Genomic DNA, 275,180 nt, shown 5'->3' with positions numbered 1-275,180 from the left:
CATGCAGGAGACAGGTGTAAAAGGGGGGTCCCAGTCTTTTCTTGGAGATTAAAAATGAACAGCCAGAGCTTGTCTGGGGAAGGGAGCTTGGAGCAGCACCCCTAAGTCACCCCCTCCAGTCATGTGCACATGAGTCAGGTGTAAACTGAGCTTAAGTATTTACTCAGTACTTTTAACTGAGGCTGGTCTCGAGCAGTGCTCCAAAGAAGCAGGAGTGACTGGTACATACCACAGGACCACCAGGTTCACAGTCAAGGAGCTGGGGCGGCCGAGAAAAAGGCAGTACTTTTTAAGAACCAGAACATTTTGCCCACCACCAAACAGCACTATTCAATGACTACATACTATTAAGTGGAATCTGCAAGGATGCAGATGGATTTAAAATCATTTCCAGATTAGCATATAGTCAGCGTTCCCAGTGACAATCGGTCTTGTTTCCCACAAGTATCTGCTTTGTGAAAGGAAGAGGACACTTCAACTCCAGGCCTACTACAGTCTCAAGAGTGACGCTGTCTGGCCGCCATCCATCTCTAAATGTCTTATGATGGAATGGACGAAGGTGCACGTGCAGATACGGGGCGAGGGCTCCCAAACGGGTTGTCTCAGCACTCAAACTGTCCAGAGGAGACTCCACTGCCTTTGTATCGGGTATTTTCTAGGACAAAAATATAGCCACCCCGTCACCCTGCCCCAAGACTTGTGGTGTCTGTGCCTCTTGTCAAGGAAAGGCAGCAAACACAACATTTTCATCAAGGACGTGTGGTGCAGCAGGTGTACTGCCTCCTGCCCAGCCACCTGAGGGAGGACGAGGTCACATTAGCTCTTGGGGTTGTGCTAAAAGATCATGTACACTCTGCTAACCTGACGGAAACACCAGGACTGTTACTCCCAGGGACTGAGGGTGTACCGATGAGCCACTTCTTGACAGAACCTACAAGGCAGACACAGTGAAGTTGGAGCTTCACTGGAACCAGGGTTTACAAAGTGAGCAACAGGAAGAGGTCCCTCCTTTAGACAAGCGTGTCAGCAGACAGTGATGTATAACTGGTAACCGTACTATCAATCTGAAGGAAGGAGCCCAATGCACTCAGTTTATGTTAGTTTATTATTGTAACATTTTTTGTGAACATCAAACACTGCACCAAAGTATGAGCCATTCATCTGAAGACAACATCGTCACCATATTGAAGGTACTGCACTGATGTTTACAATTAATTACTGACAACTTAAAGCTGCTCAGTGGTACTGCTCTCTAATAATCAAGTACTTCATCAGCTGAATGAATTATTAAAAGGGAACTCTTTCCTCTGCCTTCAGGTCAAAAAAAAAAAAAAAAAAAAAAAAAAGGCATTTCCACCTGGAAAGAGCATTTACTGGGGTTTTAAATAAACCCCAGCATGCTCTCACACAGGCTTCCCAGGGCTATGTGATAAACTTGCTCATGTCAACCGTTTCTTCTCTCAGACAATGGCTTGGAAGAGCACTACAGAAGGCGGGACCCTCCCATGGGCAAGGGCTCTGCTCTGGTCCTGATTCACTCTCGGTTGTTCTGCAGCTTGTTTAATGTTATTACAACAGCACAACTCTTCTTCCAACTGACTGTGCAGATGGCTAGACCACAGGAAATGCACTGACCACACCGTTCATGCTCCGGGTCCACATGTACACCCCACACAGCCTGACAGAGCAGCTATCAACTCCACAGCAGTGCAAGCTTCAACACGACACCAAACACTAAAACTGGACTGAACTGGAAAGACACGGGGCCATGTTCACTGATGGAGGGACTGGGTGGCCAGTCTGCCATAGTGTCTCTTCAGTGTCACCTGTCACTGAAGACAAGATGACACTGCAACAAGCCTCTAAGGGGTTGTGTGCAAACACACAAGGGCATCTCTCTTTCACAGAAAGAACAAATGTCATTTGTAACAAATGGCAATGGATATTTAGCACAAACCTAACACTTCATAACACTACAGTAATTGTAATCATCTACTTCCAGCAAGGAGACTCCTTTAAATAAGGAAAGAGTTACATTCATTTTCCTAAATACCCACTGAGCATTGTGCAGTGACGAGTGTCGGGCTAACGGACACACAGAGGGTCCGCCACCTCTGAAAAGGCCATGTGTCCAAAGAAAACGAGTTCGTCAGGAAAGGAAACAGACTAGCTAGGCAAAGACTCCCTAAAGGACAAACAGAAGTGGTCTGAGAGAAAACATAAGATTTTCTGTACCACAGAGATCCTACCAAGCTCGGGTGAAGTGCACAGTTCTCACTGTTTCCCTAAAGCTAAGATGTGCTAAAACACCAGGTGCTTAAGCATCAAATCCCACGTGGCTGCTTTAGTAGAATCTTATTTCACTAACTGGCAAGAATTTCACATAAATGTAACTGAGTTTCTCTGCTACCTAACGCAAGTTAACTCGTGAGGGAGAAGTGAACTGCTTACGGGAACACAGCACTGTGGAAGCCTGTGTTGCCCCTCTCCTGGAGCATGTGCCTCCAGGTTTCGCCATGGAGAATTGTTTCAAACAGTCTTTTTTCTCTTTAATTAAACATTGTTAACCACGGTCTCTGCATTCAACTGCAATACTGAAAGGAGGCAGGGACACTCAACTCTCCAATCTGAAAAATAACCACCCCTTCTCTAAGCCAGCTCTAGGTGAGCACTGCTTTGAGTCAAGCAATCTAAAGCATGGTCAGGCCAGCCACCCCAACTGCAGGGGCATGCAGAGTTGGAACCATCTTTAACGGCAGCTCTCTGCTCAGAAGCCTCCACTGCCATCTTCCCAGTGGAGGCTGTGACTGACCGCTGAGGTCTCTGGAATGCCCTCCTTCAATACTTCTCTTGTTAGCACTTCAGTGACTGTCCTCACCCAGCTGGTCACCAGCTCTGCAGATCTGAGGACATAACTCTCCCTGGTGACATCTGTTCCTACATTTGACAAGAGCACTTGACTAGGCCAGTGTCTGCATAGGGTCAGAGCCGGCAGATGAGTGGGTGATAGCCCGAGACTACTGAGGAGCTGGCCTTCAACGGGCACTTAGCAGTCCCTCCCCCATGCCTCCATGGAGGACTTCAGATGACCGGTCAATACCACTAGCCAAAGGATTTTATCCTTAGTCAATCTGAAGCCGACTTTCAAAAATCCTGTCCTGAAATGCCTGCCCCAAGGGCCACCTAAGGCACGTGACAAAGTTAGAGAACAGGACTCCCAGGACCCAAGGCAACTGCCCTTCTACACTTCTGAGGAGAAACCACTGCCTTTCCTGTGATTTAAACCGAGGTCTCACTGTCACTCCAGACATGAAAGGTGCCTCTGCTCTTCTGCTAGGTCATAACAACAACTTAAATGACGTCTTTCTCAATGCGGTAGGGACAGGTGAGGAGATGACGACGCTAGAATGCTTCCCCAGCTGGGGCACAGGTGCTGGGGCACAGGTGCTGGGGCTGCCCACCTGCACATAAAGCAGCTGTCCTAGTTCAGTGAACACGAGTGGAGGTGTCCAAGGACATGTATACATGGCTGGCAGCACTAACCGGACCAGTGGAGAAGCCCTGGTTAGAGAGAGACAATCCCAACTGATCAGTGGAGACTTAACTCTTTACTTTTGTAGTAATGTGCTGGTCTATTCTTTATCAGTTTCTGGTGTCTTCCTCTTTAAATTATGCACAGCACAAAACTCCACAGGAAGCACGGGGGAGCCCACAAGTAATGGAGCACAGGCTTCTACTGCAGGCTGAGTGCCCTTATTCCTGTCTAGGTGCTGAGTGGTGGCTTAGGAAGCTGAAAGGTGGCAGTGCCAGCTTCGGGGACTCTGTCCCGTCTGGAAAGCAGGTTCCTGACTGTCAGCTCCTGGGTCTTCATCTGTAAGAGGGCCAGTGACAGTGCCCCACTTGCCATATAGGCCTTGTTCAAGCTAGGTCACCCAGGTCCACGGCAGGGATTGGGTCTCGCCAGTAGCAGAAGGAACTGAACTCTGGGCATGGAAAGGCGGAATTCTGCTCCTTACTGAGAAGTGGGAACACGTGTTCCACAAGCTCACTCAGCCTGTGGTACCTGGAAGGAGTTGGGTAAGAGACACAGTCGTTACTTTACAATTGATATATAAAATAAGACCATGGGTGGTAAAGCTGGCTCTCCAGATTAAAAGAGGTCTGCTTAACACTTAAGAGCTAGCACTATCTCAGGGTCCAGTTACACACATAAACACTCTTTAAGCAGCTATCTGCAAGGAAAAAAAAAAAAAACACTCAAAAATGTGTAGCTTTGCTCCTCAGGCTGTGCCCTGTCTTGGTTCTTCTTCTTCTTCTTTTTTTTTTTAACTAAAGATTTATTTATTGATTATATATAAGTACACTGTAGCTGTCTTCAGACACACCAGAAGAGGGCGCTGGATCCCATTACAGATGGTTGTGAGCCACCATGTGGTTACTGGGATTTGAACTCGGGACCTTGGGAAGAGCAGTCAGTGCTCTAACCACTGAGCCGTCCCTCCAGCCCTGTCATGAGCTGTAACTAGGCTGCAGAGTGTTGGCTGCAGCCTGAATGTACTTACGATGACTTGTTTCCTTTGGTCCTTTCTTGTATTAATTCACCCTTTGGATTCACAGTGAATATTCTACAGTCTGGAACTCCGACTTGTGTGTAAGCATAGACATCCTGCAGAAGAAACAAAAACTTAGCTGGCTCCTCATCAGCCAAACCATGACACCAACTGGGAAGTAGAAGGTCTTAAGAGACCCAGAGTACAGGAAGTCAGACAATGGGAACCAACAGCTTTACTATACTATACGGAGACCTCCCCCATAGGATGTAGTACGGAAGGCAGAGAAGAGAACACACACCAGGTGTGGTGTGGATCCGAAGGCATGGCTCAGAACCAGTCGGAACAGTGGCTCTCGACCCCGCTGGGGAGTCAAATGACCCTTTCAGAGGAGTCGTATACAAGGTGTTCTGCATATCAGACATTACATTCTGTATATGTACAGTATAAAAATTAGTTATGAAGTAGCAGTGAAAATAATGTCATGGTTGAGGGTCACCACAACATGAGGAACTGTACTTAAGGGTCACAGTATTAGGGAGGTTGAAAACAACTGAGTTGGAACTTAAAGGCAGAGAACCAGTTAGAATGTAGGCAGAACTGCCTGAGAAAACATTCAACTGGAGTGGGGGTGGGGAGGGCCTCCTTTTGTATACAGTCCTGAGGTCAGTAGGAATTTAATAACCCTTGTAGTGTGCACTGTAAATCTTATTAGCTGTTCAGGTGGTTAAAGCAAGATGGCTGCCTATGGCTACAGAATGAGTTCAAGGCCAGCCTGGGTAAGTTTCTGAGATCTTGTCTCAACAAAAAATTTAAAAGGGCTGGAGAGATGGCTCATGGTTGAGAGCACTTGATGCTCTTGCAGAGTAACCTGGGCTTGATTTCCAGTATCCACATGGTGATTCAAAACCATCTGTAACTCCAGTTTCAGGAGCTCTTATGCCATGCTCACGACACACACACACACACACACACACACACACACACACACACACACAGCATTCATACACGTAAAATAATTTTTAAAAAATTTAAGAAAGGGTAAAAGGGTTTGGGATAACAAAGCCCCTGCCTACTAGAACGTGTGAAGCTCCAGGATCAAGGGGCAGTCCGGGTGGGGGTGGGGAGCACGCAGTGTCTCAAGTGAAGCCCTAGTGGAGGGCACAGCCATTCTACTCTACTTATGGGGCCATGACACAACTGGGCCCTAAAATGCACCATTTGAATTCCGCTCACACAGGATCCACACTCAGCGCCACAGACACTTACGTTGGGGCGGTTTCCAAAGGCAGCATAGAAGGGCTGCCTGGACGGGGCAAACAAGTTCTTAATATCATTCAGACACTCAATTTTGAACTTCTCTGGTTTCTTTTCTATCACTTCCCTAAAGACAAAAAGATACAATCACCAAATTCAAAAAGGTACTTTTACTAGAGTATGTCATGTTCACAGCCACCTATTTTCTTAATCCTTGGGTACCGTCACCTTCTTCCTCTCTCTAGTCAGTGGAGAGACTTTACTTCATCCTCTGAGCACAGAGAGCCGATGAAGAGGAACCACGCTCTAGCCTGGGGCCCGTCAGTTCTCACTTGCTCACTGCATCCTGAGCTCCAGCGCCCACCCTGCCCCCCAAAGAGGAGCCCAGCATACCCACTGGAAAGCTACCTGTGGAAGGCAGAGAACAAGCTGCTGGGAGACAGCATCAGAGGACCTCGAGGCAAGATTGTCCCCTTGTCATTGACCCAGTGTAGATAACCCCTGGTCATGTCTGCCATACCAATGGCTCGTGCAGAACAGTACAGAAACTTGTAACCATTCCTAAAGACAACACAGACACACAATCATCCTGGTTAGGCATATCTTTTAGGTTTAAAGAAAAAAAGAAAGACAATTTTTTTCTTTTATCAGATCCAAATCCAGTTCTCATTTACTTTGAAAATCAAAATCACTGAACTTAGAAGGAAGCCGATAGGGTTACTTACAAACAAAACGAATTATGTTCAACTGCAAAGCACCAACAGAGGGCACATGCTACACACAGCTCAAAACCAGATTCGGAACGGACAAAACTGGGCTATCTGCTACAAAGGAGCTGCCCAAGGGGTCTTATTTTAAGGACATTTTGTTGGACACACACAATTCTCTGGGACAAGGAGTAAAGTTACATCCAAATAAGTGACATATTCTGGTTTCCTATCATGGCATTCTTTTTTTTTAAGATTTTATTTATTTATTTAATGTATATGAGTACCCTGTAGCTGTCCTTAGACACCCCAGAAGAGGGCATCAGATCTCATTATAGATGGTAGTGAACCACCATGTGGTTGCCGGGATTTGAACTCAGGACCTGTGGAAGAGCAGTCAGTGCTCTTAACCTCTGAGCCATCTCTCCAAATCCATGGACTGTGGACACACTAGGATCCCAAAAAAGATGGCTAGTGTTTCCTTAGGGAACTGTTTTCTATGCATGCCTGTGCTATCTAAACCAGGATGAAAATCAACCTTCCTGATAAATTCTAGCTAAAAATAATTAACATTCTGACTACACAGGTATAAGTCAGTGAAACCTAAAACTGAGCTGAGCTAAGGCATGTAAAGCCCATTAATAGGTTACCAACCATACTCTTTGGAAAACAAAGCTAAAAATGTGCAGGTCATAAATGCACAATGTATACAGACTGACGGTTTATTTTTCTCCAGTCCTTAGTCGAGCTGAGCTGAGGCTGAAGGGCACTGGAGAACGGGTACTCACTCATTGATGGAATGGTAGAGCCTGGCTATGCCCTGATGAGTCCAGTCTTTACCCAGCTGTGGGAGAATCTGTCCCAAAGCATCAGACCTGGCAAGGGGGTAGAAATAAAAAGCAGATACCAGAAATCCAACACATAAAGCCATGTTTTCCATACCGGCTGCTATAAGCACCAAGTGGGGGTGCAAGCTGGGTACAGTGGATCAGGATGGTTTTATTCTGGCTCTGTGCAGCCACAGGCAGCCCTTTAATGGTATACCCTGAGGCACTCCTCAAAGTGGTGTCACAGGAGACCCCAGTACTTCTTTTCAGAGATAATTTACTAGTACATCTTTTCCCCCTCATCCCTAAAATGTTAACAGTTTGTCTTCTTTGAACATTAGAATTTAAAGACCAAACAGTCAAATTTTGCAAGTTAATTTTGAGAATTCATTTGTATGGTTCGATGCACCTCTTCAGCCACACAATGATTTTCCTTGGGCTGCTTTCAGGACATCTTAGGGCATATGGTTTAAAGGACACTCTTGCTACTGAGGACACCGAGTGCTTCCCCAACTCATATCTTTCCCGCTACCCACAGGAAGTGTGAGCTTACTTGGTTATTGTCCCATCGATGTCAGAAATGATGATTTTGTCATTCCAGTTCCACAGGTAAATGGTACCCGCACACCGACAGGTACCCTGATACTGGGTTGTAATACTGAATACGACGTCATTGGGGCCGTCATGGAGCTTCAGTTTTGCCTTTTATAAAAAGCAAAACATTAAAGAAAGCTGAGAATATGTACTGTGGAGCGGAGTTTGAAGCTTTAGAACAAAACTCAGCATGCGGTTTCTTTGGTGTCAGCATGCAGTCTAACCCAAACTCCAGCAGAATCACAATGACTGAGGAAGCCATACTGCTTAACTACTGTTTTCTAATCCCAAGGATTTCCTGATGCCCCACACAAAACAAAACCTCCCCATCCTCAACGCACCTAAACTCCCTGACCTGCCACAGCCTCACGCTCAACCCAGTAACGCTGTTTCATAGTGAGAATGTGTCAAAGTGAGATGTAGGCACTGCATGTAAATGTCACTGCTCTGCCGTTATGACTCCCAAGTGCGGCCTGTGGTCCTGTGCTGAGTTCAAAATAAGATTCACCAAAGAAGCTGGCTAAAAATAGCCATTCCTTGGTTCAATTCCAGACAGAGGCACAAGGTCTAGGTGGGAAGGAACCCATGTCATGAACTCACCAGGTGGGGGCGCTGCTCCATAGTGTGGAGCATTTAAATAAATACAGCTCTAAGCATAATACTTACTATCTGGTCCGAGGACAGTCGGAGAGACTTCTTATATGAGGCTGTCCCACAGTGACTCAATGTCTCCATCGAGCTGGGGTCAACTTTGATGGTTTCTTCCAGCTCCTGTGATCCCTCATCACTGGACGTGTCATTCTCTGCAGGTCTATGTAACATCAAACCAGTTACAAAGAGGCAGTGCACCAACTGCTGAGAGCTTTCAAGATTTAGTCAAGAAAATAGACAAGTTCTGCACATCCGTAGCCCTACCCCAGGAGGCTAAGGCAGAAGCAGAAGGAGCCGTTCAAGTCTGGGCTCTACAGGAAGACTTGGTCTCAAAAGAAAGCAGCTACGAGTACTGATGTGTGCATTTCGTTCTGTGAACTGGGAAAGGCAGCTCTTAACCACCAGGAGACATTGTCAGGTCACTTAATATCATGACTCTCTATAGGAAAAAGGCATTTCTGGCTACATGTTCACAGAACTGCTATAACAGGCAAGCAGGAAGTGACCAAGTGTGAGGCAGGAGAAAAGATAGGCTCACCTGGCACTGGTTGGCTCCTCAGCACTGGAAGGCAGGTCACTAGCTGTGGGGACCTCAGATTTTCCTTCCTTGGTCTCTGGCAACTGCAAAGAAAGATACTGTCAATGTACAATGTTTCTCCAGACTTCAGCTGCAGTCCTCGACAGGAAACAATCTCAATACATGACTGGAAACTTGAGACTGTTTTCTACTTGAAGCTTGAAGGGCAGAAACCATATTCTGCTTAACAAAAGCTGTCCTCAGGGAGCCAGCAGGGAACTGTAAGAGTACTATGCTAAACCACAACATGTAACTGGCCCAATGGTCAGACCACTAGTAGGACAACCTGGATTGCCCCGCAGAAGTGACAAGTCCTGTCTCCATCTGCTTGGCACCTTCAGAAGGGAGAAAGGCAGTCAGAGACCACACTGATATTATATACACATAAATTTGGTGAAGCAGGACCCACCTTCTGCTTTCTGAAAAGCAATAGGTAATACTCCCAGAATCCTCTCCCTTAGAAGGTTCTGGAAAACGAAGCCTCACTGAATGTAGGTCTCTGAACAAGCCTTCTCTTCTGTTACTCTGCTCACATGTGGATCTGTGTAGGACCCTAACTGCTTACTCACACTAGAGAGGTGACACAGGAAGTAGGAAGAGCAGAGCTCTGGAGTCAAAGTCAAAGTTAGCCCCAGGTCCACCCAGCTCTATCTTAAAAGTCCAACCTTCCCCAAACACAGCAGTTCAAACACTTCCATTGCTTTGCAGCACAAAGCACCGGCATAGTGCAGTGACCCTCAGAGCTGCTGATTGCTGTCACTACAAACAGTGCCTGTGGCCTGCCTTCTTATGAATGGCAGAAAGAGTTGCTTTACAATAATCAGATTCATTACCTGTTTGGTCATGCTTTCTTTCTTTCGCCAAAACCACCATCGACCAGACTTCTTTGGCATCTTGTCTTTAACCCAGGACTCGACCGTGGCCTGCGAACAGTGAAGGTCAAGGGTTGTAAGACACTGCATCCACACCACACTACCCTGTAGACAGGGCCTTACTACAGAATGTGGAAGGACCAGCCTCAGCTAGGCCCAGGTTCCTGAGAGGATGTTTGAGAGCAGCGAAAAGAAACAACTTGTGGGTCCACGCTGGTGGCCTAGGTTCTGCTGAGATGGATTTCTATTTCTAGACTGTTCTCTCTCTCCCCCTCTCCCTCCCCCTTCTTCTCTCCCTCTCTCTCCCCCTCCCTCCCTCTCCCTTCTTCTTTCCCTCCCTCCCTCTACCTCCCTCCCTCCTTCTCCCTCTCTCTCCCTGCTTGCTGACCAAGTCAGAAATCCTGTTAGAAAGAAATTCTAAAATTTCTTTTAAATTTAAAAATTTCGATTAAAATCAGAAAACAAAAAAATTCTAAGAGAGCTGTGTTTGCTTTCCATGGATTTTTCAACTAAAATCAGAAATTCTGTTAGAAAACAGTCTTCAAGAGCTGCTCACTCTCCAGATCTCCAGACAGCTCAGCTCTCGCCACAGAAAATTCTAAAAAATGTTACTGCTTTCTGCCAGCTCATCTCATGCATACCACAAGTCCCAGTTTTTAATTTACATATCAATTCAGTTTTTTATTCTAGGTTCCCTTTTGATTATTCTATAAACCACCATCCTGTGACCCCCCATAGTTTAGTTCTTAAGAGATAACAATAACACATTTAACAGTGCAAAAGAATTCACAGATCTGCCTGGCTCTGTTACCCACACATGCTAAGCTAGCTGGGTGGAACCCCATCTTGAAATTACCATTTCTACTATACCTGGGCTTGGGCTCCTTGGGACCCAAGCCAACCTTGAACACAAGAATCTGCTTGCCTTTGTATCTTTCTGACACATTGTCTCATTAATGCCTCTGTTCCTTCAGATTCATGAAGCCCCTCATATAATTCATATTGCACCCTTATATTTTTGCATAGTTGAGAAATTATTGATTTTTTGAACTCATGTTTTTAGAGTTCTTTTCAACAGCCTTATGGACTGTCCTGAGTGTTTACCATTTTGCTGAGACATTAAGATAACCCTTCACCTTTCAGACTCATGCTGTTTCAGATTAACATGGAGTCATTAATCTTAACAAAGAGGACATTCCTTAAAGGAATGTGGAAAGCTTTTGGGGTCCCTTGGCAGGAATCTGACATCGGGCCAGGACAGGGAAGTAAGCTCAGGCAGGAATCTAATTTTAGGCTAGAACAAGAAAGTAGCTTCAGGCAAGAATATGACTTTAGCCTAGGACAGGATTTTAATCCTTGTTCCAGCTCTGGAGAACTTGCTGACTGAGCTGGTTAGGTCAAAGGAAGGATGCAAAACATGTATACTGTTATACAAAGAGACCTGAAGCCCAGGGAAGCCATTGGCACTCTTGTAGGCCCAAGTCCACTGGCCCTGTCCTAGGGGTAGGAACCATTTGATTCTGTCCCACCAAGACCTCATACCACCAAACTGCCCTGGAGCTTTGTCCTTTCCTTCTGAGCTACTGGGTGTGTTAGGGAGGTTTGCAGAACATCCTCATTCTTGTTGAGTTTGGCATGGCCTTGGTGGGCAAATATAGCAATTTGGATCTCTGATATAAAATACTAAACTTAAAACCTTGAATAGAACCCCAAAAATACAGAATACAAACTTTCTGACTGTTGTGTATTACAGATACTTTGAAGAAGGTTTCAAATGCACATCACTTACCTTAGGCAAACTCTTCTGAAATACCTGTAAGCTAAGGATCATGGGAGCAGCCAATGCCCAGTTGTAGTAACTGTGAGAAACAAAATTGTGCAAAACCATTACACAGAGGGTGTCAGAAGCAAAGCAGGGTTGGGAAGGATGGTTAGAGGCAGAGGGAGGGTTAGGAGAATAGAGGAAAGAGAAAAAGTAACTTATCAAATTGTTTATTTTTTTCAATAATCAGATAAGCAACTAAATTTTGAAGACTTGCTTTAAACCCAACTTCTCTGAGCTGAGAAACCCATATAAAAGAACACCAGTGTCTCAAGGACTCAGGCACCAATAGCCTGAAGCTCCAGCCTTACAAACCATTGTGTGTTGGCTCATTTATGGGATCACGAGGTTTAAAGCAAGGAAAAGTGTGACAGTTAAATACCGTGGAGACTCGGCAGTGAGCAGAGCATCAGCATTTACCGGTTGTATATCCGGATCACGAGGTTTGGGTTGTCGATAAGGCCAGGGTTTTCTGCAAACTCGTGGTAAGTGATGATGTGCTCCATGAACTTTTCTGTAAAGCGAACAGTGGTCGGGTCAATTCCATCCAGGGCTCTGTACTACACGGCTGTGGCCTAAAATGCTACGTTTCCCACATTGATCACAGGCACCCCTGCTCCATCTGAGGCTGCTCTAGGCTGTGTTCACTAGTCTCTCTTCCCATCTGAAGTTCTCTGAAGGGGAGGAGACAGGATAACGCTAAAGTGATCGTGTTAGTCATGGGAAAAAAATCTGTCTCTTAGAAACAGTCATTACAGGCCACTGAGAAACTGAGAAAAAATTAATTTAAAATTAATATAAAGTTGCCAGAGGCAGGAAAACTGAGGGAACCAGATCTGTCTGGACTACGCAGGTCAACCTAAGCAAGTTGATTCAGGGTTAAACTAAAATCAAGGGGAATGCAGCTAAGGTGCACTGCTTAGTAGCAGATGCTCTCTAGTCAATGATCAGCACAGTAGGCGGGGACACCAAGAGTAGACGAACGGGGAACAGACATCTTCCAAGCAGGACAGAGGTAATCCCACCCTTACAGTCACTGTCCCACAGCTTCCGAGTCCTGGTGCTTGTCAGAAGGCAGCTGGGAAAGGCCCCGACAGTTCAGCAATGCTCACACATAAGCAGGGTCAATGCAGTGTGAGCCCACCGTGCTGCACTGCAGAGCTCAGCCTGTGACTTATCAAATTCTCAATTTGAAATCAGAATCCTCAAGGTTGAGGTCCTCGCAAAACTTCGTCACACAAAGTCGCTCTGAGGCTGTAAGGGTGTGACTTTATGGAAAATGCCCCATACTCACAAGGGCCAATCAAAAATGTAGACAGCATTCAATGTTTCAAAGTACACCTCTCATTCGATTTTTTTCTTATGTCAGTAATTTATTAAGTCTGTGCAGAAGGAAAGGTTTTAAATCGGGTCATGAGCGGTCATGGCTTCCCAGCATACCTTTAGAGATCTCTCCATTCTCACTGAGGCCTCCACAGAGGGAGAGAGTCACATCAGGCAAGTCCATGGCAGAGTCCGAGAGGCATTCGGTGCCACTGTCTGCAGCTGCACTTCCCACAGACTGTGGGGACTGAGAACCAGAGAATGTGTCGGACTCAGGCCACTGCCTGGAACCCGGATCCGTGTCACTGTGGTAGAGGAAAGGACAGAGAAAAAAGTGTTCATTCTGTCATGACTTCTGTTTTTTGGCTTAGTGTATGGTCCTCTAGGGTTTCAAATAAAACAGCTTATCTCCTAAGATGAAAAGACACAACATTAATTATAACTCTGAGGCTTATGAGGGCATGATGCATGCATGTGTGGCTTCACACACACACACACACACACACACACACACACACACACACACACACACACACACACACACACACACGGAGGTGCAGAGCCTGTCAGGCAGGTATCTTCCTCCATGACTTGCAGGCTTATTTGCCTTCAAACACAAGCCTTCGTGAGCTACAGGCTGGCCAACAAGAGAGCACCTGGACCTACCTGCCACCCTGTGAGGTACTGGCATGTGAAGCAGTCACACCTTTCTTTGTGTACTGGCGATTTGGACTCAGGGTCTATGTTATCACAGAAAAGTGCTCTTATCCACCAAGCCATCTTCCCAGTGACCCCACTCTATAGATTTTTAATGTAGTGTCTAAAAATCACATCATAAATGACATTAGTAAGAATCTGAATGTAGAAAACACTTCACAGTGAATGGTGCCAGACTTTCAGCTGGGGCCTTCCTGGCTGTAACTGTAGAAAAGGAGTCATAAGCACTAACTTAAATTGCCATATGAAATAACAGGACAGTTAAATATCTGACATTTGGAATTGCTTTGATCCTGCATTCCAGGAAAAGGGGCACTGTAATATGCACAGTTGGAGAAAATTACTGGGTCCAAGGCTGTATTCTTAAAACAAAGTGCTCCCCTCAACCCCGGGGAATTTTCTAAGTTCATCTTAATACTCTAGAACTAAACTAATTTAAAAAGCAGAAATTACTCAAGAAACAGTACACAGAGGCCATGTAGAAAACCAGACTGTGTTCCCAGCACTGAGGGCTGGACTTACTGTCCCTCCTTTTCTAGACAAGGCACAGAGCCTGGTTCGAGAAAGCGAGCACACTGGAAGCCTTTTCTAATGGAACACAGACGTGAAATAAGAAAACGACACATTGTATCTCTTATAGTCACTAACTATTTTAAACTTCAGTGAATATTTAGCATAATATTTGATATGGTCATATGTATCCTGAAGCCGGGACAAAAATTTAATACTTCACATTGAACTCAGGACCCTAAGCAGGCATCTGGCCACTAGATCACATCCCTAACACAAGAAGGCAGGATTTTTAAAGTTTTATTAAAGAAGACAAAGCATGAGTGAGATCATGGTGAGATCAACACGAACTTCTGAAGACACAAAAACCAAACTAAAGGTGGAGTTGTAGGTGACGACAGAGTGCAGACATGTTTAGAAGGAATTTTAGGTTTGGGGAAATTGTCTCTTAACTGTAATGCACACCTGCAAACAGACATGAAACTGGTGGAGAAACTGTGTGGGCATTAGAAAGGTTAGAGAGCCAAACCCGGTGAGATGGCAGAGGCAGACCGCTCGGATGAGAACGGACGAGGCTGTGCACTGCGCTCCTGAGATACAGGAACGCCTGTGGGGGTCCACCTGGAACCTTCTCCCCAGGCTTTATCAGTTACAGCAGCTGGTGTCCTCCAACCGGTAACAACATGTCAACATGAGGAATGGCCTCTGACTCAGCGAGCTGCCAGATCCACAGGATGATGGGACACGTGTGAAAGTTTAGCTGTGTGAACTATGACAATTTAGCAACACAGAGGGTGACAAGCATGACAAAGCACAATTATGACATGTCCCAGTAGTCAGTCCTCAGGCTAAGTGTGGCTAGTGAACAGACAGTAACCTTAACCAGTAAAATTATTACCAAGTACAATGATATTCCACTGCATATTCCCACTCCACCCCCTTTCTTTCCGAGACCAGGTTTCTCTATTACATAGCTTTGTATGGTTATCCTAAAACTGTATGTAGACCAGGCTAGCTTCTAACTCAGCCACAGAGAGCTAACAGTTTCTGCTTTCCAAGCACTGGATTCAAAGTGTGTGGCACCATGCATGTCTGGCCTGCTCTTCATTTCCTAGTGTGAAAGTAAAGTCACAAATGTTTCTTTATTATTTAACTAATTAATGCTTTTCAAGACAGGGCTTCTCTATGTAGCCCTGGCTGTCCTAGAGTCTGTGCTGTGGACCAGGCTGGTCTTGAACTCAGAGATTCACCTGCCTCTACCTTCCAAGTGCCAGAATTAAGGTGTGTACCACCATTGTCGAGCTTGACAAAGTCATAATTCTAAGAGATTACATTTGAAATTTTTCACCCTTAAAAAACTGGAGCAATTTCAATTCTTCCATCTTTAAAACTTATTATTTCAAATGAAGTGTAAGATAGGTTGGGGTGTAGAGTTAGGAAGGAACTTTAAGAGCCTCCCAAAAAATACGTATTAAAAAAATCTTAAATATATTTGTCAATCTCATTTTTTCATTTCTAGTAAAAATAAAGTATGTCTTCCCAATAGCTTGTTTAAAAAATACAGTTGTGTATAAGGCTCTGTAGATTCAAGCCATACTTCCTGAGAAGACAATAGTTTTTATAGCCAGTATATTAAGTAGTAAGTTCTCTATGAGTAAAAGAACCTAGGAAGACAGTCAATGTAAACTGTGTTTAATGAGGGTGGACACTGTGACTCAGTAGGAACTGTGAGCAACTCAAGGACACAGGGTGCCCTTGGAATGGGGCCTTATAAGACTAAGTTTACAAGTGGCTTCACACTGTAAAGAAGGGATGGAATTCTTTGTAAAATGCTTGAAAACTGAAATGTACTATTTTAAAATACATAATTACAAAAAATAAATGCCAAAATCATTTCCTCAAGCACATTCAGTTTGTTATTAACAACTGTAGAGAGCACACTTAACTAGGGCTCTAAGATGGGTTAGCAGGCAAACTGCTTGCTGAGAGAGTTTGATCCCTGGAACCTGCATGGTAGAGGGGACAAAACTCCTGTCCTTTGCACAAGGAAGGAACACACACACACACACACATACATGCACACGAGGTGGAGGAGTAAATTCTAAAGTCAAATACTTTTATGTGACTTCCACTTGTCTCTTTCCTTATTATACCAAAGGTTTTCATAAACAAGCAACACTTTGAAGTCACTGAACAGCACACACTATCTACGAGCTTCCCAAACCAGGTACAGTAAGCAGATCTGGCTACAAGACCATGTCTTTTGCTCTTGCTCAGAGTGTCTCCCGTGCTCACTCCTCAGTGCACAGGCACACTACCTTTTAGGGAAATAAAGAGCTGCCACTTCAGGCTCCAGAGCCTTTAAGTCATCAAGGTAGATGTCATCAGGTCCCTGGTGCTGGCTTCGTTTGTGAACACCTATTAGAAAAAACAAAACCATAAAGAGGTAAGAATTTACTGTCTACTTACAATTCTGTGGTAAACAACACTTTCTAAGCAAGATGGACCACTGTGTGCCTAAAGCGTAGTGTCAGCCCTGTCCTGTTTTCCACCTCGTCCTGGCCTGTGTTCTCTCCCCGTGACTAACAGTGCTGTAGCTATACGGAGAGCAGACCTAGGTGGCATGTCCTGGGTACCTGAGTGAAATGTCACAGTATTAGAACTTGTTTTCTCTTTCTAAGTTCAGAGATGGCGGAGATACAGCTGTACACTCCACATAATGACACTTTCGTGGATACAAGACAATGGTTCCAAACACTACAATGCACCTGAAAATGTGCCGTCTTAGGTGACTTGTTTATGATGCTGGTAGCTTAAACACACCTACGGCACTGTTACTCCCATGTTAGTGTGTGCATCCAATTATGTGCAGAAGAGCTTGGTAATGTGACTTATCGTTGTTACGTATAATGATTTCAGGGCTCGTTCCCATCGCTCTGCTGATGTCATTTTATACTGGCAGCTGCATCATTTCATGTTCCCTGCGTCTCCCAATTGCAACAAGAAGCCAGGTCAATTGATTTATACTGTACAAAACACTATGATGCTCAAAATACTAAAGTGCCTAAGGACATACTTGTTAGACAGTATTCCTGCCCTTAAGTGATACACCACAGTATGTATAGAACTTTCATAATCAAGTTTGGGGGGAGGTGGGGAGAATAAAGTCAGACATGATAGGAACCCTTCTGAGCTCCCATGTCTATGAATTCCTACACAATGTCCTATTACCAAAATCAAGCATCTTCCAAACCAGAACTGGTTATTAAGAGCAGAACAAACACAGATTTAGTGAAAGCCACCATCAGCTATGTGTCAGATTAGACCACAAACATCCTGGACAGTCACACTCTAAGTGTGAACAACTTATTTCTTGAGCCGAGCCTGCATTAGTTTGTGATAATAGAATGTTTTTTCCTCCTTTAAAGTGAAACAGTTATTCAGCTAAATATCACACACACACACACACACACACACACACACACACACACACACACACACACACACAGGCCTATCATTCCAAGTTAGCATTCAGAGTGTGTAGTTTCTGGCTCTCATTGGGTAACTATCTTTTAGCAACACGCCTGATATAAAACAATTGATATAGAGTAAGTATGTCACAAGGGCTGGACTGCTCAGTCTGCACACCAGTTTAGGAGGAAATTTACTGAAAGAAAGCACTAATAATAAGTGGACATCTAAGAAGTACTTTTATTTTTATTTATTTTAGATGTATGCATGGGTTTTGCCTGATATATGTGTGTGTGTCTGGTGCCCAGAGGCCAGAAGAGGGCGTTAGGTGCCCTGGAATCATAGTCATGACCTGCCATGTGGGTACTGGGAATAAATCCAGGTCCTCTGGAAAAGCAGCCCATGTTCTTAACCATTGATTCATCTCTCTAGCCCCTAGTAGATATCTGTTCTTAAACCATACAAGACCTGAAAAAAGATTTAATTTTGTTTCAGTTAAGCAGATGTCTGAGAAAACACTTTTTCTCTGTTTCATTTCTATTTCTATTTAATCATTTAAGATTTCATTCACTAACATTCATAGCTAATAATTCAAGGCAGCACATGAATCTTGGTAGGACCTTAGTATAAAGCACCATACTTAGTTTGCTTAGGGAAGACATGTATGGCTCTTCATGTAGACAAGGCACTGTCACTAGGCTGGGACATATTCATTTACTTCCTACTAAATACTTCTTAAAAGCCTCCTCCTTGTTGGCTCAGAAGACCAAAGCAAAAATAAGAAAGTTTAAAGGGTTGTTCTGGTGAAATTTAGAGAGCAAGAGAAGCCACGGTGGATAAGTCAACACAATGAAGTTTGAGACAGGTTCTGACTGGAGAGTACAAACGCAAAGGTGTATCACACGGTACTTAAAACATACCATCTATCTACACAGACGGGCTATCACACGGTACTTAAAACACTGATGGTATGTGATGTCAAATAATCACCTTTTTTCTTTGTTGGTGAGTCTACTTTAGCAGCTGGTCTGGGTTCTGAGGGAGCCTCTCCCGAAGGGCTGGGCACAGGGTCTGTATCTAATGTGGATGGAGTCTGAGGTGCTTCAAGAGGTAACCCGGGATGTTCAGCAGAAGCCGCATCACTCAGTTGCTTACACAGGGCTCTAGGTTTTGGCTTCACTATGGTGCACGCAGTATCTTCAACAGTGGCATCCTTCTCAACTTCTCTTATGAGGCTGTCTTCACTGGGAATTACCCTAAAATGAGTATTCTCTGATGGTGTAATTGTAGCTGTCCTTGGATGATAGTCGTATCTTTCTCTTTTGCTGACCTGCAAAAGTAATTAAAAAAAAAAAAAAAAAAAAAAAAACTTCAAATGTATTTGTTATGGTTAATTTAATTTATATGGCAACATTTATTAGCTGTGTGAAACAGGACACGATTGGCAAAATAACTACTTTGTTCAATGTCATGACATTTATAAGAGTTAAATCATTTGAGTCAAACACTGGAGAAAACGGTACAGACAATTTTCAGAGGGAAGCAGTTAATTGTATACAGGAGAACCTTGTCATACTTCAGGACCCCGCTACCCTACAGCAGCCAATCAAAGCCAAGTCCATTTCTGTTCTAACAAACTGAATTCAACAGAGGACCTAAATGACTCCATGAAATGGATCTTTCAGTTCATTACTCTTCAGTGTGAACAGCTGAAAAGCTGTATGAACTTCCTCCTACCTGATGCTGGAGACAGAACCTAATATTTTGAGCATGAACAGCAAACCCTTACCAACTGAGCTATGCCTCACCCTAACTTTAGTTATTAAGATTTCACTGTGGAAACTCTAATTTTCTTTAGGTATCTTTAAATTTTTCCTATATTTATTTGTAATCAATGTTATTTGTTAGGTAGAAACACAGAAGATATTGGATTCCTTTAGTTACAAGTAAATGTACAGTGGGAATGTTATGAAAATGTTAATTTTTATTTACTTTTTAAAAAACTTCTTTCAACCACAAGAGGGCAATGCCATCAAACTCTTCTGTGAGTTTGGCAAGAAATTGCTTCCTTCATTTAATGGAGGGAAATACACTTTACTAATATTCAGTCAGACATTCTCATCTTCCCAATGGCCCCATACCTTGGTGGACTCTGGGAACCCTCCCCAAGTCCACTCCATGTGAGACTCGGATCTGAGGAGGCTTTCGGATGGCTTCACCTCTAGCTCCGAGTCACTCTTGGGGCACACGTTCTGTGGGTAAGTGCTGCAAACACAAAAAGAACAGAGGGAAGCCAGGCTTCAGTCTAGGTGAGTCTCACAGAGCAGAAACAACAACTATGCATTCCACGTGAGATCTTTAACGAAATAAAATGCCAGTTAGGATTATTAAGGACTTCCTAGGCCCTCTGTAGACCCTTCATGGTATGTACTATTTGTTTGTTTCTCAGAGGAAACAAACAGGCAATTTTGTAAGATAAACAAACCAACAACCCCCCCCCCCCCACACACACACACACAGGAAGGACCAGACCAGATACATGGCTCAGTGGTGAAAAACTGGAGGACCTGGGTTCCCAGCAATCCCATGGCTGCTCACACTGCTAAGTCTATAATCACCTGTAATTCTAACATCCCAGGAGATATGACTTTTGTGAGCATCAAGCATGCACGCTGCACATAGACATATATGCAGACAAAACATCCTTATACATAAAATACATAAATTAAAAAATTACTTAAAATCTAAAGGTTTGATCACAGAATATAACAGTATGGCCACATGTGCGCTCTCTCTCTCTCTCAAATTTAGTGGTAGGTTGGGCAAATTAGGAACAAAATTATTGTTGAAAAACAGTTCATATTCATGTTTAATTTTACCTAATAGTTTCTCTACCATTACACAAATGAAAAATAGTATTACTATCAAATCACATAAAAGTTACTGATAAGCCTTCCCTTCCCTTAAGAAAACAGAAATTTCAGAGATACTCACGTTTCTAATGGGGACCAATCTCCATCAGATAAGGGGTAGTTATCCCCAGAATGAAAGAGTGGAGACTCCTTATAGTCCTCCTCCTTTAAGGAAGCATTTGAAGATCCTCTACAAAAGGGGAAAAGCAAAGCAAAAACCGGTTAGGCAGGAATGATCTGTGAGCTGTAAACCCTCTCCACTAAGGTGACATAAACAATAAGGTTGGCACAACCTTAGTACAGTGCTACCTAGCGGATGCTATTTATTCAGTTCTTCCAAATTTAAGGTGGTAAAATTCCATTGTAAGCAGCAGGTAATCAAAGATCCAGACATTTAGTATAATTATCCAAAGTAAAAAAGCTATGGCCTCAGAGTTAATTTATCACGTGTCCTGTCTACTTCTGTCAATAATGAGTTTATATGGAAGCATGTGGAAAACCACAAAGTATTATACTGCAGGTTTAAGGCTCTTCTAGAACACTCAGCTCAACAGTATATTGAATGTAAATCTTACAGAACATTAGCTCCGTATTAAGTATAAATCAGAATCACACCACTTATTCCATAGGGCTGAGAACAGAGAAAGAACACTGCCTTTTCTTCTTCAGTATTGTTGTAACACACTTATTACTTCTTTAACAAGCCTTCCCATACAAATATAAATCACTTAAGATGTATGAGTGTATGTATCTTTTAAAGTTCTCCCCTCAATGGAATCTCACATACAATCTCACTCAAGAGGGGGGAAAAAAGCATACCTAAGCAGATACTAGTAACCAATCACTACCTAATTAAAATAATCCAAAAAAGTTAAACTTTTCCTAAAGAAAGGGAAAATTGAGGGTGGGGAGACAGCTCAGTATGAAGGTTCAACTCCCACTGCTCATATAAAGGACAGCTTACAACCACATATAACTACGGTTTCAGATAATCTGGTGCCTTCTGACCTCCATAGGCACCAGACATGCATGTAGTGCAAAGACACACACACAGGCAAAACATACAGACACATATACTAAAGAAGTAAAATTTCAAAAACAAAAGGGAGGAAATGCACCTTTAATTCCAGCACTTGGGAGGCAGAAGGCAGATCTCTGGGAGTTCTAGGTCAGCAAGGCCTTCATAATGAGTTTCAGACCAGAGATGGTTACACAGTGAGGCCTCATCTCAAAATAAAATAAATCCGTAAACACAAATGCCTATAGAATGGACTTCAATTTAAAAAACAACTCAGCCCAAATTGTAGGCACTTAAAGTGACTCCAAGCAAAACAAGGCTTCTTTGCTGTATAAGAACAAAGGAGACCAGGTGTGTGTGTGTGGGGGGGGGGGGGGTGTGTGTGTGCTCTAAGCCTCTGTGAATACTAACACTCTCCACAGAAACCACAGGCAGTCTCCAGAAGGCACTTACTGACAGGGGTCTGATGAATGCAGCTTCCCAGTCATCGCTGTTTCTCAGGGACAAGTCCTAGGTTCCCTGAACTCAGCTCCCACATTCAACTTCCAAAGGAAGATTGTTTTAGTGCACATTCAGACTTTTCTGATGGCCTGGTCCTGGTTCTTTATCTTTGCTATTGTTGGTGAGATACTGGAATATTTCTAATAGAGGCATGGAAATGATGCTGTTTTTTTGGGGGGGTATGTGATGGTTTGAATAAAAATGGCCCCTAAGTCCATAGGGAGTAGCACCATTAGGAGGTGTGACCTTGCTGGAGGAAGTGTGTCACGGGGGGGGGGGGGGGGGGGGGGGAGGCTTGGGGTTTCAGAAGCTCAGGCTCTTTTCCTTCTGCCTACCAATCTGGATCTAGAATCCTCAGCCACCTCACCAGCACCATGTCTGGCTGCATGTCACCATGATTGCCACCATGACAAAAATGGACTATCCCTCTGTGAGACAGTCCCAATTAAATGTTCTCCTTTATAAGAGTTGCCATGGTTGTGGTGTCTGTTCCTGTGAACAGACACCCTAAGACAGGGTATGTCTTACAAATATTTTATATGTACATATTCAAAATTATACTAGAATATCCTCCAATTTGAAAAGTCTCTTCCCTTAAAGGTTTGTCCAAAATTCAATGTTGTAAGCTTTCAAAAAAGCACAATTCCATATGATGGTTAATATATTTACTATACTCTTACTTGTAAAAAGTATACTGCTTTATGCACAGTACGCCATCTACCTGCAGCTACTCCATGCATCTTACATACTTACATACATATCATATTTCTAATGTCTCTTGACTCATCAAGAGACCACAGTGAAGTATCATACTTTACACTCAGTCTGTTTGGCTGGGTTGCTCAAAGGGACTCTGGAGACAGTATTCTGGAAGATATCCATGTCTCTGATGTCTAGCCTACAGACAAGTATTTGGGGTATCTTTGGGAAGCCTCAGAAATACAGCTGCCCTGATTTCGAAATGGCCAGGCCATTATGTCCAGCCATATCAAGCTGCAGGAACACGTGGCTGAGGCTCTGTGCAGGGCCAAGAGTTCACATCCCCTGGCCACTGGAAGACTCCTATCTAAATGAAGTAAAGCTTCAGCAGGTTGAATGTGGATGATGCTGAGGGCATGGCCAGTGGCTATGGACTGAATACATCCCAACCATGTACCTTTAGCCTCCATTATGGTCATCCTCACTAACCACGCCCATGATGACTAGCAGTTCTATACCTTTTAGACTGTGTCATCCTCTCTATTAATCCATTTCTCAGAACATACCCCATGGCCGAACAGCATATGGCCATAGCTCAGTCCTTCTGGAGATTCAGAAGGAAGACTACCTACAACCACAACTCTCTCAGGCCAGGTGCCACTGAGTTCATAACACATCCAGAACTCACTCAAGGAACTATCTAGTTCTTACTGTCTAGTTTGTTAGATGCATAGTTAAACAGATTTGTTCTAAGAAAATTTTGGGGGGCAAAATCCCCCAAAGGGCGACCTTCACAGCTCACTAGCAACCCAAAGGAATAAAGAGCAGATCACTTAGTCATGAATGCTACCAGAGGCCCAAGCTCACATGTGCCATGATGCCTTCTTACCAAGCAAGTAGGTGCTGGCAGCCACAGCAACCATCACCCCAGTCAGGACCCCAACAGATCTGGTCGTATGAAGACACGTACTGACTGGCACCATCTGTTTATAGAATTCCTTCAGAGTTGCAGCTCTTGTGTTTAGTAGAGGCTTTGTGTATGTCTTAGAAATATTGTCATTTCCCGAGATAAAGCTGCTCATATTAAAAGAAATTCTAAACCTGGCTAGTTATGTCAACAGGGACACAATCAGCAAAGCTTTTAGGCTCTGGCAGCAAAAGCATCACTTCAGGCTGTATTAATGGATCAGAATTTTAGCTGCAAAAACATTCTCAGAACAAGGCATAGATCGGGCATTAAAGCACGCATGTGGGTAACTGCCAAGTGTAAGTATTTCACAGTTTTATAAAAACGCATTTCTTGTCCGCTGAAACCCTTGACTATATAAAGAACTGTAAAAGAGCTGTTCCTAGAAGTGAGAGATCTGGGAGCCTCACAGGTTTTATGCTGGAGGTAAACGGTCCTTGAGAGACTAGACGTAGGAAAGACAGACAAGTCTTGAATAAGCAATGCCACATTTCTAAGCAGGCTAAATTCTTTGGGAATCAAAGACATGAGGAAGTAGAATTTATAACTCAGCTTGGTCAGTATTTTAATACTAACTGAAAAAGACATTCTATTCAGGACTCAGAGTTGTTAACCGTATAATTTACCCTGCTCTGTGCTAAAGTACTTTCACCATTTCCATCTTTGTTCCTTCCAAGACAGAGTTTCTCTGTACAGTCCTGGCTATCCTAGGACTCACTCTTTAGACCAGGCTGGCCTTGACCTCAGAGATCTGCCTGCCTGTGCCTCTCAAGTGTTGGATTAAAGGTGTGGCACCACCCCACCTGGCCCATTATTTCCATCTTAAATTGCTTATGCTTTAAAATGTATGCATATATGCCACTGTACATCTGTGTGCCTGGTATCTATGGAAGTGTCTATATAAGAAGATACAGGATCTCCTGGAACTGGAGTTACGGAGGGTTGTGTACTGCTATGTGGGTGTGAACCAAACCTAGGTCTTCTGCAAGAGCAGCCAGCGAGTGTTCTTAACCCGAGTCGTCTTCTCTGGCATTTTAACTGCTTGTTTCTAACAGGCATTCTGAATTCTATCTCAGGTGAAATATAAACCTAATATATCCAACAGTATGAAAAGTGACTACTACTCATGACAGTGAATAATGTAATGGTAAAAAGAGAATTGTTTAAATGTTAAAAGAGTACTACCACATGTAAATTTTCAGGATTTATAATCATAAATTTATTAATCATCAGAAATAAGTTTACTAAAATAACTAAAAAAAGAATTACTATTCAGAAAATAGCATAATTATAATACATGAATTATTTGTTAATAATGGGTTTCTCAGACTTGACAATTAAAAAAACACCTTAATAAGCAAAACACATCAAGGCAAAAGTTATTCTGTGCAGTTTCTGTAGCAACTTTCTCTTCTTTGACTGACACAAAGTACTTTACTTTTCTGTGAAAGCCCAGTGTTGCCAGACACAAGTGTACCATTTCTTTTCAGCACCTCAGCTGAGATATCCAAAGGGGTCAGCATCTCAATCATGAGTCCTTCCACAGTTCCACAGAGGACACGGCCTGCAGGCCACCAATGGGCTGCAGCCTCTAAGAGTGGACACTGATAGAACCAACCTCTGGTAACACTTGTGGATGTCCTTCCAATCTTTGGGTAACCACTGAGTCAAACAGGTGGAAGAAAACGCCATCTTAAGTGAGTAAAACTCTGTCTTAAACTGTTACCTTGAAGTTTTGGACAGTGCTGGCTTGAAAAGTGGTATAGGTTTTGAGATTCCTATAACTGGTATGTAAGCAGTGATCAAAAACCACACTTAAAAAACCAAAAGTTTTCTTTAACTTAATGGGGTATTTTGTTCATAAATTCAAAACAGAACTCTGTTTCTCAGGAAAAGGTTTGAAACCAAATCCAAGACCTTGAGTAAGGTGCCAGGAACAGAAATCAGCACTCAGGAGTTGGAAGCATGAGGATTGAGTTTGAGGCAACTTGTACTCTACAAATGGAAGAAAAAGTAAGCAGAAAGGGAGAGGAGGAGAGAAAGGAAGAGAATGGGATTGGAAGGGAAGTGGGGAAGGAAAGAAGGAAGGAAGGGGAGAAAAAACAGGGGAGAGGGAAGGAAGGGGAGAAGGAAGAGGATGAGAGGGAGAAAGAGAGAGAGAGAAAGAAGTAGAAAAGAGAAGGGACAGGGAGGGGAGGAAGTAGAAGGGGAAGACCTGCAGCTGGAAAGCTACCCGCTCACCCCAAGCCAATCAGGGCTGACAGTGGGAACCACCAGACCATTCAAGGGACGCTCAGTAGCCCAGTCAAAGGTTGAACTGTGAGGGAAATGGGGTGCTGCTCCCACTTGGCCCCACAACAGAGCCGGGGGCCCTCTGCTGGGTGCATGGGGTATGGCAAGCCCCTGCAGAAGCCCGGCCAGACTGGGCACCTTACCTTGCTGCCTGGGCTCTCTTCTCATCATCAGAGCTCACACCCACATCACCTACTTCTGCAACAGGGGACGCCGCTGGCTCCTCCTTCCTACTGTCCTGTTTGCACTTCTTTCTCCTTCGTTTCTTCTTTTTCACAGAACTCTGAGTGAAAACTGCCTCTGATTCCAAGGTGTGAGAAATGTCTGAACTCTGAGATGGCCTTTCATTTCCACTTGATTTCACCAAAGGGGCGTCAATATGTTTAAAGAACTGGTCTTCAGTTGGGATTGGTGAGGTGGCAAGGTAAGCAGGTAGTTTTTCCTTAAAGAACACGGAAAAGGTCATCATGACATATGGGACACATTTTTATGGGGGTAGGGAGGCATACTTCCTAAGGGCAGAATGTCACCGGCTTGACTCAAGTACTAGCTCATTTCAGTATGTGGCTGAGTACGGCTACAGGAACTACTTTGCCAACTCAGCCCACAACATGCAAAAGCTGTGGTTACAGCAAAGCCAACTACATTCTGTGCAAAGAGCTGTTGGGTGGCAGCAGTGTTACAAGGACAGACACAGCGCGATGAAGCAGAGGCCAAGACCAAGGCCACACTGACAAGGACAGCAGGCAAGTGAGTGAAAACAGGCAGATTTAAGGCCACGTGGCCAAATAAATGGAGGGCGAAGAAAGTGACTGTGACTTAGACAACACCTACAATGAATGAGGTCAGTGCCCAATATTTAGAATAATTAAACTTTCAACTTAATACTGAATAAATTAATCTTAGTAAACTTCTTGGCCATGTGTTTCAATCTTTAATATATTTAAAAGAAAGTAGAGGCACATAAGACGGGCATAAATTAACTCCGTAACTTAAAATGCTCAAAATTTTACACAATAGCTCAGAAAACATGTGCATTGCCATAAATGGTACCCACTAAAATTTTGAACTTGGATGTGGTAAACACCCTGAAGCTGGAACTTTTGTTTACCAGGCTCACCAGAGCTGTCGTCATAGCCTGAGTGTCCCCCAAGGCAGATGAGGCTAATTTCTAGAGGTTTCATTTAATGAGTTTTGTTATTTATCAAGGTGCCTTGCACTTCTAAGCTATCACGGTTTTGGGGTGTCTTCTAGTTTTATCACAGAAGTGTTTGGGGTGAGGTAGAAAAAACCCAGATGTCTATATGGTTGGTTTCTGTCAACTCAGCACACACACTGCCTGCATCAGATGGGCAAGCCTGTGGGGCTTTTCCTTCATTAACAACTGAAGTGGGAGGGCCCAGCCCACTGGTTGGCTGTAGCTGTAGGAGTGCAAGCCATGAGGAACAAGCTAGGGAGCGGACATTCTCCATGGCCTCTGCTTTAGTTTCTGCCTCCAGGTTCCTGCCCCAACTTCCTTTCATCTAGTAAGCTGTAAGGTAAAATAAATTCATAACCTAGCTAAGACATCTACCAACCAATAAGACAATGGTTAGATAAGATGGTAAGACCTCACCATGGAAACTGTGCAGCTATTAAAGACATTGTTTCAGAACTGGTGACTGAAAAGGAATATTTATGTGGTCAGTCACATGAGAAAAAGTCATAGAAACAAAGACTAAATATAGTACCTGATGCGGGTTTTGTTACCTTCTAATTCATTTTAAAAGCAGGTCTTTATTTTATTATTATTTTATTCATAATACATATCATATTATAGTAATTTTAATGTTTGTTTAATAAATTTAGATATTTATTTTTATTGTACTGTTTGTTTTGTTTTGAAACAGAGTTTCACTCTGTAGTTCTAGCTGTCCTAGAACTTACTGTAGTGCAGTGAAAGCCGCTCAATTTAGTCATATGTAAAAGAAAGTGTCACAAAGTTGTGGCTGACCTTGCTAAAGCAGGTTTTACATAGAAATATTGGCAGTGCTTGCAACCAGGCAAAGGACCCTAAAGGACCCAGATCTACTGGGTTATGTGATGACAACCAGCTAATATTTACTATGCATCACTTTGGTCTTTGTCTCGGCTTCTGAGGAGGGTGAGTGTTGTTTAGGTCACGTTTAGGCAGATGAGGTAGTAACACACCAGCAAGAGGTTCAGGAAAACAGCAGCCAGAGGAGGCTCCTTTGTGAGCAGCAGGACATACTGAGCAGCACCTCATGCTTTTAAGCCAAACACCAACCAACATAAAATAATGCTATTTGGCTATTGGTTACTCTTGGTGTCATCAGGTTCATACCTCACTTGCAAAAGCCTCTGTGTCCTAATAACTTGAAGCTTCTTATTTTTGCCGTAAGACTTAATTTCATGTGGAAAAGATGTAATTATGATCCTACAGTTTTACAAAAGAGCCACAGTGACTGCATCAAAAGTCTGTTCTTGTTACAAGTGGGCTGTGTGTGCCTGGGAGTGCACAGGACAGGGACTTGTATAGATATTTCTGTCTTGTAGAAGAGGCCAAATGTATACTAATATATAAAAAGACATAGGCCAATCTCTCGATATCACAGTTCAGTGGTTCTTAAAAGTCATGGGTGCAATGTTCCTAACCAAACAAAGGAATCACTCTTGAAAGCTTTATTATGTGTGTGCGTGTGCGTGCATGAATGCATGTGTGCGTGCATGTGTGGTGGGGGGACTCTTGTGTGGCATAACATCAGTCTGGCATCAGAGAACAACTTTGTGGAATTCTCTCCTTCCATCATTATGTGGCTCTAAATGCCAAACTCAGGTTTATGAAGCTTATGTGGAATGTGCCTGTAACACTGAGCTATCTCTCTGGCCTCATAAACATGTCTTCTAAATTTAAAGGTCACGTGTACACACACACACACACACATACACACACACACACACACGCTTAGCCTAAAGAGATATGTCTCATGGCAGAGATGAATACTTTCAAGTCAAACCATAAGCTATCATAGATACAAAGCAGGAAAGTCCTTTGATACTACAACAAGCAGCTTTCTGCATGCTCTCTGGACCCTGAAAGCTGGTGTGAGCTCTTCTTGGGAAGCTGACTTCAATATATAATAAAGACTTGTTTAGCCAAAAATAATTATTCACACAATCATGGAAATAGTGGACCAATTGTTCTGTGACATGCTATAGAAGCCTGACTCAACAGGCAAAGGGGCTTTGAGTACTTACATATTCTTCTTCAGTCTCCTCTACAAAGAAGGCTTCTCCATTATCACCCAATTTCATGTGAAGATCCACGGCATTGCCATTGATTTCTATGTCAATCTGAGGAGGAAGCAAGTGTGGTTTAGCATAAGGAGTCTTTCCTTCGGGCTAAGCGAAACCCAAATTCTGGGTTTCTACAGCTACAGCCCCAGAGAAACAGTTACTAACTTCACAAAGCTCCCCAGTTCCAATAAACTTGGGAACACAAGTAGCCAGGGGTTGAAGGAAAATGTTTTCACGTTTATTTTCACAGCATTTAAAAAGTTAGTTTCTCAATCTATCAATTTTATTTTCTTTTTGGAAGAAAAGAAAGGCTATGTAGCCTACCCTGATTTTGAACTCAGGTTGTTCTGCCTCAGTTTTCAAGTGCGGTGGTTACAGGTTGAGCTGCCTACCACACCGCCTTAACCTTCACGACACTGTGAGAAGGGAGAAACACTCTGAAGTTTCCAAGTTACAGCATAGCAGGGTTTGAACTGCAGAATTCAGACACTCAGATATTTCTGTCACTCTGCTGTCGAGCTGTGAGCATATTTGTACTCCAGGTCACTAAGCAACGGCAGACACTGTGAGGACCAGTGAGCAGTCAGTGCCCAGCTTCTGTGGCCTGTGCTGGTGACTGGTCTCAGAGTTTTGTTACTCAGTTCAGCCACAAAATGAAGCCTGGTGGGTGTGCACTCACTCGAGTGTACACCTTTGTGTATGCAAATCTCAGGTTCTAAGTCCTTAGGCATTATTCACCTTTTCAAAGCCTCTCACTGGCACTGGGGCTTGCCTGATCAGAGTAGGCTGGCTGGTCAGAAAACTCTTAGGATCTGTTTTTCTGTATCCCCAAAGCTGATACAACAGCGCATGCTATGATGCCCAGTATTTACATGGGTTCAGAAAAAAATCAAACTTGGGTCCACATACTTGTATATCAAGGACTTTACTGACTAAACTATTTCTCCTGAGCTCATGTAACATTTTGTAAAATTAAACAACTCAAGGAGGTAATTATTGACCAAAATATGAAAATATAGAAAAAAAAGAAAAAACTGATAGTGTTTTAAGAAAATCCAGCTTTTCTGAGGTCTTGTCTGATAAGTCAGTGCACATCAAGGACGTTCTCAGGGTAACAGATGGAGACCACTATAGAGAACCACAAGCAGCCCAAATGCAGAGCTGTGAAGCCCAGGCCCAATGTATATGCAAACTCCTGCACATTGCTGGAACACTGCTGAAGTGGGGCAGAAATACTGTAAGGGCCAGGCAGGATCTGGGAGCTTGCAGTTAGATTGTGCTTTTTAGGAATGTGAGTAATGGTATCAGTAAAGATGAGGAAAACCTGTGGCCAGATTTTTGCTTCTAAATACAAGTCTTAAAAACAAAAGCTCTGGGGCTGGAGAGATGGCTCAGTGATTAAGAGCACTGACTGCTCTTCCAGAGGTCCCAAGTTCAAATCCCAGCCAACCACATAGTGACTCATAGACATCTGTAACAAGATCCGATGCCCTCTTCTGATGTGTCTGAAGTCTACTTATAATAAATAAATAAATAATAATAATAATAATAATAAGATAGAAAAAAAAAACAACAAAAGCTCTACACATCAAAACGATTATTTACCATGATCAAGTAAGGTTCATCCCTAGGATGCAGGGATGGTTCAATATACAGAAATCCATCAACAAAATCTACCATATAAACAAACTCAAAGGAAAAAAAAAAACACATGATCATCTCACTAGATGCTGAGAAAGCATTTGACAAAATTCAACACCCCTTCATGTTAAAAGTCTTGGAAAGAGCAGGAATTCAAGGCCCCTACCTAAACATAATAAAAACAATATACAGCAAACCAGTAGCCAACATCAAACTTAACGGTGGGAAACTTGAAGCAATTCCACTAAAATCAGGGGCTAGACAAGGCTGTCCCCTCTCCCCCTAACTATTCAACATAGTACTGGAAGTACTGGCCAGAGCAATTAGACAGCAAAAGGAAATCAAAGGGATACAAATCAGGAAGAAAGAAGCCAAAATATCACTAAGCCAATTCTTGGTATTTAAAAATCATTGTTTAATCTTTACACACCAAGAGAACTTTGACTATTTTCATGTTACATTTTGTTTTACATGTACTTTATGCTCACTGTAACTAGTAAGATTTCAATGCATACTATCAAACCTTTAAAAAAAAATCAAGTACTGACAAAAATATATTCAAATAGTTTTATGCAAAAATGCTTTAAAAATCTGCACATTTATCTGTTGTTTAAATTTTTAAAAAAGCAAAAAAAAAAAAAAAAAAAAACCCAAACAAACAAACAAAAAACCCAAAAGCTCTTTGGACAAGTAAGATGAGTGATTCTAAACTAATGTAAAATTAATGACTGCCCTAAGGCAAGGGTGACCACTCTGCATTCTTACTCAAAGGACCAAGGGCAAATCCAAACTGTGAGTGACAATCTACACTGTAACTTCTGTACTCCTTACCAGCCATGCATAGGGAAAAGTGCAAAGTCAACATTAGAAAGGACCCTGGAACAGAAAGCAGACCGTACTAGAAACACTGGTGCCACCTGGATAATGGCTCTAGTTGGCAGTTGACAGCCACTAGAAACTTCTGGGTTTTTGTTGTTGCTTTGGCAACTCTCCAATGGCTATATAAAACACTAATATTAAGTAGAAGAAACTGGGTAGGAGAAACTCTTAATTTTTATCTCTGAAAACTGCTTTATTTATGAATACTGGGAAGAGGGTAGAGAGCAGAGGCCGTTGTGGCCATATGGAGATTTAAGAACAACTTTGTGCAGTTGATTTTTTTTTCTGCCACCAAGTTCCAGAGACTGTACTTAGTCGTCACATTTGAATGACAAGCCACTGCCAACTGACTATTCTCACCTAAAAGAAGCTTTTCTGAATTACATCTGGGATTTGCATGGAAGTATAAAATGAACACATTCCCTTACTTTTTAGAGGAGATGGCAGCATAAGCCATTTTCTGTGCATATCTTGTGTGTGTGACTGGGTCCGTCCCTCCTGTATGCTGGGTTACAAATGGATCATCTATCACTCTGTGAATCACCCATCCAATGCCAGTTTCCAAAGAGCATTTACCCTGCTTCATTTCCTTTCTTAACACTTTATTTTACTAAATATTTACTGCCAAGAAACCAAGGAGTAGAAATATGACTTCTGAGGTGCTTGTAGCCTAGAAATTTCTACAATCACAGGAAGAATGTTGACAAACTTAAAACATTTTGAGAGGGGTTGAAGAGATAAATAGCTCAGCAGTTAAGGTAGCAACTGCTTTTGCAGAGGACCTGAGCTTAAGCTACCTGGGAAACTACCTCTTCAGCTCACAACTACCTGTAACTTCAGCTCCAGGCTGACATTCTTTTCTGATCTCATCAGGCAACCAAACACAAATGTGCAAATGTATAGACACACATTATAAATTAAAATTTAAAGTATTTCAATGAAATTATGTATCTCATCTTTAATAAAAAATATTCTGTGTATTTGAATTTTTCATATTTAGATGTTATCCATTTAACCCAATAGAGATAAAATGCTTCTTTTAAAATGCAAATTCAAAGTCTAAATTGTTTAGACATCAACTTAGAAAAACTAATACTACATAGCTATTATCTTGGGCTTCAAACACTTATTTTATTCTCTTGACTTGTCTATGAGTAAAGTTTTGTCTTTCCAAAAATTTAAGCATATGTCAAATTGTACCTGTGCTGAGTGTACTTAAAAGAATGTGCAAGAACTCCTTAGGCAAACAAAAACAACCCCCCAAAAACCCCAACCTGTGTATGTGATCATGAGCATGGTACCCTTGGTAGAACTATTTAGGAAGGATTACGAGGTGTGGCCTTTTGAAAAAAGTATGTCACTGGAGTGGGTTTTGGGTTTCAAAAGCCCATACCAAGTTCAGTTTCTCCTTCTCTGTCTCCAATTTGCAGACAAGAAATGTAAGCTCTCAGCTCCTCCTGCAGCACCAGGCCAGTCTGTATCCATAATTCTTGCGTTGATAGTCACGGATTCACTCTCACAAGCCCCTAGTTAAATACTCTCTTCTCTAAGTAGCTTTGGTAATGGTGTCTCTTCACAGCAATAGAAAAGTAAGACAAGCACCAGGGTAGAGTGTGTACTTCTCAAAGTTACTATTTTAAGGAGGACTCTGAATTTGATGGATCAAGCTCTAGTGATACTGTCTAATACGGTGACTTATTATTCCCTACAGTCATGTTTCCTAGATTGTGCTTTAGTCTTGCTCGATGTATGCAGCTGATGTTAAAACAAGAAGATGCAGAGATGCTGGGTGTAATGGATGTCTGCTTTGATACGCATCCTTTAGTTGAGAATATCTGCTATCTTCTGGAGATCTGTACATCCTTATTTCAGGCTGTACATTTCAGGTGGATTCTGGCGAAGGCGAGGCTTCTGTTTAATTCAGCCCAATGGACGTGTTCCATTCTAGCTGCAGTGACTAGGTGATCCAGGCATGAACCCAACACTTCTAAAGGCAGTGTCTCTCTCGCCTGTGCTTGCCAAGCTGCTGGTCTGAGCTTGGCAGCACCTGCTGTGTGGCATGAGGAAGAACTCAATCAGAGGCGGAACTGAGGTGGGGAACCAGAATCCTGGCACTGCCTTTAAAATCTTCCTAAACCAGCAATGACTAGAAGCCCCTGGGGTTTGGCTTCACAAGCTTTTCTGCTTATAGCAGTGGGAGGGTTGGACTTTTGTCACCCATATTGGGGACAGTTCCAAACAACACTTGAGTATTTACTTCAATAAATAATCATGATACTGATTTTGTGAAACCCTGCGTTACTGGATGTTACAGGAGTACTGGTCTTCCATCAAGCATGAGCACATCCTGGGAAATAGCCGCCTCTCTAAATAGTAGTCTAAGGTGGCTATGGTTTCAGGTTCACTTCTCAGGTGCTCAGGTGAGATCTTAATTTAAAAATCAATGAATACTTTACCCTAATCCAAAAGGCTTGAGACAAGAGGTTAGTGTAAATTACCAGTGTATCCTAAAATAGATATAGCTTAAGTTTTACTCTCATAAGAAGGCTGTGTTTTGGTAAATCAAATGGACAAATTTCTTCTCAAATATATCTCCTGAGATTCTGGGATATAAAGGAGGGAACAGAAACAAAGAAAAAATGTCTCTAATTACAAAGTGCACAGAGAATACACAAATCCGCTGCAGCTCCTCCTCACGCAGAGCACAAGTGCCTGTCTGCACACATCTGCTGCAGCTCCCTCTGAAAGGCTAAACGCCTGACTCAAGCTATCAGTTAGAAACCTGCTTCCAGGGAATGAAGGAGGAGGGTATGGTGTGGTGGGGGAGAACTTCTGGGAAGACCCCCAAAAGAAATTTTACAAACAGATCCTTGAACATCTATCAAGAAACATCTCTAATATGAAAGTGCTAACAGTGTCACTACAAAAAAAAAAAAAAAAAAAAAAAAAAACACACACACACACAAAGAAAACAAATATGCCTGTGGCTGGACAACACTGCCCTAGAGTAGAAGCTGCCGGGTAAAGGTCAAACTGTAGCTGCTTTTGCTTTCTAATGGGATCAAGCAAAGGCTAGTCTGAAAAATTCAGTGGGAAATATTTTATAACACCCAAAAAAGATGATTTTTCAGAAAGAAAAAAAAAAGTCTGGTTTTGGGAAACCCATTTTCTTTCCATTTCAAAAACCTAAAGCCTAAGCAGAGGGAGATACATATCCAAAACACACCAGCAAAAAGTGCTCAACTTTGCATGCTGGTCCTTTAGAACACACACTTCCACCCATGCTGCCAAGTGGACAGTCACTCCTTCCAATAGGGCTCCAAAATCTTAAGAGTTGCTGACATTAGATAATGTAGAAGTAAAAAGTTGCCAAATACATGTTCTACCAAGTTTTATCATTAACTCAGTTTTAAAACTTACCACATATACAATTCAATTGCCCAACACTTGAGGAAAAGGATAATTTTAAAAACACCCAAATACCCCCCACCATCATTATGAGCAAAAGAGGAAAAATACAAACATTCAATTGGGGCACTTATTTATTTTAAATAAATATAATCTACACTTGATTACATCAGCTTAGTCTACCTACTCATAATCAGTACAATAATATTATACACATGTGTATGTATCTACCTACCAATCAATCAACCAATAAATGATAGATTTCCTCACATTTTCTATGTAGCTGAGCTGAGAATTATCCTGTCCTTCTGGTCTTTGTCTCTACACCCTCAGCACCTAGATAGGCTTTGTGCATGCTATGCAAATATTTTATTGACCAAGCTATTATCTCCAGCCTGCATTTCTTTATTTTTAGAGCTCCTCTTTATTATTACTATTACTATTACTATTATTATTATTGAGGGCTTAAAGAGTGCTCATGAGCCACAGGGTACATGTAGCAGGATTCACTGGATGACTTTTGAGTACTTTCTCTTGTTCCACCATGTGGGACTCAGGGGTTGTTGGGTCATCAGGATTGACGGCAAGAGCCTTTACTCACTGGCCCTACACTATTTTAAAGTGCTGAATTAAGTAAAGTAAAATCTTTTTCAAAAGAAGCCCAACTTCCTTGTTTGTAACTAGCTTCAGTTTTATTCTGAGGTTTTTTTTTTCATAATTTCAGTTTCTTTTTCATTTGGAGAAACTTTCTGTAAGAGTCTTTTGAATTTAGAAGCCACTTCAAAAGCAGTACTTAAAAAGTTGGTTTCTTACCTTCAATAGCATGCAAGTTTAAAAACGAAAAGAAAAATTAAGGAGCCAGGTCACCATGGCGACGGTGCACTCACCACTTTCTCCTTGGACCTCAGGACGCCCAGCTTCCCAAAGCGCACGTGAAAAGGTGAGCACTGGTAGGAGCCGTCCTGCTGCCGCACCACAACCACATCGATGCACCCAGACAGCGTGGCTTGGTTAATGCCCTTGTAGAGCTCCTTCACGGTGACGAGCACCTGCCCAGCCAGCTGGCCCACATAATTCATGGTTTGAGACTGTAAGAAAATAAACGATGTCAGCACTAAAAGTGACAACCAACAGCAATGACAAAGAGTTTGACTGAACAAGCCACTCTCATCTGCTATTTGGAGCCCATTACTCCCCTGCCATCCGGGCTACAAGAGGACAGATGTCTCAGACTGGAAAGTGCCTCTAAGTGGGGCCTGAGGCTACGGAAGTTCCATTTCCTTTCACACCCCAGGGTGGGGTCAACTGTCTTCTCAACTCCACCTAAAGAACCGATTGCCACAGCACACTCCTGCCAAGGCGGTCTGCACCATTCTGACCACAGCAGCCAAGCACACAGGGCCCGGGGATCATCACCAGAAGAAACTTGAGATTCATTATAGAGAAACAAGGGATAGCACTGACATTTGAGATGTTATGGTTCAGATACATGCTGTGTCAAGCCAACTGTAGTGAGCTGCCCCAGGACTAACACATGTTAACACTGCTTCAGAACCTCAACATAACATAATGCTTGTGTCCCACAATGTTCAGAGCACAAAAGAGGTTTTTGTTTCTCAACTTCAACTCACTACTCAAACCAAGATCACCAGAGCTCTACATTTCAAAGGAGAGGAGGAACATCTAAACCAGGCTTAACCCCTTACTCCAACTCTTCCACTGAAAAACCCAACCCACACCAAACAAAGCCTTTAGTCCTCAGGCTGTCACATCTCATTCCAGCAGTTGAACACACTGTCACTCAGCAGACACCGTGATGTCATGTTAAAGCCAAATCTATGGTGCAGAATCAGGAGGAACCCTCCAGTTCTAGGCTAATCCAGAAGTCAGTTTTTATTGGACTCTAGGAGTAATGAGTCCAAACTATTAATACGCAGAGTGGCCTCTCTAAACCAGCTCCGGTTGCCCTCAGCTCAAAGTTCTAGAGAGACATTTCTGTGTTGTCAGGTGAGTTCTAGGTGGAACAGGGACAAAATGCCGATCCCCTAAAAAATGAAGGAGCCCTACCAGGTCCCATCAGCACATAAGAGCCTACCCTCCAGAGAGGGGCCGTGCCTAAGGCAGGAAAGATTCCACCACTCAACAGTCTACACAGAGATGACTGTAACTAGGGTCTAGCTGCTTGGCAGCCTGAAGCACACAACCCTGAGTATCCCCTGGGCATTTGTACACACCAAAGAGTTTGCTTCGAGCAATGTACACAAGCAGCCAAACTTACTACAATCCCCTAAGGTGGAGAGATGTCATAATTATAAAGAAAAGACATTATAATTATGAAACAATTATAAATAGGTTGCTTTGGTTTTTAGAATGAGGATGGTTCCTTTGGCTTTGAATGCAAGGCCAGACTAAGCAAGCACACATCAAATACTTATTTTTTGAAATTTTTATATTTTGAGACAGAGTCTCACACTGCAGTTTTGACTGGTCAGAAAATCAAGATGTAGACTAAGATGCTTCTGAGCTCAGAGGGATCTGCCCACCCCTGCCTTCTGGATGCTGGATTAAAGGTGCCACCACACCTGGCCAATCTTTCTCTCCAAGGTTTCTTTGTGGCCAAGATGACCTAGAACTCAAGACAATTTTAGTCTCTCAAATACTGGAATTACAGGTGTGTGCTACTATACCTGAAAATAACAATTTCTTGAATAAAGAAAGGAACTATCAAATGAACTACAAATAAGCAAGCTAAAACCAATAAACAGCTAAGAGTTATTATTATACTGGGTACAGCAGAAACTCTATTCCATCAGAACACTCATGGATCTCTTCTTACTACGTAGCCCTGGCTGGCCTGGAATTCACTGTGAGGACCCTACTGGCCTTGACTCAGAGATCCACTTGCCTCTGCCTCCTGAATGCCACCATACCTGGCTCATTATGTGTTTTAAAAATGAACATTTCTGGATCATGAGTTCAGGGACAGCCTAGACTGCATGAGGTCCTACCTCTAAAACACCAAATAAACTAAAGTAAACTCATCTTTCTACTGTGATTAGTGTAGACCTTCAGAGCTCCAAGCAAAAATAAGGCTGACCCCAAAATCCTCTGACTGTCCACTCAACTGAGTGTCCTGTACTTGGGATGCACCAGCAAAGTATCACAAGCAGGATGTCGGCATTGTCTCAGGTAAGGACCAGAACATAATTTCTGACTTTGAAGCTAGCATGGTCTACGAAGTGAGTTCCAGGACAGCGGGCTATAAAAAAGAAACTCTGTCTGGGGGGACAGGGTTGGTGAGAACGAGGTTCTCACCGGATGGGGTTGGTGAACACCACCGTCAGCACAAGGATCCTGCTGCCCCATACAGTCACACACATTCCTCTATTGCCTTCTCCTCCCCAGTCCCTGGCAACATTAATATGCTCTCTATTTCTGAAATGTCTGCTATTTTAGAAAGGAAGTCATATAAACGGCACCATGAAGTATGTAGCCTTTTAGGACTGCCTTCTTTCCTTCATATTTTTCTGGAGACTTATCCAGATGGCTGTATCAATGAAGTCATTCTACTTTATTGCTACACACAGTATTTCATGGTATAGCGTTACCATTAAAAACAAAACAAAATGCCCCAAACCTCTTTACTTGATGAAGGACAAGTATCTGCAGTTTCTGGCTATTACAAATAAAGCCACAGTTCTAAGTATCCACAAGCACAGTGTGTACACAACTGAGTGCAACTCTTCAGCTGCAAACTACTACAGGCTTGGCTGTTTTAGAACCCACTGCTTTCCAGAACTGCTCTACCATTTTATCTTCCCACCATCAGCATCTACAAGGTGGAATTCCGGTATCTGCACACAATGAGGCATTACTGTTTACTTAGTCAAGATACTTTACAAAAATTTGGACTTCTTTAATAGCTAACAATGCTGAACATCTTTTCATGTACTGCTTTGCCCCTCGAGTGCCCGTCTATGGCCTCAAAGAGTCCTCATCTCACTAAGAAGGGAAGGAAATGCAGATCTTTGTTCCCTCTGTGGTCATTATCTACAAAACCAGAACTAAATTGAAATTCATTTGGAGGTAGTTCAACTCATCACTTCTTTTACCAATGTTTCTTTGCCACCCAACTATTCTGTCCTCCTAAGTTACACACACTTACAACACGCTGTTCTATCTGCTGCACCACATTAAACAGCACAGAGTCAGTATTATATGACTGACCAATGGTGGTAATGATAAAATGAATGCTGTTACAATTTTTCTACAAATTATACAGTATAGACCTTTAAAAAGAAACTGAAAAATGACCCCTTTTAAACATCTATATTCAGCCATAAACAACCATGTTCTAAATGTGTAACAAACTTACATCAACTAGAGCACACAATCCATAATTAAGTATAACAACATCTATTCAGGATGATTTTAATTACTGTGGTTCAGAGATGCCGTTATACATGAAAATCCATTGTGTAAATTTAGTTGCTAAATGTAGAAAAATACAGGCTGTTAAGAAACCTGTCTTCTCTTGGGTATAAAAAGTATAAAGTCCTTTGGGTTTAAATTTTGTAGGATACAAAAACAAAAGTATATGGAGACCAGGATCGTACCAGGTCCTAACCCCAGAAATGACCTCAAGAACCTGCTGACTACACAGGAAACCTAATAGCAGTAAGTCTCAGAGAGCCCACTTACCCCAATATAGACCTTATTCTGAGACGGGATTTTATGGTATAATCTTGGCTGTCCTGGATGAAACTTACTTTGTATACTCCACTAGATTCAAACTCACAAATACCCATCAAAGATGTGCACCACCATGCCTGGCCTCTAAATATTTTAAGAAATAAAACCCCCCTGAAGCTTCAGATACTTGGTGATGTTATAGGGTGGATATTTCTGTGCCTCCTACCCCCACCACTCCATACACTGAAGCCCTAATGCTAACGTGAAGGTATTTGGAGAGAGCCTTTAGACACAGTCGGTGTAGACAAGATCATGAGAGTGAACAGAAGTGCCCCACCCTCACTGGTGTCCTATATAAAGATAAAATTAAGAGCCAGGATCCCTTTACCTTCCCATGTGAGGATACAAGACACCTGCAAACCTGTGAAAGTGCCCCCCTAACTTGTGTACACACACACACACACACACACACACACACACACACACACAGACACGCATTTTAGATACCAGTACCAGTCAACTCAAAATCCTAAAAGTGATGCTCATACAACAGAAACTAAACACTTTTCCCCAGACACTGGCAACAGCCTCCCTGGGATAAACCTGCATGGATTTATTAGACAATGACAAACACTCACCTCCGAAAGTTAAGTCTCAAAACACACCCATGTGAACAAACGACATCCATGGCCCAGCAAAAAACTGCAGACAAGAGTCTGCTGATTTCAAACGGAAGTTCCTGTGGGAGCCAGTATGGGTAGTTAGGTGACAAGTGATCATCCCAGACTACAGACAGTTACTCAGTGAGACAGCAGGAGACACACACACACACACACACACACACACACACACACAAAACAGTCAATACAGCAAGGTTCAAGGATGTTTGAGCTACAGTCTTAACATTCAACAACGTACCAGGGTATTTTCTTCAGTAGCCATATTCAGAATATTTAATTTCAAAATAACGAGCAGATTCTACCATGGCAAGCAGAAATAGGACAGGGAGTATCAACTTCTTCCCCTAATGCCCACCACAAGACTGACGCGCCTGTACCTGTTTGATGCTACCATAGCACCATATAATGAAGTAATATTTTCACCCCATTTCTCTCATTCCTAACTGCAGGACAATGTCTTATAATCAAGTTTCCCAATGATTTAGTTCTTATCTCTCAAATAAAATATGCCCAGGCTTCATGTCCAATATATGAAGTGAGTTGTGTACAGAGAACATTTATTGGCTGACAAATAAGAAGAAATATAAAAAAAAATTACTAGGAAATGTAATGAGTTTTAAGATTTCGAAAGCTATCAAACTATTATGATATCAACCTATGGAATGATCACCTACATAGGAAAAGTTTTAGCTAAATGTTTATATTGGCTCTTTTCTGAAATAAAATTTTAAGATTTCAAATAGCTATACAAAATAGACTTTACAAACAATAAAATTCTCTTTTTCATAGCATATACTTATATATGCTTTTTAAAAAGGTGTGTTTATTTAAATGTGTACATATGCCTGCATGAAGGTGCACAGAGGCCGGGAGAGTGTGTCAGGTGTTAGGATCCTGTGTATTTTAAGTAAGCATGTATATAATCATAGTCATCAAGATACAGAACAATCAGATTGCCCCTCCTCCAGCCACCCCCATGCCCCTCTGTGGAATCTCTCCTCCTCTAACTACTTACTTTCTGTCCCTAGTCTCCTGAGTTTATACAAACAGGATCATGCAATATGCAAAGATTTCTTGTATTTAGCACAATGCGTCTAGGATTTTTTTTAAAGTGTTATATGTATTAGTGCATTTTTGTTTGTTGTTGTTGTTGTTGTGTTTTGGTTAATTTTTAGAGACAAGATCACTCACTATGTCGCCTTGGTTGGCCTCAAACTTACTATGTAGAAAAGAGGCATCTGTCTGCCTCTTGCATGCTGGGATTAAAGGCAACATCACATGTCCAGCTGGTAGTTTGGGTTGTGATATAAAAGTGCTCTATATTATTATTATTCTGTGATATAAATGTATTCTAGTTTACCCTTTAACCCTGAGTGTTCCTAGTTCTCAACAATTAAAAGATAAAGCTTTAGAATTTTATTTGGTTAAATACTTAGGAGTAGGAACTGCAACCACTGTTTAGATATAGTTCCAAACTTTGTTTTTTGCAACTACTCTTTTCAAGACATCTTCAGTGTGCTCAGGGGAGTTTCCTGTTAAAAAGAAAGCACTTCTCAGATTACTTTCAAAATGGCAGTTCTCTGTTTTACTACTTAATGTACTGTGAGATGTGCACTGCTGGCCAAAGCACATAGTTTTATCTCCTCAGACATCCTTAACGAGTCACTCGTGAACCGTGGCTCTCTAATTTCACCTTTCCAGATGAGCATTTGGCCCTCAGTATTAGACAAGGCATATGCTATGGACTGTTTTAAGTATTAAAACCAGGGCCTCTTACTTCAAGTCAAGCAGTTCCACAAAGACAGGCCCAGTCACATCTCCTGGTATGCCACTGTCTTTTAAGAACTTTCAGAGATAGATGTACAAAGAAATCTCAAGGTCTGGGGGAGAGATGGCTCAGCAGTCAGGAGCACTGCTCTTCCAGAGGTTCCAAGTTCAATTCCCAGCCACCACATGGTGGCTCACAACCATCTGTAACGGGATCTAATGTCCCCTTCTGGTGTATCTGAAGAAAGCCAACAGGGTACTCACATAAATAAAATAAATCAAGAAAAAGGAAGAGAAGGAGGAAGGAAGAGGAAAAAAGAGGAAGAAGGAAGAGGAAGAGAAAGAGGAGGAAGAGGAAAAAGATACTGATGAGGCATGGGGGCACACACCTTTAGCCCCAGCATTTGGAAGGCAGAAGCAAGGGGATCTCTTTGCATTTGAGGCTGGCCTAGTCTACAAAGTGAGTTCCAGGACAGCCAGGGCTACACAGGGAAACCCTGTCTTCAACCCCACCCCTAAATATGACAGAACCCACAAAAGGCCATGAGTCCTCACATACTAGCAATACATTAAACACAGGCCTTTTATTACCAAGTAGACTTAGATATAAAGTTAGATCAAGTTTTCAACTTTCCTCCCACACTCCCAGCCTTAAACCTTCTCCTTACAATGTGATAACTATACAATTAGTCTATTTTGATAGTTAGTGATCATTAATAACTTCAAGGTCTCTAAAATAAACACAGAAGTCTGACCCTTTGGCTTCCAATAAAGCCACTCAGGTTTAGAACTAGGTTGCTATGGAAACCCCACTGTCTACCCCAAGGATGACTATTAAATACACTGGTAGTACAATATACAATTTCCTTTGAAGCAACCTTTGCTGCAGGTTCTTTCTACTTATGCACTGACCTCTAAGAGTTACTATGACTTTCAGAATCAGCACTTTCTCTGTACTTACAACATAAAGATTACACTGTACCCAGGCTGGAGCTGTCCTTTGACTGTTAAAGAGTCTAATATTCATGTAGGTTGTAGGCCCAGGGAAAGATATGTTAACCCTCATCTATCTTCCCCTCTTCCCTTTTCTTGCCCTCTCTCACCCCCTTTAAAAGAGCCTTAGTTCAATCCTGCAGCCCAGTGACGCTGAGGCTGAGCACTGTTCAACCGTATGAACTCTCTGGGCTGAAGGTCTTTCCCAGCATCTGATGGTAACATGGTAAAGCTCAGGTAGCAATGGGTCACATGAATACAACTGTGGTTTACAGAGTATCATAGCACATCTACTAATGAAGCAGCTATTAACACTTGCAGGGCCAAGTTCAGAGACATTCTCAAGGTTAAGAACTTTGTTATCAATAAGTCTGATAGAACAATATCTTCTTTAGAAAGAAAGCTGCACTTAAGAGTTAAAACAATTGATTTTAGTACAATTCTGAGTTTGTTGTTTGTTTAGCTGGCCCAGTTGTATTTTAAAACCACGGTTAAGGGGAAGCAGAACCACCTAAACCGTCTCTGGTGACTATAGGTAGCCAAGCCACACTTCTACACAAAAGGGAAATCGGTAGTTTTACAGTGCGGGACCTACAGACACTACCATAATCAAATAATCAAGAGGTGATTCATTCAAACGGATTCATTGCTTCTGTAGTATTTTGTCAAAAACACAAAACCCCAATCTAATTGTGAGATGATACCAAGCAAACCAAAATTAAGGACACAGCATGTCTGATCAGTACTTACTGAAACGTGAAGGCCATGAAACAGGAAGAGTAAGGTTGGAAGAGACTGACTAAGGACATGGAAAACAGAGAGGGGGAATTCTAAAATAGAAAGTGTGTATGCACACACACATGCGTGCATGTTAAAACAAACCAATTCCTGGGCTCCCTACTGCTTCAGTCTATTGTATGTAAGGAAAGGTACAGCAGGGCTTAGCAGGGATTCCATGTCCCGTGTTCTCTCTCTGGCTCACATCAGAAGCCCTCGAGGCATCCCTAGGACCAGCATACAACCTAATTACAAGTACAGTATTTCCGAAGTCCTCAAATGATTGACTTTAAAATGTCATTTTATTTCAAATTGATGACTAGAGGCAAGCTTTCAGTTCCCAACATTGAAGGGGACACTTCCTGCCCCCCCACTCCCCTGCTTCACTTCCTGCCCCCCCACTCCCCTGCTTCACTTCCTGCCCCCCCACTCCCCTGCTTCACTTCCTGCCCCCCCACTCCCCTGCTTCACTTCCTGCCTCCCCACTCCCCTGCTTTACTTCCTGCTTCCCCACTCCCTGGCTTCACTTCCTGCCCCCCCACTCCCCTGCTTTACTTCCTGCTTCCCCACTCCCTGGCTTCACTTCCTGCCCCCCCACTCCCCTGCTTCACTTCCTGCTCCCCCACTCCCCTGCTTCACTTCCTGCTCCCCCACTCCCCTGCTTCACTTCCTGCTTCCCCACTCCCCTGCTTCACTTCCTGCTTCCCCACTCCCTGGCTTCACTTCCTGCCTCCCCCACTCCCCTGCTTCACTTCCTGCTCCCCCACTCCCCTGCTTCACTTCCTGCTCCCCCACTCCCCTGCTTCACTTCCTGCTTCCCTACTCCCCTGCTTCACTTCCTGCTTCCCCACTCCCTGGCTTCACTTCCTGCTTCCCTACTCCCTGGCTTCACTTCCTGCTCCCCCACTCCCCTGCTTCACTTCCTGCTCCCCCACTCCCCTGCTTCACTTCCTGCTTCCCCACTCCCCTGCTTCACTTCCTGCTCCCCCACTCCCCTGCTTCACTGTCCTGGAAGGAATTGTTTTGTTTTTTTCCCAATATAGTTTTAATTTCATGAGTGGACGTCAGTCAGCCTTTATGAGCTGTGGTACTGTGATTTGTTAGCAGGTAAGAGAATATAAAGTGACAGATGACCTCTACAATTCCAGTTCTTGTACCCCTTGACCTAGATGGAGTTCCACTGTTTGCTGGTCAATTTGTGCATGTAATAACACTTCTGAGATTACACAACTCTCCCTTCCTGGGGTTCACTTTAGGTGGACCTTTTTTTTTTTTTAAACCTCTATTTTGTTTTTCATTTTGAGACAGTTTTAACATAAAACCCAGGCAGTCTTCTGCTTAGGCCTCTTGAGCCTAGGAGCCACCACTCTTACAGATACTTACATACACACTGCTAGGTAAGCTCCCTTCCAGATGAATAGCAGCTAATGCTAAGGCAGTCTACCAAAGGCACCAGTAACAAACAGGATTTCATCACAGAGCTAAGATGCTAGCCTTATAAAATATCACCAACAGAACTGATGCCTTACATAGGACATTTAGGTAAGTCCTCTGGAGCATAAATAAGATTTGAGGAAGAGGAGAAAAGTTCTACAATAAGACATGAAACAATGAAGACTAACAAAAGTTGCCCTGCTCTCAATTAGGTAAAAAATGACATCACACACAAAAGCTATTTACTCTAGAATGTGAGCCTATAGTTTTCTTTTCCTCCTGTGTGAATTTTGTAACCCAGACAGAATTGGGTTAAAATACATAAATGTTATAAAATAAACACTTTCCTAAGAAGGGTGAGATTTTGACCCTTTTAGAGTCGTGTCTAATTCCTTTAAGAAAGACCAAGTCGGCAGCCTGGGAGGTTCTATCAGGGCACACTTCATCCAAGTATTTTAGAACACTTCCTCAGATGCGTGCATCTTTGCAGGGCTAGCAAACACCTAGTGCTGCCCCTCAGTAAGGGGAGTGAGGTGGAAGAAAGCCACGGAGCTCAGCTCATCATGGGCACTACTGGGGAGTGAAGACATTAAACAGGACTCCAAATCCACTTTCCTCAACAAACTCGGTAGTCTGGAAAACTGAGGACTTCTGGTCTTAGTCTTATTCTTATTTTCTGCCTGATGCTCTAGGTAGTTGAAAAGCCAGGACTCTCTACTGTACACACCCATGCTCGTTCGAAAGTCAAGCTCCTAGATAATCATTATAGCTTATTAAGTAGATATCAAATCTAGTAACCATTCAGAAAATTTTCTTGGGGTGGGGTGGTGATTCACAGCACATCAATGACATCAGAGAGAACTGTTAACAAAATGCAGTCTAAGCAAGGCTCTCTGACTTCCCTTGGAAAACATCAGTAGCAAGATACCAAAGAAATTCTCTTACCATGAGCAGCCTACTCTGTATGTGATGCTAAGTGGACTTTAGAAAAATTCCAGAGAAATAAATATGTCCCTATCCTCTCCTTTGACCTTTAAGACAAATGTGCAGGAATGCATATGAACATACCCTTTATATTATACAATAAACTTCAAGATAAAATTGCCTCCCACAGAAGCTTATGACATTCATATTCGGTTAATGCTGCTACTAGTAAGTGAAAAGTCTGTGTATGGACACCTGTGAGCTCAGACCTAGAAGCAAATATACAGAATATAGTAAATCTTCTGAGGCAGCATAAGCACTCTTATACCTTTAAAACTAAAATCAACTAGATTAACAGATTTCAGAAATTATTTTTTATTTCGTTGACTTCACACTGGCTTCATAAAAATATTCAACCTTATTTGCTTAAAAAAAAAAAAAAAAACCAACCAAGGTAATTTAATGAGAAGATACAGCATCAGTACTTTCATTTGGAGTCCAGATTATCTGAATGTAGTTATGTGGCCTCTGCCTTCCTTTAAAATGAGCATTTAAGCCAGCCCTCGTAAGCCAGCCCTCGTGGCACAGGACTGTTATCCCAACACTCGGGAGTGCTGAAGCAGGGCATAAGTTCAAGGCCAACCTATAGAAACAGTCAGCATTAGCAACACACCAAGACCCTTGTGCAAAACAAAAACTGAAGTTCCATCAGCAGAGTTAAATGGTACTATCTTCATATCACCTGACTTTAACAGGTGTCTAGAACTCACTTTGTACCTTATAGCAAGAGAAAACTATCTTTAAAAATTCAAACTCCCCCACCACACATATTTTAGGCATTTTTTTGCTTGTTTATAGTCATAAAAAGGACAGCCTACAGTCACTCTTTTGTATTACATATCCAAACAAAATGTCAGTTTCAAAATATCTGCTTAGCCTTACAGGAGATTTGGCTAGGACAATAAAAAACCATAAAACTTAAGTGACTTCTACCCCCTCAGCTACCACACTGAGCTGCAAGAACAGAACTCAGCACATTAACTTGGAAATCTAGTTGTAGACAAGTTCTTAGTTCGGAGCAAAACATTTTTTCTAGGCATAAAATTATTAAATAATACCGAAAAGACTAAGGATAGCATAAAGGCAAGCAGGGAGAGTGGGCAATATTATTGTTCTACCTGGAGACTAACCACAATGCATGTTCCAAACAAGGGGTACTCACTCGCCACTTTCATTTAGCAGGTGCTGTCCCTTCCCAGTGCTGCCCACACTGAGCCTCAAGCAAAGAGAGAGACATGGGTGAATGGAACTCACCAGAATACCAGGAGGGGCCTTGCCATGAAAAACACCTGCACTTTTACTCAATGAGTTTTCCTGAACCTTCCTCTCATCTTCACTGTTATCTTCAAGGTAAAACATCTTAAAATGGAAAAAACTTATCAAGCATGTTGAAGAAACTTCAACAGAGGTGAAGGCACCAACAAACAGTTATTCTGCGGACAACCAAGTGCTAACTGCCGCAGAAAGGGACATAGTTAAAACTGAAAGCAAACAGGTCTTTAAAAAAAAAAAAAAAAAAAAAAAAAAGCAATGCACACACCACTTTACCAATGAGATTTGCTCAAAATGCCTGGGCCCCATCTCTCCCCAGATGATAAGCAGGGGCATGGGGCAGGCTACACCATGTGTTTACACTGATAGGTACCAAGTCCTGCCCAATCACAAGAGGGTCAACTACAGTTTCCATCTCACAGAACAGGGATTGAGTTAATGATTCCTTAAGCCAATTGCATCTTCATATGTAGAAATAAAAACAGCTATACACAGGGGGCAGAGGGGAGAACTCCTGTAGTCATGTGAGGGTAATGATGTTTAGATGGGATCACTGTGTTCCTATAGTCCAGCTACTATTAGTTTTGCTTCATTATACTGGCATAACCTAGCACTTCTCACAAATCTGGGAGATACCCTGGCTCAGCACTCTATAAATGACAAAACTAGACTTTATGAGTATGACAAAGCAACACTTAACTCCCATGGTTTACTTGCCAGCTCTCAGAATGCCACCACACAGTAACCACCACACAGTAACCTCAAGCTTTCTAGAACCCTAAAATACACAATACACATGGGTAAAACACACATATATACTTGATTTTTAAGTTAAAATTTTTATTGAAGTCATTTTCTCAGACTCTACAGTTTATTACAGATAGCCTCCAACCACATATGCGGACTGAATTTTCAAGCAGGTTAGTACTGAATGCTATAACAAGATGAGAGAAGACAGCCACTTGATTTGAAAGACTTGGTATGAAAAATAAGAAAATTATGATGTATATGTGTGTTGAAATGATAGTCTATATTCTAAATTAACTATATTAGTTGATTTTTTTCCTGCACCTTGTGGGTTAAAGTATGGTACAGGTGCACACACTTAGATGATGTGCACATGTTCAGAGGACAGACTAAGTCAGGCCTGCTGCATTACCCTGTTCTTTATTTCTTTCAGAGTCTCTCACTGAACCTAGAGCTTGTCTGACAGCACAGCAGGCTCTTCTCACTCTCACCCGCAGAGCTACAGCGAGCCTCTATGCCGCTTCTTTTACTAATATGACAGATAGGAAACTCAAAATTACACATACAGCGGACACTCAATGTCCGCTGTATGCCACTGTTGTAACACCATGATATAATCTCGAAAGGTGAAATGTTTTCCTAGTGAGGAACTGAAGGTAACAGGAGTTTAATAGTTCTATACAGGCAGCAGCCCTCTGAGGGGTTTCCTTTATCGTCAAACTTCACAAGGGCAAACATTTTAGCCAAGAGGGGATGGTAGTGCTAACCACAACAACACTCCATGAGAACTCACGTAATAAAACTGTTGCATAGTGGAGGTGTCTCCGTGGGTAAAGCATTTTCCAAGCCTGACGACTTGAGTTTTGTCCCCAAAACTCTTATGGTGGAAGAAATGACTCCCATAAATTGTCCTCTGACCTTCACATGCATGCTGTGGCACTCTACCCACAAAAGAACATGTAAAAAATAAGGGGAACAATTACAAAATCAATCTCCCCAACATTAAAAATAGAAAAACCCATTATATTCAAGTCATTTTTCCCAGCTGCTGTCAGAGGAGATTAACAAAGCATCCACATTCCCATGCCACTTAATTACATGTCACATAAACAACCCTCTTCACAGGGGAACTGAAGGGTACACAGGAGAAATAAAACTTCACTCTGAGCTGAAAGAGACATGAGAGGTCAGCAGAGAAGAATGGGAGAAAAACAAACACGGGATGAAGGAGAAATGACCTAAGATGCAAAGTCAGAGGCAGAGGAAACAAAATGTGGTTAAGAAAACAGAGAGAGATCAGAAAAGGCAGAACTAAGCAGGAAGTTAGATGGAGACAAAAGAGAAAATCGTCTATCTTAAATGTGAGGAAGCTAAGGTCCAGAAAGAGGTCAGGCTACTAACTAGAGGTCACTCGCTGAAGAAGGCACGGGTACAGAACAGGACTCCTCCAGCTTCTCCAGTTCTTTCTGTGGTTAGTGTGTGTGTTTCATTTGCCAAGCTGAGACCCAAAGAGAACGTGCTAGGGGTGTGGAAGCAGCTGACAAACTCAGATGTGAAGGCCGGACAGGTGAAATGTGGAAACTAAGCAGGGCCGTGACAGTGGTGTAACAAAGTCTGGGCAAGATTCACTCCAAAGGCCTCTTACATAACACACTAGCCACTGGGTTTCCTGCTCACCTCAGCATTATGTCACTGTTTTGATGAATAACTCACAAAATGTCCTGCCTGCAAAGGAACATGTACCATGGACCCATCAGAGATGAGTTCATCTGAACACCTAGGTTGCCACCTACAGATTCCTCCCAAGTCCAGATCTGTGGCACTTTCCCTCCTGCCCAACACACGGTAAAATCACAGGCAATGATTTTCAATCTGCCCCATAATTAAAAAAAAAAAGTATCAACCTCTTCTGTCAGTGTTAAAAATAAAAGTAAATTCTGAGGGCTCTGTTAAGAGCATTAGTTTAGAAGGAACATGTATGTACCCAGCCTTTCGGAATTCCTGGGTTCCGTCCCTAGCAAGCAGTCAAATAAAGCAGGTTCGATGGTACACACCTGGAGTCTTAATACTCAAAGGAGAGGGAAAGGGGGTCAGGAAGTCCAACATCCTCCTCAAGTATGTGGGGAGTTAGCAAAGCCAGTCTGGGCTAAATGGGGTTTTTTTTTTTTGTTTGTTTGTTTTGTTTTTTTTTATACAAATGGTTGAGTCCTGAAGAAACTCTTTTTTTACTTTTGCATAGCATTTTTAATAAAAAAAAATTATCTGCCCCCCTCGGACCCCTGAGAACATATCTCCCTATTTTGCCCAAGCTGGCCTCAAGCAATACTACCATCTCAGCCTCCTAAGTCTTTAGACTATAGGGAAATGGCACTATGCTGGCTCTTCTGTGACTTTGAAAAGTGGGGGTCAGAATGTGGTGGAGTCCGATCCAGGAGTGAGGAGACCCTGAGCTACACAGCAAGTTCAAGAACAGTCTGTGTCTACAGGGTAAGACTGGTGATAGAAGGAAGGGAGGAGGGGCAGAAAGTTCCTAACATTTAACTTTGCATCTAGCTTCAAGAAACAAAGTTAAAATGATGTCCAGAGAATCATACCCCACCAGTGCTATTTTTTCATCATCAGGTATTTGGGACAACTAGGTGTGGTGGGCTTCTCCCCACTTTCCTTTTCCCTTTTGTCTTTAAAACTTTCTTTGAATGTTTTGTTTATTTCACACCATGCACCCCAATTCCACTCATCTCCCTGTCTCTTTGTATCTGCCCTCTGCCCTTGTAACCTGCCCACAAAACAAACAAACAAACAAAAAAAAGCAAGCAAACAAACAAAATAATCCATCTTACCCTAAAGCTGCAGTGTGTCACAGTGTTTTGCTCAAACATCTTTACTTGCAAATGTTCACTGTAATGAATCATGGTCAGGCTTGGGACCTCTGGCTTCTGCTACACTATCAATACTGAATCCTCACCCAGACTCCTCTTGGATATATGTTGTGCTGTTTCATGGAGATCCTGCAGCAGCTTTGGATCTATAAGACTGGCCCCTTGAGCTGCTCCAGCAGGTCATAGATGGGCTAGATGTTGAGGTGGGCCAACTCAAAGCCCTGGATCTGGGCCTGGGTAGTATCTGAGCTGGTCAGCACACCAGCTCTTAGTGCTAGCGCTCCAGCACTGCCCCTGCACGCTCCACTTGCTGTAGCTGGGGCCGCTCACCCATTCTCATGTCCTTGGACCCTGCTCACCGGCAATGTCACCACCAGGGTCAGCTTTACTGTGCTGCACAGGGGTGATGCAGGGCCTGCTCTCCTGCCGCCATAGGGGGTGAGGGATGAGAGGAAGAAAGCATCTCTCCTGCACCCATACCACCTCATAGCAGGCGAGAGTTGGGGCCAGCTCTCCAGAGTGCTGCAGCTGGTAAGGGGCATGGCCAGCTCTCCCAAGTGCTATACTGAAGTAGACAGTTTCTCCCTATATCTGTAGTTAACTATAATTCACTATTTAAAGTTAAACAAGCGAAAGGGACCGGAATGTTTAAGAACAAGGGGAAATTGCTCTTACTACCACTCTCAGGTTAGCCAACCCTTGTCACCTAAGTGTTTAGCAGGTAATAGCTGCACAGCTTGCTCAAGTTCCTGTAGGCATAATTTTTTGCAACCTACTTTTAGTAAGGGTTCAACCTCTCCTCTAGCTCATCACACAGCAAAGGTAGTGGAAGAGAAAAGTTACTAGGATCTGGGGGAAGTGGACCTGCTGCAATGGTTCTCTGGGGCGTGCTCGATCTTCTCCGGCATCAGTTCAGTTCCCTAGCAAACACCAAATATGACTCAGCAGCTGCAGACCAGTCCTCTAGGAAAGCAGATTATCAGGCATGAACCAGCAGCTGCTGTCCAGTCCTTTCTGCAGGCAGACACCAGGCACGAACCTAGTTCAACCCTGAAGAAACTGCAAGGCTCGCCAACCTGCCCTAGGTGAGCAGTTTTTGGGCAAGTTTCTCTCAATGGCTGTGTTACCACAAATTGAGCTCAATAATGCTATGTAAGGCAAACCAATACATGCATATTGTTAGCAAAGAATAAAAAGCTGCAGGAAACCAAACCAATGTTCAGTGCTCATCTCCCACTGTCTGTGAGGTCAAATTTATATCCCTTCATCACAGGTCCTTTCATGTGTTTGCTATAACAAAACATCCTTTCTCCTGGGTTACATCATTTGACATAACTAACTTTCCAAAAAAACTAGACGATTCCACTTCAAGTTCAAGTGTTTCATAATACTCTCACAGACTCCTTGAACTAACACAACAGTATCAACTATGACTGAATAATGAGACGCAAACAGGCCCTTCTAAGAACACAAAGCAAAAGCCAGCAAAAGGTCTTGCCTTTCTGCCCTTCTACAGTTCTCTCTCTAGTTTCTAGTGTAAACTTTATATGAGAAAGAATTAGATTCCTGCCCAAGAAACTATATGCCTGGAGGATTACTAAGGTATAAACTTCTTTCAAGGCTCCTCATTTATATGTATTAAGTGACACATTTCAGGCTGAGAAGATAGCTTGTCTGTGGGCATGATGAGGTACTGGTTTAATCCCTGTTCTGGCAAAAACAAAACAAAGAACATTCTGCATCTTGCTTTGACATCTGTTGGTTAATTAAAAAGGTGATTTCTCAATATTTTCATCTATTAAATTCAAGGATTAATGAATTATGTCTCTCCTGTGGCTTGGAATATTCTTATAAAACTAGATATCCACACCTCAGGTTACAAACTTTGGACCAAGCATACCTCTAAAGTCTAACCCTTCTTAACCAATGTCATGTTTGGCCTGTATTTTGAGGAGTTTCCTGGCTACAGCAGTCAAGCATACCTGCTTAGTAAGAGGAGAGAACCGGACAGTCCAATCAAGGACCAGAATTATGTATGGTCTCTGGCTGTAATTTCTGGCCAATACTATCACAAAGTAAAGCCAAGAGTGAAGGCTTCCGCCCAGCATAAGCAGAAGGTGTGTGGAGTATCCTCAGCTCTTTCTGAGATGCACAACTTACCTAAGTCAACACCCTTTTAACCCACCTCAGCTCAGTCTGTGCACTGATGCACAGGAATGACATGCTAAGTAGGCCATGTCAGCCTAGTTCACAAGTAACAAGAACTGCAGAAGCAGGGGGATGGTACATCCTTGGATCCCAGCACTTGGGAGGCTGAATCTTGAGTTATAGGCCAGGCTGGATCACAAGGTAAGATCGGGCTAAAGAAAAAGACGTTGAGGTATTAGTCTCATCAAATTTTAGAATGGGAATTTTAACTGTGGTGGTTCTACTCTTTCCTGAAGTAAATCATTTCTAGAGACAATGGTGCTGAAACCACAGCAAGAGAACAGTGTTAGGTTTACTCCCAAAGATCAAAACTGAAATGGCTGAAAACTTGCCCCCCCACCCCCCCCAGAAAAGTGGAAGAGTCAGTCCACCTCACACCTCTGGACTCCTCATAGTACTAACCCTTCTCGGACTGGTCCTCAACCCTCAATGACAACTCCACCTCGAGATCCCCTGGATCCTGAAAAACTGGTAACCGATTATTTTGTTTCTATGACTTCTTTCATTATTTCCAAACATCTTTTTTAATTTAAGGAAAATTAGTAGGCAGCAGGAACCCTCCTCCCTGCTGTCTTTTCTCCATTTATGGAAATGGACTGCTGCTATAGTGCTGACAGCTTAGACAGTGTAATGGTTCTTTCAGATACAGCGTTTATTTAAACACCAAACAAGGTAATAACTCAAAAGTAACTGTGAAGGACATACAAGTACTAAGACCACATAGTGTCATCAGTGAGGACACGGAGCTACAGTTGGTGACACAGAGGCCCAAGGAAAGAGCCAGACGGATTCTGAGCTGCTGCTTTTAACCACAGTGCCCACATTTAATCAAGTTTTCTCTTCAGTGTATTAGGAGACTGAAAACCAAGAGTCAGCAGTGCTGCCAGGAAACAAACAGTTACTGATCTGCTATCTGAAACCCTAGTTTGTCTCTGCACTCAGCTCTCTGCTAATTTCCTGTTGTCTCCCGTTTCATATTCCTGCACGAAGCCTCAGGGAGTAACTAGCAGAAAAGATACGTACTTGAATAATTGTACTGCTTCTGTTTAGTTTGCTGAGAAAGGGTTTCAAGCAGCCTAGCTGGCCTCCACCTCCCGAGTGCTGGCAGCACTGTTGTGCACTACCAAGTCCAGCCTGTCTGAAAATTCCAACACCCTCCTTACGTCTGCCTCCATGTAACGACTGTATGTAACCAGTGCAATTTAAATTAGAAGAAAATATCCGAACTCTAAAACTGCCCCCCCCAGGAGTTGAATCTGTTTCAACTGAGTTTGTCTGAGAGCACTGAGGATGTTTAGGAGCACAGTACTTGCCTGGGATGCAGGAGACTGTATTTATTCCCAACGTTGTAAAACCCAAAATCCAAACAAAAAAAAAAAAAAAAAAAAAAAAAAAAATCCCTGTCTGAGATATGTAAGAGAGAAACTGTAGCATTAATACTCATTTTTTTTTCTTGATACAAGGTCTCACAGCACAGTTCAGGCTAGCTGTCAGCTCTCCTGTCTGAGGTGCTACTGTTTGGCTTTAATACTTAATTTTATATATGACAGACAATAACTATACATATGGAGACAAATTAAATCCAGATGGTAGGAATAGCTGCACACTTTACTGACGTAATAATAATGCACTCAGCTTTGCAAGTCTTAAAGGTGAAAGGCAGGTAGTATCTATATATGACCACATCACTGTCAGCAAACACAATTCACAAAAGCAAAAAGGCATCTACAAGTACCGACTAAAAAGAAGTATGTCTTCTAAGTGTTGTACTGAAACAGAACAAGTGTGACACTATATTCTTTTTGTTCAAAATAGACTTAATAAAGAGTCTCTAGAAATGGAATATAAATTTATATAAAAATTATCAGACTTTAACAACCCAAGTCTGTTTTTCAGAAAAATGTTAATACTTCTTAATGTGAAAAACTATACAGAGTTAAGTGTTTATGATAATAGAGCAGATAATACTGTGTGTACATATGTAATACATATGTGTGTATGTATCACTACACAATCCTGGCATTTAAATGCATTAACAATAACTCAAGTCCCCAGGTACACCAGACAACCCTCCATCCTGCTCTCCTGTGCCTTCTGTCCTCCCTAACAAAGGGCTTCTGCTTTGCATTTACTGATCAGCACAGAAAGCATAACTTGGGAAAAGAATGAGGAACACTTTAGAGAAATACTAAGTATTACAAGGGATTAAGTTGCTGACTCCCACAGACCCAACTGACTCAGACAGCAAGTGAACCACTACTATCAAATAATATTGTATGTTGCATACAATATTTATGCCTCTTCATTTTATAAGATCATTTGCAACCTTGTTTGCTGGTTTCAGCAAGTGATTATTAAAACACACTCCTGGTCAGCGGCATGGAAGGATAGGATCACAGTTGTGAGTTAGCTTAGGTTGTTTACATGGAAAATCTAAGGCAAGGATGGTTTCCACAGTGTCTTCTTAAAGGCAGGCTAAACAAACCGGCAGAGTACACAGCCGGATAGCAGTCTTGAGTCTTAAATGACCTCAAGTTGTAGTGCTAACTTTGGCAGTGTCTTCGAATGTAAGAAATTTTAGCTGCATGGCATCGGTTTTAAGAATTTTCAAGAATTGGTTGTGGAGGTTTGAATATGCATGGTCCAGAGAGTGACACTATTAAAGGAGTGGCCTTGTTAGAGGAAGTGTGTCACTGTGGAAGCAGGCTTTGAGACTTTCTTCCTAGCTGCCTGGAAGTCAGTCAGTCTCCTGTTTGCCTTTGGAACAAAGAGGTAGAACGCTCAGCTCCTTCTTTAGCACCATGTCTGCCTGGACTTTGTTATTCTTCCCACCATGATGATAATGGACTGACTGAACCTCTGAACCTGTAAGTCAGCCCCAATTAAATGTTGTCTTTTATAAGGGTTACCTTGGTCATGGTGTTTCGTCACAGCAATGAAAACTCTTAAGATATTACTTTTATTTCTGTATATAAGTGTTTTGCTTGTGTGTATGTATGTGTGGTATGTGTGCTTGGTGCCGATGGAAGGCAGATGAGGACTTAAGAGTTAGAGACAGTTGTAAGTAGCTATGTGTGTGCTGGGAATTGAACCTGTCCTTCTGGAGCAGCACATGCCCTTAATCACTGTGCCATCTCTCCAGCTCCCTCCTAACACTGTTTATCTAGTACTTAATGAATCACTTCCTGGAGTGAGTCTTTGTATGCCTTCATCTCTGATCCTTAGGATTTATGAACAATACATTTGCTTACTCCTTTCTCTCACAGACTTCAACAAGATGTCAGAGGAGCCGGAATAATGGTTCAGTGGTTAAGAGGATTGGCTACTCTTCCAGAGAGCCAGATTTGGTTTCTAACACCCCCATGGCAGCTCACAAATGCAATAGCTTCAGTTCTGGGAAGATCTGATGCCCTCTTCTGGCCTTTCCTACCAATAATCTTTCCAATGACACAAATAAACATGAATAAAATATGCTGATATTTTTAAAATTTAAAGCTTATTTTATATCAAGGGGCATTACAAAAAGACAACCTAAGAATATAAGAAAATATTTATAAATCATCTTTAATGAGTTTAATATCCAGAATATATAAAGAACTGCAAGCCATCAGAAGGACGATTTATTTATGGTGGGGAGAGAGCTCAGCAAGTTAGGGAGCTTTGGTACAAACCTGACAACTAGAGTTTGATTCCCGGAACCCATGTAAAACTAAAACGAACTCCACAAAGTGGTCCTCTGATCTGCATGCATGAACAAAGATTGAAGGAAAATTAAAAAAAAAAAAAAAAACAAAGAAAAAATTTTTTAAAAATTAAAGGAAATTTAAGGTGTAGGTAAAGAATTTGAATAATTCTTTAAAGAAGGTATAGCAACAGCCAATAAAAAGATGAAAAATCTCATCAGCGACATACAAGTCAAATCACAGTGACCCATCATGTCACTGCCCACTATAACTACGTGACTTTAAATGACAAGTGCCAGAGCAGGGGAGGAAATCTTTGTACACTATTAATGAGAGTGCAAAATGGTGAAGCCATTGTAAAAAATAGTCTGGAAGATCTTCAGAAAGCTCAACAGTGAATAACTATAAAATCCTGTCATTCCATATTCAGAAATATTCATAAAAAATCGCAAACCGACTCAAACAGATCCTGTATACGTAAAATTGTTCACTGCTCATAATACTGAATGACTTGGTTGGAAAACCCACAATGTTCCATTAGCAGATGGAGGGAAAATGTAAAATATATAAAAGCAAATGAGGTTCTGATATATGCAGCAAACACAGCCAGTGCCTAAAGCATGACTGCAGTCCCAGCCCTCGAGGTGATAACGTAGGAGGAGAGAGAGCCAAGCGAAAGGAAAGTGAAAGATCAGTTCAGACTGACTGCATTAGGACCAGGGACTAGGGAGCTTGTGCTTCTGCTGGGGGTTGGAAATGTTTCCCAAACAGAAGCAAAGGCTGCAAAGCATTTTCAACATAGTTACCACCACTAAACTACACACTTGAAGAAGGTAAGAAGGCGGCAAGTACAATGGAAAGTTAAATCAAACTTCAAGTAACACCACAGAGCTTGACGGCTCATCCTGAGCTAAAAGTGAGACCCTGAAGGGAGAGGCTCCAGTAATTAGCTAATATGACCCAGAATTAAGTCAATCCAGGGCAAGGCACAGTGGAGTATACCTATAATCCCAGCACTGGGCTGAGATGGGATACAAAAATTAAGGCCACAATGAGACTTTGTTTCAAAACAAAAAGAATATCTTAGTTTTTTACTATATTCTCTCTTAATTACTTCTATTGCCGTGAAAAGAAGCTTGCTTGCTGTTTCAGAAGGTGAGTTCTTACCATCACCTTGGGGAGGGTGGTGGCAGGCAGCAGGCAGGCAGGCAGGCAGGCAGGCAGGCAGGCAGGGTGCTGGAGCAGAATCTGAGAGCTTACATCTGATTCACAAGGACAAAGTAAATAAAGAGATACTGGGAATGGCATGAGCTTTTGAAATCCCAAAGCCCACCCCAAGTGACACATCTCCAAAAAGGTTGCCACCTTTCCTAATCCTACCCAAACAGTTCCAGGAACTATGAACCAAGCATTCAAATAAATGAGCCTATGGGAGGCCATTGTCATTCAAACCACCACACGAAAAGAGACCCTGACTCCAAACAACAAAAACACTATATTTGTTCTTTACTGGAAGTACCATCCTCAGGGTTTGGCATAGTGGCGTACCCCAGTAATCCCAGCACTCAGGAGGCTGTTCAAGACCAACCTGAGTCTCAAACAAAGTTATCACATATTCCTACAAAACTTTCATCTTATTAGGTCATTTGAGCCAGTCATTGAATACATTAGCCTTTAGGTTCCTTGCTTACAAAATCAACTTCTGGGTAACTGCTATGCACCCTTTCAAGCTTAAAAATACAAAAATTTTGACACTATAAAAAACATGCTTCCTAAGCATTAAACCTCGCTGAGCAGAGGTTTAATATTTGAGTACTCCCTACAACTTAACATTAACTAGCATTATGGTGAGTCTACAGTACAATTTAAACACAAGTTCTTCCTCCATTCAAAATGCCAGCAACAGGGAGGCAGCAGCAGCAGCAGGTAGATCTCTTCAAATTCCAGGTCAGCCTGGTCTACAGAGTGAGTTCCAGGGCAGGCAGAGCTACATAGCAAAACCCTGTCTCAACCCCCCCCACACACACACAAAAAGATACACTATATTTGTAAGGATACAAATCCACTTTTGATATCAAATTTGTAAACTAGGCCTTTTTTTTAAAAAAAAGTGTGTGTGTTTGTGTGTGTGTGTGTGAGTGTCAGTCTGCCTGCCTGTCACAGATATGGGTGCCAGTGAAGGCAAGAAGAAGTCATTAGATCCCTCACCCCCACCTCACTATGGATATCAAACTCCTGAAAGAGCAAAAGTGTTCTTAACCTACTGAACCATCTCTCCCACCCTTAGATCAGGCTTCTAAGCATCTACTGTGTAGCCTGAGAGATTAGTCAAACAGTGGTTTATATCAAGAATTTCTCAAAGCCTAACCAAGCACTGGAATGTGCCTTCTTTCTAGTGTGCCCACTGACAAACAGCATTCTGTATATGCTCACACAACTACAGCCCCTCTTTAACTTAAACGCAGACTCTAAGGATGAATGGGGCCTGTGTGCTACATGTGCACTTGCAAAGGTGTGTGTGCATTTGGAGGTCAGAGAACAATCTTTGGTCTTTGCCTTCCACCTTGTTTGTCACAGCATGTCACTTGCTGCATGGACCAGCTAATGGGGACAGGAGCAATTCTCCTGCTTCAGCCTTCCAGGTTGCCACAGAAGCACTTGATTCAGACAATTGCTAATGTGTCTAGCTGTATGTGGGTTCTAGAAATTTCAAACTCAGGTGCTGTGCTTTCAGAATAAGCATTTCTCTCACTGAGTCACTGCCCCCACCCCAACCCCTGATTCTAACTATTTGTGAAACAACAAGAAGATGCAGAAAAAATTTCAGTTATTCCTCAAAGTAGTTAAAATATGCTTTATCAGTTAAGAGTTTTCTAATGGAACAAAATTTATAGAATAAATCCATGTATGTATAGAAAGGGGGTTTATTGCAATGGCTTAAAAGCTGTGCTCCAGCTACTATAACAAAGGTAGCTGTTCAGTCCACAAGGCTGGATGTCTTGGCTGGCCTTCAGTGTATACCAGAATTGCAGAGAAGTAGGCTCTAATGCCAGAGAAGGAGGGGAGGAAGAGGGAAGAGGCAGGTAGAAAGAACAAGCTTCTTCCAAGTCCTTTACATAGGCTGCCAGCAGAAGGTGTGGCCCAGATTAAAGGTGGGTGTTCTCACCTCCAAAGATCGGGATTAAAGATAGGTCTTCTCACCTAAAAAGATCTGGATTAAAAGTGGGTCTGACCACTTCAGATGACTTCATTAAGAAAAAGCATCCCTCACTGCTACACCCACCTGCTTGGGTTTTAGTTAATTCCAGATATAGTCAAGGTTGACAACCAAGAATAGCCATCACATGTGCTCAGTCTGGCTCTACATACATAACAAAGGTAGCACAGGATGTTCACAGATGCAAACCCATCCCTCAAAGATGTGGCTATGGAAACACAATATTCACTAATCAAACATTTCCTAGCACAGGCCAGGAACCATGCTACCACCTCTAACTCTGCCCCCGAACCCCCACTGTAGAAAGGGCTGTAACATGAGAATGTCCAAAACATAAAGCTTGCTTTTTTCTCTTTGCAGACTTCTAGGTAAGTTTTTAAACACAGAATCAATTTGCCCAAGAGAATTGGTGGTTAGCACCAGTCAGATTGCCTCACCCTGTCCTGCATGTCCTGAGCTGCACAAAGAAATAGCTGGAGAACAGGAGAGTGAGGTGAGGGTGGGGTTAGTGGGGTCAGCAGCCAGGCCACAGAAATGCTGATTGGCTTTCTAGCTTTTAATATACTGTATTAAGTCTGGATTTTCCAATCTTAGCATACTTCATTTGGGGTCAGATAAGTCTTTGGGAATGAAAAGGCATTCAGCATCCCTGGCCTCCAACCACTAGATGTCAGCAGCACCCTCTTCTAAACTGTAACAAAAACAAAAATATTCTGGTTACTTTTGAAAGTCTTCTAGCAGGAAACCTGACCCTCAGTGGTAATCACCATCATTTGTGTATTGAGCTAGTCCTGTTTGATGGTTAGATCTGAGACAGGCTTTCCTTGTTTCAGCCTTGCAGAAGACTAGGTAGCCTAGGCTGGCCTCAAACTCATGATGTTCCTTCCAGTCTACCCAGTACTGGGTTTAGTTGTATGCCATTACTCGAAACACAAGAACCACCAACTTACATGAATGGTATTTACCTTGTTTATGACTGTTCTGACTTAGAAATGTTGGCGGTGGGCCAGCAGGTACATCACGGCTCTCACTTGCTATGGACCTGCAGCACGTAACCACTCTGAGTTTCAGCTTGACCTGAGCTTCATTAGGGCTCCTCTGTAGAACCATGGGGCAGCAACACCTATCAGGTAGGACTGTGGTCAGGACTCAAGAGGTGGTACCCAAAAACTACTAGAGGACAAAACCTGACCAAGGCACAGTCAGTGCTTAACCAATAGGCTCTCTGCCATGAAGGAGCTCACTAAAGAGAGGGACACAGGAAAACACACAAATGACTACATCTAGATTCTCGCTGCCACCAACAGTTCTTTGAGTCTGTTTTAGCTTCAAATCATTTTCCCATTCCAAAGAGCTCAGCCAAATGAATCACATTCTTTCGGTCATTGTTCAACAGGACAGGTCTAATTCACAGTCCAGCTACAAAGAGGCAAGGTGAGCCTGAAATGGGTCAGAAGAACCCTCAGCTATACAAAATGGCTGTAAAGGTGAAGCTAAGAGCCTGAGCTCTCCGAAGCCTGTGCTCAGGCAGGTGGGCTCCTCCTCACAATGTTCCCTTCTTCCAACTTTCATGCAACACTTTCTAATTACACTCACATCTCTGCAAAACCTATTAAACATGAAGGCAAACATTAAGGCCCTGATAAATCAACGCATCACCTAGCATTATCACTTCCTCTTTCCTATTTTTTTTAAACAGGTACTTGTGGAGGCCAGAGGCATTGGATTCCTCTACTGCTGGAGTTACTGTACTGTACGCCATCTGTCATGGATACTGAGACCCCATGTGGCTCTGAAAAAGGCAGTGAGTACTCTAAACCATGAGCCATCTAACTTCTAAGAGTGCTCTTTCAATAGTCACAATACTCAGAAGCCCAAATTAGTTCATTTCTCTTATATGCACGATCCATCATCAGATATTGTAGTGAATAACTTTTTAAGCTATTTGGAAAACTTTAATCTACCTTGAAGGGTGAAAAATACTCTACCTCTAACGTTAAAAGAATAATTACTGAAAGAGGTGTTTTCCAGTATGACAGAATAGTTGAAATGTATATATTCTGATAACATGGGCAACGGAGAAGCAGCTAAAGTGTGTCACTCTGTAGACTGTTTGCCTGGCATTCCCAGGGCTCTAGATTACACACACACACACACACACACACACACACACACACACGAACGAAAATCACAACAGTCTTTGTACCTTTGGTTGTATTCTTAATCATCCTCCTTCATTGCTACATTTTCACTAGTACACATATAATAAAGGGTATAATAAAACTGCTAAAACTGTAAATCTGGTATGTAGGTGACACTTACATCAACAGTGTTACATGTCCTCTGTAATGGGCTATCTATACGCCATTTTCAACAGGCAGAGAAGGTGCAGAAAGAACTGATATTCTTCACAGCCTAGGAAGGCATTCCCCCAGTACTTATTTACATATATGTATGTGTAAACAGTGAGTAATGCCCTTGCCATCAAGTACTACCGGGTTCTCCCAAAGTCCTTCTCTCCGCCACCAAAATCTCTGTACCTGCTATGAACTCCAAAGCTAATTGCAAACGTGTGTATAGCAGGTGTCAGTGACAATACTTCAAACCTATATACATTTTACTTTTGGAGGCCTGTACTTCTGTAACCAAACTTAAGTGCAAAGGGACAACTAGTGGGGTCAAAACTTTTAAGACAGCACCATAAATGGCTACCAACTGAGGCGTCATCCCAGGAAAAAATCCAGATGTTTGGAGTTCTGGTTAAACAGTGGCCGGACATGGCTCAGTCATCATCTATCTAATGGCCACTTCAGGTAGGGGAGGATCTTCCATCAGAGTTGGAAGTGCCATAATTTTTTAAGCACAGATAAGCACCGTGTCACCCCTTTGCTTTGTTGATAGCAACCCCTGATACACATTCATTTCTTTTTCCAAATATCTCCAACTTTTTCCGCCTTTGGATCTCAGAACATATCCCCAGCTTCCATCCTACCCGGACGGAGCTGCAAGAGCAAGCTGTCAAAGGTGTACTCACAGGGGAGCAGCAGGGCCAAAGCAACCATGCCACTGAAGCACCAGGGACAGAGGGTGGAAAGCTTCATCCCTGACTGACACGCTGCCCGAATTCACTGTGCTTCTATGCTAACTGAAGGGAAGCCAACCAGATCTCATACTAGGATAGCTGAAAAAGGGAAATGAGGGAAGGAGAGAGAAAAGTATGAGAGGGCTGGGGAGGGGCAGAGGCTTCTTTGCGTGAGGAACAAGCAAAGACCAGAATAAGAAAACTAAAAAGAACTCCAGGAAGGCTGCCATGAAAGACCCTAGGAAGCACCAGGATGGGCTGACTATAGTCACATGACTATCCTGTAAGACCAGACTAACTATTGCACCAAGCCCCACTCTTGCCAGCCTCTGAGTTGCTTTAGAAAGCAAGAATGAAGCATGCTAAACTACTAAGCATCTGAGAATCAGCAGAAAATTTAGCAGTTATACAAGACCGAACAAAAACCTCCAGTTATAATCTGAGAATTATGTCCTAGGGACTTTCTGATCTTCTGTGAAAATTGCAGACAGTGCCTAAAGGCACCTTTTAAAATATTACTGTAACTAGACAGTCTGCTAAACCCACACAATGACATATCTGCCCTTCACTGATGCTACTGGAGATGGAGTGTGTCTTCCAAAACAGGAATCTAAGCTCTGGTTCTAGTTCTTCGGAATGTGACCTTAACTCAGTTTAATTAAAAAAAAAAAAAAAAAAAAAAAAAAAAAAAAAAAACTTTTACAAATAATCAAAATAAAATGATGCTGTTGGATAGAGTAGCACATGGAGCACGGGGAGCAGCAACCTCTAACCCCAGTACTCAGTAAACAGAGGCAGGCAGATCTCTGGGTTTTAGGATAGCAAAGACCTGTCTTCAAAAGCAAGTAGGCCCTAATCCAATATAAAAGGGGTTCTCATAAACAAGAGATATGTAATGGATACATACACAAAAGAAGGTGGAGACAAAGAAAACAAAACAACCCTAGCAGAGAGCCTTGCTCTTGGCTTCAGTCAATCCTGAGACAACGAATTTCTATTGTTCAAGCTACCCAAGCCCACACTTTAATATAAGGCCCTCACACACACACACACAGTATTACATCAGAATATTAGAGACTACCTATGAGTCTACTCCAATGCAAGCAAATAATCTGAACTAATCAATGAGAATAAGATGCATATTTCTCACATAAAACTCCAAATTCACAGGTATTACACTCTCAGAAATGACATGGGTAATTCCCCCCCCCTTTAGATGTCAGCTGGGACAATAATTTCTAGAACACAGAAACTCCTCGCAGGCTAGCAGGATGGCTGGAGTAACACTGGTACAGAGAGATGGAAGTTGGGGATCAGAGAACGGGGATGGGGTGAGGCTTTTATACCCAGCACAACAGCAAATCAGTGGAGACAGACCCTGCCTTAACAATGTGTACATAAAGAACCAAGTCCTGGAGAGTTGTTTTCTGACCTCCACACACTCAGTGAGATACATCCTCCCCAAAAGATAAATGAATGAATGAATGAATGAATGAATGAATGAATGAATGATAAATAGGAGCTGATAGGAGCCCAAGAGCTGGCTCAGCAGTTAAGAGAACTTGTTGCTCTTGCAAAAGGGTCTAGGTTCAATTCCTAGCACCACATGGTCTCTCACAATCATTCATGATTCCAATTCCAGGGAATCCAACACTGTCTTCTGGCTTCCATAGGTACCAGGCACATATATGATACACATATATACATGCAGACACATAAACATTTTTTATTAAATTTATTTTTCACTTTACAACCCAATATCAGCCCATCCTTTCCTCCCAGTACCCTTCTCATGTAAGTCCTTCCCCCATTCTCCTTAGAAAGTGAAGACCCCCCTCTGGGTACAAGCCCCCCCACCATCCATCCCCGCCCCCCCCCAAACTTTTTATATATGAAAAAAATACAGATAAGGTTTTTAGTAGAGAAAACTGAAATACACAACCTCACCCTGGTGATGAAGACCAGGACCACCATTAAGTCAGTACCTACAGCTGCAGATAAGGCCCCGTCCTGTGATGGAACTTTACTCTATATATTAGAATAAATGAGTGGCTAAGAATATTTCATTAAAAAAAAATAACTTTAGAACCAAAATGTATCAGCATATATTAATCGTGCAAAATAACTGATTCATCTTGGCATTTTCTCATGATGCTTTTGGTACATGGTTCTCTGTTGTCTCTTGTTGGAGACCTGCCTGCCTGCCTTCACCCTTGGCTATGGCTGATATTAGATGAGGGTGTGAGTTAAAAGCACACCTACCTGGAAGTCAGGTGTGGGCTGGGGAGAAAAATGCAAAAGCTCAGAGAACAAAGATGAAAACTAAGAATGGATCACTGCATAGTTTAGAGCAGGAGAGACAAAAATGGAAGACAACTTAGGATGTATAAGCCACCACTTAACATCTCACAGGTCTGGCTGATAAAAACAGAGTTGAGACAATGCACACTACTCAGCAATACATGGAGGGACACAAGAAGCAAATGAAGATATGAAATGGGACAGTCGAGTGACAGTGTTCAGTTACAGCTAATAAAATTAACTGTTACACCTAATAAAGTTAATAAGAAGCGAGATCCCTGAGAAACTGGCTGAGGAAAGCCAGCCACTGCTCCACAACCCCACAAGGTCTGCTCTTCTGAAAGCCACTGTCTACACACCAAAGGTATAAAACTTACACTGGACGGCAGGTTCTATTCAAAGTCTGTGTCACTCTACGGAAGGAAAAGCACATTACAAATTCTAACCTTGAAGAATAAGAAAAAGTGCTGTCCTATAAACAGCTTTTGAAAAGCTCATGTTCCCAGAGCGGTCTTCCCCACCACACCACCTTACTCAATTGTGACCCTAATAATCCGAAAGAATTCCAAAACTACCAGCAGTCAGACACTGCCTTGACTTTGCAGAGGTGGGACAAGTAGGCAATGTGACCATTTTTGATATGATATACAAGTTAGCGATCTACTTTCTTTCCTTATTTCTTAGTAACGTCACTAACAGCCATTGAGGCAAAGGACTCTAAAGGCCCTGAGATGGCTCAGCAGGCACTTGTCAGCAAGCCTGACGACCTCAGATTCCTGGAACCCACGTGGTAGAAGAACTCTGGCTCCAGAAGTGCACACCTACAGTTTCCCAAATCAGTAAATGTAGAAAACTGTTTTCAAAAGACTCAAGTACAGTCAATGAATCCAATTAGAAAAGAAATGCTGTTCTAAGTCACATCACATGGCATAGATCTTACAATGTAATAAAGTCTTCCAACACATTCTTGGGGTTGTTTTGGTTTTTGCTTGGTTTTGAGAGAAGGTCTCACTCTGTACCCCAGGCTAGCTAATCGTGAAAGTAGTGAGCTCCTTCTGCCTCTGGATCCCAAAGTGTTGGGCTTACAGCTGGATAAGCCTCTTCCATCTCCTTCCAGACTGTAACAACAGGGGTAGAGGTGAGGAAGACTGACTAGAAAGGACAGGGTAGTAGTATTCTGGTCATTCCACCAGCACGTATGGGTTGCTACTGATAGTTAGGGATCTCTACTGACTTCATGTGGTCCCTGAGAGTGACTGAGTGGTTTTCCCTCATATGGAGGACAGAAATGTGACGTGCTTAGATATTAAATACCTGCTGTGGCTAATCAAGTTTGCTGTGCAACCATGAAAACCTGGGCTCAGATTCCACCACCACTAATCTCTCACACCTGTTACCCAGCTCTGGGCAACTGCAGTCAGACTTGCTGCTTAGCAGAGTAACTAAATATATGACTTCTAGGTTCAGGGAGAGACCCTGTCCCAAAAGAATATGGAATAAGGGAAGAGAGGAGGACCTGACTCCTTTATCTGTTTATATGAACACAAGTGCACACATTCACCTATGACATGGTAGGGGAGGTAGCTCCCCAAACTGGGTAACTGTTAGCAAAGTGAGTAAGAAAATTTACTCAAGCACTTTATTACAGGGGGCTGAAGATATGGCTTAGTTGGTAGAGTACTTGCCTGGAATACACAACGCACTGAGTTCAAGTCCCAGAACCATCTAAACCAATTATGGTGGCACATAATACACAGTGAGTTCAAGATCTGAACTATCTGTATGAGACTTTCTCAAAAACATATAAACTATTATCAAGACATCACCAGAGTGTTATCACTCTAGGGTGTACCTTCCAGGTCTTCTCCATGTTCAAGGAGACATCATTTACACAGAATTCAGCCAACTGAAGCCCTGACTACAAAGCTATGAGCTATTCGGCCACAAAGGTGATAGGTCCTAGGACTCCACGCCTAAGACAAAAGTATCAACTTACACAGCAATGAAGGGAATCAGAGCTAAAAGCAAAGTTCCAAAGAAACTCCAGCAACACTGCCTACCAACTGATAGAGGAGATAAGCATCCTACAGCCCCACCCCTAAACAAAGTGACGGGCCCTGGGGTCAGAGAGAGAGTACCTAAGGGAAGCAGCCCAGTATACCTCTCAGCAAGAATGATTCCAGGTCCATGTTCCATTTATGAACTATATTGTGCATACAATCAGAAAGAACAGCTGCAGTGACCCATGCTATATTTAAGTAGAACATTAATATTTAAACACAACAAAAATGTCCACCGTAATGTTCCCTGGCCTAACCTTTGACCACCTGTGACCTGTGGTAGCACCAAGATTATCCATCCACGACATACCATACAAGAAAATGTGATGACTTCATTTCAGGAAGACCCATTGGCTGCCGGTGACCTACAAGGACAAAGTGCTTTCTGCTTCTTCCATTCATTCGGGCAGCCCCAAGCAAAGCTCTCCTAAAAGCCAGCCTCTGTGCTGGGTAATGAACAGCTACTGGAGGCTTGCCTGCAGGGTTTCTGTGCCCAGTGCAGGGGACAGTCCAGTCAGTAAACCAAAACGCACAATGCTAAGTGAAGAGAACAGGCACACAGCAGTTCAAGAAACAAAGCTCCAGCCTTTATCCCTTCATCTGCTTAACTGCACTTGGCGTTCAAGGGTTTTCAAAGGCTCCCATTTGCAGAGCCTCTTCAAGTCTAGAGCCTCCCTGTTGAGTTTCGATGTTGCCAGATGAGAAAAGTAGAAGCAACCGTTTCATTTCTAGCATTTCTACAGCTATTCTGCTACTGCCTCGAACATGAAGATCCTTGGGTCAGATAAAACACAATCGAGAACACATTTAACTGGGAGGAGGAAGCCCGTAGGTGGTTACCCACGGGCAATGAGAGGGCGCACAGGGCAGGGCAGCCCAACAAGGGCTAAAACACCTGTTTCCTCCCACACCTGGTATGTGGCCGTGCTAACCCAGTCCAGCATCACCTGCCACCAACGTCAGATCAGCACATAAACTGGTAAACTATCCAAAATAGATTTTTAAAGCCTGTGTTATCATAACGTTTTAAATTAGTGAGGAGAGGTTCGGGAACAACTTAACCAGCATCCGGACTGCTGGGCAAAAGAGCTTCAGCGGCAAGCAAGAGACTCAGTTTCAATTTTTAATTTTAAGTCTCAGAGATGCATTAAAAATAAGTGTGGCCGCCTGTTCAGTAATCCCTCAGAGCCTCTCCAAGTATGCAGCGTTCTAGTACTTTCTGGTAGCGAGGGCGATCTTCCTAAGTCTTGTTCTGCATAATCATGTCTCCAAATGGCCATCCTAAATTTGAATGAAAATATTTTTCTTATGCCAGGGTGGATCCGCGGCGCTCAAAACTGGGCCGTAGAGCAAGCGACCAGGACCTTCCAGTGCCCCAGGGGGTCGCCGGCAGCAGGCTACTCACATCTGAACTCGGTCCACGGCCTGCAGGAGGCGGCGGCGGGCAAGCCAACGGCCTGAGGGAATAACTGCACCTCGCCAGCGCCGGCCGGGGGATGACCGCGACCGCGCGCCGGCGCCCCCCTCCCCCAGGCTCGGGGCTGCGGTCCCCGGCCGCGCCGCGCAGGGCCCCGAGGAGCGCTGCCGACGTGGGGAGGTCTCCGCAGACGCCCGCGCGTCCTCAGGCGGCGCGGCCGCGGCTACGTGGCCCACGCGAGGCGAGGCGAGGCCGCGAGCGGGGACGCGGCCCCCGGGAACCCCCGGCGCTGTCTCCGGCCCGCTTACCTGCGGCACCGCGCGCGGCTCTCACTCGGTGGACTGTCGTGCGGCCCGGGCGGGCTGCGGCGAGAAGCGGGCGAGCAGGGGGCGGAGCCGCCGCCTCCGGAGCCGCGGGCCACAGCCGAGCCCGCCGGGCCTCATGAATGGGACGCTGCGGCGGCGGCGGCGGCGGCCGAGCTGGCAGGAGACTGCGCGCACGCCCCGCCCCGCCCCGGCCACGTGACGCGAGCTCCGCCCCCGCCGGCCGCGCGCCGCGAGCCCTGGGCCCCGCGGGGAGAGGGCGGCTCGACGCCGGCGCGGGCCTCGGGAGAGCGCTTTAAAAAGTTTCCTCCGGTTCTCATGGCAACCTTGCGGTGCTGCGCAGGGCTTCAGAGCCCAGCTGCCAAAAAGAGTGCAAACGGTCTGCTGCATAATGGTGTAAAAGCGTTATCCCCGCGTACGCAAGTGCACCATCACGGGATCACTGCAGAACCCGTATCTTTTCCTTATTTACCCCTGGAGCTCAGTGATAACACCTCCTACTTAAAAGTGCATTTTAACGACGGCAGCTGTGCGTGTTAGTGACGTGTGCTGCTTTTTGTCTGGTTTTTCTGCAGCCGGTCCTTTCAATAGAATTAGACTTCCTGAAGCTTGTTAATGTCTCTGTGTGCACCGAGAGCGTCAACATACACAGCTTCGGGGCCGCTGAGCCATGCATTTATACAAACTTCGGAATGGGCTTGGGCGCTGCAGTTTCTTTGCAACAATGAAGCCTGGTGGACTAAGGCTATGCTGGGACTCTGGAAACCTCTAATTTTCCCGCCCAAGTACCACCGCGTGACGCTCAACCGTGTTGCCTCAGTAGAAACTAAACCCGACAGAGACACCGAGGCATACTGGGATTTCTTACTTCAGCGTGGCTTTTCATCTGATTCACCAGTGAAAGTTTTTTTTTTTTTTCTTCAAGGTTGAAATGTTCAAGGGATCTTACTCCACTGTGGGGACGTGCAATTAAACCCCAAGAACCCAGTCGTCAATCTCCAAACCGATGCCCTGGAAACAGTAACATCCTCCTGATGGGGTGCTCTGAGTGCTACAGATTCCCACAGAGAGCCCAATGGGGCTTGCCTTCGGGACTGTAGAAAATGCTGTTACTGTTTGCTTTTTAGCTTTCATTCTCCATCTTGACTTTTCCTGTTTCTCTCGGGATAGTTTCATTACCTCCTACCTTGGGAGGGTGGGAAATATTCTCAAGCTTCCTTCCTTTCAGCAGGAAGCGCCAGATAACCCACCCTTCCTCTGTCACCACCCCCTCTGGGGTTTGACACCTTACTCAGAAGGCTTGGTTCATGGTTCTAGTATTTTCCTCATTCTCTGGTGGCTGCCTGATTTATACTACTACTGAGACAGAGTGGGAACTAATTAAATATTCGTTGACTGTCCCTCGACTTCCTGCACCTGATACCTGTAAAGTTGGGGCACACCCAACTCCCGTCTGCTTCCTGCCCAAATCTCTCCTCGCCTTCTGACCCCTTCCAGGTCATGGCCAGGAATCTCCCCCACCAATGATGTCTTCTAGTCTAGATGTATCCTCCTTTTCCTTGCCACCCCTAATGTAGTTTGGCTCAAGATGTTTTTAACTCTGGAGTTTCGTGCTGTCTTGATGTTCTGTTACAGAACGGACATCTCTCCGTGTACCGCAGCCTCCCGTTACAAGCCACGGAACAGCATATTCTTACTGATTGGCAAAGTTATCTCTGTTCATCTGGTGTCCGTTTCCTTTTTGCCCAGGTAACACTCTTCACAATTAAGAAGTGGAATTAATAGGCATGCTTTGCTAAACCATTATAAAATGTTTCTAGGTAGCACTGAAACTCATCATTGTTGGGTAATGTAAAAAGAATAAAAAGTCAGTGTATCAAGAAAACCAAAATTACAGTTGCTAAGGTTTTGCATATCTTATTACAGTGGCTCCTTGATTTTAATATTGGAAATGGATGTTTTAAATATTAATAGCCCACAGTTTTCAATATAAGTGTAAGTTATTTTAGCTAGTGTTTACATAAGGTGTTTTCTGTGTCAAACAAACCCTGGCTCCTGACAAATTTTTAAAAATGTAGTGCACATCTTCTCTAATCTGATCTCCATCAAACTCTCCCGTACCCGTAAGTGTGCCCCTAAACTTCTCTGTGTCACATATGTAAGCTTGTCATCTCAGATAGTGGACTTCAGAATACATGTAAACCATTCACAAATAGCAACTCAGACTTTAGTTAGGTTTAATTACCACAAAGGTGTGTTTCGTCCTAATCAAACATCTGGAGCTCACTAATGTGCGTCTGCTACCTCCCTGTGTAAACTCAGTAAATCTGAGGATTTAACGAGCTGTGAGATCTGTAAATAATCCACCATTTTCCTTCTTTCTATCTTAGGCAACACTCCCATTGTTCGAGCTACCCCCTTTTCCCACTGCACCACCAGACCCAGCTACCTGGAGCACCATGAAGCTTCTCCCTTGAAAGCCTGTCCTCCTCCACCCATGATACTCCCTAGGTTAAGTCACCAAGGCCCTTCTCAGCGTCAAACATGGTGGACCTTTTGGGACCACCATTTCCTTGAAGCTCCTTCCTCCTTTCGCCAGCTGAACACCTCTGAAATCTATGTGCTTGTGCTGGGTGGCTTTCACAGTGATGTCAGATGCTAGTCCACCCTTTACACTCCTCTTTGGTTCAGAATCTTATATCCCAGCTAATGGCAGTAGCAAACATTTAGTCACCTTTGTCAGATCTGGGGAAGAGTCTCGATTCCAGTACTGTCACCACACCTGCCTCCTACCTCAGCGCCTCTGTCTAAAGTTCTCTGCAGAATGGCCACAATAGCTCCATGTCACATCCTCTTCCGCTGACCAATATTCAGCCTCTCCCTGGCTGCAGTAAATCTGTCTCCCTGAAAGTCCAGAAGGGCAAGAGAGCTGTCTTCCCATCTCTGCAGCCAGTAGCGCTAACCACCTGCCCTGGCTGTCTTCCCTTCTCTGCAGCCAGTAGCGCTAACCACCTACCCTGGCTGTCTTCCCATCTCTGCAGCCAGTAGCGCTAACCACCTACCCTGGCTGTCTTCCCATCTCTGCAGCCAGTAGCGCTAACCACCTGCCCTGGTGTGGGCAGATCTGTCCTTGCCAGTCTTTTGCCTCCCTTAGGATCACATCTGCAGTGCTCCCCTTTGCTTCAGTTTTCTCTCCTGGTCTACGTGCCTCTGCCAGTCCTTCTGCAGTGTGGTAGCTTTTTAAATATTAACTTCCATATTCTTCCCCTCACTCTCAGCTTTACAGGAATCCAGCAGGCACGCTGCTCTGCCGGGGAGATGAAAAGCAGAAGTCATCTGTAAGAAGTTTCCTTCCTGTCTCTTATTTCCCAGACTCTAAAAACACGGAAGAACTCAGGTCAAGAGGGAGAAAATGCGTCTTTCAATCCTGAAAGAGAGCTTTCTCTGGCGTTAGGAGGAAAGCTCCTATGCCCTCCTGCCTGGCAGCTCTGAGGACAGGGTGAGGTAGGGAACGCATCTCTAGAAAAGCAGCTTTTCTGTCCCTGGCTTTGACTTTCCCTGGGTCACATGGCAGCCTGGGATTTCCTACACCACAGGCCTAGCACTTTTTGTAACTATATTCAACTTAAAGACAGGAGTGACTCAAGTCAGTTCCCACAGCTTGTAACTAGTGGTGCTGAAAGTGTCCTCAAGACTCCATGACTCTAAAAGCTGGTTTTGGAAAGATATACTTAATTTCCAATTGATTCACAATAGTGGGAGATTTTAGATTTTAGCTTTTCAATACATTTGTAAGGAGTGTAGTGATAAGTCAGAAAACGGGCCTGTTTCATTCCTTTGTCTTAGGAACAATCATCGATGTCAACCATAGTCAGAACTCTAGAAGCTCTTTCTCCTACCCGGCTACACTCCCGTCCTAGTCAGCCCCCCTTTCTCCATCCCCATCTCCCACATTCCCTCCTGGCTTCTGTAAACACTGTGTCCACTTACTCTCCAGTCCTGAAGAGCTCAGCATTAGCTTTCAAGTGTAAGGAAGAATGTTCCCCAACCTGTATTTTTAGCCACTAGTTTCACCTCTCCCGTGGCTTCTCCTGCCCTTCCCCAATCAATGACTCTTTTTCTTAGGCTTGTAGCTGACCACACAGAGGTAACAATCTTAGCTCTACTTCTGGGCATACTGGACAACCAATAAACACTGATGAACAGTAAAGATGGGCTTATCATTCTAGAAATATGCTTGTCCAGGGGTCCTTTGTCTCTAAAAGCAAAAAATTCAAGATCTCTGCATGGCTCCAGGGACATACCTTCCTATTGTGGCAAGGGAATGGAAACAGACAGACAGACAGAAATCTGGGACTGGGTGATCTGGACTCTCAGTTGGAGAAACTGTAGCACCCAGAAAGCACAGCATGTTTATTATAGAGCTGAACATGGATGTGGGGTTGTTGCTTACAGCTGATCAAAGAGGTGGGGCTGTTACATACAGATCAACAAGGAGGCTGTGGATATAGCTGGATAAAGGAGATACATTACATTGTGGCCTGGGTTGAGGCAGCCTCTGTGGGGAGCAGTCTTCAGGCCCTGACTGTCTCAGAAGAGAAAGCCACAGGGGACATCTTCTGTGCTCACTGTCAACATCCATACAGACACCAAAAGGGAGCCCTTTGCCATTTCCCTTGGGTCTACAGATAGGATCTTTTGTATGGCTGATCCCCTAACAACAACCTACACATTTACTCAGCGTCCCACACGCTCAAGGCTTCCTCCATGCCCCACACAAGGTGAGATGTTTAAAATATATTCCAGAAAAGTCTACGCATTGCCAAGAAACTAAGCAAGACAGGATGGAGGCCAGAAGGCAGAAGGCAGAAAGTCAGCTTTGGCCTGAAGGGCATTTACTAACCCTGAATTTGAACACCGCTTCCTGCAGCCCCAGGTATCTTACAGGGCAAAAGGAAAAGATACCCTACAGTTAACAAATGACCAATAAAATAGATCCAGAAGCAAAATAAAAGAATGAGGAAAAAATCATTTTTTCACAAGCCTACTCCAAAACCTCACTAAAGTTGATATATGTAAGCCATAAAACAAGCCCATAAGCATTTTGAAAAATATAGGTCACACCAACTAGAGTCTCTGACCATAAAGCAACTGAGACAAGCAACTAGCCTGGTGGTTCATGGTTATAATCTCTTGGGTTCTCTTAGGAGGAAAGGCAGGAGGCCAGCTTCATTCTTGAAGCCTTATCTCAAATGATAATAAAATAATTGAGTTAGAATTAGAGAGATAAAAATAACTAGACAAACTGATTGGTCAGTAAACTGGTGGTCAAGGAACAGAGCGGTTGGGAAACACTGCAAAGGTTACAGATCTGATACAATGTATCGAAGTTTCGGAGCAAAAAAAAAAAAAAAAAAAACTGAACAAGTAATTAGTAAGAATCGTAAGAGAAACCTTCTTAACTGTTAAGAGTTTAAAGGTTAGAAAAAGAACAACAAAGTCCAGTAGAATAAAGCAATAAAGATGAAAGAATAGAAGTGGAAACAACACAGAGAGCAGAAGGAACACCTGCCCCAGTGTATCTAAGACTCATAAGTTTACAAACCTGTGGAAAACAAGGATGAAAAAAAAAGGAACTTACCGATGTGACTAATGTAAAACTATAATCACACACAATCTAGAAATTGCAAAGAGAATGTGGTGGATTTTTTTCATGTTAATTAATTTGAAAACTAGATGAGGAAGTCGCGACAGAGTCATAATCATGTAAGAATTTATATCAGTAGATACTTTCTGGAAGGAAAAATCCAGGCTGAAACTGTTTTGCAAAGGCTTCGTGGTCAAACACTCAAGGGTGAGAAATTCCAATCTCCTGAAAGCTACCCCGAAGTGCAGGATGGGGGGGGGGTGCTTCTTTTTCAGTCCTACTCCTTGGAGCTAGTGTATCGGCACACCAAAATCTGACCAGAGGAGTATGAGAAAGAAGAAAAAGAAAAAGGTCCAATTTCACTCAAATATAGATGCAAAACCCCAAATGAAATCTTAGCAGTTTCAACCTGGCCAAACTAACTTCTTGGAGCAGACAAGATGGGCTACAGTGACAAAGCCAATTAATGTCCTCCACCACGTCAAAGAGTTGGTGATCATCCAAACAGAACCAGCCTTCATTATCTACCCAGGGAATTCACCTGCTTCTACCTCCCCAAGTACCAGGATTAAAGTCCTTAGCCGCCACAGCTCTCAGAAATGCTTTTCTTGATAAATGGCATTTATCAAATCCTTCAGTAAATATCATAAGTTACCCTTCCTTTGAAAAACAGGCACAAGTGTTGTGTTATCTACATTTTTTTTTCTCAGTGTGGTATGAGAGGACCAAAGTGGAGGAGTAAGGTAAGAGGTAAAATAGATCCAGATCTGCAGTGGGGAAGCCACAAGGAGTGTGGAGTATGCAACTATGCAAAAGAATGCATACTTAAAATAGTGCACACATTGCAAGCCGTTACAATGTTGCTGGATGCCAGTGTCAGCATATAAAATCACTAGCATTTAAAAACAGTGGTATTGCATAGGGAGGTTTTGTTTGGTTGTTTTAAAGATCCTGTTGTGTGTCATGTTCTCCGAGACAAACGGCCATCTTCATCAGACCAGCTGTGCCTACTTGCAAAAAGTCCAGCACCGTTGCGTTTGTTGACATTCCCCCAGGGTATCAGGAGGAAGGGCAGAGAAGGCCGTAGAACCCTGACCATGCCTCTCAACTAGCTATTAGCCATTTTGTTCTAACAGCATGTGGCCTTAGTAAGGGGCTGGAATATACAGGAGGGAATAGAGGAGGGGCTCCATCTTAGAAGCCACTGGGAAATCGTTTTCAATGGTATGAAGACCTTCAGGTATAGATGCTTAGAAACCACATTCCTACCCAGCATCCCTTACTCGTATGTAGTTCTTTCTATAAATCGACCTAAGAAACTCATTGGTGCCCCTGAGTACAAGTGTAACTGTACTTTGGCTTGGCATTGGGAGTTTAGGATGAGGGGCAGACATTGCTTACATCTTCCATAGGGAAGACACTTTAGCAACAGATCTATTAGAAAGATATAAAAAACAAAAACCAGATATGTAGGGACAAATCTGACAGAACGCATGTCTGACCTTTGTAAAGATCATTCTGAAACCTCACTGAAAATTTATGAGGAAGACCAAAGGACATGATAGTGTGTGTGTGTGTGTGTGTGTGTGTGTAGTTGTGAGTCTGTATTACAGAGGCTATAGGTATGAGGGGTGGATGTAAAAACCTTGGGCAAACTCCGCCCTGAGCTACACTCTGCTGCTGAGCTAACACTCTCTGCCCTTGGTTTTATGAAACAGGGTTTTTCTTTGTATCTCAGGCTGACCTTGAAGTTATGATTTTCCTGCCTCTGCCCCTTGAGTGCTTGGGATTATAGGGATGTAACATTAGACCCTAGATCTTTATAATTCCCCTACGAAGTCAATGGTATTACACAGAGGTCCATTCTTCCAAGAACATCTTAAAGAAAATAAAAGTAAGAATTACCTTGTAGCTATCATAATTTTAATAAGAAGTCAGGATTGTGTTGGTCTGGGACAGACAAAAAGATTAAGTCAGGGAAGGGGAGTGAGAAAGGATAATGGAGACTGAATTTGACCAAAGTACATGACTTTGTCCTAATGAAATCCATAGTTTTGTACAATGATTATGCGCTATAAACACAATAGAAAAGCCCATGGCAAACACATGAGCAGGCACTGGGAATTCAGCTTAGCTGGTAGACTGTTTGACTCATACGGATGAAACTTTGGGTTTAGTTCCAGAACTTCAATACTAGACAAGGAAGGGGAGTATGCCTGTCATCCCATCACTTGGACAGTAGAGGTGAGAGGATCAGAAATCCAAGGTCATCCTCAGCCACTTAGTGAGTTTGAGGCGGTAAGCTACTTGAGACTATGAGACTCTGTGTGTGTGTGTGTGTGTGTGTGTGTGTTTAGTAGGCCTGGGAGACAAACAGAGAGACAGGGAGAGATTGCATTTTTAAGAAGACCTGTGCATAGCTATGTTAGTTGGCTTGATTTAGGTGGGCAGGGCAGAGAAAACCCGGAGTCAATGTGTATTGTTTAACATCACACAACTATGGCAAGAACCTCAGCCTTAGACCTATGGGGAAAAGGCAAAGCCTTCCCTTTAGGTGAAGCTCAGATGGGCAGCAAAGCCTTTTTGTATGGATGTTGATAGTGTATGCAGGAAATCTCCACCATAGCTTTCTCCCTATCCCCTGCCATATTTATGGCCTGAAGACTGTTTCTACCAAGATTAGCTAAATTTGCCTCCTTGGTTCGGTTGTATATGGCTGTATTCCACAAACCCTGCCTCCTTTCTTAGCTATACACAATATCCTGTTCAACGGTATATAAAATATACAGTTTATTTTTTCTCTGAGCTTCCCAGTGTCCAACTGCAACTTTGTGTGTGTTGACATGTTTGTCTGTTTTTCGCTCCCTCACTGCCACGGGTGGTTTGAATGAGAATGGCCTCCACAGACTTGTTTGAATGCTTGGTTCCCAGTTGGTGGAACAATTTTGGAAGGATTAGCAGGTGTGGATTAGCCTTGTTCAAGAAGGTGTGCCACTAGAGGCAGGGTTTGAGATCTCAGAAGACTGGCCTCATTCCCAGTTGGCTCTCTGCCCTGTGCTTACAGATCCAGAGATATGAACTCTTAGCTCTTCCTACCACCATGCCTTTGCTTAGCTATCATGGAAGAAACATAAAATGTAATAAAACACTATTAGATGGCCATTAGCAAGGTAAAATGTCAACTATCCAATGCCAAGACAATGATGTGGCCAACATAATCTCAGACAACACTGCTGGCGCCCACTCACATTGTAATGATTTCAGAAAACAGGTTGGTATTTCCTAGACACAAAGCTGTTCCAGAGCTGGATTCCTGCCCTGGGGAGTTAGTGCTTAGGACACAGAGAAGAACATAGAAGAAGCAGATCAGTCTGGAAGATACACGGTGAAGCAGAAGATTCTTTCTGTTCCATGATACATTGCTTACGGATGCAAGAAAAGGCAACAAACACTAGTAAGAGCAAGAAAATCAACAACAGCTTTCAGGAAAGAAGTAATCCCAGCACAGCACTTGGGAGGTAGAGACCAGAAAAGATCAAGAGTTCAAAAGAATAGCTTCAGCTACACCATGATTCTGAGGCCAGCCTGAGCTACATGAGCCGCTGTCTCAAAAAACAAAGAAACAATAAACAAACAAACACATAAATTAATACATAAACAAATAAATTAGTAAATTTCAGGAAAAGAAACAGGGAGGTTGCTGCAATCCGAAAAAGGTGCACCAAGTATCTCGGTACTGGTCCTGTGCTATTGCTTAGACTGTAGTGTTACATCTTTATTTCACAGTACAATTTAAGATCATTGGAAGACAGGAAAACTAATTAAATCAACACATCTCTACGGTTTTCTTCAAGTTATTGTATACCTTAAAGCTTTGTTAAGTATATTTAAGAATTTTCCTAACACCTTGCAAGCAATGGCTTTTTTTTTCAAACAGGGTGTTATACAATCTGTTTTGTAAGGAACCCTTCTAGATGATGAGGAAAGAGTTATGAAAATGGGTCAAACGGACAGGCACAAACAAAATAGCTGAAGCATGGAAGCTCTTTTACCAGGTCGTCTGCAGTTTACATCGCACATCTCCAGTGCGTTACGTGAGGGTCTCTGCTTCGGTTTTGTTCTCTGAATCTAGAACTGCACAGCATCAGGTACACTGGGCAAGTGCATTTCCTCTGCACTGCATTTTCAGTTCCTTTAGTTTTCTTTCATTGTATTTATTTATTTAAAATTATTTTACTTTATATGTGTGACTGCTTTGCCTGTCTATGCATCACGTGTATGCTGATGCTCGGGGGGTGGGGGTGGGGACAAAAGAGGGCATGAGATCCCCTGGAACTGAAGTTACAGAGGATTGTAAGCTACTATGTATGTGCTGGGAACTGAACCCAGGTCCTCTGGAAGAGGAGCAAATGCCCCTAACAACTGCATTGAGCCATCTCTCTCATCCTACTAATTTATAGGTAGGGTTTCCTATGGATTCCAGGCTGGCCTTGAAGTCTTTATACTCAAGGCCTAGAACACATGAGCCTCCTGCCTCAGCCACCAAATGCTGGAATTAGCCCTTGGCTTATCTGCTTTATTTCAGAATGGTGGTTATAATTCTTTGTCCCAAGAACATCTACCCTTCTCGTTATTCCGTGAGCTTACTTATTTTCACTGTCATCTTCCTCTAGTTCATAAAACTGGAGTCTTCAGAGACCAGCGTGTTGGAATCATTGCTGAGGTTGAAATCCCTGTAGATTGTCCGGTGGAATTCCTTGGGGGCATGTCTGGGGAAACTTATGCCATAGCCAGCACTTAGGACTATTGCCCTGCCCAGCAGACAGATCTGTCTATGAAAGGCTGAGCAGAATCTCTCAAAAAGCATTAGCTATTTGGAGCACCCGCTCCCTCCCATAGTTTTCAAGTAACCAGTATAAAGAAAAATGTCTGCTGCCAATTCTGTATAAGAAGGGGTATCAGAGCTGTGGTGACCTGTTTGGCTCCCGTTCTGAGTCACTTCATACTACATGGAACCATGTCTTTGAGGGTGTCCCTTGCCCTGGGTGACTCCATTTTGGGTGTAAATGCTGAGGCAGAATGACTCTGCAATTAACCAGCCACTATCTGTCCTGAACAGACCATTAGGTTCAGACTGATAACTTATTCATGTAAATAAAAGATAATTGACAATGAACTTATGAAATTAAGTCAGGAAGACATGGACACATGGGCTTATCAAAATCATATCATAAAAGCCAGGCCTGTGAGCTTATCAAGAATCCTAGATGCAACTCCTTTATCAAGGACTATAAAAGAAGGAGTACCCCAAAGCTGAGTCCTGGCAGCATTCTGACCCATCACCCAGTCACTCATTGCCGCAACTAAGGACCTCTGCCTCAGTTCCTGGGCTCCAGCTCAAGTTCAGTTTCTCCTGCCCAGGATATTTAGACCGATTCCCACTGCTTGCTACCTGAACTTCCCAACCTTGTACCCTGAACAAGTCTGTCTGTGGTTCTTCAAGCTTCCTAGCCAGTCCTATTCTGAGGCTTTTCCTAGTTGGTATTAGTTCATCCTCTCTCCTCCCTCCCTCTCTCCTTCTCTCTCTCTCTCTCTCTCTCTCTCTCTCTCTCTCTCTTCTCTCTCTCTGTAGGTATATGTATGTGAATATGTGTGTATGTGTGTAAATGTGTATGTGTAATTATGTGCATGTGTATGTGTGTCTGTATGTATGTATGTGTGTGTATGTGTGTGTTAAATATGTGTGTGTATGTGTGTTCTCTCCTCCAAGATATAACCCATGTGATACCCAGACTTTATCTTAGCTGAGAATGGAAAAGATAAAAGAAAAAGTACAAACAGGAAGGAACAAAGAAGAACAAAGCCACTAAAAAAAGCCACTCAGACCTACCGCCATATAAATTAGAAAAAAAAAATTTTAGCCATTCTGTAACAAATATGTATTCATGTGTGTGCCCCTGATACATTAGCCATTAACACTGAGTAAAAGAAACTGTGTTTGCCAATAGCCATGAATACCTTGGTGAATGTGCTGGTTGGTTTTTGTCAGAATGACACAAACTTAGACATACACAGAAGAAGAAATCTTAATTTTTAAAAAATGCCTCCATATGGTGGCCATTTTCTTAATTAGTGATTAATGTGGGAGGACCCAGCCTGGGGTGGTGCTCTACCTTGGGCAGGTGGTCTTGGCATCTATAGGAAAGCAGGATAAGCAAGCCATGGAAAGCAAGTCAGCAAGCAGCATCCCTCCATGGCCTCTGCTACTCCTTGCCTGCAGGTTCCTGTCTTGAGGTCCTGTCTGGATTCCCTTCGGTGACAACTGTGGCCCGAGGGTCCAGGCTGTAATAAAACATTTCCTTCTCAAGTTACTTTTGGTCATAGTGTTTCAGCACATCAATAGAAACCTAGATTAAGATAGTGAATTAGGCAAAATGTAAAATGAAAATGACCCAGCTTGTGAAGTTATTGTTACTCAATAAACTATGACACTGTGGAAAGACAGAAATGTGTTTCCTTCATAGCTTACTTCAACCAACAGCCTCAACAGGGTTCCACCCATTCAAAAAGGTATCCAGGGCAGAGATATAGCTCAAAGGGCAGTGCTTACGTCTTGTCCAAAGCCCAGGGGGAAGGGGAGAAAACTAATATACTGATATGAATATACTGACCACTGGGAAAATGATTAGAAGTCTGTCCTTTTTTCAAATAGATTACCACATAGCAATATAAATGATGTTTAGTCCTTGTTCACAGAAACTAAAGGTTGCTCCTGAAAAGCCCTGTGAGATTTTTCTGCTTGGCAGTAAACGCTTGTGTTTATATAATCCAACAACTAATGAAAAAATCATTTTATCAGCTAAGAGGGACAGGAATTTTAAGTGTCACTCACCTCAGAGAGAATGTGCCCACAGCAAGCATGGAGGGAATCAGCCATAATGCAGCCATGGTTCTTAGCCTGGCCAGAAACTCTGACACGTGAGTCTTAACTGCTGGCATCACTGGCTAATACCTAACTTCCTTTTCAAAACACTTCTTAATTTGAACGGAATGCTTGGACTGTTGCAACTTGTTTTTGAGAATGTGCTGTGGGAAGATGGGCATCTGGTCTCTGAACTTCTTCCTAAGAAACTTCCAGAATCTCCCTTTCTTCCTCGGGAGAGCTAGGGTGTGCTCTCACCAGGACAAGGCCTCATTGTGTTAGGCAAGCCATTTAACTTTGACAGCTTTGTGGTTTCCTCTTCTTCCTCCTGTCTTACCCTCCCCACCTCTCTCATGAAAGGTCTTCTCATCCATGTTTCTCCTGTCTCCCTTATAAGTCTCTAAATGGCTTATTCATGTTAGGGAGATGACCCAGAGAGAGTAGGGACAGATGGCTTTGCAGGCTGTCCTCTATTCTGCCCACTTTATCCTTTCTTGCTAAGAGATTCTTCCATTAATATCCCCCAGAGTTTGGGAGATAAATGTGGAGCTGCTTTACAGTGTGCATGCCTCCTAACTGATTGGTGAATACATGGTCACACCCTGAGCTACTTAGTTAACTGTTCACCATCCACAAAGGTTGATGAGGAAAGAGCGTACTCCTCAGCCCAGGGATGGACCACTTTGTTAGTTAGCACCAATGTCTAGACAGAGAATCAGTCAAAGCTTGTCTCAAACAGCATATAAAGAAGGTTGGATGGGGACAAAGCCAGTGTGTCCTTGTTAAACAGCCGCTGTCCCCAGCTCTTCGCCAGCAAACAACACATCCTGCTCCCGTGGCATCCTCCCTTCCAAGACACAGCTCACAAGATACTCAGGCTTTGTTCTCATCCAGAAAGGAAATGTACAAACGGGGGAGGGCCACTGAGGACCAGGATAAGAAAGCCCAGGCTGGATGCCTCCAAACAAGAAAAACAGTTTTATGTTGGGGAGAGGAGAAGGAGGAGGAGGAAGAGGAAGATGATCTCCAAGGCTGAAAGTACCCATACCCAGTAACCACCTTCTTTCCCAAACTTTATGTGTCTTCAATTGTTGAAGAAGTCTCTGGAACTTTTCTGTAATCTAGTGCCAGAGAGCACAGCTCTGTATAATCAACAGTCCAGAAACAGATGAAGCCCAGGAAGAAATACTCAGGAATGATTTATACACAAGACTCAGAGGGGAGGTGGAATCTGTAGGAAAAGGGTTTTCCTCATCCTCTTCTCAAGATTGGAGTCCAAATGTAGGACCCTCATAACCAAGTGCACGCATGCCTGAAAAGCCCTTCATGCAAGACCAGTATCTCTTCCCTCCTGGAAGAAATTTTTAGCCTCCTGGAGGAAATTTTATGTGGCTCCTGTAGAGGTTTGGAGATAAGAGAGATCCTGAGAGGACAGGCTTCAGAATGGCATGTCCACTGATCTCTGCGCTGTATGCAGTGAAAACTAACAATGCCTGTTAAAATGCTTCCATTCCGTGTTACGAAATGGAACTTGAAGGCATTTAGGATAAATGACCTAGTGTTAGGAGCCAAGAATTCAACCCAAAACTTAAACTCTCAATTGCTATCCATCTGTCCTACTTTGGAACTTCTAGATCATAAAATGTTAGACCATCTATTTGGTACCAAGCCTATGTGAATTTTCAGTTTTGTTTATTTTTCCACATACATGGCCGCTTTATACAACTCATTTGCAACTTCCTCAAGGACCAAAATATGCCCTTCAACTATTTATAGTTTTGTTATTAGTTTAGGAAATAATGACAATGGTGATTATAAGTGTCTGTTCCTTTTCCTGCTACCGCCTTTGTCACAAATACCCACTATACTTCTGGAATGTTGTCAGACATAGGAGTATCACACACACACACACACACACACACCACATGCATACCACTTGCATACACATACATATATACAGATCACACACATACATCACATGCACATACACATCAAAACACACACACATCAGTCTCTACCTGTGTGTACCTGACAAGGCCAAGGCTAACAAAAGCCCTCCAAGGGTCTTACTCAGATCTGAATGATCCTCCTGTTCTGCCTCTGCTCAGGAAGCCTGCTCCTCACACAGCCACACATCACCATCTTTTTCTCCTGTGTTTGTCCACAAGCCTGCATACCTAATTAAACAGCACCGTGTCTCTCTTGCTCCCCACTGTACCTCGAGTATACAGGGCAGTGTCTGACATTTACCCAATGAACACTTATCAGTTCAGTGACCCAAAACCTAAAGACAGTATACTTTTCGATTTGGGGCTAAAATCTATGTTGATTATGTAGAATAAGTCAGTAGCTTGTTGTGAAACATCTCTCGTATTACAAAGAGATTCAAAACAGATTTCAAAAAGATTCTTGTTTCCCTTTCAAAAATTTCTTTTGTATCTCAAATGTTATTCAGAAACATGGCGACAGTATCACCTGAGGCCAAGAGTATCTTCCTTACCAACACACACAGTATTTCATTTACAGCAACTGCTAATGCTAATACTGTGTCTTCTAAACTGCAGGGCACTTCTAATTAAAGCTTTTCTTGTCTTGTTTCATTGAAATTAGCCATAAAACAGCAAGCAGATCAATGAACAACAGTGACCCTTCTCTTAAGCCTAGCTTCACAGGATATATCATGTTGAGACTTTAGCCTGCTACAGTTAGTGACTGTGAGTTACTGTTCACAGCAATCAATGAAAGAAGCAGGGAATGAGGGGGGCTCAGGGGCCTGTGTGGAATGGGCATGTGCTAAGTATGCAAAGGGAAAACTGACTTACTCAATCTTCCCTCGTTTAGGAGATGGAAGGAAGCATTCGGAGGAGACAGAATTAGTACTCACAGGAGTAATCACCACTACAGAAGTAATGGGGAATTTCCAATCCACATTTCTCAAGGGGTAGTGTATCTATTACAGAAATGATGACTACAAAATTCAGCATGAAGGATTCTAAAAAACAAAGCACAAACAAACAAAAAACCCAACAAGAAACAAAGCTTCCCTATGACCCACCTGGGCATATATACCCAGAGGTTCTATACTCCAGAGCAGAGATTCGTACACATTCATTGCTGTTCTACTCAGAATGGCCTGGGGATGGACCCCGTTTGGATGCTCATCAACATATGAATGGGTAATGAAAATGTGGTACATATACAAAACTAATTTTACTAATTTGTAAGGAAATTACAAAGCTTGAAAGATAAAAATCTTCATATTCTCCCATGTAGATAAATATAGGTGGAGCCTAAAATATCGAAGAGACAGTGAGACCAAGAGAAGGTGAAAGAGAGACAGAGGAGCTGGGGTGATGGCTTAGCAGTTACAAGCACTAGGGACTCTTAGTCCCAGCACCTGCTCAACTGTCTGTAATGTCACCTCAGGGGATAGGACACTCTCTTTTAGCCTCACAGGGACCCAGGCATGCACAAGGTCCCTAGAACACCAATGCAGAACAGCAATGCACATAAAATAAACCAATCAAATCAAATAAAAAGAGATGCTGAGGAAGAGGCAGTGGAGAGCAGGGTGGGAGAGGACAAGAGGACACAAAGAAGCAGAAAAAAGATGAGGGGAGGGTGGAGGTAGAGGCATGGTGATGGGGAAGATGAAGGAGGAGAAGCAACTACAATGGAACATGTTTGAAAATGATGTAATGCTACCTAAGACTTTGTATACTAATACAATCTTTAAACTATGGGACTGGAATTAGTAGAAGTCCCTAAATGGAAAAAGAAAGAGCACCTAACACAGAGCAATAGAACAGGAACTGTGCAGTTTGAGAAAGAGATTGATTATTTTAAACCATATCTCTGTGGGGGTGCGTGCACATGAAGACGGTGTCCAGGACGCCAGAGACACTGGGTCCCAAGGAGCTTGAGCTAAGGAGGTTACGAGCCATCTGCTGTGGGCTCTGGCGAGCTCAGAAGTTCTGCAAAAGAAACATATGCTGCTCACTCCCGAGCCTGGAACTACAGGGCTTGATTGAATTAAAATAGTGGCGATTATTCCACAAATCCCCAACTAAATAAGAGAGATGTTTGAGGATGTTTACCTAAATATAAAGAAAAATAAAAACCCTGAAATTTTGGAGTTTGGGCACATGGCGAAAATTTTATTTTACTTTGTATTTACGCTAAGGAGAAAATTAATGGATAGTTATAATAACATATAGTATAGTAATGTCTAGGAATGCAACTAACCCAGTCTAAAACTACTTATTTGTAAGGTAAACATTCCTTACATTTTCAGTCTGTAATATACATAACATATGTTTCCTGCTATTTTTCACTCACTCGTTAATCTTTATAGGGGATCCAGTTAAGTCACCATGTTTGTCTCCTTTGATACACACTGACGCAGCACACAACAGCACCTGAGCATGTGATATGACTTGTTCAAACGACCCAGACCACCGCGCATAGCCAGTCGGGATGGAACAGAAAGGCCTGACTCACTATGTTGTCTGTCCAAGTTGTGAAATCTTCCTTCTTCCTGTTGACAAGTCTGGCTCACCCACAGATCTGACCTAGCAGAGCACTGAATACGACACGATTCAGAAACGCACCATGGGGTCCCATCAGCTTCCCCTGTGCAACTCCTAGAGTAAGGTCTTCTCTGAACACAAGGAACCTGGGTCCAGGACTGAAACTCTGAGCAGATGCTGGAAGGGGGAAAAAAAACTTTCTTAAAAATGCTATTTATTAGTAGTATACATATGCAAATAACTTGCAAAAGAAATCTATTTTTTTGTTCTTGGCATGTGGATGTGTATGCTGCAGGACACTATGTGTATGTATGTTTGTACATGTGTTCATTTGCATGCGGAGTCTAGAGGCATCTGTGTATTAGTTGACTGATTTGCATCTCATATGTCGAGGCAGGGCCTCTCACTTGAAGCCAGAGTTCACCAACTCAACTAGTCTGGCTCGTGGGGACCCTGTTCTCGGTGATGACAGAGAGACCACCACATCCACCTGGCATATGTGGGCTCTGGGGGTCCCAATTCTGTATTATCATCTCACAATATACCTTCTGCCAGAGGCAGCCTAGCTGGGTGTGGCAGCTCGTGCCCGTAGCAGAAGCACTTGGGAGGGAGACTGAGGCAAGAGGCAGAACAAGTTCCAGGCCAACCCAAAATCCAGATTTGGACCTTGTCTAAAAAGCAAATAAATCAATAAACAAGAAGGAGGGAAATACTGACACATCAAAAAGAGCCCTCTTTGCTTTGCTTTCCAAACCTAAATCAATATAAGACCAAAAAAAAAGAAAGAAAGGAGGAAAGAAAAAAGAAAGAGAGGAAGAAAATAAGAAAGAAAAGCACAGAACTTTTTCTCCCGAAGGTTAGACACTAGTGAGATCACACTTGAATATCTGTTTCTGCCTTGGTTAAACCAGAAAAGCCAAAGGGGCTGATGAGGTCAGCTGATGCTGATTACCCCATAGAGAAACCATCTGAACAATCAGTTTATTTCCTTCTTGCTCCTGACCTTTACTGTTGGAAACCTGCCATGAAGTATATTTTCTATGTTATATGTCCCATACATTTGTGTCATATAAAATATATAACATATATTATACACAACATATAATACATATAATATACAATACATAGCATCCTCTTCTTTATATTTCTCTCATTTATATAATATATAACATATATTTATATAACATATACTTGCATATAGCCTCTCTTGCTATTTGCTCTTGAATTTAATGCCTTTTTTTCAATCTCTCACTTGGTGCTTGCTAACCAGATAACCTAACATAATCAGCAAGTTCCAGGCTCAGTGAGAGATCCTGTTTTTAAAAAACATGGCATATACCTACACATATGTGCATGCACACACATAAACACATACAACACATACATATACAGAATGAAAATAAAGTGTGAATTTTCGGAGGGTATTATTATTTGATTTTATTTTTGTTTTGTTTCATTTTCTTGAGATAGAACCTCACAATAGTTGTCCTTGCTTGCCTGGAACTCTCCATGTACAGTAGGCTGGCCTCGAACTCACAGAGATCCTTCTGCTTCTGCCTCCTGAATGCTGACTCACCTGCCACACCTGTCTGGGAGTGTAATATGACACTAGTGATCCACGGCAGTTTGTCTGGAGCTGGGCGTAGTTTTTGAGTCAGGAGGAGTGTTGTGACAGTCAAAGCCGCAGGGTCAGAGGTTTGGTCAGCTAGACTCTGCCTCAGGCTGTGGGCCACAGGTGAACCAACCACACCAAGAAAAGGTGTGTGATATAAAGTAGGAGAAGAGCAAAATCATTCCCCTACTTCACAACCTGCTCTGGGCCTACTCTGGTTCTATCTTTAGTAGAAACGGACTGTTACACACTATAATAGAATATACAGTTTAGTATATAGCATACAGCATAGTGTATAGTATACAGTGTACAGTATATAGTATATAGTATGCAGTACAGTATACAGTGTGGCACACAGTGTGCAATGTGTAGTATATAGTACACAGTATATGGTATACCGTGTGGTAGACAGTATTCAGTGTTCAGGAGGTAGTATATAATATGGTATTTAGTATATAGCATATGGTGTACTGTGTAGTATGCAGTGTACAGTATATAGTATACAGTGTGTGATATACATTGTGTAGTGAGTTATTATACAATGTACAAATATTATGTTTCAATTTTAAAAAGCAGCCCACAAAGCCAAGTAAGACGCATGTCACAGAGATGCTTCTTACATAAAATGAATGCAGAAACTCGCTGCTTTAATTATCCCAACACTAAGGGTAAAGCATGATCCACTATATTTATTTGCCTCAAACTCAGCTCCACTTGTCAAAACAAGTCAAAATGAAGGGAAAAAATGGGCCTTGAAAACATTTTTTTGCAGACAGTTGCCATCTGTGTCCATGGGACCATGAAAAGTCTGCTCATGAAAGCTCTTGTCCTGATTCTTGACTCCTGCTTCATCTCCCCCACACACTTGTAATTTGTTGTCTGAGGAGCAAAGCTTTCTCTCTTAGCAGGTGACAGCACCGTTTGAAAGTCAGAGGAATCAAAGGTTTTCCACAGCAGTGAAATAGAGAAAGTTGTTGTGTTAGTGAGGGCTGTCACTCCCTCTAAACCATGTAATTAAGATATGTTTATACTACTCTCTTGGGTCTGTGTGTGATGAGTGTGTCTGGTGTGTGTGTGTGTGTGTGTGTGTGTGTGTGTGTGTGTGTGTGTGTGTGTGTGTATGGTGTATGATGTGTATGGTGTATTCTTGCATATGTATGTGTATGTGTGGTATGTGTACGTTCATGCTTTTGTTTGTGACTGTGTGCACTCCAGTGCAGGATTTATGCATTTCAGGCCAGCATATCACTGAGCTAAGTCTGTGGCTTACACCTTCTCCTTTAAACCTACAGAGAAAGCCAGAACCCATCGAATACAGCCCGTCAGATGCCCACCTTGCAGTTCTGGGCTTTGAAAGTTCAGTATCTTAACACAGCCAGGAGAGGAAACAGCTCGTGTGCAGAGAGACATTCCCTTCTTCCCTCATGACCACTGGCTCTACTTCTGATGGTCCTCCTCTGTCCCTTCACAGTCTATCAATACTTCATGTACAAGAAATGCTGTCCCCATTACAAAGCATTAAAGGTCTGCTCGATTCAACAGTAATAAAATAGTTACTGTAAAATTCCAGGGCAAGGTAAGTAAAAATGTCATATATAAATTCCTCATTTCCTATGCTTAAAAGACTTTGGGGGGGTGGGGGACAGAAGCTCTCTCTGTGCCTTTAACATGTTTTGTTGTCTTTGGAAGAGGTTTTATGTCCCTAGCTGTGATTCTGCTGCTGAACAATGTTGAGCTTGATCCTTGACCCACAAAGGAAAATCAGTAACAGATTGATACTGAGCAGAGCTGACTCCCCAAAGACTTGCGTTTGTCTCAAAGGGCTGTTAATCAGCCGTGCAGTTAGCACAAGATAGAGAACTTTTGGTAGCAAGACTCGTGAATGGGCTCAGCTCTGGCATGCGCATAAGTTTCTGCCTACATCACAATGATCACTAAGATAAGAATTGCTTGATGCAAGAGCTCCAGGGTCACCTCTTGTCACAGTTGGGAGCACTGGGTCTGGATCTTTGGTCCAGCCAGGTGACTACTCTGTAAATTATCCACTGTGCTAGCTTCTCATTGGTAAGCCGGGACCCCGGCATGGGAAACAAGGGACACCATGACACTGTGTACTCTCGCTGAAGAGCTCTGGGATATTCCTGTGGCATAGAGGCCAACATGTCTGCCCTTGCTGCCTTCGCTCCACTAACAGATTTGCCAGGAGTTGCTCAAGCCCCCAAACTAGCCCCTTAACAAAGACTCTATTGTGGAAATGTAGTCAATAAATTCCAGAGCAACAGATTTCAAAGGTTTGGGAATTAGCATCAAGTCTGGTCTAGTTTCTGCTTGCTGAATAGGCAAACTGTGCAGATGGGCCACCCACTGACTGCCTGAGGCTGGACTCAGTGGGATAAGTATTTATTCAAGGTTGTCTGAGCCAGGACCCTATCCTGTGGAATGCAGCCAAGATCTAAGCATCCTAGGAGGGTGTTTAAGGAGGACCAGTCTATGAACAGACAGGTAGGAAATGCCAGCCCGTGGACCTGGGCAGCACAGCGTTGGCAAGCATTTAAAGATGCTCATTACAAGGCCCAGCAAGAGTAGAAGGAACAGAGACTCATCGGTGCTAAATGGAAGCTGCTCGGGGAATTAGAAAATGACCAAGGCAGATATCATGATGAAGCTGGGGGAGGGAGAGAAAAGGAAGTGGGAGGTAACGTTTCCATATCAGAAGACATAACCTGATGCATGGACAAAAAGCCAGACTTGTACCAGTCATGCTGTGGTCTGAACTAAGGGACTGAACATCTGCTTTTTTGCATGACACTAAGCCAGATGCAAAGAGGGGGGCTCAAATAGGTCTAATAAAATAGGCAAAGTAGGTACAGAAAAACAGCACCCTTAAAGGAAATAAGCCAAGAGGAAGTCTCTACACAGTGTCTCCTCAGCTGACCAGATAACCAAGCCTGAGGTAACTTCTTTGCCCTGTGCCTGTCTGTTACCCACCAACAGGCACTGAGTATTTTCTCATGTCACAGGTCCCCCTCCCTCCTTCACTTTCTAAGGCTTTGGTAACAGATAGTCAAACAAGGTCCAAAACAACTAAAAGGAAAGTCCAGAGGCAAACAATTTGTTAAGTTTTAAATAACTTTTATCATGGTATGTATTATTTTTTTCTATTTTATTAGTGGTTACTGATGCTCTGTAAGTTTAGTGTTACTGTAAGCCTCTGGTCAGCGCCTATTGTGTGTGATCTACTCTGTAAATTAAACTTCATCATGGGTCTGTATGTGTAGGGAGGAGCATGACTGTAGAACTACATGGTTCTCATAGGAGTCTCCGCTATCCGAGCTTTCAGGCATCCAGGGGCTGCTCTTAGAACACAGTCCCTGTATCAGTCAGGGCGCTTTAGAGTCGTAGAACTTATGGGTAGTCTCTATATAGTAAGGGAATTTGTTGGTAACTTACAATCTGTTGTCCAACTCCCCAACAATGGTCAGCAGTAGCTGTGAATGGAAGTCCAAGGATCTAGCAGATGCTCAGTTCCACAAGGCAAGCAGTCTAAGAGAAAGAGCCTTCCTTCTTCCAGTGTCCTTATGTCGGTCTCCAGCAGAAGGTGTGTCCCACCATGCCTGAATCTGAGACTTGCCTTATCCCAGATGACCTTGAACTCAGAGATCCCCTTACCTTAGTGTCCTGGGATTCACAGCCACTATGCCTCAAGATCTCCATGCCAAGATCCAGGTCAGAAGCTTGTATCTCCCAGCCTCACGATCAGAACTATAGGTAAACTTTCCAGTTCTGGATTGTGGTTCATTCCAGATGTAGTCAAGTTGAAAACCAGGAGTAGCCACTACAGTCCCCAAAGGTAAGAGGGGACCACTGTACTGTGCCCATAATAATAGGAAGCTACTGTGGGCTGGGGCGCTGGGAGGGTAGTGAGGCTTCAGGTGTAGGTCTATTGTGAAGAGCTTGGCTGTCCTTCAGCATCTCTCCTCTTCTCTGGCTCTGTGGTACGTCTGTGTGGCCTGGAGCTTGCTGCTGTTCTTTTTAGATATGGTCCTAAACACGCCAGACTTCCTGAATCAAGGCCGTGTTCTATACGTGGACAGCAGACTGGCGAGAACTGGGAATTTCATGGAATGGTGTCTCTATTCCAGGCTTGGAGTAAATATCTACCTGTTGGAGTTAGGAGAGGGAGGGGGAGGGGGGAGGAGGGAGGGAGGGAGGGAGGGAGAGAGAGAGCAGCAGCTGGAGCAACATGGAGGCAGGTGTTAAAATTCTCTGTGCTTAGATACAGATTATTATGAATATTTTATAGAAATAGGTGTGTACAGGATTTTGTGCCGTCCAGATGGGAAAAGTATATCTTATCAGTTGGATCAGAGGTGTGTGGTATGTCCTTTAATATGGCAATTTAATTGAGTTCAAGAGAAAGTGCAGTGGCGGATGCACCACGCCCACTATGGAACTGGAATGTGTGAGCCTGGCCTGTTAACTACCCGCCAAGGGAACTGTGAAGGAAAGGGCCTGACGGTACCACACTGGAACAGCTCGCAGACCACCCAGTCAGAGGGAACCGGGTCTCTGTGGATCAGTACCAGCTGGAACTGGTCGCACTGCTTTTTCAATAGTTACCAAAACATCTACCTGTGAATTTAATATAAGAGAAAACATCTACCTCTGTGTAGTTTGTTATTTTGATTATTAGCATCTGTGATGGTTAGCTTTGCTTGACACAACCTAGAATCACTTGGGAATTGATATGAGAAGACTTGGCCCACTGTGGGTGGTACCATTCCCCAGGCAGGGGCATATGGACTATCTAAGAGTGGAAAAAATGGCGCTGAGAGCACACAAGCAAACAAGTAAGCTCTCATGTTATTTCTCAGTTTTGACTGTGGGTGTGTCGTGACTACCTGATAGGAGCTTCCACCACTGTGATTTTCCAGGAGTAATGGTCTAAGACGAACCTGTTCTGTAAGTTGCTTTTTTGCCAGAATATTTCATCACAGCAACAGAAATGAAACTGGAACAGGACTCCGACTTTTCCTAAACAAAAATTCAATTTTACAGTAACATTTCTTCTTTGTATTATATTTGAACATAAATAACCGATAAACAGTGTATTACAAATTGAGGTGTTTTCTCTGCTCCTGCCTCTCTCAGCTTGCAGATACTGTAACAATCTGAGTAGGAGAGGGGTTTGTTAGCTGTGCAGACCATCCCATCTGAAGACCATGAATGACCTATTCCAGTACTTAGACCTAATGCCCTGGCACAAGGAAAGCCGGGGCAGAGTCTGTGGAAGAGGCCAGAGGACAGAAGACAGAGATAGAATCATCAAGAAAGAGGAGACATGGGAGGGAGACTAGAAATGGAAGCAACTGATAGTCATTGTGGTAAACATCTGATTGCCATAGACTCTGGGCTGTGTGAGAACCTCACAGTAGCTGACAGCAACTCAAAACTCAACTGTCTAGTCTCAAGTCCAGCTGAGTTCAAGCTGAGATCCTGCTTAGACCATGCTCCGTCAGGCTGCTGGTGATATCTCTGCTGAGTCCCAGATCCACGCCGTCTTCTGTTGCTCTCCGTCTTGCTGTTTTAGCTAGCCTGGATGGCCGGCAAGCCTCTCAGCATCTCTGCTTTCCACAGCACTGGGTTACACATGTGTGCCACTCTGTGCTTTTGGTTTTTGTTGATGTTGTCGAATGTTTATTGAACTCTAACAATGTGCTCGGTGCCACACAAAACGTTAGACACAATATCTGCCCATCGAGCTTACAATCTAATCTGAGGACGTAAATCATTTTTTGAATGTTGCCGTGAGCTTACTGTTCATGAGAATGAAGTATTAACTGCATAGAACCCACATGGTCTGACCTTTCAGGCATGTTTGCCAACACAAGCAAACTCAATTTCTTACGGTGCTTATCCTTGGAAATTATAAATAGTGTTTTCAGTCATTTTTTGAGAAGCACAATGATCTGTAAGGATAGAATCACTAAACCCACAAATCTGACAAAATTAGGGTTCAAAACTGGCCCCTGGTCCAGAAGAAAATTGTTATATATGTTCAGAAAAACAGCAAGTAGGACCCAGAGAAAAAGTGTCAGGAGCCAAGTCTTTGTTTAGAGTTCTGAGACCGTCCACAACAGTGTCTCCTCAAGGCAGCTTCCAAAGCGTCCTCTAGTCTCAGGTCTGTGTCCGTGTAGCCCTGAGATGCAAACATTTGCTGGGCCTTTGGCTATCTGCCCTAGGGAGGTGTGTCTGAGGGCAGAACCTTCTCAGCGACTGCGGATCACAATGTAGGTAATCCACTTGTAGGTGCTTGTCAACACACTACAGGATTTGATATTTATCTCCAGAGTAGTAAAAACACATTAGAGGTATCCAGAATATATCAGTCATTTATAAATTGTAGCCCACTAAACTATCTGCCATTGATACAAATTCCTAAACATGATGCTTATAAAAGTTTTGCCCTTTTCTTGTCAAGGTCAAAGGTCACTATCTATTGATTTCAATTGGAAAGAAGTATAAGGTGAGAAATACATTAAAAACAACTTCTCTAGTGACTCATTGCTACTCCTGTCTCTTTAGATTGCAGGATCCTTTATCTTTTCACTTAGTATACTAACTATTAACTAACTATATTCAAATCTTTAGTCTTTATTCATGTGTGTGTCTTGAATTTCAATCAAACATAAAAATGAAGACTCCAGGTTTGCATTTTATAATAACAAGTTTTCTGAGAAAATACTCTCTCAGTTCTTGATCCTGCTGTGTCTGTGTTAATTTTCTAATAGTTTTTCTCTGTGCTTATGAAAAGTACCAAAAACAAAGGAGTCAGGCAAAACCAAGCCAGCACCCTCTGAATAGTTTATACACACAGAGGAGCCCTTGCTGCCCGGTTCTGAAAGCTCAGTTATGCTGACCAGTCCCAGTTCTAAGTAGAATCCAGTCTGACTTGGAATCAGAACTCAGGTCTTCATACCTGCACAGCAAGTACCTCCCCCTACGCCATTTCCCAGTTTAGTGAAGAATTAAGGTAGAATTCTGAGACTGGTTGGTGGATACATTTTGCACAGATAGGAAATGAAATAAAATTGGATATTCTCTTTCATAGTTATGTAAACTCATGCTAGCCTTGGACTCCATATGAACCCTGGGTGGTCCTCAGACATAACCTTCCTGACTGTGCTTCTGGACTCCTGGGATTACAGGCATGCATGGTTTCCAGATTTTAAAACAAAACCCTTAACACCCAAAGCACAAAGTGTCAAAGTAAATTTAAAACAACAAAAAAAAAACTCCCATAATTCCATTCTATAACAGTTATATACATACCCCCTTTCCTCTTTTGTCCCCTATATTTATTTATGTACTTCTGAGTTGAAAACAAAGCAAAGAACATGGGCATGGTGTCTCACCTCTATAATCTCAGCTCTGAAGTCCCAGGCAAGAGGAGCAGGAGTTCAAGGTCATCCTCACCTTCACAGTAAATCTGAAACCTGGAAAACCAAACCAAACAAAACAGCATTAATAGTAGCAGCTGCAAAGGCCACAACAAAAACAAGCAAAACAAAGGGTTTTGCTTACTAGGTAAGATCTTCATAAGGAAGGACTGAATAGCATTTCCTTAGTGGATTACTAAGGGTTTTTTTTTTTTTTTTTTTTGTTTCTTTTTCTCATTAGTCTCCTATTCTTTGGTATCAAAATAGCCTTTTGTGATTGTGGTGTAAATTAAATTGTGATGAATATAATTATTAAACTACCTTCTACTATATTAGGCTAAACTGTAAATTTTTCTGTGTCTAAGGGTACAGTCATAAAAATTTTTTTTGATTCAAATATTTTATTCCCTTTTACAAAATTGTTTTCTTCTACCAGTAGGCTTATTTATTTTTAAAAGAGTGATTATAAATATTTGAACCTGTTTCCTAAGGGGGAGAGTCTAACATTCTAATTCAACAGCAAGATTTGAGTTATATTTGCTTCAGTAGAAGACTGTGTGCCAGAGTAGTTGAGGCAAAAATGGGGCAAGTCAGAAAGTTAAAACTTAGTGAGGAGAAGCCGCCCATTTGCGTTTGGTTCAAGCAAATCAATTCTTCTTTTGGAAAACCAAAATTGTTTTTTTTTTTTCATACACTGTTGTTTTGATTTTTAGTTCCTTTCTTTTTCTTTTACTTCTTTTTGAGAAAGGTACCTACCGTGTAGTGCTGCCTGGTCTAGAACTCACTGTGTAGACCAGGCCAGCCTTGAACTCGGAAACCTGCCTGCCTGTTTCTCTCCAGTGCTGGGATAACAGGCTTGTCACCCCACTAACTCCTGTAGAGATTTTAATAGACAATAACTAGACAGTGAAACAATGTGATTTCAGTCAATCATGCAGAGGTGTGTGTGTGTGTGTGTGTGTGTGTGTGTGTGTGTGTATTGGGTGTGGTGATGGCCTATTCTTGACATTTCTTTTAAAACATTTTTCTAAAACATTTTTCTATTATGTGTGGGTATGTGTGTGGGTCAGAGGGGATCTTGCAGGGGCCGGTTTTCTCCTTCCACATTTAGTTCTGCGTAAGAAGCTCAGGTTTTCAAGCTTTTGCAGCAAGCGCCTGAACCCATGGAGACTTCCTGCTGTGTCCTTTCTTGCTGTTTCTGAATCTCATCCCACGAGCTGTTGTCGGTTTCTAGACAGTTACACAGCACAGCCCTGGCTGGTCCGGAGCTCGCTATGAAGGTCAGGCTGGTCTCAAACTTGCAATGACCCTCCTGCCTCCCACGAGCTGGAATTACAGGTGTGTCTGCTTCATCCTGCAGATCGTCACCTATCCTGCAGACGTGTATGTGCAGCTCAGGGAGGAGGCTGTCTCTGAAGTTTCAGGTATTCCAGACTTTGATCAGGATGCTATCCTCCTCTGGCCTACTCACGCACAGACAGGCAAAATTCCAAATGTCTCTACTTCCTCAGGACTTTAGGTTCACCCAACATAATTTTCTCTCGTCTGTGCTATCCAGGGCCTGGTTAAACACTGAGGTTAAACATTGATTGCCAACTTGATGTGCATCAGACTCATAGTGGAAAGAAATCTCTGGGCAGGCCTGTGAACCTGTGCTTCGGGAAGGGGTGTGTAGATTAGCAGCAGTGAGAGGAGTCACTGTGAACGTGGATGTACCTACCATCCTGTGTGCCACAGTCCTGCCCTGAATAAGAAGCAAGTGAGCTGTGCATAGGTTTTTCTGGCCCTGCTTCCTGGCCATGGGTACAGTGGCTGGCCCCTTTCTATTCCTGCTGCTATGTCTGCCCTCATGGCGGACTATCTCCCCTGGTACCGTAAGCCAGGCCTAATACGGCCTCCTTAAATTGCTTTTGTTGGACATTTGGTAGCAATGACTCACAGTCTGAAACTGTGAGGCCCAGCACTGTAATTACTTGGTAGTCCTCCCCAGTCCAGTTTCCCGTTTTTTCTCTGAGTGCTCACCTGCCAGGATCTTCTTCATCATAGAACCTGTGCATCTGGATACTTTGTATCATTGTGTTTGTCAAGTGCATTGCCCAGCTGTGCGAAGAGCCTCCTCTCAAGCACAGGCCTTGGAACTCACAGGAGCCCTGCACTTCCTAGAAACCCTGCTATGCCTCTGTTCTCTGAGATCCTTATGCCAACCCCGTTTTCTCTTTTTAATACCTCAAACTAAATCCTCTGTCTCCCATGGATCCCTCACTTGAGGCTGGTGGCTTAGCATCATGATTCCTTAAGAAGATGTCTAGTGGAATATCTTATAACCTTAGCAGTCAGGTGGCGGGGTCTGGAGGCTCTGGACTTCAAGGCCAGTCTGCTTGAGTTTGAGGCCATGCTGAGCTACGTAGACAGATCCTAGCTGAAACAAAAATAGATTGAAATATCCCCCTTGTCTCACTGTTTGCTACCTGTCTCCCTGTCACAGAGAGTAGAAGACCCTGTCCAAGCAGTGTAACTGCCACCTGCTCTCAGATGTTGCCTTTTCCAGTCAGCTCAGGACAGTGGTTGGTCCTCATCTCTATTGTCTCCACTGCGAATCCATTACCAGCTTTTAGTTTATTCCTATGCTCCAAAAGAGATAGATGCCTCCACGCCCAGCCCCTGCCCAGCCCCTGCCCAGCCCCCTGCCCAGCCCCCTCCTCTGTCCAGCCCCCTGCCCAGCCCCCTCCTCTCTGTCCAGCCCCACGCCCAGCCCCCTCCTCTGTCCAGCCCCCTGCCCAGCCCCCTGCCCAGCTCCCTCCTCTCTGCCCAGCCCCCTGCCCAGCCCCCTCCTCTCTGTCCAGCCCCCTCCTCTGTCCAGCCCCCTGCCCAGCCCCCTGCCCAGCCCCCTCCTCTCTGCCCAGCCCCCTCCTCTCTGTCCAGCCCCCTCCTCTCTGTCCAGCCCCCTGCCCAGCCCCCTCCTCTCTGTCCAGCCCCCTGCCCAGCCCCCTCCTCTCTGTCCAACCCCCTGCCCAGCCCCCTCCTCTCTGTCTAGCCTCCTGCCCAGCCCCCTCCTCTCTGTCCAGCCCCCTGCCCAGTCCCCTCCTCCCTGCTGTCCATTCAGGCAATGAACTGCCAATGACCTGCAACTATGCATCTCCAGGATTTCAACCTCGGTGTCTGAAAGCCCTCACCAAGGTGCCTGACAACTAAATTCAAGGACAGCTTCCTTCACTTCCCCCAGCTCCACTGCATTTGGGAGTAGGGTGGGGACACAAACAGTTTTCTGTTTTGTCTCTCTGATACTTCCTCCTTGGTTGTCTTGGGAGGGTGCGTCCTCCTCCCCCTCTAGCACCCTAAACACGTGTGCGGTAAGGCTCTCTGCTTGCTTCCTTTTCTCTAAACTTGATCTTTCCTTAAAAGCCTGTAACTCTCAGGAGTATCTGTGCTCCAGAGATTTTTTTTTTTTTTATGATAGTTAATTAACCAACTGTGTGTTGGAGGGAGGCATGTGTGTACCATGGTACACAACTGAACCAACCGTGTGTTGGAGGGAGGCATTTGTCATATGTGTTCTTTGGCTCAAACTTGGGTTCTCACGTATGCAGTGTTAGCACTTTCAGAACTGAGCTATCTCTTCAGCCCTGAATTAACAAATCTTTAATCTCAAATTGTTTCTCAAATTCTTCTATTTCTCTCCATCTCTACTGCTATCAATCGTTCAAATGGTCATTAAATCTCACCTGAGCTTTTGATGCAAGACCAACTTTACCCTCCTTTCATTTGAATTACTTTTCAATCCATTATTCTCCACTAAGCACCCAGAACAGAGCTTTTCTCTCTCGGCCCACTGAAGCTAGAAAGCGTGAGCCAAGAGGAAGAGCTGGACACACCTGATCCCCAGGTGAGCTTCAGTGAGCTCTTGAGGTTGCCTTATTCACACGAATAAATCCAACGACTCTCAACTTTCCTAGTGCTGTGACCCTTTATACAGCTTCTCATGTTGTGTTAGCTCCCTGCCATAAAATTACTTCCATTGTTACTTCTTAGCTGGAATTTTGATACTGCTATGAACTGTAATGTGAATATCTGATATGTAAATTATCTGATATGTGACCCTTGTGAAAGGTCATTCACCCCAAGGGGTGCTACCCACAGGTTGAGAACCATTGTGCTAGTACTTTTCCCCTTTGTTATACTGTTCATGAAACTGAACAATTCCCTTCCCCCTGATAGTGTGTGTGTGTGTGTGTGTGTGTGTGTGTATGACAGAGAGAGAGAGAGAGAGAGAGAGAGAGAGAGAGAGAGAGAGAGAGAGAGAGAGAGAGGTGGATAAAGACTAAAAGTCCAGAAAGTAGAGTAATAAAGAAAGAAGCGATCTCGAGAAGACAGGAGAGAATCACACACACACAGTTGACAGACTGTTGAAATGGGGCTGGAGAGATGGCTCAGTAATTATCAGTGGTCTCTGCTTCTCCAGAGGACCTAACTTGAGTTCCTAGCACCCACGTCAGGGGCTCACAACCACCTGTGTCCTACTTTGCTTTTGACTTCGGTGCTAAAGATCACGACCAAAAGCAACTTGGGATGGAAAAAGTGTATCTGACTTACAGTTGACAATCCGTCACTGAGGGAAGCCAAGGCTGCAGTCTGAGGTGGACACTGGAAGGCAGCTGAGAGGCCCTGGAGGGATGCGGCTCACTGGAGGGATGCTGCTCACTGGAGGGATGCTGCTCACTGGAGGGATGCTGCTCACTGGAGGGATGCTGCTCACCGCATTGCTGACTGACTGGCTCAGCCTGCTCTCTTATACATCTCAAGACCACTTTCCAGTGGCACCACCCACAGTGGGTTGGGCTCTTCACATCAATCCTTAAGAAAACCTCCCACAGGCTGTCCTGCAAGGTAATCTTATGCAGGCACTTCCTCAATTGAAATCCTTCCTTCCCAGGTGGCAGTGGCTTGTGACAAATTGACAAAAACCCAACAAAACTCCCCACAATCTAAGCAGCACAACCTGTAAACCCAGCTCCAGAGAATCTAACACCTCCTCAGGCTTCTTCAGACACCTCTACACACACACACACACACACACACACACACACACACACACTTTTAAAAGAAAGATATCAGAAACCCAGAATATGTACATGTGAAAATATCATAAAAATATAAAAAATCATCACAGTGACAACTAACACGCGATTTTAAAAATTCAAACATAAAATATAATGTTGTATTCTTCTTACTCCTCTGAAATTTGGCTTGGGTTTATATTGATATGCTTTATCATTAATTATTACTGGAGGGTTTTTTTTTGTTTGTTTTTTTGTTTTTGTTTCTTTTTTTGGAGACAGGGTCCCACTGTCTTTGCCTGGCTTGGAACTTGCTGTGTAGACCAGGCTAACCTCCAATTCATAGTAATCTACCTGCCTCTGCCTCCCGAGTGGTGGAATCAAAGGTGTGCACCACTATGCCCAGCCTGATATGTCACATGTAAAAGATTTATTAGCATTTATTCTATATGTTGGGGTTTAACCTGCGTCTATGTCTGCGCACCGTGTCTGTGCCTGGTGCATGGAGGGGTCCCAAAGGAGACCAGATCCCTGGAGCTGGAGTTACAGAAGACTTGGACTCAGCATGGAGGTGATGAGAACGGATCCTTCTTCCTCTAGAACAGCCACACAGCCAGTGCCATTAACCTCTGAGCCAGTCTTCAAGCCCCTGACATGTCTCAGTTTAGACTCCGGGTCTCTCAAATGGTCTGTGGGTTTCTTTTTGTACATATCTAATTTGATTCATGAGCTATTTCCTTCCATTTACTTTCTAATTCACTAATTAGTTCTCTGGTCAACTCTGTATTAAATTTTTCTTCCATTTCAGTAAATACATTTTTGATGTTCCTTTCCAAATGCATTTGCTTGTTTCTATAGCAACTGGTTTCTGCTCACAGGCTCCTGCTCACGGGTTCCATTTCTCTCTTTTTTCCATATTTAAACACAACTACCTTACAAATTATTTTCTATTGTTCCATCAGTTCTTGTTCTTACTGGAAGAATCTCCTCTGGCATGCTTCTCCATGAGACATCTTTTCCTGAGTGGTTTCTGAATATGCACATACATGCACACACCATTGTGCACACACACAAACACATACACATACACTATGGTGCACACACAGACCATGGAACACTCCCATGCACATATACATAAACCATAGTGCACACACACACACACCATGGAACACACATACACACACCATTGTGCACAGCCACACATGCACACATACATACATACATACATACATACATACATACATACATACACATATCATGTTGCACACCCGAATACTGTCTTAGTCAGGGTTTCTATTTTTGCCCAAAACATCATGTCCAAGAAGCAAGTTGGGGAGGAAAGGGTTTATTCAGCTTACACTTCCACATTGCTGTTTATTACCAAAGAAAGTCAGGACTGGAACACAGGGCAGGAAGCAAACTTCACTAGACCTTACCCTGCCATAGTAGCTGAGCTGCCAAGACTCAGACAAACTGAGCTTGGAAGAGTCACTCAGAGACCAGCTGAGCTGCCTGGAAGAGGTTTAGAGCAACCGAGGCACCAGGAAAGGTCCCTCTCTATCCTGTTGAGCAATCTACAGGCTGAGTGTTGTACTCCAGGTTCCCAGCTTTGTGAGCTGTGACCTACACTGGGATGGGCTTTGTGAGCTGTGACCTACACTGGGGTGGGCTTTGTGAGCTGTCACCCACACTAGGGTGGGCTTTGTGAGCTGTCACCCACACTGGGGTGGGCTTTGGTGATGCAGCTGTCTTTGAGTCATTTATGCTCCTGTAAGTAACTCCTCATATTTTTATAAGTAATCAATAAAACACATTGGACTTAGGTGGTATCTACACTTTATAACTAACTTTATAACTAACTTCCCGTGTTGACAAGGAGCACGGCACATCTCTACAGCTGTGACTACTATAGAAGTGAGAAGCAGTTTTAAATTTTTTGTTTAAAGTATTTATGCAATATTTTTAAAATTTAAGACCCCTAGTTTTATCTTACTTATAGCTCTATGGTAAACAACTATGACATAGTATTATAATAAAACGATATGCAATTATATCCCTGTACTATCTCTATATAACAAAAAGCTCTCTACTTTATATAATAAACAATACAGAAATAATAACATAAAACCGTATCTCTACAACACATCACTGTAGTAATTGTTTAATGAGTGGGGTTTTGTTTGTTTATTTTAACTTCTAGACTTTTGTCTTATTTTGCTTTTAGTGATTAATTAACAAAGGTCTGATCATTTGCTGGATACTCTGGCCTTGGGATGATGCATTTTCCTATTTTAGTTTTGCATTAACAAAGAGAAGCGGACAGACTGGCTGGCTCCGCCCTGCTGTGCTGGCGATCCAGCTGCTTCTACTTCTTCAATGTTGCTTGCCTGCTGTCCACTCAGATCCTACCAGATGCCCCAAAATGTCCTCCATAGGCTAAAATGACTCTTTGCATGATTGTATTTTGAAATGTTTTTATTATTTTTTAACAGGGGGCGGCACATGAAGACTGATGCCTTCAGAGGACAGAGAAGATGTCTGATCCCCTGGAGCTGGAGTCCCAGGGTTCCGGGCAGTTGTGAGGTTTCTGACAAGGGTGCTGGTGACTTAACTTGAGTCCTCTGGCAAAGCAGTAAGAAACTCTCTTAACCAGTGAGCCATGGCTATAAAATGTTTCCATTCCCACAGACAAACTTGCTCATTATTACGCCTTTGCTTACAGCTTTTCTGATTTGGACACTTATATTTAAAGACATGGCCTTGATTAAAACACAGCTTTTAAAGTGCTCAGCAAGCTTTTAAAAATGCTAATGACCATAAGATGACCTTGACAAGAAACTCTATTAAGTGTGAAGAAATATGAAATTAAGAAGTATTCTAATCGAATACTGGTTAAATGTAGCAGACTCATCCTTCATCGCCAGGGCGTGTGCACATGAGCAGGCCATAATTAGGTTCTGTCCTTTCTGCTTTCCCCAGAACCCCTGTCCTGACACAGCAGAAACAGTTCTGCACCGGGAGCACTCCCTTGTGTGTGCAGAGGGAGTTGGATTTCATTTCACAAACTGGCAGCCTCTGAAGAGGAGGATCTCAGCTTTGCTGGTTCACGTGTAGCCAGGAGCTGCTTTGCTTCTCCCTCTGCAGATTTCTCTCCCGTGAAACCAAATAATGACCCTCCTCTTGGCATCGTGGTCCTTGGACTGGGCTGCGTAGAGGGACACTTCCCGTGTGGCTTTCTGGTGAATGGAACTGTCCTGTGCAGGAAGTGAAGGAACGGGACGTGCCCGTGTTGGCAGTGAGACACTTTCCAGACCTGGTGAGCCAGCAGGGAAGGCTAAGCTGTGGAGAGCAGTGGGCTGCAGTGATGGGTTACATACATGAATTACATGCGTGGGCTACACACATGAACTACACACATGAGCTATATACATGAGTTACATACATGAGCTGCAGCTGGCATGAAGAGCTGCTTGGGAAGGGCTGTTGGTGGGCAGGCCCTGAACACTGTTTAGATAGCCAATATTAGCCCAGAGCCATCAGATAAAGGACACAAAACAATACAAGGGTCACAGCTGGTTTCTGGAAGGAAATCCTTGAGTTCTATTTGTCCCAGTGACATGGAACCTTTATTCTTGGCTTAGACATAGCAAGGCCTTTTACATTCAGAGCTGGCTGGTTTTTTGTGCTGCTGGGACTGAACCCTAGGGTCTAGCACCTACTAGACAAAGACATTTTAGTATGCAGTGACACCCCCAGTCTTTTCAAACCTTTAAAACTGTAGTCCTCTCCTTTTCTTCAAAATGCAAATATCTGCCCTCAGAGTTGGAGTCCAGGGACTAGAGAGATGCTCAGTGGGTAAGAACAATGGGGGCAAAAGCATGAGGGCTGAATTTGAATCCCTAACACTCAGGTAAAAGGGCAAGCATGGTTGTGTGCACTAGCAAGCCATTAAGCATGGTTGTGTGCACTAGTAAGCCATTAAGCATGGTTGTGTGCACTAGTAAGCCATTAAGCATGGTTGTGTGCACTAGTAGTTCATTAAGCATGGTTGTGTGCACTAGTAGCCCATCATCGGGTGAGGGAAGCGTAGACAGGTGGTGGCATGAACTGTGAGCGCAGCACAAGGGTGAGAGGCTGGGATTGGGGGCGTGAGGTAACAGAGTTCCTGGTGTGTCTTTCATTTATTCTTAGACATGGCCTCTGCAGTCATGACACACTAACCTCCACTGCCTTCAACTCACATGTCTCACATCACTTTGGGGTTATCGTCTAAAACTATTTTTTCTGTTTCCATAGGTGTGTACGCATGCATGTTTTCATATGTGTAGGCACACATGTATAATTACATGTGCACATGTTTTAGCTGGTTTTAGGGCTCCCTTGACTCTGCCCTCTGAGAATGCATTTACAATCAGGCAGCTACAGCCACACTCACGTGAGTTCTGAAGATCCGTGCTCCAGTTTTCAACCACTGAGCTTCCTCCCCAGGTTCTAAAAGCACAGTTTTTAGTAAAGGTAATATTTTTGCCCTTACGCTACCCTCCACACTCCGTCTCCCCAGCCTCTAATGGCTCCGCTGTAGAGCCATCCGCAGACGGGTGGAGAAGTTGTCAGGGGCAGGCTTGAAGGGACTGTCATTGAGGCTGGAGAAGCCTGGTGCTGCTGTAGGTCGACACCCTTGTGTGCTGGTCCTCGGTGCTGGACCAGATAAGGGACATGGGACGAGCCGCTCTGTTGTTAGCCAAGTGTTTCCACTTTTATAATAGCCATTAGTGGGTCTGAACGCCCACCGGGGCCATCTGTCTCTGCTGAACCTTCCCTTACCATTTCCCGAAGCACAGATCTGTGGGTGGTAGATTTCTCAGCTCCAGTTTGCCAGAGAAAGTCCATTTTACCTATGGCACCTGAAAATGTTGCATATTCTCTTCACAGTATAATACCTGTCTCTCCCCACCTCCCGCACACATCAAGGACCGCGCCAAACTAAGATTTTCTTGATCACATTTCAGCTGTGTTTTTTTCCCGCAACAATTTTGTTTTTATCTAGACTTTTCTTTTCCCAGTTTTAAAGATAATTTCTTAAAACTTTTGCTCGTGAAATATTTAATTTTAAAAATATACCTTATAATTTGTTAACTATTGCCCATGTAAGTCTCTTTCTGAATATATAATAAATATGTGGTTGAAAAACATATGTTTATTTTTTTACTCTAATTTTTGTATAATATTTACAGCAGATGTGGGTGTGCATGTGTGTGGGGGTATGTGGTGGTGTGAATAAAAATGACCTCTGTGGGCTCATACGAAGAGGCACCATTAGGAGGTCTGACCTTGTTGGAAGAAGTACATTACTGGGGGCAGGCTTTGGGATGTCAGGAGCCCAAGCCAGGCCAAGTGGCTAACTCTTTCTTCCTACTGTCTGCAATCCAGATATAGAACTCTCAGTTTCTCCAGCACTATGCCTGCCTGCATACAGCCATGCTTCTCTCCGTGATGATAATGCTCTGAAACTGTAAGCCAGCCCCAGTTAAATGTTTTTCTTTATAAGAGTTACACTGGTCATGTTGTCTCTTCATAGTAATAGAAACCATAAATAAGACAGTGTGTGTGTGTGTATGTGTGTGTGTGTGTGTGCACGCGTGTGCACACACGCACACACTGCTGCATGTGTGTGAAGGCTGGTCCTTTCCTTTCACCTGTGACTGAACTCAGGTCATCAGGCTTAGTGGCAAGTGCCTTTACCCACTGAGCCATCTCTCCAGCCCAGCTCTTTGTACTTGATCCTCTGCCCCCTGATTTCCACAGCCTCTCAGGCAGAGTTGCATAATAGTCTACTTTTGTTCTGCTGCAGTGTGACTTGTGGTTTTCTGACTGCTTTAAAGAGTTTTCTTCATGAATATTTTTCTTTTGCAAATTCACTATATTTGGTAGTCTTCCATTTCCTGCTGAATGTACTCACTCTCTCCTTTGGCTCCTCGGGTACATGGAAGGTATTAAGGCTTTTTGCAGTCAGTACTTGAGACTGAGTTTAGCTCACACATGCTCTACACAAGTAATACACAAATGAGTTACATTCTCAGCTCTCTTGTTTTTCATTGTGAGTCAAGGGCTCACAAGATGGCCCAGGCAGGCCTTGAACTTTGGATCTACCTGACGCTGTCCTTCTAGTTGCTGGTATGACAGGCCTGTGCTACCTCTACTAGACTTATAATGACTGCTTTGAATTATTTATTCACTTAGCATGCTCTCTGTTATAAGCTCCATACTCAAGTCATTGCTGGGATTCTTTTATGACTATTTTTCTTCTAGTCATCAGCAATAACCATCTTATGTCTTTGCAGGCATATGATTTATATTACATGTCTATATATGTATATATGCATGCATGGATGCATGTATGTATATATATGTGTGTGTGTGTATTATGTGTATGTATGTACTTGGGGTGCTGGAAACTGAATAAGGCCTTGCCCATGTGAGGCTAGTCCTCTCCCAGAAGCAGTACCCCAGTGTAAAAGCCTGCTAAATTTAGATTGAATACTAACTGTTGTTAACTATTACACCATTCAATACTGTGTTCATTTGAAATGCTTTGCAAATGATTCTGACACACAGTTTCCACTCATACAGAAATTCCATCCTTTTTAGGCTTGTTTACATGTGTTTGTGTCAGTGTGTGTTTTGTGTGTATGTGTGTGCATATACATTTGTCTGTGTGTGTGTGGTGCCTTTGTGTGTATGCACACATGTATGCCTCTGTGTGTGTGTTTGCACATACACATACACCTGTATGTACACAGAGGCTGTCTGTCTCTATTGTTCTCTGTCTCTCGAGGAGACAGCAGCTCATCATTTTGGCTATGATGGCTGGCCAGTGAGCTCTCCTGTCTTGGTCCCCATGCTAGAATCACAGACACTTGGAGTCATACCTGGTTTCTTATGTGTATGCTGAGGGTTTGAACTCATTTCCATATGCTTTCAGAGCAGGCACGCTTAGCCACTGAGCCATCTCTCCATCTTCGGGCAGCTTCCTTTCAGCTTTCAGCCTAGGCCTTCTGAGACGCTTGGTACACTTTTCATTTGCACTGCTGGCAGTGAGAACTATTTCCAGCCCATGTGAGCTTCAAGAATCGTTGGCCTGATCACTTACTCACAAACTCCTCCAGGCTACTTGCAGCGCTCTGGCCCCTTGGCCTCTGCACAGTTGTTCTCGTTAATAAGCTTTCTCTTCAGTTCAGTGAGGTTGAGCTGTAGCCTGAGCCCTTCCTCCAAGCAAGCAGCCAGAGAAGTCCCAGCTGTTGCTATAACCCACTCCCAGCCCCCCTTAGGAATCACAGTCCTGTGTGTGGGCTCCCCCAGGCCCCAGACATTCGCTGCTTTATATTTAGCCAGGTTTTCTAGCTGTTCCTGTGAGAACAAAGCTCCTAACAGGAACCCTTTGTGGCTAGACACACAAGTTCTCTGTCTTACACTTGCTTCTCCGGACTCCAGACATTATTTCCATTTTTATGGGTGTTCTTGTGGGACTGCTACCATGCCGTTCTGTAAATGTGAACCCCACATGCAGCCATCACTGACTTGAAAGCCTGTTCATCTTTTTCCTCCCCAGAACCACCTCCAGGCAGATGGCAAACTTACAGCTTCTCCATGTCAGTTGGTGGTATTTTTACTGTGACCATTTTTGTTTTGTCTAAGCTGCCTTTGCACAGCCCATTTTGGACAACTGAGTCACATCTCTTGTTCTGGTGTTAGTATTAATTTCCAGTTCCTACTCTGAGGGCCTCTATCTATATAAAATTAGTACTATGGCTTTACAGAGTCTGTGTATTTTATGAGTATGTTTGTGTATATGAGTGTATTCGAGTGTGTGTACAAGCATATTGTGTGAGTGTATGTGCATGTGTGTAAGGGTGTGTGTGTAAGGATGTGTGTGTGTGTGTGTGTGTGTGGTATGTGAGGGAGGGAGGGAGGAAGAGAGAGAGAGAGAGAGAGAGAGAGAGAGAGAGAGAGAGAGAGAGAGAGATAGGGAGGGAGAGAGATTTAACATGCCTTGGTCTCAGCACAAGGTGGTGGGATGAACTTCTAGTCCCCCAATACTGAGACCCTGCTTGCTGGCTCTTAGGTGTGCTGTCCTGTGGGTTGTGTGGAGGGCTCAGGAGCCTCTGTCTCAGCATGAGAGCTTGCTTCTGCTGGGCTCTTCTCAGGCTTCCTGGCAGGTATTTGTCCAGTGGCCCTTTCCTTCTGAGTCTACTTGCCCCCACATAGCCTTTGACTGAAGCGGGGAGAATCTGGACTATGTCTGGATAAGGACCTTAACTGGCATTTACTTGGTTTCTAGGAAATGCTCTTATTAACTACGCCAGAGAGTACATTCTTCTATACTAAAGGACTTGAAGCCTGCTAGCTTTGCAAAGAAATGATGTTTACTTAGTTTACAAGCAGAGCAGCCAAGACCAGGCCATCCTACTGGCTTGGCTTTGGTGAGAGCGTCACGATGGGGATCCATGAGGCCTGCTGTCACCAGAGAGGAGGCTGAGATCCAAGTAACAGCCTCTTCTCCAGGTTAGGAGAACTCAGTGCCCTGCTCCTGCCTGGGTCCAGCTCTGTAGCAGCAGACACTCAGCTGGACAGTGGAATGACAGTCAGATTAGAGCCAACTTCAACCTGATCTTTTAAAAGCTATAAATGCATAGGGGCCATGTCTGCAGGGAGGGCTCTGCTTCATCTTGGGTGTCACTGTTTGAATGTGTCCCCAGTGTTCACAACCAGGACTCATCTTTGGCAGTGTAGAGGAGGAGGATCGTCAACAGGTTTTTAACCAGGAAAGCAGGGACGAACGTAGTTAGTGTGCACAGCAGAATGGTTTGGGTGCCTCTGGAAAGGTTCCTGACAAAAGACCAACTCAGGACCCAACCTCCTCCCCTCCGAGAGTTCATTCTCTTGCTTGCCTTCCAGGACCTCTGGGCAGCCAAAAGGTCCTTAAGATCCTGGCCTCATCCTTGCAAGATGTCAGGACTCTGATCTTGGATTTTGGAGCCTCTAGAACTTCAAGAAATTGTTCTCTTTTCATGAAATATTACTCAGTTCTGAGCATTCTGTCATAATTAGTTGACACACATTAGTCAAATACTACTCCATCTTAGAGATGGAGTATAGGCCAAGTGACCAGATACACAATGTGAGTGTGACTTTGAACTCTGAGCCTTCATTGACCTCAGATGGCTTATCTGGCAGTGTCCAGAAGGAACTGCTTTTGCCATAAGGGTGTAAACCAAAAGATTAGCTACAGAGACAACCAGGAAGAGGTGGGAAGGCCCCTACATGGTGAGGATCAGGGAGACATGGCAGGGAAGAGGAAAGATGGGAGACTTTATTCACACTGGAGGAGGCCAGTTCACAAGGCTGCTATCAGAAATGCACCATTCCCACAGTAACAGTGACCCACACACTCAAGCCCACAGCAGCTAGCCTCTGTTCTGACAGAGCAGCAGGTGTGGACAATCCCTAAGCGCTTACAGGTAAAGCTTCATCGGCTTCAGACCCCGGCTCACTTCCCTCAGTTAGCACCTCTCCCACATTCTCTGGCCGCCTTCTTTGAAATCATGTCCTAATGTTTCTCTACTGCATAGATTGTAGACTAAAACCCTTAAAGTGCACTTCACTGGTGCCTCATCTATAGGGATAAAGAGACTGTTAGCACAAAACAGGGAGACACCAGGAGGATCTCATCAGTAACTGTGATCTTCACAGCAGCAGCACGGTGGGTGGTCAGCTGGTCCTGGCTCTCCTCGAAACTTCCCCAGTCTCGCTCACTTGGACTTCTGGTTGCCCTTGGGGGTCTCTGGTGCTCCCTTCCTCGCCTCCTCCTCCGGGATGAACACACTAACGGTGAAGTCACTGGTCTCCGAGCCATACTTGTTCTTCACCACCAGCCCATACTTGCCGGAGTCCGCCGTGCTCACGCCTGAGATGGTGAAGAAGGCCGTTTTCCCGGCCTCAAACTTGAGGCTGCAGTGGTCATCGGAGGTCAGCGACTTCTCGTTTTTCAGCCAGGATACCTCAGGGGTTGGGTCACCCCACACATTGCAAGTGAGATTAAGTGCCTGCAAGACAGAGTTATGGGAAGGAAGGTAATAAGTCAGCTAATTCTGATCCAAGCCCACATCAGCGATAACTACAAGGCTTCCAGGCCGGGGTTTAAGTCAGGTGGTTTAAGGTTAGGTGCCCATGGTTATGCCCTGATGTAAGGTGCGCAGAGCATCTTAAGGGCCGGGCTTTGGGACTCTAGAATGCTTGTCTGTGTCAGCACACTGAGGAGCTTTTTTTCCATTCTCCACCTCCATTTTCTCCTCCGTAACACCCAGACACCCTCCGTTCCCTGTGGTGTGGGCCTCTGGGCTGCATCCGCAGAGAAACCCTCCTTACCACCTGCTCAGTTGTGCGTTGCATTTGCGTCACTGGGCCCAGCAGTGGAGGGCAGCAGGTGCTCTGCATGACTTAAGTCACTTCCCCATTCCATCTTCCCCATTAGGACCCCATCCAACCTGTGTTGTCCCAGAGGTGCTTGGCTCAAAGGCATCCTAAGTAAAACATTCCCTGGCGTGCTGAAACTCTTTCTGAGACTCTGGCTTTGGGGGCTGCAGTTTTACTTTGCCTTATTAAGAAAATGTAAGGCTCATGTGCAACCCTAGGGAGTACTGTAGAGGCTTGTGTTTGTGAAGATCGTTCTATTCCGTCGGTAGCATTAGGTACCCACCATCACCATGGTCGACATGCTTACATCACCACAAGCTCCCTGTGCTGTCCCTCAAAGCTCCACAAGCCACCCCAACCTCGCAACCCTGTTCCTTTTTAAGGTATATATTTTGTTTTTGATATTTAATATAATTATTGAGATTATAATTTCATCATTTTTCTCTTCCCTTTCCTCCTTCCAAACCCTCCCACATCCCCCTCTTTGCTCTTTCAAATTCATGGTTTCTTTTTTTAAATTAATTGTTGCTATATACCTATTATATGTGTGTATACACACACACACACACACACACACACACACACACACACACACACACACATTCCTACATACAACAAATCCAGTGTTCCATGTGTGTGTGATTTCAGGACCGACCACTTGGCATTGGATAACCACTTGGTTTTATCTTCCCTGAGGAAGATGGTCTCTCTGGTTTTCGGCATTTCTAGCTGGGCCTCTCCCCGTCCACCTCGGCATGCCCATTGCTGTCTTTGTTCAGCTCACACGGGGGAGGGTCATGTTGGTGAGACTTTATAGGAGACACAGTTGCACAAAGACTCCCCGATCCTCCGGCTCTTACTATCGATCCTTCAACCCCTCCTCTGCAGTGATTCCTGGGCCTTGGGCGTGGGAGCTGTTTTTCCACTGGGGCTAGGATCCATAGCTTTGTGTTTTTGGTTGTCAGCTCTGTTCTTATTCTTCAGCGGCCGCTCCTCAATTTCCATTTATAAGACATTGTCATGTCAAAATGCTATATAAACACAGTCTACAGCAGGCAAACTTTCCAGACTGCTGCTGTGTCTGCACACAATTCCTTGCAGATCCACCTATGCTGCTGAATCAGCCTCTTGGTCCTTCATTGTTGGCTAGTGTACCAGTACATGTACATGTCCCTGAAGGTCATATGTACCATTTCCATTTGGGGCTCTCATGAATAGAGTTACTATGAATAGAGCACAGACTTTTCCATTTCCCTGGGATAAATGCCCAGGGATCAGTTGCTGGACTGTATGATAAATACATGATTCATTTTTCTCCCTAGAATTTACCAGGCTCTTTTACTAAGAGCTGATACAACTTTGGCTTACATCCCACCAACAGTGCATACGTGACTCAGTCACCCCACATCCTTCCTACTCATGCCACTGTGCATTTGTGTTGTACGCCACTTATCAGCAAAGTTCACGTAGGTGCACGATATGGTGTCTTTACCCACTCTCCATGGGTAATACTAAGTTACATATTCTTGACTGGGAACGAGGTTGGCTTTCATAGGAAAGGAGTGTTCTTTTAAATATCTTCTCGATAAACCTTAAGTGATCGCTTATTACCTCTTCTGTGGGAGTAAAGCTGGGTAGATTACAGAACTCACATCTCATCATTAGTTAGCAAGTTCTTCAGGCGGGCTGTGTAGCTCAGGCTTGACCTATGATTCTCTAGCTTGTGCCTTCCAGGTGCTGGGCTTACGTGCTGCCATGCTGGTCTAAATTAGCATTTCTACTGAATTATTCTATGTGTACATTTAAGAAAGAAAAGTACAAGCTGGAAAAATGGCTCTGTAGGTAAAGATGCTTGCTGCCAAACTGGGTGACTGGAGTTCAATCCCCCAGTACCATGCTGTTGAAGAACCAAACAGATACCTGCAAGGGGTTCTTTTTGACTTCCACACACATGCTATTGCATGTCCTCCAATAAAGAAATACATGCATGTAATTATTTTTAAATGAGTCAAGGCATCATCATTAAATGTATCTGAATAGGTCAGGTTCAGGTTTTGGAATCTGGTGATTTACTTGGGGTAAAATGTAACTGAGTCAAATGGGAATCGCAAACACTGTGGAAAACTAGTGTCCACCCCTGCAATCTGAGCTGTGGATGGGAGGACTTTCCCATACATTCTTTCCTTCTGTCACCTCCTGCCCAGTGAGTTCAGCCTCATTAGGTGAGGAAAGTGGAGAAGGAAGCTTAAGAACAGAAACTGCTCTCAAAGGTTGAGCTGACGGTTGCCTACGGTATTTTCCGCCCACAGAGAAATGTACTGCCTGGAATCTGCAGCCTTGCTTTGATCACAAGTTCTGCAAGGTCGCCCCTCGCATGCCCACCATTGTAGTCAGTGCTCTTCTGGGTAGGAAAGGTTTTAGTTCACTACAGGTCTTTATGGACTTGCAAGATGTATATTGAGCCTATTTGGATTGATATGGGGTCTGGCTATGTAGCCAAGGGTGGCCTTGAGCTCTAGACTTTCCCTGTTGAGTTCTTAGATTACAGGCATGCACCACTCTGTATACAGGTTAGAGGTCACATTCATTGCCTCTCAGATGGAAGGAGCCAGGAAATACCAGTTTAGCATCAAACGGAGGGGTTGGATTTCATCGGAGATGGAGCTAATAAAAAACTCACAAGGGCAGCATGTTTCTCTGTAACCAGGAGATAGCATGGCACCTCCCAGCATGCTGGAAGAACTTCTTTCTTCATGGTTACGAGCTAATGCTTTCAGGTTCATTTTCATATAGCCTAATGGTTCCTGATCGTTTAAAAACATGGCTTTGGAGAAATGGCCTAAATCCAGGATCACAAGACAGACTTTCATCCTGATGCAGGCCAGACAAGACACTACGACTGAAATGCTGAACTTTTAACCCTGTATTAGGTTGTTCTGGTCACGTGCAGACTCAAGGAAATAAGACATAGAGGGCGGAATGCAAAAGGAAGGGCCACAGGGTAGGGTGCTGGGACCTTTCCCCGTGTGGAAGCAGGGACAAAAGTACTTACCTTGCCCTCCTGAATGGTGACAACATCGGGGAGACCACCCAACACCCGGGCCCGATCTGCAAGCATAGGAATTTCTGGTTACTCTCTGCAATCAGGAGAGCCAATGATCATGGCCTCAAAACGCTTAACGACGCAGACCTCCCACGTTGTTCTTCCCTGTCCTGATAGTTACTTCACAGAGCTTTCAACATGCAAGACAAGAAATGACTCGGTGGCTCTGGCTTTAACTCCTCTTTACTTACTGCGCACATCCACAGGTGACTAAAGCTGTTCGTACCACAGCTTGGAACCATCTTGTCACGTAAAGACCTGCTCTATGATCTTCATGGCTATATCCAGCTCTAGCCCTTGAGTAGCTCAGTGGGTTTAAGCTAAGGAAAGTGCAACATATCTTAAACTAGAGGCCTCTTTATGGTTTCCCTGTGCTGAGCACCAGTTGCCTACTAGGGGCGGGGCTATATATATATATATCTGGAGGCCTGTGCAGTTGTGGGGCTCCTCTGAAGCTCTCCTTACGTAGCTTCCTTTTCTCTATCTGTGGCTGAGTATATCAAGAAAAGTATAAGAGAGGAGCTGAGATCTAGGGCCGAACACATGTGTGCTCTGGGTATGACCGTCTCAGCACTTGGTGAAGGAACCCTTCTGTGCCGCACCCCAAGGCCTTCTCTCTGGCACAAACACCATGGTTCCCAGCCTCATTTCATTCAGTTTGTGACTCTTGAACCTTGTTTGACCAATGTGGAAAAGACAAAGTTTCAGATTCTAATATTGTTCACTGGGACTAATTTTCTTCTGATACATTGTATCTTTAAGTGACGAATGCCTAGCATATGGTTTGCAACTAAGGGTGTTCCTTTGTTTGTTTGTTTGCAATGTCTGCATTTATAATTTATAAAAGAAAGAAGACAACACCCATTTTCTGTTTTGGGACAGGATCTCACTGTATTCCCTTGGCTATCCTGGATCTCTCTGTAGAGACCAAGGGGGTCTAGAAACCATAGAAAACTCTCTGCCTCGCAAACACTAGGATTAAAGGCTTATACTACTAAGCCTGGCAAGAAAAGAATCCATTTTCATCTGTAGATACGCCAGGAAATGAAATCCGACATTGAGTTTGCTGCCATGCTAAGTTTGGAGGTAGTTACTTACTCTTTTCCGCAATGGCGGCTTGTCTGTGGTTGAGAAAACAAAGAAGACTTGTGTTAGTATCATTTCAAGTACTTTCTCTCTCTCTCTCTGTCTCTCTCTCTCTCTCTCTCACACACACACACATACACACACACACACAGGCATGGAAAGCTGCTTTCTCAATTGTACAACTGCTCTGAGTTACATGAGAGCTGCAACAAAACCAGCATTTACTACACAGGGCAGTGTGGAGCCCACACTTACTACACAGGGCAGTGTGGAGCCCACACTTACTACACAGGGCAGTGTGGAGCCCGCCCTCTGCTTCACAGCACTTGGCAGCTCCACTAACAGGGTCAAGTGGGCTTTTCCTATGCTTGCTGAAACAAAAGACGTCCTGATACTCAGATAGGCAGTGGAACACAGGGTTCCAGGAATGTAACTTGAGTGGAAGTGGCCCTTGCCAGGAAGGGGAACTTACTTTAACCTCTGGAATTCAGCAAAGGCTTCATCAAATGCTTTAAAAGAAGAAAAAAAAAAAAAAAAAAAAACAAAGTTAAAGCTTTATCAGTCAGAATTGATGACACACAGGGCTGGTTAAAGTCACAAGGTTAGGTCACCCACCCCCTTTCCATCAGGCTGCCTATGACTTACATTACAGTATAATGCTCTCAACAAGACAAATGAGTACTTTCTCTGTAGAAAACATGAAGCAGTAGGTTTTAGAGGCTTTTGTCTCAGCAAGGAGCCTTTAACCTTAAACAAAATGTTAGCTAAGAGTCCCAGTGAGTCTTTCAAACAAAGCTGTGTTGTCTAAACACCCTTGAAAGAAATTTTTTTAAAAAGCCTTTTCTTATTAAATTAGCCCTCATAGGCTCCTGTAGATGGTTCAAATGTCTTTGTGTCAGGGTTTCTGCTCTATTTTGGCAGGAGAGCACTTGGAGTCATAACGATCACACTGCGCGCCAAGACTGGCCTGAAATCCAGTGTGCTATCCATTACAGAACAGAGACTTTTTAGTTCGTTTATTTTTTTAAATACAATTTTGTTAGCGTAGAAAACAATGGGTGTCACCGTGGCACTGTTCACATGCCAATCAGCGGTCTTTGTTTATGGTCCTCCCCATCCTCTGGCCCTCCTCCCTCCGCTCTCCTCTCACTCAGCATTGCTTCTCAGTTCGTCCTCCCTCCCCTCCCTGAAGCGGTATTTTTGTATTTTTCTAGCCGCAGCGGGACTGAGGTGGAGGCAGCTGAGATAAGACAATGGTGTGGTAGGGTTCTGAACAATCTCATCCCTGCCACTTCAGGGTGACACACTTGACTGAGTTCATGAAAAGGCAAGTTTGTTTAGAAATCCTTCTATTTCATCTCCCATCCCCTTTGTGGCCAAAGAAACACACACACTCTCTCTCTCACACACAGGCACACACATACATGAACACAAACACATACACACATGCACACACATGCATACAAACACACACATGCACACACATGCACACACACACAGATAGGATTTCTTTTGTGTAGTTGAGGGTGTGTAGAGGGATCAGAAAACAACTTTCAGGAGCAGTTTTCACCGGCCGCTCAGTGAGTCAGACTCCTTTCTGTTGCTGCTCGCTTACTCCGAGCTGGCTGACCTGAGTTTCTTGATGATTCTCCTGTCTCCCCCACACCCCCATCTCAGGGTAGAAGTAGAGATTACAGATGTGAACTGTCACCTTCAGCTCTCCATATGGGTCCTGAGAACCAACCTCAGTTCATCAGACTTTCACACCTGTGATGCCCTCTTCTTAAACAAGAGTCCTATTTAAATCTATAGAGTATACATTTAACTGGGTTACACTAATCCACCCTACCCCCACACACATACACACACACACACACACACACACACACACACACACACTTTACATATGAAAGAGTAAGCATAAAGTCAGGCCTTGTTTTTTCTCCCCTGAAAACTGACTGAGTTTCGGGTTGAACATAGGATGACAACACAGAACTGTTTCTGGTCCCCACACCACACTGAGAAAAAGACGTGTGGTCAAACTAATGTGTTTGGTGGCCATGGCAACCTGCTGAGGGGATCCACAGCCTTTGTCTGATGAGGGGTTAAAGTCGGGTGGTTGCATAAGCTTTGTTGTTAAAATAATCTTTGAACTATTTTAAATCTGTGCACACACTTGCCGCTTCCCCTTTTATTGTATTTCCCGCGGTCAGATGGACGGCGGGAGACATCAACAGCGCTGCTGGAGTGACCTCGGTCAGAGGCCCCCGTCCTCTTGCTCTACCTTCTCCCATGACTACAGGTCCTTGAGTATTTGTTGAGTAGGTATGGACTGGGTGAGAGAAGGGGATTCAGAGAACTCTCTGTGTCTGTGTCTGTCTGTCTGTCTGTCTGTCTGTCTGTCTCTCTCCTTCCCTCTCTCCTTCAGTGCGTGTCTAGAAAGCTGTTCTCTAAATTGTGAATCTATTCTAAGCTTGAAAACCATGAAGAGTGTGATGCACAAAGACCGCATCTTAGTGCACCAAGGATTGGGTGACTTCGCTGGTCCCCCTTTGGTGACTTCATCTAAATGGTTTTATTCTTTCAGAAAGAATAGAGGGGAGGATACTGCCAGGGGCTGGGGACAAACAGCTTGGTGACAGTAGCTGTCTTAGTTTTATTCGGTAATTGCTTGTTGCAAGTCATTTACCTGTTCCTCCTTTCACCCACTGTCCCCAGAACACCCCAATATCTCAGCAGACAACTAAGACATCTGGGGTCCTCCAGTTTCCTACTGTTCCACTCAGCATCTCCTCATCTCCTGTGCTGTTTCTCACTCCTTCATAGTTTTGGACAGAGAGGACCCTTTGTTGCTGCCCAGAGTTAACCCTTTCTCTTCTGCGCTAGGACCACCGGCCACTTTCTGGAGCTTTGGTAGATCATCGATTCCTTTCATAGTCAGTCTTTCTAGTTAAAGCAGCTGCTTCCTTGGACTGGTGAATATGCTCGGATCTCACTCTTGCTTTTCACTCTCTGCCGTTAAGGAGTGGATGGAGAATCAGCTGACCTCTCCTCAGAGCTTTTCTGTGAGAGTTGTGCTTTCTCTCCATGTTTTCTGTCTCCATCTGCTTTTGATGGTTGTCTGCCCACTACATTCTCTACAATTAAGACTGTCTTGCCAAAATCACTATTACTAAAATACACTGGAGGCCATTATTTTAGCCTAGCTCCTGCACGAGTCCTCAGATGACCAGATCTAAGTATAATGACATCGCTCACATAAGGTGACATATAACCAAATTGAACTTAAAAACAAGACAGTCTTCCAAAAAGATTGGGACTCGGAGTAGCCAATCAGAACAGGTCCACTTAACACAAGCATCACAAACGCCAACTCCTTTGACAACCCCAGTGTAACAACCTTGTTTCATTTCGGTCCACTCTATAGTGAATTTGGGTGAGTACGTTTACCTTGTCCGGAGAGATCCACTGTCTTCTGGTGTCCAGTCTTGCCGTCAAAGAGCTCCATCACATACTTCCCTTTGTCACTGGGAGTGGGTTCATTGATCTGCAGCCAGATCTGCTCCCCGGTGACGCCACTCTTGACTCTGTCTGTGTACTTAATCCCTGTCCCACTGTTAGGGCACAGAGAGGGTTGTCAGTGCTTCCTTCTGTGACCAGCTCACCCTCCCTCTGCTCTTATTAGGGGACATACCATAAACATTCACAGGCTTTCAGAAAGCATGGAACCTGCCTATGCCATCCCTGCTTCGGGCTGATTATAGGCCCAGAAGTCCAGCATTTGGATTCCAGGGACCAGGAACAGATAGCCCAAACATCTGCGAACTCACTGCAGTAGCCTGAGTGTTGATTTCAAGGCCAATCCTTCTTGGGGGCACTGACTATCTTTGGGGTTGCTTGGATTTGTTTCTAAGATTAAGAGACTTTTTAAAGGCGAAAGACCAAACTAAATACCATTTTACTGCATGTTTAACACAAATGTTCTGTGGGTAAGTAAAAGGGACTATCCGTGCCCAACAGCTATTGACATAGGTTGCTCCAGAGCTGTAAAGCACACATAACTATGCACTTGTGGGTAGAGTCAAAGGTGAGTGAGAAGCTGACTGGCTGTCAGCAGAATGAGGCGTGTGCTGTGACCCTGTGTGAGAACAGAAGGAAACAGCCCTTACACAGTGAGCCGGCTGCAATGAGACATTAAAACATGCTTACAGAGAAAACAGGGCACACGGAGCAGTGTCCTCATGCTGTCAAAAGGCACTTCATGAAGATTTTGTGAGACTGTGAGGAAATTGTAAGAAGCAGTATAGGGCCAGTGAATGAAGCAGGGTAAAGAAACACATCTGTATTCTACAGTTTTTAGCCTGAATAAAAGCTTTTTCTTAGACAGGAAGACAGAACTCTGCTTTGCTTAAATTATTTAGTCTCTGGCTGGCTTGCACAATGGTGCCTTCCATATGTTAAGTACTTATGACAGAATGGGCTGTGTTGTTTTTACTTTGTATAAGAAAAATAATATTCATAGAATTAAGTGACTTGCCAATGAAGATAAAACAAAGTCAAGGCTAATGCCCACTGAAAAGTGTGTTTTTTCTTCCCTGAATGTTTCCAACTTACAAAAAACAGAACAAACAAAAACAAAAAATGAAAGAACACCAAAAAACCAGTCGTACGTTTTTCAAGCCCCGAGCTTTGCGAGGGCAACGCAAGTACAACAGACTCATGTAAAGGAAGCCGACACTGTAGAGAATGCACGCTACGGTAACGGCAAGTTTCTAAAATATGTTTTCAACGTGCTCACTTAAAAACTAATTATCTTTTTAATTATGTGCATGTGTGTTGGGGTGGGGGTTATGTACACGTGAGTGCAGTTGCCCACAGGAGCCAGAGATGTCAGATCCTCTGTAGCGGGAGTTAACAGGTGCTTGCGAACCATTTGATGTGGCTCCTGGAAGGTCAGACTGAGCTCTTTCTCTAGCCCCTGAATAAATGACTCTTCCACAACGGACATAACTTAAAAATACTACATTTATGTATTTAATTATTACTGTGTGTGCATGTGTGTATGTGTGTGTGCATGTGCACACATGTGTGTGCCTGTGTGGTATGCCACAGTGAATGTATGGAGGCCAGAGAAGAGTCTATTATCCAGTTCTTTTCCACTTCCATCCAGAGACAGAACTCAGCTCCGAGTGTGCACTGTGATGAATGATCTAATTCTGCCCCCTCATCTTCACACTGATATATTATAGTGTCCTAGGTGTCACTGAGGAATGTCCTACGATTTGGTCTATTTTAAATTTTAATTACTTTTCTGCAACATTTTCTGAAAAAGAGAACAAAGGGCCAAAGCCACAGCATTTTTATTTTGCTACTTCTTACTTCTAGAATGCAACAGATGCCCAAGAGCTCAGTCAAATGCCCAAGAGCTCAGTCAAATGCCAGTCTGCATGTTAGTAAACACAAGCAAATGCTCTGTGGAACCTGGCTCTGGTTAACTGTTCAGCTTACTTTGTCTTTGTTTTCCTTTCTCCGTTGTGGTGCTGGGGACTGAACTCAGCCCTGTGTGAGCCAGGGAGGTGCTCTAGCACTGAGCTACACTGACACATGCGTTGGGTCTGCTGTTTCAGTTTTGCTCACTTGTTTGGAGATGGGTTTTGCTCTGTAGCATGAGTTGTCTTAAAATTTTCAATCCTCTGGTCTCCTTAGTACTGGGATTACAGTGTGCACCTGAAACCCACCTTCCTCAGTATGTGACTTCTGAAATTGTTTCTGGATCTTGCTATATATATATATATATATAGTTGGCTGGAAGTTCTCTATGTAGCCCATATTGGCCTGGAACTCGTAATTCTTCTGCCTTGGTTTCTAAAAGATTGCTATTATTACTGTGTGCCACCATGCCTTATGTTATCATTAGGTCTCAAACTCAGGATGGATGGCAAACTGATGTGTCTAGTTAACATATCAAAGAAGATGCTGGCCAGTCTCTCTCAGCATCACTAATACCTGTTACAGAGTCCTGGCTCCTCTTAGTCCTTCTCACCCTGCCCTGTACCCTAAACTTTGCAGTCTATAGGCTTCCTTTTCCCAGATTCTGACACCTACATAATCCAGCCACTGGGCTATGTGGTCCCTTGGTCTCTTGCCCTCTTATGCTGTTGCTCTCTTGGTCCCCTGGTCTCCTGGTTTGCTCATGGCTTCATGGCTCCTGTTTCCTTTCTGTTTCTCTCTAGCTCTTCCCTTATTTCTCTTGTCTCATGGCCTGATTCACTCTGGACACTTTCAAATGCCTTTGGTTATTTTCTCTTTCATATCTTCAATAAAATTCCTCCTCTACCATACCTGGGAGTAATCGTGGCCTCATTTTTTCATTCAATCATAAATTTTCATCATATATATTTATTTATATTTGCTATATATATATGTATGCATTAATAATGTATGCATGACAATCTTCAGTGTATGTTTATATCATAAAGAGACAGTAAATCAGGTTAAAAATATCTTCTCTTTCTTTTCTATGTGTCCATGGCTGGCCTAGAACTTACTAAATGTAGACCAGGCTAGCCTCAGACTCAAAAAGATCTGTCTGCCTCTGCCTTCCAAGCACTGGAATTAAAGGTGAACACCACTACATGTTGTCTGCTTTAATTTCTTTAAGTTGTAAACTTTACTAATCTTTTTCAAAATATATGATGTGTCATAACTTGTCACGGTCAAAAGTAGTTGTGATTTTCTATACTTTAGTACCCAATGGTCAGCCTCTTTCCCCTACATTTGAAACTTTCCATTCACTATGGAAGTATGGAAGTGTGTGTGTGTGTGTGAGAGAGAGAGAGAGAGAGAGAGAGAGACAGAGACAGAGACAGAGACAGAGACAGACAGAGACAGACAGAGAACGAGCTAGCATAGCTCTGGAGCCAGACTAACTGGGCACAGCTGTCAGCTCATTTAGCAATGTGCCCACCGCTCTCCAAGTTTGAGCTTTCTCTCCCTGAAGAGAAGAATGCCTACTTCACAGAGCTATGGCTATGAAAGAGCCCACATGTCAACTGGTTGGCAGCCATGCCCGGTAGACTGCTAGTGCCCAGGAAAGGAATAATATAAAGAGCCATTGTTGTCTGTGTCCTCAAAGGACGCTACAGGACTTTGTTAATAGTCTGGAATGAACATCTAAGCTAGACTGAACTAGAGGTGGCTGCATCCCTACAGATTATCTAGACCATGTCTCTTGTCTCTTTCTCAAGGAACCCAGAGGTTGAGTATACTGTCAGGATTAGGTTGGAAAGTCTGGTTGATTCAGATATCTGTGGAATTCCAGGTGAATTTTAATGTGTTTCCTCTATCATCCCACGAAGGCAGCCCTGGGATTAGGATAGACTTTCCGATCAATCCAGTTCAAACACAGGTCCCCAAAGGCTTCTGGAGGTGGACAAGCGAGATACAATGCTGATGCCTAATTACGACAGTTGTAGCCGACAGTGACAAGCCAGTACCCCTCCCAGAATGAGACTTCCGTGGTAAATGACTCTAAGTGCAGATCATAGGAAGCCCAGAGTCCTCCTGTCGTTCAGCACCCCAGTCTCATTTTGGAGCACACGAGGTGACTGAAAGCATGGCTCTGGATGTCACACAGTCACCTGTGTGTAGCTGTCCCAGGTACGTTACAGAGATGTTGATGAATGATGATACTGTCATCACAAAAGACATAATGCTGGCCGTCACTAGGACTTCACTGTGCGTGCGTTGAGGGAAACAGCTAAAAGTAGGGACCTCGGTGTTCTGTCCTGTGCCCTTCAATATGATGCCTCTTTCTTAAAAGGGGTTGGGTTTTGGTTTTCATTCCTCCTACCTGCCTGTGGGGGAAATGTCGACCTGGTAAGTCAGTTCGCATATACTTACTTATGGGACCAGTTAACTTTCAAGTCATCCAGGTAATAACAGACAAAGGAGTACAGCCGGATGCCCTCTGCTGTGCTCTGGATTTTCAGGTCTGTGGCAGATAAGGCTGAGAAAGAAAGCAACACAGTTAAAACACCTGTGGGTTCCGCCTGGCAAGGCCTTACTGAAGCATTGGCTGTGGCAAGGAAATGGTAACTTACCTATCTTCCTGCACACTTCAGTCATCAAATCTTGGAAGGCTGTAGATAGAGGGCCGTAGCCAAAACGTTAGTGTAAGTATATTCCATATAAGGTCACATTTCAAGCTACTAGCTCTCAGACAGTCCCTGTCTAGTGAAAGCCATTGGACAGAAGGCAAATTTGTTGGCCCACTGATAGTGGGTATTTTTTAGTAAAATAACTCAGTTTTTATAAGACTTTAAAAAGATTTCTGCTTATTTTGACCTATGCTTTCCCTGATTGGTTTGTAATTAATATCATATGCACAGTCTAGAAAAGGCCACAGTGACCTCCAGGAAGCCTGTTAGCTTTGGAATATTCTTTCTTCTTAAGTCCCAGGGAGCCTTAGTTTGAGTTACAGGAGTTTTCTCAGCTGTGTTATTGGTTCATAATAAGTTAATTGTCTGTTAACTGTCATTCCACCTCCCTTGAGGACCGGAAGGCACTGCAGCTGAGGCTGACTGCAGCCCTGCTGTATGGAGGGAAACTGGACATTTGGGGTGTGGTTATAAGTAGCTTTGTGTTATCATGATATATTTGCCCTTAGTAAGTCTCTAAAAAATGGGAACAGCTGCTTTGATCTGCTAACAATGGCCAAGATCTCAGATTCCACACATGAATCTTTCTCACTGCCCTAACACAAAGGCTGCTTTTAGCATTCTTCTACAAAAGGTTTTGATCCTAGAACATTTCTGTAGAGTTGAAACAAAAACAGTGATTTAAATTGAAAGCAGATGTCTAGTGTGGCCCATGGGCTATAAATTCTCTAAGGATATTTTTGATTTCTAGGAAGTTGAAAAGGGAAAACGTTTTTGAAAACGAACAGTACTTTGCTTTGCTGGAATTCCAATTAAACCAAAATCAGTGGACACAAAGCAGCATGGCTTCCAGGGCCAGCCCCGTCAGAATTCTGGTGGCTGGGGAACCATGAGACAGACCCCAACGGTTGGTAGACTCACCTTCATCCACGAGTTTTAATCTGCTCTTATCTTTTCCCCGGTCATCTTTCAGGATAACTTCATAAAATCCAGCATCTTTCTTGGAAAACTGAGGAGACAATGAATGTGAGAGTTTATCACAGCTCAGACTTGGCTGTTTAAACGGTTTATATATGTGTCTCTGTATGTTTGTATGTGCACGTGTGTGGGATGCATGGGTGTCGTGTGGGTGTGTATGGATGTGCATACAGCACGTGAGTGTGAGTGGAGGCAGAGATCAGCCTTAGGATCGCTCTTCAGGGGCTGTCTGTCTGTCTTGTTACCTTCTTTTACTGTGTGTACAGGAGTGTTCTGACTGCACGTCCATCTCTGCACCACAGGCATGCAGCAGTAACTGTGGACAGCGACACGGGTTTGTAAGGAAATCAGTCCCAAACTATTTTAGTTGAGAAAGGATGATAAAAATGTGAACAGGGCACTGGGTTCTGTAGACTGGAGGTACAGACATTTGAAAGCTACCATGTGGGTGCTAGAAATCAAATCCAGGGCCTCTGGAAGAACAACTAGTGCTCTTAACCACTGAGCCATCTCTCCACCCATAACCTTGTGTTTTGAGGTGGAGTCTCTTACTAGGACCTGGAGCTCTCCGATTCAGCGACACTAGCTGACCACAAAGCCCAGGAATCCACCTGTCTCATCTCCACTGGATTTATAAGTGAGTTCCTGTAGCAGTCAGATGTAAGCTGTTGTAACTCCTTTGGGAATGGAATGAATGATGACTCTGGTTTCTGTTGGTCATGACACAGAGCCGGCTCACATGACCGAGGCCACCCACCTCTGTGATGAGCAGGGTACAGATGCCATCCTTAAAGTCATGTTTCTCGTCCACTGAGATCTCCCGCTCATCTTTGTACCAAACAATGTGAGTCTCTTTTTTAATATTTGCGACCTGTAAGAAGAGTCATAATTACCCTCCTCAAAGTAAATAAATAAATGTCATTTTTATAGAGGTAAGAAGTTCTTATGCATCCGAGTACTAAAGAAAAAAATCTGAATTTGGAGTCAGAGGACACAGGGCTATAAAGAAATCAGTCTGAGATCATTTCAGTGGAGAAAGGGTTACAGTAAGGTGAACACCAGACAATAAGCTCAAATCAATAGCATCTCTACTTCTAGCGGTAACAATCGTCTTAACCTCGATTTCCATGAGAAATGCAGAAATTCTGCATTGGGTAGTGGAGCTGCTCGCTGCAGAATATATGGGAACAATTGGAACGGAAACTGTCCTGTTCCCAGGCTCAGTCCTAAAGGAGCAGAGAGATCAGTAGTCAGGCCAACTTAAAAACAAACAAACAAACAAACAAAAACCCCACACTGGATCTGTGTGTCAAGGTGGCACAGTATAATAGTCCGACTGAAGTCAGAGAATTGCTTGAGCCCAGGCATTTGAAAGCAGCGTGATTAACATGTGAGACCACATCTCCATCCCACAGTTCTTAGGTAGACATGGAAAGAAAGGATGCCTTATATACTAATATGCACAAATGCTTAAATAAAAATAAAACTTCCTTTTGTATTAAAATAGCCTTTCAGCAGGATGAACAGGCTCCAATCTATATCTAAAAATTTAATAAAAGGGATAAGGAAAGATTACAAATAAATGTATAAAGAAAACAAGGTTTAATAACTTATCTTCTGAGCAATTTTGGTAAGATGCCTTTAGATACTAACCCATATATCAAATATATAAATCTCAGATGGGTAAAACCATTGTATAGACTTAGAGGGATCCTGAGCTTTTTCTAAAACATTTGAATTATTTTTTTACAAGGAGGTATATGTCCACATAGTTCTTGAAAATTAAATTTTTTATACAAATCAAGAAAGCATAAACCCAAAAGACACCCACTAAATGACTGATTAGAGGATAGAGAATTTCAAGACAAAAATAAAAAAGCATTTACTTTTGGTGGTCTGAATGAAGATGAATTCCATAAACTCATATATTTGAATACTTTGTCCTCAGTTGGTAGAACTGTTTAGAAAATATTAGGAGGTGTGGCCTTGATGGAGGAGGTCTGGCCTTGATGAAGAAGGTGTGGCCTTGATGGAGAAGATGTGGCCTTGATGGAGGAGGTATGGCCTTGATGAAGAAGGTGTGGCCTTGATGGAGGGGGTGTGGCCTTGATGGAGGAGGTGTGGCCTTGATGGAGAAGGTGTGGCCTTGATGGAGGAGGTGTGGCCTTGATGGAGAAGGTGTGGCCTTGATGGAGGAGGTGTGGCCTTGATGGAGAAGGTGTGGCTTTGATGGAGGAGGTGTGTCACTTGGGGTGGGCTTTGAGGTTTCAAAAGCCTATGCCATTCCTAATGTGAAGTTTGACATGCTTACAAGCTCTCAGCTGTTCCTGCCTTTGTTCTGCCATTATGGACTCTAACCCTAATGAAACCATAAGCTCAGTTAAATTCTCTCTTCTATATATTGTCTTGGTCATGGTGCTTTATCACAGCAACAGAAAAGTAGTTAATATGCTCCTTATAAACAAAAACATTCATATTTTCATATGTTGAAAGAATTTCAGCTGGGTTGAAGATGTAACTTAGTGGCAGAGTTCAAGGCCTTGCAAAACACCACACACACACACACACACACACACACCAAAAAAGTTCAAGTAAGTGAGCATAAAAAGCACTACTGTTAATGATAGTGAGGTCAGTAAGCAAAAAGCCATTAGCTGCTAAATCACAAAAATTTACTGAGTTACTAGGCAACATTGGTAAAGATAACCAACTTGAAAAGCTGCCTATAGACTGGGAGAAACTAGAAATGCCCTGGACTTTCTGAGCACATTATTCTTTTAAATTATTTCTTAGATTTATTCGGTTTATATATGTGAGTGTTTTTTCTGCATTTATGCATGTTGACCACACATGTATGCCTGGTGCTCTCAAAGCCCAGAAGAGGAAGTTGGATCCAGTAGAACTGGGTAACAGACAGTTGTGAGCTTCGATGTGGGTGCTGGGAACTGAACCCAGGTCCTCGAGAGGAGCAGCTCCGTTCCTTATTGTTCTGTTCTTTTGAGCAGGGTCTCACTATGTAACCTTGGCTGGCACAAAACTCAAACAGATCCACTTTGCCTCCAAGAGCTAGGACTCAAGCCAGGGCTTCTCATACCCGCCTCAGCCAGTGCTCTGACCCAGGAGCCATGTCTGCAGTCCTATCTATTTAAGGTTTCTCGAAACCAGAGTGCCTCCAGTTCCTGCCCTAGGTGGACCTTGTCTGCCGGACTATCTTGCAGGGGTGGCAGGAGACACGTTTGTCTGTGTTAACTCTGAAGAGAAGTACCCAGGGGTGATTTGAAAGAGCAAGCTGGGGCCCTTTCTTTATCCTTTCACGTAGGGGCTCACCTGAGTCTCATGAGTCTAAATATTCAGTTCACAGATCCCAAGGATCATAAAGTACAATAGTGAATTGCTAAATTTACACATAAGTTGCTCCAGTGTTGTAACAAAAGAGCAGATGTTTCTTCAAATCAGAGCTAGGCACACTTGGCCATACTTCTCCGCCCCCCCCCATATTCTCTGCATTTTCATTTCAAGTGTTATCCCCTTTCCCCAATCCCATCCCCTCTCCCCCTCCCATTGCCTCCATGAAGGTGCTCCTCTCCCAACCATCCTCTCCCACCTCAGCGCCTTGGTGTTGCCCTACACTGGGAAAACAAGCCTTCAATGGACCAAAGTTCTCTCCTCTATTGAGGCCAGAGAATGCTGTCCTCTGCCGCATGTGCACCTGGGGCCATGGGTCTCTCCGTGCAAACTCATTGGTTGTTGTTTTAGTCCCTGGGAGCTGTGGTGGGTTTGGTTGGTTGATAATTTTGTTTTTCCCATGGGGTTGCAGAGCCTTTCAGCTCCTTCAGTCCTTTCTCTAGCTCCTTCATTGGGATCCTCATGTTCAGTCTGATGGTTAGCTGCAAGCGTCCTCATCTGTATCAGTATGGCTCTGGCAGATCCTCTGAGGAGGCATCTATATCAGGTTCCTGCCAATAAGTGCTACTTGGCATCAGCAATAGTAGTTGGGTTTAGTGGCTGCATATGGGGTGTATACTGGCTGGTTTTGTGTCAACTTTTGTTATCACAGAGAAAGGAGCCTTAGTTGAGGAAATGCCTCTATGAGATCCAGCTGTAAGGCATTTTCTCAACTAGTGATCAAGGGGGGAGGGTCCAGCCCATTGTAGGTGGGGCCATCTCTGGGCTGGTAGACCTGGATTCTATAAGAAAGCAGGCTGAGCAAGCCAGGGGAAGCAAGCCAGTAAGTGACATCCCTCCATGGCCTCTGCATCAGCTCCTGCTTCCTGACCTGCTTGGGTTACAGTTCTGACTTCCTTTGGTGATGAACAGTGATATGGAAGTGTAAGCTGAATAAACCCTTTCCTCCCTAACTTGCTTCTTGGTCATGATGTTTTGTGCAGGAATAGAAACCCTGACTAAGACAGGGTGAATCCCCAGATGAGGCAGTCTAGATAATCTATTCTCCAATCCCTGTTCTTCATTTTGTTCGTTTATTTCCTTCCATGAATGTTTTGTTCTCCTTTCTAAGAAGGACTGAGGCATCCACCTTCTGGCTTCATAAATTCTGTGAATTGTTTCTTGAGCATTCCAAGCTTTTTGGACTAGTATCCACTTATCAGTGAGTGCATACCATGAGTGTTCTTTTGTGATTGAGTTGCCTCACTCAGGATGATAGCTTCTAGTTCCATCCATTTGCCTAGGAATTTCATGAAGTCATTGTTTTAATAGCTGAGTAGTACTCCATTGTGTAAATATATCACAATTTCTGTATCCATTCCTCTGTTGAAGGACATCTGGGTTCTTTCCAGCTTCTGGCTATTATAAATAAGGCTGCTAGGAACATGGTGGAGCATGTGTCCATGTTATATGTTGGAGCTTCTTTTGGGTATATGCCCAGGAGTGGTATAGTTGGATCCTCAGGTAGTACTATGTCCAATTTTCTAAGAAACTGCCAGACTGATTTCCAGACAGGTTGTACCAGATTGCAATCCCACCAACAGTGAAGGAGTGTTCTTTCTCCACATCCTCACCAGCATCTGCTGTCTCCTGAGTTTTTGATCTTAGCCATTCTGATTGTTGTCCTTTGCCTTACAGAAGGTTTGCAATCTCATGAGGTCCTATTTGTCGATTCTTGATCTTAGTGCATAAGCCATTGGTGTTCTGTTCAGGAAATTTCCCCCTGTGCCCATGTGTTCTAAGCTCTTAGCTGTTTTGGGTTAAGAGTGTGTTTACATCTTAGTGGAAGGTGCATCCCTGAGAGCGTACACAAGGGTACATGTCTGCCATGATGCTGTCGAAGAATCTCTAGGGTTGTCATGGTGCTAGAGACCCTGTCCAGTGTTTGACCTTGTAACACTGACATCACCTACGTTTGAAGTGCTCCTTTACTCCTAAGTGTTCACTCCCTCGGGGTCCTTGTGAGGTGTGTGTGGCTGTGTTCATCTTACGTGGATGCAATGAGTAACCAGATCCCTGGCTTACGTGTCACACAGCTAAGCACATGTGCTCTAATCTTGCACCAGGCTCTTTGACTAGTGTCTGCCACACTTCTGTTCAAGTCTCATGAATTAGAGATTTCACCAAACACAACAGAAATTCAGAGTTAGCCGAAAACAGGATCAGTGTGTGGCGCGCTGAGATCCAGGAGTTGGCTATCTGGAATCCGAAAGTCCAAACTGCATGCTCCTTGATCTAAGGCTTTCTGGGTGTCAGCATGGGACCAGGGTAGAGTAGTGCACACCACAAAACCTGGCTTCATGTGCAAAATTGTTCAAAACCTCGAAGAAAACCCCTTCAGGCTATGTCTGTGAGGTATATGTGAAACATAAGTGAATTTTATATGTGGATTTGGGGTTTCCTCTCAGATGCCTCAGTGTGCAAGCACAATTATTCTGAAATACAAAACAAAGCAAAATCCACCCTAAACCCCACGCACTTCAGATTTGGTCATTTTAGGGAAGGGACCTTAAGCTGCGGCCAGAAGGGTCTATGGCCTTCTGGAGCTGGGGGGTGACTGCAGAAAGCATCACCTTTCCTCACATGTCTTCACGTGCTTTTACTCTGTTTCTCGCCAACCAAAGGGTCCAATGCATTCCACAGACAGGCCATGACGGCTTCCTGGGAGGTGGGAAGGCTGATCTTTGCTCCACACGCGGTTTTATCTTTCCTTCTCCTAAATCAAACATTACAAATACACCCAACCCTTACCTTGCATTTCAACAGGACGTTGCACTCGCCGGTCACTTCCCAGCTCAGGTACTCAGCAAAGTGTGGGCCTGCGAGATTAATGACGTCATCTTTTAATAGTGGAAACACAAGGTCAGAGCTCATCCTTCACCCTGAGTCGGTTTATATTTGAAGTCAGAATTTCTTAAAGTCAGGGATTTAGTTTTAAAATGTTTTAATGCCTACATGTTTAATATTTGCTATTTTAAATCTTTTTGCAGCAAACATGAAAAATGCTGCTCATTTAAATTTGCCATGGAAATAACTTTGGATTTTTTAAAAAAGTGTCTATTTTTACCTTGTTTCCTGATCCATTCTTGTCGCTGGAACTCAGCTTCTTTCTGTAGCTTCTTATAAACTTGAAATTGAACAAACAAGGAAGTGTGAGACTGAGTTGAGCAGCACAGGCCCACATGACAGCCAGTGTGCCGGCCACCCAGTGACCCAGTGACCCAGTGACCCAGGGTACTCATTATGGTATCATAGATTGTGATGGTATTACCTGCTCTGATTTTTATAAAGAGATAGCCTTTGAAAAGTATATGACTTGTGTGTGTGTGAGTGTGTATGTGTGTATGTGAGTGTGAATGTGTGAGTGTGTGCATGTGTATGTGTGTATATGTGTCAATGTGTAAATATATGTATGTGAGTGTGTATATGTGTGTATGTGTGTGAGAGTGTGAGTGTATGTGTGAATTTGAGAGTGTATGAGTATATATATATGTATGTGTGTGTGTAAATGTATGAATGTGTGAGTGTCTCTCTGTGTAAGTGGATGTGTATAATATATGTGTATGTGGGGGGTGAATGTGAATGCATGTGTGAACGTGATTGTGTCTGTATCTATGTAAGCGTGAGAGTATGTGTGTGAGTTTGAGTATGTATGTGTGATTGTGAATGTGAGTGTGTGTGTCTGTGTGTATGTAGACCTGAAGTAAACATTGGATATCTTTGCTAATTGTTCTCTACCTACCCCTCCAGACCGGGTCTCACTGTATAGCTTGGCTGTGCTGAAACCTATGTGTAGATCAGACTGTCCCTGAACTCAGATATTAGCCTGCCTTTACTTCCCAATTGCTGGGATTAAAAATTTGTGCCACCACACCCAATTCTCGCCTTATATTTTTAAGACAGGGTTTGGGGACTGAAGGGATGGCTTGGTGATTAAAAGATTGTGTTGCTTTTTCACAGCACCTGAGTTCAAGTCTCAGTACCCATACTGGGCAGGTGGCAGCCATCTGTAATTCCAGCTCACTTCTGCAGACACCCACACATGTACTCATACTTAAAAACGAGAAGACAAATATCTCTCTCCTTTCTAAAGATAGGATGTTAAGCTAGACCTAGAGCTCACTGATCTGCTAGTCGGGCTGCCAACAAGCCCCAGGAGTCTTCAGTCTCTATTCCCAGGGCTGGGTTAAGTGAGGAGCAGCTATGTTGGGCATGATGTGGGAACTGGTGATCCAACTTAGGTCTTACTGTTTGCAGTGCCGGCACCTTATTAACTAAACCATCTCCCAAGCCCCAAGACTCAAAAACTTTTCCAAGGTCATAAAGCCAGGAACTGGTAAAACCATACTGGTGATTACAAACAGACATCTGGCAGTCCTTCAGAAGCTTGTGAGTACCACATTTTAAACCATGGTGGTTTCCACAGACATTTATTGCAGCTGACCTCCACAGTCTAGTCACTACATATGATTGACGGGTTTGGCACACACACAGTACTTTCATATGTTTTTCTCTCCAAAGTTTAATAACTCAGACTAACCACCACGTGTTGTTGGTGCCGTGGCTTATCACTGAGACAGACATTCAGTTCTGGCTGCCCTGAAACTTCCTAGGTTAGAGAACGTGGTAATACACACTTTTTTTTTTTTTTTTAATGTATGAAACTAAGTCCATGCCTCAAAGTCAGGGTGATTTAGGTGATCCTTTAAAGCAATGCTCGTTTCTAGGCAGTGGAAGACTATGGGAAGTATCAAGTAAGGATTAATTTGATTCAGGAATTCAATAAAGAGTTCCAGCCCAGCAGTAAAGGCTCTCTCTTAAGCCATGAGGTGTTGGTACTAACATAAGTCACCAGGCGTCCTGTTGCCTGTCCTGAGTTCTTACCATCTCCAATGAGAACAAGCGTAGAATGGCCGGTGGCTTTTCCATCCTGAATCTGGAATGTATACGTCCCTTCATCCTCATCCTGTAGCTTCTCCATGAACATCTCAATGATGCCAGTGTTTCGGTCGATGTGCATCTTGTATTTCTTCAATGTGAAAAGACAAAGCCAGAGAAATCAACAAGGAAAAGATTTTGCTTTGAAGACAATAACGTCGATGGAATAAAAAACCAACCCCAAAGAATCAGAATTTTAATATTTTTAGACAAGTAAGCATATTTCTAAACATCTTGTTCCTGGAAAAGAATGGATGCATTGTGTGGGTGGATGCTTACATAGAAATTGATTATGAATAGTTTGAAATCTCAATAATATGGTTACCTAAACAAAACCTTCACAGTTGACATGCCATCGTAGATGGAGGGAATCTCATAATGCCTCATCCCTAAACGTGAGTTACAGGGAGGTAATAACTGCCATGAGAGGGAAAATCGGTCTTTTCCTAGGATGTGCTCTCGATAGAGTCTTCCCTAAACACATACATACAAGCCACGTATATATATATATAGGTATACGTACATGTATATGTACACACATGTATATATACATATATACACACATATATACATATATAATTCTTTAAATAAAATAAAATATCAAAAATAAATATTTTAATTGAAATCAACAACAAATGTAAAGCCTACCGGCCCCTCAAAAATTTCCTTCTCGTTAAATATGTAGTTGACTTTGGCATTGCCAGACAGCTTCTCCGCCTGCATCCAAAACCGGACCTGACCTTTCTCCAAAATTTCAACCGCCAGCTCTGACTTAGTTGGGACAGCTAGAAAAAATAAAGATAGACACAGTAAGTCATCATACACTCGGTAATAACAACAGTTAAACAGACATTCTAACAAGCGAAGAAGACAGTCAGTACCAATAGCAATTGTAGACCCTTGTTCTACATGATCCAGAGATGATGGTCACATTATAGGGGACCTCAGACTAAGGGACATTATAGAGGACCTCAGACTAAGGGACATATAGAGGGCCTCAGACTAAGGGACATTATAGGGGACCTCAAACTAAGGGACATTATAGAGGGCCTCAGACTAAGGGACATTATAGAGGGCCTCAGACTAAGGGCCAGCGGCCTTGAGTCTCATACATGAGATCTCACCTCTTTTGAAGCATAGTTGTCTCAATTGTCAAAACAAGGGAGATGAGGGGCACTTCCGGTTAACCTCTGTGACTCTCTACTGAAGTTTTAGTCAAGGTTATTCAAGGGCAGTCTCAAGGTGAAATAACAGAAGTTTTCCAGTGACCCAAGATGGTGAGTGTATAGCTCCAAAATCTGCTAGTAAAAAACTATCTAACAGCCAAATAAATGTCAGGGATGCCTTTCTTTGTGTTTTTCCCCATCCACGTCATAAAATCATTTACAGATTTGTTCTGCTTCAAAACTGAATGGATCTTGGACAGTCTGTACTGAGGGATGCATTTGGGGGAGAGCAGATAGGCTTTGAGGTTGAAATATGATCTTGAACAGTTGCCCCTCTCCTTAGGCCCATGGTCCTCCTCACCTGTCAACATGGGTATTGTGCGTCTCACCTGGCAATCAGACAGGTGATTATGGTCTAAAAGAATACATTAGTGCTCAGTAAACGGGGGTAAGTGCTCTGGCCCTCACCTCATTTACTGGTGAGAAAGCTGAGTGCTAAGAAAGAGTAGTGGCCCGGAGACACAGAGCTAAGCCTGTGATTATCCCGCCTTTCTGTGCTGTTCTTTGCCCTGGTTTCATTTCTATACACAAGACTGGTTTTCCAGTAAGTGGCTGAGTAAAGCAGATAAAAGACAGTTCCCAAGACTAGAGGTTAATTCTTGCTACAAACAAGTCTTGAGAATAGAAAGCATCTTCCAGAAAAGTCTGGGAAGCCATCATTGAGGTTCTAATGTATGGTAGTATGACTTGGAATAGCAATGCCAAGGAAAGGACTGGCCTTCTTGGGCACTTTTAGTGTTCTCTTTCTGCCCCAAGCTACAAGAACATTGTCTAGAGGAACACAGATCACCATGAACTGCCACTGAGGAGACAAGCAAACATGACATGCGCATTCAGACAGACTGTGGCACAATTGTGGGAATAGCACAAGACTCAGCCCCTCAGACTTCACCAGCTACATGGAACTGGTTTAATTATTGGCTCCACTGGCCTCATGTTCTTAACCTCTAAAATCAAACCACTACAGCACTTTGTGGATCAGTGGATATTCAAATAACACATTACAACTAAATGCCCCAGGATGGGCCTGGCATATAATAAATGCTCTATAAGCGTTGGCTCTTCATACTTTGGTATATGCTTTTTCCTCCAGCTGCTTCAATGATATTCTATAATTATAAAATATAATGTGTTGAAAACTAGTAGCACCTAGCAGTGTATTTGTAGTTGTGATTATACACTTATGTGTGTGCACACATCCATTATCTGTGTAGGTAGGATGATAGCAAGCACAAAAGAGCCTGGATTGGGATGTTGATGATACTGCGTGTTCTACGCTCAAACAAGCCAACTTGCCACACTGCAGCTTAGCATTGATAATGGCAGAGCAGGTCATATTATTTTCAGCTTTTACATCTATACTTTTTTATCTTTTCTCTTTTTCAAATCCAAATCACCTTCTCCAGCAGTTTATTGGTTCTAGCAAAATCTGTTATTTTGGAAGATTTTATAGATTGAAGGCATATGTTTATTGGTTTCAAAATATTTTTGAAATGGCTTTACAGAGGAGAATATACTATGTTATAGGATAAAGGAACAGGAGTTTTGATTAGAAACAAGACATGTAAGACCTTATGAATCTCAAGAAATCAACTCAATGTCTTCCTTGACCAAGTGGAAGTGGGTGGACTGACAAAACAGACAGCTCTGACTGTGAGCAGGTCTCTGAAGGTCTCCTTTCATAATCTCATCACTGCAGTTGGTAAGAGAAAAGACTGGAACTGTCCTATTTAACATGCTGTCTTCTCTAGGTTGGGGTATGATACTCACACTCAGAGTTTAAAATGTGTCTCTGGGATCTCCCTGTGCCAACCCGGATGTCACAGCTGATCTGTCATAAGGAAGCCTTGAGCTCGCTCTCACCCTCTCTCTAAGCGCCGACAATTAAATGCTTAGGCATAAGCAAGATAAAACATCTCAGTCTAGATGCCAACAATATGAGTCGGTTACAAAGCCCTTAATTATACTGTCTCCACATCCGCATGATCATCAACCCGGGAAGGCCCAGGCAATGTGAATTTAACAGTGACATCCTGTCTTGACTTCTCTCTCTACCATCTTTTAACCTAAATATAAATGTTGTTGGGGAGGCTGTTGCCTGGATACATGAGCATTGTTTACTAACTAGATTAGTGCTTCCTTCCACTGTGACCAGGCTTGAGCAGAGGATGTAAACATGTACCTTAGAAACAGCTTCTGATTGGGGCCTAAGAACTGTCACTACTGCCAATCCTAGAAAATGAAACTGAAGGCCAAGGAAACAGAAATGGTTCACACAGGGTCACAGAGCCAAGAATGTCCAGGGAGGCCTCCACCTTCCACATGGCTTTCAGCATTAACTACATCATCCGCAGTAATACTTTCCAGCTTTATGGCCACTAAGCACACAGAGGAAGTTACTGCTGTGGGCTGGGAGCTCCTGAAACTCCAGTCATAAGAAATATAAGCAAGCAACGAGGAATCTTTTAGATTCTTCATTTAAAAGAGGGAGAGTATTCACCACCTTTTGATTTGCTATCTCAAACCTGGCCAGTCAGTAAGGGATCCTTGCAGGCCAGTGGAACCTCTGGGGTGTTATTTCAAGCTTTCCTTCTTATGGGTATCAGCTGTGGAGTTTAATCTTTCCTATGGAAAGTACTTTGTCTAAGGGCATGTCAATGGTTCAGAAGGGCTCTTCTGCAGAATGAGGCCCTTTACCCTGTTTTCCAAGAATATAAAGTATTGTCTCCAGATTCGCCTTCTTTAGAGCTTAGAGTCTCCTGTTATGTGCCAACATCACAGATTTGCCGAAAACATGTAAATGAGTATGTTTAGAACATACAAGTGTGATCTCAAAACATGTGGGTTAAAAATAACTGAAGATGTATTGACTCATGTCTTCAAATCTTCACACTGCTTTGCAGAATGAAGCATGGGGTGGGTTTTCTTTCTATTCCCTCCCCTTTCTCTTTCCTCCTGGCCCCCTTCTCATTTTCTTGCTTTTTAGACAGGCCCCCGGTAGCTCAGGCTGGCCTCTAACTTCCTGTTTTGCCGTATAGCCCAGGATAACCTTGGATTTGTGATAGTGCTGGGATAACAGGTGTGTGCCGTCACATCTGGGTTTATGTGATGCTTGAGATCAAATCAGGGATCTGTGCCTGCCAGAAGCCACAAAAACACTTTCAAAATGACACTTTTCTGTGCCATTTACCCCCAAGAAGTGCCAAGATACTAACATAGAAAATGTACTCCATGGGGCTGTGTGCTTTTCTGGCCTTTCCTCATCTCTCTTTCTCTTTCCTCTCTCCCTCCATCAATGCCTCCTTACTCCTTCCTTTCTTTCATTTGCCAGATTTCATCATGTAGCCCAGACCAGACTCAGGACCCCACTGCCTCTACTCCCAGTTCTTGTCTTTTGAACTCTTACATCAAAATAGGATCTTGAGGTTGCCTAGTGTGGCCTTGAACTTGAACTCAGTGGCCCAGCCAGGCTTTGAACTTGCCTTTGTCCTGTCTCTGCTAAGTAACTAAGATTACAGCACTGTGCTATCAGGTAAGGCTTTAAACTTTTCTCTTTCTTTTCTTTTCTTTTCTTTTCTTTTCTCTCTCCCTCCCTCCCTCCCTCTTTTTTTCTCTCTTTCTTTCTTACATACACAGCGTCCTGCCTATATATATGCCTGCATTCCAGAAGAGAACACCAGATCTCATTACAGATGGCCGTGAGCCACCATGTGGCTGCTGGGAATTGAACTCAGGACCTCTGGAAGAGCAGTCGGTGCTCTAACCACTGAGCCACCTCTCCAGCCCTAAACTTTTCTTAATTAACAACAAAGCTGTCACTTGTCCTACTGCAGGAGCTGAGCCCTGGCAAACCACTAAAATCTACAAGTGTACCAGGATACTTACTGGGGAACTTGTGCTCCTGGCTGAGGGCGAGCAGACGTTTCATTTCTGTATAGAAAAATAGAAGACAAGCCTTTACCCACTAAAGCAGATGCCACTTGATAAGAACTGGGAAAGGAAAGCAACATCAGCCTCAGAGAAAACCAGTTTAAACTCACCTTCTTCATCTATCAAGTAGCTCGATGCTATCCCATCCGTTTCTGTAACATCACAGGAATAGGTGCCCAAGTCATCTGCCCCGAGGTCTTTAAAGGCCAGTTTTGTCCTTCAAAACAAAATATGTTTCCTAGAAACAAGGCTGTGTATTGTCTGTGGGTCTGTCACACTGTCATTTCTCATACCCTATACATGCTAGTCCCATCACGTAGGACATGTGTCATGCCGCTGCCCACACCTACCCCACTGAGCTAAAGCTTGTTAACTCTTGGTGTCTTGGTCTGAACATCATTTCCACTAGAAGACTTTCTTGACTTCTTGTAGGATGATGAGGACACGGGTGTGAATGTCCCATCTCCAAGCTCTGCTGCATATGTAATACACGTCCTACAAAGAGACGGTCTCCTGATGAGCCCTTTTCTGAGGAGCCTAGGTTTTTCTCCTATAGGGTAGAACATGCTTCAGGTAGTTCTGGGTGTTTCTACACCAACCCTATACTCCTCTTGTCAGAACTGAGAATAAACTGGGATCATGCCCCTGTAGAATGCCTGTGCCTTTGCTTCCTGTTGATTCTCTGGTCTGTAGCACCTTTTCTGGGACACACAAGTTAATTAATGAACAGATCAATATTCTAGCTCACCATGCTTCCTCATTTTCTCAAGTTCCATCATCTAAGATCAACCGAACATTTTGATGTCACTGAATGAACCAGAAGAGAAGTTTATAGTTTGATTGTTGGTTTTTTTCTTTAACCAAATGTGTTCTACTCTAAGAACTGTGCATTTGAAGGATTATATTTTAAAGCTTAAACTGGTTATAGATTTTTATAATACCAAATGTTATGTTCTTGCGGTAAAGAGGTAATGTGTTATTGGAATTCCTTACTTATTGCCTTTGCTTTCAACTTCTAATCGTGGAGAATCTTCAGTGGGTACATAATCTTTGGACCAGACGAATTCTGACTTGGGAGTCATCTGATCACATTCAAAGTTCAAGGAAATGACCCCGTCATCATCCACATTCACAACAACCTCTTTGGTACCTAGAAGATCATAAAGAAAGCAGTTAGTTGGGACTTGTGATAAAACCAGCCAGCTAAGAAATCTTGTGTTTATTTATTTCTTCCTTAGAACTTAGGCTGGACTGGGCCAGCTTCCACTCTGTGACAAAGAATTAAATGAATCTGTCATGTTTCTTATATAGAGGCATCACCAGAGCCAGCTTTGTCTGCCTGGAACTGAGGGAAAAAATGGTTGAAATGGACACCACAGTTGGGAACGGACTTGACTGTCATTCTGGAGAAGGACGTCTTGAGCAAAGGGAAAGTGGATCCATGACTTGTGCTTCTCTAAATCCTGTATCTACTGGGTCACCAGAAAAGAACAGAAAGACATTGTTAAACCAGCAAGAAATTTCCAAGAGAAACTAGAAAGAATAAGCACAGACTACATTCTCTCGAAGTTACGTCATTTCCAAAGGAAGAACGTACGGCAGCTTTCTCTGCTCCTACCATAACCGTAACAGTTTGAGGGTGTCTGTCTAGATTGGAAATGACAGAGAAGATTCTTACTGAGCCAGATGAAAATTTAAATGGAGACAGATTTCAATAAATCCAGTGTGTTTCAAGAAGATTGGTTTCTGGATTTTAAAAGAAAATAATTTATAGTTATTTTATTGGGGGGGTATAAAAATTACCCTGGCTTCCAACATAGCAATTTGAAGTTTGTACAGCAGCACATCTATTGCCAAATCCAGTTTGAAAGAAGCAAAATGTGCTTGATTTATGCAAATATATGCAAATCTAATCATATATTTTGATTGTGTTTCTTTCAGTATATTTGGAAAATTACATTTAACCTCAGAAAGTTACAGTTTTACTCTCTTTCAAGGTGTTAGAAAACTTTCCTGTAAGTGCCTCCCAGGGAAATGTTATTTTGTCTCTAGATAGTACCATTAAAGTCCATCACTTGGGTATTGTTCAATATTATTGTCAGTGGGGTTTGTGGAGAGAGCGAGTCTTGTTAGGAGATGTTTGAGAGGAAACTAAACCCAGACAATGAGGATCCTGGATCCGGACCCTGATAGCTGAGATCTTTGCGTTCTTTCCAATGACAATGCAAGCCTTCACTTCATTATCTATGTATTCAAATGTATCCAAACAATGATTGTTAACTCCTGTAAAGAGTAGAGAGCAGAACCGAGACAGCTCTCAGTCTAGCAGACTTTCTCTGTCTTAGTTTTAACAAATCTATTTGACTCGTTGGTAATTTAAAATAACAATCAATTAAATGCCTAATTGTTCCTTAAGTGAAGCATCTGCCACAAGATCCTTGTAATGCTGTAGGCCCTGTCTTTTTGTCGTTGTTGTTCCTGACAGCACATGACTAATTAAGATACCCACTTACTGCAAAGAAGTCACAGAACTGAAGGTCCCTTGGCTCCACCTCTCAACTCAGTAGATACCTTTGTACTGTAAGGCCTCACCCACCTGGAACTTGGCTCCAAAGCAACAGAGAAAAGAACACAGTTCTCTAAGTGCCAGGGCTCATGTGCCAAAGTCCACTTTAGGGTCCTGCTCCCCGGGAATTCCAGATTGTCACACTGAAGCTGTTTATACCTCACCAGTGGCAGTGATGACAAATCTAACTGGCTACTTCCTTAGCAGATTAAGCTTAATAAGTAGAGAAGAACCTACTACTGGTAAACACGTTAAGAACATAAATCAACCAGAAAGGAGATAGAAAAAAACCAAATAACTTCTGTCCAGTAAAGGTCTCACTACATCACATGACTTCTGTCCAGTAAAGGTCTCACTACATCACATGACTTCTGTCCAGTAAAGATCTCACTGCATCGAAGTCCTGTGCTATAAATAAGGTTGATAACTATGGCTCTGAGCCATATACAGAAAGTAAATAATAAGGTTTAGTTACATTGCATCAAAAAGTATTTATTGAAACATATAATCTTTTCACACAACTTCATTGAGTCTTAAAATGAAAATTAACTGATGATTTGGCAGTGACTTTTGGCAGAAATAAAATAGCTGGATACTTAAAACTAAATTCAGTATTTATTCATGTGTTCATATTTTGATAAACAGTCAAGTTAAATAAAAGCACTGTACTAATAGCAGTAGCTTTTCTACATCATTTTACACTTAAAAGCCGAAGCAAATCCAAGTCTGCTGCAATGCTGTCAAAAAAAAAAAAAAAAAAAAAGACTCCCTGCGAATGAACTGCCTGGTCTAGGTGAAGGGTCAACCCACTTCCCTTAACGTTGGGTTGGAAAAGGGAACCAAAGTCTGCAATGACTCAGGATTTTTCAGGAACTACTTCTGAATCTGTTTAAGGACATAGAATTTCACTTCATACATTAGGAAATCTGAGTAGAGAAACAAATGAAAGATTATTTTGGCCTCACAAGGTGTTAGATTTTTGTCCTGGGGCTACAGAGACGGTCCTATGACTATGAAGTGTGTTTTATTTTTATAGAGGACCTGCCTTTGGTTCCCAACACCCACAAAAGGCAGCTCACAACTGGCTGTAACGCCTGCTGCAGGAGATCCAACACCTTCTCTAGATTCCACAGACACCTGCGCTCAAGTGCGCACAGCCCATCCTCCCTCCTTCCCCTCTCTTTCTCCTCCTTCATGCAGGCATATACACAAACACAAACACACAATTAAAATTAATGTTTAAGAAAAGTAAAAGTTGTCCCTACTCAGCTCTTCAACCTCAAATATCCTCAAATATTAAAGATAAAAGTCCTTGTACTGCAGAGATGGCTCAGTGGTTAAGAGCACTGACTTGCTGATCCAAGGGTCCTGAGTTCAAATCCCAGCAACCACATGGTGGCTCACAACCATCTGTAATGAGATCTGATGCCCTCTGTGTCTGAAGACAGCAACAGTGTATTTATATACATAAATGAATCGATCTTTTAAAAATCCTTAATGTATACACAGAAAATGTAACCTCACAGATGGTATTGCATTGGTCCCTCAGACACTGGGAACTCTTGGTATGTGAATGGGCTAAGAAATGATCAGAGATAGCATGCACTAATTGAAAACGAACTGATTCTATCCTATCTTTCTCTTTCTTAAAGTAAATAAATAGATAGATGAACAACTTAAAGATTAAATCTTAGTAAGCTGTTTACTTCCCTGCCCATCTCCATAACAAGATATAATTTTTAAATCTTTTTCAGGAGTTTTCTGAGCTTTATCGTCCTGCACAGTATGATATACATACAGTTTTCAAACCCTCAAAAGAGGGGCAGATAAGTCCAAACAGTGGTGAGCAACTGTCCCCAGTGGCTTGTGTCACTGAGCTGTGTTGTATTTGTCACACTTGACTGGTCTACCATCTTGGCAACTACAGGGTGGCCTCCACTGGACCTGGCTCTCCCAGCTCATTCTTTATAACCACACGAATGACAAATGCCTAGAATGAAGGGTACAGGTTGATGCTACATTCTGAGAGTCATGCTGCTCAAAACGGGACCCTTAGAAAGTGGAACCTAGGCTGAGGGTGACCTCCAGCCCCTCTCTTACTCTCTGTTTCCTGTCTGTTATGACATTATCTATTCTACCCTGAGGTAAATTAACCTTTCCTCCTTTGAAGTTTATGTCACAGAGTTGCCACCACTGAGAAATGTATGCTGGGGTCAAGGGACAGTTAGGAAGCAGGTATGAGAGCAGTTTTCTGAATTAGCCAGTATTGCTCATCTTGCAGAGCCAGCCAGCCTCCTGCCTCAGAATCCTTTACGTTTCCACCATGAGGCCACTTGCCCACATTTGTCCTTTCAGGGCCTTACCAGCTGCAGGGTTCAGCAAATTTAGACACATGGCCATTACCTGAGTCTCGCTCATTTTTGTTTGGGAGAATGTATTCTCCCAGCATGCTCTGCTGCTTGTGCCCTGCCTGGTGTCTGGGTTCTCCTGCCCGTCACACGGTTCTTCTGCCCGCTGTTCTGTTTCTCTGACAAGAATAACTACTCAGTGCACAGCGAAGCCGTTAACCTCCATATCACCTGCCAGGCCAGGCCTCTCTCATCCCCTATCTGATCTGGCTCACCTGGCCTCCACCTCCACTGTTGTGATACGATCAACCACAGATACTGTTTACAAGTATCAAGCATCAAGGAAAAAATGGCCTTTTAGGCATCACCAAATTGACACTACATATGTCTAACCTGTTCTGTCTGTAGCTCACAGTTGTTTTGGGAAAGCATCACAGGACACTTGGTCTGTTGTCAGGCTTCTTATTAGCAACACAGTTAGACTTGGTAAAGGCCGGGCAACATCCCCTTGGAGATCTTTGACTTCAGAGGGAGGCCAGTGATCTTCCTCTAGTGGGTTAAGCAAACTTTCAAGTGAAACCCAGTCACATCTGGAGGATCTTGTTACATGCATTTTTGGTGTGTTATTTCTTGATAAGCTTTATTTTCTACCTAAGAATTTAATAATGTATCACAAATGAAGGTGTTCTTCTCAAATAAAGGTGAAGGATTTCAATGATTTAAAGTCTTTTCTCAATAAGGTTGCAAATTTCACACCCAAGGTCTTGAAATTGGTATCATTTCTCTCCTTCCTTTTATTCATTCTAACATAAAGTGAGCAAAATAACACACTTAACATGTAAAAACATAGTGAGTATGGTCAATTTCAGTCTACATTTAGGTTTTGTTAGTCAGCAACTTACAAAACCCTGAATCCTAGTTCCTAGCCTATTTGGTTTTGCAGATTTGCACGAACGTCTACCTTAGCTCTCACCATACCAAACTGTAAACTCTGTTGGTCCCACAGGATCATAAATCTAATGAGCAAACACACTACTCCTAGTGCACATACAGGACCTGCCATGTAGTATCATGTTGCAAGAGTGAACATGCCTGCTGACCAGAAACCAATTCCAAACGTCACAAGGAAGCATCCTGACTTTGTATGCCCGAGCATTCTTTCCTAAGCTATGAGCAGCTACGTGTATTCATGTCTGCAGCTGTTGACTAGGGCTATATTCCAAGGATGGAATGGCCATAGATGTCACTTTTGGTGCCTTTTCCAAATCAGTAACACAGAACTTGCGCTCAGGAGGTCAGTAGCCAACCCCTCATCATAGTCATGCTGACACCACATCTGGCTGGCGGGCTGCTGTTATAAAGTCGCCGATTTAGAAAAAAGGGTGACTTAAGTTTTCTTTAATCAAGTTGGGAACCGATAGCTTAAAAGGTGCATTATTGTAGCTGGAGAGTTCCCTTATACAGTAATCAAATGTTCTCTGAGGGGTAGACATTGTACATGAACCCATATAAATGTCTATTTGGCACCACTGAGATTCACAATGTTGACAACTGAGGGATCTGATCCCAAGATACGTGTGTGTATACACTTATAAGTGTTGTATGTATATACACTTATAAGTGTGTCTGTTCGGAGCATTTTTCTTCTTTCTTTGGAATTTTGCAAAGGTTACTATGAAGTGCAGAATTATCTGCCTCATTCTGTAGAGATCACTTTTGTCGAACATGTCCCTACCAACAGGTATAGTAGGAGGCAGAAACAGTCATGAAGAAACAGGAAGCAGTGGGCAGACTTGGAGAGTGCACTGTTGATACTTTTCAAGTAATAAGAGTTTTGAGGAGTAGAAATTTCCTATGTTTACATTTTCTCATCAGGAAAATAAGACTTTCTCGATCTGACCTGTGCTCATTTCATTTCTGAAAACGGGAGGCACATGAAAGCAAAACTCCTTTTTGCTAGAATGAATCTTAAATAAGTAACTGGATAATAATTTCACCTCTTACTGTTACTGCTGCTTTCCTTTATGAGTCTTCAGTTAGCAGAAATAAAACTTTTAAAACAGAACAAACTGAGCAGGAAAGGAACCACTGTCATCCTGTTGTTGGATGATGGAACACCGGATGAAAAACAGCAAAAGAAGATTACTGCTTCACTGTGTGGGAACATAATGTGGAATTCAAGTGTTATAGTGGGCAGAATATAAGTTATTATTTATCTAATATGTAGAATACATAATTTTATACAGCGCACTGGTGTGATGTGCACGATGCTTTATTGGGGCAGAGCCACAGTTGCTCAGGTTGCTAGTGGTTACCTTCCTGCCCCAGCAGGCTGAGGAGCCGGAACAAGCACCACGCAGCCGTAAAGCAGAAATACCTCGCCCTTGACAGAAAGAATGCTGACCTCTGGTTTAACTTCAGAGCTGAATTTCTCTATGTCCTAATCTGTGCAAGGGTTTTGCCCACTCCCTGGAATATTCCAGCTCCATCTGTAATTGTAGACTCTCAGGGTTAATGGCCAGGTTATAATGGACAGCCTCATATGGGTTCACGCTTAAGTTGGTTCAGAATATGGAGCGGTTAGGTATTAACCACAGTTACCTCCTAGACCACTTCAAACCTGGCTAATCACAGATCTGGGGATCCTCTGAAGGGACACGTGACCACCCCATGCTAAGGGTATATTTATTGACTTAGACGGCACCAAAGAGAATGAAGAAAGGTAGGGTAAATGTGATTCAGTATCTTACTTACACAGGTAGCATCTTTTCTCCCTTTGGTACTTGATAAACCCTTGCTTCTGTGTATGATAGTTAAATGCTCCACTGCGGAGTGGTACTCCAAGCCAGAGATGAATATTAATGAAAAAGTAAGAACCCACCTGGACGCGTTTCAGCCACAACAGGTCCAGCGAGGTTGGAAGGCTTTCCAACTCCTGCCTGGTTAATGGCACGCACACGGAACACGTAGCTGACGCCCTCTTTGAGGCCTTGCACCTGGAATAAGCAGGTTTAGAAATAATGAGCACCTTATGCCACATATACATGTGTGCTCTTTCTCTGTACATACCTCTAACCATACAACCCGAGGAACAGGGTTTGTGCTAAAGAGCTGACTCTGTATCCGCCTGGTGGCTTTGACTTTGGTATCTTCTCCGTGAACCGGCTGTCACTGGAGGAGTTGTTAAATGTCCCTTCCAAGCCTGTCATTGCCACAGTCTCTCAGATAATTTAAACACCTCCCAAATCAGAAACGTGTTGTTTTTGAGATGTGCACACACACTTTGAGTGAATTAGCTGTTTTATTCTTTGTTGAGAAGGTAAAATACAAAGTGTTCAAAATAGCATCTATGTTACACACCTCTCAGTGATTCCCTTGGTAAGAAGACATTTTGTATTATTGTTCAAAAGTGCATTGCAGATGCTGGAGAGATGGCTCAGCACTGTCTGCTCTTCCAAAGGACCCCAGTTCAATCCCAACCACCACATAGCAGCAACTGTCTGTAACCCAGTTCCAGGGGATCTGACATACTTTTCTGGCCTCCATGGGCACTAGGCACACACAAGATACACAAATATACATGCAACCAAAACACTCATTCACACATAAAATAAAAATAATTTTTTAAAATATATTCCAGCACTAACATATAAACACCATCCTTGTACACGTATTGGCTATTTCTCACTATATAAACAGGATACTAATATAATTGTGAATTTTAAGAATTTGTGAATAATTAAAGTGTATTAAATAAAGTTCTATGCAGTCTTGGAGAACCAGCCCAGATGCCTACCAATAGTTGAATTAATAAAGAATATGTGATATACTTATACAATGGAATTTTATTTAGCTGCAAAGAAGAATGAAATTATAAAATTTGTAAGAAAATGGACAGAACAGGAGATCATTGTGCTAAGTGAAATACACACCTCTCAGAAAGTGAAAGACTTGCTTCATCTTACACATGGAACACAGATTTAAATGTTTACATATGGAAGGCATCAGAGAAGAAAAGGAAGTATGAAAGGAGAGGAAACAGCCTAAAGAAAGGAGAATGGGAAAGAGGAGAGGCCAGTGGAATTTAGATGACACAAAGCAGGAGAGACTTCACAGGAAGACAGAGGCCAGCAACAGGGCATGGGAGAGAAGGGGGGGGAGTAAGAGCAAGGACAAGGATACAATGTGTTTAAAATGTCACAGTGAAACCCACGCTACTTTACATGTTAACGAAAGTAATTAAAATATTCTACACCCTTGATTTTAAAAATTATTGTCTGTGCATAGTGGGGCAGGGGTAGTACACTGAGGACAACCTGTGAGAATTGGTTGTAGGGGATATACTGATAACAGCCTGTGAGAGTGGGTGGTGGAGGGGGCTTAGGGGCATGCTGAGGACACCCTGAGAGGGTCAGCTCCCTCCGTCTACCACGTGGGGGTCTGCAGCAAGGGCTTTACTCGCTGAGCATGGCAAAATATCAGCCTTACAACCCCAAGGGGTTTTTGTTTGTTAGTTTTTAAGTTTTTGTGTGTTGCAGGTATGTTTGTACACTACATGCTTGCCTTTGAAGACTAGAACAGGGCATCGGATTCCCTGGATCCGGGGTTATAGATGGTTATGAACGCCCAGCCGTGTGAGTGCTGGGAACGGAATGTGGGTCCTCTGCATGGAAGAACTGTAATTGCTCCCAGTATGAACAACACATTTATCAAAATTCTTAATCTTTTTAAAACGTCATTTTAAATAGGTGTTTAGGAAGGAATTTATTATACCCAGGAGGTCTAATTTCTCCTCTAATGCTGTGGTAGAGACCAATATTCAAGATTTGACTTAAACCAAATAGTGCTGGGGAACATTTGGGACTGTGATTTAGAGTATTCATGCTTGGACTGCTGGGTTTAAAGTCTAACTATTGGATTATATTCTGATGACATCAGACTGTTATTATGCAGTGATAGCTCTCTAATAAGTTTAGCTGCTTTGCTTTGCTTTGTTCTGTAAAACAAGGTCTTGTGTAGACCAGGCTGGCCTGGAAATTACAGCATGGCGGCTGACCTTGAACCCCTGATCTTCTTTCTTCTCCAAGAATCACAGGCTTGCCACCGACTCAGCTGAGCTAATGGACTTTCAAAAATAATTTCAAAATTGAAATAAGTTCAATCTGTAAATAAACCTGAACTAGGGCACAGGCTAACTGCATAGAGTTTAATGTATTTACAAATTCTACATTGAGAAAAAATGCTAAGAAAGGAACAGAAACATTTCCTGGTGATAAAAATAGATTAGTCACCAGGTGTCTGACACATCTGCGGTGACACATAGGGGACAAGTGGCTGTGAGCTGGGTTTCTGTAACACAGGAGGAAGAGATCTACGTTCCAGAGTCTTGTCCTGTTGTGACAGGACATCTACAGTCTTCCATCACCCTGGCTCAAGGAAAACATGACAAATTCATAATCTCTGAACACGAACCCTTGGATTTCATGGGTGTAACCATTCGGTGTGAACGCCGCATGCAAATCTGAGTGGTTACTGTAAAGTCACAGTGATCATGCCATGGAGTCTTACTTCCTGTCCTACTACGTCTTTAAGATCTTCAGGCACTCTGTCTGTCCCACCCTGAGGGGAGGGGGACAGTCTACAAAACACGGTCACATAAGAGGACCTGCTGCTTCCAAGAAGCCCCTGTATGTGACTTAGGCACAGGAACAGTAAGCGTGCTCAGGGGCTCTGTGGTGAGGGCGAGGTGAACCCACTCCAGTAAGCTCGGCCTTCACGCTAGCACAGGCACGTCCTACTAAGTGAACCAAGGCAGGGCATGGCCCCCAAAGAACCTTCAGTTTCAAGTGTACCGGTGTGAACTCTGTAAGGACAGCAGCATCCAGGGAAAAGCCGCAGTCACAAGCAATTAGAGGAGGGGAGTCACTTCTGTGACATGGATGACAATAAGCAGCAGTGTATTAGACTGGTGTGGGGCAAGAGCCGGGAGAGAGGTAAATCAGAGCAAAGGGAGAGGAGGGAGCTAGAGGATGCCAGATTAAAGCACTCAGGTGAAATGTCACCCAAGTTTTCAAGAATCAAAAACAAAAAAAGTCCCCATCTCTAATTACTGCCAAATGGACGAAATCTTTTCATCCCAAAATATGAAACTGGCTCTGACTCGGTTAGCTAGTGTTAGTGGTTTTCATGCTTACGAAGAGAAAGCACGCTCTAAATCGCAGGGCAGCCTCTCACCCTCAGGTACTTGTTCACAATGGCTGCCTCATTAAGTCCTCTCCACTGGTCATCTTTGGCACTGGCTTTCTTCAGGTCCACAAAGTAACCCGTGACGGGAGTCCGGCCTGAGTAGACCGGAGGCTTCCACTGCAGAACCAGGGAGTTCTTCCTGACTTCACTGAGCTTCAGGCCGTGTGGTGGTCCTGGGTCAGGGAGAGAGAACAGCACAAGTCAGTGTGCAGGAGGAGACTCACTCTGAGTACACCCACAGTTACCCTTATGGTCTCTCAGCTGACCCTCAGGATGGAAGTCCCTTCAGAAGCCTATCAGTCCTCGAAGGTAGGAATATTGTAGCCACTGCAAGTTTCCGTGGCTGCTCTACAACAGTGGATTGAGCCCAGTGGTCAAGAGTACACTGGGACACCTCTCGGGGCTTCACTCAGGCTGTTCTTGGGCACACACAGTCCCCACTTCTTTCAGCGACTCTAAGGGGAACTAGCACACACTTCACAGGAGTCTTGACAACCTACAACGTGTGCTGTGTGTAGACTCTAAACTCTGATGTCACCATGTGTATTTTTGTGTGACCACTGGCTGCTATTAAGTGCACATTTCTTTTTTCTTTCAAATAAACAACTCCTGTCTAATCAACCAATCAGAACCACCTGAAGTGACTCACAGTGACTTAACATCAACTGCAAACACTGACATGCCTCGTTAGGTTTCAGCATTGCTCGACTGGTGGTTCAATATTTGCCTTCTCACTTACTTTGGTTTAGCAATTTCAAATATGTACCGTTCTTGTTTTCCAGTATCTTCTATGGAAATATATTTAAACATTAGCATCAAATAGTATGGCATAATCTGCTCAGCAAAGGGCTTTAGAGAACTTGGTTATCCTTGCGGCCAGTGGGCAGCTAGCCCCTCTACAGGTGGGAATGGGTGCTGTTGTGTCACTGCAGGGAAGAGGAAGCCACATCTCAAGTCCTGATTCCTGCCACTTACTTGTTCGCCTTGTGACTCTCCATGTGTCATTTAACTTGTACCCCAGGTTAGTCACCTTCACAATGGAAGGAAGACATGGTGCTTATACTGTGTTCTGGGACAGCTTCTGACCTGCTTGCCCAACTAAGTCAAGGATTCATCAGGTGGTTGATGGGGTGTTTCTTTACTGAGCCCAACCTGCAACTTTCTTGTCAATATGGCTACTTTGTGTGTGCCTTTAGTACACACTCGATCACAACTGCTAAGTCTGTATGCAGTCACATTTGACTTTGAGAGTGACAAGAATTTGGAAACAGATCCACCTGAGTGACAATGGCAAAAAGGACTTTTTAACACCTGGCTCAAAGGCAGGTGTTTGCATATCTGCTGATGTCCAACAAGCCCCGAAACTCTTGTTTCTTTTGCTATCTTTTTATTCACATTTGGAAGAAGTCAAGCGGGAGGTGTTGCTGAGCAGGGCGCTGTGGTTCAGGGTTCCAAACAGAAGAAAGGTAGCAGATGGGTGGGGTGGGCAGGGTGGCTGCCCACACAGGTTGCCTTCCTGTGATCTGCAGTGTTCACACAATCTTTGATGCTATCATGACAGTTGTTTCATATGTTGATTATTAAACCTAGGAGTTATGTGTCATTCAGAACATTTGGGTCAGAAATCAATACCAAAATGAGAAGGAAAATTAAACCATCTACCATGTGCCCATTACTGGTTGGGACCTTAATGACTTAGTAAAAGTCTGTTAATAGTCAATGTTTGTATGTGTTTGGTTTTATGGCACCATATGAGACATAAGCATAGGTAGGTTTATCTGCTTACTTCTTTTCTCTCTTCCTCTTGTATCCAGCTACCGCCATGATAACCTCCAAAACAGACTACTTGCTAGTCAGATTCCCTGGTGCTGAGGGAAGGGTGTGGTATGTGAATAATACAGATACTATATGCTTAGACAAGGAAACCAGGCCCATTCAGGCATGATAAGCCCGCGTAGGCAACTTAGTGAAGAGCTAGAGAGGGAGGAGGACAGATAACAGGGAGACGCCACTGTCTCTGCCTGGTCTCTAGGGGACAATTTGGGAATTGGCAGGTTCGTGCTTCAGGGCAGGGGAGGACAGAGTGAAGGATGTGGAAATGGTTCTAGAAGTAAATTTGCACTGGGATATGAACCGATGCTCTTAATTAATGGCCTTTAGGAGACAAATAAAAAGTTCCCAGGTGCTCACTTGGCTCAAAGCGTGTTTCTTTCAGTCCCCCAAATAGAGCTGAGCAATGGCAGCTATGGGTTTTAGTTGAAATGGGAGCATGAAAAATTTGTTTGCAAGTTTACAATTTATCTACCAGTTTACGTTACCATGAAATATTTTAGGTAAGGATAGCTGGTGGATTCCTGCCTCTTAAGGTCATCTAGATAGCACCGTGGGCCGTTCCGACTTGCTGGAGGAATTGGCACAGTCCCCAGCTTACCGGGAACAGCAATGGTCCATTCTTCACACGTGAAGCACGCACTCACGGCGGAGGGCGCTCCCAGCCCTGCCATGTTCATTGCTGACACTTGGAACTGGTACACTGTGTTTTCCTTCAAGTCGCTAATCTATAACATGGACAACATCACAATTACCTATTTAATTTGATGTGACAAGCATCCTATAGTGATGAACATGTAATTTATTTACTTCTCATATTGGATGTATCCTCGGCTGTAGCCTGTAAGCTACACCTTTTCACTCACATTCCGGCTGTAACCTAAAGAGAATCGTCTGTAACTTCAGCTCCAGGTAATCTGACGCCCTCTTTTGGCCTCTAAGGTTACCTACATGGCCACAGTGCATGGCAGACAAGCAGGTAAACACACATACACTAAATAAAAATAAAATTCAAGAAGCAGTAGTTGTGCCAGGCGTGGCGTTGTGTAACTTTAATCTCAGCATGTAGGAGGCGGAGAGAGGTGGGTCCCTGTGGATTTGAGGCCGGCCTAGGCCAGATGGCGAGCAAGTTCCCAGTCTGTGTGGCTACATAGTATAGCCAAAGGCAACAATAAAACAAGACAAGACAGAAATAAAGAAAAGGCCTAAGTAATCTGTAATATTAAACACACAAGTCAATAACAAACAGTAGTACATGAGCCAGGAAGGGGGTAAGTGAACTAAATATTATAAGGTTTTATGTTTCCGAGATGAGAGCAAAACAAATGGAATGATACCAGATTCAAAACTTAAAAAATCAACCCCAGACCACAGGAAATGTCTCTCCAGGTAAAGTAGGAGAAGAGGAAATCATGTTAAAATATATTCAGGGCCAGTGTGATATCTCAGTGCATAAAGACGCCGCTGAGCCTGACGCCCACACAGCCATCCGTCCTCAGCACCCACAGGATGGGAAGAGACCTGACTCCCGCAAGTTGTCCTCTGACCTCCTTCCAGGTGGGAGCACAATTAATAAATGTGCACAGATGTTTTAAATACTCAAAAACAGTTAACGGATAACAGGAAAAACCAAGTTCATAATAATATGGTGATTAGCTTTAAAAACTGGTAATAAGGTTAAATATTCCTAAATATAAGCTGCCAGGCCAAGGGAACTAGTGTAATTCTATAATTCTGTTTTCTTTCTTTCTTTCTTTTTTCTTTCTTTCTTTCTTTTTTTTTTTTTTTGAGGCAGAGTCTCAGCCCAGGCTGGCCTTGAATTCCTGGCCCTCCTGCCTTTAGCTATACAGTACTAGGATTGTACACTTACACCACATGACTTAATCTCTAAAATACACAAAAAGCATAAAGATACAGAAAGACTGAAAATTAAATAAGAAGTTACAAGCCAACTAAACTAAACTTTTAAACACCAACTAAAAGAAGAGCCTTTTCATTAGCATGTGTAATTGAAAACACTGCCTTTAGGGCAAAACTTACCATTAGCAAGAAAGACTCACTTTGTCTTCACGTAATGTCATCTCGAAATACATAAAGCAACATTTTACATGAGCAAGTTTTCTGGTGAGACGATCCCAATTTTCTCTTCCTGTACTATTCATGCCATTCATTGGTATAAAAGTCTAGCTACTCTCAGGATAATCTTACTAACACTGCAGCAAGAAGCTTAGGTGACAATTAACAACAAAATCTAATATATATATATATATATATATACATATATATGTTTCAAACAGTTACAGGTTTTTATTCAATTAGTTGACTATACTAAGGAGAAATAGTGTGTGACCACTCTGACTCATTTTTTCTTAAAAAAAAAATTCAAATTCACTTTTAACAAACAAAGACTAAAATAGAAGTCTCCTTTATCTGGTAATACTGGTTACAAAGTAACTATAGCAAATGTAATGCTGATGTTGGAATGTTTTGTGAGGTAAACACCAACGACTGGTGTCCTGGTCCAGTGATAAAGTGCTTATGAGGCCCTAGCTCCCGGCCTTAGCACTTCAAAAACAAAACAAAACAAATAAACAAACAAACCAAAGAAACTAGGGTTGTGTGATGGCACGTGCCTATAACCCCAGTACTCAGATGTGAGGCAGGAGGATTGCTGCAAGTTCTAGGCCAGTCTGGGTTACACAGTAAAACTGCCTATCAAAAAATGAAACAGATAAGCAAACAGATAAACAAAAACCCCAAATGATCTCCTTTGTAACGTCAACATCGCCATTCCTGTTCGAGGCTGTAGGTAGAAAGGAACACAGAACAGGAAGCATATGGTGTAAAGTTTGGAAGTGAAGAAGTAAATGGATTACTTGAATTTGATAGGACCATTTCTAGGAGGTTCCCAAAAAACATATACATTCATTTTTAAATTAGCAAAAATTAAAATAGCCATATGTGAAAATCAGATTGTTATTTGTATTTTTTATTTCTGTGAATTGTCCTTTGATCTCCACATGTGTGCCCCCCACACAAATGGAGGAAACTATTAATGCTCAAGGGCTGGATGAATCAATACATTTACTATGTCAGTTACTCTTCAACATACAGATAAATTCTATGCACCTTCCATCAGAATTCTAACAGGTTCTGGTTTAACTTACTACTTTTCCTCATACTTTGTCTTTGTTTTTCTTTTTTTTTTTCTTTTGGTCAAACGTAGTAGAAACCTAATTCTGTAATTTATACCAAGGGACGAAGAGCTAAGAGTAACCCTTAAAGCACAAGGGATCGGGAGGACGGGTCACTTGCCCTGAAGCTGTGCTGACTGGACTAGTGGACTGTTAGTTCAGAGGTGGACACACTGACCAATGTGGAGGAGGCAGAGCACAGGACAGACATGAGTACGAGGAACCATGAGAAAGGGAGGAGTCTCACTAGGTGCTTCTGGAACCGGAAGTTGATTTTGGCTCACAACACATACAAACTTCAAAGGTGAATTAGCAACTGAAATATGAGCGTCTGCAAGGCTTCTAGAACATAACCAAGTGCAGAATCTCTGTGACTAGCATAAGGGAGGCCTTTCTGCTAAGAGCCACATGTTCACCGATTGTGTTCATAGCACTAGGGTTTGCTGCAGGTCAGGAGGGAAACCATGAGGAAAATGAGCAAGACTTGAATGGGCATAGCAGAGTATACAAAAATGAAGCCTGCATACAGGAAAAGACCTTGGAACTCATTTGACACTCAAATGATCAAAACTGAGAATGTTTGAATAGACAAATGTGGACAAGGATGCAGACCAAGGATTCCACACACTTCAGGAAGCAGTAGAGAGCTGTGCATAAGAGGGGACAACTAACAGTTTCTAACTCAACCTAGTGCCCATGTGTATTCGCACACACGTATAACTCATTGCTACTGATGTAGCTAAAAACTGCAACTGGAACTTTTATTCTGTTTAATTGTCATCTCTGAGTCTTACTGCCTCAGCCTGCCTACCTAGCTCAGTCCTGGAATCTTCTAGGCTCTGCAATCTAATCTAGGCCTAGAAGGTTTTCAGCCTCTGAGACTTGCTGCTCACCCCTTCCTAGTTCTTTCTGATGTCTGGCTGGTTGATTCACCTCAGCTGTTCCGGCTCGAACTCTTCTTGAAGCTGATTAATTCAATCAGGCTTCTCTCTCGCTCTCAGCCTCTGACTGTTTGCTCTGCTCGGTCTTAAACTCACTCTGGCGATCTGTTGTAACCTGGCTCCTCCTCATTCTCTTGCTCCTCTGGTCTTCAGCTGTGTCTAGCTTGCTATTTCGCTGCAACCTGCTCCCTCTTACTGCCCTGGTGAAACTGCCTCCTTCCTCTCCATGCTTTTCTTAAACAGCTTCTCTTTCCTGTCTGTTCTGTGAGGGTTGAGTACATCCTATTACCTATTCTGTCAAATCTCTCTCTGTTCATCTTTTCTGCCTCTCAATTAGATGCCACTTTCAAACATGCGTTCTTCCTTCTACAAGCTAACTTTACCTTTATGCTTGGGATTAAAGAGGTATACTAAGGGCGAGTTTTTATTCCAACCAGAAGGATTAAAGGTGAGTGCTAGGGGCTGAACCACACCGCAATCAGAAAAGGGGTTTTTCAGTAAGTAACACAATTTCAGGGTTCACAGTGTGATCGAATTTTTATCTTGCAACAGCAACAAAAATTTATAAGTGATTGGCAAGGGTATGGAGGGCATATTATGGTATAGCTGTTTGGTGGAATACCGTATGCAATGAGAAGCTGTGCACAGCAACATGGAGGTACAGCTTTGTAGCTGAGTGTGGTGGTGCCACCTATAGTACTGGTACCTCAATGGATGAGGTAATAGGATTACAAGTTTGAGTCAGCCTGGGCTACCTAACAAGAACCTATGACAGAAAATAAAAACAACTGTTTTCTGTTAGCATTCCTAGTCAGCGTTTGATATGTCATAGATTTCAAATGTTAAGTAGAAACAGTGTGGTGCTGATTTCAACGTCGGGTATTCCCTGACCTGGCCTGACCTTGTTCTGGACTCTTACTGTGTCTGTGTCTGTGAGTGCTGGACTTAGCAAATGGACCTAGCAGGTGATGCTCTTAGAGTGTTCAACAGCTGAGCCAACATAAAGAGTCTGAGGCACCTGTGACAGGCAGAGCTGTGAAGTCCCATCCCACCCCCACTGACAGGAGTTCCTCCCCACTCCACAACACATGCTCTTCTTTCTGGGTGTAAGAGCCACTATTATATGGAACACACCATATAGAGGAAGGTCAAGTAAGCTGGCCAGTCATCATGATTTTAACAGTGAAAATTAACAACAAACAAACAAGCCAGAGATATTGGATCTAGCAATGTTTGAAGCTAGTGACATATAGTAACAGCTATTTTACAGGTTTTAAAAGAAAAAAAAACTAGTTTTCACAATAAATGCATATTTTGTGGTACATAGTCTTAGAAAATTATGCTTACGTGTATGAAACAGAAAATATAAGTCCTGCTTGGCTAGACTGATCTGATCTACCAAGGGGTATGCCAGTGTTCACAACGAACATGCTCGTGCAAGCATTTCTCCATTCACAGGTTTCGTCACGCCACACAGAGACGTGCTTGCTCACCTTGTACGCTGCATCGCTGATGGCCTTGATGTTGGCTTCCCTCCATTTTCCTGGTACCCCACCAACCACCTCACGATAGTTCACGTAATAGCCTGTAATCTCCGCCCCTCCGGTCGACTCTGGCTGTTTCCATCCAAGAACCATTGAGTCCCGAAAACTTTCAAGACAAGTGATGTCATGGGGCGGAGATGGCACCGCTGTCACGAGACGAATAGCTCATGAGTACGAGAGATGCATTTCTGAGTCTGAACACATTCACCATCCTGGCCTGGCACCATGTAAGAGGGCACTAGACATAGAATGCAATGAAAATGTGAGGTGGCTCTGAAACTTGGCATCTGGCTTGGTGTTCAAGAAAAAAAATAGACACTGAAAAAGTGTATTGAAATCATCAAACTAAGATTTAAAAAAAAATCTGTCTGGAGAAATGTTATGTCCTCAACGAAGTGATCTTCTCCCCATAAGACAGAATATTCCCCTCAGGAATCTACACGATATTGTCCTGAGGTTTGTCTTTATTTGGCCTCTGCTGACAATCGAATTTGTACATAGTTTGGTTTCACTTGTTTATCTTCTCTACATGGCTCCAAATGGTTTGGATTCACAGCCCCGTCCTGGTACACGTTGCGTGTACTCCAGCCAGGAAAATACCCTGGAGTTCTGTCAATACACCCTTAAAAATTATTTTCCAGCACAAGGCACAATTTGCCATATGTCTTATTCTTGGTAGATACATGTTTATCACAGTAATTCTAACTCCTGTGCTTTTAAATTCCTGGTGTTTCACACATAAGGCTAGGTAGCTATCGCTGCATTTGCTAGTGCCCAGCTAGAAAAAAAAAATCTAAAGGATATTTCAAAAGTCCTTGTATATTTGCATGGCTTTGCCAGTCCCCTTTACGTTTGGCCACTGAAATGATAGTTTTCAATAAGAAAAATATGCGGTGACAGCAAGAAGTCCTCAGGTGTGCAGTACATCAGGGTACTTTCAGGTATCTGTTTGAGTTATAAGAGTTACATAAGTTATCTCATTCCTATTCAAAGCAACTGTTGAGACCAAGATGACCTTTTTAATAAAACATTTAACTCACGTGTACACATGAGTGTGTGTGTGTGTGTGTGTGTGTCCTATTTCAGAACACTTATGAAGACTACCCACTTATTCTTGTTTAGTGACATAAATAGGCTTGAAAACAAGAAAGTAGAGGAGATATGAAAGCTGGAGCGAAGCAGAGATTGGGGATGGACAAAAGACACTTAAAATTTATCAGTGCTTTTTATACGATGCATTGTCTCCCAGAACACACTGACCCAAAGCCCCCACCCAGTTCATAATTAGCTTTCTAACACATAATCTCCCATGAGTCCATTCTAGGAAGGAGTATTTGAGGATGTAGATCTCTGTGACTATAATACTACACCAAGCTTTCTATATATGCCTAGAACTAGTGATTTGAATAAAATATAAACAGTTGCTTAAAAGCCTGAGGCTGAATGATGGGAATGAATAACTTCATCAGGAAATATTTTCCTGAGCATGAACATGTCAAAGAGCTACACATGACCTGGTTGGTCATCAAGTCCTTCCTACCCTCATGTCTAGGGTGTAGAGTATCTTCCTGACTAACTCCCCTTCATCCAAAAGGTCCTGTAAACATTTTGTCATTGTTAAGCCTAAGAAATAACATATAAACACCAACCCCACAAGGTGACACTGACAGTGTATCAGATCAAAGCATGTTGAATGACTGACAGAAACACAAATTCAGAAGCAACATTGAGGCATGAACACAGAGGAAGCGTGTGATCCAGACAATGAGGGGTGAGAGCAATGATGGAGACAGATGGATGAAGAGCTGGACTCAGCAGTTCTCACCTACTGGATCCTTCTTCTTTTTCGGGGGCTCAGATTTACTTTGCTCCTCAGGAGCTACCTCGAGGGGTGGCGGGCTGAGCTCCTCCTGAACTGATTCACTTACTTTACTTACTTCTTTCTGGCCCCGGCTGGAAGGGCTACTGGGTGGTGAAGGTTTATTAGGTTTGCTACTGAGCAAAGCATCTTTTTGAGAGGTTGGTGGGGAGGCTCCATTCATGGCCCCCCTGGAGTCTGTTAGTCCACCAGGCGTATCACTCAGTTGAGGCCACACATCTGGAGACACTCCTCCCCCTACAGTCACCAGACAATAACAGAAACAACATGAGCCAGACCCTGTACACATTACTCTTGGAGCAAAACAAACATCGACATTTAGGACTGCAAGCAGAGCAAAACCAATCTTGGTTTAACAATTTACACCAGGGAACATTTCAACTTCCCCATACTGTGGAAGAAGAAGAAGAAACAAGAACACAAACAAATCACAGATAGAACAGGAACCATTTCTATTTGCAGAACCCAAAGGGTTTTAGTTTATACAGTAAAAAGCAAATTTCAGACATCTCTTGGGAGACAGATGCTCTAATATTCAACAGAATAGAGAAAGGACCACAAAGTGCAGAGACACAAAATTAAAGACACTAACTGTGTACAGTTATATAAATGAAGGCTGTTAGTACAATAGTAGTGTTACACCTCCCAACCCATCAAACAGCATGTCTGCTACTGTACACCTGACAGCAACGCCAGAGAAGAAAGCTGACATTCAATCTGGTTGCTGTGGCAGTTCTGTTGCTGTTGGAGACAGCGTCTTGCTATGTAGCCCAGCACCGTGAGTTCATAATTCCCCTGCTTCAGCTTCCCCAGTTGTTGGGATCATACGTGTGCACCATCACACCCACCTAATATTTTTTTCAGTGATATTGAGGCTTTACAAATCTATTACTGAGATCCATACTCAATCAAATAGTCCATTCATATGTTAGCATGCTGCACATTTTATTTCTGTTTTTCTGAAATTGCTAGATCCCTTACCCACTCTATCTAAGATTGGGAGATACAACAAACATACATATAATTTCCTTTTAATGATGTTATGCTGTTGGTTAGTCTGCAGAAATGAAATATGTGCTTAAGCAACCAACCACATGTGCTTCACATGAACTTCAGCAACATGGCAATATGCTGTTAGGAAGAAGCCAGGCTCTGTTGCAGATGAAATGGTTTTTAGATACACTATGATACAAGTTATGGTGATGTACCACTTCATGGACAGGTCCCAGGATGAACATGAAGTTAGCATGGAGTTTCGTACACTGGGGAATGTCTGAGGAGACTGGAATGTGAAGATGGGAATGGTACAGGTGTAGACGCTGGTGAGTGATGAAATCTGTAAAACGTCAGCTATGGAAGGTTAGTGTCAGCTGGAGTCAGAGAAAAGGACCGTTTAATGATGGAATCATGGAGCGCAATTAGAAACTTTAAACCATTTATGGAAATGATGGAAAGTTAGAAAAATTCAGTATCTTTCTTGACCAAATTACATAAAAGGAACTTACCAATAGCAGCTTTGACCTCAATAGCTTCCGAATCCTGGGAATATTCACTAAGTCCAGCTGCGTTCACTGCTCTGACCCTGAAAATATAGCTCTGACCAGTCGTCAGTCCATGGCAGGTAAATCTAAAGGTGAAAGAAAGCTTTCAGAGTCTTTCCTAGGAGGAGCATTAGGGGACATGATTGGCAGCCTAACTGAATGATCTGGACAGCCTGGGTCGCTCTGAAAAGATTCATTTTTCAAAAAGAGGAGAAAGATACCAAGAGCTTCCAGTAATCTATGTGCCTTAGACAAGAAGGCCATGTGGGAAATTTATAAAACTCAGTGTGGGGGGGAGAGGGAGGGAGAAGGGAGGGAGGGAGAAAGGGAGGGAGAAAGGGAGGGAGAGAGAGAGAGAGAGAGAGAGAGAGAGAGAGAGAGCACATCTGGCTTCCCCTGAATATTCATCAGAAAAAGTCACAGGGAAACAATAAGATAGCACATATTAATTCTGCATAAAGATAAACTAGACAGTATTTAAAATGTCATTAGTGGGTCTAGCACAAATGAAGCACTCACTAAGTAACAGGTCTGTTGACAACATCATGGGTAACTACTTCAGGTAGATACTTAGAATGGAAGGTAATGATAAACCTGTCACAGAAACCTAGTTGCTGCTTCCTTCATGGCAGAGGAGAGAAATCGCACTGGAGTATGGTTCTGGAAGTACTGTTTAGATACAAAGCTCCAACAGTGGGCCATGGATCCATTGTAGATTCACATTTAAAACCACCACACTCCCCAGCAGCTGCTGTAGCTGTAAGTAGCATTCCATGAATCACTGTAGCAGGAAAATCAGCCCTGAAGACTGTAACCCAAAGGAGATAACAATTCTGCTGATGACACTATTACCACTTGCTGTTCAAATATTCAATAAAGGAAGCAGTGTCCTTCTGTTTAGGTACCTTCAAGCTGGTTTGGATATGAAGATGAATAACACACTGTCTGCCTTTCACTGGCTCCTGCTTTTTTTTTTTTTTTTTTTTTTTTTTTGTTAAAGGTAGATGCTGGGCTCCTGGACTTCTCAATGCCCCAGGACAGAAATGGAGTGCACAGACATTTCAGTCCAAGAAGTAAATGTCCCGAGAACCTGCTGCCTTGCCCTTAATCTGGTGATCTCCGGCTTCTCAGGCACTGCTTCATCTGATGCTCTGTGTCTGTGGCCTCGGGAAAGGGCCCAGTAGAAGCTGCCCAACAAGCCCATCAGATACTTTCTAGGGACACTTCTCAGAATGGCCCTAAACTAAAGCAGGCTTGGCTTGGCTGGTTGAGAAAACAATTAAAAGCAAGAGAAAAACCCAACTTTCCCACATTGAAAACAGGTACAAAGAGGTGACAAACTATCCAAATGTCCTGTTTCTTTTTTTTTTTTCCTTTAAAAATTTTTATTGGATATTTTGTGTATTTATACTTCAAATGTTACCCCCTTCTCCCCCTGATCCTATGAAGATGCTCCCACTCACACCTCATCAGCCTGAAATTCCCCTGCACTGGAAAAATGAGCCTCCCATGGATGCCAGACAATGCCATCCTCTGTGCATATGCATCTGGAGCCATGGGTCCCTCCGTTGTACTCATTGCTTGGTGGTTTAGTCCATGGGAGCTCTTAGAGATTTGGTTGGTTGATAATGTTGTTCTTCCCATGGGGTTGCAAACCCTTTCATCTACTTTTTTCTATTGGATATTCTCTGCATTTACATTTCATTGGATCCTGATTTTATGGGATTTTTCCGTCTTCTTGATCCCAGGCTTAATCATGTTGATGTTCAGAATCTGTAAAGTACTGATAGTCTGTTCTCTGTTCTTTTAAAATACCAAGGTATACACATCTAATTGAACATGTTAGGTCCTTAGAGTCTAATATTACTTGTATATGAAGGAACACTGAGTATCAATGGAAAGAAAATAATCAAAAGAATCAGGGAAGAACTAAAAATAAACTTTTAGGTGGTATTTTATGTTTCTTTTAAGTGTTTGGCATTACAAGTCCCTTTTCCCAAATATATTACAGTAGCCATACTCACATTTAAGTTCATTTGGCTAGTTAAAGTAAATATGTATATGTATTCTTCATTTTAAAATTATATCTATATGTTTGGGTTGTGCCTGTATATGGAAATGCCCATAGAGGTCAGAAGAGACTGTCAGACTCCCGGAAGCTGGAGTTACAGGGGGTTAAAGCCCCCAATGTGGGTACTAGGAATTGAACTGAAGGTCTCTGCAAGACTTCGACTGCTTAATCATCTCTCTAGCCCTTTGTGTGTGTGTGTGTGTGTATCTGTTTCTCTCATTGTGTGTGTGTATGTATTTTTCCACTGGATGTGTGTACTACATGTAGTTATAGTGATCCTGGAACACACATGCACACATACAAGTAAACAAGTACATGAACACACACATACATGTACAAGTGCACACACACACATGTACAAGCGCACACACACACTCATATTACCGTGAGCCCTTCACTGGATTGTTGTTGCAGGGTTCCCACTTGCCAGAGCCAACCACGCTGGACTCGATGTAGTACCCAACCAGCTCTTTGGCATCTTTGGACTCCTCCCAAGAAACCACCACTGAGGTATCTGTATTTCTACTTGGGATGATTTTGCCAGGAGCTTTGGGGATGTCTGTATAAAAAAGAAAATGGTGATCAAACTGAAGGTTGTTTAAGATATTTCATCTCCATCACACATGTGGAAACATACATGCATAAATATTTTACATGATCATGTAAAACATATAGTTGCTGTGTTTTATAATGAATTGTGCTGAAGAAATATTATTTAGGAAACATATTAGTAAATGAAATGTCTACAGACACTGAAAACTATATCCACTGTTGAAACCTGTGATGTTTGCTTTGCATGAGCAAAGCCATGATATTTCATTCTTGGTTTGCAATTCTCTCTTGACACACAAAGTCACAGTTGCTCGGTCTGATCCTTCACTTACCAAGTTTGTCCCCTATGAGGGTCACTTCAGTTGTCTCTGAGGGTTCGCCAACTCCTGCTGAGTTTGAGCAGCGGACACGGAAGCGGTAAGATTTCCCCTCCACCAGGTCAAACAGAGCAAAGCGAGGAGACTTCACTGGGAGTTCTGTGTTGACACGCTGCCAGTTTTCGGTTCCCACGTCACACTGCAACATGGACAGTGACATCACTGGAGGCCCCCGAGCACACAGAGGGCCTGCACTTACTTACCTGCTGACAAGCCACCCTTTTCTGGAGCTGGTCTGGAGACGAGGTGTGGAAGGAGGGACACCTGAAGGTCACAGGATGCTGCATCCAATGCAGCCTCATAGTGTCTTAGAAACTATTTCAACACTTTGCTTCACTGTATGAGCGAGCTACCCGTCTTGGTGGGTTCAACAGACTGTCTTCAATACTTAAACCTGTGGAACATGCTTCCGGCCTGCACTCGCTACCACCTCCCCAGAAACGCCTGTGTAGGTCGTCTCCTCAGAAACTCCCCATGTAGGTCGCCTCCCCAGAAACGCCTGTGTAGGTCACCTCCCCAGAAACGCCTGTGTAGGTCGCCTCCCCAGAAACGCCTGTGTAGGTCGCCTCCCCAGAAACGCCTGTGTAGGTCACCTCCCCAGAAATGCCTGTGTAGGTCACCTCCCCAGAAACGCCTGTGTAGGTCGCCTCCCCTCACCAGTTTGGAAGAATTCAGGGCCTTCTCTTGCCACCTTGCCCTGCTTTACGAAGAGATCAGAACACTTGTCACTAGTTCAGATGTATTTGCTTATTGTCTCCTCTACCAGAAGGTACGTTCCATGAGCTCTACTGCCTCAGCCCATAAGGGCACCAAGAGTTTCCTCTCTGAGAGGAGGAACAAACATGTAAGGTAGAAATCCAAAGATGTCCCTTTGTGAAACTGTGCCTGGAGTTTAGAATAAGTTATAAAATGCTTTAAAAAAAAAAAAAAAAAACACAAACTTAAAGCGAGTCAAAGATGGAGTGGCACACGTATGTTACTTCAGAGGTGTAGTGGCACACGTATGTTACTTCAGCCCTCAGACGGCTAAAGAAGGAGGAAAGGCATGAGTCTGAAGACACACTGGGCTACAGTGACTTCCAGGCGAGCAGACTCAATCTCAAAAAAAAAAAAAAAAAAAAAAAAAAAAAAAAAAAAAAATTTAGGTAGAGAATGAATGCATAAATTCTATTCCTACAGTGACTTGGAAACCCTGGAATGAAGATGTGAGTTTACAAGTTGACAGGACAGGACACAGTCTGAAGACAAGTCAAAGACCTTTCTCCAACCCCATGCTCTGCTCATGGTTAGCAGAAGCACAAATTCTGTTTCTCTTGCCTGAGTTTGTTACAGGTTAAAAATTGTTTTCAACATAATCTTCCAGAAATCTGTATTTTGTGATAGGCAGACAGGCTATCAAAGATGACACAGAAGTTTCCAGTACACTATTCAGTGTAATTTCTGTTGACTTGACATGATTCAGGAGCATGGCAGAAGGGACCCAAAGGGTCTGGTCCCAGCTAGTAATGAGCTAGATGACCTTGGAATGGGAAGCGGGTGTTCTTGGCCTCAGTGTTATCATCTGTATAATGGGTAGATGTAACAAAGCAATGCTCTGGTGTCCCCCAATGTAGTCCATGGTAAAGTCACATTGTATGTGTGACCTGCTCCTGTGAGTGATAAAACTCTCCCCCATCTTTATATGGCATGCCTCTTCGGGGAGATACAGAAGCAATTATTAGTAATTTTTACTTCCATAATAAAAAACAATATCTGCTTTCTGCTGTGCTTTCTGATATAAGCCATTTTAACTTTAACCAGCTTGACTGTACTGCCACCATTGCTGAGAGGAGCAGATTTAAGCAGCCCAGAATAATGTGCATAGATTATCCCTTATTTCAAATGCTCAGAACTACAAGTGTGTGTAATTTTAGAGCTGTGCATGTGTACATATGGATGTGTGTATGTGTGTGTGTGTGAGAAAGTGTAAAATCTACATAGACTTTACTATTTAAGTATCCCCAAACCAAAATCCAAAACATTTTGAGTGTGTTGAATTGGATCATGAATTTGATTTTGGGATTAGAGATGTTCATCCCAAAGTTGGATTTATGGATCCGTGCCAAGATTGCCCTCTTTTCAAATCCTACCTCTGCCTTGTGCCTACTGTGTGACCTGGGGCAAGTTATAAAACCTATCGGTGACTCAGTTTCCTGACTTATAAAATACACAGAATGAAATAAAAGTATGGCGCTCACAGGGCTGCTTTAAGAATTAAGGAAATTAGTTACTCGGCCTCTGGCAAACACTTATTTTCATCCCAAACACAGAAGCTCTGTGAGCAAGTGACGCTGTTCTGCACCTGACGTAGCCAGATTTTTGAAAGGGAAATGAGAGAAAAATACCCAAGACTGAGATATCTGAGGAAAACCTGGAGTCTGGAAAGGATGCTCTTGTTTCACCTAGTTCTCCTGGTACTGAGGCCCTCCATTTCGACTGTCTTAGGAATCATAGGCACGGCTTCAGTGTTTGACTCTGAGCTTCTAACAGGACAGAGCAGCATAGTTAGTGTGCATACGAATCCCCAGTGAAAACTCCTTCAAGTGTGAGCATAGGATAATTTAGGAGATAGCCCTGTGGATGTATGAACATTCTAGGTTAGTAAAAACATGTCAGAGGACCAGGGAGTAAACCTGTACAAAGGCCAACAGCTCGTAAATGTTTTATCAGTAATAATTAGACTTATAGCACAGGGGCTTGACATTTAGAAAATTCTATAAATGTATCCCAGGTCTCTGCACATCCTAGGCCTGCATCCTTATTCCTCCAGCATCCAGCATGCTGTGAGAGTAGAGTGCCCTCTCTGAAGCTTCTCATGCAACACCATACTCTAAAATATTATCTTCTCTTCCATCCAACTGAGCATGCTGGTAAAAAAAAAAAAGTGTTTAATTGTTAATAACAGATGATACGTATTTTGATCTGGGAAAGTTACAGACTTTCATGGAAAACTTCAGATTGATGTGGCCAGAGGAAAAGGTCAACAGAAGCCAGTGCTGACTCATGTGAAGCCTGTGTCTCAGGGTGGGTTGTAATGCATCATGGATTCAGCAAAATGGTAATTACAGTGCCAGGGTTAATTCAGAGCCTCTTCCTGTGGAGCATGTGAAGGAAATGCATTGAACGAGTGTGTGTGTGTGTGTGTGTGTGTGTGTGTGTGTAATATATCAGGAAGTATATGTTTATGTATTACCCTGTCATTGCTTCTATTAAATTAGAAAAATGCCTAGGATACCACCCAGTGTTTTTTTTATATAAAATAAAGTTATACTTTATTTGGGGATAACATTTATAAAATAGGAAAGTATAAGTATACTTTTCAATTTCATAAAACCAGACTCTTGGCAGCAATTTGCTGGAGATTAAAAAGAGACATCCCACCTCAGGAACCTCAGAAAAGTTCACTGCAAGAAAAGTAGTTAATAATAAAGAAAAGCCACCAGCATGGGCCTTCACATGTTTACATATTTTACTAGTGAGACAGCTCAGTGTGGATAAAGGCCATGACCATCAAACCCACTTGTCTAAATTTAATTCTGAGACCTACATGGAGGAAGGAGAAAACCAACTTCTACAGTTTGACATCTAGCACATGTGCTGTATGTGTATACACACATAAATATATATGTATGTGTGTATATATATGTATATGTATTATATACATATACAAAACATATATTTAAATTTCGCATATTGAAAGATCTGTACATAATTAGGCTGGTTGACACCCTGTCACAGATAGTAATAGTGAGAGGATAGTTAGTGTTTGGCAGTGAAGGGAGGACATTTCCTTCAGTGCAATAGCCACCAGTCAGGCACCTAAGTTCTCATAAACAATCCCTGAACCATACTCCTGTAAGCAACCCTAGTGAAACCCACTGAGTTACCCAAAACCCCAAACAACAACAGCAATAAAACCTCTAAAAACAAAGCAAGACAGTAGGACCGAGAAAGAGGAGGTAAGGAGGAGAACAAAGGGAGGAGAGAAGGAAATGGAATTGTATGAAAATGCCATAATGGAATTCATTATAGATATATATGATTTTTTAAAGTTTGGCCAGGCTTTGTGGCACAGCCTGTAATTACAGCACTCAGGAGGCAGCAATAAAATCACAAGGGGAAAGTGAGACAGAGGAGTGGCAGCCTGGAGTGTGTGAACCCGGCCTTCGATTGCAGCATAATTGTCTATACACTGTCTTTATATTGCCACCTAATTTTCAGACACCTCCATGTATCTATAGTCCTGAGACATGGATCCTCTCATGGTAATTGCAGGGGAAGGTGACCTAACAGTTGTTCTGAAATCAAATTATCAGAGTAGAACTCCAAGTAAAACAGGAAAATTGAGTACCAAATTTGGGGGGCAGGAGACTCTCAGTTAGATCCTAACCTCATTTCCTGAGGCAGAGAAGACTCAACCAGAGGCATCACTCCAATCAGAATTTCATCAGCAATGGACTTGAGTTTTGTGTTAAATTCTTCTTAAATATCCTTTCTGGGAACCATGCTCTCATGAAGGACTTCTGGGCCCTTTGTCTGATGATCCTTAAGCATTTCAGTGCTGGCTGCTGTCCTGGCCCGCCCCTGCCCCTGTACCATGTGCTCATCAGAGCTCCTTGGATACTGGACTGGACATCATGATTGGACAGGTTCTCACATCCTCCTCCCCCATCTGCTTCACTGTGTGCTACCTTCCAATGTTCTGATCCCCAGTGTGATTGTGAGATGTTTGGGGAAAAGAATCCACATCTCAGACTGGTGTGATTTGTTGCTGATTCTTTTGCTCTGTTGTGCATGAAGGGACTGCTTCACACTGTGGTGCGTGCGCGAAGGCTTGCTGTCCTCACCTCTCCCTACTGCCTAAAATAGTACAGAGGTGGCTCTCCTCTCACACCATCTATCCTCACCATGTCTCCTCATCATGGCACAAAACCAGCAGACAAACAGCCAACACTAGAGTGAGGAGTCTGCTCTACAAAACACCACCATGCAGGGCCACAAGCAGATCTCAAGGTGCCGTGGTAAAGGTCCATGTGGCATATACACTTTCATCAGAGACTGTTTATAATCTGTAAGGGTCTAAACAACTTAGCTCACTCTTAGTGCTGTCCCCCTTCACGTCCTTGCCATTAGAAATGAGTATGACTTAAGGGAAAAAGACCGTTAGGAGGTAGCATGGCTGATAGTGCTGGGGTCTTACCTTTTCTACAAAGTACATAATGCCCTCATGGCCTCGCTGCCCAGGGGGTTTCCAGCTCAGCACTACATAGCTTCGGGTTGCCTCGGTGACAGAGAGGTCTGTGGGAGGCCCAGGAATGACACCCTCTGAAAAACAACAAGGTAAAGTGAGCTGCACATATTCAGGGGAGCTGGGGACACGTGGAGAACCACAGATGCTTCTCTCTTGCTGGCTCCACTGTGTGAAGAAACCTTGTCTCTAAGCTTTTCTCTAGAAAACAGTTATTCATTCATGTGGTTATCCAGATGATACTATGCACTTAGCATATAGACAGATGGAAGAGACCTGGGGCTGAACTTATATCTAAATGTTTTATTTTCGTATTGGTGAAAATAGAAGTTGAGCCATGCAGGACAGTGTGAGCTTGTGCTCCAAAGCACATAAAGTGCAAGCTCAAGTCTAGACTGGGTTATAAGATGGTGGGGTTGACAAAGGTCAAGGTCAGAAGTGTGGGAGTCACATAGTGATTTCTGGATTTACCTCACAATCTTCTTTGGAACACATCATTTTCCCCCTCCTCTTGTTCCCTCTTTCCCTCCTCAACAGCTGAATTCCCTGTCACCTTGAAAAGATTTGTTTCCTCAAAACAGTGCTCAAAGGCATTTCTAGAAACATAAAGAAATCGAGCATCAAGCAATATAAACTGAAAATGTTTGGTATCTAATTTAAAAAAAACAAGTATTACAAAAGCAAGAAAATAACAGTCTATACAGAGAGCAGAGGATTTATTAAATCCTAACCTACATTAGTAACAAACCCACAGGTCACAAAATGAGCATCATCTCTAGTGGCTCAGCAGAGATTAGTAAAGAACATGGAAGTGTCACAAGTGTAGGCCATGGTTATAAACCTTCCATTTGGTCAAGAGGGTGAAGGCTGAGGGGACACAGCGCCAATTAGCTGAGAAACAATTTCAACTGGATTCAAGTGATCCATAATTGAAGTTCCTAAAGTAGAGGAGAGAGAAGGGATACACAAAATATTTAAAGAAGCAATAGTAAACCCACAGGCCTGAGAAGTGTGTTGATAAGAACAACACGTAGGAAAAAAAGACACCCAGTGATGCACGCCATAAATTCTAAAGCCAGTGATAGAGAAGCAAGCAAAGAAAAAAGATGTACTGCACACTCACGAACAACAGTCACAACAGTTACTGTTGTAAGGCCAGATCTGCAGCACAGTGAGCTAATCTCTCTCTCTCTCTCTGTTTATGTGTCTGTGTGTGTGTGACACATACTAAATGTTCCAGTAGATAGATGGTAGAATTCTAAGCCCCTCTGTAATACTGCCAATTCTGTCAGGGATAGAAGAATTTATTGAAGTTTCATTGATTAAAACTAGTCAAATGTAGCCATTTATTTTATTTCCTAAAAAAGCTTAATTGTTATATAAATATAGGTAACTATGAAAACCACATATCCTAGAGAGTGACAATTTCCTTAAAAAGCTAGGATTTCTTTATTCTATAGAGACCCCAAGTCATTTTGATATTTGGTTCATCTATCTCAGAGGACTGATGTAAAATGCCTTAATAAGAGCACAGAGAGAGAGAGAGAGAGAGAGAGAGAGAGAGAGAGAGAGAGAGAGAGAGACAGAGAGACAGAGAGACAGAGACAGAGAGAGAAAGAGAGAGAGAAAGACAGACAGACACACACACACACACACACACACACAGAGAGAGAGAGAGAGAGAGAGAGAGAGAGAGAGAGCCTGTCACTAAAAACAAACTACATGATAGTTTGTTAGCTATAAGTATAACTATAGTATCCTGAGAACATAGGCTACCTTCTGTGGGGAGCTGTCAGAAACTGTTTCTTTTTGACCAATTTAATATTTGAATGTCTAAAAATTAATTCAATCCAGTAATTTATATCAAGTACTTCTGTTCCCCCTGGGATGAAAACTCACTAACTTATTGAGACAAAACCTTTTTTGAATGGCTTTGTTATGACCAAATATGCACCACTAGGAAAGAAGAGGGAATTTGTCACGCCCCCTAAGTAAGCATCTGTGTCACTGAATAAGGCTTGATTTCCAGTGACAATGGCCTGTCACCCCAGCTACTAACATCATGCCACAGTCTACAGCTCTTGGCAGTATTTTTTCATAGGAAATTAAATTATGAAGCTGCTCCTAGATTTATTCACTTTCAACAAACCAACTCAAGAAAAATATCTACATTTCTAGGACTTTTGCCAGAGTTTTAAGTTTAAAGTTAAAATGTGCAATGACTTGTTTCTTCCTACAAGATTTATTGCCTCTGAGTTGGAGTGTCACAATATGGTACATGTTCTAGAAACTTTTTCTGGGGACCGGTGTCAGTACGTTTTGCTCAGAGTGATTCTTATCCTGTAGGACATGCTCTGAGCAACAGTTTGACACCAGCTGTTCTCACCAGCTTTTCTGCTTCCTTAGGATGTCACTTTCACTACTTTTTGGCTTCCATTCATCTTTACTCTGGCTTCTTCTAATGCTCTGGGATTCTTTTTTAAAGCTGGTTCTCTGGTACATGTGATGTTTTAAAGTAAAACATCCATGCACCAGGGGACACAAGAGCTCCCCATGGTGCTTAGCATCTGATGCACGGCTCCCCACACCATTGTCACCGCCTCCCACCTGGACTAAAATCTCCAAAGTTCTGCATGGAGACTGTCAAACTGGAGCTTTACATTCATCAAAGATTATATTAAAAAATAAATGTTACACAAAGACCTTTCTAGACATACCAAGGTAAATCAATTGGTAACCAGAAGATCCACACTAAAAGAAACTTAAGGGATATGCTTCTACTGAAAGAAAATCTGGTCAGATAGAACTTTGAAATCTATAGAATGAAAAGAAAATAAAGCGAAGGGTGTGGTCGCACATACTTTTGTGAAATTTTGCATGAAATGAAGGAAAAAAGTGAGTAATTACAGAAACGTTCTTTAGGGGCTGGAGAGACGGCTCTGTGGTTAAGAACACCGGCTACTCTTTTTGAGAACCAAGGTTTGGTTATCAGCACCCCCAGAGTGGCTCTCAACCATGTCTAACTCCAGTTCCAGAGGATCCAATGCCGTCTGTCTGGGGGCACTAGGCACACACTGAGTGCATTTACATGCAACAGGCAAAACACTCATATACATAAAACAAACATAAATAAATATTTAAAATCATGTTTTTTAAAAAGAAACTCTTTCCTAACTTTTAACATCTCTAAAGGATAGACAACTACTTGAAGTCAACGTACTACGATATTAAAAGCTTATAAGCTATACACAAATACAATGTATGAGAATAATGAAACTAAGGAATGGAAAGAGTGGGCTGAGAAATGTCAAATCAGACTACCAGAAATGCCAAATGTTAAAACCTAAAATAAAGAATGACATAATGTAGATTAGATAGAATTAAAACATGTTTAAGTCCAAAGAAATGGGAGAATAGGAAAAAGAAAACTAGTGTAATCAATAAACATACGATGATAGATTGAAATTCAATCACGGCATGAGAGCCAGTGAGACACGCAGCAGGTAACACACTTCCTCAGAGCCCACAGAGGAGCCAGGCAGGAGGTCTCTTCCAGCTGTCCCAGTGCCTGAGATACAGACAGACAGACTCTCCTGTCAAGCTTCCTAGCTGCACTAGCTGGAACCCATGGACTCTCACTCGATGAGACCCTGCCTCATTAAGTAGAGAACATTCAAGAAAAACACTTGCTGTGAACCCTCCACATTCCTGTGCATGTATGTGTACCTATGCACATGCAAACATGTATGAACCACATACAAACATATACATGCATATGTGTGTTCCCACATATGTGTGTGAATAAACCCACACACACAAACACATCCACATACATAGACATACGCCTCTCTCTCTCTCTCTCTCTCTCTCTCTCTCTCTCTCTCTCTCTCTCTCCACAGTAACATTAAGTCTGTGGTAAAAGTCTACATATCCTCCTGCTGAGGTTTGACTTTGACCTCATGGCTCCTTCTTGCTGTTCCTATTCCATATTGTACTAGAGGTACTACCAAAGACTTCTTTCATCTTTATATACAGATGACATAGTCTTATATTAAAACCCCAAAGATGTTCAATTTAAAATACCCAAATTGTTCTGAGAATTAACAAAATAACAAGGTTGTTGGACATAAGGTCAATATGTAATATGTGATAACTGTAAATATGATAGACTATCATAAAAATTAAAATGCAAAACAATGTAATCTAAAAATCAGAGATATAAAATAAAGATTCAATCTGACAAAAACGTGCAGGACTTGTAAGCAGAAATTACTTAGTTGGTTACTTAATAAAGTGTGGTACATGCAATTTCACAAATGGAAGAGCTCAACGTCATTAGAGTAGCATCTTTGTAGAAACTGAAAATGATGACACACAGTGAGAGAGCTCAGATCCAACTTTAATCCTGCAGATGAGGCTTAGGAACAAAGGAAGACCACAAGAGTGACAGTAGCCATGACAGTGGGACACTGATGTAGAGAACATAAAGTTGGCCAGTAGGGACTCTAGAATAGATCTGCAGACGTGTAGGTAAGGATTCTAGAAGGAGATACATCGATATGTAGGCAGGGACTCTGGAGGTAGATCTGCAGATGTGTAGGTAAGGATTCTAGAAGGGAGATACATAGATATGTAGGCAGGGACTCTGGAGGTAGATCCACAGATGTGTAGGTAAGGATTCTAGAAGGAGATACATAGATATGTAGGCAGGGACTCTAGAAATAGACCCGCAGATACACACACTGTGGAATTTGACTGCTCGGAGCCAAGGCAAATTCAGTGGGTAAAGGATCCTCTTTTCAATAGACAGTCCCAAAACATTGACAGCCACATGTAAGCAACAATAATGACTAGGTCCTCCACAGCATCTCGAAGACATTAATCTGACTAAAACCTAAGAGCAAATGCCATAATATTTCCAGGAAAACAGAGAAAGTGCTCAGATTCAAGAACAACAACATGTCAACTAACACAGCGATGGAATATGCAAAGGTTTTCAATATTAGGAGAATACAGATCAAAACGCAACACCACAGCCTCATAGAAGAGCTACCTAGGAAGACTGTCACCCAAGGACTAGCAACCAGTGGTTTCTTGGGTTCTCACATGGTGCAGGTAAGAATGTAAAGAGAGAAAAATCATTTCAGTAAACAGTTCTTTGAAAATAAAACACGCACCTGCCACACGGCCCACCAGTCCCTCTCCTAAGCATTTACCCTGGAAAAGTGACGTCCACACTTGTACTCAAACACATACGGCTCACAGAAACCTTCAGCAGGGCACGGGTGCATTGGGATTGCCTGATAACTACGTCTACATGAATAAATCCAGAGTAGGCATGCTAGTGAGAGAAGACGAAGATGAACACGATCTTATTTATGTAAAGTGTGGACAATACAAACTACAGGGTCAGGAAGCAGGCCCGTGTGACAGAGAGGAGAAGCCACGAGAGAATGTGCTAGGGAAGACGTGCCGGGCATTTGCTGTCAGCAATGACTTCACATGTGCACACACGTGAGGCTTATGTAACTGAACCCTGACATGTGCACAGGTCATCATATGACAACTGCTTCCCGATATGCTTTTAAAATGAACCATTATCCTTTGGCCTCGGCCTGCCCATGACCCTGGGCTCGATCCTCAGCCCCAACACCCCTCAGTACACTTATCATCCTTCTCAGGATGCTCTTTCAAAAGCTTCACGGACAATAATATATTCTTACAAACAAAGCTAAGTCACACAGCAAAGCAGTGGCATCTAGAGAGGCCAGAGTTTCTACCTGTAGGTTCCTCTTCGGTGACAATGATCTGTCCAGTCCAGGGTGCTGACGGACGACCTGGAAAGGACAAGTGTAAAAGTCACATGTCACATGTTCACGGATGTGCTGTAGACTCTGGTAAACCAACAAACTGGCTGGGTTGGTCAAACAGGTTCTAGTTCTCTTAGGAGAATGCCTGCTGCATGTCTGTCAGCTTGTGTAAAGTACGGTTTGGAGTGCACCGCTCACAGGGTCTCTCTGGACTCTGCTGAGTTGTCCGCAGTTCTACTTGTGGGGCCAAGCTGTGCTCTCAGAACTGCTCCACAGCCCCTGAAGCAAACAGGCTTCCCCATGCCTTCCTCAGGGACAGGGCATTTGGAAGAAACACCACTAGGACAGTCGTAAGCCCTGTGCCCTCTCTCTATTGTCATGAAGATTAGAGGAGGCACAATTAGGCTGGAGATCCCAATAGGAGCTAACCCTCTCTATTGTCTTTGAAAAGTACTCTCCATAGGAAGTTGAATTGGATCCCAAGTAAGGAAGAAGGGGTGTAAAGTTAAAGAAGAATGCCTTATCCAGCCTTGATATGAGGAGCTATGCCTAGTCTTATCACAGCATGATAGGCCCTGCTTCACTGGTATCCCTGAGAAGCCTGCCCTTTTCAGAAAGGAAATGGAGGATCTGGGAGAGAGAGGAGGAAGGGTGGAGGGGGAATTGGGAGGAGAGGAGGGAGGGAAACTGTGGTGGGGATGTAATATATGAGAGAAGAATAAAATGTTTAAAAAGAAAAAAAAGATGGGGGATCTATCTTATGACCCTGAAAGCATGAGAAGGAGAATGGCAGGTGTAAGAGAGGGCTAGGCAGGTAAAGGTGCTTGCGGCCAAGTCTGACGACATGAGTTCAGTCCCAGGGACTCACATGGAAGAAGGAGAAAACTGGCTTCTGATAGTTGCTTGTCTCCTCTGGCTTCCTTCTATGAACACTGTTGTCATGAATGCCCATATATATATGTATATATATATATATATATATATATATATATATATATATATATATACCTACCCACACAGATAGGTAGATGATAGATAGATGGATGGATAGGTAGGTGATAGATAGGTAATGGATAGATGGATAGGTAGATGATGGATGGATAGATAATTAACAGATGTATGGGTGGATATGTAGATGAGAGATGATATACATATATACCTACACAGATAGGTAGATGATAAATAGAAGATAGATGATTGATTGACAGATGACAGATAGATAGATAGATGATAGATAGGTAGATAGATAGATAGATAGATAGATACATACATACATACATACATACATACATACATACAACATACATAATTTAGGAAAGAAAGGCCGGCTCAATCTTGCCTTACTAGGGGAATTTCTACCAAGGTCTGCACAGGAAACAGGAAGGCAGCAGAGACGGCAGTGTTTCTCTGTCACAAACGTCTCGTTTTACTGGAATTAATAAAGGAGCAGAGGAAAGTCTGAGGTGGAATTGCCGAACTTAACAGAGAGGGAGTCTAAAGGTGATGGTACCTCTCTTAGAGTGTTGCGATGTCACTAGAAGTAACTGAGGCAAAGGACAGAAGTTGAAGTGTGGCACAGACCTGTAACCCTCCACGAAGGTTATCCCTAGCCACTGTGGTGTCCGGTAGTGTCTGGAAACCTTTACCAGCTGAGCCATCTCGACAGCCCAAGATTATTTTATAGTACTTAAATGAAAACTCAAATTTGTTTTTTAATCAACACAGAAAAGCCCACAAGGGTTCACTATTAGTGCTTTGATGAAGACCTCAAGGTCAGGAAATTCACTTTGAACCATAAATGTGGTTATACTTGGTTTATACTAATAATGTGTATGAAAATGATCTTTGATCTATTTGTTCTCATATCTCATCCCACATCTCATGTTTAGAATACATATTGGCAAGATAAAATAAAATGAGAGTTTTTAAAACACTAAAAAGAAAAAAATGAATCAAAACCAAATTATATTTGATGCTTTTGGGTTCACCCCATTCAATTTTCTGATCAGAAAGGGATTTCTTGTTCTTGTCTCCCTCTGGTGGACAGGAGAGGAATTACTTGCAGTGACACCTTCCTCAGGTTTCTTGAGTTTTGGGTTGCGAGGGGAGGGGGCGGCGGTGAGGGGTGGTGGTGATTGGTTTGGTTTGGTTTTTCAGAGAAATTTTTTAAAAACTTACTTTTAAGCCTAGCTTTCTCAGCTGCATCCAGAGCAGCCACGGGCTCAGAGACTCGAGATGGCAGGCCTATTCCAGTTTTATTCACAGCGCGGACTCGGAATATGTAGGAACGCCCTTCTATCAAACCAGTGACTGGAAACCGAGCAAACTTCACCGGCGTGTCATTGCATTGAGACCAGGTGTCGGTGCCCACCTCACACCTGAGGGGAAGAGGGATTAGCAGGGTGTTACTCGGACTATGGCTAAGCGAAGAGGGCCAAGGCACAAATCCACCCTGTCGCTTCCGAGCTGCCCTGTGTCAAAACCGACTCCTACATGGCTGCTCAGGCCTAGACTTCAGACAGTTCTTCTCATGTTCAATACGCGTTTTTAAAATTTTTCTTTTAAAACTCTCAAGTATTTGTGTGTCTGTCTGTGCAAGTGTGTGTGTTTGTGCAAGTGTGTGTCTGTGTGTGTGTGAGTGTGGTGTGTGACTGTGTGTGTTTGTGTGTGTAACTGTGTATGTGAGTGTGATGTATGATTCTATGTGTGTGTATTTGTGCAAGTATGTGTCTGTATGTGTGTAACTGTGTGTGTGAGTGTGGTGTGTGACTGTGTGTGTGCATTTTAAAATTTTTCTTTTAAAAATCTCAAGTATTTTCATGTGTTTTTGTGCAAGTGTGTATGTCTCTGTGTGTATCTGTGCATGCATCTGTGTGTGTGTGTATGTGTGTCTGTGTGTGGGTGTGGTGTGTGACTCTATGTGTGTGTGTGTTTGTGCAAGTGTGTGTCTGCGTATGTATCTCTGTGTGTAAATGTGTGTGTGAGTATGGAGTGTGACTCTATGTGTGTGTGTTTGTACATGTGTGTATGTGTATGTCTGTGTGTGTCTGTGTATATGTCTGTGTGTGAGTGAGGTGTGTGACTGTGTGTGTGTAAGTGCTACAAACACATGTGGAAGTCAATGGACAACTTGAAGGAGGATTTTTCTTCCTGTCATGTGGGGTATAGGCATCTGTCCACCTTTAGCCACTATGACAGCAACTAAGTCACTTTTAACATAAAGAACAAAGCCTTTCTAAACAAACAGCTTCTCTGGTGTGTCAAGAAGAGGAGTGAGGGGTGGGGTGATTTATTTTTAATGTGTATGGGTGTTTTGCCCATATGTGTGCCTGTGCACCACTTGTGCATGGTGCCTGCCAAGAACAGATGTTGTTGCATCCCTTGGAACTGGAGTTGTAGGTGGTGGGACTTGAACCCAGGTCCTCAGAAGGGCAGCAGTGTTTTAAGCACTGAGCTGACTGTCCAGAATCTTTATGCAGGAAGTTTAGGGAAGGATCCCTCATTCCTGTCCCCTGATGCCGTGACTGCTAGTGATCTCTCTGTCTTCTTTGGGCATTTTCTTTTAAAAGCAGAAGGGCTACAGGGTGAGTTGGGACCTAAAAAGATAGTGTGCAGCGAGGGAAGGTGGTGTGCCCCTGTGATCCCAGCAATCGAGGACCTGAGGTAGAAAAATCCTGGCCCTGAGGCTAGGCTAGGCTATACAGGGAGACTCCAGAACGTGAGCCACCAAACAAGGAAAAGCTACTGGTACTGCAGTTTGGAAAGCCGCTCACCATCTTCCTACGCTGCAATTGCTAAGTTCTGGGGTCAGGAAGGAACTGTAACAATTCTGTTTCTTTTCTTCCCTCCTCCTTCTACTCTGTTCTCTCTCCCAAGCTGGTTTTGCACTCACCACCCTCGTGTCTCTGTCTCCTGAGTACTGGGACTGCGTCCCAAGCCCAGCCGTGCTTGTTTCTTTGACAATGAGGCTGAGGATTTCCGCCGGGAGATGGAGTGCTTGGAGACTGATTTCCAGCTGCCTGCTAATGTAGCAGCTGGTACCCAAGCTAGAGCATGTTGGAACAGAAAGAGCACTGGCCTACAGCTGAGCTGTATTTGAATCGTAGCTCTGGGCTTCCTACCCATGTGACCTTAGAAAAGGTAACATTTCTTGGCAGGCACGGCTCGAGCCAGCTCTTTCTTTCCTAACCGTAGTATCAAAGCCTGTCCAGGGTGGCTATGGGTTAGTGGTAAAGACAGGACATGTTTAGGACAGTGTTTAGCTCATCTGTAATGGCCAAGGCAGGAGAACAGCAAGTGCTGATTGCGTCATCTCCGTAAAGTCTGTGGGTCCCTCGGCTATTGGTCAAAGACAACGAAGCACAACTGACAGCAGAAAGGGTTTCTGCGGGCCTCCGCGTTCATCAGAAGTGCGTCTCCATCCTGTTTACACCTATGGCTACATAGAACTGACAAGCATTTCTCTGTCAGGTACTGAGCACAGTAAGTATACTGGTTTTTAACCTATTGTTACAAATATGAGGTTTGATACATTGGCAGTGAACTGTCTCCATGCAAAAAGAACTGGAGCTAGTGCTCAAAGAAAAACTAAGAGGACCACACACCTGGGCCAATGGTTTTAACCCATTGCTTTCATTGCCCAAAGCCAGTAGATGTGTAAATGTGTAAAATTCACAAATCTCAGGATCCATAAGTTCTGAAGACTATAATCAACAAAGACTCTTGAGTAAGACTGTGGTCCAACACCGAATTGTTGTTACTGTTTCTTATGTAATGAGGATAACTTGAAACCATATCTTATACTAAAGGAATTAATTTGTGCTCTCAAAGTCAGTACTTTGAAATGACTGCCATACTAGGAATGTGGATGCTCTGTATACTGAATATCAGTTATTTCATTTCTACAGTGGCCTCTGCTATTAGGTTTACAAATTCATTGTATTATTGCCAAGCTAGTGACTTCAGTTGGTTGTCAAATTCAAAGGATTAATGTAAACAAGTAGGTACTAAAATATATGTAATTGTGATATATATACATATATATATTACACAAGTTGTATGTATTACACACACACACACACACACACAACTAACTTATCGTATCCAAGGATAGGGCTCCCTCCATCCACAGCTGGCTGCTTCCAAGAGATGATGATGTAATCCTTGTTAGCATCTAAAGCCACCACATCCAAGGGTGCAGCAGGGGCTCCTTCGATCTCTGCATCAGCATCTGCGGAGACAGGCGGAACCTGTTAAGTGCTCAGCCAGGCTCTGTGAGCTTGGCAGACTGAGGTCATGGCGCACACATTTCCCACGTTCCACAGTAGCTACATATTTGGCTTCATAAAGCAAGCTTCAAATCTTATCATTTTTTTTAGCAATATAACAAGATGTACTTCTCACTTTCAGGGGAAGAACATTATGTTAGAGATTAAAAAGTGCTCTTTAAAAAATCCATGAACTTTTTATTTTCATCCTTACTTCCCAAAATATATCCCCAAAATTAATAGGGAGATATCAACTAGGTGACTCGTGCCAGAAAATCTACTCTTTTTTCTTTTAAGAATTATTTATTTATTATAAGTACACTATTAATGTCTTCAGACACACCAGAAGAGGGCATCAGATCTCATTACAGATGGTTGTGAGCCACCATGTGGTTGCTGGGATTTGAACTCAGGACCTCTAGAAGAGCAGCTCTTAACCACTGATCCATCTCTCCAGCCCCAGAAAATCTATTCTTAAGACATTGTTGGGCAATGGTACTGAATCCCTGACAGGCTCCCAAAGGGACAAACAGCTCCTCATGTTACCTAACTATAAACAGAAGAATAAAAACCATGGAACTTTGCCCACCATTAAATGGGCATTACCCTTTGAAGAAGAAAACATCTGCTTTAACCAAATGTGATGGCTGTTGATGTCTATTTGATTGGATTGAGAGACATAAAACACACCTCTAAGTGTGTCTGTGAGTGTGTTTCCAAGGCCATTAGATCATGAGAGCTCTGCCCTGATCAGTGGCTTACTCCAGTGATGGTTTGGCAATTGAATGGTTTACTGTTAAGGTGGGTCTGTGGGAGTGGGCTTGGCAGGATGACACAGGTCAGTGGGACTCGTGTTCAAAGGCTGCGTCCTGCCTGGTCCTCTCCTGCTGCCACCCTCTTCTTCTGAGCTGACATGAGTCAATAGGTCAGTTCCATGAGCTGGGCCCGACACACACAGTGTCTCACTACAGGCCCTGAAACACGGAACCAGCCTACCATGGGTTGAAACATCTGATACTATGAACTAAACTAAATCCTGTGACAGACCTTGGCAGACAGAAGACCATTAAAAAAAAAAAAAAAATCAGCACACACAACGACTGTTCTCAAACTGCAGATTCTTAGGAAAAAGAAGTCTGATACGAAGCCCACACCTGAGTTTAGTAAAGTCTAATTCAGAAAGCAGAGGACACTGACTGTGAAGTAAGATCCCTGGACTGTGACCCTTCCCCCATTTCTCCAGGCATAGCTAAACTAATGAATCAGAAGGGAAGGAAATAAAAATATACCATCAGTAACCCTTTACGTGAGAATGACCCAGTAAGTGTGGGGGAGAGACCCACATTGCCAGCCCTTCCTAGCATGTGAACAACCCTTTCATAAAAAGAATTAGGAGAGCCTGTGACACACAGGAGCCACTTACCCAGGAGAAAACACTCCTGACAACTGAACAGGCAGTCTTTCCCTATGATCTGCACTTCTGTAATCCTTTCGGGTCACAAAGGTGTTAGATACAATGGCAGAAACCTTTGCAGACTTCTGGGTTTAACATTAATAAGGTGGCATTACTTATGAAGAGCTCAGGTTACTTGGGTTTTGAACACTCTGTTTCATGTCCCATAAGCCATCAGGGCATGTTCTCCGGGCAAATGTCTCCTGCAGACACTAAATGAGAACATCGACAAACCTGGCAATAGCTAAATGTAGAGTCCCCGAACACCATGCAAGAGACAGGAAACAAGTGCTTTCCTGGGCGTCTCTCTCTTCCCAGAGAGAGAAGGAAGGGCAGAGCTAGAGCAGTAGTGAAGCTGACACTAGCAAGCTCAGGAACTAGAAGAGGCACGCCTAGAAGGGAACAGCTAGCACCAACACAGGCACATCCTTGTCTTAAAGGCCTATGACTGCACACCCTGATGGGGTAATCCCCATGTTGACAGAGCAGCCACTGATTTGGGGTGTAACAGAAAGCAGGAGCACACTGTCACAGACCATGGAAGATAGGAGGTGTCCAGAGAGCCAATGGACCAGCATCTCTGTGACAGTTTCAGGGGGTGGGCTAGATGATCTACTAAATTACTTAGGCCACTTATGGCCACCTCTGGACCACAGCTTCCATGTGCTGACCCTGAGGAAACACTTCCTAGAAAATTCTGCCTCAAGGGTACTGGCTTCTTAATCAGCTGATACTCCAACCTTAGCTGACCAGCATTCACTGTCCCAGAAAACCAAAGGTTTTATAGTGGTTCTTAATTCAAAATACCACAAGAGTAACCACAATTTAGCTGTGTCTGGGGAGTACTGTCTAGTGACTGTGTTACTTCATAAACTCGTCTTCTGTTCCTGTATTATTGTAGACTTTTACTAAACTTGGGCATGGCTATTCATTTGTCAGAGTTGCTTTACTAAGTTCATTTAACACGATTCTAGGTGCTTGTCCTGGCTAGTTTCATTCCTGCTTGATACAAGCTGGAGTCCTTTGGGCAGAAGGACTCTGAATTAAGAAAATGCCTCTACAAGATTTGCCAATAGGCAAATCCCTCATGCATTTTCTTAATTGGCGATTGATGGGAAGGCCCATTGGGTGGTGCCATCCTTGGGCTGGTGGTCCTGGGTTCTGTGAGAAACCAGGTTGAGAAAGCCATGGGGAACAAGCCAGTAAGCAGCATTACTCTGAGGCCTGTACACCGGTTCATGTTCCTGACTCACCTTCCCTCAGTGGTGGATGTATGTGTTGTAAGACAAACTAAACTCTACGTTGCTTTTGGTCATGGTGTTTCAGCACAGCAACAGAGACCCTAAGACAGTGGTAAACACAATAATTAAAAGCACTGTTCTCAAGATGGTGCAACACAGTGTGGGAGCCAAGCATGCTGGGAATGTCAGGAACACGCACAGCTGTGGGGCACTATCGGTGTCCAGTTTCCAGCAGCTGCCGCTGCACAGCTCCAGCCACAGTGCCCACTCAGCCAACATTCACCCTCTTCAAAGTTTCCCTTTCTCTCTCCAACTTCCAAATAGCATAACTTCCTGTGGGCTGATTGACTGGATCAAAGATTAGCCTGTTACTCATTACACGTTAGCCTCAGACATAGGCAAATAATAACTTTTTTCAAAATGCTCTTGTTGTTTATATTTATTCTAAAGGTTCATGAACTAGATAATAATCAGGAAGGTTAAAATCTTCTTTAAATCTGTAACTCAGAATGATGACTAATGACATATTGGCCTAAGCCTCTCTAGATATTTTTATTCTTATAAACTAAAAGATGAAGAAAATGGTTTTTAAGACGGGTCTTGCTATAGTAGTTCAGGCTGACCTTGAACTGGAGATAATCCTGCCTTGGTCTGCTGAGTGCTAGGATTACAGGTGTGTACCAACACATCTAGCAAAAATGATAATGATTATTACTCTTTGTATCCCAGACTGGCCACAAATGCATGTTTTATCTTCTTGTGCCCCCTCTTCTGTTTAAGGATTATGGATCTATGCAACCATACCCAGCTAAATATGATTTTTTAAAATAACTTGGGTCATGGTCTTCATGAAAACTTCTTTTTCTTGATACATTTCAATAAGTCTAAATATACATCATTACTTTTCATTGCTGTACAGTATTTCTTCCTTTATGTGGAACATGAACTTTTTATATTTATTCATATATATTTATACCTCTATTAAAATATAGGTATATATAAAGACATTTTATTTTACAACCCTCATTGGTAAATATCTGGATTTCTCTGGTTTTATATAATATTTGTCTTCGTCTTTGTCCACTTTGTCCTGGAACTGGAGAAGTTGCTCAGAGACTTTGAACCAATTCATAATCACAGCTTTGTACAGGAGGATCTGTTTTTGGATTCTCCTACCCTGGTAGAGTTGTTTTTTTATTATGTGGGGTGTGTGTGTGTGTGCACATATGTATATGGGTAGATATGCATATGTGCACACCTGTATGAAGACCAGAGTTCAAGGAGTGATGTCTTCCTCAGTTGCTCTCCACCTTGCTTTTTGAGACAGTCTCTCCCTAAACCAGAAGTTTGTGGAGTTTGCTAAACTGCTGGGTCCACCTGTCTCTGAAGCTAAAGTTCTAGGATCCCCCTGCCTCTGCCCAACCGTACATCCTCCAGTGCTGAGGATATAGAAGTGTGATGCTGCATACAGATGCTGGATGTTTAATGTGTATGTGGCAGGCACCGAGCTAGCTCCCCAGCTCTTACATCTTCTTCTCAGTAGAGCAGGTAAAGCATCACCTGTCTGCAATTTCCAATGCCACAGTTGCTAAGGACACTTTCCATGTACTTGTTTGCCATTCTCTCTCTCTCTCTCTCTCTCTCTCTCCCCCTACCCCCATCCTGCCGTGTGTGTGTGTGTGTGTGTGTGTGTGTGTGTGTGTGTGTGTGTGTGTGTGCCAGTGCGTGCATACTTGTAGAGGGATTAAGGTGGAAGATAGTATGTAACAGACATTGACATTAAGTATCTCTGATGGCAACTTAGAAATGGCTCTTTTCTTTTTGTTGTTTATAGTATTTTCATAATACAAATTATCTGTGTAATAAAAGCCTGTCCAAGTGTGCTCAGTTCTGAAATGTTTCTACAGAACACAGTACTTTACATATTGAAGATGCTGATGTAGAAACTACTTTGTAAATGATAAAACACCAGAACCCCAAAAAGAAAGCCCCTGAGTAGCCTGACAGGCCATCACAGAAAAAGTATGAAAACACAAAGTATTATTTGAAATGCTTTGTAGTTCTGAAAAAGATGGATAAGAATATATCATATGATCCACCAATTCAACATTTGGTATATATTGTAAGGAGATGAAAAAACTGTCCCATAAATATGGGTATCAACAGTGCCAACACCCTTAACAACACTAAACAGTAGGAGAATCTTGCTGCTGATCAGCACACAGCATGAGTCAATCTGGACACTGAAATACTAATCTAGAAAGGAACAAGCTTCCATATGTCTTATGACTTAAGTGAATTTCAAAACGCCAAGGAAAAGACTCAGGACACTGATGTCCAAAGGTGTCCTTGAGAGAAAATGTGGATGTGGAAAGGAAGCTGTGGCTTCGAAAGCATGACTGGACATGGAGTGCTCCAGGAAAACCCAGACTGATGTCCCGACAACTGCATGTGTATTTAAAACATGCAGTGCACAGCTAACATGGGAGAACGTTGTGTGTGTCTATACCTAAACAAAGATGTTTTAGAACTCTAAACATACACCCTTTCAGATGAATGAATTGAGGATGAAGCCGAATGACAGGGTTTGCTCTGCACTTACTGTTCCTCAGCTTCACAACACTGCAATAGTTACAGCTGTGGTCCTAGCATAAAAAACAAACTTTCCTACAAGTTGTCAAGTTCACACAAAATTGTTGCAATTTTCCCACTATTTTTCTTTCCGGTTATCTACTTGATCCTTTCATATTACCATCTGGTAAATTTTAGCATGTTTCCGTTTTCTTAATTTGTGGATTATAAAAACTGGTCTGGGGCTGGAGAGATGGCTCAGCAGTTAAGAGCATTGACTGCTCTTCTAGAGGTCCTGAGTTCAATTCCCAGCAACCACATGGTGGCTCACAACCATCTGTAATGGGATCTGATGCCCTCTTCTGATGTGTCTGAAAACAGCAACAGTGTACTCATATACAAAAATTAAATAATTCTTAAAAAACAAAACTGGTCTGTGTAAAACTGTTAGCCCCTCCCCAGCGTCTGGAGTCAACCACGTGAAGCCTTCCAGAGACACAGTTCTAGGAGGAGCCTGAGAAATGCAGAGCCACCCAGCCAGTCCAGAGTTTCCAGAACAAGGCTATCAGGGATTTTGTTTCAGCCTTTGTTGTTGTTTTGAATAACTAGAGGTGTTCTCCAGACAGCCCAGGGAAAGGGAAGACTGCATATTCAGTCAGAATCTAGTCACTTTTATCCAGGTGGTGTGGCTAACCTAACTTCCTGATGAGTCCCAGGGAGCCTGTCTCCATAGCAACCTCTATGAAAGCTGCATCTTCCTTCCCTCAGCAATACCTGGCTTTGCCCACGATGCTTCTGTGGAGGAGACACCCTGCCACATTTCCCCAGCTACAGATGTTCACGTATCTTTTATCAGTTGGCAGTGATCGCTTGTCAGTGTTCAGTTGGATGTGACACAGCGTGGTGAGTCCCCAGACTCGGTCTTCCTCCTGCTCGCTGTTTGGACCAGTTAAGTGTAGGCAGGGAACACTCAGCCATCCTTGGTGAGCGTTATCCAGGGAATATGCAAGATATTTGTTCACCAAACACAAGTAATGTGAACATTTTTTCTTTTTCCTTTTATTCCCCTCTTAAGCTGGTGATAACCTAGGACAACACTGTGGGTCATGGGAAGAGCCAATTCTACTGTTGTGTTTGTGGTCCCTTCTGAGGGAACAAAGTTTTTTTCTTTTTATTAGATTTTGTGGGATGTGTGTGTGTGTGTGTGTGTGTGTGTGTGTGTGTGTTGTGGTATACATGTGTGCAGGTATGTGCTGATGTGTGTATAGACCAGAGACTGATGTTGGGCATCTTGCTAGATCAACCTCCACACTATTTTCTGAGACAAGGTTTCTGCCTCATTCAGCAAAGAGAGGCTGGGCAGCAAGCCCTGTGGATACGTGAGCACCTATCAGTGTCTCCCCAGCAGTGAAGTACAGACCCACCACCACGGTGCTGGCGACCTGGACGGGTTCACCTGCTTACTTGGCAACCAGTTCACCTACTGAGCTATCTCTCAAACCCACTAAAAATAATGCTCTAAAATTCACAAAAGGCATTTCACACGATATCCATTATGTAGATAAAAGAGCTGTTGGTGGTCTTATTTTAAAGGCATCTGCATGGCATCTACAGTTCCATCTTGACCAAAATGCTTGTGTTAGTTAATTTTTCTGTTTAGTACATGACAGATAAAAAATAGTGAATCTGCAGAGACCCAGAGCCAAACATTAGATGAAGCTTGTGGAAGGGTTGGGAAAAGATTGAGGGACCTGGAGGGAACTCCACAGGAAGACCAACAGAGTCAACTAACTTTGACCCCTGGAAGCTCTCAGAGCCTGAGCCACCTGCTGAAGAGCACACACAGCTGGACCTTGGCACATATGTAGCAGATGTGCAGCCTGGTCTTCCTGTGGGTCCTGAACAACTTGAGTGGGGGCTATCCCTGAAGCTGTTGCCTGTCTGAAATATGTCACCCTAACTGAGCCGCCTTGTCTGGCCCTTCAGAGACTTGATGTGCCCAGGGAGGCCCACCCTCTCAGAGCAGGAGAGGGGAGGACGTGGGAAGGACTGTGGAGGGGGGACCAGGAGGAGGGAGGCAGTGATCCAGATGTAAAGTGAATAAACAAACAAATAAATGGAAAAATTAGTAAATCGTCTATATTGTTTATACTTCCAATTGTGTGTGTTTTGATATCCTCTATTCTTTCTAGCTGAAAGAGTAGAAGCTTAGACAACAACTTATCTCCACAGCAGGGCTTGCACATTCAGCCCAAGCACTCCTGCAAGTACATCTTCTCCACGTGGTCCGCCCCTCCCAGAAGGCAACACTCTTAATCAGCCTCCCACACCTGTACTGCCTCTACCCATGACCAGACACCTATGGGGACCTCCACATATCAGAGTCCCCGGAGACTATCTAACCAAGCCTACACCTTGCCCTTTCTGGACGACTCCAAGAAGGCCACAGTCCAAGTCCTCCCTTTGTTCCTGGCCTTTGGGCTCTGGAACCATGGACCCCTGGAGCCCCCCCACACGGCCTCCAGGAGCCTCCTGTTTCTCAGACCTGTGAACAGAAAACACTTTGTTTGGCTTCTGTGGCTGTACCTGAGTGACTGTAACATGACAAAGAATATAAAGCATGGGCTGAAAGTGCTAGGATCCCATGGAGAGCAACACGACACTGCAGATATGGAAAGCGACATGCCACTGCACAGATGGAGAGTGACACTCCATGCATGGAGAACAACATGACACTGCACATATGGAGAAAAACAGGCCACTGTATATGTGGAGAACATGGCTCGGTACATATGGAGAGTGACATGACACTGCACATATGGAGAATGACACTGCACATATGGAGAGCGACACTGCACATATGGAGAGCGACACTGCACATATGGAGAGCGACACTGCACATATGGAGAGCGACACTGCACATATGGAGAGCGACACTGCACATATGGAGAGCGACACTGCACATATGGAGAGCGACACTGCACATATGGAGAGCGACACTGCACATATGGAGAGCGACACTGCACATATGGAGAGCGACACTGCACATGTGGAGAGTGACACTGCACATATGGAGAGTGACACTGCACATGTGGAGAGTGACACTGCACATATGGAGAAGGACATGACACTGCTCATACCCACCCCATTCAAGACACCAGTGAGAAAAGAAAGCTTAAAACCAATGACTGTAGTTTGTCCTGTGAATTATGTTCCACCACCTGTTTCCTTCTTCATCAAACCAAACATGAAAAGGAGTCTGGAATGAAATAACACATCTGTGCTTCCGAGATGCTTGTTAAAGACAAAGCCTCCAGATAGAGCAGCCTTTCCTGTGGCAGCATCCATGAACTAAGACAGCTTTCCAATCGCAAGGATCTGGAAGCTCCACTGTCTGAACTAGAGGCCCACAGAAGACAAATCCCATTGTTAGGGACAGGCTCGGGTTGTGAACCACTTACCTTTGCTTTGGTGCTTGTGGGTCATCAACATTCCTGTCCTTGGTGATCCGGGAAGATTTTTAACTAACTCCTATCACTACTAAAACATGCTCCTGCTGACTGGTTTGGCCTCGGTGTTTTAAATGTAGTCATGTGCAGTCGTGTGTGGTTGTGTGTGGGCCACCAGATATTAAGCAATAACAGGTCTGTGATGCCCTTAGATGCCTGGAGATGCATGTGTGCCACACTGACTGGTTTGGCGTGTGCCTACCCTACACCGGCAGGCACAGGTAGCCCGTTGAACCCCATTTGTGATGGGGATCAGAGATTGCAATTATTCCCCCATGAACGAGGAATTCCCAGTAAGTGCGGGTCATCAGCTTTTGTTGATTAAGTCCCTGCCCTTTGTACACACCACCCGTCGCTGCTACCGATTGGATGTGTGTGGTTGTGCACAATTGTGTGAGACTGTCTGTGGGTTCTGTGCTTTTCCCAGATCCTACCTCGAACAAAGACGTAAGCACTGTACTGCTCATAATACTCTCCCATTCTCACACGGACTGTGTAGAGACCTTCGTCTTCTTTGTTGAGGTGAGAGAAAGTGAGTGTTGCTCGGTCTCCACTCCAGTGTGGCTGCACCCATTTCGATGGAGAAACAGGTGCTCCTAGAAATGTAAAACAACAAGCAGATTCTTTGATTTCCCCTCCTCCAACCCCTTCCTCTCTCCTGTCTTCACTAAGTTATTTAACTCTCAGAACTCTCTGTGTTTAACATTAGGGAGAATATTAAGTGGAAGTGAGGGGCTCCAAGGCAGACATTTGTAATCTGTAACATCTGACAAAGTTAAAATGTAAAGCTCTTTGATCAAAGAGCGGAGAAGTTCAAAGTGTGGCGTTTAGCCTCTGTGCGGGCTGACTTACGTCAACCTGACACAGACTACAGTTCTCTGAAAGGAGGGAATCTCAACTGAGAAAATGCCTCCACAAGACCCTGCTGTAGGCATTTTCTTAATGAGTGATTGATGTGGGAGGGCCCAGCCCACTTGGGCGGAGCCACCCCAGGCAGGTGGTCCTGGGTTCTATAAGAAAGCAGGCTGAGCAAGCCAGGGGAACGAACCAGGAGCAGCATCTTCCATCAGCGCCTGCCTCCAAGTTCCTGCCCTGTTTGAGCTGCTGGCCTGACTTCCTTCAGTGATAGACGGTGATGTGGAAATATAAGTAATTAAACCCCTTTCCCCATGGTGTTTCATCACAGCAAGAGGAACCCTAACTAAATCTCTGTAATTTTAAAATATCTTACTACTTATAACAGGGGTCATACAGACTACAAAAAGAAAAAAAGATTGGTACCATAACTTATGTGCAGCAAATAAATATAAATTTTAATATTCTATAATTGGCAAGTGTCTAGTAAGAATTTTTCTAAAAGAGCCAGCCATGCAAATCATTTTGTATTCTGTGAATTTAATTTTAAGTGGAAATTTACACAATTGTGTTTTAATGTTTATTCTGGTATGTCCCTTAACTTTTAGAACTCACAATTCATATATAATCCAAAATGCCTCTCTTTCAGCTATAAGGAAAAATTAATTCTACAGCTGTTCCTTTTGTTAATCATTGGCCCACTCAGAATCTTACACGAAAAGCATGTTTTTCCACTGAATGCTAAAATCTCTAAGTTTCATTTTTAAGACTCGGAGCCAGAGGTCCTCAGGCGTTTGCTTGGAATGCCCACAAGCTCACTGCAGTAAGTGGTGTCTCACTGACGAGCTTGCTGCCTGCCTGTCAGCCCTGTCTCTGTGCTGGGACAGCCTCTGCCCCAAACCCACAGAGATGGTCTCTGTGGTAGGTGGGTGCCAACGACAGACTCCGACATCCATGTGGTGAGTAAACCGAGGCAGGCAGCCACTGGGTGTCAGGGCTTAGAGCTGCTGACAGGGTGGATCCAGATACCTGCAGGGATGATGCCAAAGGCAGCCAGCGATAGGGACTCAGCAGACTTTCCTCTGAGGGAACAAAGCTTAATTTACTGAGGCTGGCACTCCCCGTGGCCATCGGAAAACTATGAACCCTTTTAATTCCTTGGGGCCAGTGAGAAAGAGAAAAACAAAAGAAAAAATTCACACACACACACACACACACACACACACACACAGTAGATGAGACAAAAGGCAGAGTCCAATAATTTCATACATACAAACATATACATACATGCATAGCATACATACATATATACATTCCTACATGCATAAAATACATAAATCATACAGTTGATGGGTGTGAGAAACAATGTTCCAATCCCCACTTACACAAACCTTATATTATACATGCATACATACATGTGTTCCCCAATACCTTTTCAAAAACTAACATCACATGGTACAGATAAAGAAAACAAACTTATTCCCCAAAACCCATGTACATTCGTAAACTGAGCAACTTGTTATAGATTAACAAAGTGTAAGCAAGCAAGGTAATTTTTTCGGACAGTTCTCTTATTGGCAGGCAGCAATTTGTGGTTACAAAGAAAGAATTATCTTACTATCCTTAAAAGCTATCATATAAGAATCTTAAAAGAATCACAAATATAAAGTTTTATATTAAAAAAGTCATAAATCCTCAGAATGCATATCTACTCATCGGCAATTCTTATTAAACCTTATCAGGAGGCTGAGGGCGAAAACGGCATAAATCAGTCCTCAGCAGTCCAGCCTCAGTGAGAGCCACGTCAGCCAGTGCTGCCAGTGTTCTTGTTCCTGACTGTAAACGGTCCCTCGCTTAACTAAATAGTGCCTTTCTGAACTTCCAATTGTCCCCTAAGGTTTTCTACATCAGAGCCAGTAGTAAAAGCATCTCGGCCTAGCTTCACTAACAACTTTATTTTTCCATATGCTTTCTGGGGGTGGTGGTCATTGCTGACAATCTACATCTCTAAGTTCTTTCCCGGGTTGGTGATAGAATCATAGTCTGCCCCAGCAGCAGTGCCGGAAAGAGATCAAACACTAGTGCTGTGAATGCCAGAGACACTGCCCAGTGAGGGGCTGGACCCCTCAAAGTTTTCATAGAATTCTCGGATTAAGAGGGATGTGAAGGCAGCAAACAGAGCAGAACTTATAACAGCATGACGTCCTCGGGGCACGTGGCCCTTGGGGCTGTTCCACACTGAAGGTCACCCATGTGGCTGTGGTAACTGGTAGGCCACATTCCATGAGTTCTAAAGCAAGTTGTCCTTCCTCCTGCATGGCCCTCAACAAGTGGGGAAGCTTCCTCCTAATGTGGGTCCCCAAACTGCTTCCCTGTAGAATGTGTCCTGTTCTCTGGGGTCCAGTCAGAGTCACACTTCACTGCTGCTGCTGCTATGGCTGTGGTGGCAGCAACGGTGGTGGTGGCAGTGGCCACTGACTTGCTAATTCTAATCTGGACCAAGTCATGGTCCCAATCATCATGTTGGAACCTTAGGGTCTCCAGATTGTCACAGGTATTCAAATGTACACCTGAAAGCCAGGCCCTTAGTTCAGTGGGCATGTTGCCCACAACCCACCACAAGCCTGAGACTGTATTGTCTGGTTGACCAGTTGGCCTGTTTTCTCTGCTATGTTAATGCTCTCTAGTACTATGGGATTTCGTATATAAAATGTAAGTTCGCAGATAAATGAGGGGCTTGAGAGATGGCTTGGTGATTAGGAACACTAACTGCTTTGCCTGAAGACTTAAGTTCAATTCCCAGCACTCACACGGTGGCTCACAACTATCTGTAACTCCAGTCCCCAGAAAAACTTAATGGCCACCACTGTCAGTGCATACACTGTTTGCACAAATATACATCGACGCAAAACACCCATACACATAATTAAATTTTAGAAAAGGATAAAATGATATGAATGTCAAACCACTAGCTACACAGCATTAAACCCAGCTCAGCTGGCCTTCCAGAGCAGTCCTATGAGCTGGCATTGTTTACTGTCCCCAAGAGTCAGTCCCAGCAAAAACAAAACCATCAAACATTGTAATATTTATCTATTTTGTATCTATTTTTGTACTTGCTTATATATTTCATATAAAGAATATATTTACTATAAACCTTTAAAATATAAACATACTATCACATTAAAGTAAGATTACTAATGTCTGAATTGCTTCTAAAAATGTGTTCTGCTGATTAATAATATTAGTACTTAATTATTTCATGAGATTAGATGTTTTTAAAGTTTTATATATGTTACATACATATATACATGGTGTCTTCATTTTGAAATGTATGTTAAAAACTTAGTACAACAGTCTGTTTTCTTTAGCTTGTAGGTTCTGTTAGCTGTGAGAAGTGGATCTGAAACTGGCTCACATGCATCTTTAATTAAAGCAAATAAGAACTCATTCCAAAGACTCACCATTTCTGTACCACTGGACCTCTGGCTGGAAGTGTTTAATTTCAGGAGTGATGACCACCCGACATCCCAGACTCATGGTTTCTCCTTCTCTCCCAAAAGACACATCAAACTTGTCATCAAAATGGATCTCAAACTTGGATGCATAGCCGTAAGGGGTCACAGCAACTGGGTGCAACAGAAATAGATACCAGCAATGTATTCTCTTTCTCTTTGAAGAGACACAGTATTATAATGATACAGTATTATAATGATACAGTATTATAATAAGCTTAGGCAGAAAGCAACTGAGATAAAAATAGACCAAATTATTTATGTGGACAAAAATCAAGTTCTATATAGGAAGTAGGTAGATCACATGCTTATCTTATTTTATTTGCATAAAGTTCTTAACTCATTGATCATATAAGATAAATGTCAATATTTATTATTATAAGGAACCCAATTTAAAAGGTCACATGTAATGTCTTAAATACAAATTAAAATCACATTTATCCTAGACTTTCTTACCTATAGTATAGGAGCTTTTTAATCTTAGATTTTGAGGTGAATTCTACTGCTTAAGTAGAGGTGACAGTGGGGTGCTTTGTCCCCAGGCTGACAGTAACACACAAGTTGGAGGTAGTACAATGTGTTGGTTCTGGAAAGTTCTGTGGGTGAATGTGGGCAGTCATCTAGCCGTACCCTGAGTCCCACACAAAACTTTCTCTGTGGAGAACATCATGGTACTCAGCTGACAGGATTATTGTGAGCTTAACTGAACCGACAACTATTAAATATTTAGAATACCTGTAAAATTGAACTTAGTGAAGGACAGGTTGTATTTTCAATATAGTATTTCAAGGCCCTGGGAAAAGAGGGAAGACATAACAAGAAAGGACTCTAGAAATAGACATTGACAGTTACAGCTATGAGGTCATGGCGTTGGCTGTCTACTACCTCCATGAGTCCCAGCACACCCATCAGAAAGGAGAAGAATGACTGTTCTCAGGTTGTTGCAACTATGTACCCAGCACACCCATGGAAAGGAGAAGAATGACTGTTCTCAGGTTGTTGCAACTATGTACCCATGTAATGTGCCTCACACATTAAGTAACCTGTCTGTATGTAGCAATTTCTTTCCTAACCCAAGACAGTTAATGATTTTTAGACATTTGTTCAACCTATATCTCTAAGAATAATCTTTGGGAAGTCATACTATTTTAAACTTTCAGTAGTTTTCTATTAATGTCTTTTATAATATTTTACATAGATCATAAAAATGTAGTAACTTTCTGAAAAGCATATAAATAATTAATAGGATTGTTTTATTTTCAACCAATGCATGGTGCTGCCTCCAACTTGTGTGTTACCAGGCAACCACTAGTCAATGAGGAAATAGCTTCTCTTTGAAGAACATATCCCATCTGCCTAATTTCTATGTGATATTATTCCAATGAAATCTGAGAAATTTGGCTGGATCCTATCCCGCACAGGCTTCAGAGGTCAGACTGGCTCCAGAGCTGCCTTGTGGGAGAGAGGAGAGTTATAAGAAAGTTCTACATCAGTCCTCAGGTCCTAAACCTAAGCGGAAGTGCGTGCAGTCTCTACCTTCTCTGTATCGGACGGCCTTGGTATTCAGTGGGAAGTCAGCTCTAACAATGGGGGACAAAGCAACTCACTGTCACTCCTACAGGCCTGGATCACGTGCTTTCCTATATCATATACTACAGATAGAAATTTAACACAACTTTGTAAGGTTTCAAGGACTTTAAAATGAATTGATGCAAATAGAAAGCACCTGCCCACATTAGAAAACAAACATTTAAAACAAAACCAAGAGCTTTGTCTGTGATGCTTACAAGCATATTCTAAGCACTCAGCACATGTGTAGGTACTAAACACACATTAGTTGAATTTATGACTATAACCCCCTCGTTTCTGTTAGGGACAAATGCACTAAGGCAATTGGATGCGCAGGAGGCAATCAGAAGAGTTTCTGGAACAAAGAGTCAAACTGGGCTTTCAGAACCTGGCTTGACGGTGAAGAAAAAGGGAGAGATCTGGCCACAGGAATGAGCACAGTAGGGTCAGAGGATTGGGAAATGATAAATCATGCCAATCACGGGGACTTTAGGAGCTGTCATGGTTTCAGAGTTACCGATGTGATGGGAAAAGATCACTTCCATCCCCTATTCCTCTACAGGATTGACACCTTAACTTTGGAGTTAGGAACCATTCATGAAGTCAGTCAACAGGCTGTTTATCAACAGCAAACCATAACAGGGAAGCAGAAAACCAAGCTAGGAGAAGGTAAAGTATTAAGTATTTTCAGAACCACTTGTAGTGAGAATCTTGGTTTCTTAAAAAAGTTGTGTTATGTGAATATATATTTTTGTTTTAATCCCAGGTGTGGGACACAAGGCTGCTTTGAATGTCTACAGCTGCTTTGTCTCATGATTTGGCAGAGGTGTGATTCTGCTAGCTAAAGATGGTTTATGTTTGGAATTCTGGGGACATTTTAGAGGGTATTAAAAAAGCCAGAGCCCAGAGGCTGCTGTGGCTACTGTGCCCCCTGCTGTTGCTGGTGGTTAGAGAAATCCAGACAGCAAAGACTGAACATGATGCCCTAATCAGCAGAATAGACTAAAGAGGTCTCTACCCCTCTAACCTTCTTTCTCTCCTACTTAGTTTTGGGGTTGGAAGGGATTAGGGTGGAGAAGGGTGGTAGATATAAGACCCCGATAAAGTAGCACTATTTAATGTGTAGAAAATAAATATGGGCTTGACTGTGTGAGCACAAGATCAGTTTATCAAATATAAACAGGATAATTTTTAAATATACAGAACAAATCAATTAAACTTGGAAGCAGAATAGTGACCAAAGTACTTGAAAATAGCAAACTGACTGTTTGGGTGGGTAGTGGGGATTGTATCCGTTCTGGCAGGTACTGACACATAAGTATTGTGAATCTATTTCACTGTTTTACAAATTATGTTTCTTCCTTAAACTCAAGGATTTGGAACATTGTTTGCAATCCCAATATCACTGCTACACTTTGCATAAATGTGCTGTTAAACTTACAGCTGAGAGGCATGGAAACCCCACCACGGAGGAGAGACTGATCCAGTTCTCCCTTATATCCTAGAGAAGACAAGAGAAGAAGTGTGAGCTACTTTGTGATTGCCCGAATTTTTAGCATGGGCAGGAGTTTTAAATCCACGTTGAATAAAGCAAAGGTAAACCTACTCTTTACCACAACCGAGGCATATGCTGAGACCTCTCCTTGAACATTCATCGCCGAGGCCCGGTACTGAGCCGTGTCTTCAAAGTCACACCTGCAAAGACACATGAAGATGAATGACCGTGGTAGCGACTCCTTGTAACTGTTGGCTGTTTTCTCAAGGAGTGCTTTGCTAACAGAGCAGATGGTAAATTAATGCCTCACACGTGACTCTTTAGGACTCTTGATGAAGGGACTGTCTCTGTTCCTGTGACACATATAGTCCAATCATCTACTGATTTTCACACTGCAGTAAGGCAGGAAGAGAATATCTGTGACCCAGTGTGACCCTAACCTTAGTTCATTCAAAATGCCAAATGAAGAGTTAACAAAGTATTAAGGATACAAATTACATCCAGTAACTGCTCTGTATGGCTGAAGGAGAGAATGCTCAGCCATGCAAGTAGCACTGGAGCAGGTAATGACCCTGGGTGTGTGCCCCATGCTGTCCTGCTCCAGAGACAAGGTTTCAGTCTAGCATCAGGATGACAGGGAAGAGAAAGAAGCAACTTCTCATGACAGTTTCCCACAGGCTCCCTGAGCTACAAACCTGCACAAGGCTGGTCTTTTATACCATTCCATGGTGTAGCTTCAAAACATAAGAAACTTCATCAGTTCTACTGATGTCTGGGCTCCAATTGGAGTTCCCGCTCATAGCTTATCACAAGTACTTTCTGGGTGTTCTTTTACATTGTAGTACATGAACAGGAAAATCTCACAGATGAATCCGGGAACAATGCCCTCACAGAGGTCAGACTGAGATTCCAAGTGGACTGTTTTTGTACCTAATTTAGTTTTCCTGTTCTTCCTTCTTTCTGGGTTTACTTAGTTTCATTTGTGATACACTGTGTCTTGTGAAGCAAAAGGCATTAGACTCCAGGAAGGTAAATACAGTCGCCTTCTCAGAGCTGTTTCATTTTAGAAACAACCATGAGGCTCACTGCTGCTAAAACAAGTGATTCCACAGCAGATGGGGCCTGTGAGGACCTTAGGGCTCTCTTTGAAGCCCGGTGCCTGAGCCAACACTTGTGCTGAGAAGGTTGTATCTGCTGTGAAGATGACTGCTGTCAGCTTTCCTTTTACAGCTCGGCTCGAGAGGCCTGTCTACTGTTTCCACCCACATAATCATTTGCAGTTCAAACCGTCATAGGAAACATTATGCATATTTTTAGGACTTGGAAATTTTAACAGAGTTTCCATCTCAAATTTTGCTTAACCCAAGGCATCCCGGTGTCTGTCCCTGACACACCCACACAGATTGACAAGGCACACAGTGCCCCATAGTTGCTGGTGAGCTGCAGGGAAGACCATTCCCCCAGTTTATCCAGCTTTGTGGCACCATCCCAGTCCCTGTGTCTTTGTTGGTTAGAAATACAAGAACGCGGTGCTGTAGGTTTGGAGTTGTGTGAAGATACACTGACATAGAGATGCCGACTCGAGCAATTGTCTTCTTAATAATTTCTTTAGGATATGCTCATACAGATAGAGGGACAAATAAAAATGCACATTTTATCTTTTGTGTGAGATCGAGTCAGGAGGTAGTGTGTGCATAGCAGACTTTGACATTGTGCATGTCACCAAAGATTACACATGGAGGGATCCATGGCTCCAGTTGCAGATGCACCAGAGGATGACCTTATCAATGGGAGCGGAAGCCCTTGGTCCTGTGGAAGCTCAATGCCCCAGTGTAGGAGAGTGCTAGGACAGTGAGGCAGTGGTTGGGTGGGTGGGTGGGGGAGCACCCTCACAGAAGCATAGGGGGGGTAATAGAGGGTTTGCAGAGGGGAACCAAATAAATAAAATAACCAATAAAAAGTAATGGAGCTGCAATAAACATCACAAGTGAGATTTAAAATGTGCAAAAAGAAAAGAAATGAAAGACGATTAGATAATTAGATAATCCTGCATGGGGCCCAGAAAGAAGGTGAATTTTGTCTGTGGCCTGAGTGATAAGATGCACCCCTGAGTGGTGATGGTGCACATACATGCTGGTGTGCACTTGGAGTGTCTGGTGGTGACATACACAAACACTGGTGTGCTCTTACTTGCTGATCTCAAGAGTATGCATTCCATATCGACTTTCAATGATGTATTTTCCCGGGTTTGCATGGACATTTATAGGCACCTGGTTCTTATACCTGAAAGATAACAGAAACAAGATGACAGATTAAAAAATAATTAACTGCATGATCTCTCTCTCTCTCTCTCTCTGTGTGTGTGTGTGTGTGTGTGTTGGGGAGGAGAAAGACACACACCATATACACACACTTATTGTTCCTATAGATATAACTGAAGCTCAACAATCCCATCCATTGAGGGGAAAAAGCACAAATTACCTGAGCTTAATTAAATTCACCAGCACAACAACAAAACTTCTCAAAGTGCTTTCCCCTCTTGATTAAAGCTTATATGAAAAATGTGAACCAGTCATAATATATATGCATCTCATGTACATAACAGTAATGAAAAACTGCAGCTATGAAATAGTAAGTAGGGTAGTGATTATTTATATAAAATCGGAAAACATTAAACCACTAACCAGAAAGCATGCATAGGCTGGACCCAGGCCTCCTACACATCTGTAGCAGATGTGCAGCTTGGTCTTCATGTGGGTCCCCTAAGAACTGCAGTGGGGTCTGTCTCTGACTCTATTGCCTGTCTTTGGATCCCTTTCCCCTGCCTGGGCTGCCCTGTCTGGCTGCAGTGGGTGAGGATGTGCTAAGTCCCACTGCAACTTAGCCTGCGGGGCGGGTCCCCAGGTTCTCCATGGCCAGTGCTGAGGTGCCCCACTAGGTCATCTACTCAAACCTTTTATGTTTTGAAGAGAAGAGGAGGAAGAGAAGCATCGGCAATCCACGGGCAGGCTTTCCCTTCTCTAGAAGGGGATGGGGGAAGGAGGGATGAGGAGGGAGGGGGCTGAAGTTGGGATGAAAAGTGAATAAATAAATAAATGCTAGGAAAACAGAAAGACTCATTGACGCTGTTCAAAGTCAAGATGGTGATTTCCTGAGGTGGGCACATGGCACGAAGGGGGTGTCTTGGGTGTTAAATGCACTTGGGCTCCGCTGGGTAATGGCATATACACAGGAGCATATGCAATCCAAAGGAAGTTCTCCAAGTTCCTCCGTTATGTATAGCACACATTCCTTTGTATGAACATTATATTCAACAACAACCAGCTGACTACAGTGAAGCAGAATGAACGCTTTGACTCGGGACTTTTGCTGTTGGCTCTCTCGTGGGAGGAAAGCACAATATCCCTCCCACTTGCGTTCTCGAGTGTTATTCTTAAGAACAATGTCACTGTACAGAAAGGCCATTGCACTCAAGCGACTTGGCTTTTATTATAGCAAGAATGACTTTTGCCTTAGAAAACCTTCAGATCATAGCAGGAGACTTCCAGCTGTTCCAGTCCCATTTGCAGCTTGCTGCCCTCATGGAAGGTAGGCCACATAGTAGGGCTTCTCTGTGAGACACTGACCTCCATCCTGTAAGTGGTGCCTGACTTTCTCTAGTCCCCAAGTTCTCATAGACAGTGCTGTGCTTCCATGTGAGGTTTATCTACTCAAACCTTTAACTCTTAAAAAAAGAGGGGGGGGGGGCTGGAGAGATGGTTCAGGGATTAGAGCACTGACTGCCCTTCCAGAGGCCCTGAGTTCAATTCCCACAAGCACATGGTAGCTCACAACCATCTCTGTAATGAGATCTGATGGTCTTCTGGCCAGCAGGTGTATATGCAGGCAGAAAGCTGTATGTTGCATACATAATAAATCTTTAATAGGGGGGGGGGAGGATAAGCATCCCTTTCAGATAAGCTACCTCATGTGTACAGGCAAACTAGTAATATAACTAATAATATAACTAATAAGCACAGATAATAAAGGATTCTCTGCTCTGTAGATTCAGAACTCACCCTGGTCACAAAGGCAGGCACAGCAGAGCTGGGATGTGAACCAGGACTGCCTAGCTCCTAGCTCATGTGATGTTTCCATGTTTTAGTGGTTCTCTATGTGGTTGCCTTTTGTTTCTTTAGATTTTGGAAATGGATGTCCAGAAGGTTGGGAGGAGGAAAGTGGTACAAAGGGAGAGAAAAACATTGGTTTTAGCTAACTCTTTTGCCCTAACTTTGTCCTCCAAAGAGTCACATTGTGGAAGGTTGGTCCCCAGTGTTGTAGCATCCTGAGGTAGTGAAATCTTTTCTGGGGAGGGTCTTGGGTCATTGGGGGCCCTGTGGTGCCTCATTAATTCCAAGCCCTCCTTTTCTGTCTCAGTGTGTGATTGTTTCCCTCCGGCAATGCTCACTTACCGTGATGTGGCACTGCCAAGAGGCACCTCATAAAGTGGGCAGCATGCTGTTCAAAACAGTTAAATAAATCTACCTTTCTGTAGGTAGCTTTAGGTATTCCAATATAGAAATAAAAGTCTAATATAATTCCTAAGTCGCAGATTTCTTCTTTTTATGCACCTGTGCATGATATGTGTACAGTCTCAGTGTGTTCACATATATGTATGTTCTGGTACATGTTCGTGTAGAAACCTGAAGTTGAAATCAGAAATTTTCCTCAGTTGCTTTTCTACCCTTTTCCTTGGAGCAGGGTCTCACAATCAAACCCAGAGCTCAATGATATGGCTAGTCTACAAGTCATCTTGCTCTGGGCTGAAATTTCAGGTGAGCCACAATGGTGACCAGGCATTTATATGGCTTCTGGGTGATCTGAAGCCTGGTCCTCTTGCTCACACGGTACACACCATTTCCCAAGCCTGCACACATTTCTGCTGCTCTATGATTCTCATCTCCGTGTAGCTAAACTAAGACTCACGTGAGATGCCAAGTCTTCAACACCCCTCTTTACAAGCCTTACAAATTATGAACTGTTTTTATCCCTTTACTCCCTAAATATGACATTTATCCACGTAATTGTTCAGGGGCGGTGACATAGCTCTTAGGTAAAGGCACTTGTCAACAAGCCTGATGATGACAAGAATTTGATCCCTAGGCCCTACATGTTAGGAGAGGAACCAACTCTCCCAAGCTGTCCTGACTTCCCCACACATGCCATGGCCTGTACATGTACACACATATATATGTACACGCACATATATGTACACACGTGCATACACACACACACACTAAATGTAATTTTAAAGGTTATGATTGGGTCTGCATCTCTCCTAAGTCGCTAGTCCTTTGATGTTGGGGAACTGTTTGTGTGTGATACACATTTCCTTCTGTTCCCACTCCTGAGGTAGTCATAGATGTATGGCAGATGCTCAATGTAGGGTCAACTGAGACTCAGCTTGACCTCCAGCTTGCTTGGGTGTTACTGTGGTGGCTGTGGCTGTGGTTGTTGGGTGTGTTGGTTTCCACATGCTGAAGGGTTTTCAGTAGCTCTTCCCAGCACAAGGGTATCAATGTGACACTAAACATCGTGTCATATGCTGCCTGACCAAGTGACTGAGCGACACTCAGCCTGGCTTCGTAAACAACGCTGGTCATTGCTCTATAAAGTCTGAGTTAAAGTGCTATTTTGCAGCTGCCGCGGCTGCACCACCATTCCCACCCTCCGTTCCCACCCTCCGGCACTACTCGGCTTAGCACCTTTATGTGTTTCCAGCTGAACATTCACAGCCATGTGACCCCCTGGCAATGAAAACTGGTTTAAAATACACAACACTTGTTCATGGAATGCTGCAGGTCTCCATGTGTCTAAGAAAGAAACTCCTGGTTAAGGAAGTTCAGAAGGCCTAATCCAGAAAGTGCTTTGTTCTGCTCTGCAGGGAATTCCTGTGCAGGGCACTCGGGATTTGGGTCACTTGAGACTGTCTGCCTTCTGTATTAGTTCAGAGGGGAAAGAAGGGGTTTGGCCTGCCCCCCCCCACACACACACACTTCACAGCTTGTTGTTTCTGGAAAGTGGAATTCCAAATTAGCCAGTCATCAGCCAGCTATGGAAAGTAATCTGCACCCTGGGGTTGTTTCCCAGAGGCTTAAACTCTTTGTATGGCCAGCACTAATTAACGAGGCTCCGTGTCCCTCTGGAATAACAGTCTACTGTCCCGTGTCCCTGCCTGTCTGATGTGTTATGCACATTTCACTCTGACATACAAATGTCAGCCTTGCTGCAGAGCTCATGGTGAGAAGAGGTGGGGAGAGCTCTTTGGTGGAGTGGAACTCAGTGAAACCATATGCCCTATGATCTTCCTCCTATCATGACGCCATGCAAGCTGAGGTGACCTTAAACATGTTAAATGTCACAGCACTGGGAATGATGGTGCAAATCCAACTTCATAAAGGAGCTACCACCTACTGTAAAAAAACCAAATGTCTGTGACTACAGAGTTGGCTCAGTGGTTAAAAGAGGAAATAAAGTTAAATCTAGCTTTTTTTTTTTTTTTTTAAAGCCCACAACCAAAACAATTATCTCTTTTTACAAATAACATTTTTTTGAGACAGAGTCTTCTGGATTACAGCCTGGCCTTGAACTCCTTACATAACTAAGGTTGACTTTGAACCTCCTGCCCTCCTGTTTCCGTCTTCTGAGTGGTGGTGTGACAGGCCTTTGCCACCTTGCTCAGTTCATGCTGCTGTGGGGATAGAACCCAGGCTAGGTGAGCACTCTGCTGAGACACACCCCCATCCATAAAAAGCATGGCTTTTCTCATTCTCTGTCTTATCACTCCATGGGAAGCAAGATGGAAACACAGGCGTCTCTTCTAAGCACCACAGGATGGATGTGGGGCTGCTCAGCAGTGCCTTTTTATCCCGCTCCACCAGGAGCAATCGCTCTCCTCAGGTTCTAACATAACCTTCCAGAATAAATGCAAATAAGACAACATAAATTCTGTTTCCCACCTTTAAACCAATCGATGTTAGACAGGCTATTATATAAAATGGCCTATTACACATTAAAATTTCCTTTTTTCCACAATAGAAATATCTCCTCCATGATGGCCTGTTTCACCACCCAGGGGTATTGGTGTTCTCTGCAAACAACTTTTCTACTAAACAAGAACACGAAAACAGGACACTTTCTACTCTCAGTGTGATCTGGGAATGCCAACACGTTCTGTACCTGGCCTTGCTGAGTGCTGTGTTTCTGCAGCGCAGCGTTCTCTGGGTAACCTCTACGTTGCACTTAAATAGATGTGGCGGGTAATATGAGACTGGCCAGAACAGCTGCTGCCTGCTCACATTTGTTAGACCTCAGACGTCCATGACCTAAGAACAGCCAGTGGAAACTTGGAGCCAAAATGCCTTTGGAAAAGGCTCTGAGGCAACCAGATCCTGGTGTACAGACTTCTGAGAGCCATGGCCTGGGACTTAGCTGCTATCCATGAGGTAGCGTGCCTGTGCTAAGCATCCTCACAAATGTATTCCTTAAGCCCCTCATGTAGGGCTCCAAATTTCTCTCACATTTGTACTTTGTGTCAGGGCCAGGAAGCTGCAATTAGGCACCAAAGAATCCTGAATGATAACAACGTGATCACCACGTTGGGTCTCACCTGGTTTCCTACTCTGTGAGGAAGGGGTGCCTGTGTTGTAACATAAATTATAATTCTAGAAGATGCTTCTTAGAAAAGGCACCATGTGTTAGAGACACAAACCCACAAAGAACGTCTTTCCTGAGGTGGGTTTACCTGGGCATAACCTGGGCTGAAGTTGTGGGGATCCTCTGGGAGAGAGCCTTAAAAGCACTTCAGACTGTTAGTCCTGCTCTGATTGTAACATGGCCCCCACACTTGTAGAACTTCTTGCTCCGCACCCCTGGTTTGACCCTGTTATCACCAAAGCCGACTGTCAGTGTGTGGACACTGATTCTCAACATTTCTGTTCACCCAGAGACAACTCCTGCTCCCAGAATCATGAACAGCACCACCAAGCCATCTTGCTAGCATACGCAGAAACGGAAGAACCGTTTTCTTACTTGTTCCCAGTTCTTTGGTCTTGAACGGTATTTCCCCTGAGTATGAAAGAGGAGACTTCGCTGGAGTCTCCTCCTAAAGAATAGTCTTCATGGAAGTAAGGGAAGGGGGGAAGGGACATGGAGGGAGTAGATATATTTGAAATGTCAATACATAAAATATCCAGTAAATTTCTTTTTAAAAAGGATGAGTGTCAGTGAATCGTGCCTTCTGTGAAGCAAGGGCAAGCGTTCTTTAAAGGTTGGAGAGTTGGCTTTACAGTGATAAGGAAGGATGGGCAAAAGCAATGAAGCTTTAATTTACTTTAAATTAAAGATTTTAAAAAATTTAATAACAATTTTTAAAAATCTACTTTTGTTGAAATATTAGAAACATTTTATGGCATTTCTCATATTTGCCATAGTTATTCATTGTCATTTTTGGCATTTTGCTATTACTGCTTTTGTTTTGATTTTGAGGCAAGAGAGATAGAGATGCATGAGTACATGTTCATATGTGTATACACTCACACACACAAACACACACGTGTGTACATGTATGGGGATTGCATGTGAAAGCCAGATCAACATCAAGTGTCTTCTTCGATCACTACCCACCATACTCTTGAGATAAGGTCTTTTCCTGAACCCGGAGCTTCGTGATTTGTCTAAACTAGGATCAGGCTCTTCCTGTCTCCACCTCGTCAGCTCTAGGATTACAGGAGCACCCAGCTTTCTACCCGAACCCGGCTTGTCATTTTAGCCCGGCAAGCACTTAGCCAACTCTTCCACGGTTACGATTATCAGGGATTAAGATTATAATCTGTACGCAAGGACCATTTGTTCTTCCATTCAGAAAGCCGGCTCAGAACTTTGACTCTTTTGAGAACATGTACAGACTTACAGAGACCTTTGTCAACTCTTGCATGGATTACCAGCGTCTTTCTCTGGATGTAAACTTAAGCTGTCGATCAGCCCTTACTAGCTTCCACCGAGAAAACATACCAGGTAAGACGAGGTTCTGGCCAGCCTGCGACGGAACAGTGCAATTTCACACTCTCTTTCTCCCAAACTGTGTGAGAACGAGGTTTAATGATAAACTCGGGAGCGTGGAGAAGATGGTCTTCGTTCAGCTTTCCGTGATAGGCCTGCGTCTCTTCTAACTGAAAAGCAAGTAAACAGCCAAACATTTTCAAAATACTACCAAGTTAAAGTTCCTTCTACTGCTGACGTGACAAGGAGAAGCTGAAATTTTACTTTGTTCTGTTTTGGTTTTGGGATAGAGTCTTGTGTAGTCTAGGCTGACCTCAAACTCACTTTATAGTCAGGATGACTTTACATTTCTGACCTTCGTGATGCGACATCTTAAATGCGAGGGTTACAGGCACCCATCGTGATGTTCGAGCTGACAGCTTGCTGAGGATTCAACCTGTGGCTTTACATGTTATGCAAGCAGTATCAACTTACTATATTCTCAAAGCTAATTCTTACATTTTGATTCTTATTTTTACAATTGGGTTAAATAATTTCTGATTTTAAAAGTGGTTTTGGTTATTTAAAACCCTAAGATTCAGCAATGTCCCTAGGGTGGATTTCTAAAGTACATTCAGAAATGTACTTAAATCTTTCAAATCTAAAATTCCATGAAGTTTGAGGTTCCAATGCTTGCTTTTGTTTAACCTACACATTCTAATATCTTTTCTCCTTGTTTCCATTAGCTTTGTTTCCTGACACCACATAGTTCTGCCCTTGAAACAAACTAGTCTATTTATACACATGTGCTCACACACAGCCTGTGAAACACACGTCCACTCTTATAAGTAACCTGAATTAGCTCCTTACTGTTTTCCTCAGCGACAGCTCTTCAGCTTTTTCTCGGATTGCAACGTTCCTTGACTTCTTTTCAAATGTTTCTTCTCGTTGAAGGGTGGACAATGCCTGCTTGGAGGTTGTGGTCTGCTTGGAGGTTGTGGCCTGCTTGGAGGCTGTGGCCTGCTTGGAGGCCATGATTGCTTCCTCGCTTGCAAGAAGAGTCCTCTGAGCTATGTAAGCAGCAGCCTCTTTAATTCTTTCTTCTTCTGTGTCTCTGATTCCACCAATGTGCACTTGGCTGAAACAACAGAGCAGAATGTAGAAACAATGTAGAAACAGTGTGGCAGTGACACACTTATCTAGTTTCACTGAGCTCAGGCAGGGCTCCCACACTCACGGATAACCCTGGTGTGATGGCTCCAGTTGAGAGCGCTTGCAGAGGGCCCTGGTTCAGTTCCCAGCTTCCATGTGCCGACACATGACCTTCTGCAGGTCCAATCCCTAGGGGTCCACTGCCCCCTCCTAACCTCCATGAGCAGAGCATGAAGGTGGTACACGGATATACAAGCAAGCAAAATATTCATGCACATAAAATGAAAGTAACTAAGTAAATCTTTAAGAGCATCCTGGTAAAGCAGAGTCTCTTTATTAGAGAACAAAGTGTCTTTCTATAGCATTAAGAATGACAAGATTGGGCTGGAGGGATGGCTCAGTGGTTAAGAGCACTGACTGCTCTTCCAGAGGTCCTGAGTTCAATTCCCAGTAACCACATGGTGGCTCACAACCATCTGTAATGGGATCTGGTGCCCTCATCTGGTGTCTGAAGACAGCGACAGTGCGCTCACATAAATAAAAACTAATAATAATTAAAAGAAAAAAAAGAGAAGAATGACAAGAGTAGTTAGTGATTCCTCTTGTGGTTCTGGTGCCTCTCACCAGACACGTCCTAGAATTCATTTCATCCAAACGGAAGCACGCAGGTAACCTCCATCACTGCTGCTTCAGACGTGTGGTAGCAAGACTTAAAGACTCCAGGTAAACTGCCCGAGGAGCTTCGCCAGCCAACTCAGTGTGTTTACAATAAAAAAAATGAAGTTGTGAATTTTTCCAGAAACTATGACAACATACAATGAAATAGAGACCAGAAGTCTGAAACTTGATATGTAACTGTGTGAACTTTGCTGCAGTGCATAGCCCAGAGCTGCCATGTATGTAAACATGTCCTAATGCCACACAAGACTCTGAAGCACACTGGGTCTCTTTAGTACCCCAACATTGTAGGGTTTGGGATTTTAACATACATAACTTAAAAAAATTATTATCAGCATTTACAAATTCTGGAAAGTAACTTTGTTGTTGACATTGTATACATATACTATATTGTATGCATTTTAATCATAGCCATGCCTCCAGGGCCCATCCTTACTCTCCTCCCTTCACTCTTCCACATCCTTACCTTCTTCACGTGTTATAGCTTTGAATCTCCCGTACTTTCTATGAACTGATGGTAAATGGTATTTAATGGCTCACACCTAAGGCTCTACTTCAATTGAGCAGATAAACAATATGTCTTATCCACTCTCTTTAGCCATGTATCCTATGTACATGACAAAAGCATCTGAAAATGGAGAGCCTTTATTTCAATGAGCCCATCTTTTTCAGTGTGGGCTCCAGGCTTCCTTAGAGCCTTTGTAACCAATATACAGTGAGTCCTCAATAAATGTTAGCTACTACTGACTCCTCGATTATAACAGTTACATGCAGGAAAAGAAAGTATACACACCGTCCAGAGTAAATAGGCACCATGTAGTTGCCTGGCAGATTTTCAGTCTCCTCTCCAGACAGAAGGCTTCGCTTAGCTCGCTTTGCTTGGGGACTCAACTTGGAGGAATAATCTTCTAATAGCAGACTGGAATCTGTAAGTCTGAAATAAGACGCCTAACATTAGACAGAACACAAACTGCATTTAAGATATTCCACGGGTTGACAAAGCAGGGGTTGAGGATTATAACCTAGGGGAATTTCCCCTGAACCTTGGGTCTCTGGTGTTATTATCTTTCCTCTTTCGAAATGAATACAAGTTAGAAGGATTGCAGATATGTAAATGCACTCTAAACAGACACAAGAGTGAACAGTAATTGAGATTTCATGGCTTTCTCCCCTCAAAATCACAAGGGAAAGAGATGGTTATATTTTCAAGTGGCCTTTTGTGGTAAAGATAGTGTTTGAAATTTAACCAGTCTGCAGCGATCTGATGTGCTAGGAGGCAGGGGACAATACCCAGAGTTGGGCTCCCTCGTTTCAAAGGAGCAGTGGGGGAAAATAGGAGAGATCTGCATGAGAGGGTACTGGGAGGAGAGGAGAGACCGATATTAGGATACAAAGTGAATAAATAAATAATTTTTAAAAAACTATTTATACACATACATATATGCATGTATTTATATACATATATAATATATATGAAATATAAAGGGTTCATGGTACTTTTCAAATATCATGAATGTAATTTTTTTTAAAAAAGCATTTAAGCAGTCTACATAAATGTGTTTCATTTCTTTTTGCAGTGTTAGGAATAAAACCCAGGACCTTGAGCATATAAATGGTTTTGATACATTTTGTATTCAAGTCTTCTTAGAATTTAATGGGTAATAGACAATTCCCCACCCAGGGGTCCTGGGCTACTCTGACACTGACCCCTAAGCTCTCACTGTGAAAACATTACAGACTTACTTCAAGCAGATTCCAGCAGGTAAGGAGAGCCTGGACTCATCAACTAAGTCTCATTACATGACACTGGTGTTGAGTGATACAGTCTGATAAGGAGCCCCACGTTCAGTTCTATTTGACTCTGCACACTGAGGCAAAATGTGTGCAAGGAGGTAGTTCATGTTGGAATAAATAAAAAACTTGACTAGGGAAATTGGAAACAATAGAAATAAAATAAAAATATAGCCTTAACTTATATAATTGTTGGGTTAAATAAAATGTATTTTTTAACACCTTTATTTTACAAAACAAAGATAAATGTACAGATTTCAAGCATTTTTTGCGTAAAATTATACAATACATTTTTGTCAGTACTTTTTTTCAGATTTTAAAATAATTTTTACATAAATCTATATGAATAGTCAGTACTTGATCTTTTTAAAGGTTTGACAGTATGCATCGAAAACCCAATAGTTAATAAAATGTATTTTTAATACAGACAATTTGATGAACTCAAGTACATGGATCCCAGGAGCCAATGTGTAGACTGAAGACTGAAACCTCCCTACTGACTCCAGCGATGAAGGATATTATCAATAGGGGGCTGTGTGGGAATTCTCTGTTCTTAGTTTTCGCCTGTGAACTCCAGCGATGAAGGATATTATCAATAGGGGGCTGTGTGGGAATTCTCTGTTCTTAGTTTTCGCCTGTGGAGTTCAACTCTAGAAGAAAATAAGAATTTTAAAGTTCCTGGTCTGGAGAATTCTTGAAAAGAAGGTGAAGTCTGTGAGTGTTTTTCTCTCAGGAAATATGGAGCTGTACAGTACAACTCTTTAAAGCCTTAGCTGTTGCCTGATGCTTAAAACGGTTTGGAGATGCCGGAGAGAAGGCTGTGCCATTACCTACCGAAAGCTGGTGCACGTCTTTAGTCTCAGCACTCCAAAGGCAGAGGCAGGAGACCAGTCTGTTCTACAGAGCTAGTACCAGGGCAGCCAGAGAAACTCAGAGAAACACTGTCTTGAAGAAGGAAGGAAGGAAGAAAGGAAAGAAGAAAAGAAAAAGAGAGAGACAGATAGAAAGAAAGGAAGGAAGGAAGGAAGAGAGGAAAGAAGAAAAGAAAAAGAAAAAGAGACAGAGAGAAGGAAAGAAAGGAAGGAAGGAAGAGAGGAAAGAAGAAAAGAAAAAGAAAGAGAGAGACAGATAGAAAGGAAGGAAGGAAGGAAGGAAGGGAGGAAAGAAGAAAAGAAAAGAAAAAGAGAGAGACAGAGAAAAAGAAAAAGAAAGAAAGAAAGAGAGAGAGAGAAAGGAAGGAAGGAAGGAAGGAAGGAAGGAAGAATTCAAGAGCACTTACTGCTCTTGCAGAAGACTGGGGTTTATCTATCAACACTCAGATAGATGGTGGCTCACTACCTCAGGAGATCTAATGCCCTCTGGCCTTTGAGAGCACTTGTACACACATGGTGCACATAGATTTATGCAGACACACACACACACACACACACACACACACACACACACACACGGACACGGACACAGAATAATTTTTTAACATTTATAAAAGCAAAAAAATTACCTATCTCAAACATGCACAGGCCAAACATGCACACAGTATAAAATGGGTAACACAGAAAGCAAGTGGCACTGAACAAAACAATAAGGGTCAAGGATTTATAGGGTGTACAGGGGCCCAGTTTCTGAGTAGACATTAAGCACAGACCCATGAGTGAGTATATGCACACCTTGCTTATTAATTGTGCCGTGTGTGAAGGTGTACTACTGACAACATTGATCCTCTGGTGAGGTCACATGGAAGAATCAAACACCTTGTCCTCCCACTCTGATAGCCACTCAGGGTGATCGTCACTCGGTGATAGCCACTCAGGGTGATCGCCAGCTCACTTCTATGGGACGGTCTTAAAGCTAAAGGTTAGAACCTTGAAGTTGAGCTTGTGGATTGCTTACCAACTGAAAGCCAGAGTGAAATTTGTCCCTGGCTGACTTCCAGCAAAAGGAGTGTATTTTATGCCTCAGGTCACAAAGTACGGCCTGTGCTTATTCAGGCCTGGGCTCAAAGTGGGATTTGCCTCTACCGCTTTACCCCACTGCTCCACAAAACAAACCACGATATCAAGTGTATTGCCGCCTTCCTTACTTTAAGAACAGTGGAATTTTCTCATTACTCTATTTTCACTCTATTCTTTCGTTATTGTTTCTACAAGCAAATTTTTTGCAAGCTTGTTTTTCATGTTTGGTTTCAATAGAAGCTGGGTTACCACTGAGCACACATTGAGAGACCCACGGCTCCAGTTACATGTGTAGCTGAAGATATCAGTGTCTGGCATAAATGTGAGAAGAGGCCTCTGGTCCAGTAAGGGCAGGTTTTCCCAACGTAGGGGAACGCCAAGGCACTGAGGTGAAGAGGATGATTAGGAGAGGGAGCACCTTCATGGAAACAAGTGGAGGGGGAGGGGGATGGGAGCAGGGTGGGGGAAGGGGATAACATTTCAAATGTAAATACAGAGAGCATCTAATAAAAAGAAAAAGAAGCTTATTTTTGTTTGTTCTTTTTTCCTGGAAAACAAATATAAACTTATTATACAGGACATCCAAATAAGATTATCCTATTCTCATAGGTGAATCATAGTAGCTGAGCTTTAATAGTTACTTTAGATGCTAAAGATTGGTGGCAATAGCATTTGCTCCCATTTTATATTTTATCTTGAAAAAAAACTTAATAAGAAGTACTATGTTGTTATGTATTATACGATATTATGTAGTAGATATTAAGTGCAGGATTTCTACATTTTTATCCTTATCTTATTCAACTCATTATTTCTTTCTTTTTAAAATCTGAGACAAGGCCTTACCATGTATTTCTGGCTATCCTGGAACACACTATGTAAACCAGGCTAGCCCAGAATGACAGAGATCTGCTTGCCTTTGCATTCTGAGTACTGTAATGAGTACTGACCATGTGCTACCACAACTAGCTAAGTTACAGTTTCTTACAAAGTATGTAAAGTAGATATTGAGTAACCATTTGAATAGATGACTTAGTAATGTCAAGTTATTTGCTGATAGAATGACTGAGATAGGGTCTTGATATATAGCTCAGGCTGGCCCAGTCTCATGGTGGTCCTCCTATTTCTTCCGCCCAAATATTGCGATCACAGGTGCATGCAACTACATCCAGCTTCCAAATTATCTACTGAAACTAAAGAACTAAACTAATTTTGAAACACATTTTTTAAGAGCTATGTAATAATAATCAGTGTGATTATTTGAAAAGAATAGCAGACTATTTCATTGTGATCCATGAAACTAAAACCTAACATTTTATACATCAAATCTTAAGCTGGAAAGTGACTCTGGAAGAGTGAAGTCTATAGACTTTAAACTTCTTCCACTCTAAAAACCTAGACATGGGTTTCTTCATTTCTTGGGACTTTTGGTAAGGATCCTAATCTAATCTCTCGGCCTCTGAGTAGATAGTAGATCTGATAAAGCTGTGTAGGCATTTTACCTATTAAAGTTGATTATTCTTTATTACTAACTCAGATCATGAAGTCTTCTGGGTTCCTGAAAGTTAACTGATCAAATCGAGCACACCGAGTGTGTTCCCATGCATCTGTCCATGGCTGTACCTGGGTTTATCTTCCTGCACATGAATATTATTATGTCATATGCTCTGTTAATAAGTCTACACTTAGTAGATTTTAAGCAAATATCCTGGCAGGTGTACTATCACATCTATAGCCAGTGGCACCATGGGGAAGGGGTAAAGTCAAAGATCAGAAATCATTCTCTGGAAATATTCTAGGAACCCAGAAATAAGTGGACATATGCATCTAATTGAAATACTCCATCCATTGTGCTGGGACATACCTGAATCCTAGGAGTTGGGAGGCAGAGGCAAACCACAGGTTTATATAGCATGCTCTGAGACAGTGAAGGCTACAGTGAGACTCACAAAAACTATTGTCTCTCTTCTGGACCATGCCAGAATAATACTTAACAGGAAAAGCACTTCTAGAATCCCAAGCTTCTCAAGGATGCTTACTGAATAGGCTATTCTTTTTATGGGTGCAGAGACAACAGCCTCTCTTACATGTCCATAGCGGAGCTGGGTTTGGACTCACGCCTTCTTGATCTTCAGGTTACTGTTACTGCTACGCTGCCGCTGGTCTCCAACTTCTGTGACAGTACACTGAATCAAACGATATTTATTCTCACATGCTTATCTGTAAATTCTCTAGATACACAACTATGCAGTCTCACTTGATAAAACACTGAATTTTTAAGGAAAGTTTAAAGACAAACAAAATTTGATTTAGAGGATAAAAAGAAGAGTTGCTCACTCTCCCTAGACCTTCTTAATTTGCAAATCTTCTCCCTCATCTACTTGCAGATTTGGAGACCCTGATACCCTTCCACATTGCCGAGAATGACTCTGACGTTGATGTCGTTATTGAAGCAGATCTTGGGGTTATAAAATCAACACAGGCCTGATAAAAAAAAATAAGATAACCATTAAACTTAACATGAATTAAGGTGTAGTCACTTAAAATCATGTTGGCAATTATCACATGACTTGTGGAAATTGTTCTGGTTTCCTAAAATAGATAATTATGGGAATGCTTAATGAGTATGTACTTTCTGAAAAGTACTCTGTCAAGAGGAAACAGTGCAGTGTAGGCTACGTTTGCTGCCTTTGCCCCAGACTCAGGGTCCTTCATTCTTATGTGCTCAAGACTTCTGCATTGCTGGCTTCTCTGCTGTCCTTCCCTCTGAAGATTGAGCTTAGCAATTCTGGCTCCTCAAGCACTGATTCTGTTCTTGATGTTCAGTAAATGCTTACTGACTGCTGTGAAATCAAATGGCTACTACTCCTGTGATCATACTTGGTGGGATTTAATAGCTGAAGAGCTATTTTAAAGGAGCAGTGCAGTGCACTTGGGAGATGGCTCAGTTGATAAAGTACTTGCCATGCCGGAGTGAGGACCTGCATTCAATCCCCAAAACCTATGCTAAAAAGCGGAGTGCATCTTATTTCTAATGTATATTTCTAATCCCAGTCCTGGAACCCTAAGGCTCACTGGCCAGTCAACCAAAACTACTTGGTAAGCTTCAAGCCAAGGAGATAGTTGGTTTCAAAAGAAAGTGATAGCACCTGAGAGAAACACTAGAAACAGACATCTGCCCTCAACTCACACAATATGTGCACTTGTGCTGCCCCTTACACACTATATATGCACATACACATTCACAAACACACATGTACACACATACACTGACACACATTCACACACACTCACATATACACTCTCATGTGCATGCTCGTGAACACACACACACACACACACACACACACACACACACACAGGAGCAATGCAGAGGCAGGATTCCCAGTACTTCCCAGTACTGAGGTTAGTAGTTCATCCTCCTCTCTGTTCAAAGGCAATGATAAAACACAACATATCATCAAGACTCAGCTCTGAAGCTACATATTACATTGTGTGGGGGTTACAATATACTCTGTTGGAAGGCTGAAGCAGGAGGATTACCTGAACATATACATGCTATCATAAGTTGATTAAAATAAGTACAAGAGAAGGGGTGATATAATAAAGTTAGTGAAGAAGCAATGAAATAGAAAACAGAATAGAAATGTATTTAATACATACATTATATATTTACATAAAAGTTATATATATATGTATGTATGTAGATATAATAGATTACATCAATTAATACCCCCCAAAGGAAACTCTGAAAAAAATTTGTAGATTAATCATGAAAAGAAGGAAATAAGCTATTAAAACCAAGAATGAAAGCAAAAACATTATAACCAGCTCTACAAAACTATGGAGACTCAGGAAAGTATGCAGAAGCTTCTGTGTTGACACACTAGACAACTAAGATGTAATGGAACAATTCTTATAAAGATCAAAATGACTGAAACCATCTCACAATAAAATATAAAACTCTGAGTGACCAAAGTAGAGAAATTGAATTAATAATCCAAAATATTCTCACAAGAAAATGCCGACACCTAAGTGGTTTTTCCTGATAAATTACATCAAACATCTAAAGAAGAGATGATAATAGTTATTTTCACATTTTAAAAAAATCTATTAGTATTGCCCTGTCTAATTCATCTTGTAAAGTTTGTATTTTCTGACCAAGACACCTAGATACAGCTACAGCCCAGTGTTCTTTTTTATGAATGTAGAAGTATAAACGAGCTCACAAAGCACTATGAAACTGAATCTGGGGCTGGAAAGATAGCACAGTGGTTAAAGCCACAGGCTAGTCTGATAGAGGACCCAGGTTCAATGCCCAGCCGGAACATGGTGGCTCACAACCATCTGCAACTCCAGTTCTAGGGTATCCAACATGCTCTTCTGGCTCTTCTGGGTACACATAAAAAAAAGAAGCAGTCTCTCAGACATTCTGACAAGGTTTGTGCTGTTTAAAGGGGGGGTCTTTTTTTCCTCAAAATAACCATGAATTAAAGACATTTTAATGTGCTTTATAACCACCAATTGGTGGTACAACCACACTGACTCCAAATAATATTCACTAAGGTCAGCCAAGCCCTGAGCACATCTAAATCTCCATACTTTCCAACTTAGCATCAGACATCTAACCACAAAGTACAGGCTAAAAATAGACCTAGCCTAGTGTTTACATCCACGGTAGAGGGATGCCTCTCTGAAGCAAAGGGCCTTTATTAGCAACATTGTTCACAATCCAGAGATAGCTCATTTAGCAGGAGAAATTCTTCCCTTCAGAATAAACTGAAAAGCAACCTAGCTATGCTGAGCCTGCATCTTTATTCCTAGTTCTAAAGAGGCTGGGCTGCCTCCAAGTTAGATCAGCTTTATTTCCTTTTTACACTGAAAGATATGAAGAAAAAGACAGCACTGGTATGTTCTCTCCCAGCATGCACTGTTTCTAGATCATCCTGTTCCTACCAAGAATCTTGAAGTCAGTCTTGTTTGAACACAGTAAGCTGTTGATGAATAGCAACCCTGTACACACAGTGGAGTAAGATGTGGGGTAGAATGGGGGAAGGCTTATGGTTTGTTTCTTTTATAAAGTTTATCTAAGGCTACATGGCAAGATCCCCACTCTCTCCAAAAAGCCAGTCCCATTACTAATACCTGAGATGATACATCAGATTATAGACAAATAGACATACCGTACAGAGTCTACATAAAGCATTAGATTAAATGGTTTGAACATAAAAGTTTGCAATGAAGCTAAAGAAATAAAAACCATTTAAAATATAAATGTAGAACAGTCTATCAATTCCTCCATATTGGGAAAACGAAATAAATATATATGAAATTAGCTACCAACTTCATGATAATAAAAATACCATCTGCAGACCCAGTGCAGACAGTCCAGGAAAATGGATATTTAACATCTAATCCTCCTCAGTTCTAGACAGCTGCTTCCCTAAATGAAGTTCTTGAATATAGCTGTGGAACATTCTCAGGAGAACAAACCCATGCTCTCACACACACGCGCTTGGTGCTAATTCCTCCAGACTTTCCTTTGGAAGGTGATTCATTTGAAGTGAGTGCTAAAAGAAATAGATTCTCCTCAGCGACAATATTTCCATTTTTACAGCCAACATGAGGTCCTGGTGAACATCCCGTGGCTGAATTTGACCTATGAAAGTGATATTCAGAGTGATCCTGTTCCAGCCTGAGTGGGAACCAGAGCGCCGCCATTGTACGTCCCGGGCAACCTCGGCAAACGCGGGCTCTGTTACCGAACCTGTCGGACGCTCTCATGAGCTCACTGTCCCTGACGACAAGACAGCTGTAGGTCAGGGATTTAAGAGTTTCTGCCTTCTCCACAGCGATTCACACGGGACACTGCATTATTTCCCCAGGAACCTTCTGTATATCCAGACAGAGATACCTTTTTCCGTTGCTTAAATATATATTTTACAAGACTTAAGATATTACATTTATCATAAAAAATGCCACCTAAGCTCGATACACTGGAGACGAGGATTAGAAGCAGTAGGTGATCATAAGCCACATAGGCAAGAAATGTTTACGTTTTAGAGACCAGCATTTTTTTTTTCTGTAGACTATAAATATACCTAATTTAAAATTGCATATATCTTACATGTGGCTTTTTAGTTCCCATAAAATGTTTTATTCTTTAGAGTGGTGAAATAAAAATTGCCTCGGGCTGAGGAAGCAGACATCTACTCAACACGCTGGGCTAGACAAGCAGACACAGCAAAGACGGGACTTCTGCCAGGAAAACCTCCACTGTACAATGTCATAGCAACCTCCTTTGAGTGACTGAAGACTCGCTCTAACACCTCTTCCTCCATACCCATAACAATCAATGAGTTTGCTGTTTGGAGCTGCGCTGGAACACGCTGAGGGCCTTGCTGAGGGTACAGAATGGGTAGTAGAGGAAGGTAGTTATAAATACCAGCTAAGGTCACGTGACCAGCTGCAGAAACAATGATTATAACTGACAGAAGTGTTTCTGCCATATTTGTTAAGAAAGTATTTGCACAGATATTTGTGTTTCCTTTCCTCAAGTTTCTCATCATGTAACGATAAATGTATAAGTATGACATCAATTAAGAGAAAATGAGTGGTTATCATATTTAGGTTTGAGATACTAAAAGAATGTCCCTCAAGGTACACTGTCACCTATTCTGAAATTTATAAAGCATTTCAGTTGTTTGATGGAGACTGATATCATGTTAGACATAATATTTACATGGATAAATATATAATGCATTTGAAATTGTATGTGGAATTGTTGCTAGTTGTAATTATAACCTAGCTGTTATTTCCATTTGGAAATTAAGCATGACATAAAGAGAGATGATTGTGTATCAAGTTGACAGGAGGTGGACTTATGGTAGCTAGTCCTAGTTGCCAACTTTAATACATCTGGAATTAACCAAAATCCACGTGGTTGGGTATACCTGTGAGGGTTTTTGTTTGTTGTTTGATTGTTTCGTGAAATCATTTGAAAGAGTAAAACCCACTTTTAATATGGATCTTCTATGGTAGTGAGACCTCAGAAATGAGCAAATCCACCTTTAATCTGGGCCACACCTGCTGGCAGCTTATGGAAAGAATGTGAACTAAGGAAGCTTTCGCTCCTTGCCTGCTTGCTCTCGCTCTCCCTCAGAAGTCTATTCTTACACAGGCATTAGAGCCCAATTCTTCAGGATTTGGACATGTACTGAAGACCAGATGAGACAGCCAGCCTTGTAACAACTACCGGATTCTTGGATTCTGCTGATAGATAGCTATTGTAAGACTGGCTGGACCACAGCCTAGAAACCACTCTAATAAATACCATATATATATATGTGTGTGTGTGTGTTCACGTGTACATGTATGTATATGTATATTCCATTGGTTCTGTTCCTCTAGGGAACTTTGGTATCGATGGGAACGGAGTGTCCTGGTGCTGCAGAGTTGGTGGAGCCATCAAGAGCACTTCTCCTCACAGGACTCAGGTTTGGTTCCCAGTACTCATTCTGTGTGTCCAACAACCACCACCTAAAATTCCAGTTCCAGGGGCTCTGACACCATCTTCTGAGCTCTGTGGAAAACTGCACACTGGTGGTGCACATAAACTCAGCAAGCACACGTACATATGCTTAAATTAAAACTCTTAAAAGGAAACTTCCCACTCTCACAAGGAAGACCTGTCAGAAGCTTTTACTCCCGCCCTAGCAGAGAGATCTAAATGGGAAATTTCTAGATATAATAGCTCACATTTATGTTAACTTTATTGTTCCCGAGGAAAGAAGAGTCTGGGTTTGCTTTGCAAAGCAAACCTTCATCTAAGCTTTGATCTTGCTAGCTTCCGTGTTTGGGAGTACGGCCTCCCTCATTATGTTTGGTCAATAATCTAATTCGGCACACTGCTTGTTCCTTTTATTCTTAGGCTCACTGAGAGAAGGTCATGCTTCTGTATAAAATATTCCAGATAACGAAAATATTTGTTGCTTGGATAATGGCTCAGAATTTTGAGCATTGGTTTTCGGGTCTTGAAATTTTCCTATACATCTCTGCTGTAGTTTAATTCCCTGGAACCTGTGAATTTTAAATTCTATATTGGCTTTAATATAAGCAGAAACATTATGAGAGCCAGAAAACCTGCTGAGTGTCAAAAATTTTTTCTGTTTCTGTTCTTTCCTGCTTCTAGAAATATCACCATGGCAGACACTCAAGCAAGACATTCCAGTGAGGCTGAAATTCTGGGGATGTCAAACAGGCCGTCAAGAAGAAAGGTAAAACCCAGTGCTCAGGTCCCCATCTCTGTCGCACACACCTGGTATAACAGGGTTGTAATATTTAAGAAGATTATTTAGAGCACATGCCCACGGTTGGAGGGCTGCTCCTGACATACCCGTGGGAATAGCCATAATCATGTGCAGAGGCTGTCTTCCGCCTGACTTCAGATCCTTGATAATGCTGGGATGATGATGCTCCAAGACTATAGGCCTGTGAGGCCTGCTGCTGTGAGGTGACTGACGCTTGACTAATGGCCTCTGACTCCTGGTGGCGAGCTGCCAAGGAACGGCTGCTGTAGGCAGTGGAGCCATGGGTGTAGACCGCAGACCGCTTCTTCTCCTGTTGGTAGTGGCTCATGGTGGTGCGAAGGTCCTTGTTACGGTAACTGAGATCATAGTGCTGGTGGGACCTCTGATAAAAAGGCAAAGACATCATGTGCCCTTGAGGGGAGGAGGCAACCTGCAAGAAATCAGTTCTTAATTGAATGATGCCAAAGAACAATTCATCTCAACCACTGTAGAAAAAGCACAGTCTGCAATCGTGCTGAGAAGTGAATGGGAAAGGATGTAGGTTCCGCTCAACTGGGTACCCACAATCCCCCTCTTCAGAGGCCCACACATGCACCCCATTATTGAGCATTCCTTTCTTTCTTGTCCCGGGCAGCTGAACAGAGTTTCCTCTCTGGCTGTAGTGCCTCTGTCCCAAACACTCTCGTGACACCAGTTTCTAATTTTCTGACACTCTGTTCTGATGTGTGCTTCTTTTAGGAGAATGTGGAATAATGGGAAGTGGTGTGGTATTCAGATGAGCATCTGCTGGGAGCCTGCAGTTATTCCAGCACAAGCACGGGGGTAAAACAACAACAATAACAAAAATCCTACTCCAGTGGTCCAAGGCAGGACTGAGTAGCTGTAGACTGACAGCAGTGAGAAGCACTGGCTGTGAGGCACATCAGGATGCAGTAAGGGCCATGGAGTAAAGGAAGAGAAGGGAGACAACGTAAAGACCCTCATCAGAGACTGTTTCAAAGGAAAAAGACATCTGAGCAAGAGGCTGTCTGCAGAGAGCTACAGATGGCGCACCTATGCAAAAGCACTGGCAAGAGCGAACGCATCCGCCTCCTTCTAGGACTGAGGACCACGGGGCCGAGAGCATGGGGTCCTACAGTAGATACCAAGGGCTTGACTTTACTCGGAGAACTGAGAAGCTGCTAGAAGACTCTGAGCTGACAATCCCTGTTGAACGAAAGCTAAGGGGTTAGAGGACTATACTAGGATGAATATGCCTCCCTTTCCCCAGATAGATATGCTATCTGAGTGACGTACAAATATATCTTTCACTGTATTATATTATAAACTAAGCTTGCTACCCAGGCGGTTCAGAATGCTATCAGTCTCACAAAACAAATTAGTTAAATGCCTTGTCCCGGTTCCATTTTTCATTCTTCACTATCGGCCCCAAGTATACTTATGTTATTAATACCTACTGTTTAGTACATAGGGGCCGTTGATTACAAGTAAACACAGTTTGACTTTGAGTCACCAGTGCTGATTGACCCTTGAAACCAAAGTATAGCCACCTCCTTTTCTTAAGTGAGCCAGGCTTAGCCCAACACACAACAGCCAGAATTTGTTAGAATTAAAGAATTTTTTTCTTCTGAAACCTGACTTCTAAAGATGACTTGGAAGGTTAGGAAGAAATACTAACCCGTCACTGTAACAGTGCTGTAATTCTCTAATGCTGCTGCCGAGGCCAAAAGCTGATGGAAGTGACTTACAGAAGGAAGCTTCAGGACCATGGTGCCAGGTCTGCCTCCTCTGCCCTACCCCGTCATTTTCATGTCAGAAATACCACAGTGCTCTCGAGATTTCATCCACACTCTGCTCTCCCAGGGCAGAATTCTCTCTGTCTCTCTGTCTCTCTGTCTCTCCCACTGCCCCCTCACCTCTGGAGCTAAGTCACTGGATCATGAATTCGTAGTTTTAAGAGAACTTGTTTCCTTCTAGCCCAATTTTCACTCATGGAGATCGGTAAATACTTCACTACTCCTCTCCCTGATAGAGTACTTGCACTGGATCTGAGACAAAGGGGATCTTATAGTTCCAGCCAGAAACAGCAGCTTGATTTCCAAAGACTATGGCAGAAGAGCCACCAGCCCAGGCAGGTACCTTGGTGCCCCTGCTCTCCCTCCCAGGAGCTCCTCTGTTACTTCCTTGCTGAGGCGAGAAGGCAGACAGAAACTACTGAGAACATCTGTGACCTCTAGACCTCTAGTCACTCACCGGTTTCTGGGGTGGAGGGATGTCCCACTGCTGCAGCCAAGGAACAGAAGAGAATGAAGACCCACCTAGGTTGAATCCAGGAAAAAGTTAAGAGGCAGGGCTAGCGGCTGGATTCTGGGGGCCAGTTCAAAAATAATGCATGTGGTCAGGCAGCAGAATGTCAGGCCCCACAGCCAGCCTTTTATGGCCAAGAAGGCGGATAAATATAGCAGCACATGGGGAGGGTAGTCCCAACCCAGAGAAGAGAGCTGCAGGAAGCTGCCCGAGCCGTGGGATTAGGGTAATGGCTCAGTGAGTGTGGACTGATTAAACCAAATAGAGAACTTACTTAAATAGAGGGTTGTACGGACTGTGCTCAATACATCTTTACAGCTTTGCATTTAAACCTGCAGGGCAACGAGCCACTTGTGTTCAGAGCTAAAAACAGGTGTAGAAATCCGATCCTCAAAATGAACCTCATGGAATCTTAATGCCAAGGTACTGTCTGTGTGAGCTGTTGGTGACACATGTAGCGCAGCGTTGAAAGACAACGCGGGAGAGCGAGCTGCACTCTCACCAGCAGCACTTGGGGGAGCAGTCTGTGTGTCTGACCCAGGCAGCACAGTGGAGCCAGTCCCAAGGGTACGAGTGTGGGAGAGCTGACCCTGCCACTCGGAGGCTGCAGCATGTGGGACAGTGGGCATCACAGTGGGCATGGCTTTGGTGTGGGTGTGGGCGAGCCAGCCCAGGGACATGGAAGGAGAGCCGACCCTGCCACCTGCCAATGGTGGCAGTGGGTGGCCTAGCTGGAGCAGTGTGGAAAAGGGAGAGCCAGTGCACTGACCAGCTCAGCTACCACCTGGCCCAGGTCCAGGGCTCTGAGTTGGCTCACCCCCAAATCTATATCGTCTTTGAACAGTTGAGACTTGTAGTAGGGTCAGTCCTGCTGTTCCAAAGCTGCAGATCTCCATGACAACAGGGCAACAACAGGATAACCAAGAGGAGTCCTGATAAGCATCCAGCATTGATGGTGTCACAGAAGCCAGAGACCTTGAACCAGACCAATGACTCACTGCAAAGAACATTTTCAAGTGAAGATGTGTGGGCAGAGGGACACACTGCGACACACTGCGACACACCACAGCTTCATGACGAGATGTTTTCTGTGTTTTGTTGTTGGTGTTGGTGTTGGTGGTGTGTGTGTGTGTGTGTGTGTGTGTGTGTGTTTTGTAGGAGAGGGTCGCAAGGGCAAAGGGTATGAGGGAGTGGGGAGATGAGTGGCCCTGGGGTGCATGACGTAAAACTCACAAAGTATCAATAAAAAGTTTTTTAAAAATTCTAGTTAATAGATTTACCTCACATAGTTCTAAGAGATTTTCTTATTTTTCTTCTGCCAATTATTGTGGTGACATTGTCTATAAGAAATACTTAAATCTATAATTTCAGTATAATTATAAATTCAGTATAATTTTAGCAGATCACTCTGTGAATGGGGGCGGGGGGATGAGAAGCTTCGTCCTCAGGAATGATTACATCATGGCAGAATCGGTAACAGAATAAGGGGTTCTGGTTAGAGCTTCATAAAACAAAACCTGCAAGAATCCCTCATCTTCACAAGACAGGAACAAAGGGGGAAATGTAATGTTCTGCTATGAAAGGGAAGAAATGTGACTGATACAGGTTCTGTGGTTAAAAATTTCCTCCTCTCTCCAATGAAGATCCTTTAAACAGAAGAAAAAGCTTAGCTGAATTGTTCCATGGGCTCTTTTGAAGGCTGCAGCTGGAGTTACCTATAATAATACTAGCTTGCATCCTTTCTAGCTTAAAGTTGTGGTGTATGTGTGTGTGTTGATCTGTGTGTATGATGTATAGTATGTGTATGTATTGTGTGTATGATGTATGTGAACATGTGTATATGTATGTATGAGAATGTGTGGTATATATGTGTGTGTTAGTATGTGTATTATGAGTGTGTGTGTGTGTGTGTGATGTGTATATGTGTGTGTGGTATGTATATGTGTGTGTTCAGAGGAGGGGTCTCAGGTATCTTAAGCATCTAGTGTCTACTATTGCTGTTTATTGAGTGACTTTAAGAACCATTTTACCTCTAAAGCTCTGAACCTACAGCTGCTCTCTAGGTGTCTCTAGATTGACTTTTTTCTGGTGCTTTCAATTTAGAACTTGACTTCTATTACTCTGTCCTCATTCATAAACTGAACACTTTGTTCTAAAAAAGGAAACTGCTTGGATTTGACAACTCACCTCTGAAATGCCTCTTCATTGGTGTGGGGGGGTGTTGTTTTTTTTGTTTTTTGGGTTTTTTTTTTTTTTTTTTTTTTGGTTGATTTTCTTTGGTTTTTGGTTTTGAGGTTTTTAATGTTTTTAATGTCCCTGAAAATAGTTCAGATGTGTTTTTGTTACTGTTAAAGGCCATAGTTTACAAATAGGGGAGGGGATATGAGTAAGACAGGAGGAAGGGAAGGACGGAAAGGCAGGGCCTCGGATTCTTATGAGAAGCCAAGTTTCACCTACTTATTAAATGAACCAGTTCTGAATTAGACCTAGAGCTAAAATTAGAGCTAGTTATCTGAGCCCAGGCAAAGTGAAGCCAACACAGTCATCCATCAGCCTACAGACTGCCCAGGCAACCTCCTTCCAAACTGGGCAGAAAGGAAGGCTTTCTGGGTCAGTGGTGGAAAGGGGCAAGCCTGTGATGGTACAGCCCTAGCAGATATGATAAGACAGGGTCCCAACACCCACTCGGATCCTGTCTACTGTCATGTCCCGACTACAGGCTCTGTGCCACCAGTAAGCTCAAAGTGTTGGTTTTCTGTGGAATGCTGCACTTATGGATTTAAATATTAATATCTTTTTATTCTTTTTTGTTGCCTATATTTCCCTCTCTCACTTCCTTCCTTCACCACAAGAACCTTAACTTTGCCAGACCCTCAGTGTTAATTACATTTCTCGCTGCGGTGACCAAACACCTGAAACAAGCAACTTTAGAAAGGGTTTGGTCTGCAGGTTGAGGGTGTGGTTCACATCAGCAGGGAAGGCATGGCTTTGGGATCGTGACACCGCTGGTGACGATGTGTTCCCAGTCGGAGAGCGGAGGGAGAGATGCATGCTTGGACTCAGCTGGCTCTCCCCTCACTCAGTCTGGGACCCCAGACCATGGAATGGAGTCACCCGAATTCAAGTTAAGTCTTTCCGGCTCAGTTAAACCTTTCTGCAAACACCCCTAAAGATGCCCCCAAGGTATGTTTCTATGGTGATTCTAATTCCTATTAAGTTGATAACCAAGACTAACTATCACTCTCTCCATGTTTGCTTGAGGAGAGAAGCCCTTGGTTGCTAGCAAAAGTATAACTGGCCTAGGATTGTTGGTTAGGTCTGCAGAGGTGGATCAAACACTTCTGCACAAGCACAAGTCGCCAGCGGCACTAGTAGAAGAAACTCTTACTCATGCAAGATGAAGGGGCACCCTTGGCTTCTGCCACCACCCTAGATCCAAAATCCAGCCTTGACACCTCTCTTCCAAGGCATCTTCTGCAGGAAGGAGGATGGAGTTTAATATAAATGACAAGCAATTCCCAATTTACAGCTGAGCCTTCCCTATCCTTACTATAGCCTAAGATACCCCCTACTGTGTCCAAGCTGCTGATGTACTATTTTAACCTTGACCCATACCCTGCTCTCAGCATGCAACCTCTGCACTCCATTGGTGAATTAAAGGCTCTGTGGATGCCGACTTCCCTTGCTGCTAAATACTACGGCTAAATACTAAGAACAGTCCGGCAGCTGTCTGCTCTGTCTCTTTATCCCCACCTGACTCATCTTTCTGTGGTTCTGACAGTCTCTTTGCTTGGTTTGGGTGGATATGTTTCCTTCATTGTTAACTAATGTTTCAGCAAACAATGTTTGAATTCCCAGAGACAGAAAATTTGAAATGTTGCATTTTTAAGAAAAATGATGGCTTCATCCTTGTTTGATACAAAGGCAGTAGAGCTGGAGCAAACCACTCATGAATCCATTTGTTTTCCAAAGTAACGAACACATTGTATATAATTTGTCAAAGTTGTTGGACGCTGTGGTGCTTTCATGCATCAGCACTAAGATACACTGTCAAAAAGCCTTGGCAAGATGATGAATCACAGCAAACCAGGTCTAATGACGGGGCTGTGTGAGGGCTCAGCTGGGGACCAAGGATGTGTACAGGCAGTGCTCATTCATCTTCTGTCCCTTAGAGCTTTCCTGGGTTCTCCTTGCTTTCCCAGTTACCCTCCTTAACAGTTTAGGAATCTTGGCCATCCATCCGGCATAAGCCTCCAGCCCCACCCCTCTCTGTATCTCTGTTTTGTCCCTTACTTCCAACCACAGTATTTCCCAAGCCCTGGGACTTGAAAGCCTCAGTTCCTCCACATGCACCACTCCTAGCACATGCACACCTGTCTCCTGGACTGTGTGATACCTGCAGACAAGAAGCTGGTGTTTTTGTGTAAGACTCCCGTATCACAGCAAGAACTATGGGGCAGCCAAGCACAGGATTGAGATGAGTAAGAGATCAGAACAGGTTTCAGTACCATCTATCTTGTGTTTGTTTCTAGCGCTGGTGATGGAGCCAACTAAACCACCATGCCCTGTGCCCACAAGAGTCAGGTTCATGGAGAGAGAAAGCAGAATGGCAGGAGCCAGGGGCTGGTGTGGTGTGTTTAATGGCTATGAAATGTTGGGTGGGAAAGGTCTAGAGGTGAGTGGGCGTGGTGTAGTCAATACCATAGGATGGTCAATGTGGTAAAAAGTGTGTGGGGGTTGGGAGGGAGGTCTCTTGCTGACTCATAATTGCTCTGCATGACAGCTCACCATCTGTCAGTCCCAGATGCTGAGAGCTTCTCCTCTCCAACAGATAGACTGCCTTAAGTGGATCAGAGAGAGGCAAAGAATTGTGCTTTCCAAAAGGAGGCAACAGCTCTAGAAAGAACTGCTGCTCTAGGTGAGTGGCAGAGTTGGGCCTGGGGTTCCTGTGGTTCTCTTATTGACCTGCATTACTTTCTATTCTGTGGTCATCCGTTAGTGATATCACTGTGTGCACTGTATTGCTTCCCTGTGCTTTGTTGACTAGTCCAAGTGCTGAGCACATGCATATTTCCAAGACTAGTGTGGGAAGAGGCAGCAGGTACCTCATCATTTCCATCACCCACCTGCGTTCTTCTGAGAGGCCTGTTAGCCTCTCTGCCTCGCGTGTTCTCGTTGGTCCCTGGATAAGAAGGGGCAAGAACAATTCTCCTTCCTAGGTCCATGTCAGGCAAACCTGGGGACCTTTAAAAAGCTCGCTTGGGCTCAGGCTGTATTCTAGAACAAAGTAACTGAATCGATGGCATGGGACATGAATGCTTTTCTTAAAGCTCCAAGATGATTCCAACACACAACAGAAGAGGAAAAATCAATTTACCTCTTGCACTGGCTGGTTTTGTGTCAACTTGACACAAGCTGGAGTTAGCACAGAGAAAGGAGCCTCAGTTGAGGAAATGCCTCCATGAGATCCAGCTCTAAGGCATTTTCTCAACTCGTGATCAAGGGAGGAGGGCCCAGCCCATTGTGGGTGGAGCCATCCCTGGGCTGGTAGACCTGGATTCTATAAGAAAGCAGGCTGAGCAAGCCAGGGGAAGCAAGCCAGTAAGTGACATCCCTCCATGGCCTCTGCATCAGCTCCTGCTTCCTGACCTGCTTGAGTTCCAGTCCTGACTTCCTTTGGTGATGAACAGCAATGTGGAAGTGTAAGCTGAATAAACCTTTCCTTCCTAACTTGCTTCTTGGTCATGATGTTTTGTGCAGGAATAGAAACCCTGACTAGGACATAGTTATAAAATCACAGAAGCCTCTGGACTAGAAAAAAAAGCCACAAATATTTGTATATACAAAAGTGTTCCTTTTCAATGATTTGCTTAGGAAGTATTTTTCCAGATGGTACTATGAATTTCAGGGTATGTTTTATGGGACTGCCATTTGGAAAAATCAGGTTGATCTATAGTGCAGAAACCAAATGTATTATATCATTCCTCAGTACCCATTAATACCACAATGTTTGCCAGTGTCGTGACTCATGCTTGTAATGGGTGGTGGCAACAGGAAGATCATGAGTTCAAAGCCAGTCTGTCTCAAAAACAAAAACAAACGAGAAAAGTTGGAATGTTTGGATTATTTTGTGAAAACATCAATTGATGTAAGAAATATCTACTTGTAAATGCATTATAAATGTCTTTGTTGGACTTAAAGTTAACTATTTGGTTTTCCTCTTGGGTGAGCTATCTTTTGGCTCTGACATAGAATATCAATCTATAGGGAGGTTTTTTTTATATCACTCCTAAGCTGTCGTAAACATCCACCTTTGCTGAAAACTCCAGTGTATTTCTTACCATCCCGGTTCTTTACAGATATTGTTCTAACTTTTTGTTTTTACTAAGTCTTGGAAAGATAGCATCCCCAAGTATGAATGAAAAAATTAAAGTTCACAGAGGTTAGACAGGGCTGCTTCTACTGAAAGTCACAAAGTTAGTGAATAAGAGTTAAGCATTAAATCCATTTCCATTTTGCTCTAGAGGCCCACTGTTTGCTCCTGACAGGTAAGGTAAGCACTGTTTCTCTCTCTCTCTCTCTCTCTCTCTCTCTCTCTCTCTCTCTCTCTCTCTCTCTTTCTCTCTCTCTCTCCAGATACACACACACACACACACACACACACACCCTTTCCTGAACATAGCTTACAGTGCTTCCTGCAGTTTTTGTTCTCCAATCACAGATGGTAGTTGGCTCCAGATCCAAAAGTACCTAATGTATATCCTGACCAGCAAACAACCCACAGAATGTGGACTGGCTCAAAAAGGCACATTTCATATTTCTTTGAGACACTAAATTGGAAATATTGCTACAACCAGATGACTTAAGTGTATTTAGGACAAGGTAAACTATGGTGGAGTGGTTTGTGTATGCTTGGCCCACAGGGTGGTAGGAGACGGGGCCTTGTTGGAGGAAGTGTGTCACTGTGAGGGTGGGCTTTGAGATCTTCCTCCTAGTCACATGGGAGTCAATCTTTTCCTGTCTGCCTTTGGATCAAGGTGTGTAACTCTCAGCTTCTCCATCCCCACACTGCCCTGGACGCTGCCAACCTCGGAACCTGTAAGCCAGCCCCAAGTAAATGTCTTTTGTAAGAGTTGCCTTGGTCACTTTGTCTCTTCACAGCAATAGAAACCTTAACCATGACACATGGCAAACTGAAGTTCGGAGGGGCCACAAGCTAGGGGTGGTAGAGGAAGGCAGTTGGTAGAAGAGGGGAAAACCCAGCTGTAGTGCCATCAGAGAATGACTATTTGGCCAATGAGACAAAAAAGCAAAAGGCCAGACCCTAAACTCCTGGGTTTGTGTGGTTTCCTAAAGCTTTTCTCTTGAATTCCTTGACACTGAAACAGTGGAGATGGAGGTGTGTGTTACACACTTTATGTTCCTGATGACACTGAAACAGTGGAGATGGAGGTGTGTGTTACACACTTTATGTTCCGGATGACACTGAAACAGTGGAGATGGAGGTGTGTGTTACACACTTTATGTTCCGGATGACACTGAAACAGTGGAGATGGAGGTGTGTGTTACACACTTTATGTTCAGGATGACACTGAAACAGTGGAGATGGAGGTGTGTGTTACACACTTTATGTTCAGGATGACACTGAAACAGTGGAGATAGAGGTGTGTGTTACACACTTTATGTTCCGGATGTCATGCTTGTATTTGTCCTACTTATCACAAACCATTTCCACTTCATTTTCTCCTTACATTTGTCTATGGAAACAGGACCACACGTTGTATGATAGTAACCCTTCTACTAATTAAAAAAGACCCTGTAAGCTCTACTAACATAAAGGAACTGGTGATTTCCTGGGTTTGGGGAATGGGAGAAGTCAGAGAAATAGGAAGATCCTCTGCAAAGGGGCGTGAAGCTCTGAGGGGTGATGTGAGCATTTACTATCCTGTGTGTAGTGATGACTTTCACAAGAACATGCATATGTCAAAACATATGTCACTGCATTGTACAGTTTAAATGTGTTGTTAATCATGTGTTAAAAATAACTTGAAGACATTTAAAAAATTTATACTCTCCCCAACAAAGATACAGGATTCTGTTCCTCGAGTTACTACGCTTATGTTTCTGAATAACATGGTCGCAGTTGGTTGCCACACATACTGTAAGAAGTAGGTTGTTCCCAAGGTTGCTCTTGAACTTGATCTGCCAGGCAAGACTTGCATCTGCCATTGTCTGTGTCCCACCTCCTGAGTATCCAGGCTCCAGGCCTGCACCACTAGCTACAGCTCTCAGTTTCTGCGTTTTGTTTTCCAACTAAATTTCAGTTTTCTGCTTTTAAATTCTGTAGCATCTGGTTTGGAGAAATTTTGTTTATTTATAATACTTTAAGGTTGTGCTGAGATGTGGTCTTTCATGAGGCATTTTATATGAAATGATTATAACATGGAATTACAGTCCTCACACTAGACCCTGACCCGATCCTCCTGCCTTGACCTCCCAACTGCTGAGGTCACAGGCTGCACTGCCGCTCTCAGCAAACCCGAGGCTTTGTGCTCACACGCACTCTGCCGCTGTCACGCGTGCTTCCCTCAATGATCTTCCTCAACTTAAAAATAATTTTGATCAAGTTCATTGCGTAAATGTATGAGAGTGCCACAGAATTAATGAGAGCAATACATTGAACAATCAGTTTTGGGTCTGGAAAGAAGGCTCAGCGGTTAAGACCAATGGTTGCTCTCACAGAGGACCCAGGTTTAGTTCCCAGCACCTACCTGATGGCTTACAGACATCCACAACTCCAGTTCCAGAAGATCCAACAGTCTTCTGACCTCCAAAGGTCCACACTACACATATATAATGCAAGCAAAGCACAAACATAAAGTAAATAAAAATATAAAATATTTTTAAGAAAAAAATAATGTTGACTAAATTTTAAAAGCCAGGGATTCTTCACTCATGTTGACTTTTCTATACACTTTCAATGCGCTGTCTGTACTCTATTGTAGCGCCGTTGCTCCAAGTTTAATTGTCAGACAGCTTTAGTTAAACACTGTCTCCATTTAAAAGGCAAGAGCTCCTCCTACTGTTTTCCTAGACTAATAGATTAAAGGTCATTGTTACATCACACACACACACAGGCACACACAGGCACACACGGAATCATATGTCATGTACAATGAATGAAACACAAATTATATTATGTTGTAAATACCAAAATGACAGAGCCGGCTCAGTCAGTAGTGCTTCCCTGGTACGCAGGATGTCATTTCAGTTCCCACAGTGGCATAAAAACAGGCACATGACACACTGTAACCCAGCCCTTGGGAGGGAGAGGCAGGAGGATGAAGAGTTCAAGGTCATCCTCAGCTATCTGTGAGTTTCAGTCCAGCCTGGGACTACATGAGGCCCTATCTCAAAATGTAAACAAACAAAGAATGTAAGCCCATATTTCTCAACATTCAACGGTTTCTTACACGCAACAAAAATCTAAAGAGATGGAGCCAGTAGGGTAACTAAGGGGTCAAAGTGCTTGCTACCAAGCCTGCTGGTCGAAACTTTAGCCCTGGGACCCTCTCACTGCTTGTCCTTTCACACACACACACACACACACACACACACACACAGAGAGAGAGAGAGAGAGAGAGAGAGAGAGAGAGACAGAGAGAGACAGAGAGAGAGAGACAGAGACATACAGAGAGAGACATACACACACACACACCGAGTCATATACCTATTTATTCAGAAGAAAAGACATACACACAAACATATACATAGAGAGAAACATACACACATACACAGAGAGAGACATACAGACAAACATATAGAGAAACACACACAGAGACATACAGACAAACATATACACAGAGAGACATACAGACAGACAGACACAGAGACACACACACATAACAGAACTTAAGCTTCTTTAAAACATAGAAAACATAGGTTTTTCAATTGTGTTAGTAACTAGCTGCACCCAACTAAGTAGTCCATTACCAAATATTTGCTGGTATTCATAAATGGGGAGCAAGGGTTGGATTTCTCTCCTATGCCTGGAAGAACCAAAGGCATAACTAAGACTTTCGGCTGCTGTGTGAGTATTTAGACAACCTGTGCAAATAACTGAAGTGCCCTGTCTCAGCTTGTGTAAGAAAGCAACAAGGACACCGCCCCACGGGGCCGTGCTGAGGACTAAACGCTACATAAACACCTGGCATACGCTGGGCACATGGTGACTTTAGCTCCCTTTCTCTCTTTAGACCTGGCCCCAGAAAACAACTGTCTTACTATAAGGAAAGGAACAATGAACTCTGTCACCTGGTAGTCATAGTATCCCCAAACCATCACTTAATACTGAGCCCCCAAATCAGTAGTACAGTATTTTCGAAATCTTAGCCCTTCTAGCAGCACTTCTGATTTCTGTTCTCTATGTGCCAGTGGCAGCCCTCTGGTTATGAAGATGCAAAACGTCCCCTGACATGAACAAATGCCCACCCCTCACCCCCCGGACCTGAGAACCCAAGTACTGGTAGAATATGACTCACGTGTTAGTGGGACTTGGGCATGATTTCGAGAGAGGACCCTGGAAGATATAAAAGATTTTAGACAGACCATAGGGTGAGGCCCTCATCAGTTAGGAGGCATAGGAAGAAGAGAGGAAAGCCTCTCTCTGCCATGTAGGACAGGGAAAGAAGCTGTCTGTAACCATAAAGAGGGTTTCAGCAAGAAGTGAACCACCCAGTTCCTTCATCTTAGACTTCTCAGCCTCCACAGAGTAGAAAACAAACTTTCATTATTAGAGCTACCTAGCCTGTGAGTTTTTTTAATGTGGTAGCCATGTAAATTAATAGAGATTTTTAAACAGAAGAAAAAAAAACTTGTAAAACATCACAAATAGGTATTACTTAGTGAGACACATCTCTTTATTTTAATTGTTACTGCTTTATTTTTGTGAGTGTGTGTCAGTGGGCTGTCAAGGTCCAACCTTGACCTTCAGCTACAGAGGTGGAACCAGGATGGTCCAGAAGCTGAAGACTTCTGGTAATTAACCCATTCATGCTATTCTGATGCCAAAAGCTGATGGCTTCTGGCAATTGGCTCCTGCAGAAAGCAGTAGGGGATTAGGAAAGAAACTTCCTTACTCAGGCTCTTTACTCAACTCTGAAGCCACTTGTTGGCTTGGAGAGGCTTGGAGCTCATTAACTCTTTGTGAGCCAGTGAGAAAGAAAAGGACAGAGAAAAAGTCATGCACACACACTCACACACATTCAGCCAGGTCTGGACCACCAGATTCATTCATTTAACATGTGCATGTGCATATTTGAATACATACACATATACCTACATATGTATAGTACGTACATACAGTTAGAAAGACATATGTACACATTTGCTAGATGGAGCATGCCCCAACAGACACACTTCACTGTTTCAGCCCTTTTATAGCTTCTTAGACAAAAAAAGTTTGTTATAAACTTACCTCACAGATAAAATGTTTTTCAAAAGGGAGGTATAGAAAAATGTGCATAGTAAGTTCAAAGCAGCGTTTATTCTATAAGCTCATTATAAGTTCAAAGCAACAGTTTCACGTAGCCTTGCTTTATCATACTGCACACTTGTGGCCTCATCCTTGGACCTGACCTGGAATGAAATGCTTTTCCTTGATCATTATTTTGCTCCAAGCCAGGTTGCTGGGCAACCAGAAGAGCCACAGGAGGGCTCTTACTCATGAGCCCAGAGGTGAGTCCACACTACCTCTCCACTGTCTATCCCGGGAGAGGCCACTGAAACTCTCACGGCACAGGTAGCAGTACTGCCTGGGAACAGACAATTCTGGCCCAAGGACAGAGCTTGCCCAGTTGCATCAGAACCCACAGAGCCGAACACACAGAAGCAATCTTCCTCTGGAGACCACGGGCCCACAGACCCAAAAAAGAGATGAGCTCCAGTCAGAGAGACAAGACAACCAACAGCACTGATAACAAGATGGCAAGAGGCAAATGTAAGAATCTAAGAAACAAAAACCAAGACAGTCTGGCAACATCAGAACCCAGTTCTCCCACCATAGCAAATATCTCAACTCACTAGAAAAAAAAAAAAAAGATTTAGACTTAAAATCATACTTCATGATGATGATGGAGATCTTCAAGAAGTGCATAAATAACACACTTAAAGTACAGGAAAGCCAGGGGAATACACACAAACAAGTTGAAGCCCTTAAAAAGTAAACACAAAAGATACAAAAATCACCTAAAGAGCTACAGGAAAGCACAACTGAATGGGTGAAGGAATTGAAAACAGAAGTAGAAACAATGAAGAAATCAGAAAAGGCGACAACCCTGAACTTGGAAAACCTAGACATTGGGAGTAATAGAGGCATGCGTCAACAACAGAATACAAGAGATGGAAACTCTTGGCACCTTCTCCAAAGTTGGCCATATAGATGGTCACAAAACAGACCTCAACAGTTATAAGAAGATTGAAATAACTCCATGCATCCTATCAGATCAACATGGACTAAGGTTGGTCTTCAATAACAACAACAACAACAACAACAACAAGCCCACATACACATGGAAGCTAAACAATGCTCTACTCAATGATAGCTTGGTCAAGGAAGAAATAAAGAAATCAAAAACTTTTTAGAATTTAATGAAAATGAAAGCACAACATACACAAACTTATGGGATACAAGGTAAGCAGTGCTAAGAGGAAAACTCATAGCTCTGAGCACCTCCAAAAAGAAATTGAAGAAAGCATACACTAACAGCTTGACAGCACAGCTGAAAGCTCTAGAACAAAAAGAAGTAGATACATCCAAGAGGAGTAGACGGCAAGAAATAATCAAACTTAGAGCTGAAATCAACCAAATGGAAACAAAAAGAACCATTCAAAGAATTAACAAAATCAACAGCTGGTTCTTTGAGAAAATCAACAAGATTGATAAACCCCTAACCAGACTAACTAGAGGGTGCAGAGAGAGTATCCAAATTAACAAAATCAGAAATGAAAGGGGAAACATAACAATAGAAACTGAGGAAATTCAAGAAATCATCAGATACTACTACAAAAGCCTATACTCAAAAAAACTGGAAAATCGAGAAAAAACTGACAATTTTCTAGACAGATACCAGGTACCAAAGTTAAATCAGGAACAGATAAACCATAAATCAGGATCAGATAAAACACTCCATAACCCCTAAAGAAATATAAGCAGTCATCAAGAGTCTCTCAACCAAAAAAAGCCCAGGACCTGATGGGTTTAGTGTAGAATTCTATCAGACCTTCATAGAAGACCTAAGATACTCTCCAAACTAATCCACAAAATAAAAACAGAGGGAACACTACCCAACTCACTCTTCAAAGCCACAATTACACTCATTCCTAAGCCACAAAAAGACCCTATAAAGAAAGAGAACTTCACACAAATTTCTCTCATGAATATCGATGCAAAAATACTCAATAAAATTCTTGCAAACCAAATCCAAGAATACATCAAAACATTCACCATGACCAAGTAGGCTTCAACCCAGGGATGCAGGGAGGGTTCAATATAATGAAATCCATCAATGTAATCCACAATATAAATAAACTGTAAGGAAAAAAAACACATTATCATCTCTTTAGATGCTGAGAAAGCATTTGACAAAATTCAACATTCCTTCATGTTAAAAGTCTTGGAAATATCAGAGATTCAAGGCTCATACTTAAACATAGCAAAAGCAATACACAGAAAACCAGTAACTCCTATCAAACTAAGTGGTGAGAAACTTGAAGCAATCCCACTAAAATCAGGGACTAGACAAGGCTGTCCACTCTCTGTCTACCTATTCAATATAGTACTGGAAGTTCTAGCCAGAGTGATCAGACACCAAAGAGAGGTCAAAAGAATACAAATTGGAAAAAAAAGAAGAAGTCAAAATATCACTATTGGCAGATGATATCATAGTATACTTAAGTGACCCAAAAAATTCCACCAGCTAACGTCTATAGCTGACAAACAACTTCAGCAAAGTGGCTGAATATAAATTAACTCAAGGGACAGGAGAGATGACTCAGTGGTTAAGAGTACTGACTTTTCTTTCAGAGGTCCTGAGTTCAAATCCCAGCAACCACGTGGTGGCTCACAACCATCTGTAATGAGATCTGATACCCTCTTCTGGTGTGTCTGAAGACAGCTACAGTACACTTATATATAATAAATAAATAAATCTTTAAAACAAATAAAATAAACTCAAACATATCAGTAGCCTTCCACTACTCAAAGGATAAACAGGTTGAGAAAGAAATTAGAGAATGGACACCCTTCACAATAGTCACAAAGAACACAAGATACCCTGTGGTCACCCTAACTAAGTAAGTGAAAGATCTGTGTGAGAAGAACTCAAGTCTCTGAAGAAAAAAATTGAAGAAGACCTCCCATGCTCATGGATTAGGAGGATCAACATAATAAAAATGGCCATCTTGCCTAAGGCAATCTACAGATTCAATGCAATCCCCATCAAAATTCCAACTCAGTTCTTCATAGAGTTAGAAAGAGCAATTTGCAAATTCATTTGGAATAATAAAAAACCCATGATAGCAAAAACTATTGTCAACAATAAAGAAAAATTTCAGGGGAATCACCATCCCTGACCTCAAGATGTATTACAGATCAATTGTGATAAAAACTACATGGTACTGGTACAGAGACAGGCAGGTAGATCAATGGAATAGAATCTAAGACCCAGAAATGAACCCTCACATCTATGGTCACTTGAACTTTAACAAACGAGCTAAGAACATTCAATGGAAAAAGGACAGCCTCTTCAACAAATAGTGTTGACTCAACTGGCAGGCACCATGCAGAAGAATGCAAATCCATCCTTTCTTATCTCCTTGTACAAAGCTCAAGTCCAAGTGGATCAAAGATCTCCACATAAAACCAGCTACACTGAAACCATTAGAAGAGAAAGTGGGGGAAAAGCTTAGAACACATAGGCACAGAGGAAATTTTCCTGAACAAAATACCAATGGTACAAAGCTGGTTCTTTGAGAAAATTAACAAGATGGATAAACCCTTAGCCAGACTAACTAGAGGGCAAAGACAGAGTATCCAAATTAACAAAATCAGAAAGGAAAGTGGAGACATAACTACTGAAACTGAGGAAATTCAAGAAATCATCAGATCCTACTACAAAAGCCTATACTCAAAAAGCTGGAAAATCTGGAGGAAATGGATCAATTCCTACACAGATACTAGATACTAAAGTTAAACCAGGACCACGTAAACCATCTAAATAATCCCATAACATCTAAAGAAATAGAAGCAATCATCAAAAGCCTCCCAACCAAAAAAAGCCCAGGTCCAGATAGGTTCAGTGCAGAATTCTATCAGACATTTATTGACGACCTAATACCAATACTCTCCAAACTATTCCACAAAATAGAGTCAGATGGAACACTACCTAACTCATTTTTCGAGGCCACAATAACCCTCGTTACTAAACCACACAAAGACCCTACAAGAAAAGAGAACTTCAGACCAATCTCACTTATGAACATTAATGCAAAAATACTCAACAAAATCCTTGCAAACTGAATCCAAGAACACATCAAAATGGTCATTCACCATGATTAAGTAGGCTTCATCCCTAGGATGCAGGGATGGTTTAATATATGGAACTCCATCAACGTAATCCACCATATAAACAAACTCAAAGAAAATAACCACATGGTTATCTCACAAAATTCAACACCCCTTCATGTTAAAAGTCTTGGAAAGAACAGAAATCCAAGGCCCATACCTAAACTTAATAAAAGCAATATACAGCAAACCAATACGCAACATCAAATTTAACAGTGAGAAACTTGAAGCAATCCCACTAAAATCAGGGACTTGACAAGGCTGCCCACTCTCCTCCTACCTATTCAACATAGTACTGGAAGTCCTGGTCAGAGCAATTAGACAGCAAAAGGAAATCAAAAAGATACAAATTGGAAAGGAAGAAGTAAAAACATCACTGTTTGCAGATGACATGATAATGTACTTAAGTGACCCCAAAAATTCCACCAGAGATCTTCTATTGCTGATAAACAAGTTCAGCAAAATGGCTGGATACAAAATTAACTCAAACAAATCAGTAGCCTTCCTCTACTCAGAGGAGAAACATGTTGAGAAAGAAATTAGGGAAAAGATACCCTTCACAATAGTCACAAAAAATATGAAATACCTTGGTGTGACTCTAACTAAGCAAGTGAAGGACCTGTATGACAAGAACTTCAAATCTCTAAAGAAGAAAATTGAGGAAGATCTCAGAAAATGGAAAGATCTCCCATGCTCATGGATTGGAAGGATCAACATTGTAAAAATGGCCATCTTACCAAAAGCAATCTACAGATTTAATGCAATCCCCATCAAAATTCCAACCCAAGTCTTCATTGAGTTGGAAAGAGCTCAATTTCATCTGGAATAACAAAAGACCTAGAATAGCGAAATCCATCTTCAACAACAAGAAAACATCTGTGGGAATCACTATCCCTGACCTCAAGCTATATTACAAGGTAATTGTGCTGAAAACTGCATGGTACTGGTACAGAAATCGGCATGTGGATCAATGGAATAGAATAGAAGATCCAGAAATGAGTTCTCACATATATGGTCACTTGATTTTTGACAAAGGAGCTGTCAACATTCATTGGAAAAAGGACAGCCTCTTCTACAAGTGGTGTTGGTCCTACTGGCACTCAGCATGCAGAAGAATGAAAATAGACCCTTTCTTATCTCCTTGTACAAAGCTCAAGTGCAAGTGGATCAAAGATCTCCACATTAAACCAGGTACACTGAAACTATTAGAAGAGAAAATGGGGAAAACCTTAGAACACATAGGCACAGGAGAAAATTTCCTGAACAGAACACCAGTGGCTTGTGCTCTAAGGTCGACAAATGGGACTGAATGAGATTGCAAAGTTTCTGTAAGGCTAAGGACACTGTCAAGAAAACAAAATGGCAGCCAACAGATTGGGAAAGGATCTTTACCAACCCCACATCTGATAGAGACCTAATATCCAAAGTATACAAAGAACTCAAGAAATTTGGTACCAGAGAATCAAACAACCCTATTAAAAAATGGGGTACAAAGCTAAACAAAAAGTTCTCAATTGAGGAATATCGAATGGCTGAGAAACATCTAAGGAAGTGCTAGATCCTTAGTTATCAGGAAAATGCAAATCAAAACAACCCTGAGATTCCATCTCATACCAACCAGAATGGCTAAGATCAAAAATTCAGATGACAGCAGATGCTGGTGAGGATGGAGAAAAAGAGGAACACTTCTCCACTGTTGATGGGGTTGTAAACTGGTACAACGACTCTGGAAATCAGTCTGGATATTACTCAGAAAATTGGACATAGTACTACCTGAAGACTCAGTTATTCCACTTCTGGGCATATACCCCAGAGAAGCTCCAACATACAACAAAGACACATGTACCACAATGTTCATAGCAGCCCTATTTATAATAGCCAGAAGCTGGAAAGAACCCAGATGTCCTTCAGTAGATGAATGGATACAAAAATTGTCGTATATTTACACAATGGAGTAAGTACTACTCAGCTATCAGAAACAATGACTTTATGAAATTCTTAAGAAAATGGCTGCATCTAGAGAATATAATCCTGAGTGAGGTAACCCAGTCAGAAAAGAACAGACATCATATGTAGTCACTGATAATTGGATACTAACCCCAGAAAGCTCTGAACACCCCAGAAACAATTCACAGAGTATATGAAGTTCACGAAAAACAAAGGCCAAAAAAAAAAAAAAAAAAAAAAAAAGAAAGAAAGAAAGAAAGAAAGAAAGAAAGAAATGCAAAAGAAAAACCATTGTGCTTAATTTTTACGCACCAAGAAAACTATTTCCAGGTTACATCCTGTTTTACAGGTACTTTATGCTCATTGTAACTAGTAAGATTTTAATGCATACTATCAAACCTTTAAAAAAAATCAAGTACTGACAAAAATGTATTCATATACTTTTATGCAAAAATGCTTAAAATCTGTACATTTATCTTTGTTTTTTAAGATAATGTTGTTCAACTTAATAAAAAAAAGAAAAGAAAATCAAGTACTGGAAAAAAAAAAAAACAAAGGACAAGATTTAATTGGAGCTGGCTTACAAGGACAAGATTTAATTAGGGCTGGCTTACAGTTCCAGAGGTTCAGTCCCTATCATCCTGGCGGGAAGCATGGCAGCATCCAGGCAGCTACATGCTAGAAGAGCCAAGAATCTTGATCTGAAGGCAACCAGGAGAGACTGTCCTCTGCCCGTAGCCAAGAGGAAACTGCCATTCCACATTAGGAGAAGCCTGAGCATAGGAGACTCAAAGCCCATCCCCACAGTGACACACTTCCTCCAACAAGGCCACACCCACTCCAAGTAAGCCACACCTCCTAATAGTGCCACTTCCTGTGCCAAGCATATTCAAACTACTGCAGTAAGTGAGGGGCTGGAGAGATAACTCAGCAGTTAAGAGCACTGGTTGCTCTTTCAGAGGTCTTGGGTTCAACTCCCAGCACCCACATATATGGGATCTGATGCCCTCTTCTGGTGTGCAGATGTACGTGCAGCCAAATATCCATATGGCTCAGTGGTTAAGAGCACTGACTGCTCTTCCAGAGGTCCTGAGTTCAGTTCCAGCAACCATATGGTGGCTCACAGCCATCTGTGATGACCTTTCTTAGTGTGTCTGAAGACAGTTGCCGTGTACACACACACATAGATTAAATAAATCTTTAATTAAAATGGCGTTGTAAATTATCCCTTTTAATCGGAAAGCCTTGTAAGGCAGGCTGGAGGGATATCAACAGTGGGACCTGAAGCTCCAATTAATTACACAGCTTGCTAAAGGAAACATGGTGCAGAATCCAGACTGTTAAACTGGGAGTGAAAAGGATTCATGAAGATTTCCTGTAGGTTACAAAAGAACAGGCACATCAGGCAGTGTGAACAGCCTTCAGTAGTGGTCTAAGCACTAGAATCACATAGCAGAACATTAACTAGTGAGCCTTCCTTTTCCACAGTTACCTGTGGGAAGGAACACAGGGTAAACTGAAGCCAATTTCATATGGGCCGAGTTCTTGGCTTCTCCAGACGGCCTGACACATTTCTCTTTCCCCTTTCCTCTAGTATCCCCTAGAATCATGCCAATTGGGAACATCTACTAGTCCTCAGTAGGTTTATTTGCTTTTCTTTAACCTATTCATGTTTGTTCTCTATAATTCTCTGCCCTTTCTCTTCCATCCCACAACCTAATCCAGAGGTGGCAACTGTTCATTTAAAAACGGGCAAACCACAGCTCCTCCACAGCACTTACTTTAATTCCTATTGATTAATTTGGCTAGGACACATCGGCAGCTCCTAGCAAAGAAACAAGGTGCTATTTTCCAGCTGAGGTGGAATGGCAGCTGCCCATTCCCTCATCCCTGAGAGGGGTTTTGGTGTTTCCCTTTCGGACAGGGAGCTGCAGAAGGCCTAAGGTTTCCAGTGTGACCGGCCACGCCCTGAAGGAACCCCACTGCCTCCGACTGCTCAGACCTCAGAGTCTCACTGTCACAGCCAGCCACCTGCTGTGTCCCCCAATCTTCCCTAAAAATCATGTTGGGCCCCTTAAGTCCTTGACAACTCAGAACCCGCTCTTAAAGACCTTGGTTTGGGGAGCTGGCAATGAAGTACTTATTTGTATTTTTTAGTTACCACTCCAAGTGAGCATCAAAGAAAGGAGAGAAATTTTGTTTCTGACATCTATAGGAATAGGGCATTTTTTTCCCCTCTCAGTGGCCTTGCCTCTGAGTTCACTTTAAACCATATCACTAATTAATGGGTCGAACGCTTCTTAAAACAACTGGTCTTAGGGATATTTAACACGAATCCTTATTGTTAGCAGCTGACCCACACGGAGACCAGGCGGGTAAATTGGTCCAGCACTTTATTTCAATTATATCATACATCCTCGAGCAATAAATGCAGCAAGCAGGAGTCACCGTTAGGGTAAAAGGGGATTCTGGTAGAAACTTCCCGAGAACGTTTTGGGAGAGGGAGCGGCGCAATCGATATTGAATTTATGAACGCAATCTGGACCAAAGAGACAACGCGGCCCTGAAACTTCGGTTTCGTCCCGCGTGGGAAGAGTGAAGAACTCCATAAAAAAAAAAACACAAAAACCCCAAAGCCCTCTTCATACTTCTCAAGCCGCTCGCACACGCCCTCCCGCGCCGCCCACTCCGAGGCGCCGACCTAGACGCTGAGTCACTCAAGTTTCCTGCGCAGGCGCACTCCAGCCAGCCGTAGGCGCACGGCGCCGGGGGGCGGGGCCAAGGCCAGTCACGTGAGAACCGCGGCTCTTCTCAATTTCCCTAAATGGACTTAGACGGGGGTCCCCGCCTCTCCCGGTGCTCTGGAATGTGGGCAAAGGAGAGCTACAGGACAGGCGCAACCATCTGCCGAAAGGGGGGGAAGAGCAGAATCACAGTTCAGAAAGAGGCGCGAGAAAGACGAAGAGTCAGTAAATAGACTGAGAGATCCTCCACATGGCCTCTTCATCCCTAAGATTCACGTTCGGTACTTCCCATCGGCTCCGTGCTCCCGCCATCTGCTCTGGTACCTTCCCTGAGGCCCCCTCCGGTCAGGGCTGGCCCACAGAGGCAACGGAGAATGGCCGCTAGGCTTCCTTCCGGTTTAAGAGCGGAGGCCGGAAGTGGCCGTTCTCGGGCGGCTGGAGAGTTAGAGAGTCTGTGAGGGCGGCGGCAGAGCTTCGCAGAGACGTTCACTCTCACTTCTCGCGGCTGAGCAGGGTGAGCGGGGCTGGCCGCGGGGCGGGTACGGCCGGGCCTGGGGAGGTGTCCCCGCGGGGCGGCGATGAGCGCGGGGGCCGTCGGGAGCCGCGGCTGGGGAGCGCACCTGGGCAGGTGTGTCTCCGCGAGCCGGGGACAGCCGGGGGGACAGCCGGGGAAGAGCCCGGGCGGCCGCGGACTCGGGAGCCGGGGCGCAGACCTCGCTCTGCTTCCCAGACTCGGAGCTTAGCTCGCCCGCGCCGCGCGCCTCGGAGCACTGCCTACCCACGAAACCAGAGCCCGGCAGAGCTGACTCCGGAGCTCTGTTGGGTTGCTAACGTAAACTTGCCAGATAAACCGTAGCACAGAGACCCTCGGCCACTGTCGTTGGAGCTGAGCTGCTACGGTTAGTGGCAAGAACTCGTTCAAATTTGCAGCTCAGTGCGCGCCCCTCTAAGTAGAACTTTTTAAAGTGGTAATTGAACAGAGAGGAGATTGGAGTTTCGTTTGCCTGCCGAGGGGACAGAGGAGTGCTGTTAAGAGTCAGTAGGCGTGTAAACTATATTTTTAGAACTTTAGAGATCTTTTAGGAGGTTTTAACCTCTTATGTGCAAAAGTTGTATCAAAAGGTGATGGAAGCTAGTCTCCACGAAAATGGCTGGTATTTTCTGTTTTTTTCTGGATGGGCTTTGATGAGGATTAATTAGAAAAACATTTTGTCTTCAAAAGTGAGGCGCAGTAGACAAGTCAATCCTGGCAACTAATGACTTTTTTGAAAGGTGCTCTGAACTCTTGGGTGTGGCTGTCCAGGAAGATCCAAGCTGACTCTCAACCGGAAGTGTGCCCAAGAAGTAAAAACTTGGTTTTCCTTGAGACTGAAATACCAACTTGAAAATATACTTTAAAAAACTGAGTCTTTACCTCCACCCCCCCATCTCGTCTTGTAAGAAATGCACTGATTAAATAATACAGATTTGATATGGATTTTGAAGTAAGCCAAGTACCTAGGTACTAGCACACTATGAGGTTTTGTGATGGGAGTTTTCCAAAGGTTATATTTCCCAGTTTTAAAAGAGTTTATTAGTATTATTATTATTATTAGAAGGTACTAAGTATGCTTAGTTTAGATGTTCTGTTAAGAATTTCTGTCTTTTACATCCATTACCAGTTTAGGCATGTGAGATGCTACTATTTAATTTAGGCAATCTCGTATATCTTAGTATGGATTCTTCCTACTTAAAAGGTTTCATGGGCTGCTTTTTTGTTATTGTTGTTTATTTGTCTGTTACTTTGGTTAGGGTGTCCTTTTAGCCCAGGCTGCCCTGGAACTTGAGATGGTCTTCCTGCTTCAAGGGCTAGGATTATAAACCCAATTTATGAACCATCAAATCCAGCTTTAGCTTTTTAAAAACTTACCATAGTTTCTATAACTTCTACATTTCTAAAGATTCTGTAAAATCTGGTTGCCCTTGGCCTCTTTGGGGCTGTCTTCACAGTCTGACGTCTTCCTTAAGCAGTAAACTGCTAAAACATGAAACTTGTTGGGCTTTTCAAGTTTCATACCAAAGATCTTTCACCAAGCCTTCAAAGTGAGGATCTTTCTAAGCTAACTTGAGCATCGCATTTTACAGCTTCACTTGTTCAGGACCACAGCAGAGGAGACTGCCACTCTCAAAGAGTCTCAGTCTCTGATGCTCCTTTCCCTGAGCTTATTCCGACCATGCTTGCAGTTTGGTGGTGTTTTGTGTAGATGGGTGTTTGGTCATGGCTGTGAAGCTCCAGGTTTCTGTGTGGAGACCTGTGAATCAATGTCATCTTGAAAGAGTTGAGGCCCAGGGAGTCACTTGCTCAACTTTACATTACTGGATTTGGACAGAATTAACTTCTTGAAGTAAGATGAACATCTGATCTTAATTCTAAAGAGAGTGATGATGTCACTTCCAGGGATAAAGCATGGGGTTTTAGTTTCCTCTAGGGGACCATTTTGAACTCTCAGTGTTTGATGATAGGGTCTCACCATGTACCCTTGGCTGCCTGAGACTCACAGGTCCCGATGCCTCCAGTGTTGGGATTAAAGCATTCATCACCACCTGCTTCACTGTTTCATTACCTTTATGCATTGTTTTACCATGAGAGTCATTCCTCTGGAATGAGAAGTAACCAATCATTGGACTGCATTCCTCTCCTGCCGTGTTTTAACTTCTCCTTAAGATGGGTCACATACATGTTTGGTGCTAATGACATTCGATATACATTAATATAATTTGCCTGTCCTAATAAATTGAATTAAATATGGGATGAGTTAAAGTTCTGTGTGAAGCTAATGTTAATGCTAAATAAAACCTCTTTTCAACTGTTTTGTAGTGCATTTGCTAATTTTTACATCCATGCTTTAAATAATAGATTTTTAATAAATTTTAATAAACATATTATTAAAAATTACATGTTACTTTTAACATTTTAAGCATTTTTATAAAGGAATTTTAAGAGTAGCCCCATCTAATGTAGTTTTACATGAGAATTTTGTAAATTAAAAACTTTGCCTTAATCAGCTATTTGACCTGTGACTCATCAATTTTTCAAATAACTGACATCCCTGGATCATTGGGGGAAGGAAAACAATACTGTCATATGAAACAGGCTGTTTTTGAAGATGATTTTTGACTTGCAAAGGCATGTGGACTAGAACATGTGTACTGGTCTGCACATTCTTGAGCATGTTTAAGAGACAGTAATGACGTTTTCCATGTGGCCTGGTGGTTAAACCATGTAGCTCCAAAGGGAAGAATACAAAGTTGTACAGCCTCCAGAGAACATTAGATTGAAAATACACACTCATGGGTGGTTACAATAGGTATTTAGAAAAGACAGTCTCCAAAAGGATAAATAGAAGTAGAAATTTGAGACTACATAATTGCCTTGAGTGGCATCTTTCCAGAGTCATTTTGATGTACCGCCTAACTCTGGGGTAGACAACTGGAGTTGGGACTGGCTATCCTTTTAAGATATCTTCTCAAATCTGAAACCGGACTTAGATAGAAAGCAATGTGAACTGAGCTTTTCCAATTGTTTCCATAATTTTAGTCTGTTATTGTGTTGTAACCAAGGAAAGAATGTAAGAAATTGTTTTGTTTTTTTAACTGATAGGAAACATTCTAAGGGTCACTTCGGGTGCTGGAATCTAGGTAGCGGTTCATTCTTTGCAGGCCACAGTCTTATTTTTAGAGCAAGGGCATGGTGCTTTGGCGAATCATGGCTGAATGTTGTTTTCAGAACGTAAGCTTTAAAACTGTTATCTTGGTCAGAGAGTGAAGTCAGTCGTGCCTGTTTTAGCACTGCCTGGACAATATAACTCCGGAGTGTCTTAGGCCCGCTGAACAGCCTCCGCACTCCGTCATCTGCGCTCCAGCTCTGAAGAATGGTATGTCAGGATCTCACTGTCTGATAACTACGGGCTTTAGGTTTTACAGGGATAAATTTATTAGAGCAAACAGTGTCTATGATGTTAAGGTGCTTTAGTTATATCTCGTGGTTGAGCGCAGCTACAGTTCCCAGAACAGGTCTGTGTAAAGTCCTGTTAAGGTTCTACGTACTATAAAGTCAGTAAGACTTAGCCTTGGTGATTAATGTCACATTCTTTGCTTTAACATTAGCCTTTCATTAAAATGTTCTTGAATGACATGGACCCCTGACTGTGGAAGAGAATGATGGCATTTGAGAGTAGAAGGGAGACCTGCTCAGTCAGTCAGCCTTGCACTTCCCTTCTCTGACACAGTGGACTTAGGTGTGAGCTACAGAAGGATACGGTTCTGAAGATGAATTCTTTTCCTAGCAGCCCCATAGTGCCCTTGTGTGAGAACGGCTGTTTCCAATGTATCTACACCTCCCCTCCCCCAACACAAGCAGACTCTGCTTGGTTTTTATTTTTCTCCTGTGGTTAAGCTCTATGGTGGTAGTGGGGATCTGCAGTCTTGATGTGCTGTTTGCTTTGACTTGATGTTGATCGGAATCCTTATTAAAAAAAAATCTTTCAACTTTTTAAGAGTTAACTCAGAGTTCAAGACTGTTTTTTCCCTTTTAGTTGGGATGACATTTTTACCCAGTTATGTCACCCCACTGAAACATGGCACTGACTGAGTTGTCTCAAGAGTATAGAAAGACAATTCCACTTATTTTTGTTAATCACTATTGTGATTCATACTTAATAATCATAGGGACTGATTTTATTCCTCTTGAATTCTTGCTTTATTAGGATTTAACCGCCACCATGTCGAGCAAAAGGGCAAAGACCAAGACCACCAAGAAACGCCCTCAGCGCGCAACCTCCAATGTGTTCGCCATGTTTGACCAGTCCCAGATCCAGGAGTTCAAAGAGGCCTTCAACATGATCGACCAGAACCGGGATGGCTTCATTGACAAGGAGGACCTGCACGACATGCTGGCTTCAATGGGTAATTTCACTTGCAATGCTGGAGTATTTCATAGAATTTCCTTCATAGTTTTCATGAAGCAGTGTTTCCTACTGGGTGCACGAATAATCACCTATCTCTGGATTGGCTTGGAGGGCTGTGTGTATCTGTTCCTACGTGTATGTGGGTTGTTGTTTGAGGAAGTGGGGCTGAAGAGATTGCGGAGAGATAAGAGTGTATACTGCTTGCACTATACCAGGATTCGGGTCTGGTGCCCAGCACTCACACCCAGTAGCTCACAATCACCTCTAACTGCAACTGCAGGACATTCCGGCTCCTTTGGATTCTGTGGGCGCACGCCCCCTCCCTAGTTTTGCTGTCGTGTGCCCAAATGATTTCCTGCCAGAATGTTTACCGTGATTAATAATTGGTATATTTCCCAGTACAATTATGAGTGTGGCTCCTCTTCTTCAGGAAAAAATCCAACTGATGAATACCTGGACGCCATGATGAACGAGGCCCCGGGCCCCATCAATTTCACCATGTTCCTCACCATGTTTGGAGAGAAGCTGAACGGCACCGACCCTGAGGACGTCATCAGAAATGCCTTCGCTTGCTTTGATGAGGAAGCGATCGGTAAGCATGGGTAACCTTTAATTACAGAGTTGTGTTTTAGTTATGGAGCAGGGTCTTAGAGACTTTAAATGGAGTGAGTCGGCACTAGGCACTGTTCAGAGGTTTTCTTTGCAGCTTTCTGGCCTGTGCTGACCACTCACCAGTCCTCCCTTTAGTATCAGTTTTCAGAAGTTCATTGATTAGATTTGAAACCTTTTTGGGAAACGTTTACTCTTATTTAAAAGTTAATTCCCCAAGGTCCTGGCCTCAGTGCCGGGTGAAATGAGTAACTGACCAGAGCAATCTCCTAAACTGCTGTAGACCACAGCACAGTAAACACTCGGGGAAGAGCCTGGACTCTGGCTCTCTGCTGCTGTGTCATAGCTGTGGAACTCTGGGCAGGCTATGTTGGTAGTTCTGTATGGTTTGTTTTTTATGAAATTGACAGTAATCTGACCCCTTTCACGGGGCCGTGGTGAGGATCGGGTGAGAACCAGGAGGTAGAGTTGGGATTTGGGAGTTTGGACTATCTAGTAAGAAAACTATCTCAAAAAACAAACCATTAAACAGAAAGTGTTAGCTTCAAGAATGCCCAGTCTGTTGGCAGAAGTAGGAGAGAAGCAATGGTACGTTTTCCACTGCCTTGTGGCTCAGCAAGTGTGTAGAGAGGGAAGACGCCTGACGGACCCCTTACATAGGCTAGTCTAAGTGCCAGGGGCCATCATGGGCAGCCGACAGGGCATGGTCTCCTTGTTCCAGCTCTCAGGACTCTCCACAGTACGGCTGTCTTCTGATTCTCACCCACAAAAGAGGCTCACATGGGCACATGTGAGTGTGGTTTTTTTGTTTTGGTTTGGGTTTTTTTTTTTTTTTTTTTTTTTTTGGTAGAATTTTCTCTTGGCTCCTAAAAACACTAAGCCCTTCCTTTCTTTCCATGCACCAAGGTTTCTATTTGTCTCTGGACACATGCATGATTAAGATATTACAGCTGCACGCTTATTCCCCATCACAGTTGACTTAAGTGCCAATAAAGTGAATTGGCTGGAGTCAGTAATTTAGTTCTACAAAGCTACACTTCTAAGATTTTAGGGATCTTTTTTACTATGTAGAATTATTTTCTAATCATATTTTTGTTGAGCTCACTTTGTGGGAAATGTATTCTTGGTATGTTAGTTTCACACACCAGGAAGTTGTCAGAGTCTTTTGTTTCTTGTTTTATGATTAAACTTGTTTCATTTATTTTCAACCTATAATATATTAAAGGTTCTCAATCATTGTGCATACAAGTTACTCGGGGAGCCCCTGAAAATGCCCAGTGCTAGAAATGAGGGCTGACGCAGGATTCTGCTTCTGTTCTGCAAGTAATTACCTTACTTTCAGCATGTGGGTTTTATGAAAATGATGTCAGGTGGCAGGTTACAAGGTACCTGTGGCATTGGCTTATATGGTAGGTACAGCCTTGTGCTGATGAAGCCACAGCAAGGACGTGGGTAAACACACAGAGCAGAGTAAGGCCACTAAGTATCTGGTTGTCTCCGTGGGGTTTCCAGGGCTGGTGGAAACATACAGCCTGTGGAGACAGTGTGGGTGTTCCGATCCACCATTCTCTGTCCTCCAGGCACCATCCAGGAGGACTACCTGAGGGAGCTGCTGACCACCATGGGCGACCGCTTCACAGACGAGGAAGTGGATGAGCTGTACAGGGAGGCCCCGATCGACAAAAAGGGGAATTTCAACTACATCGAGTTCACACGCATCCTCAAGCACGGAGCAAAAGACAAAGATGACTGAGGAGCTGCGATGTCCAGCCACGTGTTCCCTGTTGCTGTTGGGGTATTTCCGCCATCCCTCTCCTGGAGCCCATTGCATGCCCCAGCTTTCCTGCTCTTTGCCTGTCTTGTTTTGTATTTATTCTCAGCCCCTTTGGGCCACATGTACCTTTATAATCAGACTGGAAATGGGACTTTCTGTCATTGGATGAGAGAGTAAAGTAATTTAACTTACAGACAGTCTTGTCCTTTGTAATAACTGCAACCCAGAGTCAATATATTTTTTCAGAGAAAGTTTTCCACTCAATTTTTTCTGAATGATAATTAAACTTTCTGATAAAATACTTAGTTGCCTTATTTCCCACTTGACTTAGTTTTTGCGTCTTTCTCTCTAAGCATGATAATGAGGTAAATGACATCCTATCAGGGTTTCTTCCGACTCCTTCCCGTTGTGTTTTTAAAGCAATTCTGGTTTCCTGCTCCTGTTTATTTCCCCCTCCCTCCTGGGAAATCAGATAAAGCCCTCATTGGGTGCCCTAGACTTTTGTCTTCCAGTTTGGAAAATAATTCCTGCAGAATTGTGACCCCTGGATTAGCTCAGACACTAGAGTTTGGCAATCCTGCTTTACCTCTTCCCATTTAAACTTCTGCAACTAGAATAAGAGCAGGCCACTGAGCAGACTCGCTTTCATTTGTTCTATTTAGAAACTATTTCAGCTCTAAATGTTCTTTGGAATGCTTTTAACAAAAAGGACAGATTCTCTGTGTTTCCAGCTGTTGGGAATACACTCAGTATTTTCTGGTTGTATACAGTTTTTCCTTATTATAACAACCCCTATTAAAAGACCTTGTTTGTTTATGCAGAGATCCCTCATAAGTCCATATGTGAATTTTAGACATTCCTGACCTACCCACAGTAGAGCAGCTGTGGCTGCATGCCTGGGAAAGTGAGGTCATTGTTTCGATCCTAAAAATAACAGGTTATTTTTGATAATTGAGGACTGTTGCCTTGTTAATTAGGGAGTGGAAAACACTTTATTCTGTTTAGTTTCTAATGTTTCAAAAAGTTCTAAGTGTCAAAAGGGTTGAAACAAGGGGGTATGAGCTTCTAACTCTTATGCTCTTGAAAGACTGTCCTTGAAGGAGACCATTACTTCATCTGATAAACAATTACAGAGGCTTTAACCCAATAATGCCCGTCCTGTAGAAAGGGAGGTGGGGCACTAGTAACTAGTAATGCCTCTTTGCTTCCTTCTAGATTAGAATCACAGAAATCTTGTTGAATTCCCACGTTCACTGAAGTGGGGGGGATCCTAAGCATATTTCTGTTTTGCTAACAGATCTTCAATAAGGAATAATGTTATTTCTACTGCAGGAAAAACAAGTACAGCTAAAATTCTCTCTTACAACATCCATTTCTATCTTGGCAACCCCTTAAATAGCTGTTAGGATCCACAGGAGGTCAGTCATAGATGAATTAAATCTCTTAATTTGCTAGTAGGATTCTCTGCTTAGTAGCTGGGCTTTGCTTAAGCAAGAACTTAAGCAAGAATGGCTGCCAATAAAAAGCTCTTAAGAATCTTCTCCAGTGATGGGCTTGAAAGCAGAACTGATCTGTAATGGGAAGGTTAGCTCTCCACCTTCAAAGCCCAGCAACTCTCCAGTGCACAGCATCCCGCATGTCTGCTTTCCAGTTATGCTGCCACAGGACTCCAGTGCCCAAACTGAATTTGATCAAGGAACCTGAGACTCAAGGCCAGGAAATGAATGTGCCTGCATAAGACAGTGGGAGCTTAGGTTCTGAGAAGGGGACCCTTCCTACCAAATGTGGGAGACTGAGGACCAACGGGAAGTTTAGGATTGGGTAGACATTGACTAGAGAGCTTCAAGGGGTACAGGCCACAAAAACAGTTAAAGATGCTAGTTTTAGGAGAAAGGAGGGTCAAGTCACAGAGGTGTAGAGAAGTGTTAAAGGAGCCCACTGGGTTGGCGTGCCTGGGGCTCTGGCAGTTTCCCCTGGCTGGCCGCTGCCTGCTTTTGTCTCCCTAGTGCTGGGATTAAAGGCTTGAACTGCCTCCTCCAGATGAGACCTTTCAGCATCTTCAAGTCGCTGTTTCCTGAATCACAGCTTTATGGCCTTCGGCAAACTAGTTACTCTTTGTTGACCTACTTAGGCATTTATAAAATGAGTTAATGCTGTTCATGGTGGTGCTTTAATGATTAAAAGCAACATCTCTCTGGAGCTGGGTGTGGTTGTGCCCTCATGTGGCCAGGTTTTTAAAAGGCCATCTTCCTCATTTGAAATAGGAAGGCTTCCTTCTAAGTTTGCTACAGGAATTAGAAATGTAGAAAAAGGGGTGTGTGTGAACGCAGCTGATGTTTAGTTTAGTTTTGTTCATTATCAGGTCCCTAGAAAGAATCCTGAAGGGAAGGCACAGAGGGCCTGTCCTTAGAGATGAAGTCTTATATCCATAGAGGGGAAGCCTGGCCCTTACCAGAGTGCTGGGACTTCAAACCTGGGCCCTCTTGTTTACATAGCAAGTGCTCTTATCCACTGACCCACCTCCCTGGCCACACTGGGTTTTTTGAGAGGGACTTTGGTCATATTAAACTTGCCTGTTTCCCTGCCACTGAGATGCCAGGATTAAAGACATGTACCACTACATTCTGCTCATTGACTGATCTCACTTTGCTAGAGTGAGAATTTAGAAAGTGGTGGCAAACTTCTGTAACAAACTAAAAGAGCCATAATTTTATAAGAAACATAATTATTTAAGTAATGACTTTTGAAGACAAATGGGATCAAAGGGAAAGAAACTCAGGACCAGATACAGCATCACCTGGTGCCTATTAAAAACACAAATTATTCTCCACCTATGCAATTCCACTCCCAGATTTTCAAGCGCAGATTTTAAACCACCCTCGATTTATTTGGAGGGTTATTTTGTTTTACAGTTTCCTACTTTGGGGAGGAGCTGCACATTCTCCGGGGCCTGCATACAGCGCTCAGAGAACAAATGCAGGCGTTGGTTGTTCCCTGTGGGCCCTGAGATGTAACTCGGTGATGCTTAGTGACTGGCACCTTCACCTGCTGAGCCATCTTGCTGGCCCCTAAGTTGTGTTTTGTGCGACTGTTGTGCAATAGTACACGGATGCTCGGCCCAGGAGACTACGGTGTTCCTACCTCGTAGGAATTTCGTGGGGGTGGGTAAAAAGGGAGGTGGTTTTTTTCTGTGTAGTTTGGCTGTCCTGGAATTAGCTCTGTAGTCCAGACTGGCCTTCAACTCTCAAGAGATCCTGCCTCTGCCTCTTAAGTGCTGGAATCAAGGGTGTCGACACCAGGGTCTGACATGGAATTTCTGATCAGACTTCTAGATTATGAACTCCGGCGGGAGAAAGTAAAGGCCACTGGCTGGAGTGCAATTTCAAATACGCGAGGGTGTTTCTGGAGCTCTCTGGAGAGTGCTCAGCCGCCGCCCTCTTCCGGATTACATTCCTTCTCTTGAAAACTGTTTATCTAAAACTCAGTTAAAGCAGGCCAGCTACCCTCAGCTAAATCCGGCAACCTCGGACTGCCCGCCCGGCGCCAGGGGACCCCAAACCGGGGCGGCTCCCAGCCCACCCGGGTCAAATTCCACCGCTGGCGCTCCGCCCTCGGGCCGGGAATGCGGAAGGGCCGCGGGACCTGCGCGGGGAGCCGGGGAGGCCGGCGGGCTGGGGCGGCTGCGGCAGGGGCGGTGCGGTGCCGGTGGCTTGGGGAATTCGTACTCGCGGCTACCCCAGGCTGAGCTCGTCCGGCCGCGCAACCAAGGCTAGTCGCCGCCGCTGGCTGCCGGGCCCGGGGTCTTCGAAACGCTCGCAGCATCCCCCTGCCGCGGTTGGTCGCGCCGGGCTCGCCGGTGCTTCTTCCGCCCCGCCCCCGGGCCGGAAGTGCGGCGCCGCCACCGTCCCACCGCAGCCCCTGCTGGTCTCAGTCGCCGATCGGGTCCTCTCGTGTGTGCAGCATCAGGTTAGGTGAGTGGCTCTCGGCCACGCAGGGCATCCCCCGGCCGCCTCTGTCCCTAGTGTTGCGCGACCGCGCCTAGAGCCTGCAGGCAGCGGGGCGGTCGGCTGGAGGAGCGGAGGCGGCTCGGGACGAGGCCCTGCGCGGTTTCTCTGCAGGACCCCGGACCGTGTGCACAGGGCCTGCGACGTCCGATGACCGACACCTGGCGCACGGCTGCCCGCACCTGCCGCGTCTGCTACTGCGCACATCCGTTCTAGACGCTTCCGCTGGTGCACGGTTCCTGCCGGAGGAAACCAGGAACCGGTACTAGGGTTTGTGGTTAGCAAATGCTAAAATGGGCCGATTTGCATAAATTTTTTACTATGTTAGGTCTTGCAAAGATTTAGCTCATTGTTAGAGAAGAACAATTCAAGGAAAGCTGAAAAGCCTGGAGAACTTACTGAGCCAGGGATCCAAGATGAATTGGTGGATCTCTGATAGGAGGTACCGAGTAAAAGTTCAAAAGGTGGGCATCCTGTCTGTGTACAGGAAGCACTCGAGATCAGCCCAAGGAAGCAGAACCATAACGAATAATAGCTGGAAAAGAGGAAGGTAGTTGAAGTAAGGCTCTTGTATGCACGGCCCTGGGCTAGATCCTATAAAATAAAATAATGTAGTTAGGCTTCTTTATATGTGTATTGAAAACTCGATGAGAAACGAAAAGTTATGTAACAGGATTTGGGGAGTCACTTGGATCCACAACAAGGAAGTAACACGATGAAAGGATGTCTAGGGGATTGGGTTGACAGCTTTTGTTAAAGGTCGCTTGGTTGTAGTCCTGTGTGTTAGAGAAATATCACAACATTTTTTGATTCAGCAAATCCTTACAGAGTATCTCCTAAAACTCTTCTAATTTAGGATTATAGACAGTGATACTCAGAGAGCTGATGTCATTTGCCTGGGGTCACTTAAGCAATTCAGATGATGCCACCAATTTTTCTGTGAGCTCGTTCCTGCTCTCTCTGTGTCTCTGTCTTTCACACACACTCGGGCACACAGGCACCTGATCACTCTTCCTGTCCGGATACTAGGTTAAACAAAATCAATTCTGTGATGGCTGCTTCTGTATTTATTTACTGAGCTGCAGCTTCTGAACGACAGTGACGGTTGGCCAAAGTTGGGAAAGCCAGGGGTGGGGCCAGTGTCCCCATTCCCCCAAGGTTGAAAGGTACAGCTGTGTAGGGACGACTTTCATATACCCTGGGGACTAGCATCTTTGACTGTTCTCTGACAAGTTCCATTTCCCTTCCTCCCTCTGAAGCCAGATAGCAGGAAGAAAGGGTATTTGGAGCTGATTGGTACAGGAGAGGGAGAAAGATGGGTAAACAAATGAGCCTTAGCAAGCTTGTCACCCTCTTCATTGGGGCTGTGGGGACATGTCGACAGTTTTAGGGGAAGGTTCTGTGAATTTTGAGGAGTTGAGAACATGATATCCAGGATTGTCCCTTTACTCTGGGTGTGGTGTCCCCTCTGGACTTGGTTCCAGTCATTGGAGGGCGGTAGCTGTGGTTACAGCTCTGTGGGCGTGCTTCCGTGCCAGGTCCTTGGACTTTGGAAGAGAAAGGGAGGCCAGAGAAACCTTAAAGGTGCCTCTTTGGTTCTGTGTTCTTAGCATGGCAAGCATCATACTTCACATCCACCCCAAGAAACACATCAGCCTTGCCAGTGGCTGGTGGGACATGCCCCGAGGCTGGGTTCCCCAGGTATTTCTTCTGCCACTTCCTTGTATCTGAGAAGTTGATACAGCAGCGGAGCCCGTGTTATAAGCTGCTTCGAGGATTAATAATGCATGTGACGTGCTTGCCCCAGTGCCTGGTACACCTGTAGCCTGTCCCGTGTTACTAATGTGCCAGGTACTGAGCATGGGGTAACTCGTGGGTGGGCTTTGTGAAGTGGTTGAGTGTGTGCTGACTCATGGGTAGACTCTAGGGGAAAAAAAGGCCTTATTTGAGGGGTGCTCAAATCCAACATCTTCCCATGAACATTTGTGTATGCAATATTGTTTGTGATGGGAAGAACTTAATTATATGTGTGTTGCACTTACTGAGTATTTATTTGGCACCTGCCATGTGCAAGCAGTCTTCTTAAACTATAATCCAAGTAGAAAGGCACAAGACTGTAAAAGGGTATTTGTAAATCGAACAGCAATATAATCGTACTTACGAGTAGAGAAGAGTAAAAGGCTGAGTGTACGGCAGTGACTAACTTGTTTGAGGGTATGGGCTTGATCCCCACATGCTAAAAAACATTATTTAAAGGAGGCAGGGGGACGTCAACTCAACACGTTGGGTCAGTCTCAAAAAAATGACATTTAAAAAAGTCAGGCCTACACAAGCATGCGTTTGTCATTTGACTCAAAAGAAACTCAGACAAGAGCAGCTCAAGTTTGGGATTCTTCTAATCCTCGCACTCTGGAAGTCGGCCCGGGCTATGAAGTAAGGCGTCATCTCAAAAAAGAAAGGAAAAGAAATCCAAACAAGATTGGCCAGGGGAGTGAGGTATGCAGTTGACTTTCGGGACTTTCTGGAATGATGTTAGCATTTATAACTTAATTGGGTTATTACATGGGCATACTCAGTTACACCCGAGGTAGAGAGCGGGCTGGTGTGGACACCCAGAACACCTGTAAGGGGGAAGAGAGGACAGTCCAGTGACTGTGGTTGTGTGAAAATACACATCAGCAAGCTTGCCCGATGCGAAGGAAAGTCGCAAAAATTGTGTTTAGCTCTTTAAAAGAAAGATAATTAGTGAAACTTAAAAAAAAAAAACCTATGTATGTAACATAAAACCAACTATATGGCGTTAAGCATATATGGTTAACTTTATGAAGCATTTTAATTTGATTATATATAGAATTCCCTTTCTGATTGCTACTTTCAAACTGGCCTTGCATCTGGTCATTCAATAATGAGTAATTTTGTCCGAGGTGTTTAAGGGAGAATCAGTGTGAAATTTCTATATTCTGATGGACAGCGGTAAAGACAAAATTAAAAAGACCTTAGTTTTGGTCCTGAGCACTTCAGTGGCGCCTTCTGTGAATCTGTTCACAGACCGAAACTCCTCAGTGCACAGCCCCCACCCCACCTTGGCGCCTCAGCTGTCTTAAGAATTCTTTCTGTAAAGATGTATGTTTAATTATAACTCTATGGGGCAGGGCCTCTGCTTGTGTGAGGTATTGGATCCCAGGGAGCTGGAGTTGCAGGTGGTTGTAATTTCCCCACCCACCCTGAGCAGCCATCTTGGTCCTCTGCAAGATCAGTGAGCACTTGTGACAACCATCTCTTCAGCCTGCAGACTTTGATTGCTTTAGGACTCCTTTGCCCACAGAACCAGTTCCCCCTTTTCTCCTTAATCTGCTAACAGTCAGTGGTGTGTTTAGTTTTTAGATTTTACGGCTTGCGCTGTTGGGTTCAGTTTTTGAGACAGAACCTTACCTTACAGAACCAGGCTGGCCAGGGACTTACTGTGTAGCCCAGGCTAGCCTTGAACCTCTTGCCTTGGGCTGGAGAGGGCCACACCCAGCTTGAGTGGCACTTAAGCAGCTCCTAGGATAGAACTTGGAAGAAAGCTGTCATTAGAAAGCCAGAAAAACCTGCAGAGCAGTAGAGGAACTCGAGACAGGATGGTGACAGTGAGTGGGGTAAGACTGGGCAGAGTTCTGTCACGGTCACATTTCTTCTTCCTTTACCAGAAATAGAAAATTCCCTAGTTACTTGGCTGATCCTTTTGAACTTTCTAGACTTCTGTGGCTTTAAGCTTGAAACAAAGATGTTTCTGCCTATCAGTCTTAAAGACTTCACAGAACTAGGGCTTTGCTGCTTTCCCATGGATGTGTAACAACAACGTGTTTCAACACCTGTAAGGCAATGCCTGGGGGCGTTGTTGTTGCTGTTGGTCTGATTTTGGTCCTTTGGTTTTGAGACAGGGTCTTTATAGCCCTGGCGGTCCTGAAACTTAACTCTGGAATCCAAGCTGGCCTTGAACTTAAAGAGCTCTTCCTGCCTCTCATCTACAGTGCTGGGATCAGAGGTGTGTGCCACCACACCTGGCCCATAAATTCCAGTCTTTAAAACCAGGAATTCCCAAGCAGTTTAGTCTTGTGTGGCTGTCCTCATCTGAAGGGGTTGTGTCCAGTGTGGCTGACACACGCGGATGGCCTGTCGCCGCTGGCTTTTGCAGGAGGCCTCAGTTCCCTGCTATCTGGTGTTCATCTGCAGATTGACTCAACCGAGCAAGCGGGGGATGCGATGTCTGTTGCAATTGTCAACCAACATTGCACAACACACCCGGCTCTCCACTCCGCTTCCAGGTGACTGCACAGTGACGGACAGCTGTTGAGGGTCACCTTGGCAAGAGGGAGAAAGTTTCAGTGCCATCGGGAGCCGTGCAGGTAGCACAATGTTGGGAGGAAGGTAGTGTGTGGGGGGCAGATTTCTCATTAGTACTCGATACCCCGAGAATCTGGGATTGCTGATCTGGTGATTCCTTCTGCACTCGTTCAAGATGTCTGAAATTCAGGGTTTTAGGTCACATTTAAGAAATTGACAAGGGTTGAAGAGATGGCTAAGAGCACTGACTGCTCTTTCAGAGGTTCTGAGTTCAATTCCCAACAACCACATGGTGGCTCACAACCATCTGTAATGGGATCTGATGCCCTCTACCAATCTGTTTGAAGGAGACAGTGCACTCACATACATTAAATAAATACATAAAATTAACAAGCTAATTTTTTAAATATATTAAAGGTCATCTTAGGGGCTACTAAACTAACCTTCCTACAGACTGCAAATAATTTGCTCGCTGCCCTCTATTGGCTATAGGTGCTGCTTAGTATGTATATGAGTGTGACTTACATGTGGAAGCCAGAGGACTGTCCCTGGTGTCATCTCTTAGGCATGTTCACCTTTTTGAGACAGTCTCCGGTGGCCTGCATATATCTCTAGACATGCATTCTCAACTCTAACTCAGGTCCCCGTGCTCAAAGGCTAAGCAGCAACTTCCTAGCCCGTGATTGCCTCTTTACATGGAAGAGAAGAATGAAGTAGCTAAAATAGCCAAAAGCCAGACAGCTGCCCGTGTTAGAACTGGAATTAGAAAGCAGGCCTCCGGTATCTCCATTTACCCATAGTGACTAACTTTGAAAAGCCAGGGAAAACTGGACATGCATAACAGCCAGTGCGGACTTTCAACCTTAGCTGTACATTGGAAATGCCTAGTGCATTTATGAAATTTTATTTAATTATTTCATGTCTCTGTTTTGTGTGTGCATCCTGTGCATGCCTGGAACCTGTGGAGGTCAGAAGAGGGTGTCAGGTCCCCGGGGACTAGCGTTACAGTTGCGAGCCTTCATGAGAGTTTTAGGAATTGAACCCAAGTCCTCCACAAGAGCAACAAGAGTTTTTAATCCATGAACCAAACTCGTCAGCTCCAACCTGGCGCATCTTTAGAGCTAAATTGGCCTCCACTCCCAACATCCCCTTTCTGTTAGGTTAGACGAAGACTCGGGCATCCGTTTTTTTAATAAACTTCAGGGATGGCTGGCCTGAATCCCTGGGCAGCAGCAGTGGTGCTCTCTGAGCATCTTCCCAAGCCTAAGGAAGCCAGGCAGGCACCATGAAACTCAACGGGTTTCTGCTGCTTTATGACTGAGATATCCGACATTTAGATCACTCATAACGCTTTGTATTTTAGTTAAAGGTAATTTACGTTCTGGGCTATGGTTTGTTGTAAATTATTTTCATCTGTGACTGTAATGACTAGTGTAAGGGCAGAGGGCTGGCTAAGGTGCTGTCCGCTCCTAAAGCACTTTCATTAGTGATTGAGTATAAAGGTTTCTCTGTTAATCGTGGCTAACAGAGGGTGCTGCCACTTGTTAGCCACGCCTGACCGCTACACCGCATGATCAGTCCAGGCTTTGGCTTCCCGCTGCCTGACGATCCCGGCATGGACGGACTGACCCTTGGTTTCTCGGCTGGATCATGGACTTAATGAGAATCCCCCCTGTGTGTGATCTGAATGCAGAAGAGAATCACTGCTCCCATGAGAACCCCGTGTTCACGTCTTTTGGGAACTTTGAAAGGTTGTAGGTGAGCTGCAGTAACCAGAAGAGGGCTGCTGTGTGGAGATCACCTCTTGTAGGGTTTGAGTATCCCCGACCTGGGGAGCTTTTAATGTCTGCTCTTCAGCTGCTTCACTTCGAAGGCAGCTTCATCTAATGCAGGGCTCTTTAAACTTCTACTCATGACTCCTGTTCTGCTGAGAGTGAGTATGTACGTATGCATGCATGTATGTATGCATGCATGTGTCTTAGGGTTTCTATTTCTGCACAAAACATGACCAAGAAGCAATTTGGGGAGGAAAGGATTATTTATTCAGCTTACACTGCCACATTGCTGTTCATCACCAAAGGAAGTCAGGACTGGAACTCACACAGGGTGGGAACCTGGAGGCAGGAGCTGATGCGGAGGCCATGGAGGGATGTCACTTACTGGCTTGCTTCCCCTGGCTTGCTCAACCTGCTTTCACATAGAACCCAGGTCTGCCAGCCCAGGGATGGCACCACCCACAATGGGCTGGGCCCTTCCCACTTGATCACTAGTTGAGAAAATGCCTTAGAGCTGGATCTCATGGAGGCATTTCCTCATCTGAGGCTTCTTTCTCTGCGGAAACTCTAGCCAGGACAGTACGTATATGTAATGGTGTACACAAGGCTGACAAAAACATCTCTATGTAAAGGCTGTTTCTGCCAAATCTGACAGACAGCCTATGGGATTCCCAGAACCCATGTGGTAGGAGGAAACCGGTTCTCAAAATGATGTTCTCCAAGATACATATCCATGTGTGGGCACACACAAATTAAAAAAAAAAAAAAAAACAAAACCAAGTGTGGTAGTGCATGTTTGGGATACTGGCTCTAGAGAGGTGGGATCTGAGGAAGCCATCTCAAGTCTGTGTGAGTGATGAAGGTGGGCTGTAGGTGACAGGAAAGAGGCAGAGGGACACATCTGAGGACTGGTTTACCAGGGAGAGATTTAGAGAGACTGACTCCTAGCTTCCCCGCTAGGAGAGTGGGGGGCAGGGGATAATGGATTTTGTTTCCAGTTTACAGCATGTTGGTTTTCTTCTGGGATGTCCAGAAAGGACCAGTTGCCCAGACAACTGAATGTGAACCTGCAGCTCGAGGTGAAGTGCATGCCCAGAGGTGTGGGCCCTGGAGCCAGAGCACTGCGGAGGCCGGAGGATTCTACAGCAGCCTGGGATGCATAGTGAAACCCTGTCAGAAATGCAGAACATGAGAAACCCGGGTGTGTGGGGGGAGATGGAAGCAGCCGATCCCGGAAGTAAGAGAACTGAGGCTGCAGTGGAGGGAGGGCAGCATCCCCGCAGCCCAGCCCACAGCAGCATGAAGTACAGTGCAGACCTCGAAAGACTTCTGAGGTCTTGGGCGTGAGATCATTGCTGTGGGGGGTGAGTAGGCATGTTTTTTCTCAACCTCTCCCGTAGCCCACCACCCACCAGAAATATTGGGAGTTGTTTAGGACACGGGGGACGTGGACCTGTTTAGAGATTGTTCTTTGGAACACATCCAGTCCACGTTGTCAGGAAATAAGCCTGGTTCACAAGATTCAGCAGAGGCAGCTTGAGCCACTCGCAAATACTTCACAAACATGTCAGCTGTCCAGTTCAGCCGTGTCGGGATAGCAGGAGTCAGCAGAGGTGACATAACCCAGCAGAAGCCTCAGCTGAAGAGTCAGCGGTTAGGACCAGCAGGGGTTCTACAGGTTCTTTGCTGAGCCTCCATCACTGTCCCCTGAGTCCTAGTCACACTCCCTCCAAACGCCACGTGTCCTCCGTGGGTCCTGTCTGAGCTGACATCACTCTGGCAATCAGCCTGAGTCCGAAAAAGCAGCAAGACGCCACCAGAGCACCATCAGAAGTCGGTTCCTTTCTTTCTATGGAGTCATGACAAATGGAGCTCAGCTACGGAATGTGAGATGAACCAATACATGTGTGTTGTTGGCGAAGAGTCCCTCCTTAGAAGTCCTTTGACCTGTGTCTGCTTCAGCCCAAAGAAAAAAGAAAGTCCTTTCACACGTCTGCCCCAGCAAAACGCCATCGACACTACTGTCCAAAGAAACTGAGATTCCACTTGAGAGGTGAGAAAGTGGAGGCAGCCAAGATAGTCCTCCCAGAAGGCGAGCAGGGGCCACTCTCTGGACCAGACTTCTCATATTGGTGGTTTTGATACACCTTTGCTCACTTTTCAACTGATGTATATGTTGTGGGTACCATATGGTTTTATGTGTGCTCGTGTGTGTGTGCACGCATGTGTGTGAAGTGTATTTTGTTTTTGTGCTTCTGGAGATAGAACCCAGAACCTTGGATGTATAATAGTCAAGTACTCTACCACTTAGTGAATCCCCAACTCTAAAAATCTTAAACTCGCCTACAAAGGCAAGAGGATCGTAAATCCAAGACCAGCTGGGCTACAAACAGTAAGACCCTAAACACCATGTGTGGGGTGTGTGGGTATGTGCATAAATGTGTGAGTATGTATGTATGCTTAACAGAGTTGGGTGTCCTTTTTTGTTGTTTGAGACAGGATCTTGCTACGTAGCGTCCGCTGTCCTAGAGCTTAACCCTGTAGACCATGCTTGGACTAAAGGTGTGCACCACCATACTTAGCCCAAAGTTGGATTTCTTAAGGAACAGTTTTAGGACTAGGTAAATGACTCAGTGAGTAAAGTGCTTGGCCGTGCAAGCATGAGTCTGCATTCAGCACCCCCAGATGCACCTAAAATCCCAGTGCTGGGGAGGCAGAGGGGCAGGAGCTGATTGGTCCGCCAGCCAGTTGCTGAGCTCTCTGGGTGCAGCAAGAGAGACCCTGCTTCAAAATTTAAGAGTGGAGGGGGCTGGAGAGATGGCTGAGAGGTTAAGAGCACTGAGTGCTCTTCCAGAGGTCCTGAGTTCAATTCCCAGCAAGCACGTGGTGGCTCAAGTCTGTGAGGAGATCTAGTGCCCTCTTCTGGCTTGCAGACGTACAGGCAGGCAGAGTGCTGTGTACATAATAAATACACAGTGGGATGCCGGCCTCTGCTCCTCCACATACAAACATGCATGTGCAAAGGATGCCGGCCTCTGCTCCTCCACATACAAACATGCAGAGAGACAGGCATTGGTAGAGGAGTGCTTAGGAAAGCTTCAGCACACACTTGGGAAGTCAGGGTGGGTTTGAGAGTGATGGAGATGTGCCAAAGCCACTCACGCTGGAGAGTGCTGTTCTGGTCAGCCGCTCGCTCGGCAGCTTGTTCTGATAAAGGCTGATGGGTGCTGTTCTCACCTGTCAGCCCCTCGTTCCCTCACTTGGGGACAGGCTGCTGCACAAGCTGAGGCTTTGTGGCACTGCCCCTCGGGTCTTTTTCACCAGCCACACTCCCTAACCAAATCCTTGAATTTGGCCCTATCCTGAAGAACTCTTAATTAATTAAACCTCAGAAGTGTTTAATGTAGGAGTTTTTTATTTAATGCTCAGCATGATACAGCCGACACATTTGTTAAATAAAATGTCACTCTTCAGTAAGTCTGAAAAATGGTCAGCTGATAGAACTTATCTATGCCTCTGGACTTCCATTATCTATTAAATCTTGAAATAAAATGAGTATTTCTCACACCAGAAGTTCTTTTATCTGATGGTTCCAGGATGTAAAGCATTAGTCAGTTGATAACTGAGGTGTAGCTCATTGGGAGAGCCTATTACAAAATGCATGAGAACCTGGGGTAAAACCTATTTTGATGATTTTTTTTTTAAGATTTATTAATTTTATATATGTGAATACACTTGCTGTCTTCAGACACACCAGAAGAGGGCATCAGATCTCATTACAGACGGTGTGAGCCACCATGTGGTTGCTGGGAATTGAACTCAGGACCTCTAGAAGAGCAGCCAGTGCTCTTAACCACTGAGACATCTCTCCAGCCCTATTTTGATGATTTTTTATTAAACTTGGCATGAGTTACAGTCATTAGAGAGGAGGGACCCTCAATTGAGAAATACCTTCATAAGATCAGGTTGTGGGCAAGCCTGTGGGTAGCCATTGATGTGGGAGGGCCCAGCCCATGGTAGGTGGTGCCATCCCTGGGCTGGTGGTCCTGGGTTCTATAAGAAAGCAGGACGAGCAAGTCATGATGAGGAGGCCAGTAAGCAGCACCCTCCCAACGGCACCTGGACACTCATATCCATCTGTGACTCCAGTCCCAGAGGATCCAGCACCCTCTTATGGTCTCCATTGGCACTGCACACGTGTACAGACATACATGAGGGCAAATCTTCATATACATAAAAATAATAAAGGCCCAAACATATTTGTTTAAAAAAAAAAAGCAGGCCTGGTAATTATGAGATTTCAAATGGTGTATATAGCCAGTCATTTGTGATCTAGAATTTTAACTTGGCTTCTAACGCCAAAGCTGACGGTATTGTGGTGTGTTCGCTATGGTACATTGTCTAGTAATGGGGATGGATTCTGAGAATGGCGTTGTTAGATGCTCTTACTGTCCTGCAGACAGCATACAATTAGTCATACAAAACCCAGTAGAATAGTTTGCTATAGAACAAGACTGTGGCATATGTGGTATGTATATATTCTGTGGCATATGTGGTATGTATATATTGCATATGTTATCTGTCATTGAGCAAACATTACTGCACGTGTACTGCAGCCAGGGCCTGTACCATGCCTATAATCCCAACGCTCAAAAGACAGGTAAGAGGACTAAGAGTGTAAGGTCATTTGTGACGACCTACGTTATGATGAATTCAAGACCAGCCTGAACCACATGAGGCCCTATTGTTTTTAAAGGGATGAGGGTTAAAAAAATAAAAGGATGCAAAAAAAGAAAAGAGAATATTATCATTCCATTTGCCAAATTGCTGAAGGCTGTCAGCTTGGGTCACACCCAAGCCACTGATGGAATGATTGGGAAGATGATGAAATTCGGAAGTTGTCAAATGGGAGAAATGCAGGGACAGCTCAGAGGTCCAAGAGGGAAGTGGGTCTAGATGGTGTATTTTAAAGGTGAGCACCCTGTCTGGCTACCCTACCTAATTCTGCCTTCAGCATCCGCTCAGTTCTCACCATGCATTGTAATAGATGTTTCGTATGTTCCTATAAACTACCAGTGGATAAAAACTAGTCTTCAGCGCTTTTACAGTTGCCTGTAACTGCAACTCCAGGGACCCCAGCGCCCTCCTCTGGCCTTCGTGAGCACTGCACTCATTTGCACATTCCCACACACAGACATAAACACATACACACATAATTAAAATTAAAAGCTAAATCTTAAGATAAAATAGTCCTGCTAGGAGGTGGTGGCAGCCCACACCTTTAACCTCGGCGCTCATAGGCATAGTGAGTTCCAGGACAGACAGGGCGGCACAGAGAAAAATTAATCTTGGGAAATGTGATGGAAAGTTACTTAATAAACTGTTATTTAAAATCCTCTTTAACTGTCACATTGAAAATAAAGCTCAGATGTACTTACTCTCACCGTCTCGAAGCAAATTTCCTTATTAAGATATTTTTACTCTAGCTCGGCACACAACTTTAATCCCAGCACTTGGGAATCAGAGACAGGAAGATCTTTGTGAATTCCAGGCCAGCTGGGGTTATGCAATGAGACACCCCTGTTATAATAAAGAAAGAAATTTATTTTATTTTGGGTGTGTGTATACCCTTCTTGCTTTATGTATTACACATTGTTTTTGTTTGTTTATTTTAAGATTTGAACCGCCACCATGTCAAGCAAAAAAGCAAAGACCAAGACCACCAAGAAGCGCCCTCAGCGCGCAACCTCCAATGTGTTCGCCATGTTTGACCAGTCCCAGATCCAGGAGTTCAAAGAGGCCTTCAACATGATCGACCAGAACCGGGATGGCTTCATTGACAAGGAGGACCTGCACGACATGCTGGCGTCTCTGGGTTAGTCTTTATGTGCATCTCCCTGTGATAATACACCTCTGGATCATTTGTTCTGTGACTTAACCATTGTTCCAAAGGACCTTTGAGAAGTTTTCAGGTGTGGGTGGTACTCTGAGAAGGAGCAGGGAACTGTTCCTGTTAGCCAAGTACATTGTGTCTGTGTTAGCCTGAAAGCCGTGTGTGTGTGCGTGTGTGTGTGTGTGTGTGTGCGCGCGCGCGCGCGGGCGTGCATGTATGTGAGGTTGGCTGGGTGCAAGAGATCAGAAGTTGCAGTAACAAAGGCAGCTAATACTATATGGTGGGCGATATCCTGTGGGTGGAAGAGAGGTCATGAGCAAAGAGGTACCACTTGTAACAATGGTTGTCTGGAAAGGAAGGGTGGCCTTACTCAAAATGGACCCCAGGAAGAAAGACTTCCATAATAATGCTCTTTATAAGAGAGACAGACAGATATTAAATTTTTTCTAAAAATCATAAATGGAGCTGAGGAGATAGCTTGGCAGGTAAAGGTGTGTGCTGCCAAGTCTGGTGACCTCAGTGTGAGCCCCAGGATGGAGAGGCCTGGCTCCTGTCCTCTATGTGTGCTCCATGGCACTGATGCACACACATACATGCTACCAACACACATATACACACCACACACAATCCATTTTCATTTAGAACTGTCTTGAATCTCTGGGTTACAGTTATCCCCTGCCCTCTATCCCAGAATGCTGCAAGGGAGTCAGGTTAGGTCTGCACGTGGGAAAGTAGCCTATTACCTGTTCTCACATGTTCAGTGGCTCCGTCACTACAGGCAAGTTGAGCAGATATAGTGGGTAGAATAGCTGCTGCTGCGCCAACACATCCTTTTCATGTGTGTCGACTCCGTGTCCGAAGCTATATAGGGCAGATGTTGTGGTAAAATAAAAATGAGTCTGCTGCTACCAGTCTGTGCCGTCTCACTCCGAGGGAGCTGCTCTTTCTGTACCACGAGGTCAGCAGACTGCCTTCTCCCAGTTGTCTCCCCATCAGCCAGGAACTTGGCTCACATTCTCCACAGCCCAGTAAAATCATGACTCAACAATCAATAATTTATCAAACAGATTTATATGTTAAGTTCTCAATCCACAATCTATTCACACAATGAGCTTACAAGCAGTTGACAAAGTTACATTGACCTGTAGAAATCCACCCCTTAGAAAGGATACATTACTACCTATGACTACTCTGCAGCATGGACAGAGATGGATCCTCTTCATCTTCCATGTTGATTCTTCTCCTTCCTCCTCTCTCGCCTTACAAAAACTTTGTCCCCACCACACTCTACTGTCCAGTTATTTATCCCCCTGACATCACCCTACAGGCAGATGGCACTAAACTCCATGTCTGGAATACTGGGTTTCAGTTCCGGGTCTTCTCCAGGCCAGTAGGTGAACTGATTTTCAAACCCCTTTCTCAAGACCTTTCCTGTGGAGAACTCTGTAGATGTGGCCGCTCCCCAACCGTCAGGGAACCCTCTAGCTGATGTCCTAAGATTTGTTTTCAGTGGGGACTGAAATTAGGGTTTCTTTGTCTGTGAGCAGTCCAGTACAAGTCTGGCCTGGTGGGTAGCACCCATGATGACAGTGCTTTCTGTAATATCGTTCAAAATAAGCTGGCAACCCCGAGCTGACTTAAAAGTTTTAACTCTGATGATCATCTTACAGTTGTGAAACACACCAATCCACAGGCAACTGCATCATAAATTCATGCTGAATTTTCTTTTAGTAGCTGGTATTGAGACAAGCCTGGATGAACCAATGTGGAATCAGCATTCAGCCTGTGATAGTGCAGTGTTTCTTACCCAAGTTTGAGAGTTTGGGTTTGGTTTGTTCGTTTGGTTTTGGTTGTTTGTTTGTTTGTTTGTTTGGTTGGTTGTTTTTTAATGAAAAGCAATGAAGAAGCTGGCAAGATGGTTGTACAGAAAGGCGCTTTTGTCTTAAGCCCGAGGTACTTGATTCCCAAGAACCCTTGCAGAAGCAGAGAACCAACTCCTGAAAGTTGTCCTCAGACCTCCACACAATGTGATATCATGTGTATTACATGTAAATGTAATAAAAAAAAACTTAAATATATGTGTGGTAGCATGACAGTAGTATGTCAACCTAAGTGGGTTTCTTCCTTTGTTCCAATGTGCGCCCTCACAGGGAAGAACCCAACCGACGCCTACCTGGACGCCATGATGAACGAGGCCCCGGGCCCCATCAATTTCACCATGTTCCTCACCATGTTTGGAGAGAAGCTGAACGGCACCGACCCTGAGGACGTCATCAGAAATGCCTTTGCTTGCTTTGATGAGGAAGCCACAGGTAATGCTGCGTGCGTGCGTGCGTGTGTCTGTCATCACTTTAGGGTAACTGGAACGTATTTTAGGACATTTTTTTTATGTGTAAAGTTTTTTGTTTTGGTTTGGTTTTTTTTTTGTTTTGTTTTGTTTTGTTTTAGTAAAAAAACAAGCTAGCCAATCCTGTTATTTTAAAATATGGCAGTAGAACCAGAAATGCCCTGGCCATAGATCTGTTGCAGGTCATGAAACAGCTGCCTGTCTCATTCACAGTTAAACCTGGCTTCAAGCTTCCTAACAAAATTCTAAGTGTTTAGGGCCTGTGAGATAGTCTTGGACAATGAAGCCCCTGGCGTCTCTGAAAAGCACAATTTATAGCGTGAGCACTTGAAGTGTTCTGTGTCTCTGGGTTACCTGAGGGTTTGTTCTGTTTTTGTCTGTTGCCTTGCCCCTCGGGAGAAGCATGTTTCGCTGTGAACAGCCTTTCTTTCCTTTCACCGTCTTCTGCTCATCCCTCTTCAGTCATTTCTCCTTTCCTTCCACACTAAACTCTTCCGGATCTCACACATCATCTTGGTATCTCCCTCCCTCAGTCCTGGCACAGGGCTGTTCTTGCACCAGCTCTGGGTGGCGTTGCCTCTTAATTTTTACCTGACTTTGTGTTTCTATACTGCCATGTGTGTGTGCCATGCGTGCCTGGCCTTCAGGGGCCAGAAGAAGGCATAAGCTCCTCAGAAGTGAAGTTACCAATGGTTGTAAGACTTTGTGGGCACTGGAAGTCAAACCCTAGGTCCTTAAGGAGAGCAGCCTGCACCCTTAACCACTGAGCCATCTCTCCATTTTGACACTTTTAAACATCATTTAGAGCGTGCTCTGGAGTGACTGGGAAGCTGCGGCCTGTGGTGGCCAGGGAGAGTGCTCGGTTGCCGATGCTCACAGGTTGTCTTGGTTAAGTCGTGCCATGAGCCCGCCCTTTGCTGTCCTCCAGGCACCATCCAGGAGGACTACCTGAGGGAGCTGCTGACCACCATGGGCGACCGCTTCACAGACGAGGAAGTGGATGAGCTGTACAGGGAGGCCCCGATCGACAAAAAGGGGAATTTCAACTACATCGAGTTCACACGCATCCTCAAGCACGGAGCAAAAGACAAAGATGACTGAGGAGCTGCAGCTGACACTCCTGTTGAGTTTCCTTACTTGCTTCATGTCTCAGACACCCCCCCATAGGACCTACTATGTGCCATTTAGTTTCTCAGACACCCACTCCCATAGGACCTACTGTGTGCCACTTGGTTTTTCAGACACCCTCCCCCCAATAGGACCTACTGCAAGCCACTTAGTTTCACAGCCTTTCCTCTTTTTTATTGTATTTATTCAGACCCTTTCTGTCACTTGTCATGTGTAATCAGACTGGAACGGGGACAATGTTGTAAATTGTACTGAAAATGAGATGCAAATAAAAACCAACCAGTGGGACAGCCCAGGAAAACATATCCGTATTTCTGGTTTTGCTGGATTTTTTTACATTTTTATATAATAAAAATGTTATTTTGAAATAAAGATTATGCTGACTCAAGTGGAGTATAAAACAAATGAGTGACAGTTTGGGGTGCTCCTTTCCTCAGGTTTCCAGCTTTTTAAAATTCAGACTTTGTAATATTCACATCTTCAGAACTTTTAAATACATTTTATAATCTTTAAGAGCTAGTTAGACCTTTGGTCTTTATCTAGGGAAATGCCTGTTAGATGCTAAGTATAGAGTGTCATCTAGGAAAACATTTCATTGATCTAAGATTATGAGAACATGTAATTCTGGATAAGTGAAGGTTTGTTCTGGATAAGTGAAGGTTTACTCTGCGACAATGAATCTTCGTGGCTCTTAGAATTTGAGGAGATGGGTTATCTACAACCCCGTACTGGAGGTGGATGTGGTTGCTGAGGATTGAACCCAGGAGCTTTGGTATGCTGTTTCAGAGCCACACCCCCAGCCAAAGTCTGCAGAAAGCCGAAAGTGCCAACGCATTTCCGCCACACCGGGACAGAATTCAGTAGTCATTGTTGACATCTAAAATCATCTTGAAGTAAAATGATTGAAAGTTGTTTTGTTTTTTTCAAAACCCTGCTCCTGGGAGAAAGCAGAGGACAAAGATTTTACATAGGCTTGGGTGCCGTTTGCATATTACGTGAACATTATGTCCAAGGTTCAAACGTCCTTGAAGAAGTGGAGGATAGACGTTACCAGCAATTACGGCTATGCTGGAAGACAGCTGCACATACTTAGGGAGGAGAGAAAGGTAGACTGTTATAGGGGAGCCTGGTGACATGTGACAGTTCCAAATGTGCATTGCTCACTGCAGCACCCTGGCCTGCTTTCTCTTACAGGGCTCTTCTGACATCTAAATAAGGCAGCTGTTGAGCTCAGGGACATGAACGTTGTTCTGCAGCCGGATAGGTGTTCGAACGCCGCCAAAGGGGCACTTACTACCTCTCACCAACAGAAGCCGAAGTTCCAGCTAGAACCATGAGCACGTTTGTGAGGCATTTCTGTCACCACTCTACACCAGTGGTAACAAGTAGCTTGTCGTGTGAATAAGCCTGGGCAGAAATGGACTCCAAGCCAATCACCTAGAACCCGTTACCCAGCGGGCCCTCGTAAGTGTTGCTGACCAAAGGCCAGGACAGACCTGAGAGGCAAGACCACATAAATATGTGGTCACAAAGAACACTGCGTAGTGGAAAGTGGACAGAAACACTCCTTAGGAGGTACAGCCCAACCGAAAGGGGTCCCTGTGGAAAGGCTGGCTCCCAGGACACAAGTGGCGGTAACAATAGGAAGATGCTTCCAACTCAAGTATGTCATCGATGTAGAACTAGATAGGGACTCTCATGGCTGTAGGTAAGAAAAACCATGGTTTGTGCGTGAAAAGCTCATTGTTGCTATGGTGTAGAAGAAGTAAAGCCCTAGGGAGCCACAGCAACCAGAGATAGTCACTTAGCTTGGGTTGGTGCAGACATGGCTGGCCTTGGCCCACTGACCTCTAGTCTAGCCATGCCTTGTTATGACCAGATCGGTAGGGTACCAGGAGGTACTTTCAACGTTTAAGACAAAGCAAGATCAATGTCCAATAAATAACCTTGGCATTAAAAAGAAAATCTAACACTGTCCTCTTTGAGATGGAGTGTGTGTGTGTATAAACCTCTTAAATGGTGTGACGGGGTTTGAGGGTGTGGCTCACTGGTAGAGTTCTTGCCTTGTATTTACTCATGAAACCTTAGGTTCCATGTCCAACACCTCATCAAAATACAAGCGCACAGGCCTATGAGGAAGGAAGACAGGAGGATCTGAAGTTGAGCTTATCTTGGGTTTATAGTATTGGAGGCTAGCCTGGGCTACATCCCGTCTCAATAAATAAAGTGTTCTGAGCATTTCCCTATTGTTAAATAAAAAAAAAAGAATAGAATCTGCCTCTAGGTGGACACGTGCCATTGTTTCCTTATTTTTTTTAATGATTTAAAATGTTTTATGTTATGCACATTGGTGTTTTGTCTGCACGTTATGTATGTGAGGGTATTGAATCCTCTGAAGCAACATGGTTAGACATGGCTCCGGATTGCCATGTGGGTGCTGGGATCCTCTGGAAGAACAAACAGTGCTCTTAACCATTGAGCCATCTCTCCAGCTGCCACTTCCACCTTATAGGTAGATGGCTTTTCAGGACGATTTCTGTGTAGCCCTGGCTGTCCTAGAACTTCTCTGCAGACCAGACTGACTTTGAGCTCGGGCATCTGCCTCCCAGTGTTGGGATTAAAGGCGGTCACCAGCACTGTTTATTGTCTCCTGTCTTAAGAGCTAATCCAGGGTGCTGGAGAAAAGGTTTGGAGTGCATGCTGTGGAGGACTGGGATCCAGTTCCCAGCACCAGCATCAGGTGGTTTACAACTACCTGTAACTCCACCTTTCGGAAACCTTGTACCCACTCTTGGCCTCCATAGGCATACGAACACAGAGACAGGTGGGCACAGAGTCTCAGGAAGAAAAGAGTTAATCCGAAGTCAGGGGTGCTGTCGAAGGCTTTTCATCCCAGCACTTTAATTCCAGGAGGCAAAGGCAGTAAGATGACTTCAAGTTCTAGCCAGCCTGGTCCACGGTCACTTCCAGGCAAGCCTGGGTCACATAGTGAGACCCTGTCTCAGACACAGACAAACAGAAGTTAGTCCAGATGGGCAGGTCGATCCTGTGGACAAGAGTCCAACCCTCAGGAAGGAACCCAGGCTAAGCTGTGCCAAGGGGTAACTACGGTGAGACACTGTACTTTTCCTGAATCCCTCGCTCGGCTGTGGCTGTTCCTGAGCCGTGGTGAGGCTCTGTTGTGGCTGCGAGCTTTTCCTCAGTCCCAGTTCTCGGAAAGGCACAACCTTTCCTTTTTCTTCTCTTCTGCCTCCCTTTTGGATGCTGGCCAGAGCCCAGGCGTGCTTTTGCTGGGGTTTTAGGCTTCCTTGCCCTTTCTCAAAATCTCCCCTCTCTGCCCTGTGGCTGCTTATCCTCCATTGGGGCTCACTCATCTCCATGTGGCCTGAACTCTTCTCTGTGGCACGGCTTTTTCTTCCTCTTCTGTAGCCTCTTCCAGGCAGCTCTCGGGGGTTACAACTTGCTTCTCTTGTATATATATATATATATTCTCCTATGAATTTATTCTTAAATCCTTGTATTATTGAAACAGAAAGCCCCAATTTCTCTGGTATCCCTCTGTACTAAGCATGATAAACCTACAGCTTCGCAATTAAATAATTGGGACCTATAGCCTGATCGCGATGCTTTTCAGTTACAGGGAAGTTGAAATATTCCTCTGCTCTTTAAAAGCTCAAGAACTCGAGTCACTGGGTGTCTTAGTGTTTCTACTGCTGTGATGAAACACTATGACAAAGAGCACCTTGGGGAGGAAAGGGCTTATTTTGCTCACAGGTCCACATAACAGTTTGTTGTCAACAGTGGTGAGGTCTGGAAGCCAAGCAGTGCAGGAACCTGGAGGCAGGAGCTGGTGCAGAGGCCATGGAGGGTGCTGCTTACTGACTTGCTCCTCATGGCTTGCTCAGCCTGCTTACAAACTTAGGACAAAAACCCAGGTGTGGCCCCACCCACAATGGGTTCGGTTCTCTCCCATCAATCTCTCATTAAGAAAAGGCCCCACAGGCTTGCTACAGTCTGATGTTATAGAGACATTTTTCTCAGCGGAGGCTCCGCCTCCCTGCTGACCACCTTGTATCAAGTTGACATAAAACTAGCCAGGGCACTGGGCTAAGCTGACAATAGAAACAAAAGGAAAATTGAACAAATCTATCTGCAGGCTCCCTGCAGCCTCACAGGAGACCCCAAGGCCAGGCAGCTAGTTGTCATTTGAATCTGAACAGGGGCTGAGGGTTGGGAGGGATCAGGAGGTTTGTGGAAGGCTTCAGGGAGAAAGTCTATGACAGACAAAAACTGTGTTGTACTGATGAAATCTCTGGGGGAGGAATAGGTGACAACCTGGGGCAAAAGCTGCCCTGCCTCAGTATGAACCTTTAGCCTCTTTTCCTGGACTCAGATGTTTCCTAGAGTGCTCTTCGGACATTCTTCAGAGCAAACCTCAGCTTGCCCCTGCCTTTCAAGACCTGGCAGCCTTCTTAAGCACAGCACAGTAAGGTGCTCTCGACATTTCTGAGTTCTAGCATGATCCATGCATGTACTACAGTGCAGCCTGATAGGCAATTCTATCGGTGCCTTACAGGGGCTGGAGAGATGGCCCCTGGTTAAGAGCAGGTGTTGCTCTTGCAGAGGATCCAGGTTCAATTCCCAGCACACATGAGGCTCATAACTGCTGTAACTCCAGTCCCAAGTGGCCCAACCCTCTCTTCCGGCCTCCTTGCGCAGCAGGTATGCAGATGGTGAACAGACGCACATGCAGATAGAACACCCAAGCTGGTAAGTAATGTCATACTACATTTTTTAAAAAATGTTACCCATTACGGTATGAACACATGCCTTGGCATGTGATGTAGAAACTGCTGAAGAAACCTGGGATGAAGAGATCCCATGAGAACTTCATTCAGAAACTAAACTAAACAAGGATGTGAAACTTTATCACAGACTACAGGTGTTTCTTTTCTTTTATTGTTAACTTTGTTTTGTTCTGTTTTTCTTCAAGACAGGGTTTCTCTGTGTAGCCCCAGCTGTCCTGGAACTCGCTCTGTAGACCAGGCTGGCCCACATACAATGTTTTGAAGAAAGAGTTCTCAGATTGAAAAAAATGGTGATAATCACAGATTACACTTGTCACCTTTGTACTTGGTCTCAGTGGAGCTTTCTTTTAAAAACAAAAACCAAAAAGTTGTCAAGTGCAATCATTTAGCGACAATAACTGGAAGTGTCACTAGGTGTCACTATTATTCCTGGTACTGTAGTAAATCATTCCTAGGGAACCCCCACTTTGTAAAGACTTCTTTTGGAGAGAACAATTTTGTGCAAAGTCTCCACAGGAAACTCATGCATCTATACAGTCCAGCTTTAGGGAGCAGTTTCTGGGACTCAATTTTTACAAGAACCCACAGCAAGTGCTTCCTTCCTCCACCTCCCTCCTCCCTCCCTCCTCTCTCCCTCTCTCTTCCTCTTTCCGGTCCTTCAACTCATCCACCATTGATTCATGCATAAATATTTGTTAAGGACACATGCTCCACCATGTTCATAGCAGCCTTATTTATAATAGCCAGAAGCTGGAAAGAACCCAGATGTCCTTCAACAGAGGAATGGATACAGAAAGTGTGGTGTATTTACACAATGGAGTACTACTCAGCTATTAGAAACAATGACTTCATGAAATTCCTAGGCAAATGGATGGAACTAGGGATTATCATCCTGAGTGAGGTAACCCAATCACAAAAGAACAGACATAATATGCAGTCACTGATAATTGGATACTAGCCCCAGAAAGCTCTGAATACCCCAGAAGCAGCTCTCAGATCATAAGAAGCTCAAAAAGAAGGAAGGCCAAAATGTGGAAGCCTCAGTCCTTCTTAGGAAAAAAAAAAACTGTGTATAGCACCCTCTCAGAGTGTGGTACACCTGGACCTTAAATCATTAGTAATTCAAGAGCTAAGAATGCAGCCTTGTGGCAATCCTTGGTATTTAAAAATCATGTTTAATCTTTACACACCAAGAAAACTTCGACTATTTCCATGTTACGTTTTGTTTTACATGTACTTTATGCTCATTGTAACTAGTAAGTTTTCAATGCATACTATCAAACCTTTAAATTAAATCAAATACTGAGAACAAAAATATATTCATACAGTTTTATGCAAAAAAATGCTTTTAAAATCTGTATACTTATCTGTCTTTTAAAAATACAGCTGTTTAATTTAAAAAAATATTTGGAAAGTGAAAAGAAAGTTTTGAAATCCTCACTCTGCTCCAACTCTGCCCTGACCTTAGTCCCCCAGTCTCCTGGGGTTTGCAGGCAGGTCCCACCCTGTCCAGCTCCATTCCCCACGGTCATTCTTCACCATTCTTGATGTTATCACATCTACTGCAGAGACGTCTGGAGATGTGTATGAAACTGTGTTGTAAAATGATGCCTTATTTTCCTGCCTCAAACATTTTGAGCACCATCTGTTTAATAGCTCTACCCAATGTCCTCTAACAAGTCACACAACCTAAATGTATCAAGGCAACACAAGTAGCCTGTAAGACAGCTTCTTTTCGTTGCTATTTCCTCCCCCAGACCTCCATCTCTTGGAAAAATCACCAGAATAATACCAGGAAAATACCAAATGAATAAAAGACCTAAAGTGCCGGGGGGGGGAGGGGA

At 43.3% G+C, this 275,180-nt stretch overlaps 4 protein-coding genes across 6 annotated transcripts; 2 read left to right on the top strand and 2 right to left on the bottom strand.

Moving 5' to 3' along the window:
- Window positions 1-1,248: 1,248 nt before the first annotated feature.
- Window positions 1,249-70,124, bottom strand: LPIN2 (lipin 2). Its single transcript, XM_080936132.1, has 20 exons — window positions 69,994-70,124; window positions 36,380-36,580; window positions 29,526-29,621; window positions 26,411-26,709; window positions 20,873-20,980; window positions 20,020-20,143; window positions 18,869-19,208; window positions 16,726-16,825; window positions 13,298-13,485; window positions 12,278-12,371; window positions 11,825-11,894; window positions 9,997-10,086; window positions 9,125-9,207; window positions 8,602-8,746; window positions 7,895-8,043; window positions 7,303-7,389; window positions 6,216-6,368; window positions 5,820-5,934; window positions 4,563-4,666; window positions 1,249-4,063 (listed from the first exon to the last, which is right to left on the bottom strand). Exons 2-20 carry the CDS (start codon window positions 36,569-36,571, stop codon window positions 3,919-3,921), a joined length of 2,682 nt encoding a protein of 893 aa, XP_080792258.1. The 5' UTR covers window positions 36,572-36,580; window positions 69,994-70,124; the 3' UTR covers window positions 1,249-3,918.
- Window positions 70,125-110,560: 40,436 nt separating this feature from the next.
- MYOM1 (myomesin 1) lies at window positions 110,561-221,612 on the bottom strand. The gene is made up of 38 exons (XM_080936369.1): window positions 221,360-221,612; window positions 219,193-219,536; window positions 207,851-207,991; window positions 206,098-206,365; window positions 205,261-205,418; window positions 198,400-198,492; window positions 196,321-196,409; window positions 196,156-196,215; window positions 193,095-193,259; window positions 189,210-189,371; window positions 179,814-179,964; window positions 176,913-177,112; window positions 174,705-174,761; window positions 168,877-169,001; window positions 163,593-163,776; window positions 163,093-163,267; window positions 160,602-160,723; window positions 159,043-159,333; window positions 157,167-157,363; window positions 152,140-152,266; window positions 149,697-149,881; window positions 146,344-146,458; window positions 139,542-139,698; window positions 138,659-138,765; window positions 138,504-138,548; window positions 134,041-134,177; window positions 133,339-133,483; window positions 131,522-131,581; window positions 131,206-131,273; window positions 125,768-125,881; window positions 124,954-125,041; window positions 123,976-124,014; window positions 123,776-123,881; window positions 119,324-119,487; window positions 116,346-116,382; window positions 115,886-115,908; window positions 114,737-114,792; window positions 110,561-111,314 (listed from the first exon to the last, which is right to left on the bottom strand). The coding sequence occupies exons 2-38, from the start codon at window positions 219,510-219,512 to the stop codon at window positions 111,021-111,023; spliced, it is 5,025 nt and encodes a 1,674-aa protein (XP_080792495.1). The 5' UTR covers window positions 219,513-219,536; window positions 221,360-221,612; the 3' UTR covers window positions 110,561-111,020.
- Window positions 221,613-242,081: 20,469 nt separating this feature from the next.
- Window positions 242,082-249,248, top strand: LOC308435796 (myosin regulatory light chain RLC-A). 2 transcript variants are annotated; one of them, XM_080936538.1, is made up of 4 exons: window positions 242,082-242,240; window positions 246,472-246,670; window positions 247,103-247,264; window positions 248,862-249,248. In XM_080936538.1, the coding sequence occupies exons 2-4, from the start codon at window positions 246,487-246,489 to the stop codon at window positions 249,032-249,034; spliced, it is 519 nt and encodes a 172-aa protein (XP_080792664.1). In that variant the 5' UTR covers window positions 242,082-242,240; window positions 246,472-246,486; the 3' UTR covers window positions 249,035-249,248. The 2 variants fall into 2 exon arrangements, with proteins under 2 accessions (XP_080792664.1, XP_080792663.1); XM_080936537.1 differs by lacking the exon at window positions 242,082-242,240 and adding an exon at window positions 245,484-245,640.
- Window positions 249,249-252,762: 3,514 nt separating this feature from the next.
- Window positions 252,763-268,833, top strand: LOC308435543 (myosin regulatory light chain 12B). Of its 2 annotated transcripts, XM_080936236.1 has the most exons (5): window positions 252,763-253,026; window positions 253,174-253,321; window positions 264,837-265,035; window positions 267,204-267,365; window positions 268,329-268,833. In XM_080936236.1, the coding sequence occupies exons 3-5, from the start codon at window positions 264,852-264,854 to the stop codon at window positions 268,499-268,501; spliced, it is 519 nt and encodes a 172-aa protein (XP_080792362.1). In that variant the 5' UTR covers window positions 252,763-253,026; window positions 253,174-253,321; window positions 264,837-264,851; the 3' UTR covers window positions 268,502-268,833. The 2 variants fall into 2 exon arrangements, with proteins under 2 accessions (XP_080792362.1, XP_080792361.1); XM_080936235.1 differs by lacking the exon at window positions 253,174-253,321 and having other exon boundaries at window positions 252,766-253,026.
- The last annotated feature ends 6,347 nt before the right edge of the window (window positions 268,834-275,180 follow it).

Source organism: Micromys minutus (assembly GCF_963924665.1).
Source record: "Micromys minutus genome assembly, chromosome: 23".
Lineage (NCBI taxonomy): Eukaryota > Metazoa > Chordata > Mammalia > Rodentia > Muridae > Micromys > Micromys minutus.
Note: the sequence above shows the minus strand (reverse complement) of the source record. Positions and strands in the feature narration are given on the sequence as shown.

Excerpts from the sequence above, each read along its gene's own strand:
- MYOM1 (XM_080936369.1), bottom strand. The coding sequence starts at position 219,512 with ATGATGTCTTTGCCTTTTTATCAGAGGTCCCACCAGCACTATGATCTC. Across the intron at positions 189,372-193,094 it reads GGTCCAGTGGTACAGAAATG|GAGCACCTGTTTCTCCATCG; the intron begins GTGAGTCTTTGG and ends TTACATTTCTAG. Across the intron at positions 116,383-119,323 it reads AGTGGATCTCTCCGGACAAG|CATTTGATGAAGCCTTTGCT; the intron begins GTAAACGTACTC and ends CTTCTTTTAAAG.
- LPIN2 (XM_080936132.1), bottom strand. The coding sequence starts at position 36,571 with ATGAATTATGTGGGCCAGCTGGCTGGGCAGGTGCTCGTCACCGTGAAG. Across the intron at positions 26,710-29,525 it reads AGGAGACTGAAGAAGAATAT|GAAAAACTACCTGCTTACCT; the intron begins GTAAGTACTCAA and ends GTGTTCTTTAAG. Across the intron at positions 6,369-7,302 it reads CTCTACCATTCCATCAATGA|GAATGGTTACAAGTTTCTGT; the intron begins GTGAGTACCCGT and ends TGTTGTCTTTAG.
- LOC308435796 (XM_080936537.1), top strand. Across the intron at positions 246,671-247,102 it reads CGACATGCTGGCTTCAATGG|GAAAAAATCCAACTGATGAA; the intron begins GTAATTTCACTT and ends CCTCTTCTTCAG. Across the intron at positions 247,265-248,861 it reads CTTTGATGAGGAAGCGATCG|GCACCATCCAGGAGGACTAC; the intron begins GTAAGCATGGGT and ends TCTGTCCTCCAG.
- LOC308435543 (XM_080936236.1), top strand. The coding sequence starts at position 264,852 with ATGTCAAGCAAAAAAGCAAAGACCAAGACCACCAAGAAGCGCCCTCAG. Across the intron at positions 265,036-267,203 it reads CGACATGCTGGCGTCTCTGG|GGAAGAACCCAACCGACGCC; the intron begins GTTAGTCTTTAT and ends GCGCCCTCACAG. Across the intron at positions 267,366-268,328 it reads CTTTGATGAGGAAGCCACAG|GCACCATCCAGGAGGACTAC; the intron begins GTAATGCTGCGT and ends GCTGTCCTCCAG.